Raw genomic sequence first — 288,358 nt, 5'->3', positions numbered from 1 at the left:
CAAATATCTCAAGGGCTGTCACATTGTAGAAGGATCATCTTTATTCTCATTTGCACAAGGAAAGACTAGAAGCAATGGGATGAAACTGAATGGGAGGAGACACAGATTAGATATTAGAAAAAACTTTTTGACAGTTAGGGTGATCAATGAGTGGAACAGGTTGCCACGAGAGGTGGTGAGTTCCCCTTCAATAGGCGTCTTCAAACAGAGGCTGGACAGACATCTGTCTGAGATGATTTAGTGAATCCTGCTTTGAGCAGGGGGTTGGACCAGATGACCCAGGAGGTCCCCTCCAACTCTACCATTCTATGATTCTATGGAAAACAGATATCAATCTTCTTATGGTCTACGAGTCACCCCAAGATATTACTGCACTTAGAACTACGCAGTTTACTGATGTCGAAAGTAAGCCACCCACTGAGACAGCAAAGACTGATGTAAAGCCATGTTAATTTTTTAGCAAAGATCACACTGTATGGAAAAAAATGATTACATTGTTGAGAATATTCTCCTATTTTTTGTTTAGTTCTTTTGAAATGTTCAGCCAAAAGGGTTCTTCATTCTTTTGTATTGCAAAGGGACAGCCTAATTCCTCTCACAAATAACTGGCTTCAGGTATTGTCCATTGTCACTCCATACAAGAAGGCTTCTGCATGGGGGTGTGCATATCGCATACATCACTGCTGTTCCCCGCTCAGAAACTGGCAAATCCCCTCAGCGCACAGTGCGTACGCTGGGGGTATTCAAAAGTCTGCAGTCACACAGAGTGACTGCAGACATCATTTTAGACCAGAAAATCCCTTTAACCAATATATTTCTGTCATTGCTGTTACTATGTAATGTAGGTATTCGAAAATTCTGCTTTTTTGCATATTTTATACATAGTATTATGGTATGTATGAAGTGTACCCATTGTATCTTTTTTAGTGATGGGCGAGCACTAAAATTCTCGGGTGCTCGTTGCTCGGGTTGAGCACATTGCAATACTCGGGTGCTCGACCCGAGCAACGAGCCCAATCTAAGTCTATGGGAAACTCAAGCATTTTTCAGGCAGCTCCCCCGGGCGGTCTGCAGAGAGCCTAAAATTGTCCAAATCGATGGGAACAGTGCTCAAATGGCATGGGAACAGCATGGGGAAGACCCCTGGAAGCATTTCTGACTCCCAAGTCACTGCTGTCAAGAATGTTGTCAGAGTATTACGCCACTTTTACGGACTAACAATAAAACATACAAAAACTAAACCAAAATGGATTTCCCTGGGAAATATGTTAAGGAACATCCTTTCCAGGGTAATGACTTGTATATAAGGCAAAATAAATAACCAAAACCAAAAATACTCCTCTACACTATAGGCTATGTTCACACGTAGTGTTTTTGATGCGTTTTTGCACTTTTGTATTGCTTTCAACCATGACAAATGCATTCACCGGGAAATGTCATTTTAACATTTTACAACCTTATCTGGCCATGTGGTGTGTGACACATCATCAGCCACATCCTGTTTCATTTATGAAGGAGGGACTCTGAAAGTCACAAAGCCTATTTTTATAGGGCCATCAGGCAGCCTTTATTATTCTTAAAGGGCCAGCAGTCAGCACTCACTATTCATCAGCCGGATATTCTTTGTTGTTCCCATTACTAAAGAGTGGGTCTCTTATACTGTTATTGCGTATGCAGTGAGTGGCAGGGCTGCCAAAAATTTGGACCTACTCCAATGCCTCCTGGAAGAGACGTAGAGGAGGGCCTCCTGAAAAAAAATGTTCCCATTATTAGGAAGTAGGTTTCCCATTGTGTTTGCCTATGCAGTGAATGCAAGGGTTGCCAAAAATTGGGAGGCACTCCAATGCCCCATTGGAAGAGACATAGAGGGCCTCATGAAAAAATGTTCCCACTAGAAGAAGAGGGGATGGGAAGAAAAACGCCGGACACGAACATGCAACCAGAGAACATACTAATGAAAGATATGAAGGGCGACAAAGAAGGTCCAAGACAAGATACTTGGAAGGGAGGTAAGAAAATTTCAAATACAATCCACAGGGAGAAGACTGGAACAAAACAAAATCGTGTAAACTGCGTGCTAGCAAATGCCAGGAGCCTGACAAACAAGATGGATGAACTGGAAGCAGAAATATCTACAGGTAACTATGACATAGTGGGAATAACCGAGACATGGTTAGATGAAAGCTATGACTGGGCAGTTAACTTACAGGGTTACAGTCTGTTTAGAAGGGATCGAAGAAGTCGGAAAGGGGGTGGAGTCTGTCTATATGTAAAGACATGTCTAAAGCCTACAATAAGGGAGGATGTATGGGAGGGAAATGAGGAGGTCGAGTCCTTATGGGTGGAGATACATGGGGCAAAAAACAATAATAAAATTATCATAGGAGTCTGTTATAAACCACCAAATATAGCAGAAGCCACGGAAAGTCTATTAATGAGACAAATAGACGAAGTAGCAAAAAATAACGAAGTGATTATTATGGGGGACTTCAACTACCCCGATATAGACTGGGAAACCGAAAGCTGTAGATCTCAGAAAGGAAACAGGTTTCTGTCAATTATCAAAGACAATTATTTGTCACAACTTATGCAGGAACCAACTAGAGGGACGGCCCTTTTAGACTTAATATTAACTAACAGGCCAGACAGAATAGCTGAGGTGCAGGTCGGGGGGCACCTGGGAAATAGTGACCACAACATTATACAATTCCACATGTGCTTCAGTAGGGAGCCCAGCAAGGGAGTCACAAAAACACTGAACTTCAGGAGGGCAAAGTTTGATCAGCTAAGAGATGCCCTTCACCTTATAGACTGGGATAGTATCTTCAGTAATAGGAGCACGGATAGAAAATGGCAAATTTTCAAAACAGTCCTACATAGTCACTGTAGAAGGTATATACCTTATGGGAATAAAAGGGCTAGGAATAGGAGGAAGCCAATGTGGCTAAATAAGGAAGTCAAGAGGGCAATGAAAAACAAAAAAAGGGCTTTCGGTAAACTTAAACAAGAAGGCAGCAAGGAAGCGCTAATATCTTATAGGGAAAAAAACAAAATCTGTAAGAAACAAATAAGAATAGCAAAAGAGGAGACAGAGAGACTAATTGCCAAGGAAAGTAAAATGAATCCCAAACTGTTCTTTAACTATGTAAACAGTAAAAGGATTAAAACTGATGGAGATGGCCCATTGAAAAATAACCTGGGTAAAATCATAGAGGGCGATGAGGGTAAAGCAAACCTACTCAATAGCTTCTTCTCCACTGTTTTCACAAAAGAAAACAATTTATCGGGGGAAATGCAGAGTGATAAAGTAAACCCTCCGCTAAATATCACCCACCTAACCCAGGAGGAAGTTCAGAAACGCCTAAATAATATCAAAATAGACAAGTCACCAGGCCCAGATGGCATACACCCCCGGGTACTAAAAGAATTAAGTAATGTGATAGACAGGCCGCTGTATCTTATATTCAAGCACTCTTTATGGACAGGGACTGTCCCACTAGACTGGCGCCAAGCAAATGTGGTACCAATATTCAAAAAGGGGTCTAAAAGTGACCCTGGGAACTATAGACCAGTAAGCTTAATGTCTGTTGTGGGTAAATTGTTTGAAGGATTTCTTAGAGATGCTATTGTAGAATATCTTAATGATAATAACTGTCTAACTCCATATCAACATGGATTCATGAGGGATCGCTCCTGCCAAACAAACCTGATCGCCTTCTACGAGGAGGTGAGCTCACAGCTGGACCGGGGAGAGTCAGTGGATGGTGTATACCTTGACTTCTCCAAAGCGTTTGATACCGTGCCACACAAAAGGTTGGTATATAAAATGAGAATGCTTGGTCTGGGGGATAATGTGTGCAAGTGGGTAAATAGCTGGCTGAGTGATAGGAAGCAGAGGGTGGTTATCAATGGAGTAAGCTCAGGGTTACTAGCGGGGTGCCTCAAGGGTCTGTCTTGGGCCCTATATTATTTAATATATTTATTAATGATCTAGTGGAAGGGTTGCATAGTAAAATAGCAATATTTGCAGATGATACTAAATTTTGTAAAGTAGTTAATACAGATGAGGATAGGGCACAGCTACAGGAGGATTTACATAAATTGGGGAGTTGGGCCAAAAAATGGCAAATGAGGTTCAATGCCGATAAATGTAAGGTCATGCACATGGGAAAGAAAAACAGCAGTCACCCATACATATTAAATGGGAAACCGTTGGGGAAATCTGACATGGAGAAGGACCTGGGCGTCTTGGTTAATAGCAAATTAAATTGGAGTGCCCAGTGTCAGGCAGCAGCTGCGAAGGCAAATAGAGTCATGGCATGCATCAGAAGAGGAATAGGGGCATATGATGAGAACATTGTTCTTCCTCTGTATAAAGCGCTGGTAAGGCCGCACTTAGAATATTGTGCACAGTTCTGGGCTCCGGTGCTCAGGAAAGACATATTGGAGCTAGAGAGGGTACAAAGGAGGGTGACTAAGGTAATAAAGGGAATGGAGGGACTAGAATACCCAGAGAGGTTGTCAAAATTAGGCCTATTTACGTTGGAAAAGAGAAGGCTTAGGGGAGCCCTCATAAACATGTATAAATACATCAGGGGGCAGTACAGAGATCTCTCCCATGACCTGTTTATACCAAGGATGGTGACAAAGACGAGGGGGCACACTATGCGTCTGGAGGAAAGGAGGTTCCTGCACCAGCATAGAAGGGGATTCTTTACGGTAAGAGCCGTGAGACTCTGGAACTCTCTGGGAGAGGAAGTGGTGATGTCCAACTCACTTAATGAGTTCAAGAGAGGCCTGGACGCCTTTCTTGAGAACAATAAAATTACATGTTATGCTTAGTGATAGTTAATTAATCCAGGGATTTAATCTGACTGCCAGATTGGAGTCGGGAAGTGAATTTTTCCTCAATGATGTAAATTGGCCTATACCGCATGTTTTTTTTTTGCCTTCCCCTGGATCAACGCTGCGGAATAGCTGCAGTGCACAAGAAATAGGCTGAACTCGATGGACGCTTGTCTTTTTTCGGCCTTATAAACTATGTAACTATGTAACTATGTAACTATGTAACTATTAGGAAGTGGGTCTCCCATTGTGTTTGCCTATTCAGTGAATGCCAGGGTTGACAAAAATTTGGACCTACTCCAATGCCCCTTGGAAGAGACGTAGAGGAGGGTCTCCTGAGAAAAAATGTTCCCATTATTAAGAAGTGGGTCTTCCATAGTGTTGACCTATGCAGTGAATGCAAGGGCTGCCAAAAATTGGGAGGCACTCCAATGTCCCTTGGAAGAGACGTGGAGAAGGGCTTCATAAAAAAATGTTCCCATTAGAAAGGAGCGGGTCTCCTATACTTGTAATGCCCATGCACTAAGTGTATGGGCTGACAAACATTTACCCCTGGGGGCATACGTGAACATACTGTATAAAAAAAATTTTTACGGGCATCATAAACACCCTTAAAAAAATTATGTGGGTGTTGCATCACAGACTACGGCCACCCTGGTGATATGGTGGTGGAGGATGAGGATGAGGAGGACAAGAGCAAATAGCCAAAATCAGGAAGCGTATACCCATGTGTGGATATGAAAAGGTGCATGGGAATACACCTCCCAAAAAAAGACACTGGATTTGAGTTTATGTTACGCTGCTATCATTAGGTGGTGTTGAGAAGTCTGGCCCAATCCAGCCCTTGTTCATTTTTATAAGAGTCAGCCTGTCAGCATTTTCAGTTTACAGGCGGATGCGCTTATCAGTTATAATTCCACCAACAGCACTAAAAACCCGCTCTGATAAAACGCTAGCGGCAGGGCAGGCCAGGACCTCCAAGGTGTAGAGAGCCAGTTCATTCCATGTATCCAGCTTGAATACCCAATAATTATAAGGCACAGAGGACTCACGAAGGATGTTGGTACGGTCGGCAAGGTACTCCCTCAGCATCTTCCCAAACTTTGCCCTCCTTGTGAGAGTACCCCACGCCTCAGGGCCTGTGCGATGGGAGGGTCTGAGAAAATTCTCCCAGAACTTTGATAGTGTTCCCCTGCCTCTGCAGGATTGGAGTTGTGTCTATCTTGCCTGTACTCCTTGGTTGTTCAACGAACTGTGACCTCTGCCGTCAGCGTTTTCAGATGTGAATTTATTTAATATTTCCGCAACAAGGGCATTCTGGTACTGCCCCATTTTTGTAGACCTGTCCACCTCAGGAATAGAGATGAGCGTTGTTCTACTCGAACTGTTCGCCAATCTCAAATTCGAGCTGTTTTGGGCGGTGTTCGAGCCGTTCGGCGAACACGAACAATTTGAGAAAAATTCGGCTGTTCGAGGTTATGTTCGATAACTGTTCGTGCACCAAAATCATAACTGGATTTTTTCTCAGTAATGATGAAAATTAATGTTAATACGCAGTTTGAGTGTACAGCGGGGTGGGGGGAGGGGCAGGGGATGGATCTCTGCAGGAACAATGAAGATCTCCATTTTTTTTTCTCTTTCCCGCATTTACAGTGGGGAGGTGCAATCTGTCAGCCTATCAGCAGCGCACACACGGAGCGAAGTGCTTTTTTTCACACAAGCAAGGGCATGTGTCATTGGCAGTGTATGTCACATGTCCTTGCCCTATAAGACCAAGCCATTTTCCCCGTCGCCACCATTTTCTCACTGCTGCAGCTGCGTGTTAGACGGCACCGCTGTTGCTGTGTGCGCTATACCTTGTTAATTTCAAGCCAATTTTCGCACAAATCTACAGATAGCTTGGGAGTAGGGAATAGTTGTGATTGCAGTCCTTTTAAGGACTAGGTTACAGCATTTCCTACGACTTTTATCAGGGAGGTCTGTGCTCTTAAATAGATAGGTTGTGGGAGTAAAGACTAATTGTAATTGGAGTCCTTTTCAGGACTAGATTACATGAGTTCCTATCAGTTTTTGCCAGGCAGGTCTGTGCCAGTGCTGTGCAAGTTTTTTTCACAGCATTTGGCTGAATCTAGCAAAGCTAATCCTTTTTGGCCTATTGCAGAGTGTGTTAGTCAGTGGAGTAGCCTATCTGTGTTGCAAGATATACCACCTGTGTATAGAATACCAATTTTTTTACTGCACCTAGTGAAGTAAAATCTTTTGGGCATAGCATCATTCTATTAGTCCATCTATACTGACCTCCATCAGGTTGCAAATTAAAACTATTTTTTATCTGCATCTACAGTACCTCTGAAAAAATATTTGGGCTTCTAGCAGTGTGTGGGACTTGTTCTATTAGTCCATCTATACTGACCTCCATCAGGTTGCAAACTGAATATATTTTTTTCTGCATCTACCTCTGAAAAAATATTGGGCTTCTAGCTGTGTGTGGGTCTTGTTCTATTAATCCATCTATACTGACCTCCATCAGGTTGCAAACTGAATATAATTTTTTTCTGCATCTAGCTCTGAAAAAATATTTGGCCTTCTAGTAGTGTGTCGGACTTTCTCTATTAGTCCATCTATACTGACCTCCATCAGGTTGCAAATTAAAACTAATTTTTATCTGCATCTACAGTACCTCTGAAAAAATATTTGGGCTTCTAGCTGTGTGTGGGACTTGTTGTATTAGTCCATCTATACTGACCTCCATCAGGTTGCAAACTGAATATATTTTTTTCTGCATCTACCTCTGAAAAAATATTTGGCCTTCTAGTAGTGTGTCGGACTTTCTCTATTAGTCCATCTATACTGACCTCCATCAGGTTGCAAATTAAAAATAATTTTTATCTGCATCTACAGTACCTCTGAAAAAATATTTGGGCTTCTAGCTGTGTGCGGGACTTGTTGTATTAGTCCATCTATACTGACCTCCATCAGGTTGCAAACTGAATATATTTTTTTCTGCATCTACCTCTGAAAAAATATTTGGCCTTCTAGTAGTGTGTCGGACTTTCTCTATTAGTCCATCTATACTGACCTCCATCAGGTTGCAAATTAAAACTAATTTTTATCTGCATCTACAGTACCTCTGAAAAAATATTTGGGCTTCTAGCAGTGTGTGGGACTTGTTCTATTAGTCCATCTATACTGACCTCCATCAGGTTGCAAACTGAATATATATTTTTCTGTATCTACCTATGAAAAAATATTTGGCCTTCTAGTAGTGTGTCGGACTTTCTCTATTAGTCCATCTATACTGACCTCCATCAGGTTGCAAATTAAAACTAATTTTTATCTGCATCTACAGTACCTCTGAAAAAATATTTGGGCTTCTAGCAGTGTGTGGGACTTGTTCTATTAGTCCATCTATACTGACCTCCATCAGGTTGCAAACTGAATATATTTTTTTCTGCATCTACCTCTGAAAAAATATTGGGCTTCTAGCTGTGTGTGGGTCTTGTTCTATTAATCCATCTATACTGACCTCCATCAGGTTGCAAACTGAATATATTTTTTTCTGCATCTACCTCTGAAAAAATATTTGGCCTTCTAGTAGTGTGTCGGACTTTCTCTATTAGTCCATCTATACTGACCTCCATCAGGTTGCAAATTAAAACTAATTTTTATCTGCATCTACAGTACCTCTGAAAAAATATTTGGGCTTCTAGCAGTGTGTGGGACTTGTTCTATTAGTCCATCTATACTGACCTCCATCAGGTTGCAAACTGAATATATTTTTTTCTGCATCTACCTCTGAAAAAATATTGGGCTTCTAGCTGTGTGTGGGTCTTGTTCTATTAATCCATCTATACTGACCTCCATCAGGTTGCAAACTGAATATATTTTTTTCTGCATCTACCTCTGAAAAAATATTTGGCCTTCTAGTAGTGTGTCGGACTTTCTCTATTAGTCCATCTATACTGACCTCCATCAGGTTGCAAATTAAAACTAATTTTTATCTGCATCTACAGTACCTCTGAAAAAATATTTGGGCTTCTAGCAGTGTGTGGGACTTGTTCTATTAGTCCATCTATACTGACCTCCATCAGGTTGCAAACTGAATATAGTTTTTTCTGCATCTACCTCTGAAAAAATATTGGGCTTCTAGCTGTGTGTGGGTCTTGTTCTATTAATCCATCTATACTGACCTCCATCAGGTTGCAAACTGAATATATTTTTTTCTGCATCTACCTCTGAAAAAATATTTGGCCTTCTAGTAGTGTGTCGGACTTTCTCTATTTGTCCATCTATACTGACCTCCATCAGGTTGCAAATTAAAACTAATTTTTATCTGCATCTACAGTACCTCTGAAAAAATATTTGGGCTTCTAGCAGTGTGTGGGACTTGTTGTATTAGTCCATCTATACTGACCTCCATCAGGTTGCAAACTGAATATATTTTTTTCTGCATCTACCTCTGAAAAAATATTGGGCTTCTAGCTGTGTGTGGGTCTTGTTCTATTAATCCATCTATACTGACCTCCATCAGGATGCAAACTGAATATAATTTTTTTCTGCATCTAGCTCTGAAAAAATATTTGGCCTTCTAGTAGTGTGTCGGACTTTCTCTATTAGTCCATCTATACTGACCTCCATCAGGTTGCAAATTAAAACTAATTTTTATCTGCATCTACAGTACCTCTGAAAAAATATTTGGGCTTCTAGCTGTGTGTGGGACTTGTTGTATTAGTCCATCTATACTGACCTCCATCAGGTTGCAAACTGAATATATTTTTTTCTGCATCTACCTCTGAAAAAATATTTGGCCATCTAGTAGTGTGTCGGACTTTCTCTATTAGTCCATCTATACTGACCTCCATCAGGTTGCAAATTAAAAATAATTTTTATCTGCATCTACAGTACCTCTGAAAAAATATTTGGCCTTCTAGTAGTGTGTCGGACTTTCTCTATTAGTCCATCTATACTGACCTCCATCAGGTTGCAAATTCAAAATAATTTTTTTCTGCATCTAACCAATAGTTTTGGCCTAATACCACAGTTTGGCCACTCAGCTCTGCTCGGTTACCATCCATTGTTTTTTTGTGCAAACAACTCCAGAGTTGTGAATTAGTTAACCACCAAAATGAGGGGAAAAAGGCCTGCTGCTGGTGGAAAGGGGAATAGGCGTGTTGGGAAGGGGAAAAAAAGTTGTGTCCGTGGGGTAGGTGTTAAAGCAACAGTAACATCTGCAGAAGAAAGACCATCTTCCAGCCAAACTAAAATGTCTACTTCTTTTAGCGGACAATGTGATAAGATCCCTTTCTTACGGCCACGCCAATCGCTACAAATTCCAGATGAGGCACAAAAACAGCAGGTGCTTCAACGGATATCAAGTGCTCCTTTAAGTGGGCTCTCCTCCACATCAACTTCAACATCACAAATACTCCAGTCCTCAAAGGTGTCACCCAAATCTCACTTGCTTCCTCACAGCTCCCAAATCTCCAGCTGCCCGTCTGAGTATGAGGTAGAACAGATGGTTGAGTCTGCAGAGCTGTTTACTCATACTATAGCCTGGGAATCAGAGGTCGACTCCAGCGCTTCTGTGAATCCAGACGAGGAAATGATCTGCACTGATGCCCAGAATCTTTATGAGTCGGATCCAGGACCAGACGCAGAAGGTTCTGACCATAATGTAGACCCTCATTCCCAAACTGTAACTCCTGTTGGTGGAGACAATGAGGAAGACGATGATAAGACTCAAATACCTGATTGGAGCGACAACTTTAGTTTTTTGTCAGGGCAGGAACAGGTTGGCTCTGAGGACGACGGGTGTGATAACGCACAGGGTGATGATGATGAGGTCGGAGATCCCACTTACTGTCAACCCACAGTCAGCCAAGAGATGAGGTCAGCAGAGGAGGTGGAGGAAGATGCTAGTGACGACGAGGTCAGGTTGCGCCTTCCTGGACAGAGACGTAGTACTGGAAGCACGTCAACAACTGCATCCTCAAACACAACTCTGCCTCTCACCACAAGTCGTGGTGGCTCTTCAGGTCGCATGGGTGCTAAGCTTTGCATAGCCTGGGCATTTTTTCAGATCGATAAAGATGACCCAACTCGTGTTATCTGTAACATTTGTCAGCAAAAGCTAAGTAGAGGCCAAAAAATACATAGTTTGAGTACTTCATGCATGAACCGGCACATGGACATGAAGCATAAGTTGCAGTGGGAAGCTCAGTGTGCTACAATGCGGCCTAGCCGGCCGGGCCAACCACCGTCTGCCATATCTTGTGCATCCGCGGCCTCTTCATCCTCTGTGACTGGGGGGACAGCAGTCACACCTGTTTTGGGGCGCAGACCTGCCACCTCTTTACCCGCAACAGCCAGCGTGATTGGCAGGTCATCATTTTCTTTGGAGGTGGTAACACCAGCTGGTGTTGAGCGCTGTCCGACATCGATAGCACCACCTTTGGATGAAGGCAACCTAACATGTCCGCCTGCATCTTCCTCACAGACCGGCAGTTTGCCGGGGACACCCTTATCAACCCCGTCTAAGCACAATAGCCAGCCCTCGGTCCCTCAGATGTGGACAAGTAAAAGACCATTTCCTCCTAGCCATGAGAAAGCTAAGAGGTTGAATTTCACCATCTGCAAGCTCTTGGCTACAGAAATGCTGCCTTTCCGCCTGGTGGACACAGAGGATTTTCGAGACCTTATGTCCGTCGCAGTGCCCCAGTACCAGATGCCCAGTCGGCACTACTTCTCAAAGAAAGGTGTGCCTGCGCTCCACCAGCATGTCGCACACAACATCACCGCTTCTTTGAGAAACTCTGTGTGTGACAGGGTGCATTTCACCACAGACACTTGGACGAGTAGGCATGGACAGGGGCGTTACATGTCGCTGACTGGGCACTGGGTAACTATGGTGACAGCAGGACAAGGGGCTGCTGTCCAAGTCTTGCCGTCCCCACGAGTTGTGCGTCAATCCTCTTTATGTCAAAGTTCCTCCACTGCTTCTGCCTCCTCAACCTCCTCTCGGTCTTCCACCTGCACCCAAAGACTGTCTGGTCATGCCACAAGCGTTCTAACTGCGCAGAAGGGATCCTGCACACCTCCTTACTATGCTGGCAGTAGGGCTCAACGTCATCAGGCGGTTTTTACATTGAAATGTCTGGGAAATGTGAGTCACACAGCTGAGGAGTTGTGGTCAGCTCTGGAGAACCAATTTCATGAATGGTTGTCTCCACTGGACCTGAAACCAGGGAAGGCCGTGTGCGACAATGCTGCAAACCTGGGTGCGGCCCTTCGCCAGGGCAATGTCACACACGTGCCTTGTATGGCTCACGTGTTGAACCTGGTTGTCCAGCAATTTTTAGCCCACTATCCCAGACTAGATGGTCTTCTGCAGAGGGCACGGTCGCTGTGTGCTCACTTCCGCCGTTCGCATCCCGCAACTCAGCGACTTACATCTCTACAGAAGTCGTTGGGCCTGCCACTTCACCGGCTAAAATGCGATGTGCCTACCCGGTGGAATTCAACTCTGCACATGTTGCAGCGACTGTGGCAGCACCGACAAGCCCTGGTGCAATACGTTCTGACGTATAGCCTGGGCCAACGAGATTCAGAGGTGGGGCAAATCACGCTGGAGGAGTGGTCTCAGATCAGGGACCTATGCACCCTTCTGCACAGTTTTGAAATGGCGACGAAGATGTTTAGTGCTGACGATGCCATTATCAGCATGACTATTCCGGTGATTTACATGCTGGAGCACATGTTAAACAGAATTCGGAGTCAGGTGGTGGCACAAGAGGAGGTGGAGGAAGTAGAGGAGGAGGAGTTGTATGCGGAAGGGCTAACATCTGCAAGGTCCAGAAGGTCGGCAGCACCAAGGCGGCAGGCATGTGAGGGTGGGGGAGATGGTTTTACCAGGGCGCATGGTAGCAGCCAAACTAGTGAGGAAGGTGCAGGAGCCCAGGAAGAAGTGGAGGACGAACTGATGGAAGACTCATCAGATGAGGGAGACCTTGATCACATTTCTGTTGTGCGAGGTTGGGGGGAGAGGACAGAGGAAGGAAGCATGATTGTTACCTCGCCACCAACACAACAGGGACTTGGTGCTCCTGGATGCGCAACACACATGAGTGCCTTCTTGCTGCACTACCTGCAACATGACCCTCAAATTGTGAGAATTAGAAATAATCCTGACTACTGGGTTGCCACACTGTTAGATCCCCGGTACAAAAGTAAATTTGCAGAAATTATTCCTGCCATAGAAAGGGATGCACGCATGCAGGAGTATCAGCAGAGACTGTTGCAGAATCTTACATGTGCTTTTCCACAAAATACCAGTGGTGCACGTAGTGAATCTCACAGTTCCAACTTGCCAACCGTGGGACCGTCAAGTGTTCAGCACTCAAACCGTAACAGAACCACAGTATCTGCTGGTAACATCAATTTTGCGGAATCATTTCACCACTTTTTTAGCCCATCCTTTGCAAGGCCACAGGAGACAAGAAGTCTGACACATAGTCAACGCCTAGAGACGATGGTACAGGAGTATCTCCAAGTAAACATTGAAGCCACGACTGTGTCACTGGACCCTTGCTCTTTTTGGGCTTCCAATCTGGATAAATGGCCGGAGCTAGCCACTTACGCCTTGGAGATCTTGTCATGCCCCGCAGCCAGCGTTCTGTCTGAACGTGTGTTCAGCGCTGCTGGTGGTGTGCTGACAGATAAGCGCACGCGGCTCTCCACTGATAATGTAGACAGACTCACGTTCATAAAGATGAACAAATCATGGATCCGAAACGACTTTTCTACCCCTGTGTCATCCTGGGGAGAGTAAAAGCTTGATGATTGGTTAAAATCACCCTACCAAACGTTTTAAGCTTTCAAATTACTAATCATGTTTATCTGTATCTTGACTGGAAAATAATTTGGGCTTTGTAGCAGTGTGCAGCACTGATCCTATTAGGCCATCTATAATAAGCTCCACCAGATTTAAAATTAAAAATAATTTTTAGCTGCATCTAGCCCGGAAAATAATTTTGGGGCTCCGAGATGCGCAAGACACATAAGAGCCTTCTTGCTGCACTACCTGCAGCATGACCCTCATATTGTCAGAATTCGAAGTAATCATGACTACTGGGTTGCCACACTCTTAGATCCCCCAAACTTTTCGATCAACCTTTTCATTTTAATAAAGACCAAAAAAATGGTCATTTTTGAAATTATAAGCATTAGCAGGTTGTTAGAAACTGAAATCAAACAGTTTTCAACTCAAAACTTTATTCTAGGTGATGTTACATTTTCACATAGGACCCCTTGTTCGAAAGGAGCTTCTGAACTCTCTCGTCCATTGAATTTGTCAGGTTTTGGATGGTTTCTGCTTCAATTGTTTTGCATGAGGACAGAATACCCTCCCACAGCTGTTGCTTAGATGTGAACTGCCTCACGCCATCATAGACACTCCTTTTAATGATGCTCCAAAGGTCCTGAATGGGGTAGAGGTCAGGGGAGCATGGGGGTCACACCATAAGTTTGTCCCCTTTTATGCCCATATCAGCCAGAGATGCAGATGTTGTATGTGCAGCATGAGATGGTGCATTATCATGCAGAAAAATGATCTTGCTGTGAAATACACGGTTCTTCTTCTTGAACCATGGCAGGAAGTGCTGTTTGAGAAAATCCACATACATTATGGAGTTCATCTTTAGCGCCTTCAGGGATCCTAAAGGGGCCGACAATCTCTCTCCCCATGATTCCAGCCCAAAACATTACTCCACCTCCTCCTTGTTGGCGCTGTAGCCGTGTTTGCGTGGGGTGTCCATCAACCAGCCATCCTCCACTCCATCCATCTGGACCATCGAGCGCTGCACGGCACTCATCCGTGAACAAAACAGTTTTGAAATCAGTCTTCATGTAATGTTTGGCCCACTGGAGCCGTTTCTGCTTGTGTGAAGTGGATAGAGGAGGTCGACAGGATGGCGTATGCACAGCTGCAAACCTCTGAAGGACCCTGCATCTTGTTGTTCGGGGGACGTTGGAGGCACAAGCAGCTTCAAAAACTTGTCTGCTGCTATGACAAGGCTTTTTTGCCGCTGCTCTTTCAACTTGACGTAATTGCCTGTAGGAAAGAGTCCTCAATTTGCCCTTATCAGCACGCACACGTGTGTACTGTGAATCAGCTACATACTTCTTGATTGCCAAGACACTTCATCCTGATCATCGCACAATGTTGATTGTAGTCATGCCTTGACCTAAACACTCCACAATTTGTTGCTTCTCAGCAGCCGACACATCCTTTTTCTTTCCCATTTTGGCAGAAAATGTAGGCTGCTTAATAATGTGAGACAGCCTTCTTAAGTAGTCTTGCCTTTCATTGGACACACCTGCCAAACTAATTAGCACAGGTGTCTGCAATTGCTTACAGTGATATAAAGAGCCCTGACACACATCACCATCAATGAGTTTAACTGACAAACAAACAAATTCTTCCCTTATCACTCCTAAACACTTTTTGCATAATAATTTGGAACGCGGTGTACATGTGCTTTTCCACAAAACACCAGCGGTTCACGTAGTGAATCTTACAGTTCTAACTTGCCAACCGTGGTCTGTATGGAATTGTTCAATAAAGGGCCCAAAATTAAGATAACATAGATGGGAGAGGTCTCTATGAATAGGAATTCCTAAGTATTTGATACCCTGTGAGGGCCAGGCAAAGGGAAAGTTGGACTGGATGGAATCCTATATGGATTTGGGGAGGGAGACATCGAGGGCCTCAGACTTCGCTGCATTGATTTTAAAATTTTACCATGTAACAAAGTGATCTATTTCAGCCATAACAGCATGGATGGATATATGTGATTGAGTGATATATACTAGGACATCATCAGCAAATAGAGAGCACTTGTACTCGGTGCCTCCCACCTCAATCCACCTAATATTGGGGTTATGGCGAATTGATGAGAGCAGGTGCTCCGTCACTAGGATGTATAAGAGAGGGGACAGAGGACATCCCTGCCTTGTCCCATTGGTGATTGTGAAAGGTGATGAAAATGTTCTGACGCACCCCCTGGGCCTTGGGACACCCGGAGCCGGACCCTTTTTGGTGGATGCTGGTGGTTGTAGTCTTCGTGGTGGCGACCCAGTTCCGTGGCTCAGGGCGGTCAAACCAGTGGCGGAACTATTTATGTGGTTTTGATGTTTAAATGTCCGACTACGCCACCCGTGGATTGCGGTCAGAGTGAACCGCCGCTACAGGGCAGACCGCTGAGGCTGGTGTTGTGGGTGCAGCAGAGCGTAGCATAACTCCCCACGGGAGGAGTATAGCCTCAGGGCAGTGTATGCGGAGGATGGGGGTGATGGTGCAGGGCAGCAGCAGTAACGACACGGAGTCAGTGATGCAGTCCAGGGCCTTTACTCACAGTTCTTATTATCCAGACCACGTCTGCAGGTAACGGCTGCCCACGTCGTACTGTGCTCACCAGGTGAGGGGCTCAGACAACTCCCAGATAACTTTGGAGCACTTCACAGGACCCCCTTTGTGTGTCCTTTGTCTGGCCTTTCTTACCAACACTTCTGTCCGGCTGCCTCGGGCCTCCTCTTGGTAAACTTGGCGCCAGTTTCCCTGACCCTATGTGGTGCCTTCCTAGCGGGTGTAGCGAGGGGCTGCGCCACATAAAATGTCAGAGCCTCCAGTTTCGAGCTGAGGGTCGTTTCCTGCCTCCACTAGTTCGGGGACCGGTCTCCCCCTTTGGCCTGACCCCTCCACGCAGGTGGATTCGGGCGTGCGGTGGCGACTCACCCGTCCGCACCCCTGGGATCCCTTCATTCCTCGTTCCTGGAGCCTTCTCCGCTCCTCTTCCTTCCTTCTCCCTCTTCCAGGCCTGGGCCTCTGTTACTAGGCCCGCCTCCGGAGCAGAGCTCATGCAGAGCCCCTGCTCCCTGCCACTTCTGCTCAGACTTCTCTGCACTGAACTAAGATGGTGCCCACCTTTTATACTCCCTTCTCAATGCACCCAGGAACTGCTTCCTCCCTGCTCCTGCACTACAGGGTTCCCCTTCCTCAGTGTTCCCTCCCCCCACTCCAGCCAGGGACAGGGACTGTCGTGCCCATCTCAGGGGCATATTGGTCGCCCTGCCCCACGGCAATGTGGTGTAATGCATGCAGGTGTCGGGTCCTGATCCACACTCCATCCTTACCTGAGAGTGAGATATCACACCTCTGGGTGAGGTGCAATACGTCTGTAGCAACCGAGCCCTCAGGGTGCTACAGTTCCATTTATCTTCAGCCTAGGTGACGTATTGCGATACAGGGCCGTGATTTTGGCTATAAAAGGGTCCCCTAGACCCCTACCCCAAGCTTTTTAAGAGAATCATATATGGCGTGCCAGGAGACTCTATGGAATGCTTTCTCAGCATCCAATGAGAGTATCTAATTACAAATTTTTAACTGCATCTAGCCCAGGAAATACTTTGTGCCTAGTAGCAGTGTCTGCTAGTCAGCGGATTATCCCGGCTGTTAAGCAAGCTACACCACCTGTAGTTTAGACACTTAATTTTTTCAAAGGAAATGCTTCGGGACCATGGGATACTCAGTGAAGAGCATCAGGAGGCACCCCAAGGCATAGGGGCTGGGACTGGCAGTAGGATGCCTTGCGGTGGACAGCCGAGCTCGATCCTTATAAAAGCTTTTTAACTGCAGCAGCTTTAGTGGACGCTACTGGAGCTGGAATTACGCGGCTGCTGGCATGAGACTTGCCCTCCAATAGATCCTTGTAAATGGATTTAAAGTGTATTCATTCAAATTAGAGAGACAATTTAAATTAAAAAGCTTAGAGCTGCCTCCACCACAGGGGGGCTCGCTCGACCCACCAGCGGACAGGCACCAGTATTGGGAGAGGGGGGCTGGCCATCAGGGTTCACCGCGGCTCTGGCACAAACCCGGCGACACGGAGGTGGCACGGGCAGGAGCGGACTGGCCGTGTCAGCTTCTCACTTTTTAGATTTTAGAAGGGCATGACATGCCTATATCTGTGTCTCCCCCTCCTTTTACTCCTCCACCTCTTTTATTTTCGCATGACTATATGTACTTGTCACTTTTCCATGTGTTAGTTGTGTCTTCTGAGCAGTTTGTCAGCTTTTGGACACCTTTGAAGGTGTTTTCTATGTGTTTCTATGTGTTTTTGTTTGCCTGCCATTGGTTTTAACGGTGTTCGAAGGTGTTCGACGAACAGTTCGACGAACAGTTCGGCGAACACACGGGTGTTCGACGAACCGAACCGAACTCGAACACTACGGGGGTGGCTCAACACTACTCAGGAATAAGAGATATAAAGTTCTCCTTGTAGCGTGGGTCTAGAAGTGTCACCAACCAGTAATGACTGTCACCCAAAAGTTTGAGAACGCGAGGGTCACGGGAAAGGCAGTGTAACAAAAACTCAGCCATGCATGCCAGACTGCTAACAGGCAAGACTTCCGTGTCCTCACCAAGAGGATGACTGACCATGCTCTCCTCCTCCTCTCTGTCCTCAGGTCATCCATGCTGAACAGACGGTAAGACAGTTGTGCAGGTAGTACCGTCTATGGCGCATAAAACTAGCTCCTGTTCTTCCTCCTCCTCTTCCTCATTGTCACCCAATCCACGTTAGGATGAGATGAGGCTGGGCTGTGTGTAATCACCCTGTATGGTTCCTTGCTCCATTTCATCGCACTCCGCCCTCAATGCATCTGTAGCCTCGGCGTCTCTGCCTTCTGCCAGGCAGAGACACCGATCCCCTCACCGCCGCGGTCCCGATCCGGCGTCCTCCGGCTCCCCTGCTGCATCTGCTCGGGGTGTGCGCACCACGCGCAGTTCCCCAGGCACTGTACATAGGGCGTGTGCGTGCGCTCCCTCCCTCTTAAAGCGGCCGCACGCACCGTTCTAAAGAGTCCCTGGCCAATGGCCGGAGGACTAGTCCTATATAAGGCACCTCCTCCAAAATGGAGGTGCCTGTGCAAGGTTGTAGTTTGTGTGCTAACACTCTCTCCAGCCCTCAGGTTCCAGTGCCCGCCAGCCTGTCTATCAGCCGTGCCCGCCAGCCTGTCTGTCTGCCGTGTCCGTCTGCTTGCCTACCCACATCACCTGCCTGTCTACCAGCCGTGCTCATCTGCTGTGCCTGTCAGCTTCGGCTATCAGTCCCGTGGGAGTCGCCTGCTCTCACACAAGGTCGGTTCCAGAGTGGAACCTGGTTCACCTTCCCGGTCCCTCCTTGGTTCACGGAGTCGAATAAGCCACCGTGTGGCCAGGGTCGGTTCGATAGACACTTAGTTACGCCCCTCTGGTCCCTTCTTGTATCACAGCACAGAGGTTCCACCACCCGGATCCGTAGCAGCATCCTCTTTGATTGTGAGCAGAGAGCGTTTCAGAAGACAGAGAAGCGGGATGGTGATGCTAATTATGGCGTCATTGCCGCTCACCATCTTGGTGAGTCCTCAAAGTTTTGGAGGATGGTACATATTTCTGACATCTATGTCCACTCCTGAGGTCTTATCTGTGGAGTCTGAACTGAATACCGATGCCCTTGTTAATGCTGGTACTCAACAACTACCCTCTTCTGCTCACAAATCCTTCCCAACACATGCAGTATAAAGTTCCAATGTGTGGGGATATCACACACCAGTCTGTGAGCCGGAAGCTGCAAACGCTGCTGAAACATCGCAACGGCGGTGGAAGCTGTAGGTGACTTTCTAAAATGGGCACACAGGCGGAATACTTTAACAAGAAGATCTGGCAGCTCTGGGTAGGATTTGAGAAACCGCTGAACCACGAGATTAAGCACATGGGCCAGGCATGGTACGTGTGTGAGCTCGCCTCGCCTCAGAGCCACCACCAGGTTCCGGCCATTGTCACACACGACCATGCCTGGCTGTAGGTTCAGTGGTGTGAGCCACAGATCTGCCTGCTCTTTCAGAGCTGTCCACAACTCTTCAGCATTGTGCGATTTGTCACCTAAGCATATTAGCTTCAGCACAGCCTGTTGCTGCTTGACCGAGGCAGTGCTGCAGTGCTTCCAGCTTGTGACTGATGTGGTCATATCAGAGATGGAAGCTGAAGAGGAGGAGGCTAAGGAGGATGAGGTGCAGGAGCTGTAGACAGTGGGGGCAACCCTGATTGACCTAGGGCACGCAAACCTTGGCGTTGGGAGGACGTGTTCCATCCTAAGGTTCAACTGGGTCCCGGCTTCCACTATGTTAATTAAGTGTACCGTCCCTGCCCACAAGCACTTGTCCACGTGTCCGTGGTTAGGTGGACTTTCCCGGTAACTGCGTTGTTGAGAGCACGGCTAATGTTTTGGAACACGTGCTTGTGTAATGCGGGGACCGCACACTGGGAGAAATAGTGGCGGCTGGAGAACGAGTACCGAGGGATGGCCGGCTCTATCAGGTTGCGGAATGCTTCCATCTTCATGAGCCTAAAAGGCAACATTTAGAGCGCAAGCAGTCGCAAAATGTGGGAATTTAGTAGTGTGGCCTGTGGGGCATTGGCTGCATATTTGCGCTTGCGTTCCAAGGACTGGGGTATGGATAACTGAACACTGCGCTGGGACAAGGACGTGGACATGCTACCTCATGCTGCTACTTGAGAGTGTGCAACGACAGGTGCAGGGCAGGAGGCATCTTCGCATGCACCATGGAGAGGGGATTGGCTTGCATGTACAACAGCGGATGAAGCAATGGTGCCAACCGCAGACACTGTTCCTGGACCCTGGAGTTCAGCCCAAAAAGTCGGGTGCTTTGCTGCCATGTGCCTGATCATGCTGGTGGTGGTCAGGCTGGTCGTTATGCCACCCCTGCTGATGCTGGCATGGCATGTGGTGCAAATGGCCTTTTTGGGGTTATCGGCAGAGTCTTTAGAAAACAACCAGACTCGGGAAGACCTAACATTTGTACTGGCAACTTCCTTCGTGTTGGTGTTACGGGGAATGATTGCCTGCCTGCTGTCTGCGGCCACCACACTGCTTCTTCCTGCCTGTTGGGTTGCTCTGCCTCCCTTCCCCTGTGTGCTGCTGTCCTCGCTCTGCATGTCCTCCTGCCAGGTTGGGTCAGTTACTATATCATACATCACCTCGTCTTCCACTTCCGCACCCTGGCCCTCCTCCTCCTTCAATTGTGTCTCATCATCGTCCACCTATTGTGACACTTTCCCACCTTTGCCTTCGTGTGACCGTGGCTGCTCAAATATTTGGGCATCGCTACATGCGGTCTCCTCTTGTCCCGCTTCAAGTGGACTGGGCGAGAGGCACGAATCTATAAATGGAAAAATGAACAGATCTTCGGAGTGTCCAATGTAGGATCAGTTGTCTCTGGGCACTCGGCATGGTGGGAGGAAGGAGGATCAGGGTGAGGAATATGCAGTCCAGACTCACAGCTACTGAGACTTGACCGTGTGGGAGACAGGGTGGTGGTGGTGGCGAAGTGACTGGAAGAATAATCCACTATCCAACCAAAAACCTTTTGACACTGCTCTGGGTTCAATAGTGGTGTGCTGTGGTCCCCTAGGAATTGGGACATGAAGGTTGGGCGAGAAGATGTGGGTGTTTGTTGTAGCACAATTTCAGCTTGCCCACGGCCTCGGCCTCTACATGCACCATCACCATCATGTCCAGTTCCCCATTCCTTGCCACCGTGTGACAGACAAACCACAGTTTTAAAGGCCTGGCCTGTAGGTAACTATTTTTTACAGCGCCGACCTCGTGTCAATCAGTTCACTGACACACTGCAACAAAATTTAAATGGAGGACAGAAATGGCTTAATTTGGAGCAAACTTATATCTGATCCGTAAGAAAGAAAAATGAGCTGCACTCACTAGTCCTTAAAAGCAGTATCTTTATTCCATAAGGATAAAAAGTCTGGCAAGCAGGGAGAGCGGGGAAGAAAAAAGCAGACAACAGCTGTTTCACGTGAACACGCTTCTACAGGTCTGTGTTACCATGTGATCCGTGTGACGGAGAAAACACAGTATTAAATACCTGGCCTGTCGGTAACTATTTTGAACAGCAAACTGGTGTCAATAGCTTCACTGACACACTGCAACAAAATTTTAATAGAGGCCAGAAATGGCAAAATTTTCAGCGCAATTATATGTGATCCATGTGATGGACGAACCACAGTTTTATATAGTTGGATTTTTATCATTGTAATATGGAAAGGACCTGGCTGTATTCTGCAGTGCCAACAAGCAAATGGCGCAGATAAACTGTGTTCTCTGGATTGCTTTGTAAGCCAATAATGAGGATTAAGATCCCCAAAAAATTATTCCTGGCCCCTGAGATCTGGGCCTATGTCTAGAAATGTCTAACATCAGCAGCAGACAGAACTGGAATGGAGCCTCTTGTCCTATGTGCACTGCAGTCTGCTATATACCCTGCCTGCCTATACACCCTGCCTGCCTGATATCTCTGCAGATGGATTAGTCCACAGAAGGACTGTTTGTTGAGATGGATATGTGTAATATACTTCTGTTCTACCTACACTACCTAATAAACAAGCAAATTTCTCCCTAGCTCAGCAGCACCTCTCCCTACTCTGCCTGATTCCGGAGTGACTGTGACGAGCACAGCGGCGCCAGGTCTGATATAGACCTAATGACGCTGTGTGGCCAGCCAATCACTGTAATGCCACAACCAACATGTAATCCCTGCATGTTCATTGGCTTTCTAAAGAGCGCCATACATGCAGGGAGGGGACCCGAGCATCCGCCCGAGCATCTCGCAAGTACTGGGCGAGCTCTGAGCATCTCGAGTACTGATATGCTCGGGCGAGTACCGATTACTTGCGAGTATGCTCGCTTATCACTAATCTTTTTTTCCTCTAATTTCCCTGCTTAACTTCATAAATTCATAGATTTATTGTGGATCTGTCATGGAGTTTACAATACAAACTGCACACTTTAAGAAACAGATCTCTTGTACCCGATGAGGTTGTTGTATGTATTTTGAAAATCTATGTCTAAAAGACCTCTTTGATAATTTTCATTCCTGATATTAAAATAGATATTTTATGAGTCTAGATCTAACTCTTTGATAAAGTTCAAGCCACACTGACAGACAAGAACATCAGAAATGATATCAGGATCCTGTCCCTTGAGTCACAATTACCTCCCATATCAACTCAAGTGCCGTTTCTACCCTTATTCTCACATCATGATCTATCATTTATCTATATTTATTACAAAAAGTCACACACAATATAACCATTGACCAAATTCCCCTCTCACAATCCTGTCGGAACCTGTCAGCAAACCGAACCTGGAAGAAAAACACTATTCATCACTCACACACCGTGATCTTCTTTATTACATTCTATATTTTTAAGCAAAATGGCTGCTTATGAATATGTAAAATCTGTCTAATGCTGTCTGCTCAAAAAGGTTACCCAAGAGAGGCTTAGTGCTATCCATACCTTCTAGCACATCCCAGTAGAATCCCAGCCTTCACTCCTTAAAACCCATACATGGATTTTGACTTACAACTAGTGTTGAGCCACCCCCGTAGTGTTCGAGTTCGGTTCGGTTCGTCGAACACCCATGTGTTCGCCGAACTGTTCGTCGAACTGTTCGTCGAACACCTTCGAACACCGTTAAAACCAATGGCAGGCAAACAAAAACACATAGAAACACATAGAAAACACCTTCAAAGGTGTCCAAAAGCTGACAAACTGCTCAGAAGACATAACTAACACATGGAAAAGTGACAAGTACATATAGTCATGCGAAAATAGAAGAGGTGGAGGAGTAAAAGGAGGGGGAGACACAGATATAGGCATGTCATGCCCTTCTAAAATCCAAAAAGTGAGAAGCCGACACGGCCATTCCGTTCCTGCCCGTGCCACCTCCGTGTCGCCGGGTTTGTGCCAGAGCCGCGGTGGACCCTGACGGCCAGCCCCCCTCTCCTAATACTGGTGCCTGTCCGCTGGTGGGTCGAGCCCCCCGCGGTGGGGGGGGGAGTAACATCTGCAGAAGAAAGACCATCTTCCAGCCAAACTAACATGTCGACTTCTTTTCGTGGACAATGTGATACGATCCCTTTGTTACGGACACGCCCATCGCTACAAATTCCAGATGAGGCACAAAAACAGCAGGTGCTTCAGCGGATATCAAGTGCTCCTTCAAGTGGGCTCTCCTCCACCTCAACTTCAACATCACAAATACTCCAGTCCTCAGAGGTGTCACCCCAATCGCACTTGCTTCCTCACAGCTCCCAAGTCTCCAGCTGCCCGTCTGAGTATGGGGTAACACAGATGGTTGAGTCTGCACAGCTGTTTACTCATACTATAGCCTGGGAAACGGAGGTCTGCTCCAGAGCTTCTGTTAATCCAGACGAGGAAATGATCTGCACTGATGCCCAGAATCTTTATAAGTCGGATCCAGGACCAGATGAAGAAGGTTCTGAGCATAATGTAGACCCTCGTTCCCAAACTGTAACTCCTGTTGGTGGAGACAATGATGAAGACGATGATGAGACTCAAATACCTGATTGGAGCGACAACTTGACTTTTCGGTCAGGGCAGGAAGAGGTTGGCTTTGAGGACGACGGGTGTGATAACACACAGGGTGATGATGACAAGGTTGGAGATCCCACTTACTGTCAACCCACAGTCAGCCAGTCGATGAGGTCACCCGGGCCTTTGCCTGGCCTTTGGGATGTCGCGGTGGTCGGCTCCCTGGCCCGTACCCTGGGGTCACTCTTTAAAAGGGTGGATAATTGTTAATTTTATAAGAGTTTGTGACACCACCTGTGGTATCTGGTGAGAAGCACCAGCGCTGCAGCAGTCCACTGAGGCCCGTGATAAGGCAGCTTGATGGTATAGCTCCCCACAGGTGGAGCTAGGTCTCAGGGCAGCGTATGCAGGGGGAATGCAGGACAGGCGAGACCCAGCTGGGTCAGAGCAAGAACGGAAACGGACACGGTAGTCACTTCAGTACCTTTTACTGGAGGAAATTAAGGCACATCCTGGAGCACTGTAGGGTGAAGGGTGCATATCAGGATCCTCCCCAATGAGCGGGTGTAGGGCCTCCTGTTTCTTGCCTCTGCGCAGTAAGTTTCTGACCTGCCTGGAGCTAGGCCTAACTTTGTCTCTGTCCTGCGCTGGCTGACCTTGTGGTAGGGCCTTCTCTTGAAGTTCACGCTCCCAGTATGCAGGGCCTAAGCGTCTCCTGGCTCTGTTACGTATCAGCACCTTAGCGATCCTGGGACTTGTAGTTCTCCAGGGATTCTGGTTATGCCTTACTGGGTCATAGAGATCCCGGTAAGCTCGGATCCGGTGTCCGGTAAATGCTTCGGGGTGAGCTGGTTAAGCTCCTCTGCCCCTTATGTACTAACTCGCCACTCGCCTTCGGCCTACTCGGGCCCTCAATAGGCTATACACACTAACGGCAGCTTGCCGCGCTTCACCGATCTTATGACGCCGGCACACCTTAAGCTCTATCTGGGCTCCCTGAATCTAGCTAGCAGGAGCCTCGTGCTCCACTGCTGAACTATTAACTAAGTTCTCTAGACTAGACTGAGCTCCACTGCAGACTGACCTCTCTTAGGCTTCTCTACTGCAGGAACTCTTCAGAGGAACTGAACTGCCTAGCTCCACCTTCCCTATTTATATCCCTAACGGGCTCCCTCTGCTGGTCTGAGGTGGAAAGTGGAGATGTGTGAATGTTTATGGGGGCCTCTTGTGGAGGATTCCATCAATACACTCTTCTAGGATCTGTGATACCAAGCGCAGCGGGGCGTCACAGATGCTATTGACGACGAGGTTAGGTTGCGCCTTCCTGGACAGAGACGGAGTACTGGAAGCACGTCAACAACTGCATCCTCAACCACAACTCCGCCTCTGACCACAAGTCGTAGTGGCTCTTCAGGTCGCATGGGCTCTAAGCCTTGCATAGCCTGGGCATTTATTCAGATCGATAAGGATGACCCAACTCGTGTTATCTGTAATATTTGTCACCAAAAGCTAAGTAGAGGCCAAAAAATCCATAGTTTGAGTACTTCATGCATGTACCGTCACATGGATATGAAGCATAAGTTGCAGTGGGAAGCTCACTGTGCTACAATGCGGCCTAGCAGGCTGGGCCAACCACCGTCTGCCCCATCTTGTGCATCCGCGGCCTCTTCATCCTCTGTGACTGGGGGGACAGCAGTCACACATGTTTTTGGACGCAGACCTGCCACCTCTTTACCTGCAACAGCCAGTGTGATTGGCAGGTCGTCAGTTCATTGGGAAGTGGAGACACCTGCTGGTGTTGAGAGCTCTCTGACATCGAGAGCACCACCTTTGGATCAAGGCAACCTAACATGTCCGCCTGCATCTTCCTCACAGACCGGCAGTTTGCCAGGGACACCCTACTCAACCCCGTCAAAGCACAACAGCCAGCCCTCGGTCCCTCAGATGTGGACAAGTAAAAGACCATTTCCTCCTAGCCATGAGAAAGCTAAGAGGTTGAATTTCACCATCTGCAAGCAGTTGGCTACAGAAATGCTGCCTTTCCGCCTGGAGGACACAGTGGATTTTTGAGACCTTATGTCCGTCGCAGTGCCCCAGTACCAGATGTCCAGTCGGCACTACTTCTCAAAGAAAGGTGTGCCTGCGCTCCACCAGCATGTCGCACACAACATCACCGCTTCTTTGAGAAACTCTGTGTGTGACAGGGTGCATTTCACCACAGACACTTGGACGAGTAGGCATGGACAGGGGCGTTACATGTCGCTGACAGGGCACTGGGTAACTATGGTGACAGCAGGACAAGGGGCTGCTGTCCAAGTCTTGCCGTCCCCGCGAGTTGTACGTCAATCCTCTTTATCTAGAAGTTCCTCCACTGCTTCTGCCTCCTCAACCTCCTCTCGGTCCTCCACCTGCACCCAAAGCCTGTCTGGTAATGCCACCTGCTTTCTAACTGCGCACCTCCTTACTATGCTGGCAGCAGGGCTCAACGGCATCAGTATTTACTTTGAAATGTCTGGGAAATGTGAGTCACACAGCTGAGGACTTGTGGTCAGCTCTGGAGACCCAGTTTCATGAATGGTTGTCTCCACTGGACCTGCAACCAGGGAAGGCCGTGTGCGACAATGCTGCAAACCTGGGTGCGGCCCTTCGCCGGGGCAATGTTACACACGTGCCTTGTATGGCTCACGTGTTGAACCTGGTTGTCCATAAATTTTTAGCCCACTATCCCGGAGTAGATGGCCTCCTGCAGAGGGCACGGTCGCTGTGTGCTCACTTCCGCCGTTCGCATCCCGCAGCTCAACGACTTACATCTCTACAGAAGTCGTTGGGCCTGCCAGTTTACCGGCTGAAATGCGATGTGCCGACACGGTGGAATTCAACTCTGCACATGTTGCAGCGACTGTGGCAGCACCGACAAGCCCTGGTGCAATAGTTTCTGACGTATAGCCTGGGCCAACGAGATCCAGAGGTGGGGCAAATCACACAGCAGGAGTGGTCTCAGATCAGGGACCTATGAAGTTGACGCGCCCCCTGGGCCGTGGGGTACCCGGAGCCGAGCCGGTAGACGGTGGGGGTTGTAGTCACTGTGGCGGTGACCCGGTCCGTGACCCAGGGCGGTCAATCCAACGGTAATTTGTATATATGGATTTTATAATGTCCGACTACGCCACCTGTGGAGTGCGGCCAAAGGGGCCGCCGCTGCGGAACAGTCCTCTGAAGCTGGTGGTTTTGCTGCAATGGTATTATTACTCACCACAGGAAGAGTGTAGCTTCAGGGCAGTGTGGGTGGATGATGGTGGTTGTAGTGCAGGGAGTCAGTAATGAACACAGAGGCCGTGTGATGCAGTCCCAAGATCTTTACTCACAGTTGTTGCAGTCCAGATTACAGGTACCAGAGCTATCTCACCCGTCGTGCTGTGCGTACTCAGTGAGGGGCTCAGTCCACCCCCAGATAGCTCCGGAGTACTTAGCAGGACCCCCTTCTGTGTGTCCTTTCTCTGGCCTTCTCCCTGCACCTCACACCCAGTGACACTTCTATCCGGTATCCTCGGGCCTTGGCGGGTGACTTGTGTTCCGTCCCCTGGGTCCTATGTGGCTACCTTCTTAGTGAGACTGGTGTGGACTTTTGCCTGCAGTACATGAAATGCTGCAGCCTCCGGTTTCTAGTTGAGCCTTGCTGTTTCTCCTCTAGTTGAGGGACCGGTTCCCCTTATCTGGCCTGACCCCTCTACCTCCTGGTAGCAGCGGGAGTACAGGTGGCCTTCTGCACGGCCCGTAGCCCTAGGGTCCCTTCGGTTCCTGGAGCCTTCCTGCTCCCACTCCTCTCTTCTCTCCTTCAGTCCTGGGCCTCCCAGGCTAGGCCCGCCTCCGGAGCAGAGTTCATGCCGAGCCTCTGCTCCTGTCACTTTTCCTCCTCTGACTGGCTTGCTCTTTCTAAGATGGCTTCCTATTTATACTCTCCCTGTCATGTGCTCCCCTAAGCTGCTCCCCTAAGCACCCACTACATAGGATCCTCCCACCAGCTAGGGACCTGGGACTGTGCTCTCCCTTAGGAGCAATCTCGCCCTAACCCCACTGCGGGTATGTGTTGGATGCAGGTGTTAGGGTCCCGAGCCATACGCCTTCCTTACCTGAGGGTGAGATACCACACCTCTGGGTGAGATGCAGTAACTCTGTGGTGACTGCACCCTCAGGGGCGCCACACACCTTTCTGCACAGTTTTGAAATGGCGACGAAGATGTTTAGTGCTGACGACGATGCCATTATCAGCATAACTATTCCGGTGATTTACATGCTGGAGCACACATTAAACAGAATTCAGAGTCAGGTGGTCGGACAAGAGGAGGTGGAGGAAGTAGAGGAGGAGTCGTATGCGGAAGGGATAACATCTCCAAGGTCCAGACGGTTGGCAGCACCAAGGAGGCAGGCATGGGAGGGTGGGGGAGAGGGATTAAACAGGGCGCATGGTAGCAGCCAAACTGTTGAGGAAGGTGCAGGAGCCGAGGAAGAAGTGGAAGATGAACTGGCGATGGGCATGGAAGACTCATCAGATGAGGGAGACCTTGATCACATTTCTGTTGTGCGAGGTTGGGGGGAGAGGGCAGAGGAAAGAAGCATGATTCTTACCTCGCTACCAACACAACAGGGACTTGGTCCTCCTGGATGCGCAAGACACATGAGTGCCTTCTTGCTGCACTACCTGCAACATGACCCTCAGATTGCAGAATTCGAAGTAATCTCGACTACTGGGTTGCCACACTCTTAGATCCCCGGTACAAAAGTAAATTTGCCGAAATAATTCCTGCCATAAAAAGGGATTGACGCATGCAGGAGTATCTGCAGACGCTGTTGCAGAATCTTACATGTGCTTTTCCACAAAACACCAGTGGTGCACGAAGTGAATCTCACAGTTCTAACTTGCCAACCGCGGGACTGTCGAGTCTTCATCAGTCAAACCGTAACAGTAACACAGTATCTGCTGGTAACAGCAATTTTGTGAAATCGTTTCACCACTTTTTTAGACCATCCTTTGCAAGGCCACAGGAGACAAGAAGTCTGACACATAGTCAATGCCTAGAGAGGATGGTGCAGGAGTATCTCCAAGTGAACATCGAAGCCATGACTGTGTCACTGGACCCTTGCTCATTTTGGTATTCCAATCTGGAAAAATGGCCGGAGCTCGCCACTCACGCCTTGGAGATCTTGTCATGCCCTGCAGCCAGTGTTCTCTCTGAACGTGTGTTCAGCGCTGCTGATGGTGTGCTGACAGATAAGCGCACGCGGCTGTCCACTGAGAATGTAGACAGACTCACGTTCATAAAGATGAACAAATCATGGATTCGCAAGGACTTTTCTAATCCTGTGTTATCCTTGGGAGGCTAAAAGCTTGAGGATTTGGTAATATCACCTCACCAACCGTTTTAAGCAACTGTGGGGCAATTGATGCCACTTAACCCTAGAACGCATGACCATAAAAATCTACACTTTCATATACCTGGGGCCTTTTAGGCCCATGTGCAAATAACATTGAATAACTCAAACTCAAATGACAAACAACTATATACATGAAGAATACCTAGAGTTTCAAAATTCTAACTAAAGTAATCTTGCAGAAAATAGAAAACAATTAACAGGGCGGGACTGCGAGGCCCCAGGTATGCGTTCTAGGGTTAAGTGGTGTCTGTGCCACAATTTTGGGAAAAAATGGAAACTCTTTTTGGAGTCCCCTTGCTGTGTCTTACGTGACGTTGGCATCGTCAATTCCAGGTGGGTTGGGTCGCTCCCCCCCCCCTTTTAACTGTAAGAAACTACATACACTATGGCTTGGGGTAACACAGATGATTGAGTCTGAAGAGCTGTTTACTCAGAGGTCTGCTCCAAATCTTCAGTGTCTGCTAGTCAGCATAGAATTTTTAACTGCATCTAGCCTAGGCAATACTTTGGGCGTAGTAGCCCAGCTGCGAAGCAAGCTGCACCGCCTGTGTATCTAATAAGAATTTTTAAATGCATCTAGCCTAGGCAGACTGTGGGGACCCCCAACCAAACCCAGACGCTCAGCCCCCCTACCGCCCCCCTTTCCTTGACAATACAATAATGTAACTCTTACAACTGGATGGGTGAGGATCGGTCACAGCTTTATTAACTCTTTATACTCATTCCATTAGAAAGACATTTTATTTCTAAAATAATTCAGCTTGTTGCAGCATGCCCTGGGTCTCCACTCCGGCAACTTGGCCAACAAGTGTAACTCTCCAACATGTACTTTCTATTTCCAGGCCACGGAGGATCCTGCGTACTCGTATGCAGGACTCTGACCCCCACCCATCACTCTTAACGCTTGTTCCACTCCGTCCTGGAGTCCTGACAGGAATATGTCCAGTCCAATATCCATTAAGTGAACACCGTCGGGCCGTATGAGGCCTGCTTTATCTCCTTCCAGTTGTCGGTGTTGTACCACTACACCGCCTCTGTCTCTTCTAAATTTTGCCATCCAAATATTTATTACCCGCCTTGTCCGTTCGATGGCCGTGATGTCTCGCGCACCTTGCCATACCGCTATCGGCACAATCTCTGACCATACTATAGCTAGTTTTGTGAAAAATTCTCTGAAGCGCTCAGTGTCTAGTTTCATTATTGCCATTAGTTATGCGCTCTTGTGATGACCTAGGTTGTTTCCCCCGGCCTGTATAACTAAGATGACCAGACATCTTGCCTCTCTCCCTACCTTGATTACCTCCATTAGTACCTGTGGCCATAGCAGGCCTCTAATACCTCTCCAGTTGAAATATGTGTTATGAAACTCTAATTTCCTCCCGCCTGGGTGGACTTTCGCCCTTTAATCTGCCCAATATATATACGAGTGGCCTATCACCCACACTGTTGGCTTAGCGTCACCTGTAAAAGAAACAAACCACGTTAGGATAACAAGTCCGGTCTTCTGTATCTTGCCAAACACGTGGATCACCATCTCTCTATCCTCTGAACTTCCGTTTCTGACAGTCCTGCTCTTGCTGCTTCTGTGGCCGCGCCTATGCGGAATGAGTGTGTCCCGTAATCTTTGGGGTGGTTCCCTGCCGATGTTATGCATTTATTAAATATAGCTTGGAACTGGTATCTTGATAATGGCGTCCCATCAATGTGTGATAGGAACAAATTACTTTGTGATCTGATGGTTAGATATGGTTTTACTATTGTTACCCGACTCAGTGTACCGTTTGTGGGTTGTAGAAGTACCCAAGTGCCCCTGCCCGCTGGAACCATTTTCGATTTGTGTATGCGTAGACGTATTGCATTATTGGCTATGACTACGTCCTGGTGTAATAAGCCTCCACTGGTGCTAATTTTGGATTGAGGGACTAATTCGCTTATGCATAGCGCCCCGAAGAAGGCGATCACAAATGCAGTAGACAGTAGTGTTGCTTCAAATTGTGAGTGTCATGTTAATGGTGTTAGGGATATGATGTGAGAAATCAGTTTTAGTGACACGGGACGGGACGTCTACACTCATGACTTGGCTGACCCCTTTTCCACCCTTTTATGGATTGTCTGATGATGAATCTTTGTCACATCTCCCCAATTCAGTAGTTGGAAGTGAAATGCTACTCCGGTCAGACACCGCTGCGCTGACGCCCCTGATATGCCCCTCATCATTAGCTGGTGGAGAAATTCTATGGTGACTTGTGATCTGGCTTGTTCACATTGGTCAACCCGTCTGCCTGCTACTAGTCGTGTCCACTCTTCCCATGCCTTACCGTATGCTTGCCACGTCGACGGGGCAACTGACGCTCTGATTAATGGCATCAACTATTCGCCACTAGATCCCATAGGGAAGGTGGGCAACTGTTGTCCCGATGGGTGGGCATTGTGGAAGAGCTCTGTGAAAATCTGCCAATTGAATTGTTATAAAGCGTTAGCAGCAGCTTTAGACCCCTCAGCATAGTGGCTAGCGCGGACCCATACATTGTGTTTTAGGCACAGGAATGCTAGCCTGGGTAGTAGGCCTAGCACTGGGAGAGACGATGATGCCATTTTATTAATGCAGTGCGCTAAGCTGGTGTTTTTTGTTATGAAGCGTATATTTTTGTAAGCCAGGAGCGCGCCCCATATTTCTATTGCTACCACTATTGGGAAGAAAAATTATTTTCAGGGCTAGATGCAGCGAAAAATTATTATTAATTGAAAAGCTGGTGGAGCTTGGTATAGATGGCCTAATACAATGAGACCCACACACTGCTAGAAGGCCAAATATTTTTTCAGAGTTAGATGCAGAAAAAAATTATATTCAGTTTGCAACCTGATGGAGGTCAGTATAGATGGACTAATAGAACAAGTCCAACACACTGCTAGAAGGCCAAATATTTTTTCAGAGGTAGATGCAGAAAAAAATTATATTCAGTTTGCAACCTGATGGAGGTCTGTATAGATGGATTAATAGAACAAGTCCCACACACAGCTAGAAGCCCAATATTTTTTCAGAGGTAGATGCAGAAAAAAATTATATTCAGTTTGCAACCTGATGGAGGTCAGTATAGATGGACTAATAGAACAAGTCCCACACACAGCTAGAAGCTCAAATATTTTTTCAGAGGTAGATGCAGAAAAAAATTATATTCAGTTTGCAACCTGATGGAGGTCAGTATAGATGGACTAATAGAACAAGTCCCACACACTGCTAGAAGGCCAAACATTTTTTCAGAGCTAGATGCAGAAAAATATTATATTCAATTTGCAACCTGATGGAGGTCAGTATAGATGGACTAATAGAACAAGTCCCACACACAGCTAGAAGGCCAAATATTTTTTCAGAGCTAGATGCAGAAAAAAATTATATTCAGTTTGCAACCTTATGGAGGTCAGTATAGATGGACTAATAGAACAAGTCCCACACACAGCTAGAAGCCCAAATATTTTTTCAGAGGTAGATGCAGAAAAAAATTATATTCAGTTTGCAACCTGATGGAGGTCTGTATAGATGGATTAATAGAACAAGTCCCACACACAGCTAGAAGCCCAATATTTTTTCAGAGGTAGATGCAGAAAAAAATATATTCAGTTTGCAACCTGATGGAGGTCTGTATAGATGGATTAATAGAACAAGTCCCACACACAGCTAGAAGCCCAATATTTTTTCAGGGGTAGATGCAGAAAAAAATATATTCAGTTTGCAACCTGATGGAGGTCTGTATAGATGGATTAATAGAACAAGTCCCACACACAGCTAGAAGCCCAATATTTTTTCAGAGGTAGATGCAGAAAAAAATATATTCAGTTTGCAACCTGATGGAGGTCAGTATAGATGGACTAATAGAACAAGTCCCACACACTGCTAGAAGGCCAAACATTTTTTCAGAGCTAGATGCAGAAAAGTATTATATTCAATTTGCAACCTGATGGAGGTCAGTATAGATGGACTAATAGAACAAGTCCCACACACAGCTAGAAGGCCAAATATTTTTTCAGAGGTAGATGCAGAAAAAAATTATATTCAGTTTGCAACCTTATGGAGGTCAGTATAGATGGACTAATAGAACAAGTCCCACACACAGCTGGAAGGCCAAATATTTTTTCAGAGGTAGATGCAGAAAAAAATTATATTCAGTTTGCAACCTGATGGAGGTCAGTATAGATGGACTAATAGAACAAGTCCCACACACTGCTAGAAGGCCAAACATTTTTTCAGAGCTAGATGCAGAAAAATATTATATTCAATTTGCAACCTGATGGAGGTCAGTATAGATGGACTAATAGAACAAGTCCCACACACAGCTAGAAGGCCAAATATTTTTTCAGAGGTAGATGCAGAAAAAAATTATATTCAGTTTGCAACCTTATGGAGGTCAGTATAGATGGACTAATAGAACAAGTCCCACACACAGCTAGAAGCCCAAATATTTTTTCAGAGGTAGATGCAGAAAAAAATTATATTCAGTTTGCAACCTTATGGAGGTCTGTATAGATGGATTAATAGAACAAGTCCCACACACAGCTAGAAGCCCAATATTTTTTCAGAGGTAGATGCAGAAAAAAATATATTCAGTTTGCAACCTGATGGAGGTCAGTATAGATGGACTAATACAACAAGTCCCACACACAGCTAGAAGCCCAATATTTTTTCAGAGGTAGATGCAGAAAAAAATATATTCAGTTTGCAACCTGATGGAGGTCTGTATAGATGGATTAATAGAACAAGTCCCACACACAGCTAGAAGCCCAATATTTTTTCAGAGGTAGATGCAGAAAAAAATATATTCAGTTTGCAACCTGATGGAGGTCTGTATAGATGGATTAATAGAACAAGTCCCACACACAGCTAGAAGCCCAATATTTTTTCAGAGGTAGATGCAGAAAAAAATATATTCAGTTTGCAACCTGATGGAGGTCTGTATAGATGGATTAATAGAACAAGTCCCACACACAGCTGGAAGCCCAATATTTTTTCAGAGCTAGATGCAGAAAAAAATTATATTCAATTTGCAACCTGATGGAGGTCAGTATAGATGGACTAATAGAATGATGCTATGCCCAAAAGATTTTACTTCACTAGGTGCAGTAAAAAAATTGGTATTTTATACACAGGTGGTATATCTTGCAACACAGTTAGGCTACTCCACTGACTAACACACTCTGCAATAGGCCAAAAAGGATTAGCTTTGCTAGATTCAGCCAAATGCTGTGAAAAAAACTTGCACAGCACTGGCACAGACCTGCCTGGCAAAAACTGATAGGAACTGATGTAACCTAGTCCTGAAAAGGACTCCAATTACAATTAGTCTTTACTCCCACAATCTATCTATTTAAGAGCACAGACCTGCCTGATAAAAGTCGTAGGAAATGCTGTAACCTAGTCCTTAAAAGGACTGCAATCACAACTATTCCCTACTCCCAAGCTATCTGTAGATTTGTGCGAAAATTGGCTTGAAATTAACAAGGTATAGCGCACACAGCAACAGCGGTGCCGTCTAACACGCAGCTGCAGCAGTGAGAAAATGGTGGCGACGGGGAAAATGGCTTGGTCTTATAGGGCAAGGACATGTGACATACACTGCCAATGACACATGCCCTTGCTTGTGTGAAAAAAAGCACTTCGCTCCGTGTGTGCGCTGCTGATAGGCTGACAGATTGCACCTCCCCACTGCAAATGCGGGAAAGAGAAAAAAAAATGGAGATCTTCATTGTTCCTGCAGAGATCCATCCCCTGCCCCTCCCCCCACCCCGCTGTACACTCAAACTGCGTATTAACATTAATTTTCATCATTACTGAGAAAAAATCCAGTTATGATTTTGGTGCACGAACAGTTATCGAACATAACCTCGAACAGCCGAATTTTTCTCAAATTGTTCGTGTTCGCCGAACGGCTCGAACACCGCCCAAAACAGCTCGAATTTGAGATTGGCGAACAGTTCGAGTAGAACAACGCTCATCTCTACTTACAACGAGGCCACCTAGGTTGCATTCACGGAGTGCCTGCTGGCCTGAGAAGCAAGCCTGAAGATACAATAGTCAAACTAGTTGAATTGGTAAAAAAAAGAGACAGAACTAGGGATATAATCAGAAGAAAATACTGTAGTTTGAGGAAAAACCAGGGTCAGAGACCAGGAGATCAGTAAAAGGTAAAGTAAAAAAAAGATAAAGTCAGATAAAGGGTGATTATGAAGGCAGACGTAGTCAGGGTCAAAAGCAGGGTCAAGAACAAGATGAGTACAACACAAGACTAGCACCAGAGTACATGGAGTAAACAGTGCAATAACTGACAACTTCCAGCAGAATGTTGGGAGTCTGTAGGGTGTGGTTTTGCCCCATGGACCACAATGGAGAGCTGATTAATTCTGCTGATCTGCTGGAAATCACACACATCCATGTCAAGGATAGGCGGCACCACGGATCCCAACCACACCAGTGTTCTTGGCTGAACAGTGCCTGCGCAATCCAGTCATATTGGCCATGATGTTTTCGCCATCAATAGTGCCTCCCACTGAGTGAATAAGGTGACGCCTGCTGAGAAAGTAGATGTCACTAGAGCAGGTCCAGGTAGGGAATTAGCAGAATATTCATTAGGGGTGATAAAATCTATGAAGGAAAAACACTACATGTCTGAACTAAAACTTATTAAAAACCTGGAAGAGAAAACTCCCTATTTACTGCATCTTAAAGGAAATATGTAATCAAAATATGCCAAAATATGCGGCCAATATACACCAAAGAAAGCATGAAAATCCACCCATTCTATTTGATTTTAGTTTTATTTAAATCAGGTTTCTAGCTATTTTATTTTTGTGTTTTATGAGTCATCTCATTATCATTGGATAACCCATGATTATATCACAGCTCTATTGTACTGCTGGTCTGGAGGCAAACACCATACACCCAGACAGGATTGTGTGGGACATAATGCAATGTGTGTTTCCCTGTGCATTGTGTGTAGCATTAAAAACATTTAATTTTGGCTCCTTCATTCACAGACAGATATATTCATTTTATAAGTTACAATTCTTAAAATGTCATCTGCAAGTCACTTGGCCCTGAAGCTGCATTAATTAGTTAATTATATTAATTACCAAATAATTTAGCATTAAATAATCAAGCTTTAATTACTGTTTACAGGGTAATTAATATGCTTGAACGCAGACACTAAACAAACGTGGCGCTTACTCTCTCACAACTATGTCTATAATAAGACTACAAGAAACCGCTATTTCAGGAACCACAGTTTGGCCCACAAATTATGGGAATTGAAAATTAATGTTTTTTTAATGATGTAAGAGTCTAGATTGAATTTAATTTACCCTGGTGTTAAAGATAATCATCATCAAAGTAACTTTGTTTTCACAGTGCACATTTGGGTACAGCAGGCCATAACCAGAATTTTTTTTCAGTGATTTTGTTAATAATTTGCCCACGCAGAGGGGAAAGCTAGCTCTTTCTGTAGATAATCAGAAGAACTTATAACCCTACTGTAGCATATTTTAAGATAGAATAGAAGACTTTGATCCAGATAAGGGCTCATTCAGACGTCCGTTTTTAACGTATGATTATTATCTGTGTTTTCCTCCAATATAACTTGTACAAATGACAACCTATGTTGCTGTTCACATATCCAATTTTTGTCTGACCAAAATTACCAAAATCTGTGCAAAATTATGGAGGGTTGTCTGGTATTGAATTGATCCTAATGCTGGATCAAAATCAACATTGCAATTCCATGGGTCAGTAAAAAAAAAATCGGTCAGCAGTCAGGTGCCATCCATGTGCTGTCTGTTTTTCACAGACTGATTAATAGGAAAAGTTTGAGAAACATTTTATTTCTCTTCTGAGAAAAACTGATGAAACTCGGACCAAACTCTGATGACACTCTGCTGAAACTCGTATGAAACTCTAATAAAAAAAAACACTGATGAAAAAACAGACATCTGAATGAGCTCTATTTGGAAGATCACTCTCTGATAGATCTTGTAAATAGTGTTGAGCCACCCCCGTAGTGTTCGAGTTCGGTTCGGTTCGTCGAACACCCGTGTGTTCGCCGAACTGTTCGTCGAACTGTTCGTCGAACACCTTCGAACACCGTTAAAACCAATGGCAGGCAAACAAAAACACATAGAAACACATAGAAAACACCTTCAAAGGTGTCCAAAAGCTGACTAACTGCTCAGAAGACATAACTAACACATGGAAAAGTGACAAGTACATATAGTCATGCGAAAATAAAAGAGGTGGAGGAGTAAAAGGAGGGGGAGACACAGATATAGGCATGTCATGCCCTTCTAAAATCCAAAAAGTGAGAAGCCGACACGGCCAGTCCGCTCCTGCCCGTGCCACCTCCGTGTCGCCGGGTTTGTGCCAGAGCCGCGGTGAACCCTGACGGCCAGCCCCCCTCTCCCAATACTGGTGCCTGTCCGCTGGTGGGTCGAGCGAGCCCCCCTGTGGTGGAGGCAGCTCTAAGCTTTTTAATTTAAATTGTCTCTCTAATTTGAATGAATACACTTTAAATCCATTTACAAGGATCTATTGGAGGGCAAGTCTCATGCCAGCAGCCGCGGTAATTCCAGCTCCAGTAGCGTCCACTAAAGCTGCTGCAGTTAAAAAGCTTTTATAAGGATCGAGCTCAGCTGTCCACCGCAAGGCATCCTACTGCCAGTCCCAGCCCCTATGCCTTGGGGTGCCTCCTGATGCTCTTCACTAAGTATCCCATGGTCCCGAAGCATTTCCTTTGAAAAAATTAAGTGTCTAAACTACAGGTGGTGCAGCTTGCTTAACAGCCGGGATAATCCGCTCACTAGCAGACACTGCTACTAGGCACAAAGTATTTCCTGGGCTAGATGCAGTTAAAAATTTGTAATTAGATACTCTCGTTGGATGCTGAGAAGGCATTCCATAGAGTCTCCTGGCACGCCATATATGATTCTCTTAAAAAGCTTGGGGTAGGGGTCTAGGGGACCCTTTTATAGCCAAAATCACGGCCCTGTATCGCAATACGTCACCTAGGCTGAAGATAAATGGAACTGTAGCACCCTGAGGGCTCGGTTGCTACAGACATATTGCACCTCACCCAGAGGTGTGATATCTCACTCTCAGGTAAGGATGGAGTGTGGATCAGGACCCGACACCTGCATGCATTACACCACATTGCCGTGGGGCAGGGCGACCAATATGCCCCTGAGATGGGCACGACAGTCCCTGTCCCTGGCTGGAGTGGGGGGAGGGAACACTGAGGAAGGGGAACCCTGTAGTGCAGGAGCAGGGAGGAAGCAGTTCCTGGGTGCATTGAGAAGGGAGTATAAAAGGTGGGCACCATCTTAGTTCAGTGCAGAGAAGTCTGAGCAGAAGTGGCAGGGAGCAGGGGCTCTGCATGAGCTCTGCTCCAGAGGCGGGCCTAGTAACAGAGGCCCAGGCCTGGAAGAGGGAGAAGGAAGGAAGAGGAGCGGAGAAGGCTCCAGGAACGAGGAATGAAGGGATCCCAGGGGTGCGGACGGGCGAGTCGCCACCGCACGCCCGAATCCACCTGCGTGGAGGGGTCAGGCCAAAGGGGGAGACCGGTCCCCGAACTAGTGGAGGCAGGAAACGACCCTCAGCTAGAAACCGGAGGCTCTGACATTTTATGTGGCGCAGCCCCTCGCTACACCCGCTAGGAAGGCACCACATAGGGTCAGGGAAACTGGCGCCAAGTTTACCAAGAGGAGGCCCGAGGCAGCCGGACAGAAGTGTTGGTAAGAAAGGCCAGACAAAGGACACACAAAGGGGGTCCTGTGAAGTGCTCCAAAGTTATCTGGGAGTTGTCTGAGCCCCTCACCTGGTGAGCACAGTACGACGTGGGCAGCCGTTACCTGCAGACGTGGTCTGGATAATAAGAACTGTGAGTAAAGGCCCTGAACTGCATCACTGACTCCGTGTCGTTACTGCTGCTGCCCTGCACCATCACCCCCATCCTCCGCATACACTGCCCTGAGGCTATACTCCTCCCGTGGGGAGTTATGCTACGCTCTGCTGCACCCACAACACCAGCCTCAGTGGTCTGCCCTGTAGCGGCGGTTCACTCTGACCGCAATCCACGGGTGGCGTAGTCGGACATTTAAACATGAAAACCACATAAATAGTTCCGCCACTGGTTTGACCGCCCTGAGCCACGGAACTGGGTCGCCGCCACGAAGACTACAACCACCAGCATCCACCAAAAAGGGTCCGGCTCCGGGTGTCCCAAGGCCCAGGGGGTGCGTCAGAACATTTTCATCACCTTTCACAATCACCAATGGGACAAGGCAGTGATGTCCTCTGTCCCCTCTCTTATACATCCTAGTGACGGAGCACCTGCTCTCATCAATTCACCATAACCCCAATATTAGGTGGATTGAGGTGGGAGGCACCGAGTACAAGTGCTCTCTATTTGCTGATGATGTCCTAGTATATATCACTCAATCACATATATCCATCCCTGCTGTTATGGCTGAAATAGATCACTTTGTTACATGGCAAAATTTTAAAATCAATGCAGCGAAGTCTGAGGCCCTCGATGTCTCCCTCCCCAAATCCATATAGGATTCCATCCAGTCCAACTTTCCCTTTGCCTGGCCCTCACAGGGTATCAAATACTTAGGAATTCCTATTCATAGAGACCTCTCCCATCTATGTTATCTTAATTTTGGGCCCTTTATTGAACAACTCCATACAGACCACGGTTGGCAAGTTAGAACTGTAAGATTCACTACGTGAACCACTGGTGTTTTGTGGAAAAGCACATGTACACTGCGTTCCAAATTATTATACAAAAAGTGTTTAGGAGTGATAAGGGAAGAATTTGTTTGTTTGTCAGTTAAACTCATTGATGGTGATGTGTGTCAGGGCTCTTTATATCACTGTAAGCAATTGCAGACACCTGTGCTAATTAGTTTGGCAGGTGTGTCCAATGAAAGGCAAGACTACTTAAGAAGGCTCTCTCACATTATTAAGCAGCCTACATTTTCTGCCAAAATGGGAAAGAAAAAGGATGTGTCGGCTGCTGAGAAGCAACAAATTGTGGAGTGTTTAGGTCAAGGCATGACTACAATCAACATTGTGCGATGATCAGGATGAAGTGTCTTGGCAATCAAGAAGTATGTAGCTGATTCACAGTACACACGTGTGAGTGCTGATAAGGGCAAATTGAGGACTCTTTCCTACAGGCAATTACGTCAGGTTGAAAGAGCAGCGGCAAAAAAGCCTTGTCATAGCAGCAGACAAGTTTTTGAAGCTGCTTGTGCCTCCAACATCCCCCGAACAACAAGATGCAGGGTCCTTCAGAGGTTTGCAGCTGTGCATGCGCTATCCTGTCGACCTCCTCTATCCACTTCACACAAGCAGAAACGGCTCCAGTTGGCCAAACATTACATGAAGACTGATTTCAAAACTGTTTTGTTCACGGATGAGTGCCGTGCAGCGCTCGATGGTCCAGATGGATGGAGTGGAGGATGGCTGGTTGATGGACACCCCACGCAAACACGGCTACAGCGCCAACAAGGAGGAGGTGGAGTAATGTTTTGGGCTGGAATCATGGGGAGAGAGATTGTCGGCCCCTTTAGGATCCCTGAAGGCGCTAAAGATGAACTCCATAATGTATGTGGATTTTCTCAAACAGCACTTCCTGCCATGGTTCAAGAAGAAGAACCGTGTATTTCACAGCAAGATCATTTTTCTGCATGATAATGCACCATCTCATGCTGCACATAAAACATCTGCATCTCTGGCTGATATGGGCATAAAAGGGGACAAACTTATGGTGTGACCCCCATGCTCCCCTGACCTCTACCCCATTCAGAACCTTTGGAGCATCATTAAAAGGAGTGTCTATGATGGCGGGAGGCAGTTCACATCTAAGCAACAGCTCTGGGAGGGTATTCTGTCCTCATGCAAAACAATTGAAGCAGAAACCATCCAAAACCTGACAAATTCAATGGACGAGAGAGTTCAGAAGCTCCTTTCGAACAAGGGGTCCTATGTGAAAATGTAACATCACCTAGAATAAAGTTTTGAGTTGAAAACTGTTTGATTTCAGTTTCTAACAACCTGCTAATGCTTATAATTTCAAAAATGACCATTTTTTTGGTCTTTATTAAAATGAAAAGGTTGATCGAAAAGTTTGGGGGATCTAAGAGTGTGGCAACCCAGTAGTCATGATTACTTCGAATTCTGACAATATGAGGGTCATGCTGCAGGTAGTGCAGCAAGAAGGCACTTATGTGCCTTGCGCATCTCGGAGCCCCAAAATTATTTTCCGGGCTAGATGCAGCTAAAAATTATTTTTAATTTTAAATCTGGTGAAGCTTTAGTATAGATGGCCTAATAGGATCAGTGCTGCACACTGCTACAAAGCCCAAATTATTTTCCAGTCAAGATACAGATAAACATGATTAGTAATTTGAAAGCTTAAAACGGTTGGTAGGGTGATTTTAACCAATCATCAAGCTTTTACTCTCCCCAGGATGACACAGGGGTAGAAAAGTCGTTTCGGATCCATGATTTGTTCATCTTTATGAACGTGAGTCTGTCTACATTATCAGTGGAGAGCCGCGTGCGCTTATCTGTCAGCACACCACCAGCAGCGCTGAACACACGTTCAGACAGAACGCTGGCTGCGGGGCATGACAAGATCTCCTAGGCGTAAGTGGCTAGCTCCGGCCATTTATCCAGATTGGAAGCCCAAAAAGAGCAAGGGTCCAGTGACACAGTCGTGGCTTCAATGTTTACTTGGAGATACTCCTGTACCATCGTCTCTAGGCGTAGACTATGTGTCAGACTTCTTGTCTCCTGTGGCCTTGCAAAGGATGGGCTAAAAAAGTGGTGAAATGATTCCGCAAAATTGATGTTACCAGCAGATACTGTGGTTCTGTTACGGTTTGAGTGCTGAACACTTGACGGTCCCACGGTTGGCAAGTTGGAACTGTGAGATTCACTACGTGCACCACTGGTATTTTGTGGAAAAGCACATGTAAGATTCTGCAACAGTCTCTGCTGATACTCCTGCATGCGTGCATCCCTTTCTATTGCAGGAATAATTTCTGCAAATTTACTTTTGTACCGGGGATCTAACAGTGTGGCAACCCAGTAGTCAGGATTATTTCTAATTCTCACAATTCGAGGGTCATGTTGCAGGTAGTGCAGCAAGAAGGCACTCATGTGTGTTGCGCATCCAGGAGCACCAAGTCCCTGTTGTGTTGGTGGCGAGGTAACAATCATGCTTCCTTCCTCTGTCCTCTCCCCCCAACCTCGCACAACAGAAATGTGATCAAGGTCTCCCTCATCTGATGAGTCTTCCATCAGTTCGTCCTCCACTTCTTCCTGGGCTCCTGCACCTTCCTCACTAGTTTGGCTGCTACCATGCGCCCTGGTAAAACCATCTCACCCACCCTCACATGCCTGCCGCCTTGGTGCTGCCGACCGTCTGGACCTTGCAGATGTTAGCCCTTCCGCATACAACTCCTCCTCCTCTACTTCCTCCACCTCCTCTTGTGCCACCACCTGACTCCGAATTCTGTTTAACATGTGCTCCAGCATGTAAATCACCGGAATAGTCATGCTGATAATGGCATCGTCAGCACTAAACATCTTCGTCGCCATTTCAAAACTGTGCAGAAGGGTGCATAGGTCCCTGATCTGAGACCACTCCTCCAGCGTGATTTGCCCCACCTCTGAATCTCGTTGGCCCAGGCTATACGTCAGAACGTATTGCACCAGGGCTTGTCGGTGCTGCCACAGTCGCTGCAACATGTGCAGAGTTGAATTCCACCGGGTAGGCACATCGCATTTTAGCCGGTGAAGTGGCAGGCCCAACGACTTCTGTAGAGATGTAAGTCGCTGAGCTGCGGGATGCGAACGGCGGAAGTGAGCACACAGCGACCGTGCCCTCTGCAAAAGGCCATCTAGTCTGGGATAGTGGGCTAAAAATTGCTGGACAACCAGGTTCAACACGTGAGCCATACAAGGCACGTGTGTGACATTGCCCCGGCGAAGGGCCGCACCCAGGTTTGCAGCATTGTCGCACACGGCCTTCCCTGGTTTCAGGTCCAGTGGAGACAACCATTCATGAAATTGGTTCTCCAGAGCTGACCACAACTCCTCAGCTGTGTGACTCACATTTCCCAGACATTTCAATGTAAAAACCGCCTGATGACGTTGAGCCCTACTGCCAGCATAGTAAGGAGGTGTGCAGGATCCCTTCTGCGCAGTTAGAAAGCTTGTGGCATGACCAGACAGGCTTTGGGTGCAGGTGGAAGACCGAGAGGAGGTTGAGGAGGCAGAAGCAGTGGAGGAACTTTGACATAAAGAGGATTGACGCACAACTCGTGGGGACGGCAAGACTTGGACAGCAGCCCCTTGTCCTGCTGTCACCATAGTTACCCAGTGCCCAGTCAGCGACATGTAACGCCCCTGTCCATGCCTACTCGTCCAAGTGTCTGTGGTGAAATGCACCCTGTCACACACAGAGTTTCTCAAAGAAGCGGTGATGTTGTGTGCGACATGCTGGTGGAGCGCAGGCACACCTTTCTTTGAGAAGTAGTGCCGACTGGGCATCTGGTACTGGGGCACTGCGACGGACATAAGGTCTCGAAAATCCTCTGTGTCCACCAGGCGGAAAGGCAGCATTTCTGTAGCCAAGAGCTTGCAGATGGTGAAATTCAACCTCTTAGCTTTCTCATGGCTAGGAGGAAATGGTCTTTCACTTGTCCACATCTGAGGGACCGAGGGCTGGCTATTGTGCTTAGACGGGGTTGATAAGGGTGTCCCCGGCAAACTGCCGGTCTGTGAGGAAGATGCAGGCGGACATGTTAGGTTGCCTTGATCCAAAGGTGGTGCTATCGATGTCGGACAGCGCTCAACACCAGCTGGTGTTACCACCTCCAAAGAAAATGATGACCTGCCAATCACGCTGGCTGTTGCGGGTAAAGAGGTGGCAGGTCTGCGCCCCAAAACAGGTGTGACTGCTGTCCCCCCAGTCACAGAGGATGAAGAGGCCGCGGATGCACAAGATATGGCAGACGGTGATTGGCCCGGCCGGCTAGGCCGCATTGTAGCACACTGAGCTTCCCACTGCAACTTATGCTTCATGTCCATGTGCCGGTTCATGCATGAAGTACTCAAACTATGTATTTTTTGGCCTCTACTTAGCTTTTGCTGACAAATGTTACAGATAACACGAGTTGGGTCATCTTTATCGATCTGAAAAAATGCCCAGGCTATGCAAGGCTTAGCACCCATGCGACCTGAAGAGCCACCACGACTTGTGGTGAGAGGCAGAGTTGTGTTTGAGGATGCAGTTGTTGACGTGCTTCCAGTACTACGTCTCTGTCCAGGAAGGCGCAACCTGACCTCGTCGTCACTAGCATCTTCCTCCACCTCCTCTGCTGACCTCATCTCTTGGCTGACTGTGGGTTGACAGTAAGTGGGATCTCCGACCTCATCATCATCACCCTGTGCGTTATCACACCCGTCGTCCTCAGAGCCAACCTGTTCCTGCCCTGACAAAAAACTAAAGTTGTCGCTCCAATCAGGTATTTGAGTCTTATCATCATCTTCCTCATTGTCTCCACCAACAGGAGTTACAGTTTGGGAATGAGGGTCTACATTATGGTCAGAACCTTCTGCGTCTGGTCCTGGATCCGACTCATAAAGATTCTGGGCATCAGTGCAGATCATTTCCTCGTCTGGATTCACAGAAGCGCTGGAGTCGACCTCTGATTCCCAGGCTATAGTATGAGTAAACAGCTCTGCAGACTTAACCATCTGTTCTACCTCATACTCAGACGGGCAGCTGGAGATTTGGGAGCTGTGAGGAAGCAAGTGCGATTTGGGTGACACCTTTGAGGACTGGAGTATTTGTGATGTTGAAGTTGATGTGGAGGAGAGCCCACTTAAAGGAGCACTTGATATCCGTTGAAGCACCTGCTGTTTTTGTGCCTCATCTGGAATTTGTAGCGATTGGCGTGGCCGTAAGAAAGGGATCTTATCACATTGTCCGCTAAAAGAAGTAGACATTTTAGTTTGGCTGGAAGATGGTCTTTCTTCTGCAGATGTTACTGTTGCTTTAACACCTACCCCACGGACACAACCTTTTTTCCCCTTCCCAACACGCCTATTCCCCTTTCCACCAGCAGCAGGCCTTTTTCCACTCATTTTGGTGGTTAACTAATTCACAACTCTGGAGTTGTTTGCACAAAAAAACAATGGATGGTAACCGAGCAGAGCTGAGTGGCCAAACTGTGGTATTAGGCCAAAACTATTGGCTGGGTTAGATGCAGAAAAAAATTATTTTGAATTTGCAACCTGATGGAGGTCAGTATAGATGGACTAATACAAATAGTCCCACACACTGCTAGAAGCCCAAATATTTTTTCAGAGGTACTGTACATGCAGATAAAAATTATTTTTAATTTGCAACCTGATGGAGGTCAGTATAGATGGACTAATAGACCAAGTCCCACACACTGCTAGAATCCCAAATATTTTTTCAGAGCTAGATGCAGAAAAAAATTATTTTTAATTTGCAACCTGATGGAGGTCAGTATAGATGGACTAATAGACCAAGTCCCACACACCGCTAGAAGCCCAACTATTTTTTCAGAGCTAGATGCAGAAAAAAATTATATTCAATTTGCAACCTGCTGGAGGTCAGTATAGAAGGACTAATAGAACAAGTCCCACACACTGCTAGAAGCCCAAATATTTTTTCAGAGCTAAATGAAGAAAAAAAATATTTTTAATTTGCAACCTGATGGAGGTCAGTATAGATGGACTAATAGACCAAGTCCCACACACTGCTAGAAGCCCAAATATTTTTTCAGAGCTAGATGCAGAAAAAAATTATTTTTAATTTGCAACCTGATGGAGGTCAGTATAGATGGACTAATAGACCAAGTCCCACACACCGCTAGAAGCCCAAATATTTTTTCAGAGCTAGATGCAGAAAAAAATTATTTTTAATTTGCAACCTGATGGAGGTCAGTATAGATGGACTAATAGACCAAGTCCCACACACTGCTAGAAGCCCAAATATTTTTTTCAGAGCTAGATGCAGAAAAAAATTATTTTTAATTTGCAACCTGATGGAGGTCAGTATAGATGGACTAATAGACCAAGTCCCACACACCGCTAGAAGCCCAAATATTTTTTCAGAGCTAGATGCAGAAAAAAATTATTTTTAATTTGCAACCTGATGGAGGTCAGTATAGATGGACTAATAGACCAAGTCCCACACACTGCTTGAAGCCCAAATATTTTTTCAGAGCTAGATGCAGAAAAAAATTATTTTTAATTTGCAACCTGATGGAGGTCAGTATAGATGGACTAATAGACCAAGTCCCACACACCGCTAGAAGCCCAACTATTTTTTCAGAGCTAGATGCAGAAAAAAATTATATTCAATTTGCAACCTGCTGGAGGTCAGTATAGAAGGACTAATAGAACAAGTCCCACACACTGCTAGAAGCCCAAATATTTTTTCAGAGCTAAATGAAGAAAAAAATTATTTTTAATTTGCAACCTGATGGAGGTCAGTATAGATGGACTAATAGACCAAGTCCCACACACTGCTAGAAGCCCAAATATTTTTTCAGAGCTAGATGCAGAAAAAAATTATTTTTAATTTGCAACCTGATGGAGGTCAGTATAGATGGACTAATAGACCAAGTCCCACACACCGCTAGAAGCCCAAATATTTTTTCAGAGCTAGATGCAGAAAAAAATTATTTTTAATTTGCAACCTGATGGAGGTCAGTATAGATGGACTAATAGACCAAGTCCCACACACTGCTAGAAGCCCAAATATTTTTTCAGAGCTAGATGCAGAAAAAAATTATTTTTAATTTGCAACCTGATGGAGGTCAGTATAGATGGACTAATAGACCAAGTCCCACACACCGCTAGAAGCCCAAATATTTTTTCAGAGCTAGATGCAGAAAAAAAATATTTTTAATTTGCAACCTGATGGAGGTCAGTATAGATGGACTAATAGGCCAAGTCCCACACACTGCTAGAAGCCCAAATATTTTTTCAGAGCTAGATGCAGAAAAAAAATATTTTTAATTTGCAACCTGATGGAGGTCAGTATAGATGGACTAATAGACCAAGTCCCACACACCACTAGAAGCCCAACTATTTTTTCAGAGCTAGATGCAGAAAAAAATTATATTCAATTTGCAACCTGCTGGAGGTCAGTATAGAAGGACTAATAGAACAAGTCCCACACACTGCTAGAAGCCCAAATATTTTTTCAGAGCTAAATGAAGAAAAAAAATATTTTTAATTTGCAACCTGATGGAGGTCAGTATAGATGGACTAATAGACCAAGTCCCACACACTGCTAGAAGCCCAAATATTTTTTCAGAGCTAGATGCAGAAAAAATTATTTTTAATTTGCAACCTGATGGAGGTCAGTATAGATGGACTAATAGACCAAGTCCCACACACTGCTAGAAGCCCAAATATTTTTTCAGAGCTAGATGCAGAAAAAAATTATTTTTAATTTGCAACCTGATGGAGGTCAGTATAGATGGACTAATATACCAAGTCCCACACACTGCTAGAAGCCCAAATATTTTTTCAGAGCTAGATGCAGAAAAAAATTATTTTTAATTTGCAACCTGATGGAGGTCAGTATAGATGGACTAATAGACCAAGTCCCACACACCGCTAGAAGCCCAAATATTTTTTCAGAGCTAAATGAAGAAAAAAATTATTTTTAATTTGCAACCTGATGGAGGTCAGTATAGATGGACTAATAGACCAAGTCCCACACACTGCTAGAAGCCCAAATATTTTTTCAGAGCTAGATGCAGAAAAAAATTATATTCAGTTTGCAACCTGATGGAGGTCAGTATAGATGGACTAATAGAATGATGCTATGCCCAAAAGATTTTACTTCACTAGGTGCAGTAAAAAAATTGGTATTCTATACACAGGTGTTATATCTTGCAACACAGATAGGCTACTCCACTGACTAACACACTCTGCAATAGGCCAAAAAGGATTAGCTTTGCTAGATTCAGCCAAATGCTGTGAAAAAAACTTGCACAGCACTGGCACAGACCTGCCTGGCAAAAACTGATAGGAACTCATGTAACCTAGTCCTGAAAAGGACTCCAATTACAATTAGTCTTTACTCCCACAACCTATCTATTTAAGAGCACAGACCTCCCTGATAAAAGTCGTAGGAAATGCTGTAACCTAGTCCTTAAAAGGACTGCAATCACAACTATTCCCTACTCCCAAGCTATCTGTATATTTGTGCGAAAATTGGCTTGAAATTAACAAGGTATAGCGCACACAGCAACAGCGGTGCCGTCTAACACGCAGCTGCAGCAGTGAGAAAATGGTGGCGACGGGGAAAATGGCTTGGTCTTATAGGGCAAGGACATGTGACATACACTGCCAATGACACATGCCCTTGCTTGTGTGAAAAAAAGCACTTCGCTCCGTGTGTGCGCTGCTGATAGGCTGACAGATTGCACCTCCCCACTGCAAATGCGGGAAAGAGAAAAAAAAATGGAGATCTTCATTGTTCCTGCAGAGATCCATCCCCTGCCCCTCCCCCCACCCCGCTGTACACTCAAACTGCGTATTAACATTAATTTTCATCATTACTGAGAAAAAATCCAGTTATGATTTTGGTGCACGAACAGTTATCGAACATAACCTCGAACAGCCGAATTTTTCTCAAATTGTTCGTGTTCGCCGAACGGCTCGAACACCGCCCAAAACAGCTCGAATTTGAGATTGGCGAACAGTTCGAGTAGAACAACGCTCATCTCTACTTGTAAATTAAACATTTTTCTCTCCTCAGACTTCATGTTTGCTAAAAAAGTATTACTAAAAATGCTAAAATGTTTGCTTCTCTCTAAATTAGAATATCATCAAAAAGTTACTTAATTTCAGTTCTTCAACACAAAAAGTGAAACTCATATATTATATAGAGCCATTACAAACAGAGTGATCTATTTCAAGTGTTTATTTCTGTTAATGTTGATGATTATGGCTTACAGCCAATGAAAACACAAAAGTCATTATCTCAGTAAATTAGAATAATTAACAAAAAACACCTGCAAAGGCTTCCGATGCGTTTAAAAAGGTCTCTTAGTCTGTTTCCGTAGGCGCCACAATCATGGTGAAGACTGCTGACTTGACAGATATCCAGAAGGCAGTCATTAACACACTTCACAAGAAGGGTAAGCCACAAAGGGTCATTGCTAAAGAAGCTGGCTGTTCACAGAGTGCTGTATCCAAGCATATTAATGGAAAGTTGAGTGGAAGGAAAAAGTGAGGTTGAAAAAGGTGCACAAGCAGCCAGGATAACTGCTGCCTTGAAAGTATTGTTAAGAAAAGGCCATTAAAAAATTTGGGGGACATTGACAAGGAGTGGACTGCTGCTGGAGTCATTGCTTCAAGAGCCACAACATACAGACGTATCCAGAACATGGGCTACAAGTGTCTCATTCCTTGTGTCAAGCCACTTATGACCAATAGACAATGCCAGAAGCATCTTACCTGGACAAAGGAGAAAAAGACCCGGACTGTTGCTCAGTGGTCCAAGGTGTTGTTTTCAGATGAAAGTAAATTTTGCATTTCATTTGGAAATCAAGGTCCCAGAGTCAGGAGGAAGAGTGAAGAGGCACAAAATCCAAGCTGCTTGAGGTCTAGTGTGAAGTTTCCACAATCAGTGATGGTTTGGGGAGCCATGTCATCTGCTGGTGTAGGTCCACTGTGTTTTATCAAGCCCAAAGTCAGCACAGCCATCTAACAGGAAATTTTAGAGCACTTCATGCTTCCCTCTGTCGGCAAGCTTTTTGGAGATGGAAATTTCATTCTCCAGCAGGACTTTCACCTGTCCATACTGCCAAAAGTACCAATACCTGGTTTATAAACAACAGTATCACTGTGCTTGATTGGTCAGCAAACTCGCCTGACCTTAAACCCATAGAAAATCTATGTGGTATTGTCAAGAGGAAGATGAGAGACACCAGACCCCATAATGCAGACGAGCTGAAGGCTGCTATCAAAGCAACCTGGGCTTCCATAACACCTCAACAGTGCCATGCTGCATTGATGCAGTAATTGATGCAAAAGGAGCCCCGACCAAGTATTGAGTGCATTTACTGAACATACATTTCAGTAGACCAACATTTCGGATTTTAAAAACATTTTTCAAGATGTTGTTATAAAGTATTCTAATTTACTGAGATAATGACTTTTGTGTTTTCATTATCTGTAAGCCATAATCATCAACATTAACAGAAATAAATACCTTAAATAGATCACTCTGTTTGTAATGACTCTATATAATATATGAGTTTCACTTTTTGTATTGAAGAACTAAAATAAATTAACTTTTTGATGATATTCTAACTTAGTGAGAAACACTTGTATCTATACTTATGTAGTAGTGGAGAAGGAAGTAGTTTCCCTCTTTCACCAAAAAGAGGTTAAAGGCATGTTCCCAAAAGTTAGATCTCTCTGGGCAGCAGTTTAGTACAGTTAAGGGGTTAGCTGTGACAGCCCGCCCAGTAGAGGGAGGGGGAATCCAGTGTTAATGTTGAGTACAGGAAGTGAATAGTTCAGTAGTGTATAGTACCTCACAAAACTGACAGGCTCTATTTCTGGCTGCTAGGGTAGATGTGGGCCTAGTATCCCAGACAGTAGATCACCAAACAGGAGAATCCCTCCACGAGAGTCCCCTTAACTGGCCTGGAAATCTCGAGAGAGTCGTCGAAGACCTGGGGGTATATTCTGTCTCCAGGACTGCAGAAGAAGTTAGGACTCAAGGCTAGTACATGGAGAGAACTAGGATCTGGATATACTGTCACTGGTGAAGAAGATTCTCTAGGACTAGAGAACAAAGCAACAGAGATGCTTCACCTAAATTGGGTACCAGGGCTGAAGTTGTATCAAGTACCTGTGGGAAAGATGACAACCCGTTGCTGCCCTGGTTCCAGAAGAGTGATCTCTGGAGATAGAAGAGACCGGCTGGTTAGAAATAAGTGGAACGCACCACATACACCGCAGCACATCAGAAGGAGGACACACTTTGTCTGTAGGGTGCCAGAGCGAGCATGGGCTACAGCTCGCCAACGACTACCTTGCTGGGGCACCTTACATTTACACCCTAATCACTTTTGTAATTTTCCTTATCACATAATTCCCTACACTTCTCCCTATCCTGCTTTTCCCTAAATATGTTATTTTTACCTGCACTTCTTGTGACATTTCGTTTGAGAGGAGTCTCAAATATGACATCACAGGAAGCTGGAGCTGCACTCACTCCCAACAGCGTCCATTTCCCTTCTGGAACAGGACTTCAAAGGAGGCAGTGTTGCAGTTATTCACTAGTGTCTTGCATTGCCGCCCTCTGAAGATGTCCTGAATAATTGGGTGATAGACGGTGCGGCAGATGTGAGCACAGATCCGGCTTTCTGCTTCTATCTCTGCCACTGCTTTAGCTTCTGTGAAAGAAAATGTTGTCAGGGGGCAGAGATAGAAGCAGTGAGTGATACCAGCACTGCCCCACTGCCCCATAGCTTCTATTATGGCCCTCAAATAAATCATCGGCTGATTATAGGCAACCCTATTGTGTGGGGAAACTTGTTTTTCTGCATATTCAAAGAACTTAGTCTACTGAAATTGCATGTGCAATTGATGGACCAGTCCTGCTCCGACTGCCAACACCATGTTAGCTGAGGCGTGACTGAGATCCATTCTCTGGCTTCATTCTTTCCTTTCAGAACTTTAGATCCCGTAGCTGTTTGTGAACGTCGTGACACCGGGCATGTGCATGGACCTCTGCCTACGTGTCTGAGACTTGAGGTCACACTGCGCATGACCAAAGTTGGGGATTTCAAAAGCAGCCGAGAGATGCAAAGTTCTGGGATGGAAGCGTGAAGGAGGTTGTTCATAATGAAAAAATGCCTTTTTAACCTTTTTGCAAAGAAAAAGAAAAGAACAATCCCCTACCCTGGATAAGGCATTAAGGTAAAGAAATAATCAAAGGCTCAAGGTTTTTGCGACATTGCGATAACCATCCAAGTCACAATTTCAAGCAGATGAGAAGAGGACGCATATGAGTAGGAAGATAGGAGATACATGAAAGCGTAGGTTGATATTTTGGCAGTTTGAGCCAATAACTTTAAGTTGTTATTTGCAGTGAAGCATATAAAAGCAGCAGGAGAAACATGAAATTCTCTGGAAGAAATACTAAAACCATCCACTACATTTCATGTTTTACATAAAATGTGAAATTGTAAAAGTCACAGTTATAGTGGTTGCTGCTCATACTATTCATAACAGTCACTTTTGGTCCACTGGCATTTTTCAACTAGAAACTATTTTTTTTTCCAAAAAGAGCACCAAAAACAGATCTATGCATTAAAGAAGCACTCCCTTTAAAGTTTATATCCTCTTAAAGAGAATCTGTCATGTGATTTTTGTGGATATATATGACAAGAGTACACATATGGTTATTGTTAGAAGAAAAAAACATTTTTTCTATTTTATATATATGCTATATAGATTATGAATAACCCAAAACGATGATCAACAGTAGATACAGTATGTGGACAATTGAAACATGAATAACATAATAGAAGAAAGGAAAGAGTTTGACAAAAAGTCCAAGTATAGTTGATACAAATATTTATTTTATTGGATACATAACCAGGTGTAGACAGAGGAATGCAACAGTAAGGAGATAAAACAATACGAGAAGAAGGCACCAAGACAAGGCTGATCCCCCACTGATAAAGTATATTGCCGATAAAAAATATAATGCACCAAAACTTTAACTGACATGTGCATCTGTGTTGGCACTAGATAAAATAGATTCAAAGCACTTGTGCCAAAAAAAGGAGAGTAGCAGGAGTGCTTTATACTTACTCTAGAATGAATATTGGTTCTAAATGGCCCCCACCCCGACGGTGTTTTGGCTTCTTGCCTTCGTCAGGCAGGAAGTCCGGGTTACTGTTCAGGTTCAGGGTTCTGATCGACAGTAACATCATTCCCGTTGGTAAAGGCGCTGCAGGATCACACTATCAGATGTCAGCGTGAGCCCGCAGCTGTGACTTGCAGTAAAAAGCTTACCACGGATCAGACGTCTAGTGATGAGAGAGCATGCTCGCTACTGCTCGGTGCTTGCCCGAGCATCTCACTGTTCGAGATGCTCGGCGCTCGCTGAGGATTTCCGGGGTTGCTCGGCGGGAGCTCGGGTCCCCTCCCTGCGTGTTTGGCGCTCTTTAGAGCACCAATCAACATGCAGGGATTGCCTGCCACTCACTCTAATGCCGTAGCCATATTGGTTGTGGCATTACAGTGATTGGCTGGCCGCACAGCGTCATCAGGTCTATATAAGACCTGGCGCTGCCATGCTCGTCACAGTCACTCCGGAATCAGATAGTGTAGGGAGAGGTGCTGCTGCGTCAGGGAGAGATTTGCTTGTGTATTGGGCAGTGTAGGGACAAAAACCATACATTACACATATCCATCTTAACAGACAGTCCTTTTGAGGACTAACAAATCCATCTGCAGAGATATCAGGCAGGCAGCGTATATAGGCAGGCAGGGTATATAGCAGACTGCAGTGCATATATCACAAGAGGCTCCATTCCAATTCTGCCTTTTGCTGCTGTTAGATATTTCTATACAAAGGCCCAGGTCTCAGGGGCCAGGAATACTTTTTTTTGGATCTTAATCCTCATTATTTGCTTAAAAAGAAATCCAGAGAACACCGTTTTTCTGCGCCATTTGCTTGTTGGCACTGCAGAATACAGACAGGTCATTTCCATATTACAGCGCTAGAAATCAAGCTATTTAAAACTCTGTTTTCTCCGTCACATGGATCACATATACGCTGTCAGAAAATACTGCCGTTTCTGGCCTCCATTAAAAATTTCTTTCAGTGTGTCAGTGAAGCAATTCACAGCAGTTTGCTGTTCAAACTAGTTACCTACAGGCCAGGTATTTAAAACTCTGTTTTCTCCGTCACACGGATCACATATACGTTGTCAGAAAATACTGCCATTTCTGGCCTCCATTAAAAATTTATTTCAGTGTGTCAGTGAAGCAATTCACAGCAGTTTGCTGTTCAAACTACTTTCCTACAGGGCAGGTATTTAAAACTCTGTTTTCTTTTTCACACGGATCACATATAAGTTCGCTCCAAACTCAGTCATTTGTAGTGAGCGTGGAAGATACTGTCCTCCATGTAAAATGGGCAAGGCACGTGGCAAGGGACAGGGAACTGGATGTGATGGTGATGGTGCATGCAGAGACCAACGACAAGGCCGTTGGCAAGCTGAAATTGTGCCACAAGAAACACCCACATCTTCTCGCCTGACCTTCCTGTCCCAATTCCTAGGAGACCACAGCACACCACTATTGAACCCAGAGCAGTGTTGGTTGTTGGTTGGATAGCAGATAATGCTCCAGTCACTTAGCCACCACCACCACCCTGTCTTCCACACGGTCAAGTCTCAGTAGCCGTGAGTCTGGACCGCATATTCCTCACCCTGATCCTCCTTCCTCCCACCATGCCGAGTGCCCGGAGACAAATGATCCCACACTTGGACACTCTGAAGAGCTGTTCACTTTTCCATTTATAGATTCTGGCTTCTCGTCCAGTCCACTTGAAGCGGGGCAAGAGGAGATCGCATGTACGGATGCCCAAATATTTGAGCAGCCACGGTCACACGAAGGCGATGGTGGGAAAGTGTCACAAGAGGTGGACGATGATGAGACTCAATTGCCAGAAAGTCAGGAGGAGGACCAGGGTGCGGAAGTGGAAGAAGAGGTGGTGGATAAATATAGTAACTGACCCAACCTGGCAGGAGGACATGCAGAGCGAGGACAGCAGCACACAGGGGGAGGGAGGCAGAGAACTCCAACAGGCAGGAAGAAGCAGTGTGGTGGCGCAGACAGAAGGCAGGTGAAAAGAGGAAAAGAGGTGTGCTATGAAGCAGTGATCACCCAACAATACTTCAATAAATTATCATACGTTATAATTGCCCACACAAAGACTTACCACAAGTCTTACAATTTCTGACAGATCTATTTTTCTTGCACTTTTCTTTGTTCTGGCAAAATTTTGTTTAAACCATCACTTCTGAGCATGTAGAAACTTGGGACGTGGAACCCTTTTCCCTATCTGTGACATAAGGACCACTCAACTCTCTCACAAGCGTTTGCAAAAATGCCTTGCGTGACATTTTTTGGTGGGTAATCTCCTTGAATATTATCCATGCATTTATACCCGCAAAGTCTAAGGCATTTTCAAATGCATGAACAGGCCATCTCCTTGTGCATGTTCGTGTGGTATATTTTCGTGCCATCTGATCCACTACATCTACTCCATATTTTGTTTCATTGTAAAACTTTACCGTTTCTGGAGTTTTTTTAGCGGAATCAGACGCAACAACAACATCTGGATGGACGGAACTCAAAATGACAACATTTTTGTTGGGCTTTCCTTGATATACTGTAAGTGTAAAATTGTCTTCATTTCTAAACACTTTAGTGTTGTACAATTCCTCTTTCATGGATTTTATTTCTTTAGGCACTTCTCGCCTTATCTTGTTCAGTGTTCCCACGATGGTTGTTCCTTTGCTTTTTAGCTGTTTAGCTAATTTTACTGAAGTAAAATAATTATCGGTTGTAACATTGCGACCTTTTTTCAAAAACGGGTCCAATAACTTCATTACCACATGGTCAGCTAAACGGTCCTCAGCACGGCGTGTGTCATCTTTGCCTAGATAAGGGAAGCCATTTGCCAGATATTTGCTCCTCTTATCAACAGCTAGCCAATATTTGTGGCCATATTTATCTGGTTTGGAAGGCATGTACTGCGTGAATGGACACCTAGTTTTGCTTGGGAAAAGTTGCTCATCCACCGTTATGTATGGGCCAGGTTTGTAACACGCAATACAATTTTCAATAAACCTGTCCCACACAGTAGAAAATAGAGCAAACTTGTCCGTTTGCAGTCTCTCCGATCGAGTAGATTTCTCATCAAATCTGAGAAACCTCATAAATTCAACAAAGCGGTCCCTAGACATTGTCGCTTTGCAAAACGGTATTCCCCAGTCATTACACCAAATACTGCTAATCGAGTGACGGTTCGTGCCAGATATTCCACGAGCATAGAATATCGCAATGAATGCATCTAGCTCCTCATCAGATAGAGTAAACTGTAAATTATTGTTCCTGCATGCTTCTGCAAGCGTACAGTTCTTTATATGTGTCAATATATATGAATCAAAAAATAAACGCCATGCGCTCAAAGGACTATCGATAATGATATTTCTTCTGGCGTATCCTGTAGGGCCAGGTGCTTCTCGAAGAATATTTTGGCTGTCACGCCTACCAGGCAAGTGTTCTCCAATTTCAACAGGTTTCCATTGAATACCATCCGCTGAAACTAGTATTCCTTCAGATTCGCCTTCTCTGGTGTTTGTTGTTGCATTACCTTCGCCGCCATCGTTATCTGTTGTTCTTTCATTTCTGGGACGTTTTGCTGATTTTTTCTGTCCACGACCAGGAGGATGGTCACGAGGCAACATAACTGCACGAGCCCGATCCCCAGTTGATGTGCTTGGAATATCTGTAAAAAAGTTGATGAATATTTAGAATTTTTGTTTTGTAAGGGTCCGTGCACACTGGCTGGATTAGCGGCGGAATATCCGACCGGATATTCTCACCACAATCCGGCCCGTACCTGCCCGCTCAGGTACAGAGCGGAGTTTCATACCTGAAGCTCCGCTCCGAACCCCGGGCTGGAGCCGCTGTCTGGGACGGAGCCGTGCTCGCGCGTAAGCAAGCGCTGCTCTGTCCCTGACAGCGGCTCCAGCCCGGGGTTCGGAGCGGAGCTTCAGGCATGAGCGGGCAGGTACGGCCTGTATTGCGGCAAGAATATCCAGATGGCTATTCAGCCAGAATTCTGCTAGTGTGCACAGGCCCTAACTCAGTGTGTGGAAGAACAAATAAATACACATAACTACTTACCTTCTGGATTTGTTCCTTCTGAGTCTTCAGATTCACTTGATATGTTCTGAGGAATGAAATCTTCATCACTGTCAGAATCAAATACATGTTCCTGCAATTCGGATTCCGATTCATCCTCCGGTATGGATTGCAAAGTAGCCAGAATATCCTGAGGCTTTATCAAACGTCTTCTCTCCATATTCCTCACAAATTCCATAATTCTATATAGTTCCCTGCTGAAAAATAGAAATGAAATGAAAACTAAAAGAAATAATAACTGTTCTGCCACCTTCAAAAGTAGGTGGGCTGAATCAGTTGACAGACAGCTAAACTATTTCATAACAATTCATACCTGTATGAGTCTTCAGAGCTCGTATGTCTGCGTCTGTTCTCTTTGTCTCTTCAGCTGAACTGAAAGTAAAGTTACTATCCAGAATACTGTCTCCTGCTAGGACCTTAGAAAAACACCACCCTTCATTAGCATAAGATAAGAGCCTAGAGTAAACAAGCTATTTTGTTCAGCATTACACAGTAATACAAGCAGGTAAAACACAAGGAAAATGTGAAAAGTTGACATGTAAATTGAACTACATCTATATGAACATCAGGGTAAATAAGACAGAGTGAAAAAATTATGCACAAAACTTTATAGCAACATTTAGTGACAAAAGGACCTCAAAATATAGTAGGGAGTCAAAATGACTCCCTTCAGTAGTTCTTGGTAAATTTTGAAAAAAACGCGCAAATTTTTCACCAAAATTATTTATTCTCACAAAATCTTTTTTCACATCATATTTGAGGAAAAATCACCAAGTTTCAAGCCGGAATTCTGAAAAATGTAGTCACAGAAGAGAAATAAAAAACGAAAGGAGTCAAAATGACTCCATTAGTAGTTCTAGTGTTAAAGACTCTGCCGACAACCCCAAAAATGCCATTTGCACCACCTGCCAGGCCAGCATCAGCAGGGGTGGCAAAAGGACCAGAATGACCACCACCAGCATGATCAGGCACATGGCAGCAAAGCACCCGACTTTGTGGGCCGAACCCCAGGGTCCAAGAACAGTGTCTGCAGGTGGCACCATTGCTTCAATCCCCTGTCCATGGTGCATGCGAAGATGCCTCCTGCCCTGCACCTGTCATTGTGCACTCTCAAGTAGCAGCATCAGGAAGCACGTCCATGTCCTTGTTCCAGAGCAGCGTTCAGTTGTCCATACCCCAGTTCTGGGAACACAATCTCAAATATGCAGCCAACGCCCCACAGGCCACACTACTAAATTCTCACAATTCACGACATCTTGTGCTCGAAATGTTGCCTTTTAGGCTCGTGGAGACGGAAGCATTCCACAACCTGATGGCGGTGGCCGTCCCTCGGTACTCGGTCTCCAGCCGCCACTATTTCTCCCGGTGTGTTGTCCCCGCATTACACAAGAACGTGTCCCAAAACATTAGCCGTGCCCTCAACAACGCAGTTACCGGGAAAGTCCACCTAACCACGCACACGTGGACAAGTGTTTGTGGGCAGGGATGGTACATCTCGCTGACAGCACACTGGGTTAACATAGTGGAAGCCGGGACCCAGTCGGACCTTGGGACGGAACATGTCCTCCCGACACCAAGGATTGCGGGCCCTAGGTCATTCAGGGTTGCCCCCACAGTCTACAGCTCCTGCACCTCATCCTCCTCAGCCTCCTCCTCCTCTACAGCCTCCATCTCCGAAATGACCACATCAGTCACAAGCTGGAAGCACTGCAGCACTGCCTCGGCCAAGCGGCAACAGGCTGTGCTGAACCTGATATGCTTATGTGACAAACCGCACAATGCTGAAGAGTTGCGGACAGCTCTGAAAGAGCAGGCAGATCTGTGGTTCACACCGCTGAACCTACAGCCAGGCATGGTCGTGTGTGACAATGGCCGGAACCTGGTGGCTGCTCTGAGGCGAGCTCACACAAGAACCATGCCTGGCCCATGTGCTCAACCTCGTGGATTAGCGGTTTCTCAAATCCTACCCGGAGCTGCCGGATCTGCTTGTTAAAGTATGCTGCCTGTGTGCCCATTTTAGAAAGTCAGCTACAGCTTCCCCCTCCCTTGCCGTGTTTCAGCAGCGTTTGCAGCTTCCGGCTCATAGATTGGTGTGTGATATCCCCAAGCATTGGAACTCTACACTGCAGATGTTGGGAAGGATTTGTGAGCAGAAGAGGGCAGTTGTTGAGTACCAGCATCAACAAGGCCGTCTTTATTCAGTTCAGACTCCACACATAAGACCTCAGGAGTGGACATGGATGTCAGACATATGTACCATCCTCCAAAACTTTGAGGACTCCACCAAGATGTTGAGTGGTGATGATGCCATAATTAGCATCACCATCCCGCTTCTCTGTCTTCTGAAACGCTCTCTGCTCACAATCAAAGAGGATGCATTGCAGGTGGAGCACGATGAGATGGAGCAAGGAACCATATAGGGTGATTACACACAGCCAAGCCTCATCTCATCCCAACGTGGATTGGGTGACAATGAGAAAGAGGAGGAGGAGGAAGGACAGGAGCTAGTTTCATGCACTATAGACGGTACTACCTGCACAGCTGTCATACCGCCTGTTCAGCGTGGATGGCCAGAGGACAGAGAGGAGGAGGAGGAAGAGGAGAGCATGGTCAGTTATCCTCTTGGTGAGGACACGGAAGTCTTGCCTGTTAGTAGTCTGGCACGCATGGCTGAGTTTATGTTGTGCTGCCTTTCCCATGACCCTCGCGTTCTCAAAATTTTGGATGCCAGTCATTACTGGCTGGTGACACTTCTAGACCCACGCTACAAGGAGAACTTTATATCTCTTATTCCTGAGGCGGAATAGCAGACTCTCTCCTTTCTAAATGGAATTTGTCATTACTGTGGCCCTTTTCTATGTGTCTTTAAATTGTTAGTGGGGTTTTTCCCAAATTTTGGCAGCCCTTGCAGTCACAGCATGGGCATTACCACTATAGGAGACCTGCTCCTTTATAATGGGAACATTTTATTTTACTGAGACCCTCCTCTATGTCTCTTCAAAGCGGTATTGGGTTGCGTACAAATTTTTGGCAGCCCTTGCAGTCACTGGATACGCAATAACAGTACAGGAGACCCACTTGTTAATAATGGGAACAACAAAGCATAGCCGGCTGATGGCTCTCTAACAATAGCGAGGGCCGACTGCTGGCCTTTTAAGAATAGTAAGGGCTGTCTGATGTCCCTATAAAAATAGGGTTCCTCCATCATAAATAAAACAGGATGTGTCTGATGATGTGTCACACACCACATTGCCAGATAAGGTTGTAAAATGCTAAAATGCCATTTCCTGGTGAATACATTTGTCTTAAAAAATAACGTAAAAAAAACAAAACAATAGGATCTTTCTTTAGTATAAAAAACAGTGTCACCAATTTAACCTCAATGTAATCACATTGTTCAGCTCCTGCACCTCCTCCTCCATCTTTGAAATGATCACATCACTCACAAGCTGACAGCACTGCAGTACAGCCTTGGATAAGCAACAACAGGCTGTGCTGAAGATAACATGCTTAATGCTTAATTGACAAACCGCCCAGCGCTGCAGAGTTGTTGAAATCTGTAACACAGCAGCCTGATCTGTGGCTCTCACCGCTGAACATACAGCCAGGCATGGTCGTGTGTGACAATGGGCGGAACCTGGTGACGGAGAAATGACAGCCGGAAGAGATACTGTTTCCCTCTATGCCAGTTCTTTCACCGAGCTAAATACAACTCTCAGCAAAAAAAGCTGTGGACTGGCTCAGTACCGTCCCTTGCAACATTCACCTGTCCACGTGTTTGTGGGTAGGCGGTCCTTCCTAGTATGTGCACTGGGGAGGGAGCGGGTAATGTTGTGGGAAAGCATGCATGTGGAAGGCGGAGACGATACCGGCTGGGGACTGAGTATGGATACCCGGTCGCCGCCACCATAAGATTGTGGACAGCTTCCGCCTCCACGAGCCTAAAAGGCCATATTTCAAGTGCAAGCAGCTGCCCAGAAATCTGGCAGTTTAGTGTTGCGGCCTGTGGGTGGGTGGCTGGCTGCATACTTGCACTTGCATTCCAAGTAACAGAAAACTAAGCAGATGGTGGCCTCTATCATCCTCATGGCCTCACCTCGGCACGATGAACTCTCCTAAAGGAGAAGCCAGGGCCCACCGAAGGAGTCTCCGGTTCTCTGGTGGGCCCGTCCAACCCTGCCGAGAAGCAGTCCTGGCTAAGAAAATTGTGGGGGAAGGTTCCCGGACACCCTATGGCTTCTTTTTTAATGTGGATCGGACATGCTTATGCATATTATTTCTTAAACCGCATTGCAGATCAGGCCATTGTCCAACTCTGTATTCATGAAATTAAATGCGCAAAGAAAGATGTATGTTTGTCAAAGCACCACCGACAAGTGCGAGTTGATGTTAGATGGGCTGCCATTGCTTCTGCAACAAGCTGCATTAGAGGACTTCTTGGGAGAAATGACACCCAGGGTAGATACGGTTTCCCTCTATGCCAGTCCTTTCCCCCGAGCTAAATACAACTCCCGGCAAAAATAGCTGTGGACTGGATCCGTACTGTCCCTGACCACATTCACCTGTCCACGTGTTTGTGGTTAGGCGGTCCTTCCCAGTAAGTGCACTGGGGGGGCATGGGTAATGTTGTGGGACCCGTGCTTGTGGATGGTGGGGACGATACTGGGAGAAATAGTGGTGGCTGGGGACCAAGAATGGACACCCGGCCGCCGCTGGCATGAGGTTGTGAAAAGGTTCCGCCTCCATGAGCCTAAAAGGCCATATTTCAAGTGCATGCAGCTGCCCAGAAATCTGGCAGTTTAGTGTTGCGGCCTGTGGCTGGATGGGTGGCTGGCTGCATACTTGCGCTTGCATTCCAAGTAACAGAAAACTAAGCAGATGGTGGCTTCTATCATCATCATGGCCTCACCTCGGCACTATGAACTCTTCTGAAGGAGAAGCCAGTGCCCACCTGAGGAGTCTCCGGTTCTCTGGTGGGCCCGTCCAACCCAGCCGAGAAGCAGCCCTGGCTAAGAAAAGTGTGGGGAAGGTTCCCGGACACTCTATGGCTGCTTTCTTAATGTGGATCGTACATGCTTATGCATGTTATTTCTTAAACCGCATTGCAGATCAGGCCATTGTCCAACTCTGTATTCATGAAATTAAATGCGCAAAGATGTATGTTTGTCAAAGCACCACCCACAAGTGCGAGTTGATGTTGGACAGGCTGCCATTGCTTCTGCAACAAGCTGCATTAGAGGACTTCCTGGGAGAAATGACACCCATGGTAGATACGGTTTCCCTCTATGCCTGTCCTTTCACCTAGCTAAATACAACTCTCAGCAAAAAAAGCTGTGGACTGGATCCGTACCGTCCCTGGCCACATTCACCTGTCCACGTGTTTGTGGTTAGGCGGTCCTTCCCAGTTAGTGCACTGGGGAGGGCATGGGTAATGTTGTGGGACCCATGCTTATGGAAGGCGGAGACGATATCGGGAGAAATAGTGGTGGCTGGGGACCAAGTATGAACACCCGGCCGCCGCTGGCATGAGGTTGTGAAAAGCTTCCGCCTCCACGAGCCTAAAAGGCCATATTTCAAGTGCAAGCAGCTGCCCAGAAATCTGGCAGTTTAGTGTTGCGCCTGTGGGTGTGTGGGTGGCTGGCTGCATACTTGCACTTGCATTCCAAGTAACAGAAAACTAAGCAGATGGTGGCCTCTATCATCATCATGGCCTCACCTCGGCACTATGAACTCTTCTGAAGGAGAAGCCAGTGCCTACCTGAGGAGTCTCCGGTTCTCTGGTGGGCCCGTCCAACCCTGCCGAGAAGCAGCCCTGGCTAAAAAAAGAGTGGGGAAGGTTCCCGGACACTCTATGGCTGCTTTTATAATGTGGATCGTACATGCTTATGCATGCTATTTCTTAAACCGCATTGCAGATCAGGCCATTGTCCAACTCTGTATTCATGAAATTAAATGCGCAAAGAAAGATGTATGTGTGTCAAAGTACCACCGACAAGTGCGAGTTGATGTTGGACGGGCTGCCATTGCTTCTGCAACAAGCTGCATTAGAGGACTTCCTGGGAGAAATGACACCCATGGTAGATACGGTTTCCCTCAATGGCAGTCCTTTCACCCAGCTAAATACAACTCTCAGCAAAAAAAAGCTGTGGACTGGATCCTTACCGTCCCTGGCCACATTCACCTGTCCACATGTTTGTGGTTAGGCGGTCCTTCCCAGTAAGTACACTGGAGAAGGCACGGGTAATGTTGTGGGACCCATGCTTGTGGAAGGCGGAGACGATACCGAAAGAAATAGTGGTGGCTGGGGACCAAGTATGGACACCCGGCCACAGCCGACATGAGGTTATGAAAAGCTTCCGACTCCACGAGCTTAAAAGGCCACATTTCAAGTGAAAGCAGCTATACAGGACTTTCAGGGAGAAATGACAGCTGGGTAGATATGGTTTCCCAAGTCCTTTCACCAAGCTAAAGAATATGGCTGTGGTGAAATTCAACTCAGCAAAAAAAGCTGTGGACTGGCTCCGTACCGTCCCTGGCCACATTCACCTGTCCACGTGTTTGTGGTTAGGCGGTCCTTCCCAGTAAGTGCACTGGGGAGGGCACGGGTAATGTTGTGGGACCCGTGCTTCTGGAAGGCGGAGACGACACCGGAAGAAACAGTGGTGGCTGGGGACCAAGTATGGACACCCGGCCACCGCCAGCATGAGGTTATGAAATGCTTACGCGTCCACGAGCTTAAAAGGCCACATTTCAAGTGCAAGCAGCTGTCAAAAATTTGGCAGTATAGTATTGCAGCCTGTGGGTGGCTGCATACTTGCGCTTGCATTCCAAGGAATGGGGTAGGGACAACTGAACGCTGCACTGGGAAAGGACATGGACGGTGATTGTTGCAAGTCTGCAACGACAGGTGCATGGCGGGAGGCATCTTCGCATGCGCCAAGGATCACTTATAATGGGCACACTTTTAGTCAGTGACCTGGCAGTCAGAAATGCTTACAGAGGTCTTCCCCATGGTGTTCCCATGTCTTTTCAGCACTGTATGCATGTGTCTGATGATGTGTCACACACCACATGGCCAGACAAGGTTGTAAAATGTTAAAATGACATTTCCCAGTGAATGCATTTGTCTTTGTTGAAAGCAATGCAAAAGTGCAAAAACGCATCAAAAACGCTACGTGTGAACATAGCCCAAGGTGTGGAGGAGTATTTTTGGTTTTGGTTATTTATTTTGCCTTATATACAAGTCATTACCCTGGAAAGGATGTTCCTTAATATATTTCCCAGCAAAATCCATTTTGCTTTTTTTTGTTTGTATGTTTTATTGTGAATCCGTAAAAGTGGCGTAATACTCTAACAACGTTGTTGACAGCAGTGACCTGGGAGTCAGAAATGCTTACAGGGGTCTTCCCATGCTGTTCCCATGTCATTTGAGCACTGTTCCCATCGATTTAGGCAATTTTTAGGCCCTCTGCAGACCGCCGGGGGGAGCCGCCTGAAAAATGCTCGAGTTTCCCATAGACTTACATTTGACTCATTGCTCGGGTCGAGCACCCGAGTATTCCAATTTGCTCGACCCGAGCAACGAGTACCCGAGCATTTTAGTGCTCGCTCTTCACTACAGATGTCGGTTGATGAGAGAATACTACTCCCATCAGCCTATGCCTGCTTTCATAACAGCAAGAGCGGGCACCGCTGATGGGAGTTGTCATAAGCTGGCGCCTGTGCTCAAAGTAAAAAAAAAGTTAAACAAATAAATAAATATTGAATTAAAAATAAAAAATGCAGTTATGCTCACCTAACACCAAATCCCTGAAGCCCTTGTCCCCTGTAAAAGACAGAAAGTAAAAAAACACCATAATACTCGACTAACACCTAATGCCTGAAGCCCATGTCACCTGTAAAAAATAAAAAAAATATTAAACCACCATAATACTCACCTATGACCTGTAATCCACACTGTTCCATGACGATTGCATCACTTGCAGAATAGTCACATCGGCAGATGTGACTGTTCTACCCGGCAGCCAGCTACATACTGACAGGAGCATAATCGCTCCCGCAGTGTATAGCGCTGAGCTGCTGTGAGAGAGGTCACAGGAGTTCACCAGCTGATGAGCTCTGGTGATCTCACTTACTGCACCACCACATGAGAAAGTTCTCACGCAGCTCCTGTACCATAAGTGAGGTCCCCGGGGTTCAACAGCTGATGAACTCCTGTGAACTCCCTCACGGCAGCTCAGGGCGACACATTGCCTGTGTCAGTGTGTAGCCTGCTGTCGTGTACAGCAGTCACATCTGCTGATGTGACTGTTCTACAAGTGAGATCATCGTGGGACAGTATGGATTACTTCATCACTTCGGACAGGTGAGGAATATTTTGGTTTTTTTATTTTCGTTTTTTTTACAGGTGAAAATGGATTCAAATGGATTGGGTGTTAGGTGAGTATAACTGTGTTTTTTAATCTTTTTGTCCATAGATGACTCCAACTCTGCTACATCTAGATAGCAGGCTGAATTGTTGCATGATGCAACTATACAGCTTGCCATCCAGCAGAAACACTGAGTTGTGCATGTTTGTACACCTCAGTGACTCACAGTGACATGATAAAGGTGAGCAGGGTTCATATATAATGAGCACCATTCATTTCAATGACGTCAGGGCGAGCATGATGAGAATTTTCCCATGGCACTCGCTCTGACGTCATTGCGGTGCCAGGAATTCATTGGCTCTGAACTCAGATGACCTTTCTGACAACACCGCGAGCGAGAGAACTTTCTCACGCTCGTGGTGACATCAGTGAGGTGATTGTCACCGCAAGTCACTGAGGTGCACAAGCACGCGCAGCTCAGAGTCTCTGCTGGATGGCAGGCTGTATAGTCGCATCATGCAACAATTCAGCCTGCCATCTAGATGTAGCAAAGCTGGAGTCGTCTATGGACAAATGGATTATTAACTTCTCATTGAAGAGGTGAGTAATATGGCTGTAAATTTTTTTAAACTCTTTCACAAGTGACATGGGCTTCAAGGGATTGGGCGTTATGGTAAGCATAAGGGTTTTTGGTTAATGTAGATTCAATAAAGAAGTCTGTGTTTTTATTTCAAATAAAGAACTTTATTCTGGGTGTTTGTATTTTATTTAACTATTTGACTATGGGGTTAGTAATGGGGGCATCTTATAGACGCCACTCCATTACCAACCCCTGAGCTTTATGTCAGCTGCCAATACAAAGTTGACATCAAAACCAACCCTACTACCCCATCAGCCACAGCATCAGGGCAAGTGGGAAGAGTGGAGGCTAAGCACTAGAATTGGCGCATCTTATGGATGTCCATTTCTGGGGTGGCTGAGAGCTGATGTTTTTAGTCTGGGAGGGGTCCAAAATCCATGGCCCCTTCCTAGACTATTAATATCAGGCCTGGAGATGTCTGCCTAGCCTTTGCCGGTTATTAATTATAGGGGGGCCCCCACATCAATTTTTTGGGGGATCCCCCATTTTAAAAACCAGTAAAGGCTAAGTATACAGCTGTGAGCTGATATTAATAACCTGGGATGTGTTACGGATCCGGGTGGTGGGACCTCTGTGCTGGGGAGCAAGGAGGGACAAGAGGGACATAACTAGGTAGCAACTTGGACTGACCAAGGTCGCACGGCGGCTCAATCAACTCCGTGAACCAGGGAAGGACCGAGCAGAAGGACCAGGTGCTACTCTGGGCCTGTCCTTCTATGAGAGCAGGTGACTCCCACAGGTAACTGGCAGGAGTGTCCGGGTAGGCACGACAGGTGACTAGTAGGAGCCTCCAGGTAGGCTGACTGATAGGCACAGCAGGTAACTGGTAGGAGCCTCCAGGTAGGCTGGCTGATAGGCACTGCAGGTAACTGGTACGTTCTACGTGTAGGCAGGCAAGCCAGGCCCATAGACAGACTGGCAGGTTTGGATCATAGGCAGACCGTCGGACTGGAGAGTACACTAGGCTGGCGGAGACAGGTAGTCAGGCTGGCGGACTGGACTGGTAGTCAGGCTGGCGGACTGGACTGGTAGTCAGGCTGGCGGACTGGACCTGAGGGCTGAAGCAGAGTTTAGGACACAAAGCTACAACCATGCATGGGCACCTCCATCTTGGAGGAGGTGCCTTTTACTTGGGAGGTCCTCCGGCCATTTCCCGGGGACTCTTTAGGATGGCGCGCGGCCCCTTCAAGAGGGAGGGAGCACGCGTGCGCCCTAAGCATAGTGCCCGGGAAGCTGCGTACGCCGGCAGCAGCAGAAGCAGGAGAGCCGGAAGACGTCGGGCCGGGAGCGCGGCAGTAAGGGGAAAGGCGTCTCTGCCTGTCAGGGGGCAGAGACGCCGATAGTACAGTACCCCCCCCTTTATGCCCCCTCTTTTTTAGGCCGGAAAGAAAGGAAAGAAATTTTTTAAGGGGAAGCGGGGCGTGGATGTTCTCCCTGGGTTCACAAGTTCTCTCCTCTGGGCCAAACCCCTTCCAATCTACCAGAAAAAAGGTTTTTCCTCTTACCCTCTTGGTGGCAAGAATGTTCTCTACTTCATAGACGTCCTCAGCAGAGACCAGAGCTGGGGAGGTACCTGGATTGTCGGAAAAACAATTAAGCACAACTGGTTTGAGGAGAGATGTTAAGGGAGGGCAATAACCCTTCACAGTTGACCAAGTGAGTGTCAAATTATTATGTTGATTGCGCAATCCACAGAAAACCAAACGGAGGCAATGCTCTGTATGGGAGGATTCAAAGAATCTCTGATCCCGTTTATTTTGCTTAGCATTTTATATTGTTTTGAGTTTATTAATGTCCAATCACTTACAGCCATACTACAGTGCTACAGGCTTGGGCCAATGTTAGTGCAATTATTACGGAAACACATATATGGTCATATTATCGTTAGTTCGAAGCACGCTGGAAATTTACAAGGTCAATCCTGGCCTAGACTAGTTAGATAACGGGAGCAGGATGTCTCGCAGAATGTTCTTGTGAGAAAAGGTTAGTGTGATAAAGTTGCATGGGAAGAGAAAGAAAGAATGTATGTTATGCAAGGAGTGATAATAACATGATTTTAAAGCAAGCAGACAAAATGGAGTTGCTCTAGCATGAGTATCAATATGTCCTTTACACTTGGATAGCATGAATATTAATATGTCTTTACATTTCCACCTAAAAATTATGTTATTATCAACAACAGAGGTGCTTTCCCAGGGTCATGTTTTGAGCCTGAGGGACATCGGTCTTCACCCAATTAGTGCCCTTGTTACCAATCGAGGCTGTCGCAACATGTCCATCCCCCCTTGTCCGTTGATATAATCATAAAGCTCTGATTGTTATGATCTGCTACAAGAACTAAAGAAAGATAGGAAAACTGTCCCTACAATATGACTAAGCTGATTCCCTACAATGCAGCGGGCAACCTGTTCCTTGTGAACAGACCCGCCTACGTCCTCAGCTAGTCTGAACGCAGACCTATAGATATAAGGGAGGGGTCCCTAAAAGTACTAAGGACTGGGACAAAATTGGACACCTCCTAGCAGAAGTTGTAGCGGAGAAAAAAGACAAACAGACAAAAATACTTAGAGGTCCAAGGACCAAGCAAACTGTAGAGATACAGTAGGTACAAAGCACCGGGCTAGATTAAGAGTCAAAGTAACACTTAAGTCCAGCAAAGCCAGAAGGGCGGAGCTGGAATAAATAGGTAGCAGGTCACGTGACCACAAAATAGAAAAAAAACTAACAGGAGGGTTCTAACAGTACCCCCTCTTCTATGAGGATCCTCCGGATCCTCCAGGCCCAGGCCTATCAGGAAACCTCCTGTGAAACGCTCTGATAAGTCTAGGAGCAGAGACATCATCTGCCCTTACCCAGGAGTTATCCTCAGGACCGAAACCTTTCCAAGCGACGAGATACTGCAATCTCCCTCTATGCCTTCTGGAATTCAGGATACGAGAAATTTCATATTCACCGTCTTCCACCACCGGAGGAACTGTGACAATGGCATCCCTATCCGATACATCAGCTTTTTTCAACAAGGAAACATGAAACACCGGATTAATCTTCCAGGAGGAGGGAACCTCCAACCTAACAGCAGACTGGTTAACCACCTGAAGCACCTTAAATGGTCCCACAAACTTCGGACCCAATTTCGTAGAAGGAATCCTCAAACGCAGATTCTTTGAGGACAACCAAACCATGTCACCAACCGTAAACAAAACCTCTTGACGTTTCCTGTTAAAATACTTCTTAGACTTTTTGTTAGCCTCTTGAAGGTTACAACGTACATCAGTCCAAACTCTCTCCAAATCACCGGAAAAATTCTCCTCCTCCGGCACAGCCGACACCAATTTGGAGAACGAGCCAAACGATGGATGTCTCCCAGTACAACAAAAAAACGGAGAACACCCAGCAGAAGAGGATGTATGGTTGTTAAGAGCAAATTCAGCAAGTGGCAGAAACTCAGACCACCCCTCTTGATTGTCTGCCACAAAACAACGCAAAAACTGCTCAACATCCTGGTTCTTTCTTTTTGTCTGTCCATTAGACTCAGGATGATGCCCAGATGAAAATGACAAATGGACTCCCAACCTGTCACAAAAGGCACGCCAAAAATGACCACAAACTGAGGTCCCCTATCAGAAACAATGTCGGTGGGAACGCCATGGAGTCTGACAATTTCCTTGACAAAAGCCTTAGCGCGTGTCTTAGCGCAGGGTAGTTTAATGAAAGGAACCAAGTGACACATCTTGCTAAAACGGTCCACGACCACCCAGATGACAGTGAAACCCTCGGACACAGGAAGGTCAGTAATAAAATCCATTGCAAGATGCGTCCAAGGTGCACTAGGAACCTCCAGAGGGCAAAGCAACCCCGCAGCAGGAGCATGTGAAGCCTTTGATCTAGCACACACCGTACATTGACGCACCCATTTAATGATTTCCTTCTGCCACCCAGGCCACCAAACACTGCGACCTACCAGTCTCTTAGTCTCAGAAATTCCTGGATGACCTGCCAACCGAGACTCATGATACTCCACAAACAACTCTCTACTAAAGGTTCTACAGTCATGGCCAAAAGTATTGAGAATGAGACAAATAGTAATTTTTCCAAAGTTTACTGCTTCATTTTTTGTAATGGCAATTTGCATATACTCCTGAAAGTCAAAGAGTGATCAGCTTAACAGCAATTACTGTACTTGCAAAGTCAATATTTGCCCAGAAAATGAACTTTAACCCCCAAAACACATTTCAACATCATTGCAGTCCTGCCTTAAAAGGAGCAGCTAACATCGTTTTAGTGATTGATTCATTAACACAGGTGTGGGTGTTGATGAGGACAGGGCTGGCGATCAGTCAGTCATGATTAAGTAAGAATGACATCACTGGACACTTTAAAAGGAGACTGGTTCTTGGTATCATTGTTTCCCTTCAGTTAACCATGGTTATCTCTAAAGAAACACGTGCAGCCATCATTGCACTGCACAAAAATGGCCTAACAGGGAAGAGTATCGCAGCTACAAAGATTGCACCTCAGTCAACAATCTATCGCATCATCAAGAACTTCAAGGAGAGAGCTTCCATTGTTGTCAAAAAGGCTCCAGGGCGCCCAAGAAAGACCAGCAAGCGCCAGGACCGTATCTTAAAACTGTTTCAGCTGCGGGATCGGACTACCAGCAGTGCCAAGCTTGCTCAGGAATGGCAGCAGGCTGGTGTGAGTGCTTCTGCACGCACTGTGAGGCGGAGAGTCTTTGAGCAAGGGCTGGTTTCAAGGAGGGCAGCAAAGAAGCCACTTCTTTCCAGAAAAAAAAATCAGGGACCGACTGATATTCTGCAAAAGGTACAGGGAGTGGGCTGCTGAGGACTGGGGCAAAGTCATTTTCTCTGATGAATCCCCTTTTCGATTGTTTGGGACATCTGGAAAACAGCTTATTCGGAGAAGAAGAGGTGAACGCTACCACCAGTCTTGTCTCATGCCAACTGTAAAGCATCCTGAAACCATTCATGTGTGGGGTTGCTTCTCAGCCAAGGGAATCGGCTCACTCACAGTCTTGCCTAAAAACACAGCCATGAATAAAGAATGGTACCAGAATGTCCTCCAAGAGCAACTTCTCCCAATCGTCCAAGAGCAGTTTGGCGCCCAACAATGCCTTTTCCAGCATGATGGAGCACCTTGCCATAAAGCAAAGGTGATAACTAAATGGCTCATGGAACAAAACATAGAGATTTTGGGTCCATGGCCTGGAAACTCCCCAGATCTTAATCCCATTGAGAACTTGTGGTCAATCATCAAGAGACAGGTGGACAAACAAAAACCAACAAATTCTGGCAAAATGCAAGCATTGATTATGCAATAATGGACTGCTATCAGTCAGGATTTGGTCCAAAAGTTGATTGAGAGCATGCCAGGGAGAATTACAGAGGTCTTGAAGAAGAAGGGGCAACACTGCAAATATTGACTTGCTGCATTAACTCATTCTAACTGTCAATATAACCTATTGGTACTCATAATATGATTGCAATTATATTTCTGTATGTGATATAAACATCAGACAAACACTAATAAAAACCAGAGGCCAGCAGATCATGTGAAAATATAATTTTGGTGTCATTCTCAAAACTTTTAGCCATGACTGTAGGTACAAACAACCTCTCATGGGGAGTGTTAGATGGGGCATCCTCCTGGGCTTTCAGAATCCCATCTTCCAAAATGGAGTCCAATGCTGCTATCACAACTCCTTCCTGTAAAATGCTCTCCTCCTCCTCGGTACCAACCATGGGAGAAAAGCTGCGAGATAAAGCATCAGCTTTAACATTCTTAGTACCCGGGATGTAAGTAACAGAAAAATTAAACCGCGAAAAAAAGTGCCCACCTAGCCTGACGGGGATTCAAGCGCTTGGCAGCATCTAGATAGATCAGATTCTTATGATCAGTGAAAACCTGAATGGGAAATTTAGCACCTTCCAAGAAATGACGCCAATGTTCAAATGCGAGTTTGATAGCCAGCAATTCCCGATTACCAACATCGTAATTATTTCGGTTTCAGAATTTTTTTTCGAAAAAACCGCACAGGGATGAACCCCATCCTTGTTCTCCTGAGACAAAACCGCACCGACCCCCACCGAAGTAGCATCAACCTCGACCAAAAAAGGCTTGGTCTCATCAGGCTGCATAAGGATGGGGGCAGAACTGAACCTCTCCTTGAGATACACAAAAGCTTCAATGGCCTCAGTAGTCCACTGGACCGTATTCGCACCTTTCCTGGTGAGATCGGTCAGCGGCTTAACAATTATAGAAAAATTCTTAATGAATTTTCTGTAGTAATTGGCGAAACCCAAAAATCTCTCTATAGATTTTAAACCAATAGGCCTAGGCCATTCCTGCACAGCCTGAACCGTCACCGGGTCCATCTCAAAGCCCTCGCTGGAGATAATGTAGCCCAAAAAACTAATTCTCTACACAGCGAACTCACATTCTCCAGCTTAGCAAAAAGTGAATTGTCACTTAATAACTGCAATACCTCACGTACACTATGCCAATGCGACTCCAGATCTGGCGAATAAATCAAAATGTCATCCAAATACACCACCACATTCTTACCAATCAAAGGTCTCAGGATGTCATTAATAAGGTTCTGAAAAAACGCTGGTGCATTGGTAAGACCAAAAGGCATAACCAGATTCTCAAAATGACCCACCGGAGTGTTAAAAGCAGTCTTCCATTCATCACCCTCCTTCATTCGCAACAAATTGTATGCCCCCCGGAGATCAATTTTAGACAACCACTTGGCCCCCACTAACTGGTTAAACAAGTCAGGAATTAACGGCAGTGGGTAGGAATTGCATACGGTAATTTTACTAATTTCGTGAAAGTCCAGACATGGACGTAAACCGCCGTCTTTTTTTTTTTACAAAAAAAACCAACAGCCACAGGTGACTTAGAAGGTCTAATGTGACCAGCAGCCAAGCTCGTCTGTATGTATTCCTCCAAGGCTTTTCTTTCAGGGATAGTAAGATTAAATAAGCGACTCTTGGGAAGAGTAGCTCCAGGAACAAACTCAATGGTGCAATCATAGTCCCTATGAGGAGGTAGAATTTGCGACTCCTCCTCTGAAAAAACCTTCCAAAAATCCTGAATAGGTACAGGTAATTCCCCTCTTTCCACAGCAGCAATGCGACCATTACAACATTTATCATAACACTTAGGACTCCAAGATTTAATCTCATTAGTAGACCAGGCCAGTAAAGGATTGTGCAGTTTTAACCAAGGCAAACCTAGCACTACTGGAGAAGGTAAATTATTTAATACCACTAAATCCAAATTCTCTTGGTGAATACCATTAATAGTGAGGGGAAATTCAAAAACCTTGTGAGTAACACATTTCAAAGGAGTGTTATCAACAGCAACCACAGAAATAGGAGATGACAAAGGTTTAGGTTCCAATTTAAGTTTTTCCAAAAATCCCTTATCAATCACATTCAGTGTAGAACCACAATCCACAAATACCTGAAATTCAATAAACTCCTCCTGCAATGAGGTACTCCCTGAAAGAAATACTCCCTTAGTTTTTAAACAAGCAATACGGGCGTAACTGACCTATTTTTTTTCTTTATTTAACAGAAGCTCACAGTTCTTAACAAAATGGTCAGATTTACCACAATGAAAACACAATCCCTTGGAAAACCTGCGGTCTTTTTCCTGAGAGCGGAGTGACATCGCCCCAATCTCCATCGGTTCTCCGTCATCCGAGCAGACCCCCTGATGACTAGGAGCTGCCATAGCAGGAGTTTTCTCCTCATTAACCCTGGCAGGCAGTCTCCTGTCCACCCATATAGCTAATTGCATGGCTTCTTGCAAGTTTCCAGGTGCAGGGAAAGCAATCAGCAGATCCTTAACCCTTTCACTTAGACCAGCAAGAAACAAACATTTTAACGCCGAATCATTCCATCTCACTTCAGAAGACCACCTTCTGAAGTGTGTACAATAATTTTCAACATCATCTGACCTCTGCTTTAAACATCTCAGTTGTGTCTCAGCAGAAGAGACTCGATCAGGATCGTCATACAACAACCCCATAGCAGAAAAAAAATCTTCCACTGATCGAAAACACGGATCATTAGGTTGGAGAGAAAAGGCCCATCCCTGTGGTTCCTTGCGTAAAAGTGACATGATAAACCCAATGCGCTGTGATTCATTCCCAGAGGACCTGGGTCTCAAACAAAAATATAATAAACAAGCATTTTTAAAGGAAAAAAAATCTTGTTGTTTACCATAAAAAAAATCAGGCAGCCCTACCTTCGGCTCAACAAAATGCGCTCCAGGACAGCTACTCACGTGTAGCTGGAGCTCGGCCACCTCAAGAGACAATCCCTGTAGGCGTTGAGCCAATTCCTGAACAGACACCATGCTGATCTCCGGATCTCGTTCCTTAGGATTTTTTTTTTTTTTGGATTTTGGGCTGGACTTACTGTTATGATCTGCTACAAGAACTAAGGAAAGATAGGAAAACTGTCCCTACAATAGGACTAAGCTGATTCCCTACGATGCAGCGGGCAACCTGTTTCTTGTGAACAGACCCGCCTACATCCTCAGCTAGTCTGAACGCAGACCTATAGATATAAGGGAGGGGTCCCTAAAAGTACTAAGGACTGGGACAAAATTGGACACCTCCAAGCAGAAGTTGTAGCGGAGAAAAAAGACAAACAGAAAAAAATACTTAGAGGTCCAAGGACCAAGCAAACTATAGAGATACAGTAGGTACAAAGCACCTGGCTAGATTAAGAGTCAAAGTAACACTGAAGTCCAGCAAAGCCAGAAGGGCGGAGCTGGAATAAATAGGCAGCAGGTCACGTGACCACAAAATAGAAAAAAAACTAACAGGAGGGTTCTAACACTGATCTTCAGACGTGAGGTTGGTTGGGGCATGCGGGTAAAGGTCATCATTCCCTTGTCATCCAGGTCCTCAATGCTGGTTACATCTGGGAGGTATGTGTATAGTAGCACTGGATGTTGGTTAACAGTGTCCTCCTTGCTCTCTGATGACTGGCAGGTTTTCCTCATGCAAAATGGGATACAATAAAAGACTAGTTTTAGTAAAACATATATTAACAAGATGCAAGCAGCAATATGCAACACTTCTTGTAATATTCCAGCAATCCATCCACCAATCCCTTTAAACCAATTAGCAGGATTTAAAAAGGAAAACGTATCAGACCAACAACTGTCTTTGGTCAATTCATTATGTTTGTTATATTCTTCCCTGAGTTTCCTAATGTCTTCCATTTTAGTCTTTAACCGTATGGTAGAGTCGGGGTCAATATAGTGACAACAGGCTGGGCCTATAACTTGACAAATCCCTCCTTGAGCTGCTGTCAAATAGTCCAGCACTAAAGTATTTTGATTAGCCACTATAATAAGTTGATTCTGCACTGCAACAGTAGTATTAATTACTTCCAAAATATTCCAAATCTGGTCATCTAAGTAATCAGTGACTTCCACTAATTTGTCCCACATTTGTGTTACCATAGGGTAGAGGAAGACAGTACTGGCTATCTTATTGGGTATGCTCATTTGTACTAAATGAGGTCTTCCTGATGGGCGTGGGGTGTTGTCCTTAGCACGTTTATAGATAGTATGAAGAGGGATGGCTCTCATATCTACTTTACTATGGGGAATAAGATAAGTGGCTGGAGTTAGCTGGGCCAACGTACAAGTCCCCCCTACTCCGACTGGGAGCCATTTATACGCATTATTCCCACAGACCCAATATGTGGCTGATGGCAGATCCCATAAAACAGAGTGCTGTAATACTAATTTATCTACCAAATCGATAAAAACTGTGTTATTTGATAGCATACACCATGAAGGCATTTGTCCCAGGGGGCTACAATATCCAACATCCGGATTGCCACATGTTGGATCACTAGACTTATATTCAGAAAATTCATGTTTTACTGCTGTTGGGGTTGTCAGGAGCACTTGGTATGGTCCGTCATACAATGGTTCTAGTCCGTGTTTCCGAACATGCTTCTTCACATACACATAATCTCCGGGCTTGTGGGTATGACAACCTTCTGCATCAGCTGGATCTGGAATAGAAGATGATACTAACGCATGGGTGTTAGTTAGTGCTTTGGAAAGCTGAATCACATATTGCACAACATAATCTGCTTCTTCTGATAATTGTTGTGGGGTAAATCTAGCTATGACTGGTTGTGACCCAAATAGTATCTCATAGGGTGACAGTTTGTGTTTCCCTATGGGGGTGGTGCGTATGTGATATAGTGCTAAGGGAAGGAGCTCAGGCCACTGCGCCGTAGTCTCCTGCATCATTTTGGTTAATTGCCTTTTCAGTGTGCCATTCAATCTCTCCACCTTGCCACTTGACTGTGGATGGTAAGGAGTATGTAACGTCACAGTTGATCCGATCATGGCAAGTATTTCTTGATATACACATGAGGAAAAGGCTGGTCCTTGATCACTTTTGATAGCTTCTGGGACTCCATACCGGTAAACAACTTCAGAGACCAACTTCTTGGCGGTAGTCTAACAGGAGAACCTGCAGTCGTGACAAAGCCTCTCCTTGCCCAGATCTCCCCCAAATCATGCGCAATCCCGAAGGCGTATCTCGAGTCAGTAAATATATTCACACGTTTTCCTTCGGCCTGTTTACAAGCAGCAATCAGGGCTTTGAGCTCTGCTCCCTGTGCTGACATACTGGGGGGTAAGGCTGCAGCCTCTACCAATGTATCTTCAGTTGAGACAGCATATCCAGTATGAAACCTGCCAGAGGTGTCAGCATATCTTGATCCATCCATATATAATGTAAGTTCTGGGTCATCCAAGGGTACTTCCCCCACTAGAACAAGTGGAGTTGACTCCGCGGTAATTTGGTCCAGACAATCATGCGGTGGAGCCTCTTTCCCCTCTCCTTCAGGTGCTGGTAGCAGGGTGGCCGGGTTGATGGTGGTGCACCGGTGTAATTTCACAGTTTCTGGCAAAATCAACGAACACTGCAGCCGCAGGTGTCTCTGTGTAGACAGATGTTTAGGTTGCTGTGTGGCGTGAACCGCTCGTAGACAGCTGGGGGAGGCCCTGGCTACCGGGTCCAGATGCGCTGAGTAATAACCGACTGGGCGCTGCTTTGTACAGTGTCTCTGCGTGAGTACTCCGGCTGCATGCCCTCCCGTCTCAGAGACATACAAATGGATAGGTTAAGCATAGTCTGTGTTTCCAAGGGCAGAGGCTGTCATTATCCTTGACTTTAGTTGCTCAAAGGCTTGTTGCAACAGTTCTTGGTGGTCCTTGTTGTTTACATCAGCCAGATTGTCTTCTTTTAATGCATCATATAGGGGCTACATCAGACGTGAAGCGTCTGGGATCCATTGTCTGCAATATGTACATAGTCCGAGGAACCGTTGCAGCTCTATGGGATCTTTTGGGAATGGTAGCAGGTAGATGGCCGTCTTCCTTTCTTCTGTGAGATGTTTGGCACCCTGAGTAAGGCAGTGGCCTAATAAGACCACTTGACCAAGGCAAAACTGAAGTTTCGAGGCTGAGACTCGACAATTCAGTTTTGCTAGATGCTTGAGGAGGCTAACACTGGCCCTGATGGACACTTGCTCCGTGGGGGCACACAAAAGAAGATCATCCACGTATTGTAAAAGTACTACCTCAGAGTTGTCCAGCTGCCACGGCAGCAGACAGCTAGACATGTTCTTTGCAAACTGATTAGGGCTATTCTGCGCACCCTGCGGCATAACCGTCCAAGTCAATTGCCTGCCCTGATATGTAAATGCAAACAGAAACTGACAGTCTTTGTGTAGTGGAATGCTAAAAAAAAAAACGTTTGCTAAATCAATTACTATAAACCAGACAACGTGTATGTGCATCTATTAGAAGCTTAAGGATATATGACCATCTAGAGAATTAGTTTACATCACCATATTTTAGCCCTAATGTCAAAGTGGACATAAATATGTGCTGCTGAGTGTAGTGGATTGATCAGCCAACTTATCCTGAGCCCATATTTTAAGGGCTTGACAGAAGTCAACCCCACTCTCATAAGTATTGGCGTCTAATGCTCTGTCACACACTGATCATGATGATCTTCCTCATACACATTCCGGGTGTAGTGTGTATTGCTGCCTGTATTCCGGGTGTGCCAAGATGGCCGCCACCAGAAGGAAGCACACTACAGGAGGGGTGCGCCAAGATGGCCGCCACCAAAGGGACATCTGGTCAGAGGCCGGAGGTGATGCAATGGGTGTAGCAACATGGCCGCTGCAGGAAGGGTTGGAACTTTAGGCGGACATAGGTATAACAGATGAGGATGGGGCACAAGGAGTGGCTTGGGTAGTAGCGAGGGGTGGGCCTCCTGGACGGGGCACATGACATGCAACACAATAATCTGCTGACAATGGATTCTGCTGGCCACAATTAGAACATTCCCAACAATTCATTACGCCGCCATTATCGGAGAGCAGTATCTTTGTAATACACATACCAACATAAAATAGCGTCTTTCCCTTATTGTTTGTATTTTCTTCCTCCATCCACCCCTTTTTTTTCTGCAAATTCTCTGCTGTTCCGTACCAAGCCAAAGCTATTTGTAAAAATCCTTTATCTTCTAACTTGCCCTTTTTCTTGTTCATAATTAACCGGCCCTTATCTGGTAGCTTGCATGTTTTAGTTAACTGTTTAAGTTTCTGTACATAACTTTTCCCTTGTTTCAATAAACCCATCGCAGCATTTTTTCACATCAGCTGCATTTTGTAGCACAAAACAGTCAGACACTGCTGTTACAGTGCTAGATAATTCTTCCGTCTTTACGTAAAAATAATTAAAATAACCAGACTTCGTCTCCTCCTTTATTTCAACATACCCCTCACCACAAATCTCATGTGCAACTTTACTGAACTTTTCAGCGTCTTCCAACAATCCACAGTCAACTAATCTACCCCTTTTCTGCCGGATGCCTTCATCCCACAACGCAGGCTGAAGCCTCCCCTCCACGGGAAAATTTAACACCTTAAACACTTTTAGTGCATTCTTAAATGATCTTTTCTCTTCTCAACCGATCATGATATTGATCACATCCTCTCCCTCTCTCTCTCACCTCCTCTCTCTCACCTCCTGTCTCTCTCTCTCACCTCATGTCTCTCTCTCTCTCACCTCCTGTCTCTCTCTCTCTTACCTCCTGTCTCTCTCTCACCTCCTCTCTCTCTCTTTCACAGGGGAGACTAATTGTTTCTGCTCCACAGAAACATTGATTAATCACTACAACTGACAAAAGATCCTTAATTTGTGCACAGCACGAGTCCGGCCGGACCTCCCAGCTGTTCCACTGACTTTATTTCACCCCCTCCAGTCGGGGGAGTCTCGAACGGTCAGATGAAAGGAGGAGAACTCTCGTCTGCAGCTCTCCGGACACTAGATATATGTTTATCTGTGTGCGTGTCCTACCCAATCTTCGATCATCTGCCGCGACTGAACCTAAAAGTGTTCAGTCTCCTAAGGATCTTTGTCAGAAGTTGAGAAAAATTCACACAATATTCACTTGTCAATCCGAGGTGATACTATTATCAGACCCCTAATGGGACTACACCCCTTATAGTCTCACCTTTGACTATATCCAACCAAGACGTCCAGAGATACTGCAAACAACCACACACCACGTGGAAACAACCCCAAAAGGTCAGTAACACTAGTAAAGAACTTGTGCACTTACCGTGGCTTTTTGTGGGGGATGATCAGTACCAATTCCAGTGGGGGAGGCTGAAGGCAAGTCTCTCTTTGTGGACGTCCAGAGGTGGTGGGGAGTCCCTGGTTAGGGCTCCGAGTCACGGCACCAGCTTTTAAGGGAGGGCAATAACCCTTCACGGTTGACCAAGTGAGTGTCAAATTATTATGTTGATTGCGCAATCCACAGAATACCAAATGGAGTCAATGCTCTGTATGGGAGGATTCAAAGAATCTCTGATCCCGTTTATTTTGCTTATCATTTTATAATGTTTTGAGTTTATTAATGTCCAATCACTTACAGCCATACTACAGTACTACAGGCTTGAGCCAATGTTGGTGCAATTATTACGGAAACACATATATGGTCATATTATCGTTAGTTCGAAGCACGCTGGAAATTTACAAGGTCAATCCTGGCCTAGACTAGTTAGATAATGGGAGCAGGATGTCTCGCAGAATGTTCTTGTGAGAAAAGGTCAGTGTGATAAAGTTGCATGGGAAGAGAAAGAAAGAATGTATGTTATGCAAGGAGTGATAATAACATGATTTTAAAGCAAGCAGACAAAATGGAGTTGCTCTAGCATGAGTATTAATATGTCCTTTACACTTGGATAGCATGAATATTAATATGTCCTTTACAGAGATACGTGGAAGGAGTTGGGAATCCGTAAGGTGGCCGGGAGTTTTAACTTGTAGGTCACTGGGTGGATTTGCTTGAGAATGTCAAATGGACTAATGAACAGTGGACCCAACTTATAGAAGGGTATTTTGAGACGAACATGTTTGGAGGAGAGCCAAACCTTGTCTCCCGGATGGAATTGAGGTGGGTCTAGGCGTCTCTTTTCAGCATGTTTCTTCATCCGCTCGGAGGATTGAAGAAGTGCAGCTGGAGTGTCCTCCCAAATGGTGGAAAATTTGCTGACCAGAGACTCCGCGGCAGGGTTGTCCACAGAAGCGGAGACGGGAAATGGAATCCGGGGATGTTGACCATAGACCACAAAGAACGGGGACTTGGAAGAAGATTCGCTCTCATGGTTGTTATAGGAGAACTCAGCCCATGGTAGGAGCTCTACCCAATCGGTATGGTGAGCGTTGACGAAGTGCCGGAGGTAGCTGGTAAGAATCTGGTTGATACATTCCACTTGGCCATTGGACTGCGGATGGCAAGCAGAGGAGAAATCCAGGGTGACATCCAGCAGCTTACACATAGCTCTCCAGAAGCGCGAAGTAAACTGGACCCGGCGATCAGACACAATGTGGAGGGGTAGGCCGTGGAGACGAAAGATGTGATGGATGAAGTCCTTAGCCAGCGCAGATGCAGATGGGAGACCAGGCAGAGGGATGAAGTGGGCCATTTTAGAAAAGCGGTCAGCGATCACCCAAATGACAGTACAACCGTCAAAAACAGGGAGATCAGTAATAAAGTCCATAGCAATGTGTTGCCACGGGGCAGCAGGTACGGGAAGAGGCAGGAGACGGCCGGCAGGAAGATGTCTGGGAACCTTGTTGCGGGCACAGAACGAACAGGCCGTGACGAAGTCTACCACATCCTTGGGCAGGGTAGGCCACCAGTAATGCCAGGTAATGAGCAGGAAGGTTTTCTTCTGGCCAGCATGGCCGGCTAGTTTAGATGAATGACCCCAGTGAAGAACCTTCTTATGATCCAGAACCGCTACAAACATCTTACCGGGTGGGAGACGAGACAGGTCCAAGGGGGCCACATTCATCACTTTAGAGGGATCGATGATATGCATAGGCTCCTCCTCTTGATCGGAAGACAGGAAGGATCGGGACAAGGCATCGGCTTTAACGTTCTTGCCCGCAGGGTGGTAATGTAGGGTAAAGTTGAAGCGGGCGAAGAACAAAGACCACCGGGCCTGACGCGGATTGAGTCTTTGGGCATTCTGTAGATATGCCAGGTTTTTGTGGTTTTGTGGTCAGTGTAGATGACCACCGGGTGCAAAGCCCCCTCAAGCAGGTAACGCCACTCCTCCAGCGCCAATTTGATGGCTAGCAGTTCTTGCTCTCCTATGGAGTAGTTGCGCTCGGACGAGGGGAAGAGCTGGGAGAAGAAGCAGGTTACCATTCTCCCGGATGAAGATTTCTGGGTGAGCAGCGCTCTGGCTCCGGAAGAGGAAGCATCAACCTCCAGAAAGAACTGTTTGTTGCAATCCGGATGGTGCAGCAGTGGGGCAGAAGAGAAGGATTGTTTTAAGGAGAGGAAGGCCTCCTCCGCTTCGGACGGCCATTCCTTAGGATTTGCACCCTTACGGGTGAGCGCAGAGATGGGAGCAGTCCGGGAAGAGAAATGTGGGATGAAGAGACGATAATAGTTGGCAAAGCCCAGGAATCGCTGAATCGCCTTCAACCCCTCCGGACGGGGCCACTTTAAGACGGCAGAGACCTTCTCGGGGTCCATCCGTAGACCTGTCTTAGAGATAATATAGCCCAGGAACGGAAGAGAGGTCTGCTCGAAGAGGCATTTCTCAAATTTGCGTATATGTGATTCTGCCTGAGCCTAAGCAGGACCTGACGAACATCCCTCCGATGTGTGGGAAGTTCCGGAGAGAAGACCAAGATGTCGTCCAGGTACACCACCACGCAAGAACATAAGAGGTCACGGAAGATGTCGTTAACTAATTCTTGGAAGACAGCTGGAGCGTTACAGAGGCCGAAGGGCATCACACAGTATTCATAGTGGCCGTCCCGGGTATTGAATGCCGTCTTCCACTCGTCTCCTTGGCGGATCCAGACCAAGTTATACTTCCCATGAAGATCAAGCTTGGTGAAGATCTTCGCGCCTTTAAGGCGATCGAACAGCTCAGAGATGAGCGGCAGGGGGTATTTCTTTTTGATAGTAATTTGGTTGACTCCTCTATAATCGATACAGGGGCGTAGTGAACCGTCTTTATTTTTTATGAAGAAAAATCCGGCTCCAGCCGGGGAGGTAGATTTTTGGATGAATCTCCTAGCCAGATTTTCTTCGATGTACTCCGACATGGCCCGGTTTTCGGCCAACGACAACGGGTAAATACGCCCACAGGGCGGAGTGGCACCGGGTACCAGGTCGATAGGGCAATCATATGGCCTATGAGGTGGCAGTGCCTCTGCTTCCTTCTTGTCGAAGACATCTGCATAGGACCAGTAAGGTGCCGGTAGACCAGGTAAATTAGCCGGAATAGACGGAGGTCGAGCCGGGCAAACCGGGACCAGGCAGGTCTCATGGCAATCCTGCCCTCAACGGAGCACCTCACCGGATTGCCAATTCAGAATGGGTTCATGTCTCTGCAGCCAGGGTAGACCTAGAAAAGGGAGTGAGAGAGTCCGGAAAGCACATGGAAGGAGATCCTGAGTGCATCATTCCCACCTGAAGAGTTACGGGCTCAGTGACAAGCAAGATGGTCAACGGAAGGAATCTTCCATCCACGGAAGCGACTGCCAATGGTTCAGCCAGAGGTTTGGTAGGAATCTGATACTTCTCTACAAGGGACTGGGAAATGAGATTCCCTGCGGCTCCAGAATGGGCGGTTTCCTGTTCTCTCCACAGGAAATAGAAACGGATAAAATCAAGAATGGAGAGGATTTACTTTTGCCTAGGATGACCTCTCCGAGTGGTCCTAGACACTGGAGTTTCCCGGCTTCACCGGACAGGAACAGATCAGGTGCTCCTTACTACCACAGTAGAAACAGCTCCCCTAGGCTTGGCGTGTTTCTGGGCGAGACTTCACCATCTTGGTCTGGTCGACCGGCATGGGTTCGGGCGAGCGTGCCCGGGGAGTTGCTGGTTAACAGGAGTTGCTGGAAAACAGGAGCAAGACGAGGAAATCTTCTCTCCCGGGTAGTCTCCTTAGCGCGTTCTAGGAAACGGATGTCAATCCAGGTAGCTAGTGACACCAGGTCATCCAGGGTGGTCGGAATGTCCTGGCCGGCTAGCCCGTCCTTAATCCGGCCGGAAAGACCCTCCCAGAAGGTGGACACCAGGGCCTCGTTGTCCCAGGCAAGCTCAGTAGCGAGGGTACGGAACTGTATGGCATACTGGCCCACGGTGAGACTCCCTTGGCGGAGACGGAGCAATGAGGAGGCAGTAGAAATTCTTCATCCGGGCTCATCGAAGACTCATCGAAGACTTCTCCGGAAGGCAGTGAGGAAAGCTGGAAGATCGGAAACCAGGGAATCCCCTCTATGCCATAGAGGGTTTAGCCATGCCAATGCTTCCCTCGTGAGGTGAGACATGATGAACGCCACCTTGGCCCGGTCGGAGGGAAACTGATGCGCCAGAAGTTCAAAGTGCAGCGTGCACTGATTCAGAAAACTCCAACATAAGACAGGGTCACCCCCAAAACGAGGAGGCGCAGAAAGCCGGGGTCCTAGGCTGGATGCCATGGTATTGGTAGGGAAAATGAGAAACCTCCTGGTACAGGTCAGCAAGCGAAGGAGCCTGGGGGCCATGGGTTCCATGGCCCATGCAAACTGTTACGGATCCGGGTGGTGGAACCTCTGTGCTGCGGAGCAAGGAGGGACCAGAGGGGCGTAACTAGGTATCAACTCGGACTGACCAAGGTCACACGACAGCTCAATCGACTCCGTTAACCAGGGAAGGACCGAGCAGAGGGACCAGGTGCTACTCTGGGCCTGTCCTTGTATGATAGCAGGTGACTCCCATGGGTAACTGGCTGGAGCCTCCGGGTAGGCATGGCAGGTAACTGGTAGGAGCCTCCAGGTAGGCTGGCTGATAGTCAGGTAACTGGTACGTTCTACAGGTAGGCAGGCAAGCCAGGCCCATAGACAGACTGGTGGGTTTGGATCATAGGCAGACCGTCGGGCTGGAGAGTACACTAGGCTGGCGGGGACAGGTAGTCTGGCTGGCGGACTGGACTGGTAGTCAGGCAGGCGGACTGGACTGGTAGTCAGGCTGGCGGACTGGACCTGAGGGCTGAAGCAGAGTTTAGGACACAAAGCTACAACTTTGCACGGGCACCTCCATCTTGGAGGAGGTGCCTTTTATTTGAGAGGTCCTCCGGCCATTGGCCAGGGACTCTTTAGGGCGGCGCGCACGGCCTCTTTAAGAGGGAGGGAGCACGCGCGCGCCCTAAGCACAGTGCCCAGGAAGCTGCGCGCGCTAGCAGCAGCAGCAGAAGGAGAGCCAGAAGACGTCGGGCTGGGAGCACGGCGGTAAGGGGCAGAGACGCCGATACTACAGGATGATCCATGGTTATTACCCTCTTCCCAGGCTATAAACAACAACCCCAACTGTCCACTTTCTTTCTGCTGGTTAACAAAATGTAGGTGGATCCCACGCCATTATTTAACCCCTTGACATATTGTACTTCATGATAGTGGTAAAATTTATTCGATATCAAATTTTGCAATTTTCAAAATTTTTATTTTTATGGCCTTAAATCAGAGAGATATGTTACACAAAATAGTTAATAAATAACATTTCCCACATGTCTACTTTACATCAGCACAATTTTGGAACCAACATTTTTTTTTAGTAGGGAGATATAAGGGTTAAAAGTTGACCAGCGATTTCTCATTTTTACAACAAAATTTACAAAACCATTTTTTTAGAGACCACATCACATTTGATGTGACTTTGAGGCGCCTTTAAACAAACTATGACGTCTTAGTTCGTCATAGGCTACCTCCCCTGGTTCAGTGAGGGCTCCGGCGCTGAGCCCGCACTGAACCGGGCACATGTCAGCTGATTCTTACAGCTCACATGTACCCGCAACAGCCGCGGGTGGAATCGCAATCCACCCGCAGCTGTTAACATGTTAAATGCCGCTGTCAATCTCCGACAGCGGCATTTAACGCGCGCTTCCGGGATGCGTCCTAAGCCCCGCCCAACGGCGACCCCGTCACGTGATCGCGGGTCACCGATGGGTGGGCATGACAACCTAGGGTCTGCAGCAGACGTCTGCGGTTGTCATGAGCTTGTCGCTATGAGCGCCACCTAGTGGTCGGCGCTCATAGCACAGGACCAATTCTGCCATATGCAGGGGATCTGCTGATCCCCTGTATGTAGCAGAGGCAATCAGATAGTTGCTGCTTCTAGTCTCCTATGGAGACTATAGAAGCATGCAAAAAGTGAAAAAAAAACGTTTTAAAAATATAAAAAAAATTTAAAAAATATAAAAGTTTAAATCACCCCCCTTTCGCACCATTCAAAATAAAATATTTAAAAAAAACCCTACATACACATATTTGTTATCGCCGCGTTCAGAATTTCCAGATCTATCAATATAAAAAAAGAATTAATCCGAATGGTAAACGGCGTAACGAGAAAAAAATTCTAGACGCCAGAATTACGTTTTTTGGTCACTGCAAAATTGCAATAAAATGCCATAACGGGCGATCAAAACTTCGGATCTACCACAAAATCTTATCAATAAAAACGTCAGCCCGGCGCGCAAAAAATAAGCCCTCACCCAGCCCCAGATCCAGAAAAATGGAGACGTTACAGGTCTTAGAAAATGGCGCTATTTTTTTTTTTTAACAAAATTTTTTCACCACTTAAATATAAAAGAACCTATACATGTTTGGTGTCTACGAACTCGTAATGACCTGGAGAATAAGAATGGCAGGTCAGTTTTAGCATTCAGTGAACGTGGTAAAAAAAAATAATAAAAAACAACTGTGGTATTGCACTTTTTTTGCAATTTCACCGCACTTGGAATTTTTTTCCCGTTTTTCCGTACACGATATGGTAAAACTAGTAATGGCGTTGAAAAGTAAAACTCATCCCACAAAAAATAAGTGCTCACATGGCCATATTGACCAAAAAATAAAAGCGCTATGGCTCTGGGAACAAGGGGAGCAAAAAACGAAAATGCAAAAACGACAAAACCCAAGGTTGCGAAAGGGTTAATATGCCTAAATAGTTGAAACTACCCCCCTCTCAAGTGACAAGCTCGAGTCCCCGCCCCGCATGTTTCATGGTTATTAGACATGCGGGGATTGCTTGTGCATGACAGGCAATCCCCGCATGTTTTTTTTGGCTGTATAACAGCTGCAAAACATTTGGGGCGGAGACTCGAGCATGTCACTTGAGCACCCGCTATACTCGGTGCATACCCGAGCACCCGATGCAAACTCAAGTAGCGAGCTCTAGCGCTCAACATTAGTCCCCATATCGTCGTCATTTTTTTCTTTACTTCTAACCCTAACCTAAGCCTAATCTTAGCCTAACCCTAGCCTAACCCTAACCCTAGTCTAACCCTAGCACAACCCTAACCCTAGCCCAACCCTAACCCTAGCCCATCCCCTAACCCTAGCCCAACCCTAGGGTTAGTACAACCCTAACCGTAGCACAACCCTAACGCTAGCCCAACCCTAACCCTAGCACAACTCTAACCCTAGCCCAACCCTAACCCTACTCTAACCCTACCCCAACCCTAGCACAACCCTAAACCTAGCCCTAGCACAACCCTAACCCTAACACAACCCTAAACCTAACCCTAAAGTTTATTTTTTACGCCATTCCTCATGCGGTATAAGTGATTAGACGTTTATTCCTCGGGTCGGTGCAATTACAGCGATGCCAGATTCATATTGGGTTTTTATGATTGACAGCTGTCACACACTAAAAAAAACATTTTTTTTGCAAAGACTAGTTTTTGCATCGCCATATTTGGAGAGCTATAATTTTTTCATATTTCAGCCGACAGAGTCATGTGATGGCTTGTTTTTTGCGGGACAAGTTGATGTTTTTATTGGTACCATTTTCGGGCATGTGACATGTTTTGATCGCTTTCTATTCTGATTTTTAGAAGGCAGAATAAACAAAAAACAACAATTCAGGAATTGTTTTTGTTTTTTTTTTATGCCGTTCTGTGTGTGGTAAAATTGATAAGGTAGCTTTATTCTTCGGGTCAGTACGTTTACAGCAGTACCACATTTATATAGTTTTTTTTTATGTTTTGGTGCTTTTACGCAACAAGTTGACATTTTCAGCGGTATCATTTTTATTTACATTCGTCTTTTTGATTGCGTTTTATTCTATTTTTTCTTTGGCTGTTTGATGATAAAACATTGTTTTATGTTTCCTATTTTATTTAATTTTTTTACCGTGTTCACTAAAGGGGTTAACTAGTGGGACAGTTTTATAGGTCAGGTCGTTCCGGATGCGGAGATACCAAATATGTGCACTTTTATTGTTTTGTTTTTTTTCATAAGATTATTTATTTATGGGTCCAATATATTTTTATTTATTTTTTGATTATTTGTTTTATTTATTTTTTTAGATTTTTAGATTTTTTTTTTTTTTTTCACTTTCTGACATTTTTATTACTTTTACACTTTGTCCCACTATGGGACTTTCACTTTTTGCAGCCTGATCGGCTGTATAGCACAGGAATGCAGAACCATCCCTGTGCTATGCAGCCTGTCAGGGCTGCACAGGGAGGTTACTTTGGTCATGCACTGCACATGACCAAAGCAACTTCCTGCCTCCTGGTGACCTGGATGTTGTCATGATGACATCGGGTGACCATGGCAACATCCGGGACCGGACTCAGACACCGCGGGATGCGGGCAGAAAAGGTAAGTATAGCGCTTACCTCCTCTTGCGACCAGAATGCTGCGATCGACTTCGATCGCAGCATTTCGGGGGTTAATGTGCCTGGAGCGGTGCGGAATAGCTACCTGCACATGGCACCGGGTGTCAGCTGTAACAATCAGCTGACACCCAGCGGCGATCTTGCCCGCACTGCTGGTGTGCGGGCGAAATCGCCAAGGCATACTAATACATATCAGGCCCATAAGGCCCAGGGCACAGACACATATTAGTACGCCCTGGGCCAGAAATGGGGTTAAAGAAAGTAATTTATTTTATACTAAAATCCATGGACAGTAAGCTACACACGCAAAGCACTGATTATATAACTCAATCACATGTTTATATCTATCTATATGTATCTATCAATCTATCTATATATAGATAGATATACAGTACATATACATATATTTATATTTTTATATATATATATATATATATATATATATATATACAGTTGAAACCAGAAGTTTACATACATTATATAAAAATACACATGTGCAAGTTTTTTTTAATATCTCACATGAAATAAGAATAAACCTTTCCCGTTTTAGGTCAATTAGGATTACCATAATTTTTAACATTTGCCAAATGCCACAATAATGAGAGAGAGAGAATGTTTTAAGGCATTTTAATTAAGATTAAGATGTGTCAAATCTGGCACTTAGCCTTGACTCATCCCACTTGCCCTGGTATGAGCCTAGGAAGGGGCCATTAGGCACAAATGTTCCCTGGCTATTAATAAAATCTCACAGCTGTATGATTAGTGTTTAATAGCTAGTTTACAGAGGGACCCCAGAAAAAAATTGACATAGGGTGCCCCTATAAAATCTAACCATCAAAGGCTAACCAGACAGCTGTGGGCTGATATTAATAGCCAGGGAAGGGGCCATGGATACCAGCCCCCTCTGAGGCTAATAACATCAGCCCTCAGGCGCCCCAAAAATGGCGCATCAATAAGATGTGCAAACTCTGTTGCTTAGCTTTGGCTCATCCCACTTGCCCTGGTGAGATCGCAAGTCGGGTGATAGGGTTGGGATTCATGTCAGCCTTGTATTGGCAGCTGACATGAAGCTCATGGGTTAGTAACAAAGAGACGTCTATAAGACTCCCCCATTACTAACCCCATAGTAAAAGTTTTTAAATAAAGACACAGCAAGAATAAAATCTTTTATTTTAAATAAGAGTCCACACCATTTCTTGAACATTTATTTAAAATAAAAAACAGTTATACTCACATAACGCCCAATCCATTTGAAGCCATTGTCACCTGTAAAAAATAAAAAAAACAACAATATCCCTCACCTGTCCGAAGTGATGAAATAATCGACACTGTCCCACGGTAATCTAACTCGTAGAACAGTCACATCAGCAGATGTGACTGCTCTACACGACAGTAGGCTACATACTAGGTGAGTATTATGGTGGTTTATTAATTTTTATTTTTTACAGGTGACATGGGCATCAGGGATTAGGTGATAGGTGAGTATTATGGTGTTTTCAGGGTTTTTTTTACAGGGGACAAGGGCTTCATGGATTTGGTGTTACATGAGTATAACTGTGTTTTTTATTTTTATTTCAATATTTATTGATTTATTTATATATTTTTTACTTTAAGCACAGGCTGATGACAGTAATAGTCTTTTATCAGCCAATGCCTGTGATCCGCATTAAGCTTTTTACAGCGGGTTAAAGTCACAGCTGTGGGTTCACGCTAACATCTAACAGCGTGATCCTGCAGGACCCTGACCAGCGGAAATGATGTTACCGCTGATCCCAGACCCTGTTTCCCGCGCTGTCACGCAGATGACAGAGTGGGAAACCATAGATGTTCGGGCCTCTCATACCCATCCATATGAATGGGGTCCAGGTTTGGGTACTGTTCTAGTACCCGAACCCGAACTTTTCATAGATATTCGACCAAACCCGTCCGACCCAAACATCCAGGGGTCCTCCCATCTCTAGTCTCTACAGAAAAGTCTTTTATAACAAGTATGAATACTCCAAAATTTTAATGAAATGAAAAATTAGAAAATAATTTCACCAATATTGTAAAACTATAGTGCGCAAAAACTAAGTGTAATTGATACATTTGGTCATTTTGATATCAATCCAATCTCTATAACTACAAAAAAAAATGTAATTAATAAACATGTTCCTAGGTTCACATTGTAATTACGCACTGCATTTGCCATATATGGAGTGTGACCCTAACAAAACTCAACAAGAAAAAGAAAGGCAAAGGGGAGAATTCAATAAACACCAGTCATTATCAAAAACCTGTGGAAGTAAGAGTTTAGAGATGCACACCCAGGGGCATAACAATCGCAGTCGCTGAGTCACTAAGTGCATGGACTGAAAAACATTTACCCCTGGGGGTATGCATGAGCATACTGTATAACATACAGAATGTTAGAGGTTGGCCTCTAAAAAAATTTGCTACGGGCATCGTAAACCCTTAAATAAATTATGTGTGTGTTGCATCACGGTCACCCTGGTGATATGGTGGTGGAGGATGAAGAGAAGGGGAAGGAGGAGGACAACAGAACATAGACAAAATCAGGAGGTGTATACCCATGTCTGGGTGTGAAGAGGTGCATGGAAATAGACTTCCCAAAAAAATCCGCTGCTATCATCTAGTGGTGTTTAGAAGTCTAGCCCAATCCAGCCCTTGTTCATTTTGATAAGAGTCAGCATGTCAGCATTTTCAATTATAATGCCCCCAGCAGCACTAAAGACCTGCTCTGACAAAATGCTAGTGGCAGGGCAGGCCAGGACCTCCAAGGCATAGAGAGCTAGTTCATGCTGTAAGGTGCCCCAGCGAGGTAGTCGTGGGCGAGCTGTAGCCCCCTCTCGCTCTGGCACCCTACAGACAATTCATGTCCTCCCTCTGATGTGTGGCTGTGTATGTGGTGCTCTCCACTTACTTCAAACCATCTGATCTCGGCTGTCTCCAGGCATTTCTCTTCTGGGACCAGGGCAGCAATAAATTCAGAGGACACGAGATTCTTAACCAAAACTTGGACTTTACTTGGGGAAGAGGAATATGTACAGTATTTACAGGCAGATATAATGGATAAGGCCCGACAGGTTATTATCTCTCTCACAGGCGCTGGCAACATCTTCAGCCCTGGTTCCCTCTTTAAGTGAAGCATCTCTGTGACTCTAATCTCTAGCCCAAGAGACTCTTCTGCAATACCAGCAGTGTTCCGGATCCAATATCTCCCCCACGTCTTAGCCTGGAGTCCTACTTATCTTCCTCTGCTTCCTGCAGACTAGAAGTGCCCCGGGTCCTCAATACCTCTGAGTTTCTCCGGCCAGCTAACAGGACTCTTGCGTAGGGAGACTTTTACACTGGTGATCCCACTGTCTGAGGGCATGGAGCTCCCGTCTACCCTAGCAGCCACCATATACTCAGGCTGCCTGTACAGTTCACTGTCCTATCTCTTACTGATCATCACTTCCTGCTTCTGGAAACTAAGCAGGGATTTTCCTAAAGTGCCCACCCTCTGTGGACTGTCATAACACAGCATTAACCCCATCACTGTCTGTAACACTGCTAGCAGACTCAACCTGGCATCTGCACCCAGGACAGTGGCATCTTGTGGCTGATTACATGTACTGCAGCCCACAAGGAATTATGCCAGGAACAAGCTCTACAACACTCAAGGCTTGATCAGGGCACTAAGTTCCCCCTCTACTCTACTGATTGGACCACTGAAGCTAACCCATTAACTTGGCCTACCAACAGTTCAGAGAGGTCTAACTACAGGGACACTTCTTTTAACTTCCTCAGTGCCAAGGGAAGGCTACGTCCTTCCCCACTATTACAATGTCACGTGTGCAGCTTGGATACCCAATAGTTATAAGACACAGAGGAATCCCGGAGGATGTTGGTACAGTCGACAAGGTACTCCTTCAGCATCAGGGCCTGTGCGCTGGGAGCGTCTGAGAAAACTATCACACACCTTTAACAGTGTTCCCTGCCTCTGCTGCTTCATATTTGTGTCTCCCTACCTGTACTCCTTGGTTGTCCAACAAACTGTAACCTCTGCCGCCGCCATTTTCAGATGGGAATTTTTTAATAATTCCTCAACAAGGGCCTTCTGGTACTGCACCATTTCATTAGACCTCTCAGCCATGGGAAGGAAAGATACAAAGTTCTCTTTGTAGCGCAGGTCTAGAAGTGTGACTAACCAGTAATTACTGTTGCCCAAAATGCGTACAAAATTAGGGTCACGAGAAAGGCAGCGGAACATAAATTCAGCCATGCGAGCCATGCAATGCCTCCTCTTTAATTGTGAGCAGAGAGCATTTCACTAGACAGAGAAGCGAGATGGTGACACTAATTATGGCATCATCGCTGCTCACCATCTTGATGGAATCCTCAAAGTTTTGGAGGATGGCACAGATGTCAGACTTCCATGCCCACTCATCCGCTCTTATGTGCAGAGGCTGACCTGAATACAGACAGGCATGTTGAAGCTGGTACTCAACAACTGTTCCAATGCGTGTTGACATCGCACACCAGTCAGAGAGCTGGAACCTGCAAATGCTGCTGAAGCACGGGAGGGCAGAGGAAGCTGTAGCTGACTTTCTGAAATGGGAAAATACATGGCATCCTTTGACAAGCAGTTCAGGCAGATCCGGGTAGGTTTTGAGAAACCGCTGAACCACTAGGTTGAGCACATGGGCCAGGCATGGTACGTGTGCGAGCTTGCCTAGCTTCAGAGCCACCACCAGGTTCTACAGATTGTCACACACGACCATGCCTGGATCTAGGTTCAGCAGTGACAGCCACAGATCTGCCTGGTCTGTTACAGCTGTCAACAGCTCCGCAGCATTGTGCAGTTTGTCCCCTAAGCATATTAGCTTCAGCACAGCCTGTTGCCGCTTTGCCACCGCAGTGCAGCAGTGCTTCTAGCGTTTGACTGATGTGGTCATTTCGGAGATGGAGGCTGAAGAGGAGGAGGAGGTGCAGGAGTTGTAGAATGTGGGGGCGACCCTGATTGACCCAGGGCCCGCAATCCTCAGCATCGGGAGTACATGTTCCATCCCAGGGTCTGACTGGGTCCCGGCTTCCACTATATTAGCCCAGTGTGCCATCAGCAAGATGTACTGTCCCTGGCCACAAGCACTTGTCCATGTGTCCGTGGTTAGGTGGACCTTCCCAGTAACTGCGCTGTTGAGGGCACGGGTAATGTTCTGGGACACGTACTTGTGTAAGGCGTGGACGGCACACCGGGAAAAATAGTGGCGGCTAGAGACCGAGTACCGAGGGACTGCCACCACCATGAGGTTGCGGAAAGATTCCATCTCCTGGAGCCTAAAAGGCATCATTTCAAGTACAAGCATTCTAAAAATGTGCCAGTGTAGTGCTATGACCTGTGGGTGATTGGCTGCGTATCGTATTTGCATTCAAAGGACTGGGGTAGAGACAACTGAACGCTGCACTGGGACAAAGACGTGGACGTTGTTGCTGATGATGGTGGTTGCGAGTGTGCAATGACAGGTGCAGGGCAGGAGGCATCTTTGCCTGTGCCATGGACAGGGGATTGACATGCACGCACAACAGCAGTACAGGCAGTGGTGTCACGCGCAAACACTGTTTATGGACCCTGGCATTCGGCCCAATTAGTCTGGTGCTTTGCTGTCATGTGCCTGAGCATGCTGGTGGTTGTCAGGCTGATAGTTTTGCTGCCTCTGATGATGCTGGCATGGCAGATGCTGCAAATTGCCTTTTTGGGGTTATCTGGACAGTCTTTAAAATAGAGCCAGACTCAGGAAGACCTAACAGTTGGACTGGCAACTTCCCTCGTGTTGGTGTTCCGGGGAACAGTTGCCTGCCTTGTATCTGTGGCCACCCCACTGCTTGTTCCTGCCTGTTGTGGTGCTATGCCTCCCTCCCCTCCGTGCTGCTGTCCTCGCTATCATCCACCACCTCGTCTTCTGACTCGCCCCCTGGGCCGTGGGGTACCCGGAACCGGGCTTCTGTACGATGCTGGGGGTAGTAGTGGCAACCCGATCCCGTGGCTCAGGGTGGTCAGACCAAATACTGTGGCAGTCTATTTATCAGTGTTTTGAATGTCCGACTACGCCACCCGTGGATTGCAGTCAGGGATAACCGCCGCTGCAAGGCAGACCGCTGTGGCTGGTGTTGGTGTGCAGCACAGGGATAGAATAACTCCCCACGGGAGGAGCGTAGCCTCAGGGCAGCGTGTAGGGAGGATGGGAGTGATGGTGCAGGCACAGCATAAATCACACAGAATCCAATGGTGCAGTCCAGGGTCTTTTACTCACAGTTGATATCCAAGTCACTTCTGTCAGCAAGGACTGCCCAAGCCGGTCTGCGTCCACCAGGTGAGGAGCTCGGCCAACCCCCAGGCAATTCAGGAGTATGGCACAGGACTCCCTTCTGTCCTTTCTCTGGCCTCTCGTGCCCCACCAGTGTCCTGACTTCTGTCCATCTACCGCGGACCGTGTCGGGTAAGCGTTGGCCTTCACTTCCCGCTATCCTATATGGTGCCTTCCTAGCAGGTTTAGCGGGGTCGCACCAATAAATGGTCACAACCTCTGGTTCTTGGCTGAGGGTAGATTCTCCTCCACCAATTTAGGGATCCGGTACCTTTCCACGGCCTGACCCTTTCACCCAGTATAATGGGGTATGCAACGGTTGCTGGACGTTCTGCTCTCTTAGGGTCCCTTCTGCCTTCTTGTTTCTGGAGCCCTTCCACTCCTCTGTCTCTTCCCCGTCCTTCCTTCTCTTTCTCCTCTTCTTCTCTCTGGCCCCGGCCTTCTCTCTAGGCCTGCCTCGTGGAGCTGAGCTCAGGCTGAGCCACAGCTCGCTGTCAGCTCTCTCTCTTTCTCTACTCCACTACTCAACTCACATTTAAGATGGCTCCCACCTTTTATCTACTTCTCTGTGTCTGAGCTCAGGTGACCTGCACCCAATGAGCTCCTTCCTATGCTCCAGAAACCGTCCCCTTCTGCTCCCACACCACTGGGTTCTCTCCCCCCTCCCCACTCCAGCCAGGGACATGGTCAGTTGTGCCTGCAAAAATGGGAGCACCGTCGAGCTGTCCCCCGGAAATGGGGAGTGTGTATGTGTGTGTGCAGCTAACTGAGCCCTGGTCCACACTCCATCCTTACCTGGGAGTGGAATATCACACCTCTGGTTGAGGTGCAATACCCCTGTAGCAACCGAGCCCTTGGGGCGCTACACTTCCACGTATGCACCCTGGGCCTCGTCCTGACTTGCTGGCAATTGTATCTCATCAACATCATCCACCGCTTGCGACATTAATTGCACTTTCCCACCGTCGCCTTCGTGTGACCGTGACTGCTTAAATATTTGGGCATCGTTACATGCGATCTCCTCTTGCTCCGCTTGAAGCAGGCTGGCAGAGAGGCCCGAATCTATAAATGGGAAAGTGAATAGCTATTCAGAGTGTCCACGTTTGGGATCACTTGTCTCCAGGCACTCGGTATGGTGGGAGGAAGGAGGATCAGGGTGAGGAATATGTGGTCCAGACTCATGGCTACTAAGACAGGACCGTGTGGAAGACAGGGTGGTGGTGGTGGCAAACTAACTGGAAACATTATCTGCTATCCAACCAACAACCTTTTCACACTGCTCTGGCTTCAAGAGTGGTGTTCCGCGGCCCCCTAGAAATTGGGACAGGATGGTAGTTTGACATTATGTGGGTGTTTGTTGTGCTCCTTCAGCAGGCACAGTTTCATCGTGCCCAAGGCTTCGGCCTCTGCGTGCACCATTAGCATCACGTCCACTTCACTTCCCTTCAAATGCACCTTGCCCATTTTAACTGGAGTATAATATTTGGCACACTCCAAAAACTGTGACGATTATTACCGCAGTAGTATCGGATCACATCTGATGACCACGGTTTTAGGCAGCGGCCTTATAGATGTGGTATTGGTCAGAGACCAAGTGTGAATAGGTTGAACAACACACAACTGGCAGACTTTAACTGGACTGTAATATTTGGCACAATCCAAAAAATGTGATGATTATTACCACAGTAATATCTGATCCCATCTGATGACCACGGTTTTAGGCAGTGGTCTTGTAGTATGGTATTGGCAATGGTCAGCAACCAAGTGTGAATAGTTTTGAACAACACACAACTGGCAGACTTTAACTGAAGTGTAATATTTGGCACGTTCCAAAAAATGTACCGATTAATACCGCAGTAATATGGGATCACGTCTGATGACTACGGTTTTAGGCAATGGCGTTAGAGATATGGTATTGGTCAGCGACTAAGTGTGAATAGGTTTAACAACACACAACTGGCAGACTTTAACTGGAGTGTAATATTTGGCATGCTCCAAAAAATATGACGATTATTACCGCAGTAATATGGGATCACATCTGATGACCATGGTTTTAGGCAGTGGCGTTAGAGATATGGTATTGGTCTGCGACTAAGTGTGAATAGGTTGAAAAACACACAACTGGCAGACTTTAACAGGAGTGTAATATTTGGCATGCTCCAAAAAATGACAGGATTATTTCCGCAGTAATATCGGATCACGTTTGATGATGAACAAGTTTTTCTGTTTCCACAATACAGCAATGTAAATAAAATCAAAAAAATCTGGCTGTATTCTGCTAACAAGCAAATGGAGCAGTAAAATTGTGTACTGTATTGCTTTTTAAGCAAATAATCAGGATTAAAAGCAAAAAAAAAAATAGCCCTGATATCTAGGGCTATGGATATCTGTAACAGCAGCAGCAGACAGAAAGTGCAATGGATCCTATTCTGCTCAAACACTCTCCACAAACTCTGCCTGCCTAACTCCTTCTATCACCAGGATTAATAATATATGCAGCTGGATTAGTCCTTAGAAGGACTGTTAGTTCAGATGTGTATATATAGCGGTGGAATACCTAATACCTCACTAATAAACCGCCAATTCTCTCCCTAGCTCAGCAGCAGCTCTCCCTACTTTGTCTGTCTGAAGGGTAGACTGTGATGAGCATGGGGTCTGATATAGACCCGATGACGCTATGCGGCCAGCCAATCACTGTAATTCCACAACCAACATGGCTGCAGCATTACAGTGAGTGGCAGACAATCTCTGCATGTTTATTTGCTGTTAAAACAGCGCCAAAAATGCGGGGCGGCGACTCAAGCTCCTGCCCGAGCATCCCGGAAGTACTCGCCGAGCATCTTGAACTGTGAGATGCTAGGGCGAGTACCGAGCAGTTGCGACCATGCTCACTCATCACTAATTAGCAACAGTGTTATTGTGCCAGGCCAGGTAATCTAAAGAAGAGCTACTGACACCTTCAGATACTAAGAGGCGGTATTCTTTTTCTCATTGGCCACAGACCACTGTCATAGCTAATGGATTGGGATGTGCAAATAAATTTGCACCAACTCTATTAATAACCTATTCTAAGGATAGTTTATCAACATCTGAGTCTTGTCATAATGATGCAAACACATACTTGTTTTTAAGGGCAAAATGGAGACTTTATGTCTATTCACAGCTCAAAGAAAAGAGCTTTGTCCTTGAAAAACTGCAGTAAATCAAGCAAAAACCCACAAATTTTTGGTGGTATAAATAGACCGTAATTAAAACATTCTAGACGAATGACACATACCAGACAGGTGATTTTTGCATATCAGTGTATTTATCTTGAAGAACAACATCTTGTTAGATGATACTTGCCATGGCTCAGCAATGCTTTTCTTTCCATTTAAAATCATGAGCTGCTTAAAGGTTTAATTTATGAAAATTGGTTTAAAGTAATTTCATGTACTCCAACTCGGCGGTTTTAATATGTATGTCAAGCAGGTACTGTCACGCTTAACTTTTTCCTTTTACATTTAGAAAGTTCAACAATTAAGAAGGCTTAAGTAATTAAGCTTGTATGTTCTAAAAAAAAATTGTTAAAGGTTCACAAAACATGAAGAAAAATCCTAGCAAATTTTGCTTCTTTTTCTCAAAACTTTGTGTCTGATTGTAAGAGAACTGACTATAAAAGGAGAATTCCTCCACTGTTCTCCATGCGATAGGAGACAGAAATGCTAAGCTGCACCCTCCGCTGAGTCCCATCCCCACAAGTGTCTGATGGAATGGATCAGAACAAAATTAGCTTGACTACTTTCTTTCAGTAACAGAGACACATTTTCCTTGGGCTAAAGCTGGCATTGCAGGCCATGGACAAATTACTTTTTGTTTCAGGTGCATGCAGACATGCATGTTTCCTGCTGGACCATTTGAGCCCACTTGACAGAATATGGACCTTCTTTGTCCATTCTTAGTTTCCATCTTCTTCAAAGGATAATGGAGGGATGCACACGTCAAACCCCGCTGTCTCACCTTGAATTTCATTCTCTATTGCCAATTCTTTCTTTTTTGGGCTGTGCCTCCTGTATTCTTCCTAACCTAATCACAGTAGCCCTCTAGTCCCACCTTCCTGCCTAGGTTCACATGTATATTTTGGCTACAAGCTTCCTAAATGTCCAGTGCATGCCAAATCTCTTCACTCCAGCCAATGCCTTCTTGTCCCAGGTGTCTTCCAAAATGCTTCCTTCTTTGCCTAGTGCTTACGCATAAAACTCCTTTAGGTTCTTGAACTGTGCAACTGACCTCAGACTGTCTGACTATGCTTCCTGCCTTTTGCATTGGTAACAGGCAACCCACATGGAGGTTATAGAGTGAAAAACATGAAATCCTTTGGACTCAATTCCTCAGTTAACCCAACATGAAATTGATGGCATTGGCCACCCTATGGGTTAAAATTATTCCAGTGACCTTGTGACATCACAGAAATATGAAAGTTTTTCTTCTATTACATTTATCATTAATTTTGAGGTTTATAGTTCATTAATTTATGGCTCATATACATATCCTAAATTGGCTATTACGTAAAGGATACATTGTTAATGTCACAAGATTGGCAGGACACACAGGGCTGGCTCAGTATGCTTTTTAATTTTTTCGCAACACATTTGGGACATTTAACCCCTTTAATAGCTTAAAAATAACAAACTGAGGCATAATCATCCCTGTAGATCCCTCATAGCTCGCACACATGATCTGTGTCAGTACCAGAAGCCAAGATGTCACTGTTCTTCTGTCATAGGACCACTGAAGCCTTTAGCTGAATGGATCAGATTACTAGAATGGTTTGTCATCAGATGTTTCTTCTGATTATATATGATCAGTTACTGGATTCAGTAATATATGGACTCTGATCACCGTGCACACATATACAAATTAACTGCTTGTAATGGAGTCTAGTCACGGAGGCAGGTCACTAAAAACGCTCTTTCGGCCTTGGTTGGATGCATGTGCCATTGTCTTCTGGTTTTCTGGCATCTGCAGCGTTGCTAGTTGTGCTTGCTTCACAGAGAAACTACTCTATGTCCATAACTTTAAGAAACGTATTCGCACATGCTGATTAAACTTCATTTTTATATAATGCATGTACTGTGATTATACATTTAGGAGCATGTCTAGAGAACTAAAGAAGGCAGTAGTGACCCTCTGTGGGTGCAAAAGCCACTGACAAGCTTTCTTCCAGGCAAGAAGACAATTTAGTTATGTTAACAAAAAAGACAACTATGTTACCAAGTTTACCCTTCAGTGGATTACCTTTTTTTAATCTCACTTTTTTAGTCCAATCAGCATCCACTGGGTGCCATTGATGTCCATAGAGGCAAATTGTTGTTTGCAAACAGAAACCACAATGAATATGAGAAAAGACCAATTATACTAAAATGCAAGCCAAAAAATATGCAAACAGAAAGCTCCCAGGCAATGGTATCTATCGGGCAGGTGCACTAGGTGTGCTGAATTTTGGTCCCCTTTGTCCCAAGCAACATCACCTGGCCGGTTATACTGCACAGCCTGACATGCCGATCTCCTTTTCTCTTGTTTCAGGCAAAGTGCACTTTACCCATTAACACATAAGTTTCTCTTTTTTTTGGGCTGATTTTCTTTCACCTTTATTTCTTACACTTCCAATGTAACATAGTAACATAGTTTTTAAGGTTGAAGGAAGACTAAGTCCATCTAGTTCAACCCATAGCCTAACATGTTGATCCAGAGGAAGGCAAAAAAAACCATGTGACAAACACTAAGCTCCACATTGGGGAAAAAAATTCCTTCCCGACTCCATACGACAATCAGACTAGTTCCCTGGATCAACGCCCTATCAAGGAATCTAGTATACATAACCTGTAATATTATACTTTTCAAGAAACGCATCCATGCCCTTCTTAAATTTTTGTAGTGAATCACTCATTACAACATCATGCGGCAGAGAGTTCCATAGTCTCACTGCTCTTACAGTAAAGAATCCGCGTCTGTGATTATGATTAAACCTTCTTTCCTCTAGACGTAGAAGATGCCCCCTTGTCCCCGTCTCTGGCCTCAGAGCAAAAAGATCAGTAGAAAGGTCTTTGTACTGTCCCCTCATATACTTGTACATAGTAATAAGATCACCCCTAAGCCTTCGTTTTTCCACAGTAAATAGCCCCAAGTGTAATAACCTGTCTTGGTATTACAGACCCCCCAGTCCTCTAATAACCTTGGTCGCTCTTCTCTGCACCCTCTCTAGTTCAGCTATGTCTTTCTTATACACCGGAGACCAGAACTGTACACAGTATTCTAAGTGTGGTCGCACTAGTGACTTGTATAGAGATAAAATTAAGTTCTCCTCATGAGTATCTATGCCTCTTTTAATGTATCCCATTATTTTATTTGCCTTTGCAGCAGCTGCCTGACACTGGCCACTAAACGTGAGCTTGTCGTCCACCAATACACCCAGGTCTTTTTCAGTTACAGTTTTGCCCAGTGTTTTACAATTAAGCATATAATTATACATTTTATTTCCTCTGCCCAAGTGCATTACCTTACATTTATCCCCATTAAAGCTCATTTGCCATCTATCAGCCCAAGCTTCTAGTTTACAAAGATCTTCCTGTAATATAAAATTGTCCTCCTCTGCATTGATTACCCTGCAGAATTTAGTGTAATCTGCAAATATTGAAATATTACTCTGCATGCCCCCTACAAGGTCATTAATAAATATGTTAAAAAGAAGGGGGCCCAATACTGACCCCTGTGGTACCCAACTGTTAACTGAGACCCAGTCTGAGTGTTTTCCATTAATAACCACCCTTTGTTTCCTATCACTGAGCCAATTCTTAACCCACATACATATATTTTCCCCTATCCCCATTGTTCTCATTTTATGTATCAACCTTTTGTGTGGAACCGTATTAAAAGCTTTTGAAAAGTCCATATACACAACATCCACTGCATTTCCTTGGTCCAGTCCGGAACTTGCTGCCTCATAAAAACTGATCAGATTAGTTTGACAGGAACGGTCCCTCGTAAACCCATGTTGATATTGGATCATGAGGTTATTCTTCTTCAGATACTCTAGTATAGCATCTCTTAGGAAACCCTCCAGGATTTTACCCACAGTAAAGGTTAAGTTTACTGGCCTATAATTTCCAAGTTCGGTTTTTGTCCCCTTTTGAATATTGGCACCACATTTGCTATACGCCAGTCCTGTGGTACAGACCCTGTTATTATGGAATCTTTAAAGATTAAAAATAATGGTCTATCTATGACGTTACTTAATTCCTGCAGTACTCGTGGGTGTATCCCATCCGGGCCCGGGGATTTGTCAACTTTAGTGATTTTTAGACGCCGCCGTACTTCTTGCTGGGTTAAGCAAGTGACACTTAATGGAGAATTTTTGTTATCACTAATCATGTTTTCTGTCATGCGATTTTCTTGTGTAAATACGGTTGAAAAAAAATCATTTAGCATATTGGCTTTTTCCTCATCCTCATCCACCATTTCACCCAGACTATTTTTAAGGGGGCCAACACTATCATTTTTTAGTTTTTTACTATTTATGTAGTTAAAGAATATTTTGGGATTATTTTTACTTTCTCTCGCAATGATTCTCTCTGCCTCGATCTTTGCTGCCTTGATTTGGTTGTTACAGAATTTAGTTAATTTTCTAAATTTATTTAATACCTCATCACTACCTACTTGCTTTAGTTCTCTAAATGCTTTCTTTTTGTCACTTATAGCGCCCCTTACAGCTCTATTTAGCCATAGTGGTTTCCTCCTATTTCTAGCATGTTTATTCCCATAGGGTATATATTGTACACAGGTCCTATTCAGGATGCTAATAAATGTCTCCCATTTGCTTTGTGTATCTTTATGTCTCAGGATATCGTCCCAGTTTATTGCACTAAGATCATCTCTCAACCGTTGGAAATTTGCCTTCCTGAAGTTTAGTGTCCTTGTAACCCCTCTACTACACATCTTATTAAAGGTTACATGAAAACGTATTATTTTTTGATCATTATTACCCAAGTGACCCCCAACTCATATATTTGATATGCGATCTGGCCTGTTGGTTAATATTAGGTCTAGCAGTGCCCCCCTTCTTGTTGGGTCCTGAACCAATTGTGAAAGGTAATTGTCTCTCATAGTTGTCAAAAACCTATTACCTTTGCTTGAACTACAGGTTTCTGTCCCCCAATGTATTTCAGGGTAGTTGAAGTCCCCCATAATAATGACTTCTCCTTGAGTCGCTGCTTCATCTATTTGCTTTACGAGGATATTCTCCGCTGCTTCCATTATTTTTGGAGACTTATAACAAACCCCTATCAGTAATTTATTATTTTTTCCCCCTCTCCTTATCTCCACCCACAGGGACTCTACGTTTCCATTAGATTCACATATATCCTCCCGCAAGACAGGTTTTAAGGATGATTTTACATATAAACACACATCCCCCCCTCGCTTGTTTGTACGGTCATTTCTGAACAGACTATAGCCCTGTAAATTAACTGCCCAGTCATGGCTCTCATCCAGCCACGTCTCAGATATCCCCACCATGTCATAATTATTTTCCAACAAAATTAATTCTCCATTTTGTTGGTGAGGCTTCTGGCATTAGTGTACATGCATTTTATGTATCTCTCTGTACCTCTATTCCTTCTTTATTGACTGTTCTAACCCTACCCCCAATTTCTTTATTTGTACCCAGGTCACTATCTGCACTATCTTCCCCACCTATAAAATGAATACCCTCCCCCCAATCCCTAGTTTAAACACTCCTCCAACCTTCTAGCCATTTTCTCCCCCAGCACAGCTGCACCCTCCCCATTGAGGTGCAGCCGGTCCCTAGCATAGAGTCTGTAGCCAACTGAGAAGCCGGCCCTGTTCTCCAGGAACCCAAATCCCTCCTTCCTACACCAGTTCTTGAGTAGAGATGAGCGTTGTTCTACTCGAACTGTTCGCCAAACTCAAATTCGAGCTGTTTAGAGTTAGTCCCCACAGCCTCGGACGCCGGGTCCGGTAAGAAAGCTTCTCAGTCAGGGCGAGCTCTGCAGCTGCCAGCCCCTGACTTGTAGTAGTATTGCTCCCACTGAGCTTCTGCTGTTTCTTCCTGTGACTGTTTCTTGTCTCTACTCTCCTTGACTGACTAACCCTGCCTCAGCCCAGGGTTTATACAGGGGAAGTTCTTCCCCTCCCAAGACTGGGCAGGAGGTGTGGCATGCACAGGATCCCTGACCAAAGGACCTCCCACCTGCTCTCAGACATAATATCTCTATCACTGTGGCAACCAGACCCCTGGGGTGTCACATTCCCCCCTAGTGAAATTTAGTACTCCGGGACTAAACATATTTTAGAAAAACATAACAAGATATAACAATAACAATACAATAAGAAACACATAAAGGTGGTCACGGCATGTCCGTAACCGGGTGCAGTCTTTGAAGAAAGCAAGGTGTCCATTTCACCAAAACAGGGAGACGTAACCAGGTAGGGGTCTGTCCTACCCCGAGTCCTTAACAGTCTCTAGTCCATCCTGGGTTACGCTCCAACTATGTACAAGGATTCCCGGTAAATCCACCAAGGATTCCTAAAAATAACTGGAAACACAAAATTATACACAAGCAACAATACACAGATAAACATAAATAAAACAATTTATACACTTCAAATCCTCCAGCGTGCGGGTAACTGGCCTCTAGTGGCCCTAGTGGACCTACGGAGCTGACTGTCTGGCCCTGAACTACAGGGTGTAGGAGCTGTCAAGGGTAAACTGGGCAGCTGTCTACCGGCTCTTTGTCTCACTAGGGGTACGGCAGGCTCACTATAAGCAGAGGGTTGATCCTCCTGTTCTGCTTGTGTGGAGTCTTCTGCCTCCTGGACCGGCTGTTCTTCCAGCTCTACCTGTTGCTCCGTAGGTGCTTGGGATGCTGGTTGGAGGAAGGTGAGTACGGGTACCACAACTGCACCATTGACTTGAGTCCAAGACCGAGGGAAGTCCCCGAGCACAGTACTAACCATATCTTCCCTTTCCTCTACGGGTCGATGGTCTTCTTGTTCCTCTTCAGGGTTCCTCAGTTGTTCGGGACACTTCTTCAGGTGGTCCCGGGATACAATGGCGGTGGTTTCCCCTCCGTCTTTACTGATGGTACAAACCTTCGGGTTCTCGTGGCTTGAGGGCAGTACGGTGTACGGGTCCTTCTCCCACTGGTCATCCAACTTGTGGAGCCGTCTCTTCCTCTTCAAGACCTGCTCTCCGGGTACCAGGGGAACAGTGGGAGCATACTGGTTGTAAGTTTTCTCTTGTCTTTCCCTAGCCTGACAGAGACTTCGCTCCACGCTCTCCTGTACTCTCCGGTACTGCTGCTGCCTCTCTGTGTCCCAGTCTGTTTCTGGTGAAGTGTCCTCGGGTGTCAGGACTCCCATTTCCAGGTCAACAGGTAACTTACCAGGTCTTGCCCTCATTAGGTAAGCCGGGGTACAGTTGGTGGAACCTACCGGGATGTGGTTGTATAGGTCCACCAGATCGGGCAACTTCTCAGGCCACAGACTGCGTTCTTCCAGGGGCAACGTTTTTAGAAGATCCATTGCCACCTGGTTCATTTTCTCACAAAGTCCATTAGTTTGCGGATGGTAGGGTGTCGTCCTTATCTTCCGGCAGCCATACAGATTGCAGAATTCCTGGAAGACCTCCGCTTCAAAGGCAGGTCCCTGGTCCGTCAGCACTTGGTCCGGGTACCCGTGTGGACGGCAAAAGTGCTGCTGGAAGGCTCTAGCTGCTGTTTGAGCCGTTAAGTCCTTGACGGGGACGACAACCAGAAACCGGGAGTAATGATCCACGATGGTTAACGCGTAGACGTAGCCACTTCTGCTTGGGGTCAGTTTTACATGATCCAAGGCTACCAGTTCCAACGGTTGCCGGGTGACGATGGACTGCAGGGGAGTCTTCTGGCTGGCACGGTCCTTCCTTCTCAGGTTGCACGGTCCACAGTCTCTGCACCACTTCTCAATGGTTCCCCTCATGCCTACCCAGTGGAACCGCTCGCGCAGCAGGAACTCCAGCTTCTTCCACCCGAAGTGCCCAGCTCCGTCGTGGTATGCCTCCATCACCATGGCTGCGTCCCTTCGTGGCACCACTACTTGCCAGAGTAATTCATGCGTCCGGGAGTTAACCATTCTGCGGCACAACTTCCCTTTGTAAAGGAACAGTCGACTCTTCTCTGCCCATAGTTGTTTGGCTTCCTCCGGAGCGTCTGGTTCAAGGCGAGCCTCCGGCCGAGTCAGCATCTCCTTCACCAGTCGGACGGCAGGGTCGCTGTCTTGCGTTTCCGCCCAGTTGTAGTGTGGTAAGGGGTTCAACGTAGCAGTCTGCTTACTCCTTACCTGGTGGGAATACTGAATAGTCCCATGACGGTGGAACGCAGGGAGTTCAACTTCTTCCAGTCCCTCCGGATCTTCTCCTCCGTCCGGCAGGTTGGGCATCCTGGACAGGGCGTCCGCGTTGGTATTGGAGCGTCCTGCCCGGTATTTGATTGTGAACTCGTAGTTGGACAGACGGGCCATCCACCTCTGCTCCAGGGCACCGAGTCTTGCCGTGTCCAGGTGTGTCAATGGGTTGTTATCCGTGTACACGGTGAACCGGGAAGAAGCGAGGTAATGCTTAAAGCGCTCGGTGACTGCCCATACTACGGCCAGGAACTCTAGCTTAAATGAGCTGTAATTCTCGGGGTTCCTTTCGGTGGGTCGCAGTTTTCGGCTGGCGTAGGCGATTACTCGTTCCTTCCCCTGCTGGATCTGGGACAGTACGGCTCCTAGCCCGATGTTACTGGCGTCGGTGTAGAGGATAAAGGGCTGGCTATAATCCGGGTACGCCAGGATTTCGTCCCCCGTGAGGGCCATCTTCAGCTGGCGGAAGGACTCTTCTTCCAGCTCCTCCCATTTGAAGGGCGGCTTCTGGTTCTTGGCCTTCCGGGACTGGCCTATCAGGAGGTCCTGCATAGGTGCTGCCTTTTTGGTGAAACCGGGGATGAATCTGCGGTAATAGCCTACCAACCCGAGGAACTGCCGCACTTCCTTTACACTGGAGGGACTTGGCCATTCCTTAATTGCGGTGATCTTATCAGGGTCGGGAGCCACTCCGTCAGCGCTCACCACGTGTCCCAGGTACTGCACCTTTGGCTTCAGGAGGTGACACTTAGAGGGCTTCACCTTCAGGCCGTAACTTGCCAGGGCTTCCAACACTTCCGCCAGATGTTTCAGGTGGTCCTCATAAGTCTTGGAATATACGATGACATCGTCCAGGTACAACAGGACCGTCTCGAAGTTTTTGTGTCCCAGACAGCACTCCATTAATCGTTGGAAGGTTCCTGGTGCGTTACAAAGTCCAAACGGCATGCAGGAAAACTCACTAAGTCCCATCAGGGTGGTGAATGCGGTCTTCTCCCGGTCTGCCTCTGCTACAGGAACCTGCCAGTACCCGCTAGTGAGATCCAAGGTGGAGAAGAAGTTAGCAGATCTTAAAGCAGCCAAAGACTCCTCTATCCTTGGTAAAGGGTACGCATCCTTGTGTGTGATACGGTTGATTTTCCGGTAATCTACACACATCCTCATAGTGTTGTCTTTCTTTTTGACTAAAACTAGTGGGGCTGCCCAGGGGCTACAGCTATCCCGGATTACCCCAGCCTCCTTCATGTCTCTAAGCATCCCCTTGGCGTGTTGGTAATGTGCAGGGGGTACGGGTCGATACCTCTCTTTTATGGGAGGATGATCTCCCGTGGGGATGCGGTGTTCTACCCCCTTGACTCGCCCGAAGTCTAACGGGTGTTTACTAAACACTCTCTCATACTCTTGAACCACCCGGTAGACTCCCTGTTTCTGGTGGGAGGGAGTGGAGTCAGTTCCCAAGTGTAGTTGCTGACACCAATCCTCCATTACTTTCTTAGAGCCGTTACCTTCCTCCGGGTGAGATGGAGGCAAGGGTTCCACAGACTGTATAGAGTTTTGGTTGATGGTATACAATTTGGCTAGCGTGGCATACCGGGGCAGGTACACTTCCCTCTCCCCGATATTGATTATGCGAACGGGCACCCTCCCATGGCGTACATTGACCACCCCCCGTGCTGTCAAAATGGTGGGCCTACTGTCTGAGTAAACTGGTTCTACCATTGCCTGGTAATCTCTACCTCTCAGACCAATAGCTGCCCGGCACCAAATCATCATTTCACTTTTTGGGGGCATGGCAATAGGAAAAGGGTCACACATTCTTACGCTACCAATCTCACCGCCGGAGAGTTCCACCTGTTGCCGTCGCATCAGTGCCCGGATCTCTTTCTGGAGCACCCGCTGCTCGCCGGAGCTGGCGTTCTTGGCAACCTGCTGTAAAAGGAAAATCACCTCTGCAAGACAATTTTCAATTACATTAGTTCCTAGAGTTATTTTTGGGTGACTCTCATGTTTGTCAATATCTACAATGATCAGTCCCTGTGCTGCCAGTTCGACTCTACCGATTTTGATGGTCACCTCTTTAAATCCGATCTGTGGCACGGGCTGGCCATTGCTGGCGATGATACTCAAGTCGTCGTCAGGGTAGCGGGTAATATCCGAGTCATTCCAGTACTGCTTAAAGAGCACGTACGGGATGGTGGTGACCTGTGACCCGGTGTCCAGTAGGGCACTCATGGGAATGCCATCCAGTACCACAGGCAAGGCTGGACGTCCTCCCACATATCTGTCGCGCCAGTTCGATGGGCCTGGTGATCTTTTTCCTGGGGGTTGGCCCTCTACCCCAGGTTGTGCCCGTTTAAAGAACAGTACCTTGCCATATGTCCAGGTTGATTGCAGCGGCGGCAGATGGGTCGTCCGTCCTCGCTGTATCGGTCACTGGGTCTTCCTCTGGCCGGTGGGGTCCTCCTTGGTCGACGCCACGGGATGTCCTCCGGTCCGGATGCCAGCTGGATCTTCCCTGGGGTGGAAGCCTGTAAAGACTGCACAGTTCGGGTTAGCGCAGCAACGCTCTTAGCTAGCTCTTGGACCTGATGGTGTAGGTCTGGAGCCGGGTCATTGTCCAAAGCCTGCGCATCAGCTCCCACAGGCCCTGCCGACAAGGGCGCCGCCTCCTGGTGGTAAGTGATAGCAGGGCGCTTGTGGGTCACAACGCCACCCGGTGCCGGTTCTCGGAGCACCCGGATGGCTCTGTCCTTGAACTGTGCAAAGCCCAGATGGGGATCCTGTAAGGCCATTGCCCGCAACTGGGTTCGGTGGGTATTACAATACAGTCCCTCTATAAACTGTTCGGTCAACAGCCTGTCCTCGTTTCCCACTCCATCAGGGTCGGTCTGCTTAATGGCCCTCAGGGCCTCTTGTAGGTTTAGTGCATAGTCCCTTATACTCTCATGCGCTCGCTGCTTGCACCCGTAGAATCTAAGCTTAATCTCGGCTGAGGTGCGGGTATCAAAGGTGTCCTTCAGCCGGGTTAGTATCCCTGCGACAGTCTTCCTCCCAGGTGGCCAGGATTTTACTTCCCTTTTGGCTGCCCCGGTTAGTTGGGCCACCAGGATGCTCACTTTTTGCTCTTCTGTGAGGGGGTACACCTGGAAGAGGCTATCCAGCTTTTCTCTAAAGTCATGCAGGGTATGTGACTCCCCTGAGTACTGGGGTAGCCAAGCTGCTCCCGGGATATAGGGCATGGTGAAGGGCATAACTGCAGCAGCGGTAGCGCTGGCGGGGGTTGAGGCAGTGAAGCTCTCCTCCGTATCCGACATCTTCCTCCCCCCTAGTGGACCGTGGCCTACCTTGCGATGATCCTGTTCCGTAGGCCGCGGCTCCGCAGTGGATCGTCAGGGTTGAGGACCTTCCGTCGCGCTCCTGTGACGTCGGCGTCTGCTGGGCTCCTTCCAGGACCTTACGCAACGTCCGGACGTGAGGCGGGGCTTCAGTTCTCGCGCGCTTTCGGAGTCCACGCCCCTCTTCTTCCCGCGCGGCGTCCTCAAGATGGCGTCCAATGGCGGGAAAACTCCACGGATGGCGGGAAGAAGGCAGAAGATGGCGCCGGATGGCGGGAAACTTCACCGATGGCGGGAAGAAGGCTGAAGATGGCGCCGGATGGCGGGAATCTTCACCACAGGTAAGTTTGAAAAGTCTCTTTTTCAGGCACGCAGTACCCGGTGGTTGCGGGCACGAAATCCTGCCGACTACGCCAAAGTTGACGCGCCCCTGGGCCTGTGTCGCGCTGCGTTGCGCACGCGGGAGCTTACCCGGAGCCGGATCTCTTGAGGGTTGTAGTCTCGTGGCGGTGACCCGGTACGTGCCCAGGGAGTCAAACTGAGCGGCGATGTAACAGCGGTAGATGCAGGACGACTACGCCACCCGTTGAATGCAGCTATGGAGCTGCCGCTGCAGGACAGTCCGCTGAGGCCGGTGGATGGATGGTGCAGCGTAGATGGTATAACCCCCAACGGGATGGGTATGGCCTCAGGGCAGCAGATGTGGATGATGGGGGTAGCAGGAACCACTCAGAGACGGTGCGGTGTAATTCAGGGTCTTTACTGGTAACAACGATAGACCCTCCCGGAGTACTTGCTAGTGAACGGGGCCTGGTCAGTCCTTGAGCAGATGGGATCTCCCCTGGCCAGGCGGAGTTGTAGGCCTCCCAAACTGACTGTACTCTTCTGGCTACCTTGCTAGAAGCGGATATAAGTAGCCCACGTCCCTGAGTGTACCGTGTGGTGCTCACCCGTATGGCCGGTGACTCGGGGCCTTCTAATGGCTTCCGCTCCACGATGGCGGTGCTGGTCCCACGCGTGTGACCGTGCCTTCGGGTTTCTGGGCCTGAGGACCTGAAATCCCCTGCCGGTCGGCTTCTGCTGCTGGGTAAGAGTTAGTCCCCACAGCCTCGGACGCCGGGTCCGGTAAGAAAGCTTCTTAGTCAGGGCGAGCTCTGCAGCTGCCAGCCCCTGACTTGTAGTAGTATTGCTCCCACTGAGCTTCTGCTGTTTCTTCCTGTGACTGTTTCTTGTCTCTACTCTCCTTGACTGACTAACCCTGCCTCAGCCCAGGGTTTATACAGGGGAAGTTCTTCCCCTCCCAAGACTGGGCAGGAGGTGTGGCATGCACAGGATCCCTGACCAAAGGACCTCCCACCTGCTCTCAGACATAATATCTCTATCACTGTGGCAACCAGACCCCTGGGGTGTCACAGAACAATTTGAGAAAAATTCGGCTGTTCGAGGTTATGTTCGATAACTGTTCGTGCACCAAAATCATAACTGGATTTTTTCTCAGTAATGATGAAAATTAATGTTAATACGCAGTTTGAGTGTACAGCGGGGTGGGGGGAGGGGCAGGGGATGGATCTCTGCAGGAACAATGAAGATCTCCATTTTTTTTTCTCTTTCCCGCATTTGCAGTGGGGAGGTGCAATCTGTCAGCCTATCAGCAGCGCACACACGGAGCGAAGTGCTTTTTTTCACACAAGCAAGGGCATGTGTCATTGGCAGTGTATGTCACATGTCCTTGCCCTATAAGACCAAGCCATTTTCCCCGTCGCCACCATTTTCTCACTGCTGCAGCTGCGTGTTAGACGGCACCGCTGTTGCTGTGTGCGCTATACCTTGTTAATTTCAAGCCAATTTTCGCACAAATCTACAGATAGCTTGGGAGTAGGGAATAGTTGTGATTGCAGTCCTTTTAAGGACTAGGTTACAGCATTTCCTACGACTTTTATCAGGGAGGTCTGTGCTCTTAAATAGATAGGTTGTGGGAGTAAAGACTAATTGTAATTGGAGTCCTTTTCAGGACTAGGTTACATGAGTTCCTATCAGTTTTTGCCAGGCAGGTCTGTGCCAGTGCTGTGCAAGTTTTTTTCACAGCATTTGGCTGAATCTAGCAAAGCTAATCCTTTTTGGCCTATTGCAGAGTGTGTTAGTCAGTGGAGTAGCCTATCTGTGTTGCAAGATATCACACCTGTGTATAGAATACCAATTTTTTTACTGCACCTAGTGAAGTAAAATCTTTTGGGCATAGCATCATTCTATTAGTCCATCTATACTGACCTCCATCAGGTTGCAAAATGAATATAATTTTTTTCTGCATCTAGCTCTGAAAAAATATTTGGGCTTCTAGCAGTGTGTGGGACTTGTTCTATTAGTCCTTCTATACTGACCTCCAGCAGGTTGCAAATTGAATATAATTTTTTTCTGCATCTAGCTCTGAAAAAATAGTTGGGCTTCTAGCGGTGTGTGGGACTTGGTCTATTAGTCCATCTATACTGACCTCCATCAGGTTGCAAATTAAAAATATTTTTTTTCTGCATCTAGCTCTGAAAAAATATTTGGGCTTCTAGCAGTGTGTGGGACTTGGTCTATTAGTCCATCTATACTGACCTCCATCAGGTTGCAAATTAAAAATAATTTTTTTCTGCATCTAGCTCTGAAAAAATATTTGGGCTTCTAGCAGTGTGTGGGACTTGGTCTATTAGTCCATCTATACTGACCTCCATCAGGTTGCAAATTAAAAATAATTTTTTTCTGCATCTAGCTCTGAAAAAATATTTGGGCTTCTAGCAGTGTGTGGGACTTGGTCTATTAGTCCATCTATACTGACCTCCATCAGGTTGCAAATTAAAAATAATTTTTTTCTTCATTTAGTTCTGAAAAAATATTTGGGCTTCTAGCAGTGTGTGGGACATGTTCTATTAGTCCTTCTATACTGACCTCCAGCAGGTTGCAAATTGAATATAATTTTTTTCTGCATCTAGCTCTGAAAAAATAGTTGGGCTTCTAGCGGTGTGTGGGACTTGGTCTATTAGTCCATCTATACTGACCTCCATCAGGTTGCAAATTAAAAATAATTTTTTTCTGCATCTAGCTCTGAAAAAATATTTGGGCTTCTAGCAGTGTGTGGGACTTGGTCTATTAGTCCATCTATACTGACCTCCATCAGGTTGCAAATTAAAAATAATTTTTTTCTGCATCTAGCTCTGAAAAAATATTTGGGCTTCTAGCAGTGTGTGGGACTATTTGTATTAGTCCATCTATACTGACCTCCATCAGGTTGCAAATTCAAAATAATTTTTTTCTGCATCTAACCCAGCCAATAGTTTTGGCCTAATACCACAGTTTGGCCACTCAGCTCTGCTCGGTTACCATCCATTGTTTTTTTTGTGCAAACAACTCCAGAGTTGTGAATTAGTTAACCACCAAAATGAGTGGAAAAAGGCCTGCTGCTGGTGGAAAGGGGAATAGGCGTGTTGGGAAGGGGAAAAAAGGTTGTGTCCGTGGGGTAGGTGTTAAAGCAACAGTAACATCTGCAGAAGAAAGACCATCTTCCAGCCAAACTAAAATGTCTACTTCTTTTAGCGGACAATGTGATAAGATCCCTTTCTTACGGCCACGCCAATTGCTACAAATTCCAGATGAGGCACAAAAACAGCAGGTGCTTCAACGGATATCAAGTGCTCCTTTAAGTGGGCTCTCCTCCACATCAACTTCAACATCACAAATACTCCAGTCCTCAAAGGTGTCACCCAAATCGCACTTGCTTCCTCACAGCTCCCAAATCTCCAGCTGCCCGTCTGAGTATGAGGTAGAACAGATGGTTGAGTCTGCAGAGCTGTTTACTCATACTATAGCCTGGGAATCAGAGGTCGACTCCAGCGCTTCTGTGAATCCAGACGAGGAAATGATCTGCACTGATGCCCAGAATCTTTATGAGTCGGATCCAGGACCAGACGCAGAAGGTTCTGACCATAATGTAGACCCTCATTCCCAAACTGTAACTCCTGTTGGTGGAGACAATGAGGAAGACGATGATAAGACTCAAATACCTGATTGGAGCGACAACTTTAGTTTTTTGTCAGGGCAGGAACAGGTTGGCTCTGAGGACGACGGGTGTGATAACGCACAGGGTGATGATGATGAGGTCGGAGATCCCACTTACTGTCAACCCACAGTCAGCCAAGAGATGAGGTCAGCAGAGGAGGTGGAGGAAGATGCTAGTGACGACGAGGTCAGGTTGCGCCTTCCTGGACAGAGACGTAGTACTGGAAGCACGTCAACAACTGCATCCTCAAACACAACTCTGCCTCTCACCACAAGTCGTGGTGGCTCTTCAGGTCGCATGGGTGCTAAGCCTTGCATAGCCTGGACATTTTTTCAGATCGATAAAGATGACCCAACTCGTGTTATCTGTAACATTTGTCAGCAAAAGCTAAGTAGAGGCCAAAAAATACATAGTTTGAGTACTTCATGCATGAACCGGCACATGGACATGAAGCATAAGTTGCAGTGGGAAGCTCAGTGTGCTACAATGCGGCCTAGCCGGCCGGGCCAATCACCGTCTGCCATATCTTGTGCATCCGCGGCCTCTTCATCCTCTGTGACTGGGGGGACAGCAGTCACACCTGTTTTTGGGCGCAGACCTGCCACCTCTTTACCCGCAACAGCCAGCGTGATTGGCAGGTCATCATTTTCTTTGGAGGTGGTAACACCAGCTGGTGTTGAGCGCTGTCCGACATCGATAGCACCACCTTTGGATCAAGGCAACCTAACATGTCCGCCTGCATCTTCCTCACAGACCGGCAGTTTGCCGGGGACACCCTTATCAACCCCGTCTAAGCACAATAGCCAGCCCTCGGTCCCTCAGATGTGGACAAGTAAAAGACCATTTCCTCCTAGCCATGAGAAAGCTAAGAGGTTGAATTTCACCATCTGCAAGCTCTTGGCTACAGAAATGCTGCCTTTCCGCCTGGTGGACACAGAGGATTTTCGAGACCTTATGTCCGTCGCAGTGCCCCAGTACCAGATGCCCAGTCGGCACTACTTCTCAAAGAAAGGTGTGCCTGCGCTCCACCAGCATGTCGCACACAACATCACCGCTTCTTTGAGAAACTCTGTGTGTGACAGGGTGCATTTCACCACAGACACTTGGACGAGTAGGCATGGACAGGGGCGTTACATGTCGCTGACTGGGCACTGGGTAACTATGGTGACAGCAGGACAAGGGGCTGCTGTCCAAGTCTTGCCGTCCCCACGAGTTGTGCGTCAATCCTCTTTATGTCAAAGTTCCTCCACTGCTTCTGCCTCCTCAACCTCCTCTCGGTCTTCCACCTGCACCCAAAGCCTGTCTGGTCATGCCACAAGCTTTCTAACTGCGCAGAAGGGATCCTGCACACCTCCTTACTATGCTGGCAGTAGGGCTCAACGTCATCAGGCGGTTTTTACATTGAAATGTCTGGGAAATGTGAGTCACACAGCTGAGGAGTTGTGGTCAGCTCTGGAGAACCAATTTCATGAATGGTTGTCTCCACTGGACCTGAAACCAGGGAAGGCCGTGTGCGACAATGCTGCAAACCTGGGTGCGGCTCTTCGCCGGGGCAATGTCACACACGTGCCTTGTATGGCTCACGTGTTGAACCTGGTTGTCCAGCAATTTTTAGCCCACTATCCCAGACTAGATGGCCTTCTGCAGAGGGCACGGTCGCTGTGTGCTCACTTCCGCCATTCGCATCCCGCAGCTCAGCGACTTACATCTCTACAGAAGTCGTTGGGCCTGCCACTTCACCGGCTAAAATGCGATGTGCCTACCCGGTGGAATTCAACTCTGCACATGTTGCAGCGACTGTGGCAGCACCGACAAGCCCTGGTGCAATACGTTCTGACGTATAGCCTGGGCCAACGAGATTCAGAGGTGGGGCAAATCACGCTGGAGGAGTGGTCTCAGATCAGGGACCTATGCACCCTTCTGCACAGTTTTGAAATGGCGACGAAGATGTTTAGTGCTGACGATGCCATTATCAGCATGACTATTCCGGTGATTTACATGCTGGAGCACATGTTAAACAGAATTCGGAGTCAGGTGGTGGCACAAGAGGAGGTGGAGGAAGTAGAGGAGGAGGAGTTGTATGCGGAAGTGCTAACATCTGCAAGGTCCAGACGGTCGGCAGCACCAAGGCGGCAGGCATGTGAGGGTGGGGGAGATGGTTTTACCAGGGCGCATGGTAGCAGCCAAACTAGTGAGGAAGGTGCAGGAGCCCAGGAAGAAGTGGAGGACGAACTGATGGAAGACTCATCAGATGAGGGAGACCTTGATCACATTTCTGTTGTGCGAGGTTGGGGGGAGAGGACAGAGGAAGGAAGCATGATTGTTACCTCGCCACCAACACAACAGGGACTTGGTGCTCCTGGATGCGCAACACACATGAGTGCCTTCTTGCTGCACTACCTGCAACATGACCCTCGAATTGTGAGAATTAGAAATAATCCTGACTACTGGGTTGCCACACTGTTAGATCCCCGGTACAAAAGTAAATTTGCAGAAATTATTCCTGCCATAGAAAGGGATGCACGCATGCAGGACTATCAGCAGAGACTGTTGCAGAATCTTACATGTGCTTTTCCACAAAATACCAGTGGTGCACGTAGTGAATCTCACAGTTCCAACTTGCCAACCGTGGGACCGTCAAGTGTTCAGCACTCAAACCGTAACAGAACCACAGTATCTGCTGGTAACATCAATTTTGCGGAATCATTTCACCACTTTTTTAGCCCATCCTTTGCAAGGCCACAGGAGACAAGAAGTCTGACACATAGTCAACGCCTAGAGACGATGGTACAGGAGTATCTCCAAGTAAACATTGAAGCCACGACTGTGTCACTGGACCCTTGCTCTTTTTGGGCTTCCAATCTGGATAAATGGCCGGAGCTAGCCACTTACGCCTTGGAGATCTTGTCATGCCCCGCAGCCAGCGTTCTGTCTGAACGTGTGTTCAGCGCTGCTGGTGGTGTGCTGACAGATAAGCGCACGCGGCTCTCCACTGATAATGTAGACAGACTCACGTTCATAAAGATGAACAAATCATGGATCCGAAACGACTTTTCTACCCCTGTGTCATCCTGGGGAGAGTAAAAGCTTGATGATTGGTTAAAATCACCCTACCAACCGTTTTAAGCTTTCAAATTACTAATCATGTTTATCTGTATCTTGACTGGAAAATAATTTGGGCTTTGTAGCAGTGTGCAGCACTGATCCTATTAGGCCATCCATACTAAAGCTTCACCAGATTTAAAATTAAAAATAATTTTTAGCTGCATCTAGCCCGGAAAATAATTTTGGGGCTCCGAGATGCGCAAGACACATAAGTGCCTTCTTGCTGCACTACCTGCAGCATGACCCTCATATTGTCAGAATTCGAAGTAATCATGACTACTGGGTTGCCACACTCTTAGATCCCCCAAACTTTTCGATCAACCTTTTCATTTTAATAAAGACCAAAAAAATGGTCATTTTTGAAATTATAAGCATTAGCAGGTTGTTAGAAACTGAAATCAAACAGTTTTCAACTCAAAACTTTATTCTAGGTGATGTTACATTTTCACATAGGACCCCTTGTTCGAAAGGAGCTTCTGAACTCTCTCGTCCATTGAATTTGTCAGGTTTTGGATGGTTTCTGCTTCAATTGTTTTGCATGAGGACAGAATACCCTCCCAGAGCTGTTGCTTAGATGTGAACTGCCTCCCGCCATCATAGACACTCCTTTTAATGATGCTCCAAAGGTTCTAAATGGGGTAGAGGTCAGGGGAGCATGGGGGTCACACCATAAGTTTGTCCCCTTTTATGCCCATATCAGCCAGAGATGCAGATGTTTTATGTGCAGCATGAGATGGTGCATTATCATGCAGAAAAATGATCTTGCTGTGAAATACACGGTTCTTCTTCTTGAACCATGGCAGGAAGTGCTGTTTGAGAAAATCCACATACATTATGGAGTTCATCTTTAGCGCCTTCAGGGATCCTAAAGGGGCCGACAATCTCTCTCCCCATGATTCCAGCCCAAAACATTACTCCACCTCCTCCTTGTTGGCGCTGTAGCCGTGTTTGCGTGGGGTGTCCATCAACCAGCCATCCTCCACTCCATCTATCTGGACCATCGAGCGCTGCACGGCACTCATCCGTGAACAAAACAGTTTTGAAATCAGTCTTCATGTAATGTTTGGCCCACTGGAGCCGTTTCTGCTTGTGTGAAGTGGATAGAGGAGGTCGACAGGATGGCGCATGCACAGCTGCAAACCTCTGAAGGACCCTGCATCTTGTTGTTCGGGGGACGTTGGAGGCACAAGCAGCTTCAAAAACTTGTCTGCTGCTATGACAAGGCTTTTTTGCCGCTGCTCTTTCAACCTGACGTAATTGCCTGTAGGAAAGAGTCCTCAATTTGCCCTTATCAGCACGCACACGTGTGTACTGTGAATCAGCTACATACTTCTTGATTGCCAAGACACTTCATCCTGATCATCGCACAATGTTGATTGTAGTCATGCCTTGACCTAAACACTCCACAATTTGTTGCTTCTCAGCAGCCGACACATCCTTTTTCTTTCCCATTTTGGCAGAAAATGTAGGCTGCTTAATAATGTGAGAGAGCCTTCTTAAGTAGTCTTGCCTTTCATTGGACACACCTGCCAAACTAATTAGCACAGGTGTCTGCAATTGCTTACAGTGATATAAAGAGCCCTGACACACATCACCATCAATGAGTTTAACTGACAAACAAACAAATTCTTCCCTTATCACTCCTAAACACTTTTTGTATAATAATTTGGAACGCAGTGTACATGTGCTTTTCCACGAAACACCAGTGGTTCACGTAGTGAATCTTACAGTTCTAACTTGCCAACCGTGGTCTGTATGGAGTTGTTCAATAAAGGGCCCAAAATTAAGATAACATAGATGGGAGAGGTCTCTATGAATAGGAATTCCTAAGTATTTGATACCCTGTGAGGGCCAGGCAAAGGGAAAGTTGGACTGGATGGAATCCTATATGGATTTGGGGAGGGAGACATCGAGGGCCTCAGACTTCGCTGCATTGATTTTAAAATTTTACCATGTAACAAAGTGATCTATTTCAGCCATAACAGCATGGATGGATATATGTGATTGAGTGATATATACTAGGACATCATCAGCAAATAGAGAGCACTTGTACTCGGTGCCTCCCACCTCAATCCACCTAATATTGGGGTTATGGCGAATTGATGAGAGCAGGTGCTCCGTCACTAGGATGTATAAGAGAGGGGACAGAGGACATAACTGCCTTGTCCCATTGGTGATTGTGAAAGGTGATGAAAATGTTCTGACGCACCCCCTGGGCCTTGGGACACCCGGAGCCGGACCCTTTTTGGTGGATGCTGGTGGTTGTAGTCTTCGTGGCGGCGACCCAGTTCCGTGGCTCAGGGCGGTCAAACCAGTGGCGGAACTATTTATGTGGTTTTCATGTTTAAATGTCCGACTACGCCACCCGTGGATTGCGGTCAGAGTGAACCGCCGCTACAGGGCAGATCACTGAGGCTGGTGTTGTGGGTGCAGCAGAGCGTAGCATAACTCCCCACGGGAGGAGTATAGCCTCAGGGCAGTGTATGCGGAGGATGGGGGTGATGGTGCAGGGCAGCAGCAGTAACGACACGGAGTCAGTGATGCAGTTCAGGGCCTTTACTCACAGTTCTTATTATCTAGACCACGTCTGCAGGTAACGGCTGCCCACGTCGTACTGTGCTCACCAGGTGAGGGGCTCAGACAACTCCCAGATAACTTTGGAGCACTTCACAGGACCCCCTTTGTGTGTCCTTTGTCTGGCCTTTCTTACCAACACTTCTGTCCGGCTGCCTCGGGCCTCCTCTTGGTAAACTTGGCGCCAGTTTCCCTGACCCTATGTGGTGCCTTCCTAGCGGGTGTAGCGAGGGGCTGCGCCACATAAAATGTCAGAGCCTCCGGTTTCTAGCTGAGGGTCGTTTCCTGCCTCCACTAGTTCGGGGACCGGTCTCCCCCTTTGGCCTGACCCCTCCACGCAGGTGGATTCGGGCGTGCGGTGGCGACTCGCCCGTCCGCACCCCTGGGATCCCTTCATTCCTCGTTCCTGGAGCCTTCTCCGCTCCTCTTCCTTCCTTCTCCCTCTTCCAGGCCTGGGCCTCTGTTACTAGGCCCGCCTCCGGAGCAGAGCTCATGCAGAGCCCCTGCTCCCTGCCACTTCTGCTCAGACTTCTCTGCACTGAACTAAGATGGTGCCCACCTTTTATACTCCCTTCTCAATGCACCCAGGAACTGCTTCCTCCCTGCTCCTGCACTACAGGGTTCCCCTTCCTCAGTGTTCCCTCCCCCCACTCCAGCCAGGGACAGGGACTGTCGTGCCCATCTCAGGGGCATATTGGTCGCCCTGCCCCACGGCAATGTGGTGTAATGCATGCAGGTGTCGGGTCCTGATCCACACTCCATCCTTACCTGAAAGTGAGATATCACACCTCTGGGTGAGGTGCAATACGTCTGTAGCAACCGAGCCCTCAGGGTGCTACAGTTCCATTTATCTTCAGCCTAGGTGACGTATTGCGATACAGGGCCGTGATTTTGGCTATAAAAGGGTCCCCTAGACCCCTACCCCAAGCTTTTTAAGAGAATCATATATGGCGTGCCAGGAGACTCTATGGAATGCTTTCTCAGCATCCAACGAGAGTATCTAATTACAAATTTTTAACTGCATCTAGCCCAGGAAATACTTTGTGCCTAGTAGCAGTGTCTGCTAGTGAGCGGATTATCCCGGCTGTTAAGCAAGCTGCACCACCTGTAGTTTAGACACTTAATTTTTTCAAAGGAAATGCTTCGGGACCATGGGATACTTAGTGAAGAGCATCAGGAGGCACCCCAAGGCATAGGGGCTGGGACTGGCAGTAGGATGCCTTGCGGTGGACAGCCGAGCTCGATCCTTATAAAAGCTTTTTAACTGCAGCAGCTTTAGTGGACGCTACTGGAGCTGGAATTACCGCGGCTGCTGGCATGAGACTTGCCCTCCAATAGATCCTTGTAAATGGATTTAAAGTGTATTCATTCAAATTAGAGAGACAATTTAAATTAAAAAGCTTAGAGCTGCCTCCACCACAGGGGGGCTCGCTCGACCCACCAGCGGACAGGCACCAGTATTGGGAGAGGGGGGCTGGCCGTCAGGGTTCACCGCGGCTCTGGCACAAACCCGGCGACACGGAGGTGGCACGGGCAGGAGCGGACTGGCCGTGTCGGCTTCTCACTTTTTGGATTTTAGAAGGGCATGACATGCCTATATCTGTGTCTCCCCCTCCTTTTACTCCTCCACCTCTTTTATTTTCGCATGACTATATGTACTTGTCACTTTTCCATGTGTTAGTTATGTCTTCTGAGCAGTTTGTCAGCTTTTGGACACCTTTGAAGGTGTTTTCTATGTGTTTCTATGTGTTTTTGTTTGCCTGCCATTGGTTTTAACGGTGTTCGAAGGTGTTCGACGAACAGTTCGACGAACAGTTCGGCGAACACACGGGTGTTCGACGAACCGAACCGAACTCGAACACTACGGGGGTGGCTCAACACTATTCTTGAGCCACTTATTTATCTCCCTAATCTCCCGTTGCCTCTCTGGCGTAGTATTTCAGAGAATACCACCTTGGAGGTCCTTGCTTTAAGCTTGCAGCCTAATTCCCTGAAATCATCTTTAAGGACCTTCCACCTACCTCTAACTTTGTCATTTGTGCCAATGTGCACCATGACCGCTGGGTCCTCACCAGCCCCTCCCAGTAATCTGTCAACCCGATCAGCGATGTGCCGGACTCGAGAGCCAGGTAGGCAGCACACTGTTCGACGATCCCTGTCTTTGTGACAGATTGCCCTATCTGTTCCCCTAATAATTGAGTCCCCCACTATCAGCACCTGCCTGGCCTGCCCTGCTCTCCTATTTCCCTCCTTACTGGAGCTGACACTCCTCCGGCTTTCAGGGGACATGCCGTGCTACAGCAGTGCTACCCCTGTACCGTCACGCCCCTCATCTGCCAACTTTGCAAACTTATTGGGGTGTGCCAGATCAGGACTAGCCTCCCTGGCACTCTTCCCTCTGCTCCCCCTTGTAACTGTCACCCAGCTAGCTGCCTCACTGTCCTGCAGCTCTCTACTACCACCCTCCCCTACATCTACCCCAGTGAGCAGCTGCTCAGAGAGCAGCAGACTCCTTTCCATATTGTCAATGGATCTCAGTGTTGCCAGCTGCTCATTTAGATCCAGTACCTGGGCTTCCAAAACGCACAACGTGCACACATCTCGCGCAGCAGTATGCAACCCCGACCGGCTGTTCAAGGATTGCATACACGTGGCAAGATGTACACTGGATAGCATTGCCAATAATGGAGCTCATTTCCTAATGGGGATTGCACTAAAAGAAATGTAAAGAATTAATAAAATACAGACAGCAATTCAATCCAAATTGCTCCCTTCCAAACTCCCTGAATCCAAAGTCACTGAAAAACAAGTCACACACTTACTTCCTTTTGCACTTACACCCCAGTCACACTCAGCTCATTCACACTCGCTAAGGAAGAAGATTTAAAGAGGTTTTTTTTTTTCCCCTTTTGCAGCAATGCACCCTACAGCTCAATGCACTTCCAAAGGACTGGATGCCCCAACCAGCTGCCCCTTATAAACCCTTAATTATGACCCCTCACCCTTAATTAACCCCTTGTGAGTATAGCTACACCTCAGGATTTTAGTGCAATGTAGTTAACCCTTAAATACACAGGTAGTAAACTAAGAAACTGTAAAACTGTAGTGAGAAAATAGGTTTTAAAAAGCCCAATAAAACTAAACAGGTAGAAAAACACTCAGCAGGTCACAATTCAGCAACTCACCGCAATTCACACAGGTATTTTCTGCAGGATTCCCAAATAGCTCTTCACTGAAAAACAAGTCACACACTTACTTCCGTTTGCACTTAAGTTCCGGTCACACTCAGCTCTTTCACACTCGCTAAGGAAGAAGATTTAAAGAGGTTTTTTTTTTTTCTTCCCTTTTGCAGCAATGCACCCTACAGCTCAATGCACTTCCAAAAAAAAAAAATGTGTCTCCTCAAATTTTATCCGGGCTCTGCCCCTTTCTTCTGGCTAGGTATCGCTGCTGGTGCTTGGTAGTTTTCCCTGTTGGCAGGAGTCAGAGCCTACATTGTGTACTGGGAAAACTTAAATTAAGATATCAGGCCCCAAAGCAACCATTATGGTAGCGCCAACATTTGACGTCTACTTTATTTAGACAAATAAATTTTGATCTATATTTTAATACTCCAGTTATAATTTTAACCTCTAGAATTCTTCGACATGAAGCATCTAATGGATGACAGAATCAATGTCAAAATGGATCAGAACAGAAAGAAATAAGTAGTTAATTTAAGAAAAATATTAATGTGTCTCCTAAATTTTAAGTGCACAGGTCTGCTTTACATAACTTCCAGAGGTTTAGTGGAGAGGATAGAACACTTGAATATTATCTAAGCCGTGACTTCTGGTAACTTGTAAGTGAAGATGGGTTTGTAAAGGAGTGGGAATATGTAAGGTGGGACTGTAAAGCAATGAGAATATGTCTGACACTACATGAAAACATTGCAATTGTGATTTTTGATATGATGATATGTTATACTACTGTATTCTTGTATGTTGGTGTTTGGTGCAACTGTTTAATGTATGTTTAATGCCTCCTATTGCAAACGTGTGAGGAAAGTAAAAGTAACATTGCATGCAAAGGGTAAAGAAAGAGTTCCAGTTATTTGGCCCCTGCAGACGGGAGGATTTTTGGGAGTAAGAAAAGAGTTAGAGGAGTCATCAGTTAGTAGTGAAGTGAAGAGAGTGAAACCAGTCACAGGGAGTGTGACCGACTAGGCCGCATACTGGGTGTGTGTGCAAGAAGGAGCTTTTTTGAGGTAGTAATCAGGTATACTGCATAAAGTGCCAGTCTGGATCTGCGAGAATATCCTGGGAAATGGAGCAGATGAAGAAGAAGAGCTCAGCTTTAATTGGTATGGCCAGGAGCTGAAAGAGATATAGCTGTGGGTATGTGGGGATCCTGAGACAACACAGGAGAAGTTGGGCTAAAGAGGCAACATGTACACCAGACCCAGGAGTCTTACTGAAGAAATACTGGACTTTTCAAATAGGGACACATGTACTGCACAGAAGGGGGTTGCGGTCTGTGAAGGTCAGAGTCAAAGAATGGAGTATTCAAGTCAGGCATGCCATATTGCTGAAATGTTATTACAACTGATCTGCTGCCAAATGAAACAGATATGTCTGTGCCTCTGTGTAAAACAGAGACGATATAAAAACCATGCTTTGTACCAGCTACCTACTGTGTATATGTTCCAACAGTTCCAACAGTAAAGATTACTTTATTTTTATAAAATAGAGGGAGTACTTCCTTACAAATCTATTATATCTGGGGTTCCTGAGTTATCTGAGGGTATGCCACCTGGGAGGTACATCTACAGCAAACAACATCACACACACCTAGAAAAACCCTTTTCACCAGTGCCTAAGGTTGCTACAGAACACCTTGGACTATGCGACCCATACAGGACCCACATCTGTCAGTCATTTCAAGCATATCCTCCAGTACTCTAGTGAGCCTAGGGGCTGACCCAATATTAGGCCCCAATAGTTCAGTAAAGGACAACTCAATTAGTTCCTAACTTTAGAGCCCTTAAGGTCCCGTTTTTATGAACTGATTCACATTTACCTTTAATGAGCATCATGGTTGTAGAGAAAAATGTACTATGGGGAATACAAATGATCTATGATATTTTTTTTCCATAAAATCACTGTTGGAAAACTGACACAATCATCAGATAATGCATTATTGTGGTATGTGTCTGATTGGGGGCACAATCATTACTTCTTAACCCAGCGATAATCATATCTTACTGCTAACATTCCAACCACTCGCTTTCCATATTTAGCCATTCATGCACCTTACAAAATCCCCAACCCTGCTTGATTTGCAGTAAATTGAAAGCTCTGACAGAAGGGAGGGGGGTTATTAAATACAACCACACCTCATTTTTCAGCAGAGAGAGGGTGAAAATGACTCACAAGCCCGTTAAGTCACTTGTCAGAAATTTGCTTTGACAAGCATGAGTGCTTCACATTTTAATGATGCATAAATTATGTAATCATGATCTGCAGCCTTTGGCAGTGTAAATCAAGATGGATTGGAATAATGAATAGCACTTTCTTTCTTTGTATGCCTGTGAATAACTATAGGACTTAAGATAACGAGGATAAAAATAGCGAAAGCAGGAATATGTATCACTGAAGGGATAAAAAAGTTTTGTTTTTTTTCTACTATCTAAAATAACAATGTAATATACAGGAGAAATGGTTATCATAATGGGATACAATTTATTACCATTTCATAAATACTCCTAGTACATTAACAGAGTAATCCTGGGTATATTTAAAGGTACATGCAGTATATGGTAAAGTGACTGACACAGGATAGCATCTCCTGATTTGTCACATAGCTAGAGCTGTGTGTTTAGGGGGCTAGTTGCTCATTTCAATAGCTAAGCCAGTTTCCTTTTCTGTCACAGCTGATGTATACAAAGAGAAGAAGGCTTATTCAGTTATTGACATGAGTTTCGTGACAGTGTAAGGAGACTTATAGGCCATACAATGCTCCTCTGGGAAATTTAATATGCAGATTTCCCAGGGGAGCAGTGCATTGCTTATAAGTCTCCTTACACTAGCATGTCAGGAATGTCACTCCCCACAAGGAGAGATGTTACCTATTAGACCCCAGTCAGAGGTCTCTCATACAGCCAAATCAGATATCACGCTTTGCACTGAGGAAGGACAACACCCTGAAACACATATTTGCAAATTGTGATTTTGGTTCAGCTTTTATCCTAAGTCATATGGCAAGGCTCGTTAAAGGGTTGATATTGACTTTTAGGATTGTTACTTCCAATAGGTGGCACTAGAGTTCAAGCCCTCTTCCTCTCTGAAGAGGCAATTTGCATAGCCCTCTTCACACACACAACTGTTCACATGTTTGAAGAATACATTGTTCTGTGTAAGAGAACCTGTCGGGACACGGAACTAGAGCTTAAGACTAAAGCAATTGTTAGAACTCAATTATATTAACATGCAAATGTTGTATGCAAATTAGGTTCTTAAAATCCTGAGGGTGGAGTCACAGAAGAAGGTCCCTAAATATGGTCATTCTGGCCTAACTGACCTTCCTGAATCCGAGATAGGTCCCCACGATCCTTCTTTGTCATAGTTGATGTGTACTCAGGCAGGGAGTTTGGCTTAGCTATTGAAATGAGCCATCATCCAGCCCTCTCACACACTGCTCTGCTCACGTGGTGAATGCCATCTTGTGTAAAAAAAATAAACAATGGTACCCTGGACAGTAACTTGTATTTGAAGATTGAGGCATCTTTGAGATATATAAATCATATTAATAAATTGTATAATTTAATAATTTGAGCAGAATTAACCACAATTTTTTGTTAGTTGGAAACCCCCTTTGGCATAGTAGTCATTGAGCATGCACTACCAACAATATACAATGTAATACTATATACCAAGTAATATGAGCATAAATATTTTATTCCTTTTTATATCCTTGAGCAAATATTTTTTGATAAACTAATAAAAAATTAAACGTGAATTCATGAATTTAATAAATTGTCTATGGGATAATATAATGTTTAATACACAGTCAAAGCTGGGAAAACCAGTAAGTAACTTATATTAGAGTTTTTATCCTCTTAATATATTGCAGTCATCATATTATATAGCACTGTGTAAATTGCTCATTTTGCCTTTCTACCCAGTTAATTCTTCTCTTTTCCATTATGTCTATGACATCACCTGATTAAAAACTGACTAGCTGAATCCTTCTAAGCTCTATGTATAAACACAAAGTCTCTTTTCCCTGCATGAGTCATCACTGCAAAAGTCACTGGCAGGGGGGAGGAGGAAGCAGCTGGGTCAGGAGTTGAAGAGAGGAATGACTCATGCAGGGAAATGTAACTTCCTGTTTCTGCATAGAGCAAGAGAAGAATTCATTGGGTAGAAAGGCAAAATAAGCAATTGTACAGTGCTATATAATATGATAAATGCAATATATTATGAGGATAAAATGTTTGATAGGATTGCTTCTTTAAGCACCTTTCTATAAAAAAAACTTTTCCTATAGATTGGTAACTAGCATTTAAATCTTGGAGTGGTGACTGGTGATGAGCGAGCACTAAAATGCTCGGGTGCTCGATGCTCGGGTTGAACACATTGGAATACTCGGGTGCTCGATCCGAGCAACGAGCCCAATGTAAGTCTATGGGAAACTCGAGCATTTTTCAGGCGGCCCCCCCCGGTGGTCTGCAGAGGGCCTAAAAATTGCCCAAATCGATGGGAACAGTGCTCAAATGACATGGTGACAGCATCGGAAAGACCCCTGGTAGCATTTATGACTCCCAGGTCACTTCTGTCAACAACATTGTCAGAGGTATTATGCCACTTTTACGGACTCACAATAAAACATACAAAAACGAAACCAAAATTGATTTTCCTGGGAAATAAGTTAAGGAACATCCTTTCCAGGGTGATGACTTGTATATGAAGCAAAATAAATAACCAAAAACAAAAATGCTCCTCCACACCTTGGGCTATGTTCACACGTAGCGTTTTTGATGCGTTTTTTCACTTTTGCATTGCTTTCAACTGTGACAAATGCATTCACCAGGAAATGTCATTTTAACATTTTACAACCTTATCTGGCCATGTGGTGTGTGAGATATCATCAGACACATCGTGTTTTATTTATGAAGGAGGGACTCTGAAAGTCACAAAGCCAGCAGTCGGCCCTCACTATTCTTAGAGAGCCATCAGCCGGCTATGTTTTATTGTTCCCATTACTAAAGAGTGGGTCTCCTATACTGTTATTGCATATGCAGTGAGTGCCAGGGCTGCCCAAAATTTGGATTCACCCTAATACCCCTTTGAAGAGACTTAGAGGAGGGCCTCCTGAAAACAATGTTCCCATTATTAGGAAGTAGGTCTGCCATTGTGTTTGCCTATGCAGTGAATGCAAGGGTTGCCAAAAATTTGGAGGCACTCCAATGCCCCTTGGAAGAGACGTGGAGGAGGGCCTCATAAAAAAAATTTCCCATTAGAAAGGAGTGGGCCTCCTATACTTGTAATGCCCATGCACTAAGTGTATGGGCTGACAAACATTGCCTCTTGGAAGAGACTTTGAGGTCAGAGGGCGTCCTGAAAACAATGTTCCCATCATTAGCAAGTGGGTCTCCCATTGTGTCTGCCTATGCAGTGAATGCAAGGGTTGCCAAAAATTTGGAGGCAATCCAATGCCCCTTGGAAGAGACGTGGAGGTCAGAGGACCTCCTGAAAACAATGTTCCCATTATTAGGAAGTGGGTCTCCCATTATGTTTGCCTATGCAGTGAGTGCAAGGGTAGCCAAAAATTGGAAGGCACTCCAATGCCCCTTGGAAAATACGTGGAGGAGGGCCTCATAAAAAATGTTGCCATTAGAAAGGTGCGGGCCTCCTATACTTGTAATGCCCATGCACTAAGTGTATGGGCTGACAAACATTTACCCCTGGGGGGTATACATGAACATACTGTATAAAATTTTTCTTTTACGGGCATCATAAACTCCCTTTAAAAAAATTATGTGGGTGTTGCATCACAGACCACGGTCACCCTGGTGATATGGTGGTGGAGGATGAGGAGAAGTAGGAGGATAAGAGCAAATAGACAAAATCAGGAAGCGTATACCCATGTCTGGGTGTGAAAAGATGCATGGGAATACACCTCCAAAGAAAAGACACTGGATTTGAGTTTATGTTACGCTGCTATCATTCAGTGGTGTAGAGAAGTCTGGCACAATCCAGCCCTTGTTCATTTTAACAAGAGTCAGCCTGTCAGCATTTTCAGTTGATAGGCGGATGCGCTTATCAGTTATAATTCCACCAGCGACACTAAAAGTCCGCTCTGATAAAACGCTGGCAGCAGGACAGGCCAGGACCTCCAAGGCATAGAGAGCCAGTTCATTCCACATTTCCAGCTTGGATACCCAATAATTATAAGGCACAGAGGAATCACAGAGTACGTTGGTACGGTCGGCAAGGTACTCCCTCAGCATCTTCCCAAACTTTGCACTCCTTGTAAGAGGACTCTGCGCATCAGGGCTTGTGCGATGGGAGGGGCTGAGAAAATTCTCCAAGAACTTTTACAGTGTTCCCCTGCCTTTGCTGGATTGAAGTTGTGTCTCTCTCGCCTGTACTCCTTGGTTGTCCAACGAAGTGTGACCTCTGCCGCCAGCGTTTTCAGATGGGAATTTTTTTAATAGTTTCGCAACAAGGGCCTTCTGGTACTGCCCCATTTTTGTTGACCTGTCCACCTCAGGAATAAGAGATATAAAGTTCTCCTTGTAGCATGGGTCTAGAAGTGTCACCAACCAGTAATGACTGTCACCCAAAATTTTGAGAACGCGAGGGTCATGGGAAAGGCAGCGTAACATAAACTCAGCCATGCGTGCCTAACAACTAACAGGCAAGACTTCCGTGTCCTCACCAAGAGGATGACTGACCATGCTCTCTTCCTCTTCCTCTCTGTCCTCTGGCCATCCACGCTGAACAGACGGTATGACAGCTATGCAGGTAGTACCGTCTATAGCATATGAAACTAGCTCCTGTTCTTCCTCCTCCTCCTCTTCCTCACTGTCGCCCATTCCACATTGGGATGAGATGACACTGGGCAGTGTGTAATCACCCTGTATGGTCCCTTGCTCCATCTCATCGTGCTCCACCTGCAATGCATCCTCTTTGATTGTGAGCAGAGAGCGTTTCAGAAGACAGAGAAGCAGGATGGTGATGCTAATTATGGTGTCATCGCCGCTCACCATCTTGGTGGAGTCCTCAAAGTTTTGGAGGATAGTATATATGTAATGTCGCAGCCTCCGGTTCTTAGTTGAGGGTAGTTTCTCTCCTCCACTAATTTGGGATCCGGTTCCCATCTTCTTGACCTGACCCCCCTACTCAGGTAGCGGCGGGCGTGTGGTGGCTACCAGCCAGTCCACACCCCTGGGGTCCCCTCTGTCCTTCCTGGAGCCCAGTCTGCTCCTCTTCCTCCTTCTTCCCTCCTCCAGGCTCAGGCCTCCTGACAGGGCCTGCCTCTGGAGCAGAGCCCATAAAGCAGCTCTGCTCCCTGTCTTCTCCTCTCTCAACTCACTCCCTTTCCAAGATGGTGCCTCCCTTTATACTCCTGTACAGAGTGCACCCAGGATCTACTTCCCCCACGCACACACTACCGGGTTCCCTTCTCTAGGTGTTCCCTCCCCCCACTCCAGCCAGGGACATGCTCACTCGTGCCTGCATAACTAATGGGAGCACCGTCGAGCTGTCCCCCGGAAATGTGGTGTAGTGCATGTGGGTGTTAGGGTCCTGAGCCACACTCCATCCTTACCTGGAAGTGAGATATCGCACATCTGGGTGAGATGCAATACCTCTGTAGCAACCGAACCCTCGGGGTGCTACATTCCCCCCTGGCAAAACCCAGCACGTCCGCGGGCTGGAACTGAGCAAAAGACAGGGTATATATTAGAACATGCAAATTTTTCATAAACAACAAGTATAACAGGTATCAACATTCAGTTTCCCTTTATGGGAACGGCTCTCTCTTAAACGGTATAAGTGCATATGTACTGTTCTGGAACTCTTTTTCATAGTAACACATTCTAGCATATAAATTTTTCATATAAAACATTTCTAGCAGCAGATCCACGAAGAAGTCTCTTTATAACAGGTCACAGTTTATTCTGCAACCAGGTGTCCATTTTCCTAAAACAGGGAGACGTAACCAGGTAGGGGTCTGTCCTGCCCCGAGTCCTTAACAGTCTTTTAGTCCATCCTGGGTTACGCTCCACTAACTGTACAAAGGATTCCCGGTAAATCCACCAAGGACTCCTATACATTACTAGAAACACATAATTATTTACAGGATATGGCCGCTCTCAGTCCTCGGCCAGGTAGGGGTGGCTGTTCTCAGTCCCCAGCCAGTTAGAGGGAAAAGGGGTGGCTGTTCTCAGTCCCCAGCCAGGTAGGGGGTAAGGGAAACAGTTCTCTTTCTGTCCCAACGGGGACCACACTCTTAGTGGAAACAGTCCCACAACAGTCCTTATACCCGGTCGGGTAACTATTTACATCTCCTCTTTTACCGTTTACGATTAACGGTGTGCTCCACACGCTCCTTTCTCTTTCTCAGGTTCAGACCCGTCCGGGCCCTCTTGGTACTCGGGGTCTGAGTGGTACTGTTAATGACGCCCGGGGTCAGGGGGTGCGACTTTGGGCCTGGGCGCGGGCTAGTGGTGGCAGTGCCCAGGTCTGGAGGGCTCGGCTGCAGGGCTTGTTGCGGGGTCTGGAACAGGTCTGCGTCTGCAGCGCCCGGGATCGGCGGCTCCACCGGGTGGCCCGGGAGCAGGCTGACGCTGGCAGCGTCCGGGACAGGGAGACTCCTCTTACCTGCTCCCGCGACCGCTCCTGCGTCACGCGTCTTCTCCTGGTGCTGGTCGGGGCCCGCGACGGCTGGGGCGCTGCCGATGCTGGTCGGCTTAGTCTGCTGCCGGTCCGCCATCTTGCTGTCCGTTCCTGGTGTCCTCCTCCCCCCTGGTGGACCGTGGCCTACCTGGCGATGATCCTCTTCCGTAGGCCGCGGCTCCGCAGTTGATCATCAGGGTCGAGGACCTTCCGTCGCGCTCCAGTGACGTCGGCGTCTGCTGGGCTCCTTCCAGGACCTTACGCAACGTCCGGACGTGAGGCGGGGCTTCAGTTCTCGCGCGCTTTCGGAGTCCACGCCCCTCTTCTTCCCGCGCGGCGTCCTCAAGATGGCGCCCAATGGCGGGAAAACTCCACAGATGGCGGGAAGAAGGCTGAAGATGGCGCCGGATGGCGGGAATCTTCACGGATGGCGGGAAGAAGGCTGAAGATGGCGCCGGATGGCGGGAAAACTTCGCGGATGGCGGGAATCTTCACCACTGGTAAGTTTGAACAGTCTTTTTCAGGCACGCAGTACCCGGTGGTTGCGGGCACGAGATCCTGCCGACTACGCCAAAAGTTGACGCGCCCCTGGGCCTGTGTCGCGCTGCGTTGCGCACGCGGGAGCTTACACGGAGCCGGATCTCTTTAGGGTTGTAGTCTCGTGGCGGTGATCCAGTCCGTGCCCAGGGAGTCAGACTAAGTGGCGGTCTATGGCAGTAGATGTTAACTTGATCGACTACGCCACCCGTTGAGTGCGGCTTTGAAGCCGCCGCTGCAGAACAGTCCACTGAGGCCAGGTGTATGAGAATGTGCAGCGTGGTGGTATAACCCCCAACGGGAGGGGTATGGCCTCAGGGCAGCAGGGATAGATGATGGGGGTGATGGTGGTACACGAGCGCAACAAAGACAACTCGGAGTCTTGGTGGTGCAGTTCAGGGTCTTTACTCACGGTTACTCGGTTACTGCTCCAGGCCACCGCTGCAGAGGTGGCCGCCTGTGTCGCGCTGTGCTCACCAGGTGAGGGGCTCGGTTAACTCCCAGGTCTTTCTGGAGTGCTTTGCAGGACCCCCTTTATGTCCCCTGTCTCTGGTCTTCAACCCCACTAGTGACCACGCTTATGTCCAGCTGCCTCGGACCTTCTTGGTGGGCAAACGTTGGCCTGCGTTTCCCAGGTCCTATGTGGTGCCTTCCTAGCGGGTGTGGTGAGGGGCTGCTCCACATGTAATGTCGCAGCCTCCGGTTCTTAGTTGAGGGTAGTTTCTCTCCTCCACTAATTTGGGATCCTGTTCCCATCTTCTTGACCTGACCCCCCTACTCAGGTAGCGGCGGGCGTGTGGTGGCTACCAGCCAGTCCACACCCCTGGGGTCCCCTCTGTCCTTCCTGGAGCCCAGTCTGCTCTTCTTCCTCCTTCTTCCCTCCTCCAGGCTCAGGCCTCCTGACAGGGCCTGCCTGTGGAGCAGAGCCCATAAAGCAGCTCTGCTCCCTGTCTTCTCCTCTCTCAACTCACTCCCTTTCCAAGATGGTGCCTCCCTTTATACTCCTGTACAGAGTGCACCCAGGATCTACTTCCCCCACGCACACACTACCGGGTTCCCTTCTCTAGGTGTTCCCTCCCCCCACTCCAGCCAGGGACATGCTCACTCGTGCCTGCATAACTAATGGGAGCACCGTCGAGCTGTCCCCCGGAAATGTGGTGTAGTGCATGTGGGTGTTAGGGTCCTGAGCCACACTCCATCCTTACCTGGAAGTGAGATATCGCACATCTGGGTGAGATGCAATACCTCTGTAGCAACCGAACCCTCGGGGTGCTACATATATGTCTGACATCCATGTCCGCTCCTGAGGTCTTATGTTTGGAGTCCGAACAGAATACCGACGGCCTTGTTGATGCTGGTACTCAACAACTGCACTCTTCTGCTCACAAATCCTTCCCAACATCTGCAGTGTAGAGTTCCAACGCGTGGGGACATCACACACCAGTCTGTGGCCCGGAAGCTGCAAAAGCTGCTGAAACACGGCAAGGGCGGCGGAAGCTGTAGGTGACTTTCTAAAATGGGCACACAGGTGGCGTACTTTAACAAGCAGAAAAGGCAGCTCTGGGTAGGATTTGAGAAACCGCTGAACCACGAGGTTAAGCACATGGGCCAGGCATGGTACGTGTGTGAGCTCGCCTCGCCTCAGAGCCGCCACCAGGTTCCGGCCATTGTCACACACGACTATGCCTGGCTGTAGGTTCAGCGGTGTGAGCCACAGTTCTGTCTGCTCTTTCAGAGCTGTCAACAACTCTTCAGCATTGTGTGGTTTGTCACCTAAGCATATTAGCTTCAGCACAGCCTGTTGCCGCTTGGCCGAGGCAGTGCTGCAGTGCTTCCAGCTTGTGACTGATGTGGTCTTTTCGGAGATGGAGGCTGAAGAGGAGGAGGAGGCAGAGGAGGATGAGGTGCAGGAGCTGTATACCGTGGGGGCAACCCTGATTGACCTAGGGCCCGCAATCCTTGGCGTCGGGAGGACGTGTTCCATCCCAATGTCCGACTGGGTCCCGGCTTCCACTATGTTAACCCAGTGTGCCGTCAGTGAGATGTACCGTCCCTGCCCACAAGCACTTGTCCTCGTGTCCGTGGTTAGGTGAAATTTCCCGGTAACTAAGTCACTGGAAGCATTATCTGCTATCCAACCAACAACCTTTTGACACTGCTCTGGGTTCAATAGTGGTGTGCTGCAGTCCCCTAGGAATTGGGACAGGAAGGTCGGGCGAGAAGATGTGGATGTTTGTTGTGGCACAATTTCAGCTTGCCCACGGCCTTGGCCTCAGCCTCTGCATGCACCATCACCATCACGTCCAGTTCCCCGTCCCTTGCCACATGCTTTGCCCATTTTAAATGGAGTACAATATCTTCCATGCTCACTACAAATGACTGAATTTAGAGCGAACTTATATGTGATCCGTGTGATGGAGAAACCACAGTTTTAAATATCTGGCCCGTAGGTAACTATTTTGAACAGCAATCTAGTGTCAATTGCTTCACTGACACACTGAAGCAAATTTTTAATGGAGGTCAGAAATGGCAGTATTTTCTGAAAATGTATATGTGATCCGTGTGACAGAGAAAACACAGTTTTAGATACCTCGCCCGTAGGTAACTATTTTGAACAGCAATCTGGTGTCAATTGCTTCACTGACACACTGAAACACATTTTTAATGGAGGTCAGAAATGGCAGTATTTTCTGAAAACGTATATGTGATCCATGACGGAGAAAACACAGTTTTAGACATATGGCCCGTAGGTAACTATTTTGAACAGCAATCTGGTGTCAATTGCTTCACTGACACACTGAAACAAATTTTTAATGGAGGTCAGAAATGGCAGTATTTTCTGAAAACGTATATGTGATCCGTGTGACGGAGAAAACACAGTTTTAGATACCTGGCCCGTAGGTAACTATTTTGAACAGCAATCTGGTGTCAATTGCTTCACTGACACACTGAAACAAATATTTAATGGAGGTCAGAAATGGCAGTATTTTCTGAAAACGTATATGTGATCCGTGTGACGGAGAAAACACAGTTTTAAATACCTGGTCTGCAAGTAACTATTTTGAACAGCAATATGGGATTAATTGCTTGACTGACACACTGAAACAAATTTTTAATGGAGGTCAAAAATGGCAGTATTTTCTGAAAACGTATATGTGATCCGTGTGACGGAGAAAACACAGTTTTAAATACCTGGCCTGTAGGTAACTATTTTGAACAGCAATTTGGTGTCAATTGCTTCACTGACACACTGAAACAAATTTTTAATGGAGGTCAGAAATGGCAGTATTTTCTGAAAACGTATATGTGATCCGTGTCACGGAGAAAACACAGTTTTAAATACCTGGCCTGTAGGTAATTATTTTGAACAGCAAACCGGTGTCAAAAAGTTCGCTGACAGTGAAAAAAAATTTGAATGGAAGCCAAAAATGGCTGTATTTTCTGAAAACATATATGTGATCCGTGTGACAGAGAAAACACAGTTTTAAATAGCTGGATTTTTAGCGCTGTAATATGGAAAGAACCTGGCTGTATTCTGTAGTGCCAACAAAAAAATGGTGCACTGGATTGCTTTTGAAGCAAAAAATGAGAATTAAGATCCAAAAAAAATTATTCCTGGCCCCTGAGACCTGGGCTTTTGTCTAGAAATATCTAACAGCAGCAGAAGGCAGAACTGGAATGGAGCCTCTTGTGCTATATGCACTGCAGTCTGCTATATACACTGCCTGCCTATACACCCTGCCTGCCTGATATCTCTGCAGATGGATTAGTCCTCAGAAGGACTGTTTGTTAAGATCGATATGTGTATTGTACGTGTTTTCTCCCTACACTACCTAATACACAAGCAAATCTCTCACTAGCTCAGCAGCTCCTCTCCCTACTCTGCCTGATTCCGGAGTGACTGTGACGAGCACGGTGGCGCCAGGTCTGATATAGACCTGATGACGCTGTGCGGCCAGCCAATCACTGTAATGCCACAACCACCATGGCTGCGGCATTACAATGAGTGGCAGGCAATCCCTGAATGTTGATTGGTGCTCTAAAGAGCGCCCAACAAGGGTTTTGCCACCAAGTATTAAGTGTTGTTTGCCAGAGGGATCAAATACTTATTTCTCACTGAAAAATGCAAAAAATTATCTAATTTATACAATGTGATTTTCTTGATTTTTTGGGGGGGGATATTCTATCTCTCAATGTTAAAATTAACCTACCCTTAAAATTATAGACTGTTCATGTCTTTGTCAGTGGGCAAACGTACAAAAACAGCAAAGGATCAAATACTTATTTCCTTCACTGTACATACATGACCTAAATTGGACACAAAAGTAATTTCCTCTTCACTAGATCAGGTAAGGACATCATTCCATTGGTTGCTTGCTTCCCATTGAATCACCGCCAAGAGGAACAAGAAAAACAAAATCAATATGCAGTTTCTTAGGGGATACAGCATCAGGGGCGGCCAGACTCCTAGGAGGAAGCCCAGCACTTACAAGCCATTTATAGTAGAGCTTGTAAGTGCTGCTATAAAAAAATAAGGATCTCTGGATCTGGCCAATTTTATTGCAATCTTCGATGTTGCAGAGGCACAGCTGTCTATGTTTTCAGTATTGAAGGGTGCATAGTTCAGGCCAGAAGGGTAATGATGCCACTGTTCCTAACTGACAATCAATCAAGAGCGCACTGCCTCTTGCAAGCAAAAAGTCAGAAACGCGTGTGTTCCTGATTGAAAACTTGGGACAACTGCTCTAACACTGAGCCATCTGCTGTTTGCTCAACACAGACTAGTATAAGCCTGCAGCTCCAACACAAAGTACAAATATTTGTACTGTAGGATTTAACATTTGCACTAACCTCACAAATTATTTCACCCAATAATTAACAACATCCAACAAATTCTAGTGTAAGATAAATTTAGATTTATGATTCCCATAACATTTGAGTCTCCAAAGCCGAATCTTCATTTAAGCATTAAAAGTCCATTCTTGCTATAATTGAATATAGAATATTGGACATACCAAATAACTGCGGTCCAATGCTAAATGCTTTTTATTGCTTTCAAATCCTTACAGTCGGTTGCTATAGTTACAGCCTTTGCTTGAACTCCAGTTTTTTTGCTTTTATGTCCTATGCAGCTACATGCAAAAGGCTTCAGTGTGCTGTGCTATGATAAGAACGTCCAATAATAATTTATACTATTTTTGAATTGCATTCATAATCACATATAAGATGATGGAGAGTACAGAAATGTTAGAACCTTTCACTCACCTAGAGGCTATAACTATCAAAATGTACAATAAAACTGTAATAGGAGGAGGGAGCAAACTCTAATATTGAGCTTCATAGATAAAAACTTGTAGTAATCTGTTGCTGCATAATGACTGATGTATACACATGTCAAGAATCCGAATTATTGTAATGCTTTATTTTCCCTACCGCCAAGAAAATGCAACACTTGCTGTCATAGGCCCCTAGAATAGTGCGGGTCCATGATACTTTTGAATCCTTATAATAAAAGATGATTATTCTAAGAGCATGACCGCCTCATTTAGGCATCGTTCAAACATCTGATTTTAACTTACAGATTCTGTCCATGTTTTTCCCACAAACTCATTATAGTCTATGGGGATTTTCTTATGTCCATATACCTTTGCTGATAGTGTCCACAAATTAGAAAAAAAAATATAGACAAATATGGTAAAGGTAAAAAGACTATAAGACCATCTCCAAACAGCTTGATGTTCCTGTTACTACAGTTGCATATATGTTCAGAAATATAAGGTCTACGTGACTGTAGCCAACCACCCTGGAAGTGGCCGCAAGAGGAAAATTGATGACAAATTGAAAAGACGAGTAACACAAATGGTAACCAAAGAGCCCAGAACAACTTCTCAAAGGATTAGAGGTAAACTCCAAGGTCAGGCTACATTAGTGTCAAATCCCAACATCCGTTGCTGTCTTAGCCAAAGTGGACTTCATTGTAGACGACTGATGAGGAAACCACTGTAGAAAGCGAATCATAAAAAAGTGAGCCTGGAATTTGCCAAAATGCATATTGACAAGCCACAAAGCCTCAGACAGATGAGACATGATTGGAGTTTTTTGGCAAGTCACATCAGCTCCATGTTCAGAAATGCAAAAATTAAGCATACAAAGAAATTAGCATTGTACCTACTGTGAAACATGGAGGAGACTTGGTTATGTTTTGGGGCTGCATTGCTGCATCTGCCGCAGGGTGTCTTTTATCTATGTAGAGAACAATTAAATCTCAAGATTATCAAGGCACTCTGGATTGAAATGTGCTGCTCATTGTCAGAAAGTATGGTCCGAGTGGCAGGTGATGTGTCTTCCAACAGGATAATGACCAAAAACACACAGATAAAAACATCTAAGGATGGCTGAGAGCAGAGCATTTTACTATTCTAAAGTGGCCTTCCATGAGCCCTGATCTAAATCCTAGTGGACATCTGTGGAAGGATCTGAAACATATAGTCAGAATAGGGCACTGCTCAAACTTGAGACAGCTGGAACTGTTTGCTCACGAGGAGTGAGCCAAAATACCCATGGAAACTATGTGGGGTCCCCCCTATTTTTAATAACCAGCCAAGGGAAAGCAGACAACTGTGACCTGGTTTTAATATGCCGGAAAGGGGTCAATATCCATGGACCTTCCAAGCCTATTAAAATCAGACCCCAGCTGTCTGCTTTGCATTTGCTGGTTATTAAAAATGGGAGGACCCTAAAAAAATTATGTGGGATCTCCCCTATTTTTAATAACTTGCTAAGGCAAAGCAGACAGCTGGTGACTGATATTAATAGGCTTGGACGGGCCATGGATATTGAGCCCTTCCCAGCCTAATAAGACCAGCCCTCAGCCACCCCAGAAATGACACATCCATTAGATGCGCCAATTCTGGCGCTTAGCCTCCGATCTCACATCAAGCCCATGGGTTAGTAATGGAGAGGCATCTGTCAGACACCCGTATTACTAACCCAGAAGTCAAAAGAAATAAACTGAGAAGGAGAGAAAGTTGATCCAGCTTCTGACCCACGAATCAAGATGGTGTTGGTTAAAATCATAAAGTCTTTATTTCAAGGATTTAAAAAATTCAAAGCATCAATAATTAGGACAAAAACTTTCCATATGAGGAGATGGTACGGGGGGACATAGGGCAAGAAAATAGAAGAACCAAAATGAAATAAACACAAACAAAAAAATCAATATTTGAAAAAACTAAACAATTTACCTCTTTCACCAATTTATGAAAAACAAAAACCCACACCACTCCGTCATAGTCCAAGTGGAGGTCCCACGATTATCCCAGTCTCTGTCTTCCAGTGTATGGAGAACGGGGCTCCATAGATTGGAACAGCAGCCACTGCCGGGTCTCATGCTGTACTCCACCGGGTCTCCCTGAGTACAGCATGAGAGTTAGTATGATGTTGGTGACATGACTGTGAGTGACTTATGCAGCCTCGTTCTCGAGGCTGCATAGGTCACTCGCGATCATGTTTAATAGGTGATGACATTACTGACCTTCCCAGCCTATTAATAGCAGCCCCCAGCTGTCTTCTTTACCTTAGCTGGTTATTAAAAATAGGGGGAACACCATGACATTTTTTTAGGGTTCCCCCCATTTTTAATAACCAGCAAAAGCAAAGCAGAAGCTGGGGCTTATATTAATAGGTTTGGAAGGGCCATGCTTATTGGCCCCTTCCCATTACAATAAGACCAGCTCACAGCTGTCTGCTTTCCCTTGGCTGGTTATTAAAAATAGGGGGGACCCCCACGTAGTTTTTTTCATGTATTTATTAACAAATACAGGAAACTATGCACACAAGGCACTGCTCCACTCCTCCACTTGGACTTCCGCCACCTGGTTCAGGATTATTTTTTTTTAATTATATGTTATTCAAGTCATTTTCCTATCCACATTTGTTTGCAATGCAATTATCCTGCTCTTACCCACATTTTGCTTCCTTTTGAAGCCCTCTAGCCCTTACTACGGGTTTGCCTATATCTAAAGGTTACCAATAATTAGAGATGAGCGTTGTTCGACTCGAACTGTTCGCCAATCTCAAATTCGAGCTGTTTTGGGCGGTGTTCGAGCCGTTCGGCGAACACGAACGATTTGAAAAAAATTCGGCTGTTCGAGGTTATGTTCGATAACTGTTCGTGCACCAAAATCATAACTGGATTTTTTCTCAGTAATGATGAAAATTAATGTTAATACGCAGTTTGAGTGTACAGCGGGGCGGGGGGAGGGGCAGGGGATGGATCTCTGCAGGAATAATGAAGATCTCCATTTTTTTTTCTCTTTCCCGCATTTACAGTGGGGAGGTGCAATCTGTCAGCCTATCAGCAGCGCACACACGGAGCGAAGTGCTTTTTTTCACACAAGCAAGGGCATGTGTCATTGGCAGTGTATGTCACATGTCCTTGCCCTATAAGACCCAGCCATTTTCTCCATTGCCACCATTTTCTCACTGCTGCAGCTGCATGTTAGACGGCACCGCTGTTGCAGTGTGCGCTATACCTTGTTAATTTCAATCCAATTTTCGCACAAATCTACAGATAGTTTGGGAGTAAGGAATAGTTGTGATTGCAGTCCTTTTAAGGACTAGGTTACAGCATTTCCTACGACTTTTATCAGGCAGGTCTGTGATCTTAAATAGATAGGTTGGGAGTAAAGACTAATTGTAATTGCAGTCCTTTTCAGGACTAAGTTACATCAGTTCCTATCAGTTTTTGCCAGGCTGGTCTGTGCCAGTGCTGTGCAAGTTATTTTCACAGCATTTGGCTAAATCTAGCAAAGCAAATCCTTTTTGGCCTATTGCAGAGTGTGTTAGTCAGTGGAGTAGCCTATCTGTGTTGCAAGCTACACCACCTGTGTATAGAATACCAATTTTTTTCTGCACCTAGTGAAGTAAAACCTTTTGGGCATAGCACCATTCTATTAGTTCATCTATACTGACCTCCATCAGGTTGCAAATTGAATATAATTTTTTTCTGCATCTAGCTCTGAAAAAATATTTGGGCTTCTAGCAGTGTGTGGGACTTGTTCTATTAGTCCATCTATACTGACCTCCATCAGGTTGCAAATTGAATATAATTTATTTCTGCATCTAGCTCTGAAAAAATATTTGGGCTTCTAGCAGTGTGTGGGACTTGTTCTATTAGTCCATCTATACTGACCTCCATCAGGTTGCAAATTAAAAATAATTTTTATCTGCATCTAGCTCTGAAAAAATATTTGGGCTTCTAGCAGTGTGTGGGACTTGGTCTATTAGTCCATCTATACTGACCTCCATCAGGTTGCAAATTGAATATAATTTTTTTCTGCATCTAGCTCTGAAAAAATATTTGGGCTTCTAGCAGTGTGTGGGACTTGTTCTAATAGTCCATCTATACTGACCTCCATCAGGTTGCAAATTGAATATAATTTTTTGCTACATCTAACCCAGCCAATAGTTTTGGCCTAATACCACAGTTTGGCCACTCAGCTCTGCTCGGTTCCCATCCATTGTTTTTTTGTGCAAACAACTCCAGAGTTATGAATTAGTTAACCACCAAAATGAGTGGAAAAAGGCCTGCTGCTGGTGGAAAGGGGAATAGGCATGTTGGGAAGGGGAAAAAACGTTGTGTCCGTGGGGTAGGTGTTAAAGCAACAGTAACATCTGCAGAAGAAAGACCATCTTCCAGCCAAACTAAAATGTCTACTTCTTTTAGCGGACAATGTGATAAGATCCCTTTCTTACGGCCACGCCAATCGCTACAAATTCCAGATGAGGAACAAAAACAGCAGGTGCTTCAACGGATATCAAGTGCTCCTTTAAGTGGGCTCTCCTCCACATCAACTTCAACATCACAAATACTCCAGTCCTCAGAGGTGTCACCCCAATCGCACTTGCTTCCTCACAGCTCCCAAATCTCCAGCTGCCCGTCTGAGTATGAGGTAGAACAGATGGTTGAGTCTGCAGAGCTGTTTACTCATACTATAGCCTGGAAATCAGAGGTCGGCTCCAGCGCTTCTGTGAATCCAGACGAGGAAATGATCTGCACTGATGCCCAGAATCTTTATGAGTCGGATCCAGGACCAGACGCAGAAGGTTCTGACCATAATGTAGACCCTCATTCCCAAACTGTAACTCCTGTTGGTGGAGACAATGAGGAAGACGATGATGAGACTCAAATACCTGATTGGAGCGACAACTTTAGTTTTTTGTCAGGGCAGGAACAGGTTGGCTCTGAGGATGACAGGTGTGATAACACACAGGGTGATGATGATGAGGTTGGAGATCCCACTTACTGTCAACCCACAGTCAGCCAAGAGATGAGGTCAGCAGTAGAGATGAGCGGTGTTCGACTAGAACTGTTCACCAATCTCAAATTCGAGCTGTTTTGGGCGGTGTTCGAGTTGTTCGACGAACCTGAACGATTTGCAAAAAATTCGGCTGTTCGAGGTTATGTTCGATAACTGTTCGTGCACCAAAAGCGTGTCCTGCATGTCTGGTGCTATTTAGAGCACCAATCATGCAGGGATTGTCTGCCACTCACTGTAATGCCACAGCCATGGTGGTTGTGGCATTACAGTGATTGCCCAAATCGATGGGAACTGTGCTCACAGTGAAACACGAAAAGCCGGCAATTCAGCAGCGGCATACACCGGTACCCGACAATTTAGAACCGAAAGAATAGAGCTTCACACATAGATTAGATAGATATAAACATGTCAGCCACATATATACGAAGTACAGTGAAAGTGCTGCTTACTGTACTTGTCATTTAGCGTAAAGGATTTATCAAAAAAAATAATAGTGTTTTCATGCACCGTCTCTTTAAAAAAGCCGGCCGGCAATTCAGCAGCGGTACGCGACAATTTAGAATAGAAGGAATAGAGAATCACACATAGATTAGATAGATAGAAACATGTCAGTCACATATATATGAAGTACAGTGACAGTGTTGATTACTGTACTTGTCATTTAGTGTAAAGGATTTATCAAAAAAAATAATAGTGTTTTCATGCACCGTCTCTTTAAAAAAGCCGGCCGGCAATTCAGCATCTGTACCCAACAATTTAGAATAGAAGGAATAGAGAATCACACATAGATTAGATAGATAGAAACATGTCAGTCACATATATATGAAGTACAGTGACAGTGTTGCTTACTGTACTTGTCATTTAGTGTAAAGGATTTATTAAAAAAAATAATAGTGTTTTCATGCACCGTCTCTTTAAAAAAGCCGGCCGGCAATTCAGCATCTGTACCCGACAATTTATAACAGACAGAATAGAGCTTCACACATAGATTAGATAGATAGAAACATGTCAGTCACATATATATGAAGTACAGTGATAGTGTTGGTTACTGTACTTGTCATTTAGTATTAAAATAAAGGATTTATTATTAAAAAAATTGGCGTGGGGTTCCCCTTAATTTTAGGCTCTAGCGGAGATTAAGCAGACAGCTGGGGCAGATGTTTGAAGCCTGGGAAGGGGGTAATACCCACGGAGCTTCCCAGGCTACTAATATCAGCCCCCAGCTGAATACATAGCCTTTACTAGCTATTAAAATGGGGGACCCCCCCAAAAAAATGACGTGGGGTCCCCCCTAATTTAATAGCTAGCAAAGGCTAGGCAGACAGCTGGGGGCTGATATTAATAGCCCAGGAAGGGAGCCATGAATATTGGCCCCCTCCCAGGCTAGAAACACCAGCCGTCAGCCGCCCCAGAAATGGCGCATTCATAGGATGCGCCAATTCTGGCACTTAGCCTCGCTCTTCCACGCTGCCCTGGTGCGGTGGCAGGGGGTAATAGGGCTGGGGTTGATGTCAGCTTATAATGCCAGCTGACATCAAGCCCAGGTTAGTAATGGAGAGGCGTCTATAAGACACCCCCATTACTAACCCCATAGTCAAAGTTAAAAAAAACACAAACACCCAGAATGAAGTCCTTTAATTGAAATAAAGACACAATTCTTTATTGTTCTAAATTAAACCATACTTACCGTCACGCCCATTCCAGCTGAAGCCAACGATCTCCTGTAATAAAAATAAAATAATAAAGCAACCTCATCCTTACCTTTCCATGGTTCCCACGACAGCTTCAGCTCTGCTACATCGAGATGACAGGCTGGACCGCAGCAGAACGCCGCCATCCAGCCTGTCATCCCGCAGACACTGAGAAGAGCAGGCTTGCTTGCGCTCCACATTGTCTCTCTGTGACGGCATAAAGATGAGCCGAGGTCATGTCCAATGAACTCGGCTCACCTCATGCACGTCACTTACAGCGTGGGAGAATTCTCACGCTGAAGCGCTGAGTGCAGGAGAATTTTCCCACGCTGTCAGTGAGGTGCATGAGATGAGCTGAGTTCATTGGACATGAGCTCACCTCATGCACGTCACTGACAGCGTGGGAGAATTCTCCTGCACTCAGCACTTCAGCGTGAGAATTTTCCCACGCTGTCAGTGACGTGAATGAGGTGAGCCGAGTTCATTGGACATGACCTCGGCTCATCTGGATGCCGTCACAGCGAGACACTGAGGAGCGCAAGCATGCCTGCTCTTCTCAGTGTCTGCGGCATGACAGGCTGGATGGCAGCGTTCTGCTGCGGTCCAGCCTGTCATCTCGATGTAGCAGAGCTGAAGCTGTCGTGGGAACCATGGAAAGGTAAGGATGAGGTTGGTTTATTATTTTTCTTTTATTGCAGGAGATCGTTGGCTTCAGCTGGAATGGGCGTGATGGTAAGTATAGTTTAATTTAGAACAATAAAGAATTGTGTGTTTATTTCAATTAAAGGACTTTATTCTGGGTGTTGTGTTTTTTTTAAATACTTTACTAGAAATTCATGGCGGTCATGTCTAATACTGGCGTGACCCCATGAATTTTGGGCTTGGGGCCAGCTGATAATACCAAGCTGGCCCTAACCCCTTTATTACCAAGTGAGCCACCGCACCAGGGCCCTGGATGAGTTGGGTACAGCGCCAGAAGATGGCTCTTCTATGAACGCGCCATTTTCCCAGGTAGCTGCGGACTGCAATTTGCAGCGGGGGGGGCCCAGAAAGCTTGGGCCTCCCTGCGCTGCAGATTCCAGCCCCCAGCTGCCTAGTTGTACCTGGCTGGACACAAAAATAGGGCGAAGCCCCACGTATTTTTTTTTTAATTATTTCATGAAATTCATGAAATAATTAAGAAAAAAAGGGCTTCCCTATATTGTTGTGTCCGACCAGGTACAAATAGTCAGCTGGTGGATGGGGGCAGCCCGTTCCTGCCTGCTGTACCTGGCTGGACACAAATATAGTGCGAAGCCTCACTTCAATTTTTTTTAATTATTTCAGGAAATTCATGAAATAATTAAAAAAAAATTGACGTGGGGCTTCGCACTATATTTGTGTCCAGTCAGGTGCAGCAGGCAGGAACGGGCTGCCCCCAACCACCAGCTGCCTATTTGTACCTGGTCGGACACAACAATATAGGGAAGCCCTTTTTTTCTTAATTATTTCATGAAATAATTTAAAGAAAATTGACGTGGGGCTTCGCCCTGTTTTTGTGTCCAGCCAGGTACAACTATGCAGCTGGGGGCTGGAATCCGCAGCGCAGGGAGGCCCAAGCTTTCTGGGCCACCCCCGCTGCAAATTGCAGTCCGCAGCCACCCCGGAAAATGGCGCGTTCATAGAAGCGCCATCTTCTGGCGCTGTACCCAACTCATCCAGGGCCCTGATGCGGTGGCTCACTGGGTAATAAAGGGGTTAGGGCCAACTTGGCATTATCAGCTGGCCCTAAGCCCAAAATTCATGGGGTCACGCCAATATTAGACATGACCACCATGAATTTCTAGTAAAGTATTTAAAAAAAACACAACACCCAGAAAAAAGTCCTTTAATTGAAATAAACACACAATTCTTTATTGTTCTAAATTAAACCATACTTACCGTCACGCCCATTCAAGCTGAAGCCAACGATCTCCTGAAATAAAAGAAAAATAATAAAGGAACATCATTCTTACCTTTCCATGGTTCCCATGACAGCTTCAGCTCTGCTACATCGAGATGACAGGCTGGACCGCAGCAGAACGCTGCCATCCAGCCTGTCATCCCGCAGACACTGAGAAGCGCAGGCTTGCTTGCGCTCCACAGTGTCTCTCTGTGAGGGCATCCAGATGAGCCGAGTTAATGTCCAATTAACTCGGCTCACCTCATGCACGTCACTGACAGCGTGGGAAAATTCTCCTGCACTCAGTCCTTCAGCGTGGGAGAATTCTCACACTGAAGCGCTGAGTGCAGGAGAATTCTCCCACGCTGTCAGTGACGTGCAGGAGGTGAGCTGAGTTCATTGGACATGAGCTCACCTTATGCACGTCACTGACAGCGTGGGAAAATTCTCCTGCACTCAGCGCTTCAGCGTGGGAGAATTCTCACGCTGTAGCGCTGAGTGCAGGAGAATTCTCCCACGCTGTCAGTGACGTGCAGGAGGTGAGCTGAGTTCATTGGACATGAGCTAACCTTATGCACGTCACTGACAGCGTGGGAGAATTCTCCTGCACTCAGCGCTTCAGCGTGAGAATTTTCCCACGCTGTCAGTGACGTGCATGAGGTGCGCCGAGTTCATTGGACATGAACTCGTCTCATCTTTATGCCGTCACAGCCAGACACTGCAGAGCGCAAGCATGCCTGCGCTTCTCAGTGTCTGCGGGATGACAGGCTGGATGGCAGCGTTCTGCTGCGGTCCAGCCTGTCATCTCGATGTAGCAGAGCTGAAGCTGTCGTGGGAACCATGGAAAGGTAAGGATGATGTTGCTTTATTATTTTTCTTTTATTGCAGGAGATCGTTGGCTTCAGCTGGAATGGGCGTGATGGTAAGTATGGTTTAATTTAGAACAATAAAGGATTGTGTCTTTATTTCAATTAAAGGACTTTATTCTGGGTGTTTGTGTTTTCTTTTAACTTTGACTATGGGGTTAGTAATGGGGGTGTCTTATAGACGCCTCTCCATTACTAACCTGGGCTTGATGTCAGCTGGAATTATAAGCTGACATCAACCCCAGCCCTATTACCCCCTGCCACCGCTACAGGGCAGCGTGGAAGAGCGAGGCTAAGTGCCAGAATTGGCGCATCCTATGAATGCGCCATTTCTGGGGCGGCTGACGGCTGGTGTTTCTAGCCTGGGAGGGGGCCAATATTCATGGCTCCCTTCCTGGGCTATTAATATCAGCCCCCAGCTGTCTGCCTAGCCTTTGCTAGCTATTAAATTAGGGGGGACCCCACGTCATTTTTTTGGGGGGGTCCCCCATTTTAATAGCTAGTAAAGGCTATGTATTCAGCTGGGGGCTCATATTAGTAGCCTGGGAAGCTCCGTGGGTATTACCCCCTTCCCAGGCTTCAAACATCTGCGCCAGCTGTCTGCTTAACCTCCACTAGAGACTAAAATTAAGGGGAACCCCACGCCAATTTTTTTTAATAATAAATCCTTTATTTTAATACTAAATGACAAGTACAGTAACCAACACTATCAATGTACTTCATATATATGTGACTGACATGTTTCTATCTATCTAATCTATGTGTGAAGCTCTATTCTGTCTGTTATAAATTGTCGGGTACAGATGCTGAATTGCCGGCCAGCTTTTTTAAAGAGACGGTGCATGAAAACACTATTGTTTTTTTTAATAAATCCTTTACACTAAATGACAAGTACAGTAAGCAACATTGTCACTGTACTTCATATATATGTGACTGACATGTTTCTATCTATCTAATCTATGTGTGAAGCTCTATTCTGTCTGTTATAAATTGTCGGGTACAGATGCTGAATTGCCGGCCGGCTTTTTTAAAGAGACAGTGCATGAAAACACTATTATATTTTTTAATAAATCCTTTACACTAAATGACAAGTACAGTAAGCAACACTGTCACTGTACTTCATATATATGTGACTGACATGTTTCTATCTATCTAATCTATGTGTGAGGCTCTATTCCTTCTTGTCTAAATTGTCGGGTACCGGTGTATGCTGCTGCTGAATTGCCGGCCGGCTTTTTTAAAGAAAGCGTCTTCTGAGCAGTTTGTCAGCTTTTGGACACCTTTGAAGGTGTTTTCTATGTGTTTCTATGTGTTTTTGTTTGCCTGCCATTGGTTTTAACGGTGTTCGACGGTGTTCTAAGGTGTTCGACGAACAGTTCGACGAACAGTTCCTCGAACATCCCGGTGTTCGACGAACCGAACCGAACCCGAACACTACGGGGGTGGCTCAACACTAGTCAGCAGAGGAGGTGGAGGAGAATGCTAGTGATGACGAGGTCAGGTTGCGCCTTCCTGGACAGAGACGTAGTACTGGAAGCACGTCAATAACTGCATCCTCAAACACAACTCTGCCTCTCACCACAAGTCGTGGTGGCTCTTCAGGTTGCATGGGTGCTAAGCCTTGCATAGCCTGGGCATTTTTTCTGATCGATAAAGATGACCCAACTCGTGTTATCTGTAACATTTGTCAGCAAAAGCTAAGTAGAGGCCAAAAAATACATAGTTTGAGTACTTCATGCATGAACCGGCACATGGACATGAAGCATAAGTTGCAGTGGGAAGCTCACTGTGCTACAATGCGGCCTAGCCGGCCGGGCCAACCACCGTCTGCCACATCTTATGCATCCGCGGCCTCTTCATCCTCTGTGACTGGGGGGACAGCAGTCACACCTGTTTTAGGACGTAGACCTGCCACCTCTTTACCCGCAACAGCCAGCGTGATTGGCAGGTCATCATTTTCTTTGGAGGTGGTAACACCAGCTGGTGTTGAGCGCTGTCCGACATCGATAGCACCACCTTTGGATCAAGGCAACCTAACATGTCCGCCTGCATCTTCCTCACAGACCGGCAGTTTTCCGGGGACACCCTTATCAACCCCGTCTAAGCACAACAGCCAGCCCTCGGTCCCTCAGATGTGGACAAGTAAAAGACCATTTCCTCCTAGCCATGAGAAAGCCAAGAGGTTGAATTTCACCATCTGCAAGCTCTTGGCTACAGAAATGCTGCCTTTCCGCCTGGTGGACACAGAGGATTTTTGAGACCTTATGTCAGTCACAGTGCCCCAGTACCAGATGCCCAGTCGGCACTACTTCTCAAAGAAAGGTGTGCCTGCGCTCCACCAGCATGTCGCACACAACATCACCGCTTCTTTGAGAAACTCTGTGTGTGACAGGGTGCATTTCACCACAGACACTTGGACGAGTAGGCATGGACAGGGGCGTTACATGTCGCTGACTGGGCACTGGGTAACTATGGTGACAGCAGGACAAGGGGCTGCTGTCCAAGTCTTGCCGTCCTCATGAGTTGTGCGTCAATCCTCTTTATCTCAAAGTTCCTCCACTGCTTCTGCCTCCTCAACCTCCTCTTGGTCCTCCACCTGCACCCAAAGCCTGTCTGGTCATGCCACAAGCTTTCTAACTGCGCAGAAGGGATCCTGCACACCTCCTTACTATGCTGGCAGTAGGGCTCAACGTCATCAGGCGGTTTTTACTTTGAAATGTCTGGGAAATGTGAGTCACACAGCTGAGGAGTTGTGGTCAGCTCTGGAGAACCAATTTCATGAATGGTTGTCTCCACTGGACCGGAAACCAGGGAAGGCCGTGTGCGACAACCTGGGTGCGGCCCTTCGCCGGGGCAATGTCACACACGTGCCTTGTATGGCTCACGTGTTGAACCTGGTTGTCCAACAATTTTTAGCCCACTATCCCGGACTAGATGGCCTTCTGCAGAGGGCACGGTTGCTGTGTGCTCACTTCCGCCGTTCGCATCACGCAGCTCAGCGACTTACATCTCTACAGAAGTCGTTGGGCCTGCCACTTCACCGGCTAAAATGCGATGTGCCTACCCGGTGGAATTCAACTCTGCACATGTTGCAGCGACTGTGGCAGCACCGACAAGCCCTGGTGCAATACTTTCTGACATATAGCCTGGGCCAACGAGATCCAGAGTTGGGGCAAATCACACTGGAGGAGTGGTGTCAGATCAGGGACCTATGCACCCTTCTGCACAGTTTTGAAATGGCGACGAAGATGTTTAGTGCTGACGATGCCATTATCAGCATGACTATTCCGGTGATTTACATGCTGGAGCACATGTTAAACAGAATTCGGAGTCAGGTGGTGGCACAAGAGGAGGTGAAGGAAGTAGAGGAGGAGGAGTTGTATGAGGAAGGGCTAACATCCGCAAGGTCCAGACGGTCGGCAGCACCAAGGCGGCAGGCATGTGAGGGTGGGGGAGATGGTTTTACCAGGGCGCATGGTAGCAGCCAAACTAGTGAGGAAGGTGCAGGAGCCCAGGAAGAAGTGGAGGACGAACTGATGGAAGACTCATCAGATGAGGGAGACCTTGATCACATTTCTGTTGTGCGAGGTTCGGGGGAGGGGACAGAGGAAGGAAGCATGATTGTTACCTCGCCACCAACACAACAGGGACTTGGTGCTCCTGGACGCGCAAGACACATGAGTGCCTTCTTGCTGCACTACCTGCAACATGACCCTCGAATTGTGAGAATTAGAAATAATCCTGACTACTGGGTTGCCACACTGTTAGATCCCCGGTACAAAAGTAAATTTGCAGAAATTATCCCTGCCATAGAAAGGGATGCACGCATGCAGGAGTATCAGCAGAGACTGTGGCAGAATCTTACATGTGCTTTTCCACAAAACACCAGTGGTGCACGTAGTGAATCTCACAGTTCCAACTTGCCAACCGTGGGACCGTCGAGTGTTCAGCACTCAAACCGTAACAGAAACACAGTATCTGCTGGTAACATCAATTTTGCGGAATCATTTCACCACTTTTTTAGCCCATCCTTTGCAAGGCCACAGGAGACAAGAAGTCTGACACATAGTCAACGCCTAGAGACGATGGTACAGGAGTATCTCCAAGTAAACATTGAAGCCATGACTGTGTCACTGGATCCTTGCTCTTTTTTGGCTTCCAATCTGGATAAATGGCCGGAGCTAGCCACTTACGCCTTGGAGATCTTGTCATGCCCCGCAGCCAGCGTTCTGTTTGAACGTGTGTTCAGCGCTGCTGGTGGTGTGCTGACAGATAAGCGCACGCGGCTCTCCACTGATAATGTAGACAGACTCACGTTCATAAAGGTGAACAAATCATGGATCTGAAACGACTTTTCTACCCCTGTGTCATCCTGGGGAGAGTAAAAGCTTGATGATTGGTTAAAATCACCTCACCAACCGTTTTAAGCTTTCAAATTACTAATCATGTTTATCTGTATCTTGGCTGGAAAATAATTTGGGCTTTGTAGCAGTGTGTAGTACTGATTCTATTAGGCCATCTATACTAAGCTCCACCAGATTTAAAATTACTAATCATGTTTATCTGTATCTTGGCTGGAAAATAATTTGGGCTTTGTAGCAGTGTGCAGTACTGATTCTATTAGGCCATCTATACTAAGCTCCACCAGATTTAAAATTAATAATAATTTTTAGCTGCATCTAGCCCGGAAAATAATTTTGGGGCTCCGAGATGCGCAAGACACATAAGTGCCTTCTTGCTGCACTACCTGCAACATGACCCTCAGATTGTCAGAATTCGAAGTAATCCTGACTACTGGGTTGCCACACTCTTAGATCCCCCACACTCTTCAATCAACCTTTTCATTTTAATAAAGACCAAAAAAATGGTCATTTTTGAAATTATAAGCATTAGCAGGTTATTAGAAACTGAAATCAAACAGTTTTCAACTCAAAACTTTATTCTAGGTGATGTTACATTTGCACATAGGACCCCTTGTTCGAAAGGAGCTTCTGAACTCTCTCGTCCATTGAATTTGTCAGGTTTTGGATGGTTTCTGCTTCAATTGTTTTGCATGAGGACAGAATACCCTCCCAGAGCTGTTGCTTAGATGTGAACTGCCTCCCGCCATCATAGACACTCCTTTTGATGATGCTCCAGAGGTTGTGAATGGGGTAGAGGTCAGGGGAGCATGGGGTTCACACCATAAGTTTGTCCCCTTTTATGCCCATATCAGCCAGAGATGCAGATGTGTTATGTGCAGCATGAGACGGTGCATTATCATGCATGAAAATGATCTTGCTGTGGAATACACGGTTCTTCTTCTTGAACCATGGCAGGAAGTGCTGTTTGAGAAACTCCACATACATTATAGAGTTCATCTTTACCCCTTCAGGGATCCTAAAGGGGCCGACAATCTCTCTCCTCATGATTCCAGCCCAAAACATTACTCCACCTCCTCCTTGTTGGCGCTGTAGCCGTGTTTGCGTGGGATGTCCATTAACCAGCCATCCTCCACTCCATCCATCTGGACCATCGAGCGTTGCACGGCACTCATCCGTGAACAAAACAGTTTTGATATCAGTCTTCATGTAATGTTTGGCCCACTGGAGCCGTTTCTGCTTGTGTGCAGTGGATAGAGGAGGTCGACAGGATGGCGTACGCACAGCTGAAAACCTCTGAAGGACCCTGCATCTTGTTGTTCGGGGGACGTTGGAGGCACCAGCAGCTTCAAAAACTTGTCTGCTGCTATGACAAGGCTTTTTTGCCGCTGCTCTTTTAACCTGACGGAATTGCCTGTAGGAAAGAGTCCTTAATTTGCCCTTATCAGCACGCACATGTGTGTACTGTGAATCAGCTACATACTTCTTGATTGCCAAGACACTTCATCCTGATCATCGCACAATGTTGATTGTAGTCATGACTTGACCTAAACACTCCACAATTTGTTGCTTCTCAGCAGCCGACATATCCTTTTTCTTTCCCATTTTGGCAGAAAATGTAGGCTGCTTAATAATGTGGGACAGCCTTCTTAAGTAGTCTTGCCTTTCATTGGACACACCTGCCAAACTAATTAGCACAGGTGTCTGCAATTGCTTACAGTGATATAAAGAGCCATGACACACATCACCATCAATGAGTTTAACTGACAAACAAACAAATTCTTCCCTTATCACTCCTAAACACTTTTTGCATAATAATTTGGAACACAGTGTACATGTGCTTTTCCACAAAACACCAGTGGTTCACGTAGTGAATCTTACAGTTCTAACTTGCCAACCGTGGTCTGTATGGAGTTGTTCAATAAAGGGCCCAAAATTAAGATAACATAGACGGGAGAGGTCTCTATGAATAGGAATTCCTAAGTATTTGATACCCTGTGAGGGCCAGGCAAAGGGAAAGTTGGACTGGATGGAATCCTGTATGGATTTGGGGAGGGAGACATCGAGGGCTTCAGACTTCGCTGCATTGATTTTAAAATTTGACCATGTAACAAAGTGATCTATTTCAGCCATAACAGCAGGGATGGATATATGTGATTGAGTGATATATATTAGGACATCATCAGCAAATAGAGAGCACTTGTACTCGGTGCCTCCCACCTCAATCCACCTTATATTGGGGTTATGGCGAATTGATGAGAGCAGGTGCTCCGTCACTAGGATGTATAAGAGAGGGGACAGAGGACATCCCTGCCTTGTCCCATTGGTGATTATGAAAGGTGATGAAAATGTTCTGACGCGCCCCCTGGGCCTTGGGACACCCGGAGCCGGACCCTTTTTGGTGGATGCTGGTTGTTGTAGTCTACGTGGCGGCAATCCGGTTCCGTGGCTCAGGGCAGTCAAACCAGTGGCGGAACTATTTATGTGGTTTTGATGTTTAAATGTCCGACTACGCCACCCGTGGATTGCGGTCAGAGTGAACCGCCGCTGCAGGGCAGACCGCTGAGGCTGGTGTTGTGGGTGCAGCAGAGTGTAGCATAACTCCCCACGAGAGGAGTATAGCCTCAGGGCAGTGTATGCGGAGGATGGGGGTGATGGTGCAGGGCAGCAGCAGTAATGACACGGAGTCAGTGATGCAGTCCAGGGCCTTTACTCACAGTTCTTATTATCCAGACCACTTCTGCAGGTAATGGCAGCCCACGTCGTACTGTGCTCACCAGGTGAGGGGCTCAGACAACTCCCAGATAACTTTGGAGCGCTTCACAGGACCCCCTTTGTGTGTCCTTTGTCTGGCCTTTCTTACCAACCCTTCTGTCCGGCTGCCTCGGGCCTCCTCTTGGTAAACTTGGCGCCAGTTTCCCTGACCCTATGTGGTGCCTTCCTAGCGGGTGTAGCGAGGGGCTGCGCCACATAAAATGTCACAGCCTCCAGGTTTCTAGCTGAGGGTCGTTTCCCGCCTCCACTAGTTTCGGGGACCGGTCTCCCCCTTTGGCCTGACCCCTCCACGCAGGTGGATTCGGACGTGCGGTGGCCCTGGGATCCCTTCGTTCCTTGTTCCTGGAGCCTTCTCTGCTCCTCTTCCTTCCTTCTCCCTCTTCCAGGCCTGGGCCTCTGTTACTAGGCCCGCCTCCGGAGCAGAGCTCATGCAGAGCCCCTGCTCCCTGTCACTTCTGCTCAGACTTTTCTGCACTGAACTAAGATGGTGCCCACCTTTTATACTCCCTTCTCAATGCACCCAGGAACTGCTTCCTCCCTGCTCCTGCACTACAGGGTTCCCCTTCCTCAGTGTTCCCTCCCCCCACTCCAGCGAGGGACAGGGACTGTCTTGCCCATCTCAGGGGCATATTGGTCGCCCTGCCCCACGGCAATGTGGTGTAATGCATGCAGGTGTCGGGTCCTGATCCACACTCCATCCTTACCTGAGAGTGAGATATCACACCTCTGGGTGAGGTGCAATACCTCTGTAGCAACCGAGCCCTCAGGGTGCTACAGTTCCATTTATCTTCAGCCTAGGTGACGTATTGCGATACAGGGCCGTGATTTGGCCTATAAAAGGGTCCCCTAGACCCCTACCCCAAGCTTTTTAAGAGAATAATATATGGCGTGCCAGGAGACTCTATGGAATGCTTTCTCAGCATCCAACGAGAGTATCTAATTACAAATTTTTAACTGCATCTGGCCCAGGAAATACTTTGTGCCTAGTAGCAGTGTCTGCTAGTCAGCGGATTATCCCAGCTGTTAAGCAAGCTACACCACCTGTAGTTTGGACACTTAATTTTTTCAAAGGAAATGCTTCGGGACCACGGGATACTCAGTGAAGAGCATCAGGAGGCACCCCAAGGCATAGGGGCTGGGACTGGCGGTAGGATGCCTTGCGGTGGACCGCCGAGCTCGATCCTTATAAAAGCTTTTTAACTGCAGCAGCTTTAGTGGACGCTACTGGAGCTGGAATTACGCGGCTGCTGGCATGAGACTTGCCCTCCAATAGATCCTTGTAAAAGGATTTAAAGTGTATTCATTCAAATTAGAGAGACAATTTAAATTAAAAAGCTTAGAGCTGCCTCCACCACAGGGGGGCTCGCTTGACCTACCAACGGACAGGCACCAGTATTGGGAGAGGGGGGCTGGCCGTCAGGGTCCACCGCGGCTCTGGCAAAAACCCGGCGACACGGAGGTGGCACGGGCAGGAACGGACTGGCCGTGTCGGCTTCTCACTTTTTGGATTTTAGAAGGGCATGACATGCCTATATCTGTGTCTCCCCCTCCTTTTACTCCTCCACCTCTTTTCTTTTCGCATGACTATATGTACTTGTCACTTTTCCATGTGTTAGTTATGTCTTCTGAGCAGTTTGTCAGCTTTTGGACACCTTTGAAGGTGTTTTCTATGTGTTTCTATGTGTTTTTGTTTGCCTGCCATTGGTTTTAACGGTGTTCGAAGGTGTTCGACGAACAGTTCGACGAACAGTTCGGCGAACACACGGGTGTTAGACGAACCGAACCGAACTCGAACACTACGGGGGTGGCTCAACACTACCAATAATTTTGTCCATGTGTGTACATAAGAGAACCACTATGTAATAGGAGACAGAGCTATGCATAATTAGAGAGGACTCTATGTAATAAGGTATGGCACTATACATAAAAGAACCACTATTTAATAAAACACAGAGCTATACATAATAATAGATTATGCTATGTAATAAGAGATAGGGATATACAGTGCCTACAAGTAGTATTCAACCCCCTGCAGATTTAGCTGGTTTGATAAGATGCAAATAAGTTAGAGCCTTCAAACTGCAAATGAGAGTAGGATTTATGAACAGAAGCATAAATCTTACAAACCAAAAAGTTATGTTGCTCAGTTGAATTTTATTAAATTTTAAACATAAAAGTGTGGGTCAATTATTATACAACCCCTATGTTTAATATTTTGTGGAATAACCCTTGTTTGCAATTACAGCTAATAATCGTCTTTTATAAGACCTGATCAGGCCGGCACAGGTCTGTGGAGTTATCTTGGCCCAATCCTCCATGCAGATCTTCTCCAAGTTATCTAGGTTCTTTGGGTGTCTCATGTGGACTTTATTCTTGAGCTCCTTCCACAAGTTTTCAATTGGGTTAAGGTCAGGAGACTGACTAGGCCACTCCAACACCTTGACTTTTTCCCTCTTGAACCAGGCCTTGGTTTTCTTGGCTGTGTGCTTTGGGTCGTTGTCTTGTTGGAAGATGAAATTACGACCCATCTTAAGATCCTTGATGGTGGAGCGGAGGTTCTTGGCCAAAATCTCCAGGTAGGCCGTGCTATCCATCTTCTCATGGATGCGGACCAGATGGCCAGGCCCCTTGGCTGAGAAACAGCCCCACAGCATGATGCTACCACCACCATACTTGACTGTAAGGATGGTATTCTTGGGGTCGTATGCAGTGCCATCCAGTCTCCAAACGTCACGTGTGTGGTTGGCACCAAAGATCTCGATCTTGGTCTCATCAGACCATAGAACCTTGAACCAGTCTGTCTCAGAGTCCTCCAAGTGATCATGAGCAAACTGTAGACGAGCCTTGACATGACGCTTTGAAAGTAAAGGTACCTTACGGGCTCGTCTGGAACGGAGACCATTGCGGTGGAGTACGTTACTTATGGTATTGACTGAAACCAATGTCCCCACTGCCATGAGATCTTCCCGGAGCTCCTTCCTTGTTGTCCTTGGGTTAGCCTTGACTCTTCGGACAAGCCTGGCCTCGGCACGGGAGGACACTTTCAAAGGCTGTCCAGGCCGTGGAAGGCTAACAGTAGTTCCATAAGCCTTCCACTTACGGATGATGCTCCCAACAGTGGAGACAGGTAGGCCCAACTCCTTGGAAAGGGTTTTGTACCCCTTGCCAGCCTTGTGACCCTCCACGATCTTGTCTCTGATGGCCTTGGAATGCTCCTTTGTCTTTCCCATGTTGACCATGTCTGAGTGCTGTTCACAAGTTTGGGGAGGGTCTTAAATAGTCAGAAAAGGCTGGCAAAAGAGATCTTTAATCCACACATGTGAAGCTCATTATTCTTGGTGCCTGAACTACTTCTTAATACTTTAAGGGGACCAAACAGAATTCTTGTGGTTTGAGGGGTTGAATAATAAATGACACTCTGAATTAACTTTTAACGTTTTAAAAAAAAACAAAAAAAAAAACAATATTTGCTGCAGTGCATTTCCCACTTCCAGGCTGATCTACAGTACAAATGTCACAATGCCAAGTTAATTCCGCATGTGTCAACCAGCAAAATCTGCAGGGGGTTGAATACTACTTGTAGGCACTGTACCTACCAAGAGAAGATACTATGTAATAAGTGATGGCACTATGCATAAAAAGAGAGGACACTATATAATATGGGACAATACCATACACAATAAGAGAGGACAATGTAATAAGACATGCCACTATATATAATCAGAGAGCATGCTATATGAGATGGCACTATGCATAATAATACAGAACACTACATAATAAGAGACAACACCATACATAATTAGAGAGGACAATGTAATATGTGATGGTGTTAAACATAATAAGAGAGAAACCTGTAATAAAAGACAGAGCTATATATAATAAGTGAATAGAAAAACAATGACTCCCACACTACCAAGATTAATAAGACCAACGTACACATAATATATGACAAAAAGAAAGATGCATACACAAAATATAATAGGACAAACTTTTTTATTGATAACCAAATGACATACAAAGGATATAAAAACAATTTAAAGTGCAAACAATGGAAAAAGCAGGGAATGGGTACAGGTACAATAAAATTGTTCAACACAAACCCATTGCTATACAATTCAAGACAGTTGATTAAATGTGAATGGTCCAGAAAATATATGAATATTGCACAGCCCTTCCCTTCAGATCACACTGAAAAATACCTTTCACAATATAATACACTTTATAATTAAACACACAATATAATTAAACTCATAATAAGGAGTGAACATGATTACAAAAGTGCCACTGCTAGTAATCAAAAGAGGAAAAAGACCACTGTAATACATACGAGCCCGACCAGTAAAGTGGTCAATAAATGAGTACAAAAAAAATCACAGAACCACATTATGTATGACAAATAGTTTACCATAGTAAGTATGCAGTGAAAAGGAAAATCCCAGAATAGGCAAAAGAGAATAAAACAATTCAAGATAGGGAAGAGAAAAGAGAAGTAGGAGTTATGTGCACATAACCTGTACCAAGTAAAAATGGAGCGGCAATGGGAGAAAATACTATGTAATATTAAAACAATGAAAGAAGACACTATATAATAAGGAAAGACAATATGCATGGTGAGGGAGGTTGTTTAACAAACAAGACTGTTACTTCGATCATCTCCCTATAGGCCATACTGTATAAATACAGAATAAATATTTACATCCAGTGACGCTTCATCTTATAGTTGAGTTGCTTTTTTTCGACGCTTCTCCATCTCCATCTGATTAGACCTTCATGTTAACATATACAAGCCACGATTCATATACATATATATACACAGTACTGTGGAAAAGTTTGCTGCAAAAAAAATGCTGCAAATTAAGAATGCTTTAAGAATGAATATAAGTGCTGATAGTTTATTTTTATTGATTAAATCTAAATCAACTCAATTGTTGGTGTGACCGCCCTCCGCCTTCAAACAAAATCAATACTTCTAGGTACACTTTCACACAATTTTTGAAGAAACTCAGCCGTTAGGTTGTTCCAAACATCTGGGAGAACTAGAGTGTAAAAGTGGTTATCTGCGCTGGTTCTGATGGGGCTGAGGTGATGCCAATAGACTAAAGAAGGCGGTATTAAAACATTGTATCTTTATTCGGCTATAGATATAAAAATTATTAAAACATAGAATATTAAAAGAATTGAGGGATCCCACTCAGGTAAGGGAAATGTTGAGTGGGGCGTAGGGTTAGGTCTTTGATAGGATCTCCTAGAGGGAAAAAATAGAGGAGAAATAGAAGGCAATAGGGCTAAGGTGAGTCCTTGGTATGATTGGACTAGGTACTGTTGGAAATTTTTTTTATTATTATTTTTACCTGAGGCGGTTTATGGTTGACAACTGTGGGTGGTGGATCCTGATCCGGGGTGTCGAAGGGATACCGTTGTGCTAATAAAGAAGGGAAACAATATTATTGGTTAAGAGAGACAGAAGGAGACACTATTAGCAGGATTCCCTGGTGTTACGGTTTACTTTTGCAGAAAGATCCGGTTGGGGTATGGAGGTTGATTGAGGCAAGGCGTCTCTAGTAGACAAAGAACGTGTATAGTATGTACAAAAGGAGTCCTCTAAGATCTATATGTTAGAATAAAGAGGTTAATTACGGGTAGGATTAACTTTAAGGTTCACTGTTTCCTGAGGTGAGATGACCTGTGGTAGCCAGTGTTCTAGTTTTAGGTTGATGAAAAAACCTATGGCAGCTCAGGGTGAACGCAGTTGATAGTCCAAGGTTGAAGAGCTAGAGTGGTCCCACAGGATACCTGGTGGTAGATAGTCCTGTGTCAGTAGTCTTGTATCAGTGGACTTGCCCACTGAGGTAATTATAGGGGAAACGGTGGGGGATAAGCACACCGGTCCCTATTATAGGCAAAGGCTGAGCCGGTTAAAGTTGGTGCTTGTACTTGCGGCAAGGCCCAGCTGAGGACAGTTGGAGACAGTTGTACCGTGCTTGGTACAAGTTGCACCGATTAAGATGAGACGCAGATGGGTGATATGGCTGAAGGCAGAAGGTATGTGCTGCCAGTGGTGGTAGAATGCTCAGTGGGAGCAATAGGCAGCGATGCCGGCGTACAGTGTACACGGTGTAGAGATGCATGCTGCTGGCAGTGTCACCAGGCTGCACGTGTAGCGTACCTTAATCTCAGATGCGGCAGACTTGCTGATGTTCCGAGGTGGCTGAAGGATGTGATAGCACATCGGAGAGTCCAAGGGGGAGCCTGTGGGGCAGTCCCCATGGTATGAGTTACCTGCAGCTAGCGGAGTCCCGGCCGGTGGTCCCGATGAGAGTGCATGCAGATGCTGGTAGCGCACTGTAGCAAGTGCGGGAGAGGACCTGCGTGACGTCAGGTCACATGATCTCTTGAGTTGAAGGTTGGGACGGATAGCACTGAGGGACCTTTCCTACGCATTTCTGATTGCACAAAATCCTTCATCGAGGATGGTCCTGTAGTACTCAGTGCTTTATTATATATCCATGTACTCGGTCTTCATTGGCTGTCCGTCCTTCCAAATTAATTAATGTAGTTAGTTGAAGGCAAAAAGTTCTATTTCGCTGTTAAGGCCTTTAGGTCTTAATGAATCCAGTTTGAAGATCCAACTGCTTTCCACCCTTGACATTTGTCTGATAAAGTCACCCTTCTGCCAGTGTTCTTGTACTAGTTGGCAGCCTGTAACTTGGATATCTTTTAATGACCCTTCATGTTAATCTGCAAAATGATTTGAAAGGGGGTGTCCCTCATATTTATTTCTGATGTTTCGCAGGTGCTCCCCCAGTCTCGTATTTAGTGGGCGTTTCTTGCGCCCCACATATTTAGATATGGACGTTTGAATTATAAGTGGAAATGATTGGAACGTCAATCTGAGAGTCCACAGAATCCTGGTTGTTAGCTTCCTTGTTGGCCAGGAGTTCTGCACGGGGTGTTTTTTTAACCTGGTTTTGGCATCATTTAGTAGGAGTGGGTCATAGCCTTTACTGAGGAAATTTTGAGTGAGAAGGTCAGCTTCACTGTCAAAGTTGGTTGGTTTTGAGCAGTTTCTATGAAGCCTCAAGTATTGACTTTTGGAACATTTAGGAGCCAGCTAGGGAGATGGCAGCTTTCCATATGGATAAAGCTGTTGATGTCGGTGGGTTTAAAAAAAAGTGCGTGTGCATAGTAGACCTTGGTCAATATAGATGTTTAGGTCTAGAAAATTGACCTGGTGGATGCTGGTATTGGATGTGAAGTTGAGATAAAATTCATTGTTGTTGAGTTCCTTTAGAAATTGGTTAAGAGAGATTTGATCACCGGACCAAATTAATAAAATATCGTTGATGAAGTGGCGCCAGAGGACCAGGTTTGCAAGCAGCACCCCACCCAGAAATATGGTGGTGTGTTACCACATGCCCACGTAGAGATTGGCATAGCTGGGTGCGAACCTGGTCCCCATATTTAAAAGAGTTGTGTGTCAGAATAAAAAGCATGCATTCCTTTATAAAATTTATTTGTGTGTCCGACATTGTACTAAATTCCTTTAGGAAGAAAGTAGCTGCTTGGCACCCCTTTTGGTGTTGTATTACTGTATATAATGATGTGATGTCAAGAGTCCCTAATATATATTGGCTTTCCCATGTGATCTGATCTAGTAGTTGTAGGGTATGTTTTGTGTCTTTTAAATGGGCAGGTAAGAGTGGGATTAATCATAGAATCATAGAATCATAGAATGGTAGAGTTGGAAGGGACCTCCTGGGTCATCTGGTCCAACCCCCTGCTCAAAGCAGGATTCACTAGATCATCTCAGACAGATGTCTGTCCAGCCTCTGTTTGAAGACGTCCATTGAAGGGGAACTCACCACCTCTCGTGGCAGCCTGTTCCACTCATTAATCACCCTAACTGTCAAAAAGTTTTTTCTAATATCTAATCTGTATCTCCTCCCATTTAGTTTCATCCCATTGCTTCTAGTCTTTCCTTGTGCAAATGAGAATAAAGATGATCCTTCTACAATGTGACAGCCCTTGACATATTTGTAGACAGCTATTAAGTCTCCTCTCAGTCTTCTTTTTTGCAAGCTAAACATTCCCAAATCCTGCAACCGTTCCTCATAGGACATGGTTTGCAGACCAGTCACCATTCTGGTCGCTCTTCTCTGAACTTGCTCCAGTTTGTCTATGTCTTTTTTAAAATGTGGTGCCCAAAACTGTACACAGTATTCCAGATGAGGTCTGACCAAAGAGGAGTAAAGACCGATAATGACTTCACGTGATCTAGACTGTATGCTTCTGTTAATACATCCCAGAATTGTATTTGCCTTTTTTGCTGCTGCATCACACTGTTGACTCATGTTCAGTCTATGATCTATTAGTATACCTAAGTCTTTTTCACATGTACTGTTGCTTAGCTCTATTCCTCCCATTCTGTATATGCTTTTTTCATTTTTATTGCCCAGATGTAGTACTTTGCATTTTTCCCTGTTAAAAACCATTCTGTTGGTTGCTGCCCACTGCTCCAGTTTATTTAGGTCTTTTTGAATCCTCTCTCTCTCTTCTCTAGTATTAGCTATCCCTCCTAGCTTTGTGTCATCAGCAAATTTAATCAGTTTACCCTCAATTCCTTCATCTAAATCATTGATAAAGATGTTGAACAATACAGGTCCCAGGACGGAGCCCTGTGGTACCCCACTTGAGACATTCATCCAGCTGGATGTGAAGCCATTTACAACCACCCTTTGAGTCCGATCACTAAGCCAGTTATGAATCCACCTAACAGTTGCCTGGTCCATTGCATACTTGGTCATTTTTTCAATAAGGATGGTGTGAGATACTTTGTCAAATGCTTTGCTGAAGTCAAGATATACTATATCTACAGCATTTCCCTGATCCACCCAGTCAGTGATTCTGTCATAGAAGGAAATTAAGTTAGTCTGACATGACTTGTTAGTTACAAACCCATGCTGACTCTGGTTAATCACTTCATTCTTATCCATGTACTTACATACATGTTGTTTAATAATTTGTTCAAAGATCTTTCCTGGTATAGAAGTCAGACTCACCGGCCTATAGTTCCCTGGGTCCACCTTCTTCCCCTTTTTGAAGATAGGAACAACATTTGCTCTTCTCCAGTCTTCTGGGACTTCTCCTGTTCTCCAAGAATTTTCAAAGATTATGGAGAGTGGTTCTAAAATTTCTTCTACGATCTCCTTCAGTACTCTGGGGTGTAATTCATCTGGACCTGGAGACTTGAACTCATTTATGTTAGCTAAATATTCCCTCACAATCTTTCTGTTTACAGATAACTTGGATTCCTCTATTCCTTTAAAAGGACAGTGAAGATCAGTTGATGTTACATTTTCTTTCTGAGAGAAAACAGATGCAAAATAGGAATTAAAAAGTTCGGCCTTCTCAACATCCTCTCTTACCATTTCTCCATTTTCATCCTGTAAAAATCCTATAGCATCTTTGACTTTTCTTTTACTTTTGACATACCCCCAAAATCCTTTTTTATTGCTTTTGACATCTCTTGCAAGCCTTAATTCATTGTCAGCTTTAGCTAACCTGATACGTGCCCTGCAGGATCTGCAGACTGCATTATAATCTTCTTTAGATATGCCTCCCTCTTTCCATTTAATAAACATTTCTTTCTTTCTTTTTAGCATGTGTTTAAGTTCTGTGTTCATCCATCCTGGTTTCCTTAAATGCTTCCCATTCTTCCTACTTTTCGGGATTGTTAACGATTGTGCTTTGAGAATCTCATTTTTAAAAATTTCCCATCCTTCCTGGACATTTTTGTCCTTAAGGACATCCAGCCATTGGATCCCTCCTATTCTCTTTCTGAGTCTCTTAAAATCTGCCTTTCTAAAATCTAACCTTGAAGTCTGAGTCTTCACATGTCTTCCTCCTCTAGTTATCCAAAATTCTATAATAGCATGATCGCTGCCTCCTAGGGTCCCAGCCACCTTTACCTCCTCAACCATTTCCTCCCTGTTTATAAGGATTAGATCCAAAGTAGCAGATCCCCTTGTTTTCTCCCCTACCTTTTGGAAGATAAAGTTGTCAGCAAGAGAGGATAAGAATTTGCTTGACCTGTTAGTTTTACTTGAGAGAGATTCCCAACAAATGTCTGGATAGTTGAAATCTCCCATGACCACTACGTCATATTTTTTGGAGAACTTGGTCATTTGATACATAAAGAGTTCATCCATATCTTCAGCTTGCCCAGGTGGCCTGTAGTAAATGCCTACAATGGTGTCCTTTCCGTTGTTCTCTCCTTGTATTCTTACCCAAACAGTTTCCACAGAACTCCCAGTCTCTGAAGCTTCAATCTCTGTGCAGATATACGCTTTTCTAACATACAATGCAACACCTCCTCCTCGTTTATCAAGTCTGTTTCTTGCAAATAAGTTGTATCCTTTTAGCCTTTTATTCCAATCATGTGTATCGTCCCACCAAGTTTCAGTGATTCCAATGACATCATATTCCTTTTCCTGCATTAGTAGTTCCAATTCTCCTTGTTTGTTGCCCATGCTTTGTGCATTTGTATAAAAACATTTTAGTTTGTGATTGGTTTCTCTTCCTCCCATATTTTTATTATTTAAATTGTTTTGTCTTTGTTCTTCCTTTCCACTTCCAGTAGCAGAGATCTCAATAGTATTTGTCAGCTGTATGGCTTTTTCTGGCCTTTTGCTTCCCTTCCCACATTGTTCTAGTTTAAAGCTCTTCTGATGAGTGTAGCAAGGCGACTTCCAAATACATGTTTTCCAGTCTTCGTAAGGTGCACCCCATGTCTAGCAAGTAGTCCATCGTATAGGTAATTCATTCCGTGATCCAGAAATCCAAATCCTTGTTGACGGCACCATCGACGTAGCCAGTTGTTCACCTGTAGAATCTTATTCCACCTCATTGTTCCATGGCCATCCACTGGGAGGATGGATGAGAAGACCACCTGCGCTCCCAATTCTTTCACTTTCTTGCCTAAGTCTTCAAAGTCACTGCAGATGGTTTCCAGGTCCTTTCTTGCAGTGTCATTTGTCCCCACATGTATTAGCAGGAATGGGTAGTGATCTGTAGGTCTGAAGAGTCTTGATATCCTGTCAGACACATCTTTAATTTTTGCTCCTGGAAGACAGCACATTTCTCTTGAGGTTATGTCTGGTCTGCAGATAGCTGCCTCTGTTCCTCTTAACAGGGAATCCCCCATGACCACCACTCTCCGTTTTTTCTTCACAACATTCTTCTTTCTCCATCCAGGAGGATTCTGAGGGCTTACAAGGTTATTCATTGCTGGCAAAGTCTTATTTTGCTGTATTTCTTCATGGTTCTCCTGCGTGAGAGCCTGGTACTGGTTCCTGAGCAGTATGGGTGCTGACTGCCTCTCAATCCTCCGGCTTCTGTGGGTCACATGCTTCCATTCCTCTGTTTCGTCAGGTGCAGTTCGAATTTCTTCCCTTTCTGAATCATGAAGAGATAATTCTGCTCTGTCTAAGAACTCTTCACCTTCCTTAATGATTTTCAAGGTAGTTAACCTCTCTTCTAGATTTCGCAACTTTTCCTCCAACAGGGACACAAGCTTGCATTTCTGGCATGTGAAGTTTGGCTTTTCCACTGGCAAGTCTGTGAACATGCAGCAGGATATGCAGCTCACCAAATGGCTCCTGGACTCTCCCATGTTCTTATTGTTAATGTTCTGAAAACAGTGAAAAAAGCTTAAAAAAAAAGCTTCAAAATGCGCGCGCCGGTAGGCGCGCAGTTTACCGATGTCCTCTTTTCAGCTCCAACAGCCAAAATCCAGTGTTCTTTGAGCTCGCGGAGACTCTTCACTTACCCCAAAATGCAGTGGGAATATGCAAATTATCTCCTCAGGACTCCTCCCCTGGTTTACCGATGTCCTCTTTTCAGCTCCAACAGCCAAAATCCAGTGTTCTTTGAGCTCGCGGAGACTCTTCACTTACCCCAAAATGCAGTGGGAATATGCAAATTATCTCCTCAGGACTCCTCCCCTGGTTTACCGATGTCCTCTTTTCAGCTCCAACAGCCAAAATCCAGTGTTCTTTGAGCTCGCGGAGACTCTTCACTTACCCCAAAATGCAGTGGGAATATGCAAATTATCTCCTCAGGACTCCTCCCCTGGTTTACCGATGTCCTCTTTTCAGCTCCAACAGCCAAAATCCAGTGTTCTTTGAGCTCGCGGAGACTCTTCACTTACCCCAAAATGCAGTGGGAATATGCAAATTATCTCCTCAGGACTCCTCCCCTGGTTTACCGATGTCCTCTTTTCAGCTCCAACAGCCAAAATCCAGTGTTCTTTGAGCTCGCGGAGACTCTTCACTTACCCCAAAATGCAGTGGGAATATGCAAATTATCTCCTCAGGACTCCTCCCCTGGTTTACCGATGTCCTCTTTTCAGCTCCAACAGCCAAAATCCAGTGTTCTTTGAGCTCGCGGAGACTCTTCACTTACCCCAAAATGCAGTGGGAATATGCAAATTATCTCCTCAGGACTCCTCCCCTGGTTTACCGATGTCCTCTTTTCAGCTCCAACAGCCAAAATCCAGTGTTCTTTGAGCTCGCGGAGACTCTTCACTTACCCCAAAATGCAGTGGGAATATGCAAATTATCTCCTCAGGACTCCTCCCCTGGTTTACCGATGTCCTCTTTTCAACTCCAACAGCCAAAATCCAGTGTTCTTTGAGCTCGCGGAGACTCTTCACTTACCCCAAAATGCAGTGGGAATATGCAAATTATCTCCTCAGGACTCCTCCCCTGGTTTACCGATGTCCTCTTTTCAGCTCCAACAGCCAAAATCCAGTGTTCTTTGAGCTCGCGGAGACTCTTCACTTACCCCAAAATGCAGTGGGAATATGCAAATTATCTCCTCAGGACTCCTCCCCTGGTTTACCGATGTCCTCTTTTCAGCTCCAACAGCCAAAATCCAGTGTTCTTTGAGCTCGCGGAGACTCTTCACTTACCCCAAAATGCAGTGGGAATATGCAAATTATCTCCTCAGGACTCCTCCCCTGGTTTACCGATGTCCTCTTTTCAGCTCCAACAGCCAAAATCCAGTGTTCTTTGAGCTCGCGGAGACTCTTCACTTACCCCAAAATGCAGTGGGAATATGCAAATTATCTCCTCAGGACTCCTCCCCTGGTTTACCGATGTCCTCTTTTCAGCTCCAACAGCCAAAATCCAGTGTTCTTTGAGCTCGCGGAGACTCTTCACTTACCCCAAAATGCAGTGGGAATATGCAAATTATCTCCTCAGGACTCCTCCCCTGGTTTACCGATGTCCTCTTTTCAGCTCCAACAGCCAAAATCCAGTGTTCTTTGAGCTCGCGGAGACTCTTCACTTACCCCAAAATGCAGTGGGAATATGCAAATTATCTCCTCAGGACTCCTCCCCTGGTTTTGTAGGAGGCAGTCTACAAATCGGGATAGATTTGATGTGAGACTCTGTATATCCGAGATGATTGGTTTTCCAGTTGGATCAGTCAGTGATTTATGAATCTTAGGGAGGTGATAAAATATAGCTAATCTAGGGTATGGGGTATGAATAAATTTGTATTCTTGTTTATTAAGGAAACCTTCCCTTAGTCCCTTGTCTAGTAGGTATTTCATTTCAAGGAGGTACTTAGGTGTGGGGTCATTGGGTAGAACCTCATAGGTATGGCTGTCGTTTAAGAGTCTAAGGGACTTGTTGTGGTATTGGATGAAATCCACCACCACAATGCCCCCGCCTTTATCGGCTGGGCGTATGACAATTTGGTGGTTATTTGATAAGAACTAACTTGGAGAACTAACCACAAATCTTCGTTGGATGTAGGCAAATCCTTCTGTCTCTTCATGTAATCCTAGACAGACTCGATGTTGAGATCAGAGCTTTGTGGGGGCCATATCATCACTTGCAGAATTCCTTTTTCCTCTTAGCACTGAAGACAGTTGTTAACGTAATTGGCTGTGTGTTTGTGGTCATTATCCTGCTGCATAATAAATTTGAAGCCAGACGCATGCCTGATGATATTGCACAATGAATAAATATCTACAAGTATTTCTCAGCGTTGAGGGCATCATTAACCCTGACCAAATACTCAACTTAATTTACTGAAATGTAGCTGGATACTAGTTGCTACCAGTTCTTAGTTGATGAAACTGCAACGAAAAGTAAGCATGATGTGACTTTCTTCTGCTGCAATAAGCTTCCATGACCAACCACATCTACGTCTTGGCGTCTACAATCGTCAAAGTTGCCCATTTCTTGCTGCTTCTTCAAAAAAGCTTCATCGGCACATCTTAAAATCTCTGTCTACTTTAAAATCTTTGCCTGGGAGAAATCTTGCTGATGCAGTGTATCTACCTTGTGTATTGTTGCTGTACTCTTGCAATGGTGTATGACCTGTGACATGAGACTGTCTTCCACAAACTCACCGTTGTAGCAGTATTTTGCTTTTCTTCACCGAGTTTTAAAGTTGTAAACCTCCTACGCAATTGTTTCTCTTTCAGGTAATGACTGTATTTCAACCTTCCTATGAAAATGATGATCATTATCACCTTTTAAGTCTGATCGGTTACTCATACAGCTATCTATAATGTCTTTTGTTCATTCACTTCGCATTTTGTCAATTGATAAAAATAAATTACTAAGCCTTATATTTTTAAAATCATTTTTACTTTGCAACATTTTTTCCACACCTACTGTACCTAAAACTTTTGCACAGTATTGTACTGCGCCTCTTGAGTATATATACGCAATATTAGCTAATGTGCATCCCCATTAAAATACAATGCCTTCAAAAAGTATTCATACCCCTTGAGCTTGTCTACATTTTTTATGTTACAACCACAAACCTAAATATATTTTATTGGGATTTTATGTGATATACCAAGACAAAGTAGCAAGTATTTGTGAAGTGTAAAAGAAACGATATATGGTTTTCTAAATATTTTAAAAATACAAATGAGCATACATTCTATCGGAGAGAGAAAGAGGACCCTGCTGACCATAAGAGCTTACACTCTACGGGAGAGAGAGAGGACTTTGCAGACAACTACAAAAGAGACAGACTTACTCAAAGAAGATGGAAAACTACTCTACCGTATAAAATGTGCTCCACTTGGATCCGCTAATCTGTGATGTCCCAGGTACTGACCACCACTGTACAAGGTATGATAATCTATTAGATGCCATAGCTGAAGGGTATTATGGGAAAGCCCGCAAGGCAATGCAAAAAGACACTAGTCCACTCTCTGATGCTTCAGCAGTGTGGGAAATGTGCCAGACAAATTCTTTTTTGCAAACCTCAAATCGAATTTCAAAATCTTCGAATTAACCCATAGGTGTTAGTTTGGGTTGAGATCAGGAGACACTTGCCCACTGAATCATTTTCACCCTGTTCTTCTTCAGAAATGCAACAGTGGCCTTAGATGTGTGTTTTGGACCATTGTCATGATGGAAAACTGCACGTCTACCAAGGGCATGGAGTGATAGCAGCATCTTCTCTTTCAATATAGAACAATTCAACGGTGAATTCATGACACTATCAATGAAATGTAGCTCCTTGACACCAGCAGCTCTCATGCGGCCCCATATAAGAACACTGCCACCACCATTTTTCACTGTAGGCACCATGCATGTCTCTTTGTACTCCTCACCATACAGTTTTGAAGCCATCAGTTTTAAAAGCATTTATCTCAGCCTCAGCATTGCAGAGTGTAGAATGCCTGTAGTCTTAATACTTTTCAGCGTGGGCCCTGGCGATTTGTAGGTGGGCTTTTTTATGCATGGGCCTTAGCAGAGGCTTCCTTTGTGAACAACATCCATGAATGCCATTCCTCTGCAGTATACATTGCATTTTGTCACGGAAAACAGTTATCCCGGTTTGGCTTTCTACTTCTTCAGTGAACTTGTATATCAATTTTCTTCAACCTTTCTCATCAGCAGATGCTCCTATTTGAATGTTAACTTCAGTGGTCAGCCTGGACAACCCTGTGAGATGGTTGCAGTTCTATCTTTGTTAAATGTTTGCATCACTTTTGCCACAGTATTCTGACTGATAAGTAAAGCTTTGCTGATCTTTTTGTAGCATTTTTTGTCTAAAGAAATTATTTTCTTTCTCCGGTCTTCTGACATTTCTCTTCCATGTGGTGCCATTGCTGACAGAATGAAATAGGAAGGGGTTTTATTTTTTAGGTAACGCCCTTTTATAGCCAACTGTCTGCTGGACACCTGTTTAATGAATAATTAGACTTACATGTGATTGAATTCTTGTTAATTAGAATTTTGTAGTCAAAACTTTAGCTTTGCTCCTAAGATTTTCATTAGAGTGTACACATTTTTGCAACATGATCTTGAATAAATATGTTAGAAAAATAACTTTTTTGGGTGTGCAAAATAACAAATCTTGTTTGCAAACAATGACCCACATTTGTGGGAGTATTTTGTAGTATGGTATCGAATAGAAAATGTTGACACAAAGGAAACTAAAGGTTTTTTGACAAATCTGATTTGGTATAATCATTTCTGCTGAGCACTTTGTGTGTGTGTATATTTCCTATCCAGAAAACTCTTGATGTGTAAGTATAACATGGACAAAATTGTTGGTTCCCTTCTATCAAAGTAAGAAGACCCACAATAGCCACTGTAGCTATAGTAACTAAACAACCACAATAGTCACTAAATAACTTGAAACCGAAAAAAGTAATTTTCACCTATCAGCTAATGAAAACAGTCTAATCTTCCTTTTACTACAGTTGCACATACTATTCAGAAGTTTGAGGACTATGGAACTGTTACCAACCTCCCTTAACATGCCCTCAAAAGGACAATTGATGACAAATTGCAGAGATAGATAATATGAATAGTGAACAAAGAGCCCAAAACAACTTTCAAAGAGATTAGAGGTGAAGTCCAAGGTCATGGTACATCATTGTCTGATCGCAACATCTGCCTCTATCTTGGCAAAAGTGGATTTCATAGAAGACGACCGACAAGGAAACCACTGTTGAAAGTAAATAATTAAAAAGTGAAACTTTTGCCAAAATGCATATTGCTGAGCCACAAAGCATTTAGGAGAATGTCCTTTGGACACATGAGACAAGACTGGATCTTTTTGGAAAGTCACATCAGCTCCATGTACAAAAAAAAGAACATTGTACATACTGTGAAACATGGAGGAGGCTCGGTTATGTTTTGGGGCTGCTGTGCTGCATTTGGCACATGGTGTCTTCAATCTGTGAAGGATAGAATGACATTTCAAGACTATCAAGGCATGTGACGCACAGATGACCTCACGCCAGCCCTGACAAATCAAATGCTGCGCAGAAGCAGCTGGAATATAAGAGATTCATGGACCTCCCATCTAGCCGCCAGGTACCACTGACCTGAACACTGCACCAGAGTCCTGCAAATCCATCAGCTCATCTCTACCAGATATGTGACTGTTTTTCAAACCAGGGCAGGAAAAATGTGTGGCTGAATAAATAGCAATGTGGATTTCAAATCAACAAGAATGGGGAGTTAAATTATAGGTAGTTTTCAAGTTACTTTCATCACGGAATATGTATGGAAATTCACCTAAAAAAAAAACTCAGTGCATAATGGGGAAGCCTCTGAGGTAATGGAAAATTATGTTCGCGTGCTCTCTGATGCTTCAGCAGTATTGGAAATGGTGTTCGGGGGAACCACAAATTGAATCTCAACATGTTCAAATGAGAGTGAAACTATGAATTTCAAGAGATTTGACTTGAACTCAATGCTCCACAAATCGATCTACTTATCTCTGTTCATTAGGCTTTGGCCTCTTTGTACATTTCATTGTATCAACTTTGATTGCCACTGTACATGATTTTGCTCTATGTTATATGTACTCACCGCTGACTCTCTAACTATATGGACTAATTGACCATTCTATACCGCCCATCCCCCCAGGGTACCCCCCAGCTTTGAGCACCTTGCACCTTACCCCCTTCTGCTATTTTAAACATTTTTTCGATATAAATCTTGAATGATGTATTTAAATAAAATTGTACTAATTGCTTGCCACTATACTCAAGTGTCCTCCTGTTTTTGTATGCATTTATTTGAGTAGGCATTTTGGACGTGGTGCCTATCATTTGGTCTTGGCACCATGTTCTGTTCAATATGTTATACTTGGCCTGTGTTTTTCTCTTATCTCTGTTCATGACTGTAAGTATTGAGAGTGTCTATGAGTATACAAACACATATAATGGCACCCTGGTCAAAATTACTGTTATTGTGAACAGTTAATGAAGTTGAAGATGAAATTATCTCTAAAAGGGCTAAAGTTAAGAAGGACACATTTCCTTTGTATTTTAGGCAAATATATATATAGTCATTTTTTCAGTTTAAAAATCACAAAAAGGAAAATGGACCGATGCAAAAGTTTGGGCACCCTTGGAGATTTGTGTGTTCAGATAACTTTAACCAAGGTTTCAGACCTTAGTTAGCATGTTGACCTTTCCTCAGTTCAAAATGTAGTTAAGAAATGGCAGTTTACAGGAACAGTAGAGGTCAAGATAAGGTCTGGAAGACCAAGCAAAATTTCAGTGACAGCAGCTCATAGGATTGCTAGAGAGGCATATCAGAACCCCCGCTTGAAAGATTTAGCAGACTCTGAAGTTGTGGTACATTGTTCTACTGTTCAGAAACATCTGCACAAATATGGCCTTCATGGAAGAGTCATCAGAAGAAAACCTCTCTTGCATCCTCACCATAAAATTCAGCGTCAGAAGTATGCAGAAGAACATCTAAACAAGCCTGATGCATTTTAGAAACAAGGCCGATCAGGTTAAAATAGAACTCTGGCTACAATGATGGTATGTGTGAATAAAAAAGGGCACAGAATTTCAGGAAAAGAACATTTCGCCAACCATTAAGCATGGGGTTGGATCAAGCATGCTTTGGGGTTGTGTTGCAACCAATGGCACGGGGGGAACATATCATGGGTAGAGGGAAGAATGGATTCAATGAAATTTCAACAAATTCTTGATGCATACATAAAAATCTGTAAAAAAAAAAAAGCTGAAGTTGAAAAGAGGAAGGCTTCTACAAATGGATATGAACCTAAACACATGTCAAAATCCACAATAGACTACCTCAAAAAGCGCAAGCTGAAGGTTTTACAATGGCCCTCACAGTCCCCTGATCTGAACATCATTGAAAATATGTGGCTAGATCTCAAAATAGTAGTGCATGCAAGACAACCAAGGAATCTCACAGAACTGGAAGAATTTTCCATGGAAGAATGAATGAAAATGCCTCAATCAAGAACTGAAAAACTCTTGTCTGGCTACAAAAAGTGCTTCCAAGCTGTGATACTTGCAAAAGGGGGTGCTACTAGGTACTAACCATGCAGGGTGCCCAAACTTTTGTATCTGCCCATCTTCCTCTTTGTAATTTTTAAAATGTAAAGGATGAAAATATATTTTTTGTTTTGCCTAAAATACAAAGGAAATGTGTCATCTTTAACTATAGGCCTTTTAGACATCATTTAATCTTCAACTTGCTTAACTGTTCACAATAACAGTAATTTTGACTAGGGGTGCACAAACTTTTACACGTCACTGTATACACATGTGAATAACATGTGAGTAATTTAATATTTCAGCAATAATTTCTGATCATTCATTCATTTCATTCGCCATGATCACATTATAGGAAACCTATCAGCAAAAAACAGTATCTACCTGTAGCCATCACGGTAATTTGCCAGTAAATACCATGCAAAATATATATTCGAAAAGCGGCTGCAGGGAGAAAATGAGGTTATATGATTCTGGAGCTGCTCGCTTCCAGTCTTCAGGGCGGCACGAGGGATGAGAATAGTCAGAGTTTACTTCACTGTGAGCGTGCTGTAATCCTTCCACTGTGAGCGTGCTGTAATCCTTCCACTGTGAGCGTGCTGTAATCATTCCACTGTGAGCGTGCTGTAATCATTCCACTGTGAGCGTGCTGTAATCATTCCACTGTGAGCGTGCTGTAATCATTCCACTGTGAGCGTGCTGTAATCATTCCACTGTGAGCGTGCTGTAATCATTCCACTGTGAGCGTGCTGTAATCCTTCCACTGTGAGCATGCTGTAATCCTTCCACTGTGAGCGTGCTGTAATCCTTCCACTGTGAGCGTGCTGTAATCCTTCCACTGTAAGCGTGCTGTAATCCTTCCACTGTGCGCGTGCTGTAATCCTTCCACTGTTAGCGTGCTGTAATCTTTCCACTGTGAGCGTGCTGTAACCCTTCCACTGTGAGCGTGCTTTAATCATTCCACTGTGCGCGTGCTGTAATCCTTCCACTGTAAGCGTGCTGTAATCCTTCCACTGTGAGCGTGCTGTAATCCTTCCACTGTTAGCGTGCTGTAATCTTTCCACTGTGAGCGTGCTGTAACCCTTCCACTGTGAGCGTGCTTTAATCATTCCACTGTTAGCGTGCTGCAATCCTTCCACTGTGAGCGGGCTGTAATCCTTCCACTGTGAGCGTGCTGTAATCCTTCCACTGTGAGCGTGCTGTAATCCTTCCACTGTTAGCGTGCTGTAATCATTCCACTGTGAGCGTGCTGTAGTCATTCCACTGTGAGCGTGCTGTAGTCATTCCACTGTGAGCGAGCTGTAATCCTTCCACTGTGATCGTGCAGTAATCATTCCACTGTGAGCATGCTGTAATCCTCCCACTGTGAGCGTGCTGTAATCTTTCCACTGTGAGCGTGCTGTAATTATTCCACTGTGAGCGTGCTGTAATCCTTCCACTGTGAGCGTGCTGTAATCATTCCACTGTGAGCGTGCTGCAATCATTCCACTGTGAGCGTGCTGTAATCCTTCCACTGAGCGTGCTGTAATCATTCCACTGTGAGCGTGCTGTAATCCTTCCACTGTGAGCGTGCTCTAATCATTCCACTGTGAGCGTACTGTAATTCTTCCACTGTGAGCGTGCTGTAATCATTCCACTGTGAGCGTGCTGTAATCATTCCACTGTGAGCGTGCTGTAATCCTTCCACTGTGAGCATGCTGTAATCATTCCACTGTGAGCGTGCTGTAACCCTTCCACTGTGAGCGTGCTGTAATCCTTCCACTGTGCGCGTGCTGTAATCCTTCCACTGCGAGCGTGCTATAATCCTTCCACTGTGAGCGTGCTGTAATCCTTCCACTGCGAGCGTGCTGTAATCATTCCACTGTGAGCATGCTGTAATCCTTCCACTGTGAGCGTGCTGTAATCCTTCCACTGTGAGTTTGCTGTAATCATTCCACTGTGAGCATGCTGTTATCCTTCCACTGTGAGCGTGCTGTGACCATTCCACTGTGAGCGTGCTGTAATCCTTCCACTGTGAGCGTGCTGTAATCCTTCCACTGTGAGCATGCTGTAATCATTCCACTGTCAGTGTGCTGTAATAATTCCCCTGTGAGCGTGCTGTAGTCATTCCACTGTGAGCGTGCTGTAATCCTTCCACTGTGAGCCTGCTGTTGACTCGCCCAGGGGAATATGGGGAACTCAGTACCCGGGCCTTTACCTCCTTGGGATGTCATGGCAGTCGGCTCCCGGGCCCGTACCCTGGGGTCACTCTTTAAAAAGGGGGTTTTAGTAAACAGTTTGTCTCGTGACGCCACCTGTGGTTCCCGGTAACGAGTATCGGCGCTGCTACAGACCTCCGGGGGTGATGGGATGGCAGCTGGCATGTTTCTGCTCCCCACAGGTGGAGCAGGCCCCCCGGTGCAGTGTAGTTGCAGATGGTAATGCCGGGTGTTGTAGTGCAGGCACGGTAGCATGATGGAAATAACTGACAGAGACAGTGGAGAGCAGTCATCCGAGTTTACTCACAGTTCTTTTTAGGTTCCTCGGGTACACTGTCCAGGTGTCAGACTCCCGCGTCGCACTGCGTTTGCCAGGCAGGGGTTCAGCACTCCTTCAGGTGTATCAGAAGCACTTAACGGGACCCCCTGTCTTTATGTTCCTTTCTTGGCTAACTTCCCGCGCTGGGTCTTCTCCCTCCTGCCCTGCGCTTCCCCACACAAAGTCCCCATCGGGTGCTCTGAGGTCCCTCTGGGCAACCTGGAGTTCCCGGACCTACTTGGTGCCCTTCCCGGCAACTAGGGTGAGGCTGTGGCAACTGCACCATGCAAGTGCAGAAGCCTCCGGTTTTCCAGCCGAGACCTGGAGTAACACGGCTGGTCCAGGGATCGGTTCCCTTCCTGCGGCCTGATCCCTCTGACGCTTGGCAGATTCGGGTGTACGGGTGCCGTCCTGCACTCACCGTACCCCCTGGGATCCCTTCTGTTCCCGGAGCATTCCTCCCTTGCTTCCACTCCTCTCCTGGGCCTCTCTCACTAGGCCTCACTTTGGAGCAGAGCTCCTGAAGAGACTCTGCTCCCCTCCTCTCCTCTGCTTACTAATCACTACACTGCACTGCCACCCTAAGAAGGAGATGCCACACCTCTAAGTGAGGTGCAGTACCTCTGTGGCGACTGAACCCTCAGGGGCGCCACACTGTAATCCTTCCACTGTGAGCGTGCTGTGACCATTCCACTGTGAGCTGTAATCATTCCACCTGCTCCTTGACTTGCTGTTTGATAAAATGGTATTTACCTGCATATTTCCTCTATGACTGTAGGTAAATACTCTTTTTATCTGGCAGGTTCCTTTTACATAATTTACAGTGGCCCAAATATATTCTGAATTCTGCATTTCAGGCAATGCACCCAAGAAATAATTAGGCAGTAATTACGGTTGAGTGAGTATGTTCTGTCCAAGTATGCTCGGGCTGAGCTCCGAGTAGTTACAGCTGCTCGGTGATATGGTTGAATCGCTCCCGTGTGCATGATTTGCAACTGTTTGATTGCTTTATTACATGTGAGGAATGTGTAAGAAATAGACATTCCTCACATGTAATAAAACTGTCAAACAGTTGCAAATCATGCACACGGGAGCGATTTAACCATATCACTGAGCAGCTGTAAATACTCGGAGCTCGGCCCGAGCATACCCGGCGAAAGGGTTAATAGAACATACTCGCTCAACACTAGTAGTAATCCATTATTGTGATGGTGAATGTGGTTTCTTATACTGATGTTTCCTTTACAAGAAATTATTGATCAGTTGTCATTTTTGTATTGCAGGAACGTGTCAGTAAAATGACTGTTTATCAGTTGTTTCTAAGAAGCTAATTTATCAGCTCAATGGCTTTATTCTCATAGCTGGGAGAGAGGAGAACGGAGATTGAATAGAAGATTGAACGTGGAAAAGTGCACTACATGTGCTTATGACGCGCCCCTGGGCCTGCTGTGTCGCGCAGCGTCTCGCGCACGGGGGCTTACCCGGAACCGGATCAGATGAGGGTTGTAGTCTCTGAGTGGCGGGGACCCGGTCCGTGCCCAGGGGGTCAGACTCAGTGTGTGGCAGTCTTGATAGATGTTATTTGAGTGTCGACTACGCCACCCGTTGATTTGCAGCTATGGAGCTGCCGCTGCAGGGCAGACCGCTGAGGCCGGTGTAGAATTGTGCAGCGTGATAGTATAACCCCCAACGGGAGGGGTATGGCCTCAGGGCAGCCGACGTGGAAGATGGGGGTAGCAGGAACCACTCAGAGACGGTGCGGTGTAATTCAGGGTCTTTACTGGTAACAACGATAGACCCTCCCGGAGTACTTGCTAGCGAACGGGGCCTGGTCAGTCCTTGAGCAGATGGGATCTCCCCTGGCCAGGCGGAGTTGTAGGCCTCCCAAACTGACTGTACTCTTCTGGCTACCTTGCTAGAAGCGGATATAAGTAGCCCACGTCCCTGAGTGTACCGTGTGGTGCTCACCCGTATGGCCGGTGACTCGGGGCCCTCTAATGGCTTCCGCTCCACGATGGCGGTGCTGGTCCCACACGTGTGACCGTGCCTTCGGGTTTCTGGGCCTGAGGACCTGAAATCCCCTGCTGGTCGGCTTCTGCTGCTGGGTAAGAGTTAGTCCCCACAGCCTCGGACGCCGGGTCCGGTAAGAAAGCTTCTCAGTCAGGGCGAGCTCTGCAGCTGCCAGCCCCTGACTCGTAGTAGTATTGCTCCCACTGAGCTCCAGCTGTTTCTTCCTATTACTGTCTCTTGTCTCTACTCTCCTTGACTCCTAACCCTGCTTCAGCCCCGGGTTTATATAGGGGAAGTTCTTCCCCTCCCAAGACTGGGCAGGAGGTGTGGCATGCACAGGATCCCTGACCAAAGGACCTCCCACCTGCTCTCAGACATAACATCTCTATCACTGTGGCAACCAGACCCCTGGGGTGTCACACTTACAGAATGCACAATTTTGCTCACTAGACCAGTACATTAGTACGTTCTGAGCTGACTACTAAATTGGCAGGAGTGTACAGCTTCCTGCCTATCTTGTCATTAATCAGGTCTGCAGCATTTACATTTAGCAGCCACTCAAAGTATATGAATATATTGTAATGTGACAGGACAGCTTTCTAAAGGAAATGGTTTGGCTGCTAAGTGATAAGTATACACTCAACCCTACACTCTGCCTCTAAATTGGTCAATATTTGCTTATCATATAATACAGAGAAGCAGTTACTTCAGAATATTTGCTATACAATAATCTCACATGTTATACTTTACAGATATGGCAGGTAAATACTGGAGCTGCTATACTTATTCTGAAGAGCCGGCCCGGATCATGCGAACAGCACTAATAACATGACACGTGTAAACCACGACACAGATAGAGAGATAGGTCGATACTGTGTCTTCAAAAAGTATTCATACCCCGTGAACTTTTCCACATTTTTTTATGTTACACCCACAAACTTAAATGGATTTTATTGGGATTTTATGTGATATGCCAACACAAAGTAGCAATTATTTTTGAAGTGTAAAGGAAATGATACATGGTTTTCTAATTATTATAAAAATATAAATCTGAAAATTGTGACGTGCATTTGTATTCAGCCCACCTAAGTCAATACTTTGTAGGACCACCTTTCTCTGCAATTACTGCTGCAAGTCTTTTGGGGTTTGTCTCTACCAGCTTTGCACATCTAGAGGCTGAAATTTTTGCTCATTCTTCTTTGCACACTCGCTCTAGCTCAGTGACATTGGATGGAGGCGTCTGTGAACAGCAATTTTCAAGTCCTGCCACAGATTCTCAATGGGATTTAGGTCTAGACTGTGACTGGGCCGTTCATACACATGAATATGCTTTGATCTAAACCATCCATTGTAGCTCTGGCAGGATGCTTAGGGTACATTTTCCACTGAAAAGTGAACCTACACCCTAGTCTCAAGTCTTTTGCAACCTCTAACAGCTTTTCCTCCAGGATTGCCCTGTACTTTGCTACATCCATATTCCCATCATCTGTGACCAGCTTCCCCATCCCTGCTGAAGAAAAGCATCCCCACAGCATGATGCTGTCACCAACATGTCTTTTGATGGGTATGGTGTTTTCAGGGTGATGTACAGTGTTAGTTTTCTGCCACACATAGCGTTTTGCATTTAGCCCAAAAAGTTCAACTTTGGTTTCATCTGACCAGAGCACCTTCTTCCACATGTCATGTTGAGATTACAGGTAGCATGTAGAAGAAGATTTTGTTTGCACCTTTACACAATAATAAAGACAAAAGCTAAAGGTAAATTTATAATGTGGAAAAAATTAAAGAAGGGTGCACAAAGAGTTGTAAGGGCTCTATAGCAATGAATGGTGCCACCTGATGCTCTTCTAGTCCATTTTGGGTTTTACATCATAGTATTTTAGCTTTACCTACTGGGGTCCATCAAAAGCAATGACTTGTCCCAAGCAGGACCTAAAAATGTACTCTCCCGAGTTATTTTAAGGTGCTATTTCACAGTGCCTGAATGAAGAGTCACATTTTTACAGCCGGTGGGACCTGTGGAAAGGTTCTTTCTCATTAACTACCATAGCACTCCTATCACTCTTACTTTTGTTTTGTCTGATTTGAAATGACAGACTGGCAAAAAATGGAACCCCTTTTGATGCTGGACATTACGATATCCCCCTACAAATTTGCTAACCTTGAACTGTGGACTGATTTTAAAGCTGGCCATACACCTTAGATAGGTATCTGCCAAACTCTTGTTTGGCTGACAGCTATCCGCCTTGCCCCAACCATATATACCATATAAATGATAAACCATAAATTTTCACATTTTGCTTGGCATAGAAATTTTGTCAATGAGGAGAGAGGAATAAGTTGCTAGAAGCATCTTATCCTGTATGAGAGCAAAGGATCTCAATATGCTCTACCATTATTGCCACATTTACCACCCAGGAAGAGCCAAGAAATCCCCTCACCAGAAATAAAATATCTCTGGCCAAGAAACTGCTGATTTTTCCAGGGGATAGCCCATGGCTAGCATGCACTTTCGCTGTTTTAGTATTACCTTGCAGCCATCCAGTGTGAGTCCCTGTTCTCACTCAAAGCGAGGAGTGCCTCTATGCCCTGATCAGCAATATGGACAGAGGTTTTCTTCACGAGAAGGGGTGTAGTCAACCTAAGTGGGTCTCCACTTTCTAAGAACCGATAAACAGCTTCTATACGCCCTATTATACAGAAGTCCTTCACTTCAAGTTACTCAGCTTATCTAAAGATTTTCAGACAATAAAGCTGATTTCGGAGAATTGTTTCTATGTATCTTATTCCACTGATTGAGTTTCTCCAAAACATACATTATTTTTTTAGTAATTGTTAATTTCACGGTAATGCTATTATATTTTTATGGCAGCGCGGTGAACTAAATGTAAACAGTGTTTCCAGTAGGTATTTCCTCTGACCTGCCGTGGTCATCTATTATCAAGTAACCCAGCATCCTGTTTGCTGTTTTTAAACTTGTTGCATAATGCGGAACATTTATAGTAATTTCCTTTCTGACATATTCTCTAGGAAAACTCGTTTGCCTTAAATGAACAATAAAAATACAGTGAAATAAACTAACTAGTAAATCAAAGCAAAGGCTGAATGAGACATGAAAATGAGCTGGAAACTCTATTAGTCTTGTTTTTCACTTAGTAAGTGTGAAAAATACTCAGTGCCGGACAACAGTTTTCTTCTACTCCAAGAATAATATAGACAATGTAAAACATTAATATATTCAATTAAACTTTGCAGTGGCACTCATTTTTATACCCTATTGTAAGGAAGGACTAATTTCGTACTAAGGTGGCTCCTTTTTTCTTAAATTTGTTTTTGTTACTTTTTTATGCTTTTTTTTTACTTTTTCTGTACACATGATCTTGTGTAATTCCCCTATTTCTGTTATATGAGAAAAAAAAGGAATTAATATATTTTTGTATTTCCAGGTGTATTCATGCACTGTGGTTTTTGGAAAGTTGCACCAAAATATTGATTTTGCAAAAGGTATGGCAAACACCATGATATTGTCTTATTACACCAATAGATATGAAACCGAAATGCCCTAAGGAAATTAAAATGCAAAATAGCCCAAGACAACTACTGCTATCATTTCTGAAAGTAATTTATATGTGCGAGTTCTGGGTATTCACATAAACTGCACAAAAATTACTGTCAGTTGGAGTAAACATTCGCCAGCACTTCAGTTAGGGTAAAAACATTAGTACAAAATATATATCACAAAGATATCCAAATAAATGAGCCAGAACACATGCTTAGAGAGCCTACAAGTAGTATTCAACCCCCTGCAGATTTAGCTGGTTTGATAAGATGCAAATAAGTTAGAGCCTTCAAACTGCAAACGAGAGTAGGTTTTATGAACAGAAGCATAAATCTTACAAACCAAAAAGTTATGTTGCTCAGTTGAATTTTATTAAATTTTAAACATAAAAGTGTGGGTCAATTATTATACAACCCCTATGTTTAATATTTTGTGGAATAACCCTTGTTTGCAATTACAGCTAATAATCGTCTTTTATAAGACCTGATCAGGCCGGCACAGGTCTGTGGAGTTATCTTGGCCCACTCCTCCATGCAGATCTTCTCCAAGTTATCTAGGTTCTTTGGGTGTCTCATGTGGACTTTATTCTTGAGCTCCTTCCACAAGTTTTCAATTGGGTTAAGGTCAGGAGACTGACTAGGCCACTCCAACACCTTGACTTTTTCCCTCTTGAACCAGGCCTTGGTTTTCTTGGCTGTGTGCTTTGGGTCATTGTCTTGTTGGAAGATGAAATTACGACCCATCTTAAGATCCTTGATGGAGGAGCGGAGGTTCTTGGCCAAAATCTCCAGGTAGGCCGTGCTATCCATCTTCCCATGGATGCGGACCAGATGGCCAGGCCCCTTGGCTGAGAAACAGCCCCACAGCATGATGCTGCCACCACCATGCTTGACTGTAGGGATGGTATTCTTGGGGTCGTATGCAGTGCCATCCAGTCTCCAAATGTCACGTGTGTGGTTGGCACCAAAGATCTCGAACTTGGTCTCATCAGACCATAGAACCTTGAACCAGTCTGTCTCAGAGTCCTCCAAGTGATCATGAGCAAACTGTAGACGAGCCTTGACATGACGCTTTGAAAGTAAAGGTACCTTACGGGCTCGTCTGGAACGGAGACCATTGCAGTGGAGTACGTTACTTATGGTATTGACTGAAACCAATGTCCCCACTGCCATGAGATCTTCCCGGAGCTCCTTCCTTGTTGTCCTTGGGTTAGCCTTGACTCTTCGGACAAGCCTGGCCTCGGCACGGGAGGACACTTTCAAAGGCTGTCCAGGCCGTGGAAGGCTAACAGTAGTTCCATAAGCCTTCCACTTACGGATGATGCTCCCAACAGTGGAGACAGGTAGGCCCAACTCCTTGGAAAGGGTTTTGTACCCCTTGCCAGCCTTGTGACCCTCCACGATCTTGTCTCTGATGGCTTTGGAATGCTCCTTTGTCTTTCCCATGTTGACCATGTCTGAGTGCTGTTCACAAGTTTGGGGAGGGTCTTAAATAGTCAGAAAAGGCTGGCAAAAGAGATCTTTAATCCACACATGTGAAGCTCATTATTCTTGGTGCCTGAACTACTTCTTAATACTTTAGGGGGACCAAACAGAATTCTTGTGGTTTGAGGGGTTGAATAATAAATGACACTCTGAATTAACTTTTAACGTTTAAAAAAAAAATAAAAAAAAATTTGCTGCAGTGCATTTCCCACTTCCAGGCTGATCTACAGTACAAATGTCACAATGCCAAGTTAATTCCGCATGTGTCAACCAGCTAAATCTGCAGGGGGTTGAATACTACTTGTAGGCACTGTATATAAGTGCAATGCATAGGTGCACATTCACACTCATTTAACAGACAGAACCTAAGATAAAACCAGATGAGTAAATACCCTGCAGTAAGTAAATAAATAGTAATAGTACATGTCAATAACATAGGGTATGTAGTCGACACTGTTTTGATAAAAAAAAAGCTTAAAAGTCATCCCACCGCGACAAGGTGCACCCAATCAGGACCTTCCTATCTCTACTGTAGTATTATACCTCTCTATGTGTCAGCAGATCTCAATATAAATGGGGACATAGCAGGACCCAGACCCGATTGTTCAGAAACCTGCCCAAAAAGCTATATAAACAAAAAAGCTATAAAGACAACAAAAACAGCTATGTAGACAAAATGTTCAGCCCAAAAAGGGGGAACCACGCCCCTGTCTCTTAGCGCAAACACGCAGACAAGCATATATAAAATAACACATCCATAACACATCGATGGATGTATATATGAATGTGTTATTTTTATGTGTTATAGGCTGTGAAATTTTTTGGGGTGCACTTGTTTAGATGGCCTGGCTACTCACAGTCAAAGGGGGTGATCCTTTAAGACTGACATAGCGCATGCCAGTCTTAATGAGGCACTCACCGGAGTACAGTCACCTGATTCATTAAGCGGCATGCACTGCTTAATGAATTAGGTGCGTCTGTTACCCATTTATCAAGTTACACCACTAAAATGATCAAGTTGATGAGTGGCCGTGACTACGCCCCGCAACACCCATACTACACCCCTTTTGTAGCAGGTGGCTGAGATTTGGGACTTATTAAGGTGCTTACACCAGATTTCTACCTTAAAGAATCGTACCCATAGTTTATAACAGCCATAACTTTTTTTTTATTTTTAAGTAAGTTTGATTTTATGAGGTCTATTTTTTAGGCTGTAGTTTTAACTAGCTGAAGTTTTTAAGCGCTATTTTGAAATATATACATATGAAAATATTACATTTGTATTAACTTTTGCTAATGATGTAATGGAAGAACAAAACAATCTCACCATTTTTTTTGTGCAATTTACCAATCATAATAAACAATATGACTGCATTGTACAGGTTTTTACAAGTACAAGGATACCAAATATGTACACGTTATTTACTGGTGTATGAGGTTTACTTTTAAAACTGTATAAAATCTTATATTTGTTTTTCATAATTTTTTTAGTATCTTCATAGGAAAAAAAATCTCTTACTTTACCAATAATGTACTGGTATAAAGAGTTTTATCTCTATGTACGAGTACAATATGCCTGTAAAGACGAAGAATACCGTTTAGATACCTAGGTAGAGTAAATTCTAATCTGGTTCACTGTGAAAGTATCTGGTTCACTGTGAAAGTTTCTGCTTGCTATGCAAAAGGTGAGTTTGAGTCTAATGAAAAAACAAGCTACAAGAAAAACAAATGATTAACTATATTAAAGGCATCTACTAAGCACAGACAGAGGCTACAAGGGCAAATGATGTTGGGGAGAGAAGGATCACAGTTGGAATTTCAAGGCCTGGTCCTTTTGCTTCCAGGTGAGATATGACTCTCATAGAGCTGTCTAGAAGTGTTTTTTTCTTATCTCATTGTTGAAAATACATGAACATTCAACCAATCACTCAGTTGTATACAGAATTCAGGAGCGATAACTGACTGTTGAACAGAAATTTATATGGCAGCTATTTCATGTATATGGCTAGCTTTACAGATCAGGCAAATTGTGTCTACGATCTAGTGCATACAAGTCAAATTCTGACCCATGGGCTAAATCTGGCCCACAGGGTGATTATATTTGACACCTGAACCACCAACCCTATGTGGAGCCCATTATACGGTATGGAGGACTATGTGGGGCCCATTATACTGTATGGAGGACTATGTGGGGCCCATTATACTGCATGGAAGACTATGTGGGGCCCATTATACTGTATGGAGGACTATGTGAGGCCAATATACTGTATGGAGGACTATGTGAAGCCCATTATTCTGTATGGAGGACTATGTGGGGCCCATTATACTGCATGGAAGACTATGTGGGGCCCATTATACTGTATGGAGGACTATGTGAGGCCCATTATACTGTATGGAGGACTATGTGAAGCCCATTATTCTGTATGGAGGACTATGTGGGGCCCATTATACTGTATGGAAGACTATGTGGGGCCCATTATACTATATGGAGGACTATGTGGGGCCCATTATACTGTATGGAGCACTATGTGAGGCCCTTGTTCTGTATGGAGGACTATGTGGGGCCCATTATACCGTATGGAGGACTATGTGGGGCCCATTATACTGTATGGATGACTATGTGGAGCCCATTATTCTGTATGGAGGACTATGTGGGGCCCATTATTCTGTATGGAGGACTTTCTGGGGCCCATTATACTGTATGGAGAACTATGTGGGACCCTTATTCTGTATGGAGGGCCATGTGGGGCCCATTATTCTGTATGGAGGACTATGTGGGCCCATTATTCTGTATGGAAGACTATTTCGGACCCATTATACTGTATACTGGTTGGCCCGCGACTTTGTCGAAGTTTTTCAATTTGGCCCTCTGTGTGTTTGAGTTTGACATCCGTGGTCTAGTGGGACTATCCGCCATTGATTGTATAACACGAATCGTATGGATCTAGATGAAGGCAAAAATAAAACCCAAAGGTGGTATCTGCCAGGATTCCCCCATTTACATTCCAGTACTCACCTTACTAGTAAATGTCTACTGTTCTCCTGCCCAAGCAAGTATTATGTCTGGCAATTCTATGAGCAAACCATTCATTACTACAGGCTGGTAAAATAACACACAGTAAATCTCTGTTCCATGTCAGTAACCGCAGCTCAGATTAGTAAGTGCACATAGTAGGTCAGTCCATGCTGCTCCATATACTTAACTACTTCATATATTTGTGTAACACTGGCTCCCTGTTTTTCTTCTTCATTTGTCTTTCTGTGAAGCCTCTTGGAGTTCACGGCTGCAGGGGGATAGTTAGGAGAATGTGTTATCCAGCTGGCAATTATTTCCTCTATGCAATGGGAAATTGTTCACATTAATCATGAATATTAAGAACCAGAATAATATCTCCTCTAAATATTTTATCGTAATTAATTCTGGAGTATGTAAATTAGAGAACTGTATGCCAGAAACTGTTCTTCCATTTAACAAATAAAGGCATTAAAAATCAACTGTGCAAGAAACAATTTCTTTCATTTGCTGTGTACTTTAGAAATTACAGTGAGCAGCTTGACAGTAATGAGTAATCCAAAGTGTTATGCTGATGACATCAAGGTCAAAGCACAACCAACAGACTTTTCATTAAAAAAGAAATTTATAAGATGGAGAAGTGCACAAAAATATTACATATATTATACATAAGTGTAAAAAAGCTTTAATAAATGCAATTATCTGTGCTAAATTCTATAGGGGTTATATATCAAGATTCACATTCCCTCACACAACCATTGAATTAAGGGGTAACAAATACTTTAGTAATAATAAGTAGCTTTTCAGACTAAGCTGTCCTATGTGTCTACAAGCTCTATGTAGAAACAGGAATTCTGTTTTCCCTGTATGAGTCATAAGTCACTGCAAAGTCCTTGGCAAGGAGAGGAGGGAGCAGCTGGGTCAGGAGTTGAAGAGAGGAATGACTCATGCAGGGACAAGAGACTTCCTGTTTCTACATAGAGCAGAGAAAAGAGAAGAATTAGCCGGGTAGAAAGAAAGAATAAGCAATTGTAATTACACAGTGCTATATAAAACTGCAATATATTAAGAGGACAAAACCCTTGATGGCTGGAGGAGTGCTTCTTTAAGAAGAAAACAATACAACAAATAAAGTAATATAATGAAAATCAAGGAATATAAGTCTGGAGAAAGATTTCCAAGTGAAAAGCATGTCATGGGGGGTGGGTCCCTAGTTCTCTGTTTTCCACACTATAGCACTTTGACACTGTGTTATAATACGTGTGCCTGCTGCTTTAAGAAATATTCTCTACTTTTTTTGCTACTGTTCTCAGCCTTTCTGGAAGGTTTATCCTGGGACCCCACATGTTTCTGGTGTCAATTAGTGCTTTATATCCCTTGACTTTATATTATTACCCCATTTGCTTCATTATTTCTACTTTAAAGCACACATTTATGGATTTTCTTGCTGTGATTTTTTTTTTTGCACTCGTTAATCACTGCCATCTTGTGGTAGACATTGAAGTTGCAGGGTATACGTTTTTATCCAGGTGTTTTCCCATCTCTATATTATTACCGACTATGTGTTTTATTTTAGATGTATTACTTAAGATGTGCTTTTATTTCAGATATTTGCCTTGCACTTCTGTAAAGCGACCAGGGGCAGGCTGGGCCGGGTGGCAGAGGGGCAAATGCCCCCCAGGCCAGTCCTCCAGCAGAGGTTATGGGCCACCCGGCAGTCAGTCATCGCCTTAATACTGCTGCGGCCACTCTCCTCTGCATGCGCCCTCCCATTAGAGCGTGCGGCCTGCTGGGAGGACACGCGGCCCGATGGGAGAGGGCGCACAGAGGAGAGTGGCCGCGGTGCTAGTGAAAGGGGGGTAGGTAGGGATCAGCGTTGGAATGGCAGAGGTGAGTATTTATTTATTTTTTTAATCTGGGACCATTTTACTGTGAGGAGCACCATGTGGGGCCATTACACTGCGAGGAGCATCATGCAGGGCCATGTATATAGTACGGAGCACTATGCAGGGCCCTGTATAAAGTACGGAGCACTATGCGGGGCCATGTATACAGTATGGAGCACTATGCAGGGCCCTATATAAAGTACGGAGCACTATGCGGGGCCATGTATACAGTACGGAGCACTATGCGGGGCCATGTATACAGTACGGAGCACTATGCGGGGCCATGTATACAGTACGGAGCACTATGCGGGGCCATGTATACAGTACGGAGCACTATGCGGGGCCATGTATACAGTACGGAGCACTATGCGGGGTCATGTGTACAGTACGGAGCACTATGCGGGGCCATGTATACAGTACGGAACACTATGCAGGGCCATGTATACAGTACGGAGCACTATGCGGGGCCATGTATACAGTACGGAGCACTATGCGGGGCCATGTATACAGTACGGAACACTATGCAGGGCCATGTATACAATACGGAGCACTATGCGGGGCCATGTATACAGTACGGAGCACTATGCGGGGCTGTGTTTACAGTATGGAGCACTATGCGGGGCCATGTATACAGTACGGAGCACTATGCGGGGCCATGTATATAGTACGGAGCACTATTTGGGGCCGTGTATACAGTACAGAGCACTATGCGGGGTCATGTGTACAGTACGGAGCACTATGCGGGGCTGTGTTTACAGTATGGAGCACTATGCGGGGCCATGTATACAGTACGGAGCACTATGCGGGGCCATGTATATAGTACGGAGCACTATTTGGGGCCATGTATACAGTACAGAGCACCATGTGTGGCTATTATACTGTGATGAGCATTATGTGGGGCTTTGTATACAGTACGGAGCACTATGCGGGGCCATGTACACAGTACAAAGCACTATGCGGGGCCGTATATACAGTATGGAGCACCATGTGGGGCCATTATACTGTGACGAGCATCATGCGGGGCCATGTATATGACGCGCCCCTGGGCCTGTGTCGCGCAGCGTTGCGCACGCAGGAGCTTACCCGGAGCCGGATCTGTTGAGGGTTGTAGTCTCGTGGCGGTGACCCGGTCCGTGCCCAGGGAGTCAGACTGAGTGGCGCTGTATCAGCGGTAGATGATGGACGACTACGCCACCCGTTGAATGCAGCTATGGAGCTGCCGCTGCAAGACAGACCGCTGAGGCCGGTGGTAGGATAGTGCAGCGTAGATGGTATAACCCCCAACGGGAGGGGTATGGCCTCAGGGCAGCCGACGTGGATGATGGGGGTAGCAGGAACCACTCAGAGACGATGCGGTGTAGTTCAGGGTCTTTACTGGTGACAAAGATAGACCCTCCCGGAGTACTGGCTAGCGGTTGGGGCCTGGTCAGTCCTTGAGCAGATGGGATCTCCCCTGGCCAGGCGGAGTTGTAGGCCTCCCAAACTGACTGTACTCTTCTGGCTACCTTGCTAGAAGCGAGTATAAGTAGCCCACGTCCCTGAGTGTACCGTGTGGTGCTCACCCGTATGGCCGGTGACTCGGGGCCTTCTAGTAGCTTCCGCTCCACGACGGCGGTGCTGGTCCCATGCGTGTGACCGTGCCTTCGGGTTTCTTGGCCAGAGGACCTGAAATCCCCTGCCTGACGGATTCTGCTGCTGGGTAGGAGTTAGTCCCCACAGCCTCGGACTCCGGGTCCGGTAAGAAATCTTCTCAGTCAGGGCGAGCTCTGCAGCTGCCAGCCCCTGACTCTTTGTAACACTGCTCCCACAGAGCTCCTGTTGTTTCTTCCTATGCTGCTTCTCTTCTCTACTTCTGGCATGGCCCAGGAGCTGGGCCCAGCCGGAGCCACAGCTCCCTGTCAGCCCTCCTGGCTGAACTCTCCCTCTCAACTCTCTAACCCTGCCTCAGCCCCAGGTTTATACAGGGGAAGTTCTTCCCCTCCCAGGACTGGGCAGGAGGTGTGGCATGCATAGGATTCCTGACCAAGAGACCTCCCACCTGCTCTCAGACATAACATCTCTATCACTGTGGCAACCAGACCCCTGGGGTGTCACATTCCCCCCTAGTGAAATTTAGTACTCCGGGACTAAACATATTTTTAGAAAAACATAACAAGGTATAAACAATAATAATACAATAAGAAAAACACATAAAGATGGTTACGGCGTGTCCGCAACCGGGTGCAGTCTTTGAAGAAAACAAAGGTGTCCATTTCACCAAAACAGGGAGACGTAACCAGGTAGGGGTCTGTCCTGCCCCGAGTCCTTAACAGTCTTTTAGTCCATCCTGGGTTACGCTCCACTAACTGTACAAAGGATTCCCGGTAAATCCACCAAGGACTCCTATAAATTACTAGAAACACATAATTATTTACAGGATATGGCCGCTCTCAGTCCTCGGCCAGTGGGGATAAGGATTGGCTGCTCACAGTCCTCAGCCTGGTAAGGGATAGGGGATGGCTGCTCACAGTCCTCAGCCTGGTAAGGGATAGGGACACACGGGGAACAATTCACTAATCCCAACGGGGACCATATTTTAATTAGCAGCAGTCCTTGTACCCTAACGGGTAACTATGTACAGCTCTTTATTCACGCTACTTCCCTTCAGTAGCTATGTCCTCTTTGTGCTCCCTCCTGAGGGTAGTCCTCAGACCCGTCCGGGTCCTCTTGGCTTTCCTCGTATTGGTAGTACTGCAGCTCCTCCTCGGTTAGCTGGGTTAGTATCTCTGTGACAGTCCTCCTCCCAGGCGGCCAGGACTTTACCCCCCTTTGGGCTGCCCCGGTTAATTGGGCCACCAGGATGCTCACTTTTTGCTCCTCTGTGAGGGAGTACACCTGGAAGAGGCTATCCAGCTTTTCTCTAAAGTCATGCAGGGTATGTGACTCCCCTGAGTACTGGGGTAGCCAGGCTGCCCCCGGGATATAGGGCATGGTGAAAGGCATGACCGCAACAGCGGTGGCGCTGGCGGGGGTTGAAGCGGTGAAGCTCTCCTCCGTATCCGGCATCCTTCTCCCCCCTAGTGGACCGTGGCCTACCTTGCGATGATCCTCTTCCGTAGGCCGCGGCTCCGCAGTGAATCGTCAGGGTTGAGGACCTTCCGTCGCGCTCCTGTGACGTCGGCGTCTGCTGGGCTCCTTCCAGGACCTTACGCAATGTCCGGACGTGAGGCGGGGCTTCAGTTCTCGCGCGCTTTCGGAGTCCACGCCCCTCTTCTTCCCGCGCGGCGTCCTCAAGATGGCGTCCAATGGCGGGAAAACTCCACGTGTGGCGGGAAGAAGGCTGAAGATGGCGGGAAAACTCCACCGATGGCGGGAAGGAAGCGGAAGATGGCGCCGGATGGCGGGAATCTTCACCACAGGTAAGTTTGAACAGTCTTTTTCAGGCACGCAGTACCCGGTGGTTGCGGGCACGAGATCCTGCCGACTACGCCAAAAGTCGACGCGCCCCTGGGCCTGTGTCGCGCAGCGTTGCGCACGCGGGAGCTTACCCGGAGCCGGATCTGTTGAGGGTTGTAGTCTCGTGGCGGTGACCCGGTCCATGCCCAGGGAGTCAGACTAAGTGGCGCTGTATCAGCGGTAGATGATGGACGACTACGCCACCCGTTGAATGCAGCTATGGAGCTGCCGCTGCAAGGCAGACCGCTGAGGCCGGTGGTAGGATAGTGCAGCGTAGATGGTATAACCCCCAACGGGAGGGGTATGGCCTCAGGGCAGCCGACGTGGATGATGGGGGTAGCAGGAACCACTCAGAGACGATGCGGTGTAGTTCAGGGTCTTTACTGGTGACAAAGATAGACCCTCCCGGAGTACTGGCTAGCGGTTGGGGCCTGGTCAGTCCTTGAGCAGATGGGATCTCCCCTGGCCAGGCGGAGTTGTAGGCCTCCCAAACTGACTGTACTCTTCTGGCTACCTTGCTAGAAGCGAGTATAAGTAGCCCACGTCCCTGAGTGTACCGTGTGGTGCTCACCCGTATGGCCGGTGACTCGGGGCCTTCTAGTAGCTTCCGCTCCACGACGGCGGTGCTGGTCCCATGCGTGTGACCGTGCCTTCGGGTTTCTTGGCCAGAGGACCTGAAATCCCCTGCCTGACGGATTCTGCTGCTGGGTAGGAGTTAGTCCCCACAGCCTCGGACTCCGGGTCCGGTAAGAAATCTTCTCAGTCAGGGCGAGCTCTGCAGCTGCCAGCCCCTGACTCTTTGTAACACTGCTCCCACAGAGCTCCTGTTGTTTCTTCCTATGCTGCTTCTCTTCTCTACTTCTGGCATGGCCCAGGAGCTGGGCCCAGCCGGAGCCACAGCTCCCTGTCAGCCCTCCTGGCTGAACTCTCCCTCTCAACTCTCTAACCCTGCCTCAGCCCCAGGTTTATACAGGGGAAGTTCTTCCCCTCCCAGGACTGGGCAGGAGGTGTGGCATGCATAGGATTCCTGACCAAGAGACCTCCCACCTGCTCTCAGACATAACATCTCTATCACTGTGGCAACCAGACCCCTGGGGTGTCACATATACAGTACAGAGCACGATGCGGGGTCATGTATACAGTACGGAGCACTGTGCGGGGCCATGTATACAGTACGGAGCACGATGCGGGGTCATGTATACAGTACGGAGCACTGTGCGGGGCCATGTATACAGTACGGAGCACCATGTGGGGCCATTATACTGTGAGGAGCATCATGTGGGGCCGTGTATACAGTACGGAGCAATATGCGGGGTCATGTATACAGTACGGAGCAATATGCGGGGTCATGTATACAGTACGGAGCACTATGCGGGGCAATGTATACAGTATGGAGCACTATACAGGGACGTGTATACAGTACGGAGCACTATGCGGGGCCATGTATACTGTATGGAGGACTATTTGTAGCCATTTTACAGTATGGAGGACTCTTTGTGGCCATTATACTGTATAGAGGACTATATGGGCCCATTATTCTGTATAGAGGACTATGTGGGGCCCATTATTCTGTATGGAGGACTATGTGGGCCCATTATTCTGTATGGAGGACTATGTGGGGCCCATTATTCTGTATAGAGGACTATATGGGCCCATTATTCTGTATAGAGGACTATGTGGGGCCCATTATTCTGTATGGAGGACTATATGGGCCCATTATTCTGTATAGAGGACTATATGGGCCCATTATTCTGTATGGAGGACTATGTGGGCCCATTATTCTGTATGGAGGACTATGTGGGGCCCATTATACTGTATGGATGACTATGTGGGGCCCATTATACTGTATGGAGGACTCTTTGTGGCCATTATACTGTATGGAGGACTCTTTGTGGCCATTATACTGTATGGAGGACTATGTGGGGCCATTATACTGTATAGAGGACTATGTGGGGCCCATTATACTGTATGGAGGACTCTTTGTGGCCATTATACTGTATGGAGGACTCTTTGTGGCCATTATACTGTATGGAGGACTATGTGGGGCCCATTATACTATATAGAGGGCTATGTGGGGCCATTATACTGTATGGAGGACTATGTGGGGCCATTATATAATAATAATAATTATTATTATTATTATAAAGATTATTATTATACTGAATGGAGGACTATGTGGTGGCCATTATACTGTATGGAGGACTATGTGGGGCTATTATACTGTATGGAGGACTATGAGGGACCCAGTATACTGTATGGAGGACTCTTTGTGGCCATTATACTGTATGGAGGCCTATGTGGGACCCATTATTCTGTTTGGAGGACTCTTTGTGGCCATTATACTGTCTGGAGGACTCTTTGTAGCCATTATACTGTATGGAGGACTCTTTGTGGCCATTATACTGTATGGAGGGCTGTGTGGGGAACAGTTGGAGAATCATGCTGTGATGGGGTCACCATTCTTTGTTGGGGGGCATTGAGGGAGAAGGGTACAGTAGGGTCATCATACTGTGAGTGTGGAGGAATTCACTGTGGGGGTATTATACTGTGTTTAGGGGCACTTTTGTTTGCATCATACATTATTATCTGTTCCATTCAAGGATTTTTATCCTCTGTTAAATTACATATTTCAATTAGGCCATTGGGCCATATGCTTTTTACTGCTTTTACATAACATATTATAATATTCCACTATCATTTTTAAATAAATTGTTATATTTGAAGAAAAACTTCAATTGCAGACATATTTTTTAATAAATATCAAGGTTGGTCCGCGACTTTGTCCAAGCTTTGAACTTTGGCCCTCTGTGTATTTGAATTTGACATCCCTGGCTTTGGGAACCTGTCATTGTCGTATCAAATATCTACACTGCCCCCATAGCGTTGTTAGTGATGCAATGTGCATCACTAGCAAGCTTTTTTCATTAAAATTGGTGGTATTATAATGATTCTATAACATTATATATACTTTGTCCTATCTGCTCGTGTTCTGTTATAGGGGTGTGATTCTCACATTCAGTCAGGGGCGGCGCCGCATACAGTCACTGCTGGCGCCGCCCCCATATTTGAATATTGCTCCCGGCAAGCGCTATTATTGTAGGGCGCATGCGCATTTCTACATGTCAGGCACTGGTCCTGCGCCTGCGCAGTGAGGCTGTGCCACTGCTCATGGACCACTGCTGTATGCTTGCCCCCTAGGCCAAAATTTGCCAGCCAGACCCTGAAAGTGACTTACGGTGGTAGCCTCGTAGTACCTATAACAAGCCCTAGGATCCGGACATTGCAAGAATGTCTGCAAGAGATTCTAGTAAGACTTCCCAATGCTTTGAACGATAACTGCTCGCCCACTGCAACTTGAACTGAACCTTGGTTACTGCATTTCCCTATCTCACTATCAGGAAGTAGTCTTCTTTTACTAGTGACCCCCCCGACCACCACCACCCACTACGGGCCACCCCCAAACTTTAACTATGTCTGTCCCTATAGTATGTGACGCGCCCCCTGGGCCGCACGTGTGTGGGGATACCCGGAACCGGACCCGTTGTGGATGCTGGGGGTTGTAGTCCTTGCTTGGCGGGGACCCGGTCCCGTGGCTCAGGGTGGTCAACCCAAATGGCATTCAGTCTATTTATAGGGTTTTATGATATTTAAATGTCCGACTACGCCACCCGTGGATTGCGGTCAGAGTGTACCGCCACTGCAGGGCAGACCGCTGAGGCTGGTATTGGGAATGCAGCAGAGAATAGTATAACTCCCCTCAGGGCAGTAAGTAGGGATGTTGGGGGTGATGGTGCGCGGGATCAGCAGTAACGACACAGAGTCCTGTAATGCAGTCCAGAGTATTTACTCACAGTTCTTATTATCCAGACCACTTCTGCAGGTAACGGCTGCCCACGTCGTACTGTGCTCACCAGGTGAGGGGCTCGGCTTACTCCCAGATAACTTTGGAGCGTTTCACAGGACCCCCTTTGTGTGTCCTTTCTCTGGCCTGTCATACCCCGCCAGTGACCTCGCTTCTGTCCGGCTGCCTCGGGTCTTCTCTTGGTAATCCTTGGCGCCAGTTTCCCTGACCCTATATGGTGCCTTCCTAGCGGGTGTAGCGAGGGGCTGCGCCACATGAAATGTCACAGCCTCCGGTTTCTAGCTGAGGGTAGTTCCCCGCCTCCACTAGTTTCGGGGACCGGTCTCCCCCTTTGGCCTGACCCTTCTACGCAGGTAGATTCGGGCGTGCGGTGGTGACTCGCCGGTCCACACCCCTGGGGTCCCTTCGTTCCTTGTTCCTGGAGCCTCTTCCGCTCCTCTTCCTTCCTTCTTCTTCCTTCTGCTTCCTCCAGGCCCCGGCCTCTCTCTTAGGCCTGCCTGCGGAGCAGAGCCCATGCAGAGCCTCTGCTCCCACCTCCTGCTCCCTCTTCTTCTCTCACTGAACTGAACTTCTCACTGTCTCTAAGATGGTGCCCACCTTTTATACCTCCCTCTAGGTGCACCCAGGAACTGCTTCCTCCCTGCTCCTGCACTACAGGGTTCCTCCTTCCTTGGTGTTCCCTCCCCCCACTCCAGCCAGGGACAGGGACTGTCGTGCTCTACTTGGAGCATATCGGTCGCCCTGCCCCCCGGAAATGTGGTGTAATGCATGCAGGTGTCGGGGTCCTGATCCACACTCCATCCTTACCTGAGAGTGAAATATCGCACATCTGGTTGAGATGCAATACCTCTGTAGCAACCGAGCCCTCGGGGTGCTACATATGTAGCATGGCAGACTTCCATCACAAACACTATGTATTACATCACTTATCTTATACTTTACATTCCATATAGTCGTGCTGCACACTATGCCGACTATACTAACAATGCTTATCACACTCTATACATTATACATTACCATATTACATTACAGATATATAAATGCATGACATCCTTCACATAACGCAATTGTTGTCTTGAGGGATAGGAACGCGACAGTACAGTCCACCACCCTTACACTTCAATCTCTTGATATGTGTTGTCTTTGATGATGTTATAGTCTAATATACTGTATGTGGGTGCATGATATAGGTGTTTTATGTAAAGTTTTTTGCAATTACAGTTCCAATTTATAGATAAAAAAATCTACCTGTCAGCAACCAACACCTGATTGGGATTCATTTTATATTAATGTTATAATGTTGCATTTGTACTAAATCGCGCACACTGCGCCACTGAATACAGACATGTACCCACCATTAATATATAGTTAGCAATTATGTAATCCACTATTACAAATGGAAATTGATAATCCACTACTGTGTCCCCTGTTAACTATAATTTTCCCCAATCTATAAATTAGCCACAATAGTCTTTCACAATTCATTACCAGTCATTCTCCGGTTTCCTCAATGGCCCACCACTGTGCACCTCTCGCTCCACCAATTCATTATATTTACATGCCCCCCTCCAATTTTATTATGTCATGTGCTTTCTCCCGCCACCCACCCTCAATTTATTATAATAAAGTTTCCTCTCTGCCACCCCCACCCTCAATTCATTATAATATAATTTCCTCTCTCCCATACCCACCCTCAATTCATTATAATATAATTTCCTCTCTCCCATACCCACCCTCAATTCATTATAATATAATTTCCTCTCTCCCATACCCACCCTCAATTCATTATAATATAATTTCCTCTCTCCCATACCCACCCTCAATTCATAATAATATAATTTCCTCTCTCCCATACCCACCCTCAATTCATTATAATATAATTTCCTTTCCCCTATCCCCACCCTCAATTCATTATGATCTCCTCTCTGCTTAGTTGTGGAACTGTACAGCACAGCTTCATCAACTGCATAATAGCCATGGCTAGGTACTGCACATCCAGGAGGTGGATGTGCAGTATACAGCTGTGACCACTATACAATTGATGGAGCTGTGCTGTGCATTTCCACAACTGAGCACTTCTGGCCACCAGCACTGGGAATGGCTGATAGGCAGAGGAGCCGAGTCTTTCAACTCTATCAATCAGATATTGATGACCTATCCTAAGGAAAGGTCATCAATATAAAATTCTTGGACAAGCCATTTAATACCGTGCAGACACAACATTGTTCTGATCTGCTGACAAATATTATAACAGCTTGTAACTGTAGTCAAGAGAATAAAAGATGCAATGACAGTTTTTATAGGAGTTGTGTGGGATTAGAAATCATGGCTGTTCTTAAACAGCGCCACTTCTGTACACAGGTTGTGTGTAGTATTGCAGCGCAATACTACTAATTTCACTGGGGCTAAGCTGCAATGCCAAACACAACGCATGGACGGGTGTGGGGCTGGGTTGTTTTTTTTATTCCATTACAATTGTTTCCGGTGAAAAGTTACAATACAATTTTTAAATATATACACTGCTCAAAAAAATAAAGGGAAAACTGAAATAACACATTGTATTGTGTGTGGCCTCCACGTGCCTGTATGACCTCCCTACAACGCCTGGGCATGCTCCTGATGAGGTTGCGGATGGTCTCCTGTGGGATCTCCTCCCAGACCTGGACTAAAGCATTCGCCAACTCCTGGACAGTCTGTGGTGCAGCGTGACGTTGGTGGATGGAGCGAGACATGATGTCCCAGATGTGCTCAATCGGATTCAGGTCTGGGGAACGGTTGGGCTAGTCCATAGCTTCAATGCCTTCATCTTGCAGGAACTGCTAACACACTCCAGCCACATGAGGTCTGGCATTGTCCTGCATTAGGAGGAACCCAGGGCCAACCGCACCAGCATATGGTCTCACAAGGGGTCTGAGGATCTCATCTCAGTACCTAATGGCAGTCAGGCTACCTCTGGTGAGCACATGGAGGACTGTGCGGCGCTCCAAAGAAATGCCACACCACACCATTACTGACCCACTGCCAAACCGGTCATGCTGAAGGATGTTGCAGGCAGCAGATCGCTCTCCACGGCATCTCCAGACTCTGTCACGTCTGTCACATGTGCTCAGTGTGAACCTGCTTTCATCTGTGAAGAGCACAGGGCGCCAGTTGCGACTTTGCCAATTCTGGTGTTCTGTGGCAAATGCCAAGTGTCCTGCACGATGTTGGGCTGTGAGCACAACCCCCATCTGTGGACGTCGGGCCCTCATACCACCCTCATGGAGTCGGTTTCTAACCATTTGTGCAGACACATGCACCTTTGTGGCCTGCTGGAGGTCATTTTGCAGGGCTCTGGCAGTGCTCCTCCTGTTCCTCCTTGCACAAAGGCGGAGGTAGTGGTCCTGCTGCTGGGTTGTTGCCCTCCTACGGCCCCCTCCACGTCTCCTGGTGTACTGGCCTGTCTCCTGGTAGCGCCTCCAGCCTCTGGACACTACAGACACAGCAAACCTTCTTGCCACAACTCACATTGATGTGCCATCCTGGAGGAGATCCAACAGGAGACCATCCGCAACCTCATCAGGAGCATGCCCAGGCGTTGTAGGGAGATCATACAGGCACGTGGAGGCCACACACAATACTGAGCCTCATTTTGACTTGTTTTAAGGACATTACATCAAAGTTGGATCAGCCTGTAGTGTGTTTTTCCACTTTAATTTTGGGGGTGACTCCAAATCCAGGCCTCCATTGGTTAATAAATTTGATTTCCATTGATGATTTTTGTGTGATTTTGTTGTCAGCACATTCAACTTGGTACAGAACAAAGTATTCAATGAGAATATTTCATTCATTCAGATCTAGGATATGTTATTTCAGTGTTCCCTTTATTTTTTTGAGCAGTGTATAATGTGTATAAAAAGAGACACAGCTTTTTACAGTGACATGTGTCATGATATGACAAGGACAGATTTTATTCCTTGCTGTAAACAAAGGGCCCAATTCATGATTTCCATTTTATAAGTTACTTTCCTTTTCATCTTCTGGTATTTGTTGTCATTTTATGACAAATTCTTTAATATACCACACGTGTTCATGAATTTTGGTCAAAAACAAAAAATGCTATATATTCTTGTCAATAAACTTTTTTTGCAAACTTTTAGTCCAAAAAGTTGCACTTTCTGCTACAAAAGTCACAACATTAGCGCAAAAACAACAGACTTGCATAAAATTACTCCAGCAGTGGACTGGAGTACAAAAATGTAAAAAAAAAAATTGTAAAAAGTCACAACTAATGAATGGGCTGCAAATATCTGTAAGCCCCCAACCACTACCACAATGGAAAACATTATAAGGCTATGCGGCCACGAAGCAGAAATGCTCCGGATTTTTCCTGAGCGTTTCTGCATCTCCCTGGCAGAAAAAAAACGCATGCGGATTGTACATGAGGATTGTACATGCGGATTGTACATGCGTTTTCCTGCCAGGGACATGCGAATGACAAGTGCTTTCTTAGCGATTTTAGCATCACTTGGAAAGTGCTTGTCAACTTGGTCACACTATATAAATCCATACAACCGGCATGGATTTATATAGTGTGACCGTAAAAAATGGTAAAAAATAAAAAATAAATCTATACTTACCTTCTGATGGCACCCGGAGTCTTGCTTCGCTCCGTTCTCCCTTGTCGGCAGCTCGCGGTACACTGCACTGAAGGACCTCCCATCACATGACTATGACGTCAGCGCAGGTCCTTCAGTCTACCGCGATCTGCCGGCAAGGGAGGACGAGCGCAGCGGGGGCCATCAGAAGGTAAATATAACATTCATTTTTTATTTTATTCTTTTTTTCACAGGTTCTATGGTAGCCGGGTCCAGAGGAGAGTCTCCTGTCCTCCACACCCGGGTACCATCCGCACATTGGAACGCATGGAATGCGCATGTACAGATGCAGTGATGCGTAATCCATGCGTTTCAATGCAAGTCAATGGCGGCGAAAACGCAGCGCTTCCGCAAAATAATTGGTAGTGTTGCGGTTTTTTACACAATGATAATCCGCAGCGGAAATTTCAGCAGCATGTGCACAGCACATGCGGATTATCATTGGTGAACATGGCAGGCCTTCTACCATGCGTTTTTTTAAACGTTTCTGCAGCGTTTTTGCCGCTGCGGAAACGCTTAAAAAACGCATCGTGGGCACACAGCCTTAAACAGACTTTAAGAAAGGCGCAGATTGAAAGATGAATAAGGGGCAAATGAAAAACAGGAAAGACTAAACAAAAAAGGCAGAAATGCAACGATGAATCGGCCCGACCGCAAGCAAACATCTTGAAAACCACAAGAAATTGATATAGAAAGTATATAAAGTTAAATTATACAATCAATAACCTTTGCTATAACCAGAAATATATGGATATTTTGTAGATGTGTTTAGTCTCATTCTGGCAGGTTGGGGCATACATCATTTTCACCCATGTAGAAAAGTACAGAGATTATGTGTGTGACTCACAGGGTGACATGGGTGACTGCACTGATGTATACAGATGAGCGTAGGCACTGATGATCACACAGTCCTGCCAAAAAATCCTTCTTCAACAGTCTGTGCAAATAAAGTTACGGAATTTGTTAAAGTTTTCCTCACGTGAACTCTCTGACACGGTGCCAGTTCTCAACGCGCGCAGAATAACAGACTATCGGTGTTATCAGGGCAGATGTTAGCACACGTTGGGGATCACAATGTGTCATCTTGTGTGCTCTTGGCCAATGTTCACACACAGTCATCTCTGGGCACAGATAATCAACCAAGATCGGATTAAGCAACCTAACACCAACAAAGAAATGTGTTTTAGGTCCAGTTTATAATTGGATATTTTAGGAGAATGTCTCCAGACAATGTAATTTCAGAGCACACTTCTAATGGTTTAAATATACATGTGGGCATGCTATAATTAACCTCTCACTTAACGTCTCGTTTAACTTCCCTCTGAAGTGTCCATAATGAATAGGTATCGTGACTGAGAGTGAAGGATTAAGGTTGTATCCTCATGTGACCTCTTATATGATTTCACTTTACACTTTTTTTTTCTTCCTAAACTCTAGAAATTATACACTCCTCAACATTGAAATTTGCAGCAAAAAGAAGGAGAAGTCGTGGCACACAGGATGGATAGACTTGTTAATGATATGTAAATGAAGAAAAATGGAAACAACATTTTCAAAAAATCTCAATTTATTCAGTATCATATATGAGCATCACACACGGAAATGCACTTACACACCTTGGCTGCTATCAATAAGGCAGGTTAATGGTTAGCAGGAATGTTCTACCACGCATTGACAAATCATCAAGGTCCGCTGTTGGCAGCTCCCTTTGCAACTGCTGACAAATGATGTCTCAGATGTCCTCGATGGAAGACCGGAAACACTGCAGGACATGGTGGCATGTTTAGGCCATGCAGGCTGCTCACAGTAGCATGAGCAGCATGCAACCTGGCGTTGTCGTGTTGAAAAATGTCTCTTACTTCTTCCAAGTGTCAGTTTCATCCAAAGGAAGGTAGAGTGAAGTGGATCATTTGCAGCAACACCCTGTTTTATTTTATAAGGGGGAATATAATAATTGAGAAGGGTTTGCCCCTTTAAAAGGTCAATGCTTTGTCTCATTGTAGCCATTTATTAACTCTTAACTTTTGATTAGGGCACAGACCCTAGTGAAGCTACCATTAGCTGCATGGATATCTTTGCCTCTTTAATAAAACAACCCCATAATCTCTAGTAGAGCATACACATGCAAATGGTTTAGATGCCACAGTAGCTTATTGATGAAAGTTTCCCCACTGACTGTCAGATATATAGTGCTTTCCAGATTACCTTTTTACATGATACCATGCACTGAGTGTATTCATGAATAGTACAAGCCATAGAGTAATCACACACATAAGCCCCAATTAACCAATCAGTTTTCTCCAGAATTGTGATGCAAAACAGGGGCCAAAAATTTTTTGCTCAGTTGAAAGTTGTGCAAAACTTTTACAACTTTATTGATTTTTCTGCCAGTCTCAACCAGCTCTGCTAACTTTTTGAAAAGTGCACACTCTTCTTAATAAATTTGGTGCTTCTTACTCCAGCTCTCTCTTCTTCAAGGCTAGCATACACAATGTCATTCTTAAGTCTGCAGTCACTCTGTATGACTTTAGACTTATGAATCCCCCCCAGCACATCCACTGTGCGCTGCGGGGATTCACCGGTTTCAGACCCGGGACCAGAGGGTATGCATGAGTTACATATACACACCCCCCCCCGCCAGTGGGCGTGGCCTTGGTCTCCATACCCTAGCATTGAGCGAGGCCGTGCCTTCTAGTCGTCTGCGTCACTAGACGGGGTGTGGCCTCACTCAATGCAAGTGTCTGCCTGGGGGTATGTATAACTCATACATACCCTCCATTACCGGGTCAAATCCCCGCAGTGCACAGTGAGTACGCTGGGGGGATTCATGAGTCTGCAGTCACACAGAGTGACTGCAGACTTATCACTTTTGACTGGGCAACTCCTTTAATGAACTGGGGCCTCCTAACGCCAACAACGGAGGGTCAGATGCTGCCCTTATTACAGTGGGTTATCACATGGATCAGTTCTAGGCCATGATAAAATATTTGCTAACTAACAATATTATTAATGGCTTGAATCATAAAGTATGCAGATTTCCAGGTGATATAATAAGCATAACTACCATGGTCACAGGCATACGAGATACTGTAGAGCCTATCAAGTGATGGGGACTCATGGATAAGATCTAGTTGAGATAGATGATGATCACGAACGTGTATGGGTGAGATTTCTCACCACCAATGCAGGGAGGAGGCGGAGGTGAGCTGTGTCATCTGCTGTGAGTAATGGATCCTGTGTTATTTATAAAGAGGTGTAATATTGTAATCCTGTCTTTGATGATTAGATACCCGCTCAGAAGTGATCTCTAAAGAACAGAGAAAGTCTTTTAAAAAACAAATAAAATAACCAATAGTATTAAAAAATATATCAACAATTCCTAAAATTATGAGTACGATAAAAAGTGTATAAAGAGTAGGCTATTTTACGGTGACACATTCCCTTTAAGCCCCTTACCTGTAGCTTAGCCACAACCTTCAGATCATATGAAGATAGGAGAGACAAGGAGATGGGCTCATGTTTCTTTATGTAACAAAGTTTGGTTCGATATTTTGTAGTGTTTGTATGACTGAAGGAGGTCTGGATAAATCAGGGCAAACTATGAGTCAGAATAAATTGTTACCACTTGAAATGTGGGCAGTTTTATTGTGATGTGTTGCACACATGTACTTGCTTTATGGGACCTGCTTACAATTCTGCCTTTGTTATGTATCCTGACTGCAAGCTACATACACATAAAACACCTATAAATATCGATATTAAAGCATAAAGCATGTCCAGGAGAAATGGGCTGAAAATACGAACAATGGGCAGGAAAATGGCTTAGCAGTTTTGTATCCTCCTGAATCCCAATTATTACAATAATGATTTTTTCCTATAAGTGTGTTATTTCTTAGAAAAATATTTTCATAGTTTGCAGTCGTTCTATCATTTAATAAACAGGATGTGGTGGTGATTAGCGATCAGCCCCACAAGGGTGTACGGTCAGGATCAGTGCTCTCTGACTGTCGATAGGAGCTGCGCAAATTTCCTTCCTTTCTTTTTGGGAACCCAAGATCTGCTTTTAATTTGTCGTGCTGGCAAGACGTCACCGGTACACCGCACAGATGACGTCATCGGTACACCGCACAGATGACATCACCGGTACACCGCACAGATGACGTCACCGGTACACCGCACAGATGACGTCACCGGTACTCCGCACAGATGACGTCACCGGTACTCCGCACAGATGACGTCACCGGTACACCGCAAAGATGACGTCACCAGTACACCGCACAGATGACGTCATCGGTACTCCGCACAGATGACGTCACCGGTACACCGCACAGATGACGTCAGCGGTACACCGCACAGATGACGTCACCGGTACACCGCACAGATTACGTCACATCAGGCTTTGAAAATAAATGCCACACAGGACCAGAAAGCACTGACCTGGACCATGAACCGGGGATGCGCAAAGCAATCAGCTCATCTCTAGTGATGATTAAATGCTTTGACCACCTCTGAACACCATTTTACAGGATTTTTATAATCTTCTTTGTATTACTGTGCCAAGTTGCATTCATACACAGTTGGGGAAAATAAGTATTTGATACACTGCCAATTTTGCAGGTTTACCCACCTACAAAGAATGGAGAGGTCTGTAATTTTTATTATAGGTACACTTCACCAGTGAGAGACAGAATCTAAAAATTAAATCCAGAAAATCACAGTTTATGATTTTTAAATAATTAAATTGCATTTTATTGCATGAAATAAGTATTTGATCGCCTCACACAGACTCTCAAAGACCTGTTAGTTTTTCTTTAAGAATCCCTCCTACTCTGCACTCTGTGACAAGGTCTCTGGCAAATTCCTGGAGTGGAAAGATGCACTGAGCACTGAGATTAATAGCTGCAGTAATTATACATAGGAAAAAGGTTCCAGCACACGAGTGGGTTAATCAACTATCTTAGTGCTAGGATGATTAAACACCTGTAGAAAGGGAGGAACTCAGAGGATAAAATCACAGCCTTTCAGAGCATTTGGTGTGGGGAGGGCCTGGAGGCACAAGCTCTGGAGCTGTGGTGTGCATGTTAAGGAAAGCTAAACCTTGGGTTGTTTTGTTCCTGGAGTGGGCGGTTACCCGTAGCAGCAAGGACTGTGCCATACGTTCTGTTTTGTTCCTCCTGTAAGGCCAGGAAGGCCGTCTTTCTTTTGTTAACAATGCTGTGGCTTATGCAGTGCTCTTAATAAACCACAGAAGATTTAAAGAGACAGTGTTCCTGTGTACCGCTGTGTGCAACCAAGTGAGCCGACCTACCACAAGTCATTACCTGTATTAATTGTACCTGTTTGAACTCGTTATATGTATAAAAGACACCTGTCCACAGACCAGACAGCTGTCTAAGGATACCGGGAAAAAATTGTAGACCTGCACAAGTCTGGGATGGGCTACAGGACAATAGGCAAGCAGCTTGGTGAGAAGGCTACAACAGTTGGCACAATTATTAAAGAATGGAAGAAACACAAAATCACTGTCAATCTTCCTCGGTCTGGGGCTCCATGTAAGGTCTTTCCTCGTGGGGTAAGGATATTCTGAGAAAGGTCAAGAATCAGCCCAAAACTACAAGGGAGGATCTGGTCAATGACCTGAAGAGAGCTGGGACCACAGTCTCCTACATTACCATTAGTCACACACTATGCCATCATGGATTAAAATTCTGCAGGTCACGCAAGGTTCCCCTTGCTCACGCCAGCACATGTCCTGGCTCGTTTGAAGTTCGCCAATGACCATCTGGATGATCCAGAGGAAGCATGTGAGAAGGTCATGTGGTCAGATGAGACCAAAAATAGAACTTTTTGGTATCAACTCCACTCGCAGTGTTTGGAGGAAGATGTTATGCAATAAAATGCAAATTAATTATGTAAGAATCATACAATGTGATTTTCTATTTTTTCTTTAGATTCTGTCTCTCACAGGTGAAGTGTACCTATGATAAAAATTACAGACCTCTCCATTCTATGTAGGTGGGAAAACTTGGAAAATCAACAGTGTATCAAATACTTATTTTCCCCACTGTAGGTGTCCTGGTTGTCACTGGGAATGGATAGCTGGCTTGTAACCAGGCACATCCCCAACAGTATGGCTGTATATAGTGGAACGTTAATTGCAGATTGATGCAAAGTATCTTGTATGAAGACTACATGTCCTAGAATGCAAAGTCTAAATGCCTTCTGACTGTTCAACTTTCCATTTAATGTAAGTATATTAGAGATGACCAGGCTAAAAGTGGCCAGTCTTTGCTCTTTTTTTATTTTCGCTGATCCCCTAAGTATTGCATTGTTGTTACTTTTAAATCCACCATACGGTTCCAGAGACATGTGCCTTTTTATTTTGTGCCAAATTTGATGGTCTTTACAAGTGGGTGGTGCTTACAGGATTCTCTGGGTTCGTGTCTGTGGGCCACTCTGTATAATTTCCCCTACACCCTTTTGATAAAGAGCACAAAAAGGAGCACTACATAAAAAGGCCCATATCTCTGGATTTATAAGAAAAAACAAAAAATCAAGAATACTCGGGAGCATCAGGAATAAAATAAGAGCAGAAACTGGTGGGGCAGTGACCAGAGTAATGGGGTAATGAATAGGTTATATTTCTTTTATCACATTTCCTGCAGTGACCAAAGTTTAGTAAAAACCCAAACAATCTCTTTAAACACAAAGAAACATATATACTGTACATATTCAGTATCTTCATTATTTTAACTTATACAAATAATTAAAGAAATATTTGAGTCAATATAAAAAAAAATAGGTTAGTGAAGGAAAATGAATCTCCTGCACAACTGGTATGGATTCAATCAAGAATTCAAACAGACATAAGTGGTAGTAATGAAAAGAAAAAAAAAATTACGTTAACTAAATACCCTTCATTATTTATTATTATTTTTGCACTGTGCGATTTACCCATTTACTTCCAGTTACTTGGGTATTTTGCTTGTCTTTGGTTTTTCTTTGTCTAGTGGCCTTGTGTGAACATGCATTTACATTTTGCATGCACATCAATTTATGTTTCAGTTCAGACTCCTAGGTTTTTTTCTTATAAGTGGTAGTAATGCAGTTTATCTTCCATGCGTTTCAAAAGTAATCCAAGGTCTTCTTCAGGAGAAAAACACAAAGAATCTTGGTTCTGCTTATGTGACCAATATTGTTATCAGGATAAAACCCTATTGTTTTATCTTGCCCCCTAGTTACTTCTCGTCAGTGTAAAAAAAATATTCCTTTTTTTTTTAATTTATTAAAAACAAAACATTATGTAAAATTGTCATGCAATGTGAGGGAAATGCTAAGCACAACAACAGGAAGAGGGGGAGGAAGCCCAAACACTAGGGAAAGGGGGAGTGGAGACCCCTAGGCATATCTGACAACACCCTGGCTCCCCTATTGTCCTTAAATAGGTTCTGCACCTATCGCCGAGCAGGAGACCTAATCCCTGACTGCCCCTAATGATAGGCCCTAGATAGAGAGGTGACCGGGTGAGCCCACACTGTAACAAAAGACAAACAGGTAAAAAGACAAGGGAAACACTTAGCTTGAGAAGACACCAGAGAGATCACGCCAACTGTCCTCCAGGGGAACGCCAAGAAGACACTAGTCAACTACTACTACTTCAAACCTGGATAGAGGAAAATAGAGCTATCACTGGCAACTCTCTGAAGAGACTGAAGTTATTTAAACATCCAGCAAGGGTGTGTCAATTAGCAGCAGAAGGTGGAGGTAACTGCTATATGTCCTAGAGGGAGAAGGATATCATTACACTACAAAGATGAAAAGATCAAGAAGGTGCCTGCAGAGCCAAGTGCAATAACCTTCTACAGTTGGATACAGAATGACTGTCTGTTACACCTGACACACCAGTGACAAAAATACTATGATATTCATACTGAGCAACGGTATTAAAAATCATCTTACGATGCAAAAACAAGACCTTACATCACAATGTTAAAGGGGTTATCTGAAGCTTTTGAAACTTTGCTTATGGGGCTAAGAACTTACAAGCAAGTAGTTGCTAACTACCTGTCTGTTGTGCCGGCACCAATCTCTGCCAGCTCAGAGCGGTAATGGAACATTTCTGCCAGCGATTCTACAGTTTCCTTTGACCTCATGTCAACAGAGCAGCTCTTCCTCTTCTGGGCTGCTCTATCAACAGGACATCACTGCCGATGTCATTCTGACTGACAGCCGACTCAGCAGTTAGACAGCGGGGAGAAGGCTGACAATCAGTGTGACATTGACAGAGACACCCCATTAACAGAGCAGAGCAGAAGAGAAGAAGCTGCTCTGTCAATGTGATGTCAGTAGAAGCTGCGGAATTGCTGGCAGGAGCGGTACGTGACTGCTTTGGGTCGGCAGAGATCGGCATTGGGCACAACAGGCAGGTAGTTAGCAACAAATTGCCTGTAATAACTTAGCCCCATAAGATAAATGTACATAAGTTCTGGATAATCCCTTTATTAAAAAAAATTAGTTTTAGCTTTTGGAAGGAAATGAGACATCAAATAATATTCAAAGACAAAATATAATTGCGCCATTAGGGGACTTAAACTGGTCATAGTCAAATAATAATTTCCACCAACAACAATCTCATATGTATAAAATTAGCCCAAATGTATGTGTTCTATATTGTTGTATGTCTTTTATATGAGATATCGGGAAGGTTGGATTTTAATATGCTCAATAAAAGGTAAGTGGTAAAAACTGCATAGTTTGCTTTATCTAAGGCAATGAAAATGCACGCTCAGCCTGTTAGCAATGCATGTTAATGGGGCCTCTGAGCTACAAACAAGGAGAGAAGAGTTAATAAATCCATTAACCAGATATTAAAGGGAATCCGACAGCAGGTTTTACTGTGTAATCTGAGAGCAGCATGAGGCAAAGGCAGAGACCCTGATTCCAGTGATGTATCACTTAGTATACTGGGTGCAGCAGTTATGATAGTCACAGTTTTCTCTGCTGCAGATCTAGCAGAGCTCAGCTGTTGAGCTGTGTATAACCTGCCTACACCACTGATTAGCTTTTTGTGTGGTAACAGAAAGCTGCTAATCAGTGGTGAGAGCGTGGTTGGACAAGGAGACACGTGGCCGATTGTTCTGTAGTGATAATCTCCTGCTTATAAAACACTTATTGTATTGAAACAGCAAAACATAGCCCAATAAGTAACACCGCAGTAATAAGGCTCTCCGCGCCTACATTATTGTGCTCTCAGATTATATAGTAATAACTTAGTAACAGATTCCCTTTTAAACTTTTACATTTCAGATACACTTAAATCTGTACCTGTTTTTACTTCCTTTTCTAAGAGCAGCAAAAAAGTAGAGGTAGAAACTCTTAATCTAATGCTGGGTCACTTACTGGATTTTTTGGGTGTAGTTTTGATTAATCATTGTTTTATCTGTTGAAGCTCAGCTCAATGCTAATCTTGTTCTCCATATACCCCTGCCTCTACTATTGATTGACAGCTTTCTGCCTATGCACTGAAAGACTAGAAGGTAAGCAGCAGATAAAAGTACAGCAAAAAGGCCAATAAGTGGCACACCATTAGATTCAGGGTCTCTCTTACTTTTTTATGCTGCACTCAGATTGAGAAGGATAAACCTGTTGATAATCTCCTTTAATAACTTTCATATCATGCAGCTCAAAGTGTGTGGAGATAATCGGGAGGTGAAGTTCCCTAGACAATAGCCCACTTTTACTCTCCCTGTAACTTGGCTTGATTGGGGTAGACCCTGAATAGATAATACCAATAACATCTATCACGTAGAAGTGAGCAGTTTTTCTTTTCTGGTGGCGAAGGTTACAAGTTTTATATGAATGAAGCCAGGTTCTTGGTTGAAGGCTTTGTTCAGAGCCTCTTCTGGAAGTCCTGTAAGGTGTGACTGCAGCATGCGGCACTATTATTGCCATCAAAGCAAAGAAAGCACAAGTGAATTCCAAGACATCCTATAGTCCTTGATGTCCGTTGAGCACTTTGGGATCTGTCATCCCAGGGACTGACCACAGCATAGTCACTGTGATTTCTATTACGAAAGGAACTCTAGAAGGAAATATCTAAAGATGAAAAAATACATTTTTTTAAGCTCTACTCTCTGAAATTTAGTTAGTATAGTGATAGACTACAGATGAATTCATTATCATTTCTTAGCTCACTGAGATTGGTCCATTGAATGATTCTCTTAGTCACGCATTCACATCAAAGCTCCATGGAGCTCACATTATATGCAGTATATTTCACTTTTCATACACTTCTTCCTATTATGTCGTGCTGAATTGAAAATGCAATAGCTGGATAAAGGATATGAAAACAGAAAATGTAATAATTTCACATTGTAGTATTTCTTTTTTGATAGAAATGATAAATTGCTCTTTGCTATTGTCATTAACAAACTGAATGAGAAATATTCTGAAAGCAGCGTCCTTCCTCCATGTCAGTTCTACCTCCATTGTTCTTTTTTTATATGGCTACAAATGGTTTCTGCTCTTAGATCAAAAAGGATATCTATGTCTGCACTTTACTATATCATTGTTCTAAAGTTCTAGTTATTAGGCTGTGTGCCCACGATGCGTTTTTTAAGCGTTTCCGCAGCGGCAAAAACGCTGCAGAAACGCTTAAAAAACGCTTAGTAGAAGGTCTGCCATGTTCTCCAATGATAATCCGCATGTGCTGTGCACATGCTGCGGAAATTTCCGCTGCGGATTATCATTGAGGAAAAAAACGCAGAACTACCAATTATTTTGCGGAAGCGCTGCGTTTTCGCCGCCATTGACTTGCATTAGACCGCATGGATTACGCATCACTGCATATGTAGATGCGCATTCCATGCGTTCTAATGTACGGATGGTTCCCAGGTCTGGGGGAGAGGAGACTCTCCCCGGGTACCATTGAAAACTGTAAAAAAAGAAGAAAAAAAATATATATATATATACTTACCTTCCGGCGGCCCGTGGTGCGCTCCTCCTTGCTTGGCTGCAGTTCGCGATGGAATGAAGGACCTGCGCTGACGTCAGAGTCATGTGATGGGTCACGCGACGCTGACGTCGGCAGGTCCTTCAATTCACCGCTGCCGTTAGCCGGGACGGTGAAGCAAGACAGCACGGGCCATCGGAGGGTACATATACATTTATTTTATTTTTTTTTTACATTCTCTCGGTCACACTATATAAATCCATGCTGTTTGCATGGATTTATATAGTGTGACCAAGTTGACAAGCTCTTTCCAAGTGATGCTAAAATCGCTTGGAAAGCGCTTGTCAAGCCGCATGCGGAAATGCATGTGAAGAACGCTTCACTTCCGCTCGTCCCTGGCTGGAAAAACGCATGTACAATCCGCATGTACAATCCGCATGCGTTTTTTTCTGCCAGGGAGATGCAGAAATGCTCAGGAAAAAATCCTGAACATTTCTGCATCGTGGGCAAAATAACATATTCTTATTGCGGTGGTATATGCTAAGGCTGACCATACACATTAGATTGAGGAATTACTGATGTGTTTGAAGTCTCCCAACTCTTTCAATGGCAGATTTAAGAGGAGATAAGAAATGATCCATAGATCTGGAGGAGGGCAAGAAAAAAAACCCTGAGTTTATGGACCAATCTGCACTTAAGGCCACGGCCCCACTGTCAGTATTTGGTCAGTATTCAGTCAGTATTTTTTCTCAGGAGTGGGAGCCAAAACCAGGTGAGGAACAATCAGAGAAAAGGTAGAATAGAAACAAGTCACCAATTCTGCATTTATCACCCACTCCTGGTTTTGTCTCCCACTCCTGAGAAAAAATACTGACCGAATACTGACCAAATACTGATAGTGGGGCCGTGGCCTAAAGGGAAACATTTTCCCTCCTGATCTAGAGTGTTTATTAGGCTGGATCAACATTCAGAACTAAAATTTCATACATTGAATTTCATACATTGAGTTAAAAGACTCTTGTCTAGCTAAAAAAAGCATTTACAAGCTGTGATACTTTCAAAAGGGGGTGCTACTAGGTACTAACTATGCAGGGTGCACAAACTTTTGCATCGACCTATTTTCCTTTTTGTAATTTTGAAAATATTTTTTATTTTTATTTTTGCCTAAAATACAAAGGAAATGTGTCATCTTTAACTTTAGGCCTTTTAGGGATCATTTCATCTTCAACTTGCTTAACTGTTCACAATAACCGTAATTTTGACCAGGGGTGCCCAAACTTTTACATGCCACTGTATGCCTCAGTAGTTGAATAACAATGGGAAACTATTACTGTCCTCATATTGTACTTTTAATAATATGCCTCTTGTGTATGACTTTGGTGGTACATAATAGCTTGGTGGTACGTTAAAGCATTATGACTGAAAAATGCAGATCTAACAACTGCGACATCTTTCTTAAGAATGGCGCCCAGTCATTTGCCATCAGGAATGAAGAGCTGCTCATTCGCACCCACCACTCCACTGATAATGGGGTCTGTTCCTAAAAACAACAGAGGGACCTGCATCTGTGAGATATTTTTGACATAATCTATCCCTTTAATGTCCTAGATGGAGTAACTCCTTCAAATGCAGATTATCTAAGTATAGGGTACTTGGCTTGACATTGAGAAACATTGGTCTAGGCTGAAGTATGTTAATTTCAAAAGCGAGACTGCAGCCCCACTGTTCGGCTTCATACATCATTGATAGTGTGTGACTTGGCCAAAAACCATGAAGCAAGATCACAAGTTTTTACAGTAAATTTCTGTGGTTTCGCAGTGCAATTATTGAACATATTTTCAGATATTTCACCTGTAAAAGCAGTGTTGCCTAGAACGTCATTGCAAAACTGCTTTTTTTTACTATATGGTACACTAGTGTTATGTGAGGCTTACAGCACAAATCAGAGTCTTATGATCTCCACTATAGTTGAGCTGATCGATCAGCGGAGGATCGAGTTTAAGTCGAATTTCCTGAATTTTGCAGTTTCACACGAATTCGAACATTTTGAGATTCGATTGGTGGTTCAATACTTGCCCGGAGCCATTTCCCACACTGCTGAAGCATCAGAGAGTGAGCTAATGTTATTTTTCCCATAATGCCATGAAGCTATGACATCTACGGATTATCATATCTTGTACAGTGGTGGTCAGTACCAGGGCCATCACAGATAAGCGGTTCCCAGAGGAGCACAGTTTGTACGGCAGTCATTTTTCATGTCCAGAGTCACTGGATAAGGCCATGTTCACACGTTCAGTATTTGGTCAGTATTTTATGTCAGTATTTGTAAGCCCAAAACCAGGAGAGGAACAATGAGAGGAAAAGTATAATAGAAACACGTCACCACTTCTGTATTTATCACCCACTCCTAGTTTTGGCTTATAAATACTGATGTAAAATACTGAATGTGTGAACGTGGCCTATGTGTCTCTCTCCTGTAGAGTGTAAGCTCTTATGGTCCGCAGGGTTCTCTCTCGCTCTCTCTCCTGTAGAGTGTAAGCTCTTATGGTCCACAGGGTTCTCTCTCGCTCTCTCTCCTGTAGAGTGTAGGCTCTTATGATTAGCAGGATTCTCTCTCTCTTTCCTGTAGAGTGTAATCTCTTATGGTCAGCAGGGTTCTCTCTTGCTCTCTTCTATAGAGTAGAGTGTAAGCTCTTATGGTCAGCAGGGTTCTCTCTTGCTCTCTTCTATAGAGTAGAGTGTAAGCTCTTATGGTAAGCAGGGTTCTCTCTCTTATGTAGAGTGTCAGCTCTTATGGTCAGCAGGGTTCTCTCTTGCTCTCTTCTATAGAGTAGAGTGTAAGCTCTTATGGTCAGCAGGGTCCCCCCTCTCTCTCTCTCTCTCTCTATCTTCTGTAGAGTGTAAGCTCTTATGGTAAGCAGGGTTCTCTCTCTCTATCTCTTGTAGAGTTTAATCTTTTATGGTAAGTGGGGTTGTCTCTCGCTCTCTCTTCTGTAAAGTGTAAGCTCTTATGGTCAGCAGGGTTCTCTCTCTCTGTCTCCTGAAGACTGTAAGCTCTTATGGTAAGCAGGGTTCTCTCTTTCTCTATCTCCTGTAGAGTGTAAGCTCTTATGGTAAGCAGGGTTCTCTCTATCTATCTCCTGTAGCGTGTAAGCTCTTATGGTAAGCAGGGTTCTCTCTCTCTATCTCCTGAAGAGTGTAAGCTCTTATGGTAAGCAGGGTTCCCTCTCTCTCTATCTCCTGTAGAGTGTAAGCTCTTATGGTAAGCAGGGTTCTCTCTTTGTCTATCTGCAGTAGAGTGTAAGCTCTTATGCTAAGCAGGGTTCTCTGTATATATCTCCTGTAGAGTGTAAGCTCTTATGGTAATCAGGGTTCTCTCTCTCTATCTCCTGTAGAGTGTAAGCTTTTATGGTAAGTGGGATTCTCTCTCGCTCTCTCTTCTGTAAAGTGTAAGCACTTATGGTCAGCGGGGTTCTCTCTCTCCATCTCCTGTAGAGTGTAAGCTTTTATGGTAAGTGGGATTCTCTCTCGCTCTCTCTTCTGTAAAGTGTAAGCACTTATGGTCAGCGGGGTTCTCTCTCTCCATCTCCTGTAGAGTGTAAGCTTTTATGGTAGGTGGGGTTCTCTCTATCTCTCTCCTCTCCCCCAAGTGTATTTTTGGAGCAGTTACAAGCTTTCCAGTAATGAAATCCACGCAAATTTATTTACCACAAATCAAATTTTAGGGGAAAAGTCATCCAGTTTGAATTTTAAAAGATACGTTCATCTCTAATTTCCACCATTCAGCCTTCAGCCCTTAGTATGCCCTGATACAAAATCAATGTCTGGAGGAGCTCACAAGAAGATGGCAGAGGCTGTCATTCTTGTTCTAGTCCGATTCTTTAAATAGATGCTATGGAAAAGCGGCAATAATTGTCTGTGCCTGTTGTAAGGTGGTACATTTATTCATAACTATACAGGTTTAACACTGAAATTCAGGTCTCCAATAAATTACATAATGTATGATTGCCCTAGAAAAAGGAATAATTCTCCTGATGTTTATGTAGCACCCTGAGGATTCGGCTGCTACAGGGGTATTGCACCTCAACCCAGAGGTGTGATATTCCACTCCCGGGTAAGGATGGAGTGTGGAACTGAGCTCGGTAGGCTGCATGCACTACATACATCCCATTTCCGAGGAACAGGCCGACGGTACTCCCACTTAGAAATGTGCAGGTACGACCGAGTCTGTTCCTGGCTGGAGTGGGAGGGGGGTGGTACATCCCAAGTAGTGTAGGGGCAGATAGGGGGAGCAGCCTGGGTAAAGATAGGAGCTCATTGGGTGCTGGTCACCTGAGCTCACACATAGAGGGTGTATATAAGGTGGGCACCATCAAAGAACAGGGTCAGATGCAGAGGATCAGATACAGAGAGTCAGCTGCAGAGAACAAGTCAGGAGCAGAGGAGAGAAGAAGGACAAAGACCCAGAGTGAGAGAGGAGAAAAGAGAGAGACCCAGAGCACAGAAGAGAAGGACTCTGAGATCCCAACTAAAAGCACCGGGTGAAGAGTCGGCATCAGGGTACCGGAACCCAAGCTGGTGGGGGTAAAAACATTCCCCAGCCAGAGACCGGAGACCGTGGGCAGCGTTTGCCACGGTCACCCATCACATCCACCCCGAAGGCACACCACATGAAGGGTCAGGGAACCCAGGGCCAAGGGTGTCCCAACAGAAGGCCCGAGGGAGCTGGACCTAGGTGGATTACTGGTGGGGACGGCCAGAGAACGGGACAGAAAGAGAGCTCAGGGCCACGCTCCGGACTTGTTTGGGGGTTGGCTGGATCCAGGACCTGGTGGACGCAGCACGGCTCGGGTGGTCACTAGCAGCTGGAGTGACCAGTACAACATCTGCAGTAAGTAAACACCCTTAACTGCACAACCCGACTCTGTCTTCACTGCCGTCTGCACTACACCACCACAACCCCCATCCTCTGCGCCTGTCCCCTCTGAGGCTATACCCCTCCCGTTGGGGGTTATCCCACCAAGCTGCGCACCCACCATCAGCCTCAGCGGACCCTGCTGCAGCGGCGGCCACAGTGACCGCATCACAACGGGTGGCGTAGTCGACACAAAAGAACTCTTATTAACATCTGTAGGACTGCCACATACAACTGAGTTTGACACCCTGGGCACGGACCGGGTCACAGCCACTCGGAAGACTACAACTCCCATCTGATCCGGCTCCGGATATTCCCCCTAAAGAATATGGCCCAGGGGGCGCGTCAACTTTGGCGTAGTCGGCAGGATTACGTGCCCACAACACCCGGGTACTGCGTGCCTGAAGAAAAGTGCAAGTTTACCTCAGAAAGAAGTCTCCTGCCGGTTCCGGAGGGTCCACGCCATCGGACTCCATCACAGGTCGTTTCCCGCCGATTGTCCGCCATTTCCAGCTTGTTCCCGCCATCTGCGGAGTTTCCCGCCACTGGGCGACGCTTCCCGCCAAATCCGCAGATTTCCCGCCTTGGAAGAGCAGCGGACGCCATTATGGGCGTGCCAAAGGAGGGCAGGAGGCCACCTCCCATTGTGGGCCAGGACAGAAAATGGCGCCAAAAGTGGAAACCGCCCCCACCAACAGAGACTGTGATGCTGGAGGTGTCTGTCAGCGTGAAAGAACTCCCCCTGGAGCTGACAGTCACCGAGTTGCCCCGGGACCGCCCTCGAAGTGGGAGGAGACGAAAGAAAAGAACAAAGATGGGTGCCGCCTGGAGCAGTCTGGAGCGAGCGCACCCGGAGACAAGAAGTCTGGAGAGGAGTAGCAGAGAAGCTCACCCGGAGATGTCCAGAGAGCAGAGCAGCACCGGCCCGCTGGCCAGGAGCCTGCTGGAAGGAGAGCAGAGCAGCACCGGCCCGCTGGCCAGGAGCCTGCTAGACACCACGACCCCACTAGGCCTAGGGGAGGTCCTAGCACAGCTCCCCCGAGACCGGGAGTGTGCACAGACCGCTCTGGAGGGCCTCGCACGGAGGATGGCCCGGGTACAGCGCGAGATATTGGCGGAATGGAGCCGGGAGATGGCCCAGCAAGCTGAGACCAGTCAACGGAGCACGCTACCCTGGAAGAGGAAGCAGACCGCCTCTGAGGATGGCGCGGGAGGACCCAAGGCCGGAGACGGCGCCGAGGAGGGAGCCGAACGCATGGAGGCAGGTAAAGGGGACGCCTATACCCCAAGCCGTGAAACCGCGTACCTGCCCCAGCTCCCCGTCGCAGAGCCCGAAGTCTATCCTGCCGTGCCCGTCGCTGCAACGTCACCGCCGCAGACTAGGCCTCAAATGGGAGCCGCGACCCCTGTGACGTCACACGCCTCGACCCCGAGCGTGACCAAGCAGGAAGTACCACCAGCCTGGTCGCAAGGCCTAGTACCCCCGGGCGCCGCAATACCAACAGCGCCCCCTACCTCCGCGGAGCCACCGGCCTGGTCGCAGGGCCAAGTAGCCCAGGGTGCCGCCGTCCTAACGGTGCCCTTCACCTTCCAGGTGCCCCAGGCCTGGCCGCAAGGCCTGGGCAACCCGGGCGCCACCACCACCGCGCCCGCACCCGTAAAACCAAGGGTGCCGCGTCTGGGAGAGGACTTGTTTGCCCAGCACACGTGGCCGGACGGGCAGCCTTTCATCTGGCCCCAGAAGTATTACGAACTGGAGCACCAGAGGAGGGTTGGGGCCATGTGTGCACCCCTGATTCCGGCTCCGAAGCCCGTGGCACGGATCTCGCCCCCCGCTAGCGGAAGCACAGTTTGAGTGGGACCCCGCCGGAGAAGATCTAATGGGGTTCACTCAGGAAACCAGGGCAGCTGCAGCGGAGCGCGCTGAGTGTTGCCGACAACAGCTCGAAGAGTTCGCGAGGGAGCGGAGAGAGAGGCGGGTCCGGGAACAACAGGCCCAAATAAGGAGCGCCGAGCAAAAGAGCCGGACCAGGAGGGACCCCCGTGCAGCGCACAGTCCCCGTACCACCGGGACTGTAATAAAGTTTAATCTGCAGCATGGGTGGGGCTTCATTCGAGACAACAACACCCCCGGCGACGTCTTTGTCACGCGCAGAGACGTGGAGTCCCATCTGCCGGAGGGGCACAGAGGTCGTGACCTCTACATCGGAGACGAGGTCACCTTCACCCGGCACAAGTGTGCCAAAGGACCTTATGCCCTCCACGTACATCGCCTGACGGAGGAGGAGTTGCAGTGCGGGGAGGAGGAGCAAGAGGACCCGGACGGGTCTGAAGTTACAACCAGCTACAAGCAAAGAGCAGGAGGAAGACGCCGTTGAGTGCGGCAGAGCAGTAGATGTAAATAGTTACCCGACCGGGTACCAAAGAAACTGTTGATACATATATATATAGTCCCCGTTGGGACCAGCTGAGTGAACTGTTTACCCGTTAACCCCTTCATCCCACAGGCTGAGGACTGTGAGCAGCCATTCCCTTCCCTCTACCTGGCCGAGGACTGAGAGCGGCCAACCTCCCCTGTATATAGTTGCGCTTCCTAAAGCGCCCCCTACCGGTTTTATAGGAAAACCAGTTTTTCTTAGAGACTGTCGCACTTTTCCCGGACACACGTTGCACAGTGTCCGGAGGAGGAACCTGAAACAAGAGACGACGAGAATGTTTATATGAAAAGTTTTATATATATAATGTTTTATATGTTTTATTATGTTTATATGAAAAAAAAAAAAATGTATGTTTTGGTGTTATTTATGTCTTACAGCCCGAGGACGTGCTGTGATTTACCAGGGGGGAATGTAGCACCCTGAGGATTCGGCTGCTACAGGGGTATTGCACCTCAACCCAGAGGTGTGATATTCCACTCCCGGGTAAGGATGGAGTGTGGAACTGAGCTCGGTAGGCTGCATGCACTACATACATCCCATTTCCGAGGAACAGGCCGACGGTACTCCCACTTAGAAATGTGCAGGTACGACCGAGTCTGTTCCTGGCTGGAGTGGGAGGGGGGTGGTACATCCCAAGTAGTGTAGGGGCAGATAGGGGGAGCAGCCTGGGTAAAGATAGGAGCTCATTGGGTGCTGGTCACCTGAGCTCACACATAGAGGGTGTATATAAGGTGGGCACCATCAAAGAACAGGGTCAGATGCAGAGGATCAGATACAGAGAGTCAGCTGCAGAGAACAAGTCAGGAGCAGAGGAGAGAAGAAAGACAAAGACCCAGAGTGAGAGAGGAGAAAAGAGAGAGACCCAGAGCACAGAAGAGAAGGACTCTGAGATCCCAACTAAAAGCACCGGGTGAAGAGTCGGCATCAGGGTACCGGAACCCAAGCTGGTGGGGGTAAAAACATTCCCCAGCCAGAGACCGGAGACCGTGGGCAGCGTTTGCCACGGTCACCCATCACATCCACCCCGAAGGCACACCACATGAAGGGTCAGGGAACCCAGGGCCAAGGGTGTCCCAACAGAAGGCCCGAGGGAGCTGGACCTAGGTGGATTACTGGTGGGGACGGCCAGAGAACGGGACAGAAAGAGAGCTCAGGGCCACGCTCCGGACTTGTTTGGGGGTTGGCTGGATCCAGGACCTGGTGGACGCAGCACGGCTCGGGTGGTCACTAGCAGCTGGAGTGACCAGTACAACATCTGCAGTAAGTAAACACCCTTAACTGCACAACCCGACTCTGTCTTCACTGCCGTCTGCACTACACCACCACAACCCCCATCCTCTGCGCCTGTCCCCTCTGAGGCTATACCCCTCCCGTTGGGGGTTATCCCACCAAGCTGCGCACCCACCATCAGCCTCAGCGGACCCTGCTGCAGCGGCGGCCACAGTGACCGCATCACAACGGGTGGCGTAGTCGACACAAAAGAACTCTTATTAACATCTGTAGGACTGCCACATACAACTGAGTTTGACACCCTGGGCACGGACCGGGTCACAGCCACTCGGAAGACTACAACTCCCATCTGATCCGGCTCCGGATATTCCCCCTAAAGAATATGGCCCAGGGGGCGCGTCATTTACACCACAGATAAGAATACAAAGTGCATCCTTTCATTCCTGTCCTTGTTATAAGCTTAACTTAATGGCGGATAATAACTCATTGGAATTTAATTTGCTTTCTTTGATGAGGAGCTCAATTATTGAGACTATACATAATGTATGGGCACTTTTCTAACCAGTAGATTGACAGATGAAAGTTCAAGAAACAAAATAAAACATCAGACAATACAAAGCAAAAGAAACAAGCTTTCATCATATAAAACATAAATTAGAACATTAGTAGATAATAGGAACCGCATATAAAACTACAAACCATTTACAAAAACTAGTAGGCTAAGGTAGCATAGTAATTAAACGGGGGTCATTCCATTTAAAGGGTTTTCAGTTGTTATGTAAATTAGTCTGACGTGTGTCATTCAAGTGCATTTCTGCAGCCATATTACGAGCACAAGTGTAGATCTAACCTCACATCTGATCAGATAGGGAGGATTCCACAAAAATTAATTCAGGTTTTAAGGTGTTTAGATTTTGCTACAGAGTAAGGCTGTGTGCCCACGATGCATTTTTCAAGCGTTTACGCTGCGGAAACGCTTGGTAAACCTTCCCCTATGGTCTCCAATGCAATTCCGCACTTTCAATGCCCATGCTGCGTATTTTTCCGCAGCGTTTATGCTGTGCCCAAAAATCCGCAGCATGTCCATTAATTTTGCGGACACGCAGCGTAATCGCCGCCATTGACTTGCATTAGAATGCGCCAATTCCGCAAGACTGCATCTGTACTTGCATAATTGGCGCGTTCTAATGTGCGCATGGTACCCGGGTGTGGAGGTGAAGAGACTCTCCTCCACACCTGGGTACCATAGAATCTGTAAAAAAAATAATTTAAAATAAAAAATAAAGTTTATACTCAACTTCCGATGTCCTCCCGGTGTTTTGTCCACGCCGTCCAGTCTCTTGCAATGCTCGCGCTGTTGTGAAGGACCTGCAATGACGTCACTGAGTCATGTGACCCATCACATGACTCAATGACGTCACCGCAGGTCCTTCACACCACCGCGAGCATTGCAAGAGACCGAACGCAGCAAAGATGACACCGGGAAGACACCGAAAGGTGAGTATAATCATAGCAATCTAGACATGACAACCACAGGGGTCTGCTGCAGACCCCGGGTTGTCATGCCAACCCATCGGTGACCCGCGATCACGTGACAGGGTCACCAATGGGCGGAGTCAGTGATGTGCTTCCTGGAAGCGTGAGTTAAATGCCACTGTCAGAGATTGACAGCGGTATTTAACTGGTTAACAGCCGCGGGTGGATCACTATTCCACCCGTTTTTTTGCAGGCACATGTCAGCTGTATAAATCAGCTGACATATGCCTGGTTCAGTGCGGGCTCAGCGCTAGAGGCCGCGCTGAACCGGGGGTTCTGACGTGGTGCATACTAATAAGCACCACATCGGAAAGGGGTTAATGCCCAGGCCAATTTTTACAATTCTGACCACTGTCACTTTATGTGGTAATAACTCTGGAACACTTCAACAGATCCCACTAATTCTGAGACTGTTTTTTCATGACATATTGTACTTCATGGTAGTGGTAAAATTTCTCCTATACGACTTGCATTTATTTGTGAAAAAAACGAATTTGGCGAAAATGTGGAAAATTTTGCAATTTTCAAACTTTTAATTCTGATGCCCTTAAGGGAGTTTTCCCACGAACAAAAGTTCAGTTTAGTCAATGGCTGTGTCTGACCATGTACGGAACATACCACAGCTCCTGGACAGGGGAGGACGCAAAAGAGAGTACAGACATTTCAGCACGGGATCACACCTGATTCTTTCTTTGAGGTAAAACATTGTTTAAAAAACAGGCAGTGAAATTTTTTACCTCACAAAAAGAATCAGCTGTGATCCCCTGCTGTAATGTCTGTAATGTCTTTTGCTTCTGACGCGCCCCTGGGCCTGTGTCGCGCAGCGTTGCGCACGCGGGAGCTTACCCGGAGCCGGATCTGTTGAGGGTTGTAGTCTCGTGGCGGTGACCCGGTCCGTGCCCAGGGAGTCAGACTAAGTGGCGCTGTATCAGCGGTAGATGTAGGACGACTACGCCACCCGTTGAATGCAGCTATGGAGCTGCCGCTGCAGGGCAGACCGCTGAGGCCAGTGGTAGGATAGTGCAGCGTAGATGGTATAACCCCCAACGGGAGGGGTATGGCCTCAGGGCAGCCGACGTGGATGATGGGGGTAGCAGGAATCACTCAGAGACGATGGGGTGTGATTCAGGGTCTTTACTGGTGACAAAGATAGACCCTCCCGGAGTACTGGCTAGCGATCGGGGCCTGGTCAGTCCTTGAGCAGATGGGATCTCCCCTGGCCAGGCGGAGTTGTAGGCCTCCCAAACTGACTGTACTCTTCTGGCTACCTTGCTAGAGGCGGGTATAAGTAGCCCACGTCCCTGAGTGTACCGTGTGGTGCTCACCCGTATGGCCGGTGACTCGGGGCCTTCTAGTAGCTTCCGCTCCATGACGGCGGTGCTGGTCCCATGCGTGTGACCGTGCCTTCGGGTTTCTTGGCCAGAGGACCTGAAATCCCCTGCCTGACGGATTCTGCTGCTGGGTAGGAGTTAGTCCCCACAGCCTCGGACTCCGGGTCCGGTAAGAAATCTTCTCAGTCAGGGCGAGCTCTGCAGCTGCCAGCCCCTGACTCCTTGTAACACTGCTCCCACAGAGCTCCTGTTGTTTCTTCCTATGCTGCTTCTCTTCTCTACTTCTGGCATGGCCCAGGAGCTGGGCCCAGCCGGAGCCACAGCTCCCTGTCAGCCCTCCTGGCTGCACTCTCCCTCTGAACTCTCTAACCCTGCCTCAGCCCCAGGTTTATATGACGCGCCCCTGGGCCTGTGTCGCGCTGCGTTGCGCACGCGGGAGCTTACCCGGAGCCGGATCTCTTGAGGGTTGTAGTCTCGTGGCGGTGACCCGGTCCGTGCCCAGGGAGTCAAACTGAGCGGCGATGTAACAGCGGTAGATGCAGGACGACTACGCCACCCGTTGAATGCAGCTATGGAGCTGCCGCTGCAGGACAGTCCGCTGAGGCCGGTGGATGGATGGTGCAGCGTAGATGGTATAACCCCCAACGGGAGGGGTATGGCCTCAGGGCAGCAGATGTGGATGATGGGGGTAGCAGGAACCACTCAGAGACGGTGCGGTGTAATTCAGGGTCTTTACTGGTAACAACGATAGACCCTCCCGGAGTACTTGCTAGTGAACGGGGCCTGGTCAGTCCTTGAGCAGATGGGATCTCCCCTGGCCAGGCGGAGTTGTAGGCCTCCCAAACTGACTGTACTCTTCTGGCTACCTTGCTAGAAGCGGATATAAGTAGCCCACGTTCCTGAGTGTACTGTGTGGTGCTCACCCGTATGGCCGGTGACTCGGGGCCTTCTAATGGCTTCCGCTCCACGATGGCGGTGCTGGTCCCACGCGTGTGACCGTGCCTTCGGGTTTCTGGGCCTGAGGACCTGAAATCCCCTGCCGGTCGGCTTCTGCTGCTGGGTAAGAGTTAGTCCCCACAGCCTCGGACGCCGGGTCCGGTAAGAAAGCTTCTCAGTCAGGGCGAGCTCTGCAGCTGCCAGCCCCTGACTCGTAGTAATATTGCTCCCACTGAGCTTCTGCTGTTTCTTCCTATGCTGCTTCTCTGTCTCTACTCTCCTTGACTACTAACCCTGCTTCAGCCCCGGGTCTATATAGGGGAAGTTCTTCCCCTCCCAAGACTGGGCAGGAGGTGTGGCATGCACAGGATCCCTGACCAAAGGACCTCCCACCTGCTCTCAGACATAATATCTCTATCACTGTGGCAACCAGACCCCTGGGGTGTCACATTCCCCCCTAGTGAAATTTAGTACTCCGGGACTAAACATATTTTAGAAAAACATAACAAGATATAACAATAACAATACAATAAAGAAACACATAAAGGTGGTCACGGCATGTCCGTAACCGGGTGCAGTCTTTGAAGAAAGCAAGGTGTCCATTTCACCAAAACAGGGAGACGTAACCAGGTAGGGGTCTGTCCTACCCCGAGTCCTTAACAGTCTCTAGTCCATCCTGGGTTACGCTCCAACTATGTACAAGGATTCCCGGTAAATCCACCAAGGATTCCTAAAAATAACTGGAAACACAAAATTATACACAAGCAACAATACACAGATAAACATAAATAAAACAATTTATACACTTCAAATCCTCCAGCGTGCGGGTAACTGGCCTCTAGTGGCCCTAGTGGACCTACGGAGCTGACTGTCTGGCCCTGAACTACAGGGTGTAGGAGCTGTCAAGGGTAAACTGGGCAGCTGTCTACCGGCTCTTTGTCTCACTAGGGGTACGGCAGGCTCACTATAAACAGAGGGTTGATCCTCCTGTTCTGCTTGTGTGGAGTCTTCTGCCTCCTGGACCGGCTGTTCTTCCAGCTCTACCTGTTGCTCCGTAGGTGCTTGGGATGCTGGTTGGAGGAAGGTGAGTACGGGTACCACAACTGCACCATTGACTTGAGTCCAAGACCGAGGGAAGTCCCCGAGCACAGTACTAACCATATCTTCCCTTTCCTCTACGGGTCGATGGTCTTCTTGTTCCTCTTCAGGGTTCCTCAGTTGTTCGGGACACTTCTTCAGGTGGTCCCGGGATACAATGGCTGTGGTTTCCCCTCCGTCTTTACTGATGGTACAAACCTTCGGGTTCTCGTGGCTTGAGGGCAGTACGGTGTACGGGTCCTTCTCCCACTGGTCATCCAACTTGTGGAGCCGTCTCTTCCTCTTCAAGACCTGCTCTCCGGGTACCAGGGGAACAGTGGGAGCATACTGGTTGTAAGTTTTCTCTTGTCTTTCCCTAGCCTGACAGAGACTTCGCTCCACGCTCTCCTGTACTCTCCGGTACTGCTGCTGCCTCTCTGTGTCCCAGTCTGTTTCTGGTGAAGTGTCCTCGGGTGTCAGGACTCCCATTTCCAGGTCAACAGGTAACTTACCAGGTCTTGCCCTCATTAGGTAAGCCGGGGTACAGTTGGTGGAACCTACCGGGATGTGGTTGTATAGGTCCACCAGATCGGGCAACTTCTCAGGCCACAGACTGCGTTCTTCCAGGGGCAACGTTTTTAGAAGATCCATTACCACCTGGTTCATTTTCTCACAAAGTCCATTAGTTTGCGGATGGTAGGGTGTCGTCCTTATCTTCCGGCAGCCATACAGATTGCAGAATTCCTGGAAGACCTCCGCTTCAAAGGCAGGTCCCTGGTCCGTCAGCACTTGGTCCGGGTACCCGTGTGGACGGCAAAAGTGCTGCCGGAAGGCTCTAGCTGCTGTTTGAGCCGTTAAGTCCTTGACGGGGACGACAACCAGAAACCGGGAGTAATGATCCATGATGGTTAACGCGTAGACGTAGCCACTTCTGCTTGGGGTCAGTTTTACATGATCCAAGGCTACCAGTTCCAACGGTTGCCGGGTGACGATGGACTGCAGGGGAGTCTTCTGGCTGGCACGGTCCTTCCTTCTCAGGTTGCACGGACCACAGTCTCTGCACCACTTCTCGATGGTTCCCCTCATGCCTACCCAGTGGAACCGCTCGCGCAGCAGGAACTCCATCTTCTTCCACCCGAAGTGTCCAGCACCGTCGTGGTATGCCTCCATCACCATGGCTGCGTCTCTTCGTGGCACCACTACTTGCCAGAGTAATTCATGCGTCCGGGAGTTAACCATTCTGCGGCACAACTTCCCTTTGTAAAGGAACAGTCGACTCTTCTCTGCCCATAGTTGTTTGGCTTCCTCCGGAGCGTCTGGTTCAAGGCGAGCCTCCGGCCGAGTCAGCATCTCCTTCACCAGTCGGACGGCAGGGTCGCTGTCTTGCGTTTCCGCCCAGTTGTAGTGGGGTAAGGGGTTCAACGTAGCAGCCTGCTTACTCCTTACCCGGTGGGAATACTGGATAGTCCCATGACGGTGGAATGCAGGGAGTTCAACTTCTTCCAGTCCCTCCGGATCTTCTCCTCCGTCCGGCAGGTTGGGCATCCTGGACAGGGCGTCCGCGTTGGTATTGGAGCGTCCTGCCCGGTATTTGATTGTGAACTCGTAGTTGGACAGACGGGCCATCCACCTCTGCTCCAGGGCACCGAGTCTTGCCGTGTCCAGGTGTGTCAACGGGTTGTTATCCGTGTACACGGTGAACCGGGAAGAAGCGAGGTAATGCTTAAAGCACTCGGTGACTGCCCATACTACGGCCAGGAACTCTAACTTAAATGAGCTGTAATTCTCGGGGTTCCTTTCGGTGGGTCGCAGTTTTCGGCTGGCGTAGGCGATTACTCGTTCCTTCCCCTGCTGGATCTGGGACAGTACGGCTCCTAGCCCGATGTTACTGGCGTCGGTGTAGAGGATAAAGGGCTGGCTATAATCCGGGTACGCCAGGATTTCGTCCCCCGTGAGGGCCATCTTCAGCTGGCGGAAGGACTCTTCTTCCAGCTCCTCCCATTTGAAGGGCGGCTTCTGGTTCTTGGCCTTCCGGGACTGGCCTATCAGGAGGTCCTGCATAGGTGCTGCCTTTTTGGTGAAACCGGGAATAAACCTTCGGTAGTAGCCTACCAACCCGAGGAACTGCCGCACTTCTTTTACGCTGGAGGGGCTTGGCCATTCCTTAATTGCGGTGATCTTATCAGGGTCGGGAGCCACTCCGTCAGCGCTCACCACGTGTCCCAGGTACTGCACCTTTGGTTTCAGGAGGTGACACTTGGAGGGTTTCACCTTTAGGCCGTAACTTGCCAGAGCTTCGAACACTTCCGCCAGGTGTTTCAGGTGGTCCTCATACGTCTTGGAATATACGATGACATCGTCCAGGTACAACAGGACCGTCTCGAAGTTTCTGTGGCCCAGACAACACTCCATTAGTCGTTGGAAGGTTCCCGGTGCGTTGCAGAGTCCGAACGGCATGCAGGTGAACTCGCTAAGTCCCATCGGGGTGGTGAATGCGGTCTTCTCCCGGTCCGCCTCTGCTACAGGAACCTGCCAGTACCCGCTAGTGAGATCCAAGGTAGAGAAGAAGTTAGCAGATCTTAAAGCAGCCAACGACTCCTCTATCCTTGGTAAGGGGTACGCATCCTTGTGTGTGATACGATTGATTTTCCGGTAATCTACACACATCCTCATGGTGTTGTCTTTCTTTCGGACTAAGACTAGTGGAGCTGCCCAGGGGCTACAGCTATCCCTGATCACCCCAGCCTCCTTCATGTCTCTAAGCATCCCCTTGGCGTGTTGGTAGTGGGCAGGGGGTACGGGTCGATACCTCTCTTTTATAGGAGGATGGTCTCCCGTGGGGATGTGGTGTTCTACCCCCTTGACTCGCCCGAAGTCTAACGGGTGTTTACTGAACACTCTCTCGTACTCCTGAACCACCCGATAGACTCCTTGTTTCTGGTGTGCGGGAGTGGAGTCAGTACCCAGATGTAGTTGCTGACACCAGTCCTCCATGTTTTTCTTAGAGCCGTTACCTTCCTCCGGGTGAGATGGAGGCAAGGGTTCCACAGATTGTATAGAATTTTGGTTAATGGTATATAATTTGGCTAGCGTGGCATACCGGGGCAGGTACACTTCCCTCTCCCCGATATTTATTATGCGAACGGGCACCCTCCCATGGCGTACATCAACCACCCCCCGTGCTGTCAAAATGGTGGGCCTACTGTCCGAGTAAACTGGTTCTACCATTGCCTGGTAATCTCTACCTCTCAGACCAATAGCTGCCCGGCACCAAATCATCATTTCACTTTTTGGGGGCATGGCAATAGGAAAAGGGTCACACATTCTTACGCTACCAATCTCACCGCCGGAGAGTTCCACCTGTTGCCGTCGCATCAGTGCCCGGATCTCTTTCTGGAGCACCCGCTGCTCGCCGGAGCTGGCGTTCTTGGCAACCTGCTGTAAAAGGAAAATCACCTCTGCAAGACAATTTTCAATTACATTAGTTCCTAGAGTTATTTTTGGGTGACTCTCATGTTTGTCAATATCTACAATGATCAGTCCCTGTGCTGCCAGTTCGACTCTACCGATTTTGATGGTCACCTCTTTAAATCCGATCTGTGGCACGGGCTGGCCATTGCTGGCGATGATACTCAAGTCGTCGTCAGGGTAGCGGGTAATATCCGAGTCATTCCAGTACTGCTTAAAGAGCACGTACGGGATGGTGGTGACCTGTGACCCGGTGTCCAGTAGGGCACTCATGGGAATGCCATCCAGTACCACAGGCAAGACTGGACGTCCTCCCACATATCTGTCGCGCCAGTTCGATGGGCCTGGTGATCTTTTTCCTGGGGGTTGGCCCTCTACCCCAGGTTGTGCCCGTTTAAAGAACAGTACCTTGCCATATGTCCAGGTTGATTGCAGCAGCGGCAGATGGGTCGTCCGTCCTCGCTGTATCGGTCACTGGGTCTTCCTCTGGCCGGTGGGGTCCTCCTTGGTCGACGCCACGGGATGTCCTCCGGTCCGGATGCCAGCTGGATCTTCCCTGGGGTGGAAGCCTGTAAAGACTGCACAGTTCGGGTTAGCGCAGCAACGCTCTTAGCTAGCTCTTGGACCTGATGGTGTAGGTCTGGAGCCGGGTCATTGTCCAAAGCCTGCGCATCAGCTCCCACAGGCCCTGCCGACAAGGGCGCCGCCTCCTGGTGGTAAGTGATAGCAGGGCGCTTGTGGGCCACAACGCCACCCGGTGCCGGTTCTCGGAGCACCCGGATGGCTCTGTCCTTGAACTGTGCAAAGCCCAGATGGGGATCCTGTAAGGCCATTGCCCGCAACTGGGTTCGGTGGGTATTACAATACAGTCCCTCTATAAACTGTTCGGTCAACAGCCTGTCCTCGTTTCCCACTCCATCAGGGTCGGTCTGCTTAATGGCCCTCAGGGCCTCTTGTAGGTTTAGTGCATAGTCCCTTATACTCTCATGCGCTCGCTGCTTGCACCCGTAGAATCTAAGCTTAATCTCGGCTGAGGTGCGGGTATCAAAGGTGTCCTTCAGCCGGGTTAGTATCCCTGCGACAGTCTTCCTCCCAGGTGGCCAGGATTTTACTTCCCTTTTGGCTGCCCCGGTTAGTTGGGCCACCAGGATGCTCACTTTTTGCTCTTCTGTGAGGGGGTACACCTGGAAGAGGCTATCCAGCTTTTCTCTAAAGTCATGCAGGGTATGTGACTCCCCTGAGTACTGGGGTAGCCAAGCTGCTCCCGGGATATAGGGCATGGTGAAGGGCATAACTGCAGCAGCGGTAGCGCTGGCGGGGGTTGAGGCAGTGAAGCTCTCCTCCGTATCCGACATCTTCCTCCCCCCTAGTGGACCGTGGCCTACCTTGCGATGATCCTGTTCCTTAGGCCGCGGCTCCGCAGTGGATCGTCAGGGTTGAGGACCTTCCGTCGCGCTCCTGTGACGTCGGCGTCTGCTGGGCTCCTTCCAGGACCTTACGCAACGTCCGGACGTGAGGCGGGGCTTCAGTTCTCGCGCGCTTTCGGAGTCCACGCCCCTCTTCTTCCCGCGCGGCGTCCTCAAGATGGCGTCCAATGGCGGGAAAACTCCACGGATGGCGGGAAGAAGGCAGAAGATGGCGCCGGATGGCGGGAAACTTCACCGATGGCGGGAAGAAGGCTGAAGATGGCGCCGGATGGCGGGAATCTTCACCACAGGTAAGTTTGAAAAGTCTCTTTTTCAGGCACGCAGTACCCGGTGGTTGCGGGCACGAAATCCTGCCGACTACGCCAAAGTTGACGCGCCCCTGGGCCTGTGTCGCGCTGCGTTGCGCACGCGGGAGCTTACCCGGAGCCGGATCTCTTGAGGGTTGTAGTCTCGTGGCGGTGACCCGGTCCGTGCCCAGGGAGTCAAACTGAGCGGCGATGTAACAGCGGTAGATGCAGGACGACTACGCCACCCGTTGAATGCAGCTATGGAGCTGCCGCTGCAGGACAGTCCGCTGAGGCCGGTGGATGGATGGTGCAGCGTAGATGGTATAACCCCCAACGGGAGGGGTATGGCCTCAGGGCAGCAGATGTGGATGATGGGGGTAGCAGGAACCACTCAGAGACGGTGCGGTGTAATTCAGGGTCTTTACTGGTAACAACGATAGACCCTCCCGGAGTACTTGCTAGTGAACGGGGCCTGGTCAGTCCTTGAGCAGATGGGATCTCCCCTGGCCAGGCGGAGTTGTAGGCCTCCCAAACTGACTGTACTCTTCTGGCTACCTTGCTAGAAGCGGATATAAGTAGCCCACGTTCCTGAGTGTACCGTGTGGTGCTCACCCGTATGGCCGGTGACTCGGGGCCTTCTAATGGCTTCCGCTCCACGATGGCGGTGCTGGTCCCACGCGTGTGACCGTGCCTTCGGGTTTCTGGGCCTGAGGACCTGAAATCCCCTGCCGGTCGGCTTCTGCTGCTGGGTAAGAGTTAGTCCCCACAGCCTCGGACGCCGGGTCCGGTAAGAAAGCTTCTCAGTCAGGGCGAGCTCTGCAGCTGCCAGCCCCTGACTCGTAGTAATATTGCTCCCACTGAGCTTCTGCTGTTTCTTCCTATGCTGCTTCTCTGTCTCTACTCTCCTTGACTACTAACCCTGCTTCAGCCCCGGGTCTATATAGGGGAAGTTCTTCCCCTCCCAAGACTGGGCAGGAGGTGTGGCATGCACAGGATCCCTGACCAAAGGACCTCCCACCTGCTCTCAGACATAATATCTCTATCACTGTGGCAACCAGACCCCTGGGGTGTCACATATATAGGGGAAGTTCTTCCCCTCCCAGGACTGGGCAGGAGGTGTGGCATGCATAAGATCCCTGACCAAGAGACCTCCCACCTGCTCTCAGACATAATATTGCTATTATTGTGGAGACCAGACCCCTGGGGTGCCACACTTCCTCCCCTGCCCAGGAGCTGTGGTATGATCAGAACGTCTTCCATACATGGTCAGACACAGCCATTGAACTTTTGTTCATGGGAATACTCCTTTAAATCAGAGGGATATGTCACACAAAATAGTTAAATAACTTTTCCCACATGTCTACTTTACATCAACATAATTTTTTAAATAAAAAAATTTTCTGTTAGGAAGTTATAAGGGTTAAAAGTTGACCAGCGATTTCTCAGTTTTCCAACAAAATTTAGAAAACCATGTTTTTAGGGACCGCATCGCATTTGAAGTGTCTTTGAGGGGTCTATATGACAGAAAATACCCAAAAGTGACACCATTCTAAAAACTGCACCCCTTCAGGTCAGGGCCGGCTCCAGGTTTTTCTGGGCCCCGGGCGAAAGAGTTTCAGTGGCCCCTTTAACACATACCACGATTCATGATGCACAGATACTACAGAGAAATATAGGTATAGTGCAATGCAAAGATTTCACTTCTTACATTACATGAGTGATTCTACAATAGCTCAGAAACCGGCGAATCGCTCCACACAGTATACTGGCCCCCATAAAATGCTCCATACAGAATACTGGCCCCCATATAACACTCCATACGGAATACTGGCCCCCATATAACACTCCATACGGAATCCTGGCTCCCATATAACGCTCCATACAGAATACTGGCACCCATATAACGCTCCATACAGAATACTGGCCCCCATAAAACGCTCCATACAGGATACTGGCCCCCATATAACACTCCATACGGAATACTGGCTCCCATATAACGCTCCATACAGAATACTGGCCCCCATAAAACGCTCCATACAGGATACTGGCCCCCATATAACACTCCATACGGAATACTGGCTCCCATATAACGCTCCATACAGAATACTGGCACCCATATAACGCTCCATACAGAATACTGGCCCCCATATAACGCTCCATACAGAATACTGGCCCCCATATAACACTCCATACGGAATACTGGCTCCCATATAATGCTCCATACAGAATACTGGCACCCATATAACGCTCCGTACAGAATACTGGCCCCCATAAAACGCTCCATACAGGATACTGGCCCCCATATAATGCTCCATGCAGGCTGTTCACCCCACATAATGTCCTATGCAGGCTGTTTCCCCCTTATAATGCCCCATGCAGGATGTCACCCCCCATATAATGTCCCATTCAGGATGTCACCCCCCCCTATAATGCCCCATGCAGGATGTCACTTCTCTCCCCCCATATAATGCCCTATTCAGGATGTCCTTTCCCCCCCCATATAATGCCCCATGCAGGATGTCCCGTCCCCCCCCATATAATGCCCCATGCATGATGTCACCCCTCATATAATGCCCTATGCCATGCAGGATGTCACCCCTCCATATAATGCCCCATGCAGGATATCACTTCTCCCCCCCCATATAATGCCCCATGCAGGATGTCGCTTCTGCCCCCCATATAATGCCCTATCCAGGATGTCCCTTTCCCCATATAATGCCCCATGCAGGATGTCCCTTTCTCCCCCATATAATGCCCCATGCAGGATGTCTCTTTCCCCCACCATATAATGCCCAATGCAGGATGTCACCCCCCCTCTTTATAATGCCCCATGCAGGATGTCACCCCCTCTCTTTAAAGTGCCCCATGCAGGATGTCACCCCCCCCCTCTTTATAATGCCCCATGCAGGATGTGACCCCCCCATATAATGCCCCATGCAGGATGTCACCCCCCATATAATGCCCCATGCAGGATTTCACCCCCCCCATATAATGCCCCATGCAGGATGTCCCTTCCCCCCATATAATGCCCCATGCAGGATGTCACCCCTCATATAATGCCCCATGCAGGATGTCACTCCCCCCCATATAATGCCCCATGCAGGATATCACTTCTCCCCCCCATATAATGCCCTATGCAGGATGTCTCTTTCCCCCCATATAATGCCCCATGCAGGATATCACTTCTCCCCCCCCATATAATGTCCCATGCAGAATGTCATTTCCCCCCCATATAATTCCCCATGCAGGATGTCCCTTTCCCCCCATATAATGCCCCATGCAGGATGTCCCTTTCCCCCACCATATAATGCCCCATGCAGGATGTGACCCCCCCTCTTTATAATGCCCCATGCAGGATATCACCCCCTCTCTTTCTCTCTTTAAAATGCCCCATGCAGAATGTCACCCCCCTCTTTATAATGCCCCATGCAGGATGTCACCCCCCCATATAATGCCCCCTGCAGGATGTCACCCCCTCATATAATGCCTCCCTACATAAAAAAATCAAATACTCACCTCACTCCTCCTCACCTGCTGCCGCTGCTCAGATCCGGACGCCAGCTTCGCTGGCGTCGTCCTGCTCTGCGCTGCCTGTGACGGCTCAGGGGAGGGCGTGATGGAAAGATGTCACCACACCCTCTGACCTGAGACGTCACTGGGAGTGCAGAGCAGGAAGACAGAGGATCTGCGGAGGCACGGGGAGAGGTAAGTATCCGTTTGCCGGGGCCCTGAGCAAGTGGGAGAGAAGGGCGGGTGCTGGCACCGCTCTCCTCCGCCCATAGCCTGGCGGGGTGCCCGACCGTGAGTGGGCCCCCCTGCCTGCTCAGGGCCCCGGCACTTGCCCGGGTGCGCTGGGTGCTGACGCCGGCCATGCTCCAGGTGCTCAAAACCACATTCAAGAAACTTATTTACCCTTTAGGTGCTTCACAGGAATTTTTGAAATGTGGAATAAAAAAATGAACATTTAACTTTTTTTCACAAAAATTTAACTTTAGACCCAAATTTTTTTATTTTTGCAAGGGTATCAGGAAAAAATGGACCCCAAAATTTGTTTTTGCAGTTTCTCCTGAGCATGCCAATACCCCATATGTGGGCAAAAAACACTGTTTGGGCGCACGGCGGTGATTGGAAGAGAAGGAGCGCCATTTGACTGTTTGAATGCAAAATTTGCTGGAATAATTAGCGGGTGCCATGTTGCATTTGGAGAGCTCCTGATGTGCTTAAACAGTGGAGATCCCCCCACAAGTGACACCATTTTGGAAACTAGATCCCTCAGGCAACTTATCTAGATGTATGGTGAACACCTTGAACCCCCAGGTGGTTGACAGAATTTTATAACACTGATGCGTGAAAATAAACATTTCAAATATTTCCCACAAAAATGTTTTTTAGCTCCAAATTTTGCATTTTCATAAGGATAACAAGAGAAATTGCACCAAAAAATTTGTTGTACAATTTGTCCTGAGTACGCAGATACCCACTATGTGAAGGAAAACTACTGTTTGGGTGCACAGCAGGGATTGGAAGGGAAGGAGTGCCATTTGACTTTTTGAATGCAAAATTTGTGGAATAATTAGCGGACGACATGTTGAGTTTGGAGAGCCCCTGATGTGCCTAAACAATGGAAACCACCTACAAGTGACACCATTTTGGAAACTAGACCCTTCAGGGAACTTATCTAGATGTGTGGCGAGCACCTTGAACCTCCAAGTGCTTGACAGAATTTTACAACGTTGATCTGTGTAAATGAAAAAATATGTATTTTTCCGACAAATATGATGTTTTAGCCTCCAATTTTTTCATTTTCACAAAGATAGCAGGAGAAAATGGACCCCAAAATTTGATGTGCAATTTCTCCTGCGTACGCCGATACCACATATGTGGTTGAAAACTACTTTTGAGGCACATGGGAAAGTTCAGAAAGGAAGGAGTGCCATATTGGAGTTCATATTTTGCTGGACTGGTTTAACGGTGCCATGTCAGATTGGCAGAGCCCTTAAGGTGCCAGAACAGCAGAATCCCCCCATAAGAGACCCCATTTTTCAAACTACACCTCTCAATGAATTTATCTAAGGTTGCAGTGAGCATGTTGACACCACATGTGCCTCAAAGAATTTTACACCATTGGGCGGTGAAGAAAGAATAATTACATTTTTACCACCAAAGTTTTGTTTTAGCCCCAGATTTTACATTTTCAAACTGGGAAATGGGTAAAAATGGCACCAAAATGTGTCACACAATTTCTGGTGAATGTAGAAATACCCCATAATGGGCTGTGCAGTACTGCTTAGCCACACGGCGATACTCCGGAGGGAATGAGCGCTATTTGCCTCCTGGAGCGCAGATTTTCCTAGAATAGTTTGCGTACTCTATATACAGAGACCTAAAGTACTAGAACAGAAGAATTCCCCCTCAGGTGACCCCATTTTGGAAATGATACCCCTTTGGGAGGTGTAGTGAGTATTTTTAACTACATGGGTGTTTTCCATGAACAAGCAGCAGTGGGTGTTGCGGAGTGAAAATTGCAAACTGCCGTTTTAGTGACCAGTATGTTGTGCTGACCAGTACGTTATGCCCAGCTCATGCTTCTGGAGACATGCACCTATCAATTAGGCAGGCTCTCATTGCTACAGAAATGCTAAACATATGGCCGCTAACTGCGGTTTAGGCACACTATGGGGCTCAGAAGAAAGGGGGGATTTGGATTTTGGAGCATAGAATTTGCTGAATTTCTTTTGTGGGGAAAGGTCCATTTCGCTTTTCCAGAAACTTTGTGCTACCAGTAACGTGGAAGCCCTGTATATTTCCGTTAATAGATGATGGACCTGAGTGGGAACTTGCTTTTTTTGAGTCAAACCTTTTATTGTGATCCAAAATGTTATGTAAAATGTTCCCATTTATCCTGTGCTCTACACTGAGTACTGATATTGGGGTTTCTATTTAAATCTCTGAATGACATAATTCAGATGAAACCCCGAAGGGATCCATTCACTATAATGAGACAGCAGAGTTACTCTGGACTCCGTCTGGCCTCTATTCAACAGTGTCCTTTTTTTCAGAGGTGCACAAAACTATGCCCGACGGCACTTTGATGCTCGCCTAATAAAAAGAGGGACACCGGCGGATCATATGCAGACGGCGTCCACGGTGTCTCCATCTGCCTCTTTATAGGAAATCTTCTGCCTGGGGTTGCGTCTGAATCCCGCCTTTCAAAGATTTACATGGAAACCCTGATGTAAGCGCTCAGCGCAGAATGCAGCCGAGCCTTACTGCGATCTTTGGGAGGCAGAATTAACAAATCAACAACAGATGAAGAATTGGTTTTATTTATTTTTTACGCTGTTCCTCGTGCGGTGTAAGTGATTAGATGACTTTATTCTTTGGGTCGATGTGATTACAGCGATACCAGATTTATATCTGGTTTTTATGTTTGGCTGCTGTCACACACTAAAAGACACTTTTTTTTGCAAAAACTAGTTTTTGCATCGCCATATTTGGAGACCTATAATTTTTCCATATTTTGGCCGACAGAGTCGTGTGATGGCTTGTTTTTGCGGGACAAGTTGACGTTTCTATTGGTACCATTTTCAGGCACGTGACATTTTTTGATGGCTTTCTATTCCAATGTTTGAGAGGCAGAATAAACCAAAACCAGCAATTCAGGAATTGTTTTTTGTGTTTTTTTATGCCGTTCTGCATGTGGTAAAATTGATAAGGCAGCTTTATTCTTCTGGTCGGTATGATTACAGCGATACCACATTTATATAGTTTTTTATGTTTTGGCACTTTTACACAATAAAAACTATTTTGTAGAAAAAAATATTATCTTTGCATCACTTTATTCTAAGAGCTATAACTTTTTTATTTTTTGACTGATGGAGTTGTATGACAGCTTGTTATTTGCGGGACAAGATGACGTTTTCAGCTGTACAATTTTTATTTGATCACGTTTTCTTTTTGATCACATTTTATTCCACTTCTTGTTCGGCGGTATGATGATAAAGCATAGTTTTTTTCCTCGTTTTTTTTTTTTTTTTTACGGTGTTCACTAAATAGGTTAACTAGTGGGACAGTTTTATAGGTTGGGTCGTTCCAGACATGGCGATACCAACTATGTGTACTTTTATTGTGTATTTTTTTTTTCATAATAATATTTATTTAAGGCCACAATTTTTTTTTTTTGCATTATTATTTTGTGATTTTTTTTAAAAAATATTTTTACAACTTTTTTCACTTTTTTACTTTGTCCCATTATGGGACTTTCACGTTATAAAGTATAGCAGTGCAAGATCACTGGTATAACTTATAACCTGTCAGTGCTGCAGACTCAAGTTAGTTAGATCATGCACTGTGCATGATCTAACTATCTTGCTAGTGACTGGTGACCTGGATGTCATCGGGTCACCATGGCAACGATCGGGACCCCGCGACGTCATCGAACCAAGAGCAGAGGGGCTTCTGTCGGTCTGCTCACTCACTAAATGCTGCAATCACAGCATTTAGGGGGTTAAAGTGGCAGTGCAGGCACCACTTCTGGCACTGAGTGTTGGGTGTCAGCTCTCAGAATCAGCTGACACCCTGCAGTAATAACGCGCACAGCCTCTGTGTGTAAAATTGCCTGGACATATCCATACGTCCCTGGTCAATACGAGGCCATAGGGACGTATAGATACATCTAATGTCAGAAAGGGGTTAAAGATGGTCAAATCGATCTGCTGGGAATTGACTTTGAACGAATTTCCTGAAATTAATAGGCCTTAGCGACTTCAAACATTTGTGATTCGATTCTCACAGGCAGGCAAAAATAATTGCCAAGCAACACTTCACACAATGCTGAAGAGAGTGTGGGCTCACATGATATCAGTTGCAGTCACGCAGGCTTCCTCATAATGCATTGCAGCTATCACATAACATAGTAGCCAATTAGTGGCAGGCTATCACAGGCAGTATAAAAGATGTGTGCAAGACAAGCAGCGGACATTTTTTGGATTCTAGAGCCTAGTGTCACGCCAGGTATGGGAAAGACTTAGTGCAACACAAAGAGAAAAGGGAAAGGGAGCCAAGACTCTAGGGAAAAGGGGAAGGGGAGACCTCCTAGTCTGGTCTAGTGTCACCCTGTCTCAACTACCATCCCTATATTGGCTCTTCACTAATCGCCACACGCGTGCCTCGCTCTGACTTTCCCTGGCGTATGGCTAAGGCTAGGGATGGGAGGAGATGAGCACTAGTCAATCTCCACTAAACTCTATAGACAACAAGGGTAGACAAACAGGGGAGAATTGCTTAACTTTAGATGACTCCAGACAAATGCGCACACGGCCTCAAGCTCCAGAGAGGACGAAGTACTGCTCTTGCTAAAGCCTCATAAGTAGTAATGAATATTGCCGGCACCTACCTCTCAGACACATCAGGTATTTATACACCCAGGCCAGAGATCTAATTAGCCAGAGGGAGGTAGCCACTGGGTCCTAGAGACAACCAGCCTCTAAGAAGATGTCTGTAATGCCAAATGTAGAGATCTCTTGCAAGCAACTGCAGGGCGAATGTCTGTTACCTGTGACACACCCGTGACACCTAGGGATAGGAGATCAGAGTGATAGAAGGACAGAGCGATAGGAGGACAGAGCTGAAGAACGTAGAAAATTAGACTGGTAGTGTATGTCTATGAATAATAAGCCAAAGATCCAAGTGATAGACATGTGCTGGATCTGCAGAGTCTACGTGTGAATTGATAGTTGAGAAGCCATTACTTCTTCACTTTCAAAACAGCTAACATGTTCCTTCTCCCTACATAAAGGAATAATTTTTGGACAGCTTATAGAAAACTATCACTTCTTCATTTAGCTAAGAACATAGCTCTGGATAGTCCTCAAACAGGGATAATATTTGCAGCTCCCTTGTGAAAAAGTCACAGATTCTTCTGTTTGCATTGCCTGTGTATGTATCAACACCAGTAAGGCAGTAAGGCAGGCATAATGTTTGGATAGATTTTACCATTTAAGTAGCCTAAAAGGTCTGATACTAGAGTGTGTTTATAAATAGGCTGTTAGTTACCTCCAGTTACCATCAGTTTTCACCCATCCAAATAATTTGAGGTCACTTTGATATTTCTAAGGCTGTTTGCATTAAAGAGCTAGAAAGGGGTTCAATACAGTCCTAAGATATCTCACAGTGTTACACATTTTTTTCTGGGCAACTATAAGGTTAGTATTACTTAAAGAAGCACTCCCATCAAAGGTTTTATCCTCTTAATATATTGCTATCATCAAATTACATATCACTGTGTACCTACAATTGCTCATTCTGACTTTCTTCCCAGTTAATTATTCTCTTTTCTCTGCTTTATGTAGAAACAGTAAGTCTCTTGTTCCTACATGACTCATTTCCCTCTTCAACTCCTTATCCAGCTGCTCCCTCCTCCCCAACCATATACTTTTGCAGTGACTCATGACTCATACAGAGAAAATTGACCTCCTATTTCTACATAGAGCTTAGAGGGATTCAGCTAGTCTGTTTTTAATCATGTGATGTCATAGACCGAATGGAAAGCAGAAGAATTAACTGGGTAGAAAGGCTAAACTGTAGTGCTGTGGCTTTAAAGGGGTTTTCCAAAGAACAAAGTACATTTTAATCAATAGATCTTTGAATAATAATAAGTTCCACAATTGGATGTATTTAAAAATAACGTTCCTGTTCTGAGATAATCTTATAAATGTGCCCCTGCTGTGTACTGTGTAGGGGTTGCATCTGACCGTACAGGAACATGGTCTGATCATACCCCATCTCCTGGACAGGGGGGAAGCAAAAGAGTATACAGACCGTAAGTAGCCAAAACTGACCGGACAAGGAGAAGCCCTCTATCGGACGAGTGTGAATCTCAATGGTCTACTGAGATGAACAACTGAGAGATTAGTCAGCACGTGACTACTACTATACTATACATATCACATACATGCTGTCACCTGACTGCCCACTCATGCTGGGAATATAGCGGTAATCTGCTGTCACATAGAGTAACTGCAGAAATTCATCTAGAGCACAGAAAACCCCTTTAACAATCTTTCTGTGCATGTAGAACTTTATTTGGCCTGTCTAACTAGCCAAGTAAGCAGCTGCCGATTGGTTTCTAAATGTAACCCAGTGAAAAATGAACCCATTGGTACCCTTATATTGTCAATCTGTTCCGTGAATCTTGAGAAATCCACTAACTTGCCCACCTGAGGGCACATGAATCACAAAAGCCTATGCCCTCAGAAGGGCATGTTAGTGCACAGAGGTGAGGATACTGCCTATCTATGCTAGCACACAATTTCATTGCCAGTGACTATAGATCAACAGAGGCAGGTAGGCGCCAAGAATGTTAATAATCCAAGCAGGCGGAGTTTCCTGAAGTGCAATCTCCCACCCAGTGCACTTAACAGCTCATTTGCATACATCTAAAACTGTGGATTTTTCTAGATTCAGGTTGACAATATAAAGCTATAGATTGGTTCATCTTTCACTGGGTTATATAAACCGTTTAGGGGAGAGTCAAACTTACTAAGAGATTTTCTATAACATTACATAGGACACTCTAGTGTGCTCAATAGTAGAAGCTAATAGTAGTAAAGGTGACAATCACACAGCATAACAGGTTTGTATTGCAATAATATATATTTTATGTACTACTATATGGAAAATATAGCACATTGTGAGCTTGTATAAAATATTTTCTTGTGTTATTATGGCGTCTTTTTTATTCTAAACTAATTTTTGTTTTCCATTTGACTTGGTTGATCTCGTATATAGGATCACACAATGTACAAAAAAAACTAAATGAGAGGACAATGCAGGAAAAATAAATGACTGCTCATTCGCAAATGAATCAAAATATGTTCGGCTTCCTGATTTTTCTATGACCCTATTGAAAACATTTATTAGCTGGATCGGTTTGCTTAGAAACACTCCTGATACTACATAATCATTCAAAAGCTTTTAGCAAATATTTTCTCGGAGACCGAAGGCGGACGATGAAAAAAAAACCCCTGATGTTTACAAACAGACATGACGTTCTTGATGACATGTGAGTCTCGGATAACAGGAGCTTATCGAAATTCAGGGACAAACTGAAAGTAGCGTTTGTAATTGGCTAATATGTGCATTACGGGGCAATTTCCTGTAAATCAGTGTCCTCTGTTGTAAGTTCTAATCCAAAACAAAGAGACCTGTCCAGAGAACACAAAGGCCAGCTAGTAGTGTTTGTGTCTTTTTATGTTATCTTTTCAGGCTTCACGGATGTGGACAAACACGAGAGTCATGTTTTATTGCACCTTATTAATAATATAAATCTCAGTTATAATGAGCACATGGATAAAGAGGATGTCTCTCTTGTGGTTGCCTTATAATAAGGCTCCTCATCCTGCCCTGTTCATGGCAAACCAAAAACTTTCTCAAGAGCAGTGTTTCATGGATAACAACAAATGATGCCTGCCACATCTGACCACGGGCTATGTCTGTCACTGAAGCTTCATGTAAAGATAAGACATAATACCAGACAGCCCATAACCAGGCATGGCCCAAAAAAAGTAAATCTCTTAAATCTCTTTTACAAGTTGTTGACCACCCCTTTAAAGCACCATTCCAGTGTCCTTTTTTTCTTATTATTTACGGCTGGGGTGGTGCCACTAATCTAAGTTCCCTGCCAGTAGTCTTCTACTTACCAGCTGTTGTCTTCATCTGTTATTGGCACTGCTCCACTCATCTTCTGCAGGTTGTGACCTGCTGGATCGTTCCAGCGTTTGCTGGAGTAATCCAGAAGTCACAACACTATGAAAGCCAGACTAAAGACAGAATGCTCTACAACAAAAACCGGGGTCTAAAAAGAACCCAAGAGACCAGAGTTTTATGCAAAAAAAATAACATCTTTATTGAGAAAAAAATTCTAAAAATTACAGCAACATGGTGCTACAAAACGATAACACAGTCCTCCACCACTGTATCATGAATAAGATGAATATATAATAATATGCAACGTTAAAACATGACCTTACCAAACCTCAGCAAAGTGTCTAGTGCATTTAGCAATGATGTATATGATTCCACTATAATACTCATTGTGGGACTTCTTTGACCATATTTTTTTTATATTATTATTAGCTCCACAGGCGCAACCGTAAAATTTGATATAAATCCTATGTTGGTGATCATGGGCCTTGCATAATTAAAGTAAGAATATTGTACTTACTCAAGTTACGGTTGGCAAGTATGCGCCCTCGTGCCCCTACGCGTGTTTCGCCCTCGCTTCTTCGGGGGGCGTGTGATGTGATATACATAAGGATACTAATGAGTTTAATATTAAAGACATAATGAGACTCTCATAGACTTACAGTTGAAACCAAAAGTTTAAATACACTATATAAAAAGACACATATGCATGTTTTTCTCAATAGTTTACATGAAATCAGAATAAACCTATCTCGTTTTAGGTCAATTAGGATTACCATAATTTTTAATATTTGCCAAATGCCAGAATAATGAGAGAGAGCGAATGTTTTAAGGCATTTTATTACTTACTGTAAAGTCAAAAGTTTACATACATTTCATTAGCATTTGGTACCATTGCCCTTAAACGGAATGACTTGAGTCAAACGTTTGGGATATCCTTCCACAAACTTCTCACAATAGTTGGTCGGAATTTAGGCCCATTCCTCCCAACAAAACTGGTGTAACTGATCCAGGTTTGTAGGTCACCTTCCTCGCACCTGCCTTTTCAGCTTTGCCCATAAATTTTCAATATGATTGAGATCAGGGCTTTGTGATGGCCACTCCGAAACATTGACTTTGTTATCCTTAAGCCACTTTGTTACCATTTTTGCAGTATGCTTCAGGTCATTGTGCATTTGGACATGTCTCCAAAGATTAAGACCTTTCTTCCTGTGTGCATTTGCAAACATTAATCTGGCTTTTTTATGCTTCTTTTGGAGTAATGGCTTCTTCCCGGCAGAGTGGCCTTCCAGCCCATGTTGATACAGTACTCATTTCACTGTGGATGTTGACACAATCTTGCCAGCTTCCGCCATCATCTTCACAAGGTCTTTTGCTTTTGTCCTTGGGCTGATATGCACATGTCGGACCAAAGCACATTCATCTCTGGGACACAGAACCCGTATTCTTCCTGAGCGATATGATAACTGGACATTCCCATTTTGTTTGTACTTGTGTATAATTGTTTGTACAGATGAACGAGGCACCTTAAGGTATTTTGAAATTGTACCCAAGGATGAGCCAGACTTGGGCAAGTCCACAATTCTCTTGCTGACATCTTGGCTGATTTCTTTAGATTTTCCCATGATGCTACACAAAGAAGTAGTGTGTTTTAGGTGTGCATTATTTAAAATACATCCACAGGTGTGTCTCAAATTAACTCAGATGTTGCCAAAAAAACTATCAGAAGTTTTCAAACACATGACACCATCATATGGGCAATCCAGAATTGTTTAAAGGCACAGTAATCTTAGTGTATGTAAACTTTTGACTTTGCAGTAATAAAAATGCCTTAAAACATTCTCTCTCTCATTATTCTGTCATTTGGCAAATATTAAAAATCATGGTAATCCTAATTGACCTAAAACGGGAAAGGTTTATTCTGATTTTATGTCAGATATTGAGAAAAACGTTCATATGTGTCTTTTTATATCATGTATGTAAACTTCTGGTTTCAACTGTATATTGAGAACTTGTGACTGTTACCTCTGAGTTCTGGTCAGTCAAAAGCTGTAGTCACAAGAGGACTGGAGAGTCGCCGGAAAAAGCTAAAGATGGCGGCTGGTATGTATAATACTAGAGGCAGGGAACTTACATTAGTGTCACGACTCCAGAGCTAAAATTTAAAGAAAATGCTGGAGTGGTGCTTTCAATCCAGCGGTCATTTGCCTGCATCCTACTCCTTATGAGGACCTTTCTTCTTCCAATCAGTCTATGACTACTTGCTGGACACTTGTAGTTTATGTTTTATTTGGATCCTCAGAACTGCAACTAGGTCTGTAGAGGCTCCTGGACAAAAGATTTAAGGGCTCCCTTCTCACTCTCTCCCACCCCATAAATTTGCTTATTTGGATGTTTAGGGCGCAAGCATACTTAGTCCATCTTTATCTCAACTAGATATTGGGGAATTGTTGTGCTGCCCACATACACATGAAATAAAAAAGTAAACATTAGTTTACAAAAAAAAAGTTTTCCTGTTGCAGCTAGGGGGGAGCTCACTAAATATTGCTTGATTGCTGTGTTTAAAAAGATCTGTACACATAACAGTACAGTTAGCTCCCTCTAGTGGTAGCTGTAGGTGAACAGTATTTTATTATTATTGTGAATAATTGCGTAAAAAGAAGCAGATGATCTAGAGCTCAATGATGAGACAAAAAGAGATGAGTCCCTAAAAGTTTTCTGGACCTACAGTATTTACATGAAATAAACTGATCACCATGGGGTACAAAGTATGGGGGAATTGTTTAAATAAGTTTATGTAGTATTTATAGAGTTTTTCTGTGGACAAAGAATGTGTGATTATACTATACTGATGACAGACTATGACCATTTGATGATTTACTATCCTTGTGAGTAAGTTTCCAATTTTTTTCTTGTATTCTTGTTATATTTTATTTGAAAGAGCAAAAAAATCATATTAACCCCTTTCTGACGTGAAGCTTAATACGTCTCTGGGCCTTAATAACCAGGTACGTATTTGTCCCATAGTGGGAAAAAGTAAAAAAGTGAAAGAAAGTGGGAAAAAATTGTAAAAATATTTTTGAAAAAAAATTAAAAATAATCCCCAAAAAATAAAAATATATTGTACCCATAAATAAATATTATTATGAAAAAAAAACAATAACTGTACACATATTTGGTATTGCCGCATCCAGAGCGACCTGACCTGTAAAAGTATCCCACTGGTTAACCCCTTTAGTGAACATGGTAAAAGAAAAAGCAAAAAATGGAGCTTTATCATCATACCGCAGTACAAAAAGTGGAATAAAATGCAATCAAAAAGATGAATGTAAATAAACATGGTACCGCTGAAAACGTCATCTTGTCCCGCAAAAAACAAGCCACCATACAGCTCCATAAGACAAAAAAGAAAAAAGTTATTGCTCAGAATAAAGTGATACAAAAAAAATATTTTTTCTATAAAATAGTTTTTATTGTGTAAAAGCGCCAAAACATAAAAAAACTATATTAATGTAGTGTCGCTGTAAACGTTCTGACCCGAAGAATAAAGCTGCCTTATCAATTTTACCACACTCGGAACAGCATTAAAAAAAAAAACAATTTCTAAATTGTTGGTTTTTGTTTATTCTGCGATCAAAAAATGTCACATGCCTGAAAATGGTACCAATAAAAACATCCGGCAAAAAACAAGGCCCTAGATGACTATGTTGGCCGAAATATGGAAAAATTATAGCTCTAAAATATGGGGATACAAAAACTAGTCTTTGCAAAAAAAAAAGCTTCTTTTAGCATGTGACATCTGCCAAACATAAAAACCCAATATAAATCTGGTATTTATAAAGTAATCTAATCACTTATACCACACGAGGAACGGCATAAAAGATTAATCAAACCAATTCTTCACCTGCTGCTGATTTGTTCAGTCTGCCTCCCAAAGATCGCAGTAAGGCTCGGCTCACATTTATCCTGCTCTCTGTGCTGAGTGCTTACACCGGGGTTTCCTTGTAAATCTATCTCTGAAATACATGATTCAGACGGAACCCCCGGCGGAAGATTCCCTGTAATGAGGTAGATGGAGGCACCGTGGACGCAATCTGGCTTGTGATCCTACGGAGTCCATCTTTTTATTATGCGTGCATAAAAGTGCCCTTGGCCACAGATTTGTGAACCACTGAAAAAAAGGACACCGCCGAACAGAGGCCACACGGAGTCAAGAGTAACTCTGCTGCCTCATTATAGTGAATGGATCCCTCGGGATAGGGTTAGGGTTGTGTTAGAGTTAGGATTAGGGTTAGTATTAGGGTTAGGGTTGTGTTTGGATTAAGGTTTGTAGGGTTGTGTTGGGGTTAGGGTTATGGTAGGGTTAGGATTAGGGTTATGGTTAGGATTAGAGTTGTGTTAGGGTTAAGATTAGCCTTACGGTTAGGGTTGCGTTAGGGTTGCATTAGGGTTGGGGTTAGGTTTGTGTTAGGGTTAGGATTGTGTTAGGGTTGTGTTCGGGTTGGGATTTTTTAAAACGTCAAGAAAAAAAAAATGATGACGATATGGCGACTAGTGTTGAGAGCAAGTGCTCGCTACTTGCATCGGGTGCTACTTTGCATCGGGTGCTCAGGTATGCACCGAGTATTGCGGGTGTTCACGTGACATGCTTGAGTCTCCGCCCCATATGTTTTGCGGCTGTTATACAGCCAAAAAAAACATGTGGGGATTGCCTGCCACACACGAGCAATCCCAGCATGTTTGTTTTTTTGGGATGTCTAACAACCGTGAAACATGCGGGGCGGGGACTCGAGGATGTCACTCGAGTATCCGCGATACTTGGTGCATACCTGAGTACCCGATGCAAACTCAAGTAGCAAGCACTTGTGGTCAAGACTAATGACAACATATTCAATATGATGACCTAATGTTATCAAATTTTGTGTCGTACCTCTGGGTTCAAAATGTTCACTATACTCCTTGATAAAATGCTTGAGGGGTGTAGTTTCCAAAATGGTGTCAGTTGTGGGGGGTTTAGACTGTTTAGGCACATCAGGGTCTCTCTAAACGCAGCATGACGTCCGCGTCGATTCCAGCCAATTTTGCATTCAAAAAGTCACACAGCGCACCTTTCCTTCTGAACCCTGCCGTGCGTCCAAACAGTGGTTTTTCCTAACATATGGGGTATCGGCTTACTCAGGAGAAATTGCACAACAAATGGTATGTTGCAATTTCTCCTATTACCCTTATGAAAATGCAAAATTGGGGGCTGAAAAACATTTTTATGGGGGGAGAATGTTAAAATTTTATTTTTACAGCTCAATGTTATAAACTTCTGTGAAGCACCTGAAGATTCAAGGTGCTCACCACACATCTAGATAAGTTCCCTAGGTATAGTTTCCAAAATGGTGTCACTTATGGGGGGTTTCTACTGTTTAGGCACATCAGGGGCTTCCCAAACGTGACATGGCGTCCACTAATTATTCAAGTAAATTTTAGATTAAAAAAGTCAAATAGTGCTCCTTAGCTTCCGAGCCCTGCCGTGCGCTCAAACAGTGATTTCCCCCCACATATGGTATATTAGCATGCTCAGGAGAAATTGCACAACAAATTTTGGGGTCCATTTTTTCCTGTTAAACTTGAGAAAGTAAAACTATTTGGGTCTAAAGCAACATTTCAAGTTAAATGTTCATTGTTTTCTTCCACATTCCAAAAATTCCTGTGAAGCACCCGAAGGGTAAATAAACTTCTTGAATGTGGTTTTGAGCACCTTGAGGGGTGCAGTTTTTAGAATGGTGTCACTTTTGGGTATTTTCTGTCATAAAGGCCCCTCAAAGTCACTTCAAATGTGATGCGGTCCCTTAAAAAATGGTTTTGTAAATTTTGTTGGAAAAATTAGAAATCGCTGGTCAACTTTTAACCCTTATAACTTCCTAACAAAAATAAATTTTGGTTCCAAAATTGTGTTGATGTAAAGTAGACATATTGGAAATGTTATTTATTAACTATTTTGTGTGACATATCTCTCTGATTTAAGCATTTAGGCATGAAAATTCAAAGTTTGAAAATTGCTAAATTTTCTAAATTTTTGCCAAATTTCTGTTTTTTTCACAAAGTAGCGCAAGTCATATTGAAGGAATTTTACCACTATCATGAAGTACAATATGTCACAAAAAAACAATCTCAAAATCAGTTGGATCCGTTGAAGCGTTCCAGAGTTATTACCTCATAAAGTGACACTGGTCAGAATTGTAAAAAATGGCCTGGTCATTAACATGGAAACAGCCTTTGGAGGTAAAGGGGTTAAAAGAAAGAAAACAAGGGATACACCACCACTAACTCCATCCTAAGCAATATAAGGAAAAAACATAATTATATGAATATATTCCATCATTCCATTAAAAGTAGTGTTGAGCGAGCATGCTCGACACTGCTCGGTACTCTCCTGAGCATCTCGCTACTCGGGACGTTCGGCGAGCACCGAGCATTTCCGGGTTACTCGGGCAGGAGCTCGGGTCTCCGCCCTGCACGTTTGGCGCTCTTTACAGAGCCAATGAACATGCAGGGACTGCCAGCCAGTCACTGTAATGCCGCAGCCATGTTGTTTGTGGGCATTACAGTGATTGGCAGGCCGCACAGCATCACCTCGAGTATTTAAAACCGGGTGCCGCCATCTTGGACACAGTCTCTCTGGGTCAGACAGTGTAGGGTCAGTGCTGCAGAGCTCGGGAGAGATTTATACTGCAAAATAGTTAGTGAAGGGTCTCTAAAGCCTGCCAAATCAAACAAACAGTCCTTCTCAGGACTAATATCCATCCCAGATATCAGGCAGGCAGGCAGGCTGTATAGGAGACACAGTGGTTATACCAACAAACAGTGCATTACAGTCCTGTGTGCTCCTGCTGGTCAAATTGCTAGACTTATCCCCCGGTCTCAGGGGCCAGGAAAAATCCTTTTTTTTTCATCTAAATCCTGTATTTTTTTTTTCCTCAGTCAGACTGTACAAATACGCGTCTTATTAACCTTTTGGTATTTCCCCCTCCAAAAAAAAAAATTGAGTGTGTCTGTGACTGTTCAGACACCAATATATCTGTTTAAAATGTTCTGGTGTAGGCCAGATAACTAGAAGTTTGGTTTTGCAGTTCCACGGTTCAAATCTCTGTATTATGCAGCTTTTGGCCTTTTTTACATTAAAAAAAAACAGTAATAGTGTCTCCCTGACTGTTCAGACACAAATATATCTGTTTAAAATATTCTGGGGAAGGCCAGATAACTAGAAGTTTGGTTTTGCAGTTCCATGGTTCAAATCTCTGTATTATGCAGCTTTTGGCCTTTTTTCCATAAAAAAACAGTAATAGTGTCTCCCTGACTGTTCAGACACAAATATATCTGTTTAAAATATTCTGGTGTAGGCCAGATAATTAGAAGTTTGGTTTTGCAGTTCCACGGTTCAAATCTCTGTATTATGCAGCTTTTGGCCTTTTTTACATAAAAAAAGAACAGTAATAGTGTCTCCCTGACTGTTCAGACACAAATATATCTGTTTAAAATATTCTGGTGTAGGCCAGATAACTAGAAGTTTGGTTTTGCAGTTCCACGGTTCAAATCTCTGTATTATGCAGATTTTGGCCTTTTTTACATAAAAAAAACAGTAATAGTGTCTCCCTGACTGTTCAGACACAAATATATCTGTTTAAAATATTCTGGTGCAGGCCAGATAACTAGAAGTTTGGTTTTGCAGTTCCACGGTTCAAATTTCTGTATTATGCAGCTTTTGGCCTTTTTACATAAAAAAACAGTAATAGTGTCTCCCTGACTGTTTAGACACAAATATATCTGTTTAAAATATTCTGGTGTAGGCCAGATAACTAGAAGTTTTGTTTTGCAGTTCCACGGTTCAAATCTCTGTATTATCCAGCTTTTGGCCTTTTTTACATAAAAAAACGCCTTTTTATTACACTTTTTCCATTGATAGTGCGAGTGTAAGCTATTTTACTACATTTACAATGGGCAAGACGCGTGGCAAGGGACATGGAACTGGACGTTCTGGTGATACTGCGTGTAGAGGACGGGGCCGTGGCCAAGGTGAAAATGTGTCACAACCAAGAGCCACATCTTCTCGCTCCCACTTCTTGACCGAATTACTAGGGAAGCACACTACAACACCAGTATTGCGAACTGATCAGTGTGAACAGGCTATTAATTGGATAGCAGATAATACTTCCAGTTACCTGGGCACCACCACCTCCGGTCTGTCTTCCACACGGTCAAGTTTTAGTAGCCGTGAGTCTCGACCGCATACTCCCCCTCACCCTGATGCTCCTTCCTCCCACCATGCCGAGTGTCGTCAGACAGCAACTGATCCCACACTTGGACACTCTGAAGAGCTGTTCACTGGTCCATTTCCATATTGGTGCCCCTTGCTGCTCTGCTTGAAGTGGTGGAAGAGGAGATCCCATGTAGCGATGCCCAAATATTTGAACAGCGACAGCCACAGGAAGTCGACGCTGGCAATTTGTCACAAGAGGTGGACGATGATGAGACACAATTGCCACGAAGTGAGGAGGACGATCGTGGTGCGCAAGTGGAAGAGGAGGAGGTGGTGGATGATCTAGTAACTGACCCAACATGGCAGGAGGATACGCAGAGCGAGGCCAGCAGCACACAGGGGGAGGGAGGCAGAGTTCCCCAACAGGCAGGAAGAAGCAGTGTGGTGGCCACACACAGAAGGCGGGCAACAGTTCCCCGTAACACCAACACAAGGGACGTTGCCAGTACAACCGGTAGGTCTTCCAGAGTCTGGAATTTTTTTAAAGATTATGCTGATAACCCCAAAAAGGCAATTTGTACAACCTGCCATGCCAGCATCAGCAGGGGTGACAAAACTACCAGCCTGACCACCACCAGCATGATCAGGCACATGTCAGCAAAGCACCCGACTTTGTGGGGCGAACCCCAGGGTCCACGACCAGTCTCAGCGGGTGTCACCACTGCTTCTTCCGCTGCTGTGCGTGTAAGAGAACCCCCTGCTGTGCGTGCAAGGCAATCCCCTGTCCATACTGCATGCAAAGATGACCCCCCTCTCAGTCTTCAATTGTTATGGCAGTTTCTCAAGAAACAGCATCAACGTCTACGTCCCACCGCAGAGTTCAATTGTCCATATCCCAGAGCTTTCAATGAAAGCGCAAATTCGCAGCCAACGCCCCACAGGCCACAGACCTAAATTCGCACATTTCATGACTGCTTGCGTTGGAAATGCTGCCTTTTAGGCTGGTGGAGACGGAATCCTTCCGCAACCTTATGGCAGTGGCAAGTGCTTGTGGCCAGGGACGGTACATCTCCCTGACGGCACACTGGGTAAACATAGTGGAAGCCGGGACCCAGTCAGACCTTGGGACGGAACATATCCTCCCCACACCGAGGATTGCGGGCCCTATGTCAGTCAGAGTTGCCCCCACAGTGTACAGCTACTACGCATCATCCTCCTCCTCCTTCTCATGTTCAGCCTCCATCTCAGATATCACCACATCAGTTACAAGCTGGAAACACTGCAGTACTGCCTCAGCCAAGCGGCAACAGGCTGTGCTGAAACTCATAAGCTTAGGTGATAAACCTCACACTGCTTGTGAGTTGTGGACAGCTGTGAAAGAGCAGGCAAATCTGTGGCTGAGACCGCTGAACCTACATCCAGGCATGGTCGTGTGTGACAATGGCCGTAACCTGGTGGCGGCTCTGAGGCGAGGCGAGATCACACACGTACCATGCCTGGCTCATGTGCTTAACCTCGTGGTTCAGCGGTTTGTTAAATCATACCCCGAGTTGCCAGATCTGCTCGTCAAAGTACGCCGCCTGTCAGTTCATTTTCGGAAGTCGGCTACAGCTTCCGCCGCCCTTGCTGTGTTGCAGCAGCGTTTGCAGCTTCCGGCACACCGACTGGTGTGTGATGTCCCCACAGGTTGGAACTCTACCCTCCACATGTTGCAAAGGATTTGTGAGCAGAAGAGAGCAGTACCAGCTGCAACAAGGCCGTCGATATTCAGGTCAGACTCCACACATAAGACCTCAGGAGTGGACCTGGATGTCTGACATATGTACCATCCTGACAAACTTTGAGGAGTCCACCAAGATGATGAGTGGCGATGACGCCATCATTAGCGTCATCATCCCACTTGTCTGTCTTTTACAATGCTCTCTGCAGAGAATTAAAGAGGAGGCATTGCAGCCAGAGTATGATGAGATGGATCAAGAAGCCGTAATGGGCGATTACACACAGCCCAGCCTCATCTCATCCCAACGTGCTTTGGGGGACAATGAGGGAGAGGAGGAGGAGGAAGAACAGGAGCTGGTATCATGCGCTGTCGACGGTAGTACCTGTACAACTGTCATACCGTCGGTTCAGCGTGGGTGGCCTGAGGACAGGAGGGAGGAGGAGGAGGAGAGCATGGTCAGTCGTCATCTTGGTGAGGACACGGAAGTCTTGCCCGTTACCAGTCTGGCACGCATGGCTAATTTTATGTTACGCTGCCTTAACCGTGACCATCGCGTTGTCAAAATGTTGCGTGACAGTCATTATTGGTTGGTGACACTTTTAGACCCCCGCTACAAGGAGAACTTTCACTCTCTTATTCCTGAGGTGAAGAGGTCTACAAAAATGTGGCAGTATCACAAGGCCCTTGCTGCAGAACTGTTAAAAAAATTCCCATCTGAACACGCTAGCGGCACAGGTCACAGTTCGTTGACCAACCAAGGTGTACAGGCGAGAGAGACGCAACTTCAATCCAGCAGAGGCAGGGGAACACTGTCAACGTTCTGGGACAGTTTTCTGAGACCCGCCCAGCTTACAGGCCCTGAGGCGCGGGGTACTCTCACAAGGAGTGGAAAGCTTCAAAAGATGGTGAGGGAGCACCTTGCCGACCGTACCAGCGTCCTCCGTGATTCCTCTGTGCCTTTTAATTATTCGGTATCCAAGCTGGACACTTGGAATGAACTCGCTCTGTACGCCTTGGAGGTCCTGGCCTGCTCTGCCGCTAGCGTGTTATCGGAGCGTGTTTTTAGTGCCGCTGGGGGAATTATAACTGATAAGCGCACTCGCCTCTCAACTGACAATGCTGACAAGCTGACCCTTATCAAAATGAACAAGGGCTGGATTGGGCCAGACTTCTCATCACCACCAAATGACAGCAGAGTAACATAAAGTCAAATCCACTGTGTTATTTCGGGAGGTGTATTCCCATGCACCACTTCACACCCACACATGGGTATACGCTTCCTAATTTCGGCTGTTTTTTGCTCTTCTCCTTATCCTCAGCCTCCACCACCACTATACCACCAGGGTGACCGTGGTATGTGTTGCCAGCATTGCAAGTTCCTCCGTCCTAATTTTTGGCAGCTTTTGCTTGGAAGGCATAGGCAAAGACTATGGGAGACCCACTCCCCAATAATGGGAATAATGTTTTGAATACGCTGTACTGCATGGCTCTTGTAAGGGGCATGAAAATGTCTTGTTAAGCTACTGTGACCTCCACGTCTTTTCCAAGGGGCATTAAAACCATCTTGTTAAGCTACTGCGACCTCCACCACTCTTCCAAGGGGCATTAAAACCATCTTGTTAAGCTACTGCGACCTCCACAACTCTTCCAAGGGGCATTGATATTGTCTTTTTATTCCACTGCGACCTCCACCACTCTTCCAAGGGGCATTAAAACCGTCTTGTTAAGCTACTGCGACCTCCACCACTTTTCCAAGGGGCATTAAAACCGTTTTGTTAAGCTACTGCGACCTCCACCACTTTTCCAAGAGGCATTAAAACTGTCTTGTTAAGCTACTGTGACCTCCACCACTCTTCCAAGGGGCATTAAAACCATCTTGTCAAGCTACTGCGACCTCCACCACTCTTCCAAGGGGCATTAAAACCGTCTTGTTAAGCTACTGCGACCTCCACCACTTTTCCAAGGGGCATTAAAACCATCTTGTTAAGCTACTGCGAACTCCACTGCTCTTCCAAGGGGCATTAAAACCATCTTTTAAGCTACTGCGACCTCCACCACTTTTCCAAGGGGCATTAAAACCGTCTTGTTAAGCTACTGCGACCTCCACCACTCTTCCAAGGGGCATTGATATTGTCTATTTATTCCACTGCGACCTCCACCACTCTTCCAAGGGGCATTAAAACCGTCTTGTTAAGCTACTGCGACCTCCACCACTCTTCCAAGGGGCATTGATACTGTATTTTTATTCCACTGCGACCTCCACCACTCTTCCAAGGGGCATTGATATTGTCTTTTTATTCCACTGCGACCTCCACCACTCTTCCAAGGGGCATTAAAACCGTCTTGGTAAGCTACTGCGACCTCCACTACTTTTCCAAGTGGCATTAAAACCGTCTTGTTAAGCTACTGCGACCTCCACCACTTTTCCAAGGGGCATAAAAACCATCTTGTTAAGCTACTGCGACCTCCACCACTTTTCCAAGGGGCATTAAAACCATCTTGTTAAGCTACTGCGACCTCCACTACTCTTCCAAGGGGCATTAAACCGTCTTGTTAAGCTACTGCAACCTCCACCGCACTTCCAAGGGGCATTAAAACCGTCTTGTTAAGCTACTGCGACCTCCACCACTCTTCCAAGGGGCATTGATATTGTCTTTTTATTCCACTGCGACCTCCACCACTCTTCCAAGGGGCATTAAAACCGTCTTGGTAAGCTACTGCGACCTTCACCATTTTTCCAAGCGGCATTAAAACCGTCTTGTTAAGCTACTGCGACCTCCACCGCTCTTCCAAGGGGCATTAAAACCATCTTGTTAAGCTACTGCGACCTCCACCACTCTTCCAAGGGGCATTAAAACCGTCTTGTTAAGCTACTGCGACCTCCACCACTTTTCCAAGGGGCATTAAAACCGTCTTGTTAAGCTACTGCGACCTCCACCACTCTTCCAAGGGGCATTGATACTGTCTTTTTATTCCACTGCGACCTCCACCACTCTTCCAAGGGGCATTGATATTGTCTTTTTATTCCACTGCGACCTCCACCACTCTTCCAAGGGGCATTAAAACCGTCTTGTTAAGCTACTGAAACCTCCACCACTTTTCAAGGGGCATTAAAACCATCTTGTTAAGCTGCTGCGACCTCCACCACTCTTCCAAGGGGCATTAAAACCATCTTGTTAAGCTACTGCGACCTCCACCACTTTTCCAAGGGGCATTAAAACTGTCTTGTTAAGCTACTGCGACCTCCATCACTCTTCCAAGGGGCATTAAAACCATCTTGTTAAGCTACTGCGACCTCCACCACTTTTCCAAGGGGCATTAAAGCTGTCTTGTTAAGCTACTGCGACCTCCACCACTCTTCCAAGGGGCATTAAAACCATCTTGTTAAGCTACTGCGAGCTCCATCGCTCTTCCAGGGGACATTAAAACCATCTTGTTAAGCTACTGCGACCTCCACCACTACTCCAAGGGGCATTGATACTGTCTTTTTATTCCACTGCGACCTCCACCACTCTTCCAAGGGGCATTGATATTGTCTTTTTATTCCACTGCGACCTCCACCACTCTTCCAAGGGGCATTAAAACCGTCTTGTTAAGCTACTGCGACCTCCACAACTCTTCCAAGGGGCATTAAAACCATCTTGTTAAGCTACTACGACCTCCACAACTCTTCCAAGGGGCATTAAAACCGTCTTGTTAAGCTACTGCGACCTCCACCACTTTTCCAAGGGGCATTAAAACCGTCTTGTTAAGCTACTGCGACCTCCACCGCTCTTCCAAGGGGCATTAAAATCGTCTTGTTAAGCTACTGCGACCTCCACCGCTTTTCCAAGGAGCATTAAAACCATCTTGTTAAGCTACTGCGACCTCCACCACTTTTCCAAGGGGCATTAAAACCATCTTGTTAAGCTACTGCGACCTCCACCACTTTTCCAAGGGGCATTAAAACCGTCTTGTTAAGCTACTGCGACCTCCACCACTTTTCCAAGGTGCATTAAAACCGTCTTGTTAATCTACTGCAACCTCCACCGCTCTTCAAAGGGACATTAAAACCGTCTTGTTAAGCTACTGCGACCTCCACCGCTCTTCCAAGGGGCATTAAAACTGTCTTGTTAAGCTACTGCGACCTCCACCACTCTTCCAAGGGTCATTAATACTGTCTTGTTAAGCTACTGCGACCTTCACCGCTCTGCCAAGGGGCATTAAAACCATCTTATTAAACCACTCTGAACTTCACAGCTCTTCCAACGGGCATTGAAATGTTGTTTTTAATTAACACTAACCTCCACGACTCTTCCAACGGGCATTGCATTTCCTCCTAATTTTAGTCAGCTTTTGCTTTTCAATTCTTAGGCGAACACAAATGGAGACCCACTCCCCAATAATTGGTAGAAGGTTTTTAGTACGCTGTAATCCACGTCTGTTTCAAGGGGCAGTGCAGTTCCTCATAATTTTTGGAAAGCCTTCCATTCACTGCTTAGGCCAACAGTGTACAGGAGACCCAGTTGCTATAAATGGAAAAAACGGTTTAGTTAAGGCCCTCTGACCTCCATGTCACTTCCAAGGGGCATTGGAGTGCCTCAAAATTTTTGGTAGGCATTGCACTCACTGCATGCCCTATAACTGTGTAGCCGAACTGCTCCTTTTGTTACAGAAACATATCCTACAAGACATGTGTGGTTGACTGGCCTGATATTGATGTGAATGGTCCCTGTTCCTCCTGCTCTTTCTCCTTTGCCACCACCTCATCCATCATTCATCACCTGAAGCATTGTTTTAACGGGAGTCATAAAACTGGGATAGTAGCAGGAAAACATCCAGCAGTCCTCGGAGGAGGTAGGATATGCGCCAAAACGCTGACCACCTCAGGCCTAGCCGCTACTATATACATGCGCTTGCATTCCAAGGAACAGAAAGCTAAGGAAATGGATGGTCTCATAATCATGAATAATTTACTCGTTGTGTAGGAGGCCGACCACTGGTGCTGTCTACCTTCTGAACTTTGTGTTGAAGCCTGATTGACCCAGGACCTACAATCCTCTATGTCTGGAGGACGTGTTGCCTCCCAGTGTCCAACTGTGTCCCAGCTTCCACAATATTAACCCAGTGTGAAGGCGTCAGTGAGATGGACCATCCCTGGCTACATTCACTGGTCCACGTGTTTGTGGTTAGGCTGTCCTTCAAATAGGGGAAGCTGGGGACCGTTTATGGACACCTGGCTGCCCCCTGGTGGCTGGGGACCAAGCGTGGACACCCGGCCCCCTGGCGGCTGGGGACCGAGTATGGACACCCGGATGCACAGCGGCTGGGGACCGAGTATGGACACCCAGCCGCCCCCTGGCAGCTGGGGACCAAGCGTGGACACCCGGTCGCCTGGCGACTGGGGACTGAGTATGGATACCAGGCCGCCGACGTAGCCATGACATGGTGGCCAGATTCCTCCTCCACATGCCTAAAAGGCCCAATTTCAAGTGCAAGCAAGCTAGCAGTATGGTATTGCAGCATGGAAGGTGGGTGGGTGGCAGGCTGCACACTTACGCTTGCATTCCAAGAAAGCAAAGCAGATGCTAACTTCTATAATCATCATCATCATGCTCCTCACCTTGGCACTCTCAACTCCGCTGATGGATAAACCAGGGCCCACAGGAGGAGTCTGGTTGTCCAGTGGGCTCGGCCAATGCTGCCCTAAAGCAGGTCAGGCTAAGAAAAGTGTGGGGAAGATTACCGGGACAAATAGGGGTGGCTGGGGACCGATTATGGACACCCGGCTGCCCCCTGGCGGCTGGGGATCAAGAGGGGACACCCGGCCGCCGGGCGGCTGGGGACTGAGTATGGATACCAGGCCGCCAACTCAGCCATGACGTGGTGGCCAGATTCCGCCTCCACATGCCTAAAAGGCCCAATTTCAAGTGCAAGCAAGCAAGCAGTATGGTATTGCAGCCTGGGGGTGGGTGGGTGGCAGGCTGCATACTTGTGCTTGCATTGCAAGGAATGGGGGAGGTACACTGCCCTGGGACAAGGACTTGCACGGGGATAGTTGCAAGTCTGCATCTTCTGATGCGGCAAGGATCACTTCTGATGGGCACACTTTTAGGCAGTGACCTGGGTGTCAGAGATGCTTCCAGGGGTCTTCCCCATGCTGTTCCCATGTCTTTTCAGCACTGTATGCATGTGTCACACAGCACATGGCCAGATAAGGTTGTAAAATGTTAAAATGACATTTCCCGGTGAATGCATTTGTCACTGTTAAAAGCAATACAAAAGTGCAAAAACGCATAAAAAATGCTACTTGTGAACATAGCCCAAGGTGTGGAGGAGTATTTTTGTTTTTGGTTATTTATTTTACCTTATATACAAGTCTTTACCCTGGAAAGGATGTTCCTTAACATATTTCACAGGAAAGCAGTTTCAGTTTCGTTTTTGAACGTTTTATTGTGAGCCCGTAAAAGGGGCTTAATACCTCTGACCACGTTGTTGACAGCAGTGACCTGGGGGTCAGAAATGCTTCCTGGGGCGATCCCCATGCTGTCCCCATGTAATTTGAGCACTGTCACTATCGTTTTGGGCACTTTTTAGGCTTTCTACAGATTGCCGTGGGTGCCGCCGCAAAAATGCTCGGGTCTCCCATAGACTAACATTGGGCTCGTTGCTCGGGTCGAGCATCCGAGTATCACGGTGAGCTCGGCCCGAGCTTCGAGCACCTGAGCATTTTAGTGCTCGCTCAACTAGTTAAAAGGAATCTGTCACCCGTTTTTTGCTTCCCCATCTGACAGTAGCATAATGTAGGGGCAGAGGCCCTGATTCCAGTGATGTGTCACTTACTGGGCTGCTTGCTGTCATTTTGATAAAATCCCTGCTTTATCTGCAGAAGATCTACCAGTTCTCTCTAGCAGTTGAGATCTATATAACTCCGCCCACACCACTGATTGGCTGCTTACTGCCTATGCAAAGTGTACACAGAAAGCTACCAATTAGTGGTGGGGGCGGGGTTATACGGAGCTCATAAATATGCTTGACTACCTGGAAGCAGGATAATATCACTAAGATTTGAACGTATTGTAAGGAGGGGGAATTGTGACATTTGGGTGTCTCTGTCATGGGTTCAGCAAACAACAATGTCTCTGGAATATATGTTTATTGATAAATATAGAACTATATGGCATATTTTTATTTTATTTTTTCCAAAAAGATTTGATAATTTCGCTCTTGAATGAAATTACATTTTTAGGCCATTCCCTTTCTACCACGCCATTTCAAGCCATGTCTTCATATTTCACGAATGCATTCCATCTTATTTTGCACAGGTAAATAGCATGCAGAGGAAATGTGCCATTACTGTGAACAAGTCTTCTTTGATGGGCTTCTAGGAAATCTCAAAGGCTCTTCTTTAGCTACCACTTCGTAGAATTCAGTGCAAGGTGCAATTCAATTATATTACACGTCGGTGCAGCCACCCTACTATACAGCCCTGACAATGGTGAGCAGGAAATTAGCAGTAAACAGTTTTAGCGGAATGTAATGACATGACTCCTCGTATAGGACACCCGTGTGGTGTTATCTGTTATCATCCATTGGTGAATGTATTTTGTCCTTGACTTCCAAAGTCCTTTCTTAATACCTTCTAAATACAAAAGAGGATATATATATATTTTTTCACAGAGAAAGCAAACTAATATTTCCAATCAGGCTCTGGTGACCCATGGACTCCTTTACCCCATAAGAAGACCCCAGAATTATATGATATAGACTGGTGATTGTTCCTGGGTAGAAAGATGTGGAAGAAAAAGGGAAAGAGAGCACTACCTGAGCGTAGTAAGAAGAGACAAAAAATTTTAAAAGAATAAAAAATCTTTTATGCTCACCTGAGTAACTTGTGCTGATAGGCACAACTCTATTTGAGGAAATTGTCCGTTATTAAGGTTCTCAGACCACGGTTTGCAGCTCTTCCATAGACGGTGGTGGTATATTTGTCCTACCCGACAGACAGCCACCACATGAACAAATTGAGACAAATGGATTCTGGAGACGCTCCCGTGGAAGAAAGAGTAACCAAAAAATTGTTGAATCTTCCAAATGTGGTGCAATCACATGGAGGATATTCCACAAGGGATTAATATTTGTAGGTTTATTAAAAAATCATAAAACCGTGAATACACATAAGGGACATGGATACACAAAAAAGGGAAGGGAGAAGAGAGTCTTCAAAAAGGATCACACAACGCGTTTCTGCTCATAGAGCCTTCATCAGGTGTCATCAGCCTGATGAAGGCTCTATGATCCTTTTTGAAGACTCCCTTCTCCCTTCCCTTTTTTGTGTATCCTTGTCCCTTATGTGTATTCACGGTTTTATGATTTTTTAATAAACCTACAAATATTAATCCCTTGTGGAATATCCTCCATGTGATTGCACCACATTTGGAAGATTCAACAATTTTCTGGTTATTCTTTCTTCCACGGGAGCGCCTCCAGAATCTCAATATGATACAGTCTGTAATAGTTTGATATTATGTTTGCTGTATTCAGCATCTTAGTTTAGTTGTCCAGCTCCAGTGACTAGTCAAGTTGTATTTTTCTATATAACGTGTTAGGTTGATTTCTTTTTTTTTTATATGTTTTTGACAGGCCAACAATTGACAAATGGATACAAATGTGTCATTAATAATGAATACAAATGTGTTGATCATTTTCATATTATTGGTTTATTTTTTTAGGTTTGTATCAGGATTTCTGGTATGTCTGTCAACAAGAATAGTATAGTATTCTCATCAAAAGTACTAACAGATAAACATGAACCTGATGGACCATATAGCAAAGTCATTAGGGTCTATCAAGATTTGTTGGGCATAGTATGGCCATTATGAGCAAAACCTTTTAAATCCAGGAGGTTTACAAAACAAAGTGCTTTTATTAACAGTGTAGCTTGTCCTTCTCTTATCTGAGACATTGGCAGAGCAGTGACTGTATACTATGCACCGTTTTGTATTTTTGAATAATACACTATTATTTATTTTCAAATTTCAAAGGATTAAATCCGTTCTTGAAATAGTAACACTTTTCTTTTCTTTACAGTTCATTGCCTTGGAGACCAACCACCTCTTCTAAACAGCAGAACATGTGTAACACTAATGCCGGCGTCCCTGCATGGTTCCCATTCTGCCTTCATGTAGAGACGCCAACATACCCCCCGTCCCGGCCACAATGATGTCTTCGTCGTGTCTCCTTGCTTCCTCTCTCTGTCTGTGCACTTCCCGGCAGCATGCTTAATGCGCGCATGTGCTCCCGTTCTTAAAGTTGCAGCACTCACACCTGTATAAATGGCACCACCCTCAATAGGGAGATGCCTGAGGTACATCTGTCTGAGAGGGTTTAGTGAATCCTGCATTGAGCAGTGGGTTGGACACGATGACCTTGAAGGTCCCCTCCAACTCTAACATTTTATCAGTCTATAAATCTAGCAAAACATGTAGATTAAAAAAAGACTAATAGATGAGAGATAGATAGATAGATAGATAGATAGATAGATAGATAGATAGATAGATAGAAAGATAGATAGAAAGATAGAATATCTACAAATATTCAGAGCCAAACTAACCTCTCTTCAATTTGGTATATCTCATCGTGTGTATGTATTGGTGTATTATGTATATGATGTAGCAGTGCTTTGCTGCCAACCTTCGGGCTCATACCTTCTTCATAATCAGTAATAAATTGACCCTGAATTTCCAGCAATAAGAGCTGTCACATGTACAATGGCTGGTAGTGGATCTGCTGGTCACGTCCTGTCTTCTTCCTTTTATTTCATCAATAGGCATAAATATATGATTTTCTTCTGTTACGGATGGCACGAATAGCCCTGCAATCTCACCAGAATGGTTTGTTTGCACATAATTTTCCTGCCTTTTACCGGCCTATTAGTTCATTGTTTCCACTGAGAAGTGATAGTCTTTAGAGCAATCCATAAAAGTGAATGACTACAATCACAAACAATGTGCAGATGCTGGAGGCACATGGCCGGCCCGGTAACCATGTCACAGGTTTAGACGTCATTAGACTAATGCACTGTTTACAATCAGTATCAATCATTTCTTGATTGGACTCGTATGCTTAGTAACAAATGCTGCTGAAACGTTAGATCAACAATTAAACCTGTTTCCCGTAAAAGAAACTTTTCGAGGTTCAGGAATATACAAAAATAGAATTTAATATGTCTTGTCAAGAAATGTTATCTTCCTAACATGTTTTTCACCTTCAAACCTACATATTACCAGCTGCTAACTTACCGTACTTTCTGCTAAAATCCCTAATGGCCAGTGAGAGGGATTGAAAAGGGTGACAAACCGTTAATTGCATTATGTACTACAACAGGGAGCGTTAGCAATCTGCATTATATAGATGGCACTGATTGTATCTGTTATCAGATACATTGGGCCGCAACTCATCAAGACCAGCATTGTTCAGGAGGCATGTTGGAGTCAAATGCTCCTCACTCATTAAAGGGAACCTGTCACCAGGTTTTTCCCATATAAAGAACGGCCGTCACCTGTAAGCACTCTGTTACAGCCCCATAGATGAGTATAATAAAAGCTATTTTTTGTGTTATGCAGAGTGCATTGGGGACTTACAGTGGTGTAAAGAAAGAGTTTGACCCTACTGATTTCTTATTCTTTTGCATATTTGTCACACATAAATGTTTCATTGTTTTCACAAAATTAAGACTTTGGCGCGGCCTAGTCAAAGTCCTGACCTTAATCCGATTGAGATGCTGTGGCATGACCTTAAAAGGCGGATCATGCTCGGAAACCCTCCAATGTGGCTGAATTACAACAATTTTGCAAAGATGAGTGGCCAAAATTCCTCCAGAGCATTGTAAAAGACTCATTGCCAGTTATCGCAAACGCTTAATAGCAGTCCGTTGCTGCTAAGTGTGGCTCAACCAATTATTAGGTTTAGGGGGCAATCACTTTTTTACACAGGGCCCTGTAGGTTTGCATTTATTTTTCCCTTAATAATAAAGATCTTCATTTAAAAACTGCATTTTGTGTTTACTTGTGTTATCTTTGTCTAATATTTAAATTTGTTTTGTGATTGGAAACATTTAAGTGTGACAAACATACAAAATAATAAGAAATCTGGAAGGCGGCAAACACTTATACACACCACTGTAAGTCCCCAATGCACTCTGCATAACACAAAAATTAGCTTTTATTATACTCACCTATGGGGCGGTCCGGTCCGATGGGCGTCACTGGTCTTGATCTGACGCCTCATCTCTTCTTGTGATCACTGTTCTCCTTCCCTGCTTCGTGTGGAAGACATGTCCTATGTCATCCACACAGTATTCCCCATCACTCTCCTGTGCAGGTGTAGTTCTGTCTACCCTGCCAAGGGCAGAACAAAGTACTGTAATGTGCACACGCAGAAGGGCAAAGAGCGCCAGCATATGCGCACTGCAGTACTTTACTCTGCTCTTGGCATGGCAGTGAGAAATACGCGTGCGTAGGAAAGTGTGTGGATGACGTAGGATGCATCATCGACAAGAAGCAAGGAGGAGGAAGGCGATCTCAAGAAGAGCGGAGGCACCGGATCAAAACCAGAGATGTCCATAGGACCGGAACACCCCATAGGTGAGTATAATAAAAGCTTTTTTTGTGTTATGCCGAGCACATTGGGGACATATACTACAGAATGTATATGAGGGCTTACAGGTACTGACCCTACTTTACATGTGAAAAACATAATGCCACGTTCCCTTTAACAGGCGTACAACTCTTAATTAGTGTTGAGCGAGTATGTTCTGTTCCGAGCTCCGAGTATTTACAGCTGCTCGGTGATATGGTTGAATCGCTCCCATGTGCATGATTTGCAACTGTTTGACAGCTTTATTACATGTGAGCAGGGGCGGACACAGACTGTAGTGGGCCCCTGTGCAAGAAATTTTGGGGGGCCCCCCCTGCCCTTCATAAGGCAACAAAGTTATGTAAACATAACCCCCCATGTGCATCTCTCACCCCCCCATGTGCAGCTCTCATCCCACCCATGTGCAGCTCTCACCCCCCGTGCATCTCTCATCCCCCCATGTGCATCTCTCAACCCCCCCATGTGCATCTCTCATCCCCCCCATGTGCATCTCTCATCCCCCTCCGTGCATCTCTCATCCCCCCCATGTGCATCTCTCATCCCCCCCCATGTGCATCTCTCATCCCCCCCCATGTGCATCTCTCACCCCCCCATGTGCATCTCTCATCCCCCCCCCATGTGCATCTCTCATCCCCCCCCCATGTGCATCTCTCATCCCCCCCCATGTGCATCTCTCATCCCCCCCCATGTGCATCTCTGATTCCCCCCACTCCTAGTTAATTAATTGTATTTAAAAAAAATAAAACTTGTTATACTTACCCCCATGCAATCCCTGCAGAATCCTGGCGCTCGTCCACGTCGCTGCCACCAGGTTCTCCTGACGTTCGGCCATGTGACGGCGCCACATACATAGCCATCAGCTTTTGTTTTGGCCAAAAGATTTTTAAAGCCGCCACCACGATAAGGTAGACTCTTCTGGGCGGGCCCTACTCTAACCTATTAAAATTTTCTTAAAATATCCAATACTCTTTTTAGATATATTTTTATTTAGTTTTCTTTAAGGGAATGTGTCATATACATTTTTTTTTTAAATGACCAATAATACCACATACAGGGAATACCGCCACACCATGACCAGACCACATATTACCACAACATAGTGACCGAATAATACCACACAGAAGGGAGAAAAACTGCCACACCATGACCAGACCACATATTACCACTACATTACTAATATTACCACCACATTACTAATATTACCATAAGTGTCATTATACACGGGAGCTCTATACATGGTATGTATAACGTAAGTGTCCAGGTAATCTAGTGATCACCAGTGAAATTATACACAGGAGCTCTGTATATAGTGTCAGTGTACAGGTAATACAGTGACATTATACACAGGAGCTCTGTATATAGTGTACAGGTAATACAGTGATCATCAGTGACATTATACACAGGAACTCTGTATATAGTGTCAGTGTACAGGTAATACAGGGATCACCAGTGACATTATACACAGGAGCTCTGTATATAGTGTCAGTGTACAGGTAATACAGTGATCACCAGTGAAATTATACACAGGAGCTCTGTATATAGTGTCAGTGTACAGGTAATACAGTGATCACCAGTGACATTATACACAGGAGCTCTGTATATAGTGTCAGTGTACAGGTAATACAGTGATCACCAGTGAAATTATACACAGGAGCTCTGTATATAGTGTCAGTGTACAGGTAATACAGTGATCACCAGTGACATTATACACAGGAGCTCTGTATATAGTGTCAGTGTACAGGTAATACAGTGATCACCAGTGACATTATACACAGTGTACATGTAATAGACTGACTCACCGGTGACGTCTCTAGGTGAAGTCCTTCATCTTCGCTTTTCTCCTTCATCCAGCACAGACCGCCATCACTCGTCTCTGCATAAAATAACACAGTTATCTAGAGCACATTCCCCAACTTCTACATTACGCAGCTGAATACAGACGTGCATCCACCATCAATATATGGTTAGTTATTAGGCAACCTACCATTCCAAATATAAATTGTAATCCACCACTGTGCCCCCATTAACTGTAAATAGGCACTTAATATATAATTTAATTAGAACCTCTACTCTTTCCGCCAATTTGTTACCAGTCACACTCCTGCATCCGCAACGCCCCCTACTCTATACTTCCTGCTCCCCGCATTCAATATTTACATGCACCCCCTGCCCCAATTCATTATATCATGTCCGTGCTCTCCCCACCCCATCATCATTTATCATTTACTCTCCCCCACCCCACATTCGTTATGTGCCCCTCTCTCATCCCCCTCCCCCACATGTGCCCCTCTCTCATCCCCCTCCCCCACATGTGCCCCTCTCTCATCCCCCTCCCCCACATGTGCCCCTCTCTCATCCCCCTCCCCCACATGTGCCCCTCTCTCATCCCCCTCCCCCACATGTGCCCCTCTCTCATCCCCCTCCCCCACATGTGCCCCTCTCTCATCCCCCTCCCCCACATGTGCCCCTCTCTCATCCCCCTCCCCCACATGTGCCCCTCTCTCATCCCCCTCCCCCACATGTGCCCCTCTCTCATCCCCCTCCACCACATGTGCATCTCCCATCTCATCCCCCTCCACCACATGTGCATCTCCCATCTCCCCCCCCCACACACATGTGCATCTCCCATCTCCCCCCCCCACACACATGTGCATCTCCCATCTCCCCCCCCACCACACACATGTGCATCTCCCATCTCCCCCCCACACACACATGTGCATCTCCCATCTCCCCCCCCCACACACACACATGTGCATCTCCCATCTCCCCCCCCCACACACACACATGTGCATCTCCCATCTCCCCCCCCACACACACACACATGTGCATCTCCCATCTCCCCCCCCCACACACACACACACATGTGCATCTCCCATCTCCCCCCCCCACACACACATACACACACATGTGCTTCTCCCATCTCTCCACTCCTAGTTAATTGTATTTTAAAAAAAATAAAACTTGTTATACTTACCCCCATGCGATCCCTGCAGAATCCTGGCGCTCGTCCAAATCGCTGACAGCAGGTTCTCCTGACTTCCGGCCATGTGACGGCACCGTCACATGACCGGAAGTCAGGGGAATCATCAAGGCGCTGCTGCAACAGCGCAGCTCAGCGCTGAAATGTCCCGGACCCGGCGCATAGCATGGGGCCCCGGAGAGAGACGCACAAGAGGGGGGCCCCCGAGGGGGCCCCTACCGGCCGGGCCCCATACTGGAGTCAGGGCAGTCATGCCCTGATGGCGGCCCTGCTGGAGGCTGGAGGGGCCCCCTCTCCCTCGGGGCCCCCGTTCAATGAACCGGCTGCACGGGCGGTAGTTCCGCCCCTGCATGTGAGGAATGTGTAAGAAATAGAAATTCCTCACATGTATTTAAACTGTCAAACAGTCGCAAATCATGCACACGGGAGCGATTCAAGCATATCACCGAGCAGCTGTAAATACTCGGAGCTCGGCCCGAGCATACTCGCCGAAAGGGTTAATAGAACATACTCGCTCAACACTACTCTTAATGAATCAGGAGAGTCAGATAAGTGCTTGCATCTCCATATGCATCTCACAACAAATCCTAGGCAGAGCGCCTTATCCATTGCGACTTAGGTTTCCTTTCTATTGCACTTCTTTTCCTGAAACATTCTCTACTGGACCAATGGCAATCTGTGTCTGATGAAGGTCCAAGTATAGAACCAAAACATTACAGCTTTTTGTTGGATTGCCTTACAATAAAATCTGAGATAAAATCTGAGAAAAATATCATCTTCATTCTGGAGTGCCAAGTATTTTTTTTTATCTATTGGATGTGGAACCTTTCTTGAGTACCCTTCATCTAACAGGAGTGCCATATATCTTTATATCTACAGTGGGTACGGAAAGTATTCAGACCTCTTTAAATTTTTCACTCTTTGTTTCATTGCAGCCATTTGGTAAATTCTAAAATGTTCATTTTTTTTCTCTCACTAAAGTACACTCTGCACCCCATCTTGACAGAAAAAACAGAAATGTAGAAATTTTTGCAAATTTATTAAAAAAGAAAAACTGAAATATCACATGGTCATAAGTATTCAGACCCTTTGCTCAGACACTCATATTTAAGTCATATGCTGTCCATTTCCTTATGATCCTCCTTAAGATGGTTCTACTCCTTCATTGGAGTCCAGCTGTGTTTAATTAAACTGATAGGACTTGATTTGGAAAGGCACACACCTGTCTATATAAGACCTCACAGCTCACAGTGCATGTCAGACCAAATGAGAATCATGAGCTCAAAGGAACTGCCCAAGGTGCTCAAAGACAGAATTTTGTCAAGGCACAGATCTGGCCAAGGTTATAAAAGAATGTCTGCATTACTCAAGGTTCCTAAGAGCACAGTGGCCTCCATAATCCTTAAAATGGAAGAAGTTTGGGACCACCAGAAGTCTTCCTAAACCTGGTTGTCCAGCCAAACTGAGCAATCGTGGGAGAAGAGCCTTGGTGAGCGAGGTAAAGAAGAACCCCAAGATCACTTTGGCTGAGCTCCAGAGATGCAGTAGGGCGATGGGAGATTGAACTTTTTTGTGAAACTTCTAAGCAGTATGTGTGGAGAAAACCAGGGCACTGCTCATCATCTGCCCAATACAATCCCAACAGTGAAACGTGGTGGTGGCAACATCAAGCTATGGGGGTGTTTTTCAGCTGTAGGGACAGGACGACTGGTTGCAATTGAAGGAAACATGAATGCAGCCAAGTATCGAGATATCCTGGATGAAAACCTCTTCCAGAGTGCTCTGGACCTCAGACTTGGCCGAAGGTTCACCTTCCAACAAGACAATGACCTTAAGCACACAGCTAAAATAACAAAGGAGTGGCTTCAGAACAACTCTGTCACCATTCTGGACTGGTCCAGCCAGAACCCTGACCTCAACCCAATTGAGCATCTCTGGAGAGACCAGAAAATGGCTGTCCACCAACGTTCACCATCCAACCTCACGGAACTGGAGAGGATCTGCAAGGAAGAATGGCAGAGGATCCCCAATCCAGGTGTGAAAAACTTGTTGCATCATTCCCAAGAAGACTCATGGCTGTACTAGCTCAAAAGGGTGCTTCTACTTAATACTGACCAAAGGGTCTGAATACTTATGACCATGTGATATTTCAGTTTTTCTTTTTTAATAAATTTGCAAATATTTCTACATTTCTGTTTTTTTTCAGTCAAGATGGGGTGCAGAGTGTACTTTAATGAGAAAAAAAAATAACTTTTTAGAATTTACCAAATGGCTGCAATGAAACAAAGAGTGAAAAATTTAAAGGGGTCTGAATACTTTCCATACCCACTGTATGTCACTACAAATCTTTCTTCAATCCCTACTGGAGTATGATTTGTGGTGTAGCGAACACCATCACTCATCATGAATTTAATGAGCGGCAGACGCCACGCCCCCGTCTTACCCTCCGCCTCCGTTCACTTTGTTCGAGCTCGTGGAAAATGGCGTGAAAACGCCAAAAGTGCTCAATCTCGAGTTGCACCAAAATGTAGGAATTTTTTTTATGAAAGTGTTGATAAATCATGGCTGTGATGTTGTGATAAATACTGTTTTTTGTTATATGTAGGGAGCAAATATATACAGTAAAAGCAAGACCCTATGGTAGTCTATACAGTAGCTGTCTTGTTCAGTGACAATTGTGATTGTCCTGGACACTGTTACAACAATTCATCAAAGTGATTAAAGGCAGAAAACTGTCCTAAAAAACACTCTGAAAAGCTGTAAAAATTTTGTGCAATGTGGAGTTGCGCAAAAATGGTATGACATTTGTCGTTTCCACTACAGTTTCAGGCATCTCTACCAAAATGGGTGGAGCTGGGCAGCAACTAGGGTGGTGCATGGCGATGCCCTCCCATTTAATTCATCAATAGTGGTAGAATTTTTTATGCCAGTCTCTGACTGGAATAACATTTCTCACGAGGCGCACTCCACTGAGAAGGTGCATCGAATTCACTAAGTGACGCACGCCCCTTAATGAATTCTATGCATCTTTTTCCTGCGTGCCCCTCTTTAAGACTCGCGTACGAAACACCAGTCTTTAAGAATTGGGACTGAGCACTTCAATACAATAAAATGGATACCAGCTGACCACAGAGTGAGGATCCTGCAACAGCCATGCTTGCATACCATGCTTTCATGACCATATGATGATGATGTCCCTCCTCTTTCTAGTAGTGTATGGATCATATTTAGCTATCTCAGGACCAGGCCATTCACCTCCATTCCTGACCAGGCACATTTTCAGGTCTTATTGCACATGCACTTTTAACGGCTCTAAAAAAAAACTCTAATTAATATATTCAAATAATTTTTGGCTTTTTTTATGATTCATGGGCTTACATTTTTATTTCATTTATATATTAATTTTTTTTTCGCTGATATTTGGGGAAAATGTAAAGAAAAATAGGAAATTTGTGTCTATTTTTCACATTTTTTATTTCTTTTTTTTTACAACTACAAGAGACAGCTAAAACATTTTAAATTACATTCCCCTTTTACATAGTAATTCTTTTTATACTAGCTGTTACGTATCCGGGTGGTGGAACCTCTGCGCTGCGGTGCAAGGAGGGGCCAGAGGGGCGTGACTAAGTATCAACTCGGTCCAACCAAGGTCGCACGGCGGCTCAGTCGACTCCGTGAACCAGGGAGGAACCGAGCAGAGGGACCAGGTGCCACTCTGGGACCGACCTTGTATGAGAGCAGGTGACTCCCACGGGTCAGAAGGCAGGAACTGACCAGTACAGCGGCTGAGCTTCGGTTGGCAGGCTGACGGGTGGTCCGGGTAGACAAGCAGGCTGATTAGGCAGATAGTCTGGCGAGTGTTCCGGGTAGGCAAGCTGGCGGCACAACAAGTAGCTGGCTGGTGCTTCCAGGTAAGCGGGCTGGCAAGCACGGCAGGTAACAGGCAGGTGCTTCTGACTCGCCCCCTGGACCGTGGGGTACCCGGAACCGGGCTTCTGTACGATGCTGGGGGTAGTAGTGGCAACCCGATCCCGTGGCTCAGGGTGGTCAGACCAAATTGTGGCAGTCTATCAATCAGTGCTTTAAATGTCTGACCACGCCACCCGTGGATTGCGGTCAGGGATAACCGCCGCTGCGAGGCAGACCACTGAGGCTGGTGTTGGTGTGCACCACAGGGGTAGGATAACTCCCCACGGGAAGAGTGTAGCCTCAGGGCAGTGCAGGTGGATGCTGGGTGTGATAGTGCAGGCCGCAATAGTAAGAGTTCAGAGTCCGCTTCAAACAGTCCAGGGTCTTTATTGTAGGAATTATTAATGACCCAACAGTAGTACCGGTTAGGAATGGGCCTGGGTGTCTGAGAGCATTCGGGCGAGCTCCACTGGTCAGGGTGAGTGTGTAGGCCTACCGTTCTCTCTATGCTCTTTCTGACTATCCCCCTCTTCGTGGTGTAATAGCCCACGTCCCTGAGCTGGCCGTGTACTTCTCGCCTGTATGGCTTGCGACTCGGGCCTCGGGTACCTTTTGCTTTCTCCTCACTGTACTGGTCCCTCTGTGTGGCGGAGCCTCCAGGCTTCTTAGGCCAAGGGACTTGAAATCCCTCGCGGGTTGGTTCTCTGCTGCTGGGCTTATAACCCTGACAGCCTCGGACCCCAATGTCCGGTTAGAATGGTTCTCTCAGCCAGGACCGGCTCTCGTCGCCTCTGTCCCTGGCTTGCAGTTTCTCCTCTGCCTCACGGACTCCTCAGCTGCTGCTGACCTGTCTCTCTTCTCTGAGAACCCTTCTGGTCACTTCAGAAGTGGGTTCTGGTCTCCCTAACCCTGCCCCAGTTCCAGCTTTTATAGGGCAGCCAGCTCCCCCTACTGCCCTGGGACAGGAGGTGCTGTATGCTAATGGTCCCTAACCAGGGAACCTCCCTCCTGCTCTCAGACACAGCCTTTAATATTTGTGGCATCCAGGCCTGGGGTGACACACTTCCAGGTAAGCAGGCAGGCAGGTACTGCAGGTAACAGGCAGGTGCTTCCAGGTAAGAGGGCTGGCAAGCACGGCAGGTAACAGGCAGGTGCTTCCAGGTAAGCGGGCAGGCAGGCACGGCAGGTAACAGGCAGGTGCTTCCAGGTAAGCTGGCAGGCAGGCATTGCAGGTAACAGGCAGATGCTTCCAGGTAAGCAGGAGGGCAGAGCCCATAGACAGACTGGCGGACTGGACTGTAGACTGACTGTTGGGCAGAAGAGAAGTCAGGCTAGCGGACTGAGCAGAAGATCAGACTGGCGAACAGGACTGACTTGCTGAGGAACTGGGGGCTAAAGCAAAGAATCACAAAGCAACAACCTTGCACGGGCACCTCCATATCGGAGGAGGTGCCTCTTATAGGGAAAGCCCTCCGGTGATTGGCCGGGGACTTTTTAGGACGGCGCGTGCGGCCCCTTTAAGAGGGAGGGAGCTCGCGCGCGCCCTAAGCACAGAGCCAGGGAAGCTGCGTGCACCAGCAGCAGCTGCAGGGAGGCCGGAAGACGCTGGAGCAGGACCGCGGCGGTAAGGGGGACAGCGTCTCTGCCTGGCAGGGGGCAGAGACGCCGATGCTACACTAGCAAAATACCAAAGAAAATGATATGTTATATTGTTGGTTACACTTGCTAAGGTTAAATTTTCGGTTTCACCCTGAAGTTGACATCTTCAGCGTATAACATTATTTTTTTCAGCTCTTCTTAGTAATCGCCTCCCACTGATCAGAGATCTAATAGGTGAATCTTTATATAAAGAAGGAAATGGGTGTCCAGAAGGATCTCAAATCTCAGTTATGAAAACTGTCTCGCAGTCAGACTGTTCTAGTCGTCCATAGCAGCCAATCAGAGCTCAGCTTTCACTTTACCTCAGCAGCCACAATTCTGAAAGCTGCACTCTGGTTGCTATAGGCAACCAGAATGATCTTACTATGAGACAATTCTCATAAATGAGACCCCAGTTACTTCTGCAACAGGCGTTGCTATAATTACAGACTTTAGAACGACTTATCAGGTTGCCCCACCTTAGCGACTGTATGGTTGCTGCCCCTTTAAGAGCGACTCTTTGGGAGCTGTTGCTTTAATTCTTTAAGACCCTTTGGGCAAAAACTGTAGTTTTGCATTCAACACACATACACCTATTTTCTCCTTTATTTCTATAGAGCCTAAATTCGTGGGGCCAAATCTCTTGAAAGGGGGGAGATTTTGAGTTTTAATGTTCATAGTATTTTTAGCCGGGTGTTAAAGATGGGCCGTGCAAAATTTCACTCAATTCGGGTGAAAAATGTGGTTTTGGATATCGGAAATGAGGCTGAGGCTAGAAACCACAATTCAGACTGGCAGTATCTCTCTTTTTGTTTTGTTGCTTTTTCTTTATGCTTTTTTTTTCCATTTATTTCATACACTGTGCCCCCAGAAAGGTCTTAAAAGACTTTTGGAGGACATTTTAACACATTAATACATTTTTATTGAGGATTTACCCTGTAACTGGCACTTGTATATTAGCCAAAGTTGCAGAGAAATTCATCCATTTGGTTGCCTAGCAGAGATGACTGGGTCTCCTAGTGTAAGAGTGCGACAGGGGCTGTCAGAAGCCTCTCCCTCTCTAAACAGTGTTTGTACCAAGTGTATGGTTTTATTATATTTTGGTGACTACAGTATATTAATATATAAATCTGCATTGTTTTATAGGCATTAATGTACACAGTTAATGTAATGTATTGTATAATGTTATTTATATATGGTATATAGGGAAAGCATAGGACACTGCCTAGGTTTAGGGATAGATAGAAACAATGGGACTGATAGGCAGTGGTGGCCTACTAGTATATAGAAGATAAGGCCTAGAGTAGAGTATAGGAAGTTTAGTCTACGTGATTAGTGGGTGAATACAGCAGTTCATTGGTGAAGGGAGGAGTTTGCCAAGCGACCAGCGGAGACGCTTGCTGATTGGTCCAGTTTAAAAAGGGGGAGGAGTTTGGGCCAAAGGGGAGCAACAGTTATTCCTGTCAGGAATCAGTTCAGTCGGAGCTGTAGTTGCTGTTGGTAACGTTTAAGTCTGTGCTGGAGGAAGACTGAGGAGAAGTTCAGGGTCCTGGGGGCTGAAGGTCAATAGAGATACAGACAGATGATGGAAAAAGAGTTAGGCAGCTTGGGGAAGGATAAAGAGGACAATTCCTTAAACGTCCGAGGCCTGTAGAAGGACTGATGGAGCAGCCTTCACTACTCCCAAAGAGGGGAGAACGGAAGGGTGCATGGATGGACTTCTCCACAAGAGGCCCTCACACATTCACACACCTCCACCCTACCACCTCAGACCACCAGAGGGAGCCCGTTAGGGATATATATAGGGAGGGTGGAGGCAGGCAGTGAGTAGTTATTTGTTAGCAGTCAGACAGAGAGAGAGTCTGAGAGCATGCTGACGCTCAGAGAGCAGCGAAGAAGCAGCACGCAGGTTGCTGAGCTTAGGCGAGCCAAGGCCTACAGCACGTGTGAAAGCCTAGTGGCCGAAGGCGAGAGGAGAAGGAAGAAGTAGTGAGGGGGCAGAGGAGCATACCAGGCTCACCCCGATATATATACCGGACACCGGGTCCGCGCCTACAGGGACCTTTGATACCCAGTAGGAACCACCGGAACCCCTGGAGGACTACAGGTCCCAGGTTCACCAAATGCTGATTGCAGTACCAGGGCTAGGAGTCACGGAGGCCCCAGTGTCCAGGGAGAGTGATCTCCAAAGAGAAGGCCCTACCACCAGGTCAGCAGGTGCAAGGAGAGACAGTAACCAAGCTAGGCCTAGTTCCAGGCAGGCCAGAAGCTTAGAGAATAAAGCCACGGATCAGGAGGCACTATACCCGCTCACTGGGGAGAGTCCAGAAGTGCGCCCTTTGCCCGGAGTACCCTGGACCGTGCCTGCATCACCACCAGTAAAGGTACTGAAGCATACCCCCATGTGAGTGTCCGTCTTTCCTCAGGGACCGACCTGCCGTCTCTCCCCTGCACCACCATCCATTACACCCCACGCTGCCCTGGAGCTAGCTCTACCTGTGGAGAGCCACACCATCCCTGCTGCCGTATCACCAGCTCCAGAGGACTGCTCCGCAGCGGCGGCTCCCCTTAGCCGCATTCCACAGGTGGCGTCACAAACTTTCCAAATCCCCTATAAATCTATCCCCCTTTTTACTGACCGCCCTGGGTCACGGACCAGGCCAGCTACCGTGATATTCCCCAAGCAACCAGAGGCTCGGCTGCCGAGTACCCTGCGGCCCAGGGGGCGTGTCAGCCGGGCTTCGTTCTCCTGTGGCTTCCTGGTGTAGCAAGGCTTTGTGATGGTGGGAGCTTGGACTACTACTTTGTAGATGAGCCTTGAATGATAGCGCCTTCTCCTGGATCACAAGGTGTAGCGGGAATCTGCCCAGCTCTGCTCGGCAGGCGCTGTTTGATGTGCTCCGATGGACTTGGAGGAGGTGTTTACAGAACTTTAGGTGGAATATTTCTGTTGGTCCAGCGTCCCACTTTGACCAGTTTGGGTATGAGACTGAACCCCAGACTTCTCTGCCGTACAGAAGGATTGGGGCAATTATGGTATCAAAGATTCTCTATCGGAAATCTGGCTGTGTCTGACAGATGGCTTCCCTCCCCCCACAGCTTCACAATCTTGTGCATGCTGCTTAGAGTGCATTGACGTATATACAGAGCTTCAATATATTTTTTCATAAGTCACACATGAATATAAGAAACTTTATAATGTCTCATTAGATAATTCTGCTTCTATGTCTGCCTGGACGGATCTTTCATTCTTAAAATTCTCAATTCATATGTGAAATCTGTCTTCAGTGAATACAGACTTCCACATTACTGAGATAGGAGATGGCAGATGCTGCTTATAAGGTTCTATGGAGAAGTGTAACTCTCGTTTCAAGAAAACCTGCAGCAGAATGTCTGATCAATCAAGGAAAGAAAGAAAAAAGCAGATTTCTCTGATAATATATATTGGAAACTTGCAAATCTTCATGTGTAATGTTGATTTATGAAATAGAAATCAAAACGACGGTTACTCTGAAAATTGCATTTTCTTTTTTACTGGCCGAGGCATGGTAACACAAACCCCACAACCTAACATGAAATAAAATAAGACACCAACACCCAACTTTGGCTTAAAAAACGTCACAATGTTTATTAAAGGTATCTATTAAATTATAAGAAGGTAATAAATTAAACTCGGAAGAGTGCAATGCGAGAAAACATGGCATTGCACTCTGACCAATGTTAGTAAATGACTCAGTGCTCATCTGTGAATTTTTTTCAGCTCTAATCGGACTGATGAAAAATCGCAGCGTGCTGTGATTGTCTGCGAGAATCGGATCGCACTCTCCAACGCAAGTCAGTGGGTGCAAGAAAAAAATCACACGGCACCCGGATAATGCGCTTTTACGCTCACATTTCCAAGGAAACTCTACATTTCATCAGCCAAGTGCAGTAAAATTACAGCCCGAACTGTCAGAAAACAATAGATAGATATCATAGATAAATAGAATAGTTAGATAGAATAGATAGAGGTCATGTAGAAATTTAATGTCACAAGCCCCTTACATATAATAAACTAACCCCCTTTAGTGCCCTTCATGTGGCATTAAAGGGTGTTTAGCCTTTTTAAACCTATTAAATAAATAAATAAATATTTTTTTAAAAAATGACGTTGGTTCCCTTTAATTTTTAATAATCAGCCTAGGTAAAGCAGATAGCTGATATTAATAGGCTGGGAAGGTCAATGGTCATCTGTTCCTTTCCATACTAAAAATCCCAGCCCTCAGCTGCCCCAGAATCGGTGCATCCATTAGATGCGCCAATTCTGACACTTTGCCTCAGCTGTTCCTAATTGCCCTGGTGCGGTGGTAATCGGGGTAATGGTTTATGGAGTTGACATCAGCTGTGTAATGACCGTTGGCATCAAGCCCAGTGGTTAAAAATGGTTATTCTATATATTGATATTCTATCTATCTATATCAGTATTTAAGATTGCTTTATTAGTTTGAAAACTGCCATTAAATCACAGAGAATTACAGTATATAAAAGATGATGTTAAAAATGCATTGCATATGTGTGGCGCCCCTGAGGGTTCAGTCGCCACAGAGGTACTGCACCTCACCCAGAGGTGTGGTATCTTCTTCTCTCAGTTAAGGAGGGAGTGCTGCCCGGAACCCAAACACCTGCATCCAACACTACACTGCTCCAGGCCGGCTGGAAGGGCAAGATGCATTGTGTTTTCCTGCTGAGCCCTGTCCCTGGCTGGAGTGGGGGGGAACCAAAGGTAGGGGGAACCAGTAGTGGGTGTGGGTGGAGGAAGTAGAGTAGGGGAGCACCATTGTAGGAGGTATATAAAGGGAAGCCATCTTAGGGTGACAGAACAGAATGGTCAGTCAGTGAAGAAGTGAGTGAGAAGTAAGGAGGGGAGCAGAGTCTCGTTAGGAGCTCTGCTCCACAAGTGGGGCCTAGTGATAAAGGCCCAGGAGGGGAGCAGAGGAGGAAGGCTCAACCACAACGTCAGCCAACGCAGGACAGAGACAAAGTTAGGCCTAGCTCCAGGCAGGTCAGAAACTTACTACGCAGAAGCAAGAAACAGGAGACCCTACACCCGCTCATTGGGGAGGATCCTGATATGCACCCTTCACCCTACAGTGCTCCAGGACGTGCTTGAATTTCCATCAGTAAAAGGTACCGAAGTGACTATCGTGTCTGTCCCTGTTCTTGCTCTGACCCGGCTGGGTCTCGCCTGTCCTGCATCCCCCTTCAAACACTGCCGTGAGGCCTAGCTCCACCTGTGTGGAGCTATACCATCAAGCTGCCTTATCACCAGCCTCAGTGGACTGCGCAGCGCTGGTGATTCTCACCAGAAACCACAGGTGGCGTCACGAACTCTTATAGAATTAACAAATATCCACCCTTTCAAAGAGTGACCCCAGGGTACGGGCCCGGGAGCCGACCACCACGACATCCCCAAGGCCAGGCCAAGGCCCGGGTTCCGAGTCATCCCCATCCTCTGGGCAAGTCAACACGATCGCAGGGTGCCGACGGGTTCCTATGACAGCTTGCTGAAGACCTCTGTGTCTGCCATCATTGAGTTCCTTTAATACCAATCTGTGCAGGGCTTCAAAGGAGACCATGATTTTTTGCTATATGGAGCAATATTGCGATATTGCTGTATGTAGCACAAGTGATCAGACAATTGCATGTTTAAGTCCCCTAAGGGGACTACTAAAGACAGAAAAAAAGTAAAAAGAAGTTTTAAAAAATATGACAAAATAAAGAAAACATAAAAGTTCAAGTCATAATACTTTCCCTCCATTAAAAATAATTAAAAAAATACATATATGTCTCTACGTACATAACAGTCTGACGGAATTATAAAAATAATTAACCCAATTGGTAAACGCCATTGGTGAACGCAAAATTGTGTTTTTTGGTTGTCGCAATACCACAAAAAATGCTGTAAAAAAGATCAAAGTGTCGTATCTATCTCAAAATGGTATCAATAAAAATGTCTCGTCTCATCATGCAAAGAATAGGCCCCTCCACGCAGACTCATAGGCCAAAAAATGAAAAAATGAAAACGTTATAGGTCTCAAAAAATGCCAACAATAGAAAAATATTTTTTTTTTATTTCATATTATTTTTTTTATTTCTAAAATAATTTCAAAAAGTGGACTAGTTTGCTATCGCCGTAATCGAACTGATGAGTAGAATCATATTGCCAGGTCATTTTTACCACACAATACATGGGGAGGAAAAAAAACAAAAATGTAACGATGGACAGCTTAATTACCTTGAGGAGGAGAAGCTTTACATTTTGATCCATGGTATATGGTAATTTTGGGGGGGGGTTACGCTATCCTGTCCATTGGCACTTTTTCTTTCACTATACATTTTGTACAACACTATAAAAAAAACTTTAGATAATCTTTTCAACCACAATTATTCAACTCTTGCCAAAGAGGATGTAATAAGAAATGCTAAGTAGGTAGGAACACGTACAGAAAATGTGTCAGCAGGCAGCAGTATAGGTTGTTGTGTATAGTTTTCAATATTGCTTAAAAAAAATGAAAAACTAGAAAAAAATTATGTAATAATGCCAGTTAGGTACATGTCCAAAATGCCAACACATGTAAGAGGGCATTGGGCATTGTATTGGTGTGAGTTGTACTAATGGACAATGTGACTAGTAAAACAGGTGGGCAAAAAATACATCTATTTGTACACGAAGCGTTTTTACTTTGTTTCCGCGACAGTTTTTCTGCCACGGAAACTCTGCGAAAATGCTTGTTAATAGGTCTGCAAGCAATTGCAATGGCAATCCTGATGTGCTGTGCACATGATGCGGAAATTTACGCTCAGGATTACCATTGCGGTAAAAAACGCAGCATGACCATTGTGCGGGCGTTTCCACTGCAAATTTGCACCCATTGACTTGAATTGAACCGCAGCAAATCCGCAGGTATAATATTTATACCTGCGGATTTGCTGTGTTTCAATTAAAGCCAATAGGCGCAAATTAGCAGCAGAAACGTGGTGCGGGTGGTGCCCGGGTCGGGAGAGAAGGACTACTACTCCTCTTATCTGACCGCCGCTCCCACTGATAACAGCGAGAGCGGCGCGGCTGGGGGGAGCAGTAGTCTCCACAGCCAAGCCGGCGTGCCCGCCGTAAAAAAATAAGTAAAAAATAAAAGAAAAAACCTTATACTCACCTGTCCGACGTTCCCCGGTGTCCTCCTGGTCCTCGGTCCCGGCGATGCTCTCCTCCCGGCAGTCGGCGGTACACTGCAGGGAGCGCGCTTGCTCCCAGCAGTGTACTGCGCTGCCAGGACCTGCGGTCACGTGGGCGATCAGCTGATCGCTCACGTGACCTCACCCATGGTGGTGAGCTCACCGGGCAAATCAGCTGATCTTCAGCTGATGAACCCCAGTGACCTCCTGCAGCAGCATGTATACTGAAAGGGGTGATTTTACACCTCTGTCAGTGTACATTGCTGTCTTCTACAGCAGTGACATCAGTGATTGCTGATGTCACTGCTGTAGAAGTGACCCGGCACGGCAAGGGACAATCGTTGACGTAATCGTGGACTGCGTCATTGATGGCGGATAGGTGAGGGAGATGACTAGCCCAGGAGATTGGGATTACTCGGAACCCGGGCCTTTGGCCTTGGGGATGTCGCGGTGGTTGACTCCCGGGCCCGTACCCTGGGGTCGCTCCTTAAAAGGGGTGGATAATTTGTTATGTTTATAAAAGTTCGTGACGCCACCTGTGGTTACTGGTGAAAATCACCAGCGCTGCGCAGTCCACTGAGGCCAGTGAATAAGCAGCTGGATGGTATAGCTCCCCACAGGTGGAGCTCGCCTCAGGGCAGTGTATGAAGGGGAATGCAGGACAGGCGAGACCCAGCCGGGTCCGAGCAAGAACATGGACAGACACGATAGTCACTTCAGTACCTTTTACTGATGGAAATTCAGGCACGTCCCAGAGCACTGTAGGGTGAAGGGTGCATGTCAGGATCCTCCCCAATGAGCGGGTTTAGGGCCTCCTGTTTATTGCCTCTGCGTAGTAGGTTTCTGACCTGCCTGGAGCTAGGCCTAACTTTGTCTCTGTCCTGCGCTGGCTGACCTTGTGGTAGGGCCTTTTCTTGGAGTACACGCACCTTAGCTGCGGGCCTATGTGTCTCCTGGCTCTGTTACGTATCAGCACTTTAGCGATCCTGGAACTTGTAGTTCTCCAGGGATTCCGGTTATGCCTTACTGGGTCATAGAGATCCCGGTAAGCTTCGGACCCGGTGTCTGGTAACTGCTTCTTCGGGGTGAGCTAGTTAAGCTCCTCTGCCCCCTGTGTACTAACTCTCCACTCGCCTTCGGCCTACTCGGGCCCTCACTTGGCTACTCACACTAATGGCAGCTTGCCGCGCTTCACCGATCTTATGGCGCCGGCACACTTAAAGCTCACTGCTCTGAGCTACAACTGAGTCTGGACTGTGCTCCACTGCAGACTAACCTCACTCAGGCTGCTTTACTGCAGGAACTCTCTCAACAGGTTTGCTCTCTGTCGACTCCAGTCTAGACTAACTGCTGCCTGGCTCCACCTTCCCTATTTATCTATCCCTAACGGGCTCTCTCTGGTGGTCTGAGGTGGAAGGTGGAGATGTGTGAATGGTTATGGGGGCCTCTTGTGGAGGAATCCGTCAATACACCCTTCTAGGATCTGTGATACCAAGCGCAGCTGGGCGTCACATTCCCCCCTAGTTAAGCTCAGAACTCCCGGGCTGAAATACATTTTATATAACAATAACAATAGGAAACATAGTCAATACAAGAACAATCTTCCCTTTATGGGAGGCACGAATCTTAAACGTTACATAACAATAACAAATGCAAAGCGTCCTCAGAATCCGTCTCTTGTGGTGAGGTTCCCAAGAAGGATGTCCATCTCACAGGGTAGAGTACTTGGTGGTTTTGAGGGACTTGTCCTAAACCCTCAACGTAGGCCCTGGGGTGGCTGCAGGGCATGAAGATCCCGAGTTGGACCTCCATTAGAGCCACTCCAGACAGGTTTTTCTTCTGAGGTCACCTAAAAGGAGCACTCCAGGGAGCGCAATTATATACAAAAGCAGTTTTTGGGCTGCACATAGTCCTCAGCCACGCAGTTCTTTATGTAAATAAGAAAGTAATTAATAAGGTGGAACACAAATTGATAAGCATATGCACGATAATAAACAATTCATTCAGTACATTACAATTTAATACACAATACCCCAGGGGTAACTATCTACACTCTCAGAAATTTTTACCTTCTACTGCGTGTACCTAGCAGGGGGTTTACCTCTCGTGCTACGTATTGATCTGCGTATTACGATGGTTGGTGGGGTGTCAGTGTCTGTATTCTCAGTTACTCTACCAGTTCTACGTGTGACCAAGTTGTAAAACTGCCTTAACCTCTCTCTTGGGCTGGCAAGTCTACCATTGGCTGGGCCCTCTTGCTCTGCTCCTACCGGGGATTCTTCATCCGGTGATACTTCTTGAGCTGGGTCTTCTACAGCACTTACAGGTTCAACTTGCTGTGGAGGGTTTTCTGGCTGTTCATAGAATTGGAGTACTGGAATCATTACTGCACCTCCTATTTGAGGCCAATCAGCTGGGAAGTCTCCTAGGTCAGTGTGTATCACCGCTTCTTCAGGTTTTTCCTGGATTGTGAGAGGCACTTTTTCTTAGGGTTTCAATAAGTCTGGACACAACCTTAGGTGGTCCCTGGATACTGTAGTAGACGTTTTTCCTCCATCTCGACTGATTATACATGTCTTCTTGTTGTCAAACCTTGACGGTAACACAGTGTAGGGTTCTCTCTCCCACTAGTCATCAAGTTTGTGGTTACGTCTTTTCCTTTTCAATACTGTTTCACCAGGTGTAAAAGGTTCTGTGGGTGCGTTTTTGTTGTATCGAACTTCCTGCTTTTCTCTCACCCGTGTAAGACTGTCCTCTACACAGGCTTGTACCCTTCTGTACTGCTCTTGTCTGGTCTTGTCACAGTCCTCAGTGGTCATATCAGCTTCAGGCTCAACAACACCAAGCTCCAGGTCCATGGGCAGCTTTCCTGGCCTTGCCCGCATGAGATATGCCGGAGTGCAATTGGTGGAACCAGGGGCGGAACTACCGCCCGTGCAGCCGGTTCATTGAACGGGGGCCCCGAGGGAGAGGGGGCCCCTCCAGCCTCCAGCAGGGCCGCCATCAGGGCATGACTGCCCTGACTCCAGTATGGGGCCCGGCCGGTAGGGGCCCCCTCGGGGGCCCCCCTCTTGTGCGTCTCTCTCCTCATGGGGCCCCCGGCACCATGCTATGCGCCGGGTCCGGGACATTTCAGCGCTGAGCTGCGCTGTTGCAGCAGCGCCTTCATGATTCCCCTGACTTCCGGTCATGTGACGGTGCAGTCACATGGCCGGAAGTCAGGAGAACCTGCTGTCAGCGATTTGGACGAGCGCCAGGATTCTGCAGGGATCGCATGGGGGTAAGTATAACAAGTTTTATTTTTTTTAAAATACAATTAACTAGGAGTGGAGAGATGGGAGATGCACATGTGTGTGTGTGTGTGGGGGGGGAGATGGGAGATGCACATGTGTGTGTGTGGGGGGGGAGATGGGAGATGCACATGTGTGTGGGGGGGGAGATGGGAGATGCACATGTGTGTGGGGGGGGGAGATGCACATGTGTGTGGGGGGGAGATGGGAGATGCACATGTGTGGGGGGGGGAGATGGGAGATGCACATGTGTGGGGGGGGATGGGAGATGCACATGTGTGGGGGGGGGATGGGAGATGCACATGTGGTGGGGGGGGAGATGGGAGATGCACATGTGTGGGGGGGGAGATGGGAGATGCACATGTGGGGGGGGATGAGAGAGGTGCACATGTGGTGGAGGGGGATGAGAGAGGTGCACATGTGGTGGAGGGGGATGAGAGAGGGGCACATGTGGGGGAGGGGGATGAGAGAGGGGCACATGTGGGGGAGGGGGACGAGAGGGGCACATGTGGGGGAGGGGGTGAGAGATGTGCACATGGGGGGGTGAGAGCTGCACATGGGGGGGTTTGAGAGCTGCACATGGGGGAATTGGGAGTAGGGGGATAATGAGCTGCACATAACGAATGTGGGGTGGGGGAGAGTAAATGATAAATGATGATGGGGTGGGGAGAGCACGGACATGATATAATGAATTGGGGCAGGGGGTGCATGTAAATATTGAATGCGGGGAGCAGGAAGTATAGAGTAGGGGGCGTTGCGGATGCAGGAGTGTGACTGGTAACAAATTGGCGGAAAGAGTAGAGGTTCTAATTAAATTATATATTAAGTGCCTATTTACAGTTAATGGGGGCACAGTGGTGGATTACAATTTATATTTGGAATGGTAGGTTGCATAATAACTAACCATATATTGATGGTGGATGCACGTCTGTATTCAGCTGCGTAATGTAGAAGTTGGGGAATGTGCTCTAGATAACTGTGTTATTTTATGCAGAGACGAGTCCTGGCTGGAAGATGTGATGGCGGTCTGTGCTGGATGAAGGAGAAAAGCGAAGATGAAGGACTTCACCTAGAGACGTCACCGGTGAGTCAGTCTATTACATGTACACTGTGTATAATGTCACTGGTGATCACTGTATTACCTGTACACTGACACTATATACAGAGCTCCTGTGTATAATGTCACTGGTGATCACTGTATTACCTGTACACTGACACTATATACAGAGCTCCTGTGTATAATTTCACTGGTGATCACTGTATTACCTGTACACTGACACTATATACAGAGCTCCTGTGTATAATGTCACTGGTGATCCCTGTATTACCTGTACACTGACACTATATACAGAGCTCCTGTGTATAATGTCACTGATGATCACTGTATTACCTGTACACTATATACAGAGCTCCTGTGTATAATGTCACTGGTGATCACTGTATTACCTGTACACTGACACTATATACAGAGCTCCTGTGTATAATTTCACTGGCGATCACTAGATTACCTGGACACTTACGTTATACATACCATGTATAGAGCACCCGTGTATAATGACACTTATGGTAATATTAGTAATGTGGTGGTAATATTAGTAATGTAGTGGTAATATGTGGTCTGGTCATGGTGTGGCAGTTTTTCTCCCTTCTGTGTGGTATTATTCGGTCACTATGTTGTGGTAATATGTGGTCTGGTCATGGTGTGGCGGTATTCCCTGCATGTGGTATTATTGGTCATTTTAAAAAAAAATGTATATGACACATTCCCTTAAAGAAAACTAAATAAAAATATATCTAAAAAGAGTATTGGATATTTTAAGAAAATTTTAATAGGTTAGAGTAGGGCCCACCCAGAAGAGTCTACCTTATCGTGGTGGCGGCTTTAAAAATCTTTTGGCCAAAACAAAAGCTGATGGCTATGTATGTGGCGCCGTCACATGGCCGAACGTCAGGAGAACCTGGTGGCAGCGACGTGGACGAGCGCCAGGATTCTGCAGGGATTGCATGGGGGTAAGTATAACAAGTTTTATTTTTTTTAAATACAATTAATTAACTAGAAGTGGGGGGAATCAGAGATGCACGGGGGGGATGAGAGATGCACATTGGGGGGTGAGAGATGCACATGGGGGGTGAGAGATGCACATGGGGGGGTGAGAGATGCACATGGGGGGGTGAGAGATGCACATGGGGGGGTGAGAGATGCACATGGGGGGTGAGAGATGCACATGGTGGGGGTGAGAGATGCACATGGGGGGGTGAGAGATGCACATGGGGGGATGAGAGATGCACATGGGGGGATGAGAGATGCACATGGGGGGGATGAGAGATGCACGGGGGGTGAGAGCTGCACATGGGTGGGATGAGAGCTGCACATGGGGGGGTGAGAGATGCACATGGGGGGTTATGTTTACATAACTTTGTTGCCTTATGAAGGGCAGGGGGGGCCCCCCAAAATTTCTTGCACAGGGGCCCACTACAGTCTGTGTCCGCCCCTGGGTGGAACTGACTGGTATATGATTGTACAGATCCACTAGGTCTGGTAGTAAGTCTGGCCACTGGTTTTTCTCCTCAAGTGGTATGGTCTTTAGCAGGTCGATAATGATGTTGTTCATCTTTTCGCAGAGACCGTTGGTTTGTGGGTGATACAGTGTAGTTCTTATCTTTTTATACCGGTAGAGATGGCAGAACTCCTTGAACAACTCAGCCTCAAAGGCCGGGCCTTGGGCCGTCAGCACCTGCTCAGGGTAACCATGGGGTCTACAGAAATACGCTTGGAACGTCTTTGCTGCTGTCTCTGCCATCAGGTCTTTGACGGGAGCGACCACCAGGAAATGTGAGTAGTGATCCACCATGGTCAGAGCATAGGAGTACCCTGACCTGCTGGGGGACAGCTTGACATGGTCCAGGGCCACGATCTCCAGGGGCCGAGTCGTCTTGATGGGTTGCAGGGGTGCCTTCTGGCTGCTGAAGTCTTTTCTTCTTAGGCCACAGGGTCCACAGTTCCGGCACCACCTCTCAATGGAGCTGCGCATTCCTACCCAGTAGAATCGACACTTCAGCAAGGTCTCTAGCTTTTTCCAGCCAAAGTGCCCCGCCTGATCGTGGTAAGCCTCTAATACCATCTGGATGTCTGTCTTCGGGACCACTATCTTCCATAGTATCTGATGGGTTTTTGGATTGACGTACATCCGGCACAGCTTCTCACGGTAGATAAACAGCCGGCTTCTCTCGTTCCACAGCTTCTTTGTTTGGAGAGACGCATCCTTCTCCAGGGAGGCACCTTCTTGGGTTATCAGCTGTTTGGTGCGGCTGACATCCGGGTCACTGTCCTGGGTCTCTTTCCAGCTGTGGTGAGGCAGGGGGTTTAACGTCTTTCCACTCTGCTTCCTGGAGGCTCGTTGCTCATGGATCATCCCATTCCGGTGAAAGGCAGGTAGCTCTGTCTCCTCCAGGTCATCCACTTCTTCTTCCGTGTCTGACTGGTGAGGCATCCTAGACAGGGCATCGGCGTTGGCGTTCTTGCGGCCCGCCCGGTATTTAATTGTAAATTGGTAATTTGACAGCCGAGCCATCCATCGTTGTTCCAGTGCCCCCAATTTAGCTGTTTCAAGATGGGTCAAGGGGTTGTTATCAGTAAAGGCAGTGAACTTGCTGGAGGCCAGATAGTGCTTGAAACTTTCAGTGATGGCCCAGACCAAGGCCAGGAACTCCAACTTAAAGCTGCTATAGTTCTCTGGGTTTCTCTCAGTCGGGCGGAGCTTCCTGCTTGCGTATGCGATCACTTTCTCTTGGCCATTCTGCTTCTGACTTAGAACAGCGCCCAGTCCTTCGTTGCTGGCATCTGTATAAAGCAGGAACGGTTGGCTGTAATCAGGGTAGGCTAGGATCTCATCACCCGTCAGGATCTCCTTCATCTCCTGAAACGACTCGGCTTGCTCCTTATCCCAGTGGAATGGGGGGTTTTTGCCTTTGGGGGACTGCCCTACCAGGAGGTTTTGCGGAGGAGCTGCTTTCTTGGTATAGTCTTTCACAAACCTCCGGTAGTGTCCTACTAGTCCCAGAAACTGACGCACCTTCTTGAGGTTCTTCGGCTCCGGCCACTTCTGGATGGCTGTGACCTTCTCCGGGTCTGGTGCTACCCCTTCCGGACTGACAATGTGCCCCAGGTACTGTACCTTTTTCTTGAGCAGGTGGCACTTTGAGGGCTTCAACTTCATCCCGTACTGGGACAGTGACTCAAATACCTCTGCCAGGTGTTTCAAGTGGTCGTCGTACGTTCTGGAGTACACAATTACATCATCCAGGTAAAGTAACACAGTCTTGAAGTTGTGGTGTCCCAGGCAGCACTCCATCAATCTCTGGAACATTCCGGGGGCATTGCAGAGTCCAAACGGCATACTGTTGAACTCGCAGAGTCCCATCGGGGTGGTAAAGGCCGTCTTCTCCCAATCCTCCTCAGCCACAGCTACTTGCCAGTACCCACTAGTGAGGTTAAGGGTAGAAAAGTAATTTGCAGACTTTAAGGCAGCTATGGACTCCTCTATGCGTGGTAAGGGGTATGCATCTTTATGTGTAATGCGATTTACTTGACGGTAATCTACACACATTCTCATGCTCCCATCCTTTTTCCTAACCAGCACTAGGGGAGCTGCCCAGGGACTACAACTATCCCTTATTACTCCCGCCTTCCTCATGTCATGCAGCATTTCTTTTGCCTTCTGGTAGTGAGCTGGGGGTATAGGCCTATAACGTTCTTTGATTGGGGAATGGTTGCCTGTGGGGATATGATGTTGAACCCCCTTAACCCTCCCGAAGTCAAGTGGATGTTTACTGAACACCTGCGAGTATTCTTGAACCACCCGGTGTACACCCTGTTTTTGATGGGCCGGAGTGGTGTCTGTCCCAATATGGAGCTGTTGACACAAATCCTCCACCTGGGTTGCAGGGTCATTATCCTCCATTTCATCTGGTGAGGTTAAAGACTCCGCCTCATGGATGCAGTTGTTATTGACAGCATGTAATTTGGCAACAGTGGCATAACGTGGCAATCTGACCTCATCTTCCCCTAAGTTGAGAAGACGGACGGGCACCCTCCCATTACGTACATCTACCACTCCCCTGGCGGTTAAGAGAGTGGGTCTATGCTTGGAGAAAAGGGGTTCTACTACCTCCTGGTAGCTCTGTCCTCTAAGACCTATAGCAGCTCTACACCAGATGAGCATTTCACTCATTGGGGGGATGACAATGGGTATGGGGTCTGTTACCCGCACGTTACCGATTTCGCCGTCTGCTAACCTCACTTGCTGTTGATACATCAGGACTCGGATTTCCTTCTGCAGCGCCCTCCTCTGTCCTGGTCTGGCAGTGTCAGCTATCTGTTGGAGTAAGAACACAACCTCTCCCGAACAGTTACCAACAATATTAGTGCCTAATACCATATACGGATTGGTGTCATCAGGATTAGTCTCTACTACAATTAGTCCCTGGTCCTTCAGCTCCACTCTCCCCACCTTTACAGTCACATTCTTAACCCCAAGTAGGTTAAGGGGGAGTCCATTTGAAGCATATACAGTCAAATTTGGAGCTGGCGGACGTAGGTCGTCCATGGACCAGAACCTCTTGTAGAGGACGTCAGGCATGTTGGTTACCTGAAATCTTGTGTCCAGCAGGGCATGCGTCGGGATCCCGTCCAGTACAATGGACAGGAAAGGTCTTCCTCCGACGATCCTGTTGTACCAGTCTGGTGGGCCTGGTGAGTTTACTCCTGGGTGTCGGCCCTCGGACCCAGGGTTTTCTCGTTTAAAGGACAATTCTGGGCGATGTGTCCGGTCTTGCGGCATCGGTAGCAGGTTGGGTCCCTCGGTGGACGGCGCTGGTCACTGGTCCTCGAAGAGGGTGGTGTTGGCCTCCTTCGCATCCAGGGAACATCCTCAGGGCTATCAGCTAGCAGGATCTTCCCTCCTTCCTCGGGCTCCGTCCGCAGCTGCAGAGCACTCAGCACGGTGGTCAGGGTTTTGCTCAACTGACGCACTTCAGAGCGCAAACTGTCCAGTTCCTTAGGGGACGTTGCTGGGACCTTGGCTTCAGCAGCCACTGGGGAGAAGGTGGGTGTTGCAGGCTCTGGGGTAGCCCCACCCTGGTAACGTTGGATGGCATTTGTTTCCAGGGGCTGCAGTCCTTTTATAGCCATGTCCTTAAGATTGTCAAAGGTGGCATCTGGATGATCCAGGGACCACCAACGCACAGTCCTGCTCTCCTCTGGAGACCTCAGTCCCCGGACAAACTGTTCCTTCAGCATCTTGTTCTCATTCTCGACGCTGGTTGGACTAACCTGGTTCAGAGCCCGCAGGGCCCCTTGAAGACGCCAGGCGTAGTCCCGAACATTGTCCTCCGG

The sequence above is a fragment of the Phyllobates terribilis genome, unplaced genomic scaffold (genome assembly GCF_046119375.1).
Source record: "Phyllobates terribilis strain yellow unplaced genomic scaffold, ASM4611937v1 Scaffold_2__4_contigs__length_985480577, whole genome shotgun sequence".
Taxonomy (NCBI): Eukaryota; Metazoa; Chordata; class Amphibia; order Anura; family Dendrobatidae; genus Phyllobates; species Phyllobates terribilis.
This window is presented reverse-complemented; position numbering follows the sequence as displayed.